The 272,772-nt window shown below is 50.1% G+C and overlaps 13 protein-coding genes, 1 non-coding gene and 3 pseudogenes across 35 annotated transcripts; 11 read left to right on the forward strand and 6 right to left on the reverse strand.

The window, feature by feature from the left end:
* Nucleotides 1–387: 387 nt before the first annotated feature.
* Nucleotides 388–4,409, forward strand: LOC105080310 (uncharacterized). Its single transcript, XM_010969256.2, has one exon. The coding sequence runs from the start codon at nt 657–659 to the stop codon at nt 4,407–4,409; it is 3,753 nt and encodes a 1,250-aa protein (XP_010967558.1). The 5' UTR covers nt 388–656.
* Nucleotides 4,410–7,727: 3,318 nt separating this feature from the next.
* CAMKV (CaM kinase like vesicle associated) lies at nt 7,728–19,349 on the forward strand. Of its 2 annotated transcripts, none has more exons than XM_074344875.1 (11): nt 7,728–7,906; nt 14,876–15,050; nt 15,149–15,280; nt 15,468–15,542; nt 15,758–15,896; nt 16,040–16,160; nt 16,315–16,390; nt 16,488–16,624; nt 16,745–16,823; nt 17,061–17,148; nt 17,444–19,349. In XM_074344875.1, the coding sequence occupies exons 2-11, from the start codon at nt 14,956–14,958 to the stop codon at nt 18,005–18,007; spliced, it is 1,506 nt and encodes a 501-aa protein (XP_074200976.1). In that variant the 5' UTR covers nt 7,728–7,906; nt 14,876–14,955; the 3' UTR covers nt 18,008–19,349. The 2 variants fall into 2 exon arrangements, with proteins under 2 accessions (XP_074200976.1, XP_074200975.1); XM_074344874.1 differs by having other exon boundaries at nt 14,942–15,050; nt 17,444–19,347.
* Nucleotides 19,350–20,221: 872 nt separating this feature from the next.
* On the forward strand, nt 20,222–44,298 carry TRAIP (TRAF interacting protein). Of its 2 annotated transcripts, none has more exons than XM_074344876.1 (15): nt 20,222–21,004; nt 25,228–25,285; nt 25,814–25,897; nt 27,913–27,952; nt 28,554–28,681; nt 29,921–30,012; nt 30,514–30,627; nt 31,494–31,581; nt 32,193–32,282; nt 32,687–32,775; nt 40,844–40,999; nt 42,793–42,841; nt 43,120–43,269; nt 43,382–43,432; nt 43,649–44,298. In XM_074344876.1, the coding sequence occupies exons 1-15, from the start codon at nt 20,907–20,909 to the stop codon at nt 43,775–43,777; spliced, it is 1,416 nt and encodes a 471-aa protein (XP_074200977.1). In that variant the 5' UTR covers nt 20,222–20,906; the 3' UTR covers nt 43,778–44,298. The 2 variants fall into 2 exon arrangements, with proteins under 2 accessions (XP_074200977.1, XP_010967468.1); XM_010969166.3 differs by having other exon boundaries at nt 20,273–21,004; nt 29,918–30,012.
* On the reverse strand, nt 21,847–22,512 carry LOC123612570 (small nuclear ribonucleoprotein G pseudogene; annotated as a pseudogene).
* Nucleotides 44,299–53,851: 9,553 nt separating the features above from the next.
* On the forward strand, nt 53,852–67,810 carry UBA7 (ubiquitin like modifier activating enzyme 7). 8 transcript variants are annotated; one of them, XR_012500005.1, is made up of 25 exons: nt 53,852–54,097; nt 54,181–54,349; nt 54,464–54,580; nt 54,690–54,796; nt 55,140–55,230; nt 55,334–55,469; nt 55,650–55,747; nt 55,841–55,987; nt 56,408–56,590; nt 56,744–56,851; nt 57,008–57,088; nt 57,166–57,321; nt 57,411–57,576; nt 57,654–57,859; nt 57,959–58,041; nt 58,109–58,292; nt 58,365–58,439; nt 58,691–58,874; nt 59,383–59,465; nt 59,745–59,837; nt 59,928–60,119; nt 61,690–61,782; nt 61,858–61,958; nt 62,426–62,613; nt 64,925–66,118. XR_012500005.1 is itself a non-coding variant. In XM_010969169.3 (24 exons), the coding sequence occupies exons 1-24, from the start codon at nt 54,042–54,044 to the stop codon at nt 62,553–62,555; spliced, it is 3,057 nt and encodes a 1,018-aa protein (XP_010967471.3). In that variant the 5' UTR covers nt 53,855–54,041; the 3' UTR covers nt 62,556–62,640. The 8 variants fall into 8 exon arrangements, 1 of the variants encoding a protein (XP_010967471.3); XR_012500007.1 differs by having other exon boundaries at nt 53,853–54,097; nt 54,446–54,580; nt 58,109–58,145; XR_012500004.1 differs by lacking the exon at nt 64,925–66,118 and adding an exon at nt 67,673–67,810 and having other exon boundaries at nt 53,854–54,097; nt 54,446–54,580.
* On the reverse strand, nt 62,805–64,777 carry INKA1 (inka box actin regulator 1). The gene is made up of 2 exons (XM_010969168.3): nt 64,412–64,777; nt 62,805–63,647 (listed from the first exon to the last, which is right to left on the reverse strand). The coding sequence occupies exons 1-2, from the start codon at nt 64,622–64,624 to the stop codon at nt 62,847–62,849; spliced, it is 1,014 nt and encodes a 337-aa protein (XP_010967470.2). The 5' UTR covers nt 64,625–64,777; the 3' UTR covers nt 62,805–62,846.
* Nucleotides 66,267–74,427, forward strand: CDHR4 (cadherin related family member 4). Of its 2 annotated transcripts, XM_010969167.3 has the most exons (19): nt 66,267–67,315; nt 67,673–67,857; nt 67,971–68,133; nt 68,211–68,302; nt 68,789–68,899; nt 69,524–69,627; nt 69,806–69,942; nt 70,195–70,378; nt 70,476–70,629; nt 70,894–70,987; nt 71,298–71,501; nt 71,580–71,719; nt 71,947–72,097; nt 72,191–72,411; nt 72,629–72,771; nt 73,268–73,324; nt 73,426–73,513; nt 73,736–73,763; nt 74,275–74,427. In XM_010969167.3, the coding sequence occupies exons 1-19, from the start codon at nt 67,054–67,056 to the stop codon at nt 74,328–74,330; spliced, it is 2,574 nt and encodes an 857-aa protein (XP_010967469.2). In that variant the 5' UTR covers nt 66,267–67,053; the 3' UTR covers nt 74,331–74,427. The 2 variants fall into 2 exon arrangements, with proteins under 2 accessions (XP_010967469.2, XP_074200974.1); XM_074344873.1 differs by lacking the exons at nt 66,267–67,315; nt 67,673–67,857 and adding an exon at nt 72,910–72,990 and having other exon boundaries at nt 68,011–68,302; nt 69,806–70,378; nt 73,733–74,427.
* Nucleotides 74,428–76,327: 1,900 nt separating this feature from the next.
* IP6K1 (inositol hexakisphosphate kinase 1) lies at nt 76,328–138,529 on the forward strand. 4 transcript variants are annotated; one of them, XM_074344886.1, is made up of 7 exons: nt 76,328–76,532; nt 76,893–77,156; nt 119,946–120,169; nt 129,969–130,179; nt 131,823–132,004; nt 134,417–134,592; nt 135,132–138,529. In XM_074344886.1, exons 3-7 carry the CDS (start codon nt 120,028–120,030, stop codon nt 135,663–135,665), a joined length of 1,245 nt encoding a protein of 414 aa, XP_074200987.1. In that variant the 5' UTR covers nt 76,328–76,532; nt 76,893–77,156; nt 119,946–120,027; the 3' UTR covers nt 135,666–138,529. The 4 variants fall into 4 exon arrangements, with proteins under 4 accessions (XP_074200987.1, XP_074200986.1, XP_074200988.1 ...); XM_074344885.1 differs by lacking the exon at nt 76,893–77,156; XM_074344887.1 differs by lacking the exons at nt 76,328–76,532; nt 76,893–77,156 and adding an exon at nt 102,286–102,309.
* LOC141573780 (large ribosomal subunit protein eL32-like) lies at nt 104,556–107,851 on the reverse strand (annotated as a pseudogene).
* LOC123612561 (aminoacyl tRNA synthase complex-interacting multifunctional protein 2-like) lies at nt 120,306–129,501 on the forward strand (annotated as a pseudogene).
* On the forward strand, nt 129,405–129,511 carry LOC123612574 (U6 spliceosomal RNA). The gene has a single exon (XR_006719862.1). It is a non-coding gene; the product is annotated as a U6 spliceosomal RNA (small nuclear RNA).
* A 134-nt stretch (nt 138,530–138,663) lies between the features above and the next one.
* Nucleotides 138,664–141,333, forward strand: GMPPB (GDP-mannose pyrophosphorylase B). Its single transcript, XM_045505953.2, has 10 exons — nt 138,664–138,988; nt 139,108–139,241; nt 139,366–139,446; nt 139,537–139,585; nt 139,722–139,864; nt 140,076–140,234; nt 140,318–140,396; nt 140,471–140,598; nt 140,682–140,864; nt 140,950–141,333. Exons 2-10 carry the CDS (start codon nt 139,113–139,115, stop codon nt 141,079–141,081), a joined length of 1,083 nt encoding a protein of 360 aa, XP_045361909.1. The 5' UTR covers nt 138,664–138,988; nt 139,108–139,112; the 3' UTR covers nt 141,082–141,333.
* Nucleotides 141,303–171,204, reverse strand: RNF123 (ring finger protein 123). Of its 5 annotated transcripts, none has more exons than XM_074344878.1 (39): nt 171,064–171,204; nt 167,330–167,447; nt 166,970–167,054; nt 164,233–164,312; nt 163,993–164,087; nt 163,523–163,577; nt 163,325–163,410; nt 162,937–163,023; nt 162,642–162,709; nt 162,322–162,447; nt 161,869–161,983; nt 161,680–161,784; nt 161,141–161,278; nt 160,899–160,991; nt 160,754–160,827; nt 159,848–159,965; nt 159,553–159,652; nt 159,276–159,337; nt 159,023–159,094; nt 158,678–158,798; nt 157,952–158,053; nt 156,644–156,750; nt 156,037–156,235; nt 155,534–155,679; nt 155,174–155,257; nt 154,326–154,433; nt 149,766–149,943; nt 148,828–148,902; nt 148,591–148,678; nt 148,405–148,492; nt 148,220–148,304; nt 146,737–146,876; nt 146,441–146,629; nt 146,276–146,351; nt 145,959–146,043; nt 142,183–142,325; nt 141,939–142,033; nt 141,728–141,813; nt 141,303–141,644 (listed from the first exon to the last, which is right to left on the reverse strand). In XM_074344878.1, the coding sequence occupies exons 2-39, from the start codon at nt 167,409–167,411 to the stop codon at nt 141,524–141,526; spliced, it is 3,957 nt and encodes a 1,318-aa protein (XP_074200979.1). In that variant the 5' UTR covers nt 167,412–167,447; nt 171,064–171,204; the 3' UTR covers nt 141,303–141,523. The 5 variants fall into 5 exon arrangements, with proteins under 5 accessions (XP_074200979.1, XP_074200983.1, XP_074200978.1 ...); XM_074344882.1 differs by lacking the exon at nt 171,064–171,204 and adding an exon at nt 169,134–170,102 and having other exon boundaries at nt 156,037–156,137; nt 156,636–156,750; XM_074344877.1 differs by lacking the exon at nt 171,064–171,204 and adding an exon at nt 169,134–170,101.
* On the forward strand, nt 142,324–145,618 carry AMIGO3 (adhesion molecule with Ig like domain 3). The gene has a single exon (XM_010969172.3). The coding sequence runs from the start codon at nt 143,093–143,095 to the stop codon at nt 144,617–144,619; it is 1,527 nt and encodes a 508-aa protein (XP_010967474.1). The 5' UTR covers nt 142,324–143,092; the 3' UTR covers nt 144,620–145,618.
* MST1 (macrophage stimulating 1) lies at nt 169,969–174,712 on the forward strand. Its single transcript, XM_074344884.1, has 18 exons — nt 169,969–170,108; nt 170,774–170,921; nt 171,002–171,114; nt 171,198–171,312; nt 171,395–171,531; nt 171,609–171,729; nt 171,876–171,994; nt 172,175–172,343; nt 172,521–172,651; nt 172,738–172,840; nt 172,955–173,091; nt 173,184–173,219; nt 173,305–173,425; nt 173,576–173,653; nt 173,804–173,950; nt 174,026–174,132; nt 174,231–174,370; nt 174,478–174,712. Exons 1-18 carry the CDS (start codon nt 170,057–170,059, stop codon nt 174,637–174,639), a joined length of 2,136 nt encoding a protein of 711 aa, XP_074200985.1. The 5' UTR covers nt 169,969–170,056; the 3' UTR covers nt 174,640–174,712.
* Nucleotides 174,713–175,131: 419 nt separating this feature from the next.
* On the reverse strand, nt 175,132–184,085 carry APEH (acylaminoacyl-peptide hydrolase). 4 transcript variants are annotated; one of them, XM_010969176.3, is made up of 23 exons: nt 183,930–184,084; nt 183,722–183,854; nt 183,092–183,218; nt 182,618–182,711; nt 182,444–182,519; nt 182,191–182,354; nt 181,884–182,021; nt 181,696–181,787; nt 181,572–181,612; nt 181,366–181,487; nt 181,241–181,279; nt 180,772–180,832; nt 179,497–179,594; nt 178,804–178,855; nt 177,943–178,031; nt 177,350–177,488; nt 176,812–176,895; nt 176,647–176,727; nt 176,207–176,295; nt 175,907–176,097; nt 175,697–175,799; nt 175,506–175,612; nt 175,132–175,398 (listed from the first exon to the last, which is right to left on the reverse strand). In XM_010969176.3, the coding sequence occupies exons 1-23, from the start codon at nt 183,939–183,941 to the stop codon at nt 175,293–175,295; spliced, it is 2,238 nt and encodes a 745-aa protein (XP_010967478.1). In that variant the 5' UTR covers nt 183,942–184,084; the 3' UTR covers nt 175,132–175,292. The 4 variants fall into 4 exon arrangements, with proteins under 4 accessions (XP_010967478.1, XP_010967479.1, XP_074200984.1 ...); XM_010969177.3 differs by lacking the exon at nt 181,241–181,279; XM_074344883.1 differs by lacking the exons at nt 182,191–182,354; nt 182,444–182,519 and having other exon boundaries at nt 183,930–184,085.
* Nucleotides 184,086–186,112: 2,027 nt separating this feature from the next.
* BSN (bassoon presynaptic cytomatrix protein) lies at nt 186,113–269,311 on the reverse strand. Of its 2 annotated transcripts, XR_012500011.1 has the most exons (12): nt 269,019–269,311; nt 226,609–227,017; nt 214,238–215,122; nt 206,412–206,858; nt 199,327–205,986; nt 195,021–197,097; nt 193,897–194,708; nt 193,664–193,763; nt 193,027–193,158; nt 192,713–192,767; nt 192,251–192,343; nt 186,113–189,836 (listed from the first exon to the last, which is right to left on the reverse strand). XR_012500011.1 is itself a non-coding variant. In XM_074344888.1 (11 exons), exons 1-10 carry the CDS (start codon nt 269,210–269,212, stop codon nt 192,727–192,729), a joined length of 11,757 nt encoding a protein of 3,918 aa, XP_074200989.1. In that variant the 5' UTR covers nt 269,213–269,311; the 3' UTR covers nt 186,113–192,343; nt 192,713–192,726. The 2 variants fall into 2 exon arrangements, 1 of the variants encoding a protein (XP_074200989.1); XM_074344888.1 differs by having other exon boundaries at nt 186,113–192,343.
* Nucleotides 269,312–272,772: the final 3,461 nt, after the last annotated feature.

Below are 272,772 nucleotides of genomic sequence, written 5' to 3' on the forward strand. Positions count from 1 at the left end.
AAGGACATGTGGCTCTGGGGAGGGGGCTCTGGGAGGCACAGGCAGAGGAGAACCATCTGGAGCAGAAAGACTGCCAAGGAGCTGCTGTCCCTGGAGTGGGAGCCGGGGAACATGGGGGAGGGGAGTTTGGGCCTGAGCCTGGGCCCCTCACCCACTTCTGCCTCTTAGGACTGAGTGGTGAAGGAGCTTTGGACCCCTAAAGGGCCTCGTGTCACACACTTGGAACTGCATCCCTGGGTTAGGGTTTAAGTCTCAAGTTGCCACTTGGGAACCGGGGAGAAAGAGTAAGTCTGGCATCTGAGGTAGACTGGGAACCCAGGTGCTTCCTCAGCATCTCCTCTGCCTACCTTTCTCCCTTGGCCTTATATACACTCCCACCTCCAGGAGCACTGCCCTCACGCAAGGGCTGGCCTGGGCCGAGTGGCCACCTGGCTGGCAAGGAGAGAGAAGGCCAGTCCAGAGTTGGCTGACTTCACTGGCATCCCTTGGCCTTTCTGTCTCCCAGGGTTCCATGCGCAGGCCCCCACTCCTCAGGGGGGTGGGGCCCCTGGTTTCCCACACTCTGTCACCCTCCCCCAGGTCACTGGGGGCTGTGATGTGTGGAGTTGCCATGGCAATGAAGTGGGGGCAGGGCACCTAGGGCATGGAGCAGGACTATGGAAGTCACCAAGAAAGTGGGGGACCCTGATCCATCGGGCCCCCAGGGCCAACCCTTGGCTGGTAGCCAGCAGCTGGGGGGTGGCCTTAGAGGGTCCCAGGGACCCTGGATAAACTCAGGATCTGTATACTTGAGGCAGGGTTTGTCACTGTCTACCGAGGCCATCACTGATGGGGCCTATGGCCCAGCCTCCCAGACCCACACCCCCAAGCCCACTCACCAGCAACTCCAGGACCCTGCTGAGGTTAGCTCCCAATGTGGCTGTGAGCAGGCCTCCCAGGATGCCCTGACCCTCTCCTCCACTAGCCCGTTTCCAAGCCCCGTCGTGGGAGCCCAAACACATCTCATCATGGAGAACAGGACCCTGGCCTTACCTGTGTGCACGCGCAGTGACGGTACCAGTGACATGGCCCAGCATGGACTCTGCTGCTCCCGGCTTCAGGTGCAGATTTCGGGGGAGGGCAAGGCTCCAGCTAAAGTTCTAGTAGGCTGGGGCAGAGGCCCCTGCAGCCCTGATCAGATAGCCCCAATGGGCATTAGAAAGAGCCGGTGGCTACCCTATTTTCTTCCAGGGGAGGATGGCTCAGCTGCAGCCCAAGTTCCTCTTCTGGCCCCAGTGCAAGATCAGGGCCAGGACAAGTGTCCATGTCCAACTCAGGCTCCTCCAGCTTCAACTCAGGCAAATATTCCAGCTCTGGATACAACCCCAGTATCAGTAGCAGTTGAAACTTACACCTGCAACCTCGACCCCCTGACTAATACTAATGCCATCACCAAGGACCTGTCCCAAGACCTCTTGCCCAGGAATTATGGCAATCAATGGTCAATCTACTCGGAGTCTTCCAAAGGGGTCACATCCTGCCAGGACAAAGTGAATTTCCATTCTCAGGATGAGCCTCCCACCCCAGCACCCACTCCAAATCAGTCCCCAGACCAGGCCCAGGAGCTCGAGGTTGCCAGAAGGCTTGTGTTACCCAAGCAGCCTGAAAACCAACTGGAGAAGCCCCTGGTCTGTACCTCCAGGCCAAGCAGCCCAAAACCAGGCTCAGGGCCCCTAGGGACCCCCAAGTCCCAGAGGGGTAGCCAGGAGATCTGCAGCTCTCAGCCATATCAGCAGCCCTTCAATGTTTGCGACAACACCTGCTCCAATGTGCCCCTGTCTGCCCACCAAGTAAACTACCACAAGCAGTCCCCAGCAGAGACTCCCAGGGAAGCCATGCAGATACCCCTCTCCAGTGCCCCTACCTGTCAGCTCCAGGATGCTGTAGAAGACCGTGTGCTGGTGTTTGATATGGCCACAGGCAATACCAGGATGGGGCTACTGTGCCATGACCCCATGGGCTCACCCGCAGTGCTGGTGGGCCTCATGCCCAGCCACTCATCCATCCGTGCCTCTGAAAATCTTCTGTCTACCCGGCCATTGGCCATGCCCATTCTCTCCCCTGACAGCAATCGCTCCAGCCTCTGGTCTACCACGCCCATGGTGTCCAGCCCTGTGCCCTCTAGCCTTTCATCTGGAAGCTACCGAGAGGTGGCCCTGGTTCCCAAGGAGGCCAGGGTCAACCTGGAGTCAGTGGACTCCCCTGGTACTGAGACACCCATCAGGATGGGGATGCTCACTGGGCCTATTCCACTGGGGATGCCCCTCCAATTTGGAGAGAGGACACTTAGCCATGCCCATGGTCCTGGCTGGTCCAAACCTGATGCTGAAAAAAATGAAGCTAGTCACACCATCTGGATGCTGGATGCCTCCAGGATGCAGGATACCTCTATGGTCCAGGCCAAGAAATTGCAGTGGATGAACTCAGAGCAGAGCCCAGAGTATGTACCACCAGCCAAAACCCAGGATGTGCCCAGACCCCAGCTCCAGAAGGATGTAGGCAGCAACAGTCAGAAAGAGGTCATTACTCCTCATCCTGACCACCCTCAGGTCCAAGATGCTGGGCAGGGTCCCCTCGGTGGTCAGCCCCCACTAGCCGAACAGTGTACCCTAGCCAGACAGCCCCCTTCAACCAGTCAGCCTCCTTCTGCAGAGCACTGTCCCCACACCAGGCAGACCTACCTTTCGGGACAGCCACCCCTAGCTGAGCAGGCCCCCTCCACCAAGCGGACTTGCCTTCCTGGTCAGCCCCCTCTTCCTGGGACACCTAATGGCAGGCAGCTTTCTCTCACTGGGCAGCCTCCCTTTTCCCAAGTGCCTCCCACCTCCACTGTGCCTACCCTCTCAAGAGGGCCCCCTGCCACTAGGGAACCTGGTCAGGCCTCCACCTTGTGCCAGGAACATGAGCCCTTGGGCCACCGTACCCACGTGGGGGTGGTTCGGGTGCCCCTGCCCCCTGAGGAGACCTGTGTCTCTGTGAACAGAGAAAAAGTTGGTGCCAGTGCTACTCAAAGCTCCAGCACACATCAGCTCTCATCCTGGCAACCTGGCTGCTCCCCCAGGGCCCAAGAGGCACAGCTGTCCCTGATCCCATTCACCACATCTGGCACTGGTTGCAAGGTCTTGCCCATGGCTATGGTGGGCCCTGAGCCCCAGGGTCCCCGGTTCAAGCTGACAGCTGAGGACATTACACACTCACCAGTGGTCGCACACCTTGGTCTGCTCCGAGGGGCCTGCTATGAGCTGGTGCCCACCGCGAACACCCTGCCAGTGCAGTCCCCAGTGCTCTGCCGCCACTCTCTGGGCCCCTACCAGGACATGGCAGCTGTGGTGATCGACACAGGCACAGGCTTCACCAAGTGTGGACTGGCTGGAGAAGACCATGTCCTGAGTGTAGTGCCCTCACGCGTACAGCTGCTCCAGCACCCGGTTCAGAGCCAGCCCAGGTATGCAGTGCCTGAGAAACGAGAGGGCTCTTACTCAGTGCTGAATCGAGGAGTGGTCTCCGACTGGGATGCGCTGGAGGTGCTGTGGCAGCACCTGTTCTACTGCAGGCTGGGTGTGCGGCCCGAGGAGCTGGCGGTGCTGGTAGCTGACTCACCCATCTCACCGCGCACCAACCGAGAAAAGGTAGCTGAAATACTCTTTGAGCGTTTCCATGTGCCAGCCATGCAGACGGTGCATCAGGCCCTGCTGGCGCTCTATGCTTATGGGCGCACCACTGGGCTGGTGCTGGGCAGTGGCCATGGCACTTCCTATGTGGCGCCCATCATCACTGGGGATCTGGCCCCACTGGACACCTACCGGCTGGATGTGGCTGGTGCTGACCTCACTGAATACCTGGCTCAGCTGTTGTTGGCAAGTGGCCACTCACCACCCAAGGCAGAGCTGGTCAACCAGATTAAAGAGGCTTGCTGCTATGTGGCCATGGACATGACAGCCGAGATGGCCCGTGCCCAGGCCCAGGCCCGGGTGGACTTTGTGCTTCCAGACAAGCAGGTCATCACGCTGGGCTCTGAGCGCTTCTGCTGCCCCGAGGCCCTCTTCCAGCCCAATCTGCTAGGCTTCAATCAGCCAGGCCTCCCACAACTAGCCCTCCTAAGTATTAGCCGGCTGGAGACCAAGCAGCAGGAGCAGCTGCTGGCTAATGTGGTGCTGGACGGTGGTAGCACCCTGTTGAATGGCTTTCCTGAACGCCTGAGACAGGAACTGGGCCCTTGTGCCACTGTACTGGGCTCTCCGCACCGTGCTGTTGCTGCTTGGCTCGGAGGTTCCATCATGGTGTCCCGAGACTCCTTCCAGAGCCTGTGGCTCAGCCGCCATGAGTACGAGGAGGAGGGCCCATGGGCCATCTACAAGCACCATCTGTGAGCACATAAAAGTTCTGGTTCTGCTTACTTTGACCACTGTGGCACATTTTAGGCAGAGGGTGGTGGAGGGAAGGGCAGGAGTCCAGGCATGGGATCAGAGATGGAGGGCTTGGCACTCTCAAGGCACCCCCTGCTTCCACACACTGGAATTCCAGGGGCCTTGGCAAGCCTATCCCTTCCAGAGCCCCAGAGCCCCTTGCCTGGCACTGGCCCTGGTCTAACCTGACCTTTACTGCACCCCAAGGGCAACCACAGAGAGTGGCTGCTGTGGGTTTTGCCCTGTTGCCCTGGCGACAAGCTCAATTACCCTTGATTGCCAGCTGGTTGCCATGGCAATTTCAAACATAATGTAATAACCCACACAGCCTGGAGTGAGTCATGAAGGGGGGGAACAGCCCCCTCCCCTAGCTCCAGAAGAAAAGACTGCTTGCCTTCCCCCATCTTGGGCCCTCTATAAGGGGCTGAGGCCAGGAAACTTGACAACAGCCAAAGGGTTCCACAGATGGCTGGGAGCATTTGTTGCCCCCAAGGGAGGATACCTGTCAGAGTCTGGACTTCTTGGGGAGCTGGCCTGGTAATGCAGGTACCACCTAAATTCTGAAGCTTGGCTGGAGCTCCATGCTGTGTTGGCAGGGGCTCTAGCAGCCAGTCAGAATTTGAAGGTATAGGAGTGCTGGCTTCTGGTGTCCTGGGGCAGGAAATCCAGGTAGTGGTGCAGATAAATCCTGGAACTTGGGTGAGAGGTACAACCTGAACTGGGGGAGGAGGCTCTGGCCTGCTTTGTAGTCTCTGTAGGTATGGAGGCTCACACCTAATCTTGTCTCTATCTAGCTCCAGTGGGAGCTGGAACTGTTCACTTTGGGCTCCCTTCTCCTCTTCAGCCTCCCAACCCATGCAGCCTCTGCCCACAAGGAGGCTGGGGTGCAGGCCTCCTCAGGAGATCCTCATAGAGACTATAGGGCAATGCCAGTGCCAATGCCAACTGCCCCTGCTCCTGTCCTCAACTCCACCCTGTGCTGAAGGACCTCCCACCCTCCTTCTGGCCACGCAGGTGGCTAGAAATCATGGCCCCTGAACTTGTCTGGCTCTAAAAAGTACAGTGAGTAATAAAGCTCTGTGTCAGCCCAGTCCCTGGCCTGGAAGAGCTGAGAGGAGGCATTCAGCTGGTGTTGCTACTTCCTGCCTGGAGGGCAGCTGCAGGTTGAAGCCAAAACACTGAAGCCCTACCTGGCCTGTGCCCCTCTGGCTGGGAGCTGAGGGACAAGCCATACCCCTGTCCCAACCCTGGGTTCTTGTTTTTAGGTTGCCCTTGCCACAAAGGGCAAAGACCCGGCTACACCCACACACATCTGAGAGTGAGGGGCTGCCCTAGAAATAGCCTATGATATAGGGTCACCCTAGCGCCTGTCCACCCTTGGGCATGGTCCACCCTTTTCCTATGTCCTGCTGTCACACCCTGAGTCAGCCTCCACAATCCTGAGGCCTGTGTCAGGCAGGAAGGGGACCCATGGCTCTAGGGACTAGCTACAGCGTCCATGTGCCCACGCCAGCAGGCATGCCTGGGTGCACACAGAATGCAAACACACATGCCCCTAGGCACCACCACACACACTGTGCTCTTGCCATCTCCCATGGCATAAGAGCACACACACACACACAGATGTACTCACACGTGTGCACATACACCCTGCCACGTGCTTTCACCCACAGGCACATGGAGTGTGCACGGGACCAAGAAGAGGTGGAGCACTGCCAGCAGTAGGCAGGGCTCTCCCGAGCTACCTCTTCCTTGCCTCTAAATCCCCCACATTTCAGCTTCTCTCTGGCCCAGCTTCTCTGTGCCTGGATGGTCGTGACCTTCAGGAAAAGCAGAAAATGTGTGTGACGTGTGTGGGGTCAGCAAGCCATGGTTCAGCTGTACCAGAGAACTCAGAGAACCACTGTTTCAATGACAGTGGGCAGACAGCAGGAAGGACTGAGAGCCAGGCCATTTATTCATTCTGCAGACACGAACTGAGCATACCGAGATGCCACACAGGCTCTTGTGCCTTTAGCCCTGGGCACAAGGTGTCCAGCTTGCCAGGAGATTCCTACTCACGGGTGGAGCTGGTGCCGTGATTCAGACCACCCAGAGCCCAGGGAGCCTGGCCTGGAAGAGGTGACCCAAAGCCAGGGAAGGATGTGAAGGACTCCTCCTCAACACCCACTTTGGAGATAGATATTGAAGGGGTCTTGTTTGAGCAGTCATCTCCCAGACTAGACTTCTAGCCACAGCCCCAGCCCTAACTTCCTCACTTGGGTAGTTGCTCCTATCAGCAGCTATGGGGAACTATGCAGGGGAGACTTATTCAACATGGCCAAGGGCTTGGAGATGATCCCACCCAGGATGAGGTCAGAAGGCTCACTGAGCGGGTTCGTGCGGGCTGGCACCCAACTCCAGGCATAGAGAAGCCTAAGCCTGACCTTCAAAAAGTGGCCTCAAGGCTTGTGAAGGTGGCAGGGCAAGCATTAGGTCCCTGTGCCTCCCTGACAAGGGACAGAGAAATGGCCTAGGACTTCCTGGCAATTCTCTGCCTCCTCCCATCAGGGGCCAGGTTGGTGGGGCACCTTGGTGCTATTGTTTTCCTGTATCCCCATATGCCAGCCCAGACCACCAATAGGGATGCCACTAATGCAACGTTCAAGGGGGATTAAACTGGAAAGAAAGCAGAGTCTACACCATGTCATAGGTAACATTTATAGCTTGGGAAATTCAGTGCCACACAGGAGGGGGCAGACTCAGTCAGCCACCCTGGCTGGGACATGGGGAAGGGAAAGGCTTTGACCTTTCAGGAGGGGAGGGTAGTGTAGGGAGGACACTGCCAACCAAGGTGTGGAGCCCTCACTTGTACTCCCCTCCCCGTGTGTTTATTAGCTGGGCAGGGGGCAGTCTGTAGTGCAGCTTGCCCTAGCGACTGCCCACTTGGTTCTTCTAAGTGGGTTCTGCTCTTTGAGTCAGGTTTTGGGAGCTGTGAGCGCCGCTTGCTTAGGGACCTGCCAAGACACTCCTGTGCAGCTCCAGGACTCAGACTTTCCCCACACCTTCTACAATGGGCATAGGAAGGCCCCTCAGGTCCCTGATTCCCCGTCAGTCCGAGGGCCTAGGAGAGCCTTTGAGAGCCGGGCCCCGGCCCGGCAGGCTAGTATTCACCGACTCCTGCTACCCCTCATCAGCCGGCTTTCGAGTGGGATTCCAGCCTCAAGCGCCTCCAGGGTCGGGGCGGAGCCTGTTGAGGGAGGCCCCGCCCCCAGCCCGCCCCCAACCCGCCCCCGGCCCGGGGTGCGAATCCGATGCAGGCGAGCGGCGGGAGATGCTGGAGGTTCGCAAGCCGAAGTGGCTGCAGCTGGCGCCGCGTCTGCCCCGCGTGCCCGGAGCGGATTCTGCTCGCCTCCCCCGGAGCCCTCGGAGCCCCTCTGAACCCGCGATCGCTTCCTCTCTGTGACAGACCAGCGCTGCAGGTGAGGGGTGAGCCAGGAAGAGGGGGCGCCCCCCGAACGCATATTGTGGGGTCTTAGAGGATTGGGTCTTTGGCTCGAGGTTCGGGTAGCCAAGTGCGCGGGGGTGCTGCGAGGGCTTGGGGTCCCGGCGGGGGCAGAGCACGCGGGCTCTGCAGATCCGGGGTTCGGCGTGCGGGGTTGGGCTAAAGTTCCCCGTCACCTCGGACGGCTCGGGGGTCCCAGGGGAAACCTGTAAGACTCAAGTCTAGGCCAGTCTCCCCTTCTTGTTCCCCATCCTACCCCCCGTCTCGCTGGGCTCCTAATTGTGAAAACATTAACCCTCCAACATTTGTGGTGCCCCTTGGCGGTAGGGGCCGAGGGCTCAGCTGCCCCTCCGGACTCCCAGAGCCGCCTCCAGCCCTTCCCAACTGCCCCCGGCCCCCTCCCTCCCGCGAAGCAGTCACTAATTTCCATGACAACGGAGAGTTCTTTATGGGCGAAAACCTGAAGGGGGCTGGGCGGGGCTGCTGCGGGGTGGGGGAGGAGGCTCAAGCCCCTGGGGACCAGCAGCCCCCAAGCCAAGATCCAGCTTCCGAGCCTTAACACGGGGGCCCGCCGGGTGTCCAGGGCACCCACCCAGAGCTGCGCAGTGGGGGTGGGGGACGCACATGTTTCTGCTGGGAGGTGCGGGGCTTGGTGCTCACACGTGTGCCTTCCGCATGTGTGTTGCTGTGCCAGCGGGGGCGAGTCAGCAGCACTGGGGAAGGGGGTCAGGGTGGCAGCACGATGGGGAGCAGGGCCCCTGGCTGGCTGGGTGAACAATGAGCGACTGAGTTTCTGCCTTCCCCAGCCTGTGGTGTCTGGCAGAGACCCTAGGCTCTCCCAGTCCCCCATAGCTCTACCAAACTGCTTTTGTCCTCACCCCCTAGGCAGAGCTTGCTCCACCAGGTTCCCTCGTAGGGAGCTGGGCTCTCTGTCCCTCACCAAAACCTCAGTCTGCAGCAGTCCAGCCCTTGTTCTGACCCTCCTCCAAGGCCCAGGCTTTAAGCCCCCCAAGGACCGCCTGTGGTGACCTGGTGCCCTCACCCACAATTGAGTCCTATCAGCTTTGGGCACCTGCTGGGCCCCAGTTTCCTCAAGTAGGGAATTGATGTCTCCACTCCCCTCAGTGTCAGGCTGGCCCTGGGGTGGAGCAGAGGCTCCTTTCCCTTTTACAGCATTTGATGTGGGCCCTCAGGTGCCATAGGCTGCCTTTCCTGTATCAGCTACTGGCCCTTCTCGGCAGCCCTTGTGCTGGCCACCACTCACTAGCAGGTGGGCAGTCCTTGCCCTGGGAGAAGGCCACAGAGTCAGTGATCTCCATCCAGGGAAACTGAGGCCGAGTGGGAGGGGGAATGCTGTGTAGTTGTTATCCTATTTCTAGGTTGCTCAGGGTGCTGTTTCTGGCCCTCAGACAGAATCCATTGTTGGGGAGGGGGATGGCGGTGACAGGGAATTAGGCTGAGCTGCAAGAGAGGCCCTGGGGACCCAAGGCCTCTAGAGGACAGTGGATCGGGTTGGGGGTGGCTGGGGAGTCTAGGCATAGCTGGGTCAGCTGAGAGGAGGCGCTGTAAAGTGAAACAGCCAGGTCTCCAAGCTTCATTTCCATCCCCCATGCCTGTGCCTTCAACATGGTGGACCTGCCTTACCTAAGCTGCCGTGATGACAGGGAGAGGGGCTGAGGAACTGTTCCAACTGAGGGGACTGCAACAGCTGGCCTCTTCCACAGGGCTACTGCTGTCCCACACCACGTTCAGTGCATGTCTAGGGGGATACAGGAGGGTTCCTTCTCAAAGGTCCAGGCACCAGGGGCAGCTCCTGGCCCAGGTGTTCAGAGCACATGGTCATGGAGGCCTTAGGGCCCTGCTGGGCACCCATGGGCCCCTTCAACCCCCCTGCCCCCCTTCCCTCCTGTGTCCTTGTGCCTGTGTCCTTTTTACTCTGTCGCCTCTTTGCTCCCCTTCCATTGCAGGTTCTGCCTTTGTCTCTCTGTGTCCCTGCCCCCTCTCTCTTTTCTAAAGTCTCGCAACTCCCCACTGCCCCTTTCTTCACAGGGACCAGGGTCACAGAACCCATGGGGAAGGAATCAGGCCAAAGTCTCAGGGAATTCTTGGAGAAAGGGTTTAAACAACATCTCTCCCCTCCCCTCCCCTTTTTAAAAACTTCCATCACCATAGCAACCCTTTACTCTGGGGCCTTCCCTGCATTCCCCCTCCTCCACCCACAGGGAAGCAGGGCCCCTAGTGGATTTTCCTTCAGGGGCTCAAAGATTGGAACTCCAGGTGCCTGGAAGGGGCCAATTGGCTCTTGGCTCTGCCTGCATATTGAAGGCTGAACTTTCTGGAGGTAGCACTGGATTGTGTGCCACCCCTGAGACTAGAGAGCACCCCGCCCCCACATCCTCCCTCATTAGACAGGAGAGAGTCAGTAGAAACTATGGACCATGGTTTAGCTAGAGCCTGAGGCCCAGCCAGGGCAACACCCTGCCCAGTTACCTAAAGCAATTGGATAGTGGGCAGGAAGCTGGACTCTGTCTTGTTACACTAAACACTAAGAGTGAAGTCTCTGATTCTGCCTGTCCTGTTGCTGAAGACTTGGCTGTCGCCTGCGCAGGGCTTGGGCCTAGGCACGTCTATTACAGCAGGAAGCCCAGGCCCGGTCCCTGAGAGGAGAGCAGGGAAGGGGAGCGGGTGCTTGCAGACTGGTGTTCACAGCTACCACTAAATCAGGAGGTGTTGCCCACAGTTAGTTGTTGGGAGGCAACCAGAGGCCTCCTGGGCCTCTCCGGGCCTTTCTAGATTTGCTGCAAGGCCTGGAGCCCCACATGGAGAGGACCAGGGTGGCAGGAAACTCCTGATTATGGCTACGAAAGCTATGGCCTGAACCAGGCTGAACCCAGTGCAGGAGGGGCTAGGACTCTAATGTGGGACCCTTCAGCCTCTGGAGCTGGCCTCTGTCCCATTCCAGCTCCCCCTGGGCCCTGCTTGCCTTAGGCTGCAGTAGGGCCCCTAGGGGACCATTTATTACCAAGGCACCAACAGGCAGAGGCTCCCTCAGCATTGTCTGAGGGGTCAGACCTGAGGAGCAGGCAGTGGCTAGGGAATGCTTGGCCCTCAGACTCCCTTAGAGGCTCCCCCAGGCTCTGCACTTCCCCCAAGCTCCCTTTGGACAGCCCCCTGTACACAACATTCAACTTCTCAGTTTCTCTGCAGAGGATGGAAGGAACCATGTCTCAAGGGAAACAGTGCTATGGGGCTTCTGTGCCCTCCCATGTCCCAGCGTGGGACTGAGGCCTAGCCCGGGTCCTGTGTCACGGGAGGAGAGCGCTCTACTATTGGATGTGGAATCTGGGCTGTTCAGGCCATGGGGGTGAGAAATGCAAACCCCCTTTCTGTCTGGCCTTCTGCTGTTCTTAAAGCTGTCCCTCGGCTGTTACTCCCAACTTTGGGGCCAGGGACCCCCTTGTTGCAAGCAGGTGTCAGGGGCTTGGTACGTACACCACACTGGAAGCCTCCCAGGCAGCAGCAGTGGGTAGCAGATGGTAAAGTGGGTGGGGGTGGAGGAGACCAAGACGCTAATCAGAAGCAGCCCCCCTTTCTCCTCTCTTTGCCCTGGGGCCAGGTTGGAGGTGGAGGCAAAAGTGAGTGCAGTGATGCTGGTGAGGAGAAGCAGTCACTGGCTGAGATCAGTGCAGCCATGGTAGGGGGAAGGCAGATCCACTCCACCCCCTGCCATAAGGTTTTAGGGTCTAGCTCCAGGCTGATGTGACAGAGCAGAGGCCCAGATTTCTGTCGGGGAGACAAACCCCCAAGACCAGCCCTGGGTCCCTGTGGGCATGAGTGCATATGCACGGCCGAAAGCTGGGCCAAGATCAGGGACAGGCTTATACAAAACCTCCCACGCCACGTGGCTGAGCAGGGAGCTGTTGGCGTGGGGTAGGGGGAAGTGGAGGTTGTGGAAGTTATCTCAGGGAAGGGCCATTTTGATTCAAGAGCTTCAGGATTGTTGTAGACAATCTGTGGCACAAACAACCTTATTATGTCAGATAGCACAACGAAAGAAGAGATTTAGCCCTGGTCTCAGCACCTAGCCTGTGTGGAGGTTGCTTCACAGGGAGGCCCAAGTGGGCAGTGCCTTGCCAGTGCCCATACTTCCTGCCGTTGAGTGGACACAGTTGAGCTGGCGAGTTACCTGTTGTTGATTGTTTAGGTAGTTGCTGATTTTTTTATGTTATAAATAACTGTACCATGACAAATAGGATACTGATGGGAGGCTTTGGGGGAAGGGCATTCCTGCCAGAGGCAGTGGTGTAATCAGAATAACAGAGCTGGGACACAGGCCCCTCCCGGTCCTCCTGGAGGACCTGTGGGCTAAGGTACCACTCTCTTGCCCAGTATACAGCCCTTGGATCGCAGCCTGGGAAGAGAATCACTGCACATAAGAGCCATTGAGGAGACTGATGCCAGCCCCCTCCCCTGGATTGTTAGGGCATAGAGATGGGTGGCCAGCAGTGGTGGGTGGCCGTGCCTCTGTTCTCAGCTGTGAGAGTGGGATTCTAACCACATGCTACTCCCTGGCAGATGCAGGAGCAGGGCTGTGACCATGGCGGCAAAGATACGCAGCCGGGGATGATCTTCAAAGCTTCTCTTGTTTGCCTCCGCAGTGCCTCACAAGATGGCTTAAGCCCTGGCTTGAATCACACTGATGAAATGCATTTGTGTTCCCTGAGCCCAAAGAACCTGGATCAGGGAATGATGGAATTTATTCCCTAATGCGGAGGGCAAATTTGAGGGAGAAATTTCAGGACTGTGACCCCTGGGAAGTGGTCACTTCCCACTGGGAGGAAGCAAGCAGCAGCCAGGGCTGGCCAGGGGGTTGTGTGGGTCCTGGCCTTTGATCATGGCTGGCAGAGTCCCTCTGACCAAGCTGCTTCCTCTGGTGGTGGCTTCCTCTCTCCCCAACTACCTTGTGGCTGTGAGTCACTCCAGGTAGGGGGACATCTGGGTAGCCAAAGCCCTAGCCCAAGCCCTTTGCAAAGCAGGTGCTAATCAGGATGGATGGAGACTGCACAGTCAGCAGAGGCAGAGCAGTTTGAATGCAGCCTCAGTGTGAAGCTTGTTGCCACCCCACTGTCACACTGACCAGCTATTATGGAGGCAGACTCTAGGTCAGGTCTGCAAAGGTCCAGACACTGTCACCAACTCCCCTTCTGAAGTTTACTTCTGAGCAAGGGCTGTGAGTGCCTTTTCCTTTGGGTGCTGGAGCCAGTCCATTCAGCACCGCAGATGAGGATTGGGCTGGTAGGGTTGTAGACCCGTGGGGCGCCATGCTCCGGGTGCCAGAGTGCCTGGAACCTACTGCAGTCAGCTGGGTGTGGTCACTTTTCTACCTGGGACACCCACCCCTGGCCTGGGCCTTTCCCCTGGACCTCACTGCCCAGGTTTCCTATGGACCCTGGCAGTCAGGCACTAGGCAGGCTTGTCTTGCTTTTCCGGACCATTACCCCTGCACACCTGCTGGCAAATCCTTTCCCTCTAAGGCCCAGCCCTAATGCTGCTTCTTCCCTAAAGCCTTTCCTCACTTCTCTCCCCAGATAGGGGTTCTCCCTCTGAGAGATCCCCCAAACACTGTGCCTGAATGTGATATTTATCAGATCAAAGTAATCACAGTGAAAATCCAACAAAATTAAAAAGTGATAGATATAAATCTGCTTCTCTGACATCCAATTCTTTACCCCAAAGAGAACGTTTATTTTCTTAGGTGTCTTTCCAGAAAAGAGTTGGTGAGTAAACACTAGTATATAAATTAAAAAAAATTTACCCAAATGCAGCACACTTTACCCACCATTCTGTTCCCTGCTTTTTCATTTATTACATATCTCAGAGACTGTCCTACAGAAGCACATTTAGATCTATTTAATTCTTTTTAGTAGCTACCAAGTATTCTTCAGTATGGATGGCCATAATTTTACAAATATTTTTAAATTATGAAATATGACCAAAATCTAGGAATGTGCCTAAAACTTGTAAGCAGGTTTTAACAAATTGTAAAGGGAACCCCTTTGAACCCACCACTCGGGTTCAGAAACAGGTCCTGCAGAATTCCCACATGTGACCTGACTCAATCACAACCTCTCTCTTGCTCTTGGACTCATGGTATTTATTTCCTAGTGTTTCTTTATATATAGTTTTACCAGTATGTCTGCAACATTAGACAGTATAGGTTAGTTGTGCCTGTTTTGAACTCTGTTTTGGTAGAGTCACGCTCTTTGTATTTTTTTTTTTTTCACTCCACAGCATTGATGAGATTGACCATGTGGTTGGCTACAGATATAGCTCCTCATTTCCATTGTTGTATAATATTTCATTGTGTGACTCTACCACAGTACATCCTGCTGTTGATAGATATTTGGTCTGTTTCCAGTTTGGGGTAATTGCTGCCATGAGCATCCTTGTATGAAATGTCCTGCTGCGCAAATGGACATGTTTCTGTAGGGCATCTATATAGCAGTGTGATTGCTGGTTCATAGGGTATGTTTGACTTCAGACTTCAGTAGTTTTACCAAATTGTTTTGCAGAGGGGAGACTTGTCCTCCACCAGCAGTGCTCATGTTCTCCACATCTTTGCCAACATTTGGCATCATCAGACTTTCAGAGATGACTCTCTGATGGGTCAGTAGTTAGAGTCCCCTTCATCTGGGAAACAACTGAAATTTAAACAGATCATTTGATAAATCTTCTTTTGATTACATATAATGCAAAATGATTCCCTGATATGTCAGTTTAATACATTTTTCATAAGCAGGGTCTGTCACAGTTGAGCAGCCAAACTGAGTGGCTGGAGGTGTGGCCAGAAAAGCAGGGCTAGGATCCGAGCCTGACCACCCTCCAGCCCTTCCTGGTGCAGACTCTGCCCCTGGCCTGGTCTGAATCAGACTGGGGTCTCCCAAAGGCAACCTCTGTGTGCAAGGAGAAGTGGGGAGTAGTACAGCTGAGCCAGACCCCAACCTGCCCCCAGCTCAGAGCCTGGCAATGCCGTTTGGGTGTGTGACTCTCGGCGACAAGAAGAACTATAACCAGCCGTCGGAGGTGACCGACAGATATGACTTGGGACAGGTCATCAAGACGTGAGTGCCGGGTCTGTTGGGCAAGGGTGGGCAGGCAAGGGCTGCGGAAAGGGGCACAGAATATAGCCCGTGCTGAGTGGAGTGCCTGCTGGCTGCAGTGAGGAGTTCTGTGAGATCTTCCGGGCCAAGGACAAGACGACAGGCAAGCTACACACCTGCAAGAAATTCCAGAAGCGGGACGGCCGCAAGGTGCGGAAGGCAGCCAAGAACGAGATAGGCATCCTCAAGATGTGAGTGTGAGGCCTGGGGGTGGGGTGAGGTAGGGTAGGGGAGGCAGCAGGTAAGGGCTTCAAGGGCTGGTAGCTTCAAGCAGTACCAGCCTCTGGCTAGTTAGTCTGCTGTGGTCCACAGTGGCAACCAGAGCCTCTCTTAGGAGTTTACCCAGCCCTAACTATTGGCTCTCCTCTCTGCTGCTAGGGTGAAGCATCCCAACATCTTGCAACTGGTGGATGTGTTTGTGACCCGCAAGGAGTACTTTATCTTCTTGGAGCTGTGAGTGTGGGTCTGGGTTTCCGGGATTACTCAGTCCCCAGGGTCTTTACCTGCTCTGCCCTCTGCAGCCGGGGAAAGCCCCTCCTTCTGGATCCTTGGGGTCTCAGGTCTCTGTGCCTTGCCCAGCCAGCTGCCTGGTGTAGGCAGCCTACCCACATGCTCCTGCCCTACCCCCAATTCTGCCCACGCCGGGCTCAGGGGCTGGTGTCCTTCAGGGCCACGGGGAGGGAGGTGTTTGACTGGATCCTGGACCAGGGCTACTACTCGGAGCGAGACACAAGCAACGTGGTGCGGCAGGTCCTGGAGGCAGTGGCCTACCTGCACTCACTCAAGATCGTGCACAGGAACCTCAAGGTGAGGATAGTAGCCAGGTCAAAGGGTCAGGAGGCAGCCGGCCTGGGGCTGGGATGGGCTGCACCTTGGGGCCTTGGTCCAGCCTCTGAGATTTCCATGGTGTCTTCCTCTGCCCACCCATATGCCATTCCTGGCCTGAGCAGCTGGAGAACCTGGTTTACTACAATCGGCTGAAGAACTCAAAGATCGTCATCAGCGACTTTCACCTGGCTAAGCTAGAGAATGGCCTGATCAAGGAGCCCTGTGGGACCCCCGAGTACCTGGGCAAGCAGGGGGTGGGGCAGGGCAGGGTGGGAGACAGCCTTTAAGGAGTGGCTCTGGGTAGGGGGGAAGGAAGTCCCCATCCCAGGAAATGGATGTGAGTGGTACAAGGCCTGGCCAGGCCTGATATTGACCAGCAGGTGGACACTGTTTGCAGCCCCGGAGGTGGTAGGCCGGCAGCGATATGGACGCCCTGTGGACTGCTGGGCCATTGGAGTCATCATGTACATCCTGTAAGTGGATGAGCCGGCAAACAAGCTTGCAGCCAGATGGGGTGGGGGGTCTGTGTCCATGGCCTTCCAGTGACCCTGCCCTTGGCCCTCCATGAAGGCTTTCAGGGAACCCACCTTTCTACGAGGAGGTGGAGGAAGATGACTATGAGAACCATGATAAGAATCTCTTCCGCAAGATCCTGGCTGGCGACTATGAGTTTGACTCTCCATACTGGGATGACATTTCTCAGGCTGGTGAGGAGACCTGCTCTCAGCCTTCTCTGATGGACTCTGATCCTAACCCCCAGCCCACTCATCCCCTCTAGACAGTGAGATGGGGTGCCCATGTCTAGCTCTCTCTGGTTTTCTCCCCAGCCAAAGACCTGGTCACAAGGCTGATGGAGGTGGAGCAAGACCAGCGGATCACTGCGGAAGAAGCCATCTCCCATGAGTGGTGAGCAGGGCCCGGGAAGGATGGGAGGAGAGGCCAGGGTTCCCTTGGCCTCTGTCCTCCTCACACTTAGCAGCCTCCATACTTGAGGCCTCGAGTTGGGGTTGGAAGGGCACCCAGAGCTCAGGCCAGCCCAGAGGGTCTGCCTGGTAATCCCTTGATCTTACAAGGGAAGGGCTGGGTACAATCTCCATGAAGGCCATACTCCTTCAGATCCAGACGCACTTGCACTCTTTCCAGGATTTCTGGCAATGCTGCTTCTGATAAAAACATCAAGGACGGTGTCTGTGCCCAGATTGAAAAGAACTTTGCCAGGGCTAAGTGGAAGGTAAGGCTTGGATGCCTCCCTTTTCTGGCTTGATCTCAAGAGCTCTTTCTGGCGCCATAGTTTTCTTGCCTGCATCACATCCCTGTAGCCACACACAGGCTTTTCTTCAAACATCAGGTGTAGCTGGAGCCACTGTTACTACTTGAAGCAGGTGTGCTGAGCAGCTGGGTTCCTGGCCCTGGGGTGGTCAGAGGCAGCCGGGGCACTATGGAATGGTCTGGGTTTGGCCTCTGGGGAAGGAATGGATACAGCTTCCATAAGCTTCACTCTGAGCCTCTATCCACTGTCCTTTCAGAAGGCTGTCCGAGTGACCACCCTCATGAAACGGCTCAGGGCACCGGAGCAGTCCAGCACAGCTGCAGCCCAGTCTGCCCCAGCCACAGACACTGCCACTCCTGGGGCTGCAGGTGGGGCCACTGCTGCAAGTGGAGCTGCCCCAGCTCTTGGGGGCAGTGCCACCCCAGCCACAGTGGGTGATGCTGCAAAGAGTGATAATATAGCCCCCGCAGACCGTAGTGCCACCCCAGCCACAGATGGCAGTACCACCCCAGCCACTGATGGGAGTGTCACCCCAGCCACTGATGGGAGCATCACTCCAGCCACTGATGGGAGTGTCACCCCAGCCACTGACAGAAGTGTTACTCCAGCTACTGATGGGAGAGCCACACCAGCCATGGAAGAGAGCACCACCCAAAGCAGTGCCACACCGGCCACCAAAGCTGCTGCCACCCCTGGGCCGGCTTTAGCCCAGCCGGACAGCACAGCCCCAGGGGGCGCAACAGGCCAGGCTCCACCCTCTAGTAAAGGGGAAGAGGCTGCTGGCTCTGCCCAGGAGTCTCGGAGGGAGGAGGCCAGCTGAGTGGGCAGACTGGTGGGGGGGGCGGGGGATGGGCAAGAGGGTGGGAGAGTGGATGAGGGGCTTCTCACTGTACATAGAGTCACTGGCATGATGCCCTCACTCCCCCCGCCCCTGCCTCCTAGCATGGGGCATGTCTGGGGGCCACAGGAGAGCAGTCTCATCTCCTGTGGGTATGTGCATTGAGTGGTGGGCAGGCCAGAAGCAGGACCAGCCCCAGCCCCTGCATGGATTCCTTGTGGCTTTTCTGTCTTTTGCTAGCTTTATCAGTTTCTGTTCCTTGTGGGATGCTGCTCTAGGGATACTCAGGAGGTCCCTGCTCCCCTCCCTCTTCCCTTTTTGCCTCACAATTCCCCTTGGCCGGCCCTGCAAGTCCCATCCTCTCCCAGGCCCTAAACTTGGGTGGCCTTGCCCTGAGAGCTGGTCCTCCAGCGAGGCCCTGTCAGCGGTCTTAGGCTCTTGCACATGAAGGTATGTGCCTGTGGTATGTGTGCTGCTCTAGGAGTGGAAACAGGCTGGTACAGAGAATGCAATCATCTAGGGCAGTAGGCTTTTAGACAAGACTAGTCGCATGACTGGGGGCACTGCTTGGTAGCCGTGGGGGTCTTCAGAAATGAAAGAGAGTTAGAGGGTAGAAGCTTCCATTTTTGTCTCTGGGAAGTCTCTCCCAAGACCCTAGTGCTGTTTCCTGCCCTCCTGGGTCCTGTAGTGGGTTGCCCTGTGCCCTGAGCTTCATGAGCCTGTAAGAGGGAGGAGGAGCAATTAGGATGTGGCAATGAGACCTGGGAGGGCAGAGTAGGCCCAGCACCTAGTATACCAGTCTAGCTGGGTCCTTACCATGGGCCAAAGAAGGAAGGTTAACATCTCCTGGCTCTTCCCAGATGGCCCCCCTCAGGCTCAGTCCACCATTCTCTCCATCCTGGGGGGCCTGCTGCATGGCAGTGTCCTGCAGTCTTATTTAGGGGTCTGCCCTTCACAGGGGCAGACTTTCTGCTCTCCCAATTCAACAACAAAATAGAGAGGAACACTCTCTATGTCTATGACCCACTTCCCCTTCTATCAAGGCTGGGAGAGAGGCCCAGGTGCCTCTGAACCATGCTGAGTTGCGTTTGCTGGGATGAGGGAGTAGAATAAAGCTCCCCAGTTTCATGATGGAGGTTCCTGGCAGGTGCCCTTTGTCAGACCCCACTACAGCCTGGACGGGCAGCCATACTGGTCCCAGCCCTCGCTTGGCACTCGGGGGTAGTCCTGCCCTTCTCCCTGCATGCCTGTGGGTCTGCTCTGGTGTATGAAGGTTGGTGGGCTGTGTGCCTGCTGAACCTGGCAAATAAATGTCACTCTGCCAAAGCCTCTGGCCACCCTCTTGCCTTTGCTTCCTATATATTACTGGGGAAGGGCCCCTGGAAGGCAGTGGGGAGGGGAGAAGCCGGGAGTAGGTCCACAGGTAGTGGTCTGTGCTCAATGCCATGTGGACTGCTTGGGCTGAGAGAACAGATCATCCTCACCACAGTATATTCCTTGATGGTGGAGGGGTGATCCTCTGGACTCTAGAAATCCATGTGGGTGGTGGGTCCTGTGCTGGGCTTATGCCAAGGAATAACCTCTGGGCTGCTGTTCTGACAAGTCCTATTGAACAAGGAGCCCTTGTCTTGACTTAGGCATAGACCTAGAACCCACCAAGGGCCATAGGGAGAAACGTTGCCCGTGGCCAAAGTGGGCTTCCCTGGATTGCCGAGTGGGTGCAGGGTGGGCATCACACAAAGATTCTATTCTGCCCTTTGTGTTGATTCCTCCTTTCTATGAACAAAACCTTTGCGTTCTGCATAGGCCCCAAGGACTTCATGCTGGGTCTGCTTCAGGTGGAATAGATCAGCCTTATATTATGGGGCTTTACCTAATGTTTCTTCTGAGGAGAGGGGAGTAACACTGCTAAAATTAGTTAAGCACGAAAACTCCTAGGAAGGCTTATTCCAGCCCTGATCAGCCCAGGTGAACTCTCCAGGGATGCTGCTCTTTGTCAGAGAAGACCCCCACAAAGATAACTTCTCTGATGTGGGAATAAAAAAGGTTTGTTAGTCACTTGTCTGTGAAGCATCTGAGCCTCCAAAATTCCAACCCTACTGCAGTCCTGAGGCAAAACTGATCTTCCTGAGAGCTAGGAGCTAAAGTCAGGATATTGACCCTGCCACCTCAAACTTAGGGATCATAAAGCCTTGCTTGTACAGAGCCAGGGTGAGCTTGGGGTGTCCTAAGGATTAGAACCTGTGTCCATCATTCTAGGACCACTTAGAGCCGAGGTCTGAGAGGGTGGAGCATTCTTTTGGCCTGGAAGCTATGGACTTCCACCATATGGTCGAACACTGCCCAAAGCCCAGGGGACTCACTCTCCATCGAGAACATCGTCCCATTCCCTTATGGTCCCGGTCTTCTCGACTCTCCCGAAGTGCAGAGAAGGCGGCACTGAGAGAACAGGGGCTGAAGAGCCGGTGCCTAGTATGCCGCGCACCAGCTCTGGCTCGGGACCATAACGCCCCGTCTTACCCCAGAAAGGGGCCTGGCCGGCGGAGTAGCTACTCCCGGTGCTCCGCCAACGCTGCACTCTTGCGGTACTGGCCGTGTTTCCGAGAGCCTAGGGAGAGATACCGCTGACAGTTTCAGGCCTGCGCTCCGCCCCAGGATTCTTCACAGGCCGCGGAGCCGTTAAGCCCCGCCCCTGAGGGTTCGTCCAATCCGGATCCAACCTTCAGTCGGCGCCTTCAAGTTCCGTGTGGCCACTTCCGATCCGTTCCGGAAGTCGCTCAGTGGAGCCAAATTTGAAGCAAACGGAGACGTCTAGGCGCAGCCACGAAGCTGGACCGGTCGCGGCTTCCTTGGATACCTGCGCCTGTTGAGACCAGTCATCATGCCCATTCGTGCGCTGTGCACCATCTGCTCCGACTTCTTCGACCACTCCCGTGACGTGGCCGCCATCCACTGCGGCCATACCTTCCACTTACAGTGGTGAGTGACCGCTGTTTGGGGACTGGGCACTCGCTCTGGTACCTCTACAGGACTGTGGGGTCCGGGCGACCGGTCCGCGGAGCCCAGACTGGTGATGAGGACGTCCTTAGACGGTACCCCACGAGAGGTTCCCAACCTGGGCAGGAGCGGATCATGGCAGGCTTCCCGGAGGAGGTGATACCTGAGCTGAGGCCGGCAAGGGTCGGGGTTGGTTTAATGAAGACAGAGTAGGGATTTCCTTGATAGACTTGCAAAAAGACGTGATTTCAAAATCAGTAACCCGGGGGGAGATGAACTTTTGCCACATTAGCGAGCCCGTTTGTTTCTTTGAGACCTGTTACACTTATGGCTACCCGATTTGTTGTGGTTTGCTTGACGTTTTGGAATGATTCTGTCCAGAGTCATTTCGTTGTTTAAACACCCCGGTGTATTCACAGACCCTAGTAGACTCAAGTTAATATCGGAGAGCAAGGAGGTCCTCGCTAATCAAGCGTTTCTGTAGACCCGTAGGACCATACTGTCGAGTGTACAGCGGGTGGGGAGGTTCCCCTAGCAGCTGTGGACAGGCTGATTCGGAGCTCCTTTTTCAATTGTGATGAAATATGCGTAAAAAAATTTACCATTTTAACCATTTCTTTTTCTATTTTTACTATACACCATTTTATTGTAGTAAAAATATATAATATTTACCATTTTAACTTTTCACTTTTACAAAACTTTATTTAACAAAAAAGTTCGTTATGAAAATGTACAGGACCTGATTTTTGTATCATAGTAAAACAAGCCCTTTGAAAAGGGGACAAGTGGAAGCAGTTGATTTCTCTGGTGAACACAGCCATTTTTTATACTTCTTCCAAGGCTTCTAACATGATGATATTATTTCCTCATATTACCACCCTTTTAGTATTGTTCTGTTGCCCACTAGTTGCTGTCTCCACACATTCATCTATCACAGGATACATAAAGAGATCAAATTCTTGCTATATCCCTTGGTCATGTCTGCCTCCATTTAATTTCAATGAAAACATCTTCATACAATTTTTTAATTCAGGAGGGTGTTTGCTCAGTGAGCTCAAAGACGCCTTCCATTTTAGCTGTTTTTAAGTGTACAGTTCAGTGGCATTAAGTACATTCACAATGTTGTATAACCATCACCACTATCTATTTCCAAAACTTTTCCATCGTTCCAAACAGAGCACTGTACCCTTTAAACAGTAACTTTCCATTCTTCCCTCCCCACAGCCCCTGGAAACTTCTATTTTACTTTCTGTCTCTCCTTGAATTTTCCTATGCTAGGTAACTCACATAAGTGGAATTGCACAATATTTGCTCTTTTGGGTCTGGCTTATTTCACTAAGCATAATGTTTTTATTCATATTGTAGCACGTTTCAGAATTTCCTGCCTTTTTATGACTAAGTAATATTCATTGTATGGAAATACCATATTTTGTTTATCCCTTCATCTGTTAATGGACCTTGGGTTGTTTCCATGCTTTGGCTGCTGTGAGTAATGTTACTATGAACATTGGTGTATAAGTATCTGTTCCTGTTTTCCTTTCTTTTGGGTTATACCCAGAGGTGGAATAACTGGATCATATGGTAATTCTATGTTTAATTTTTAAGAAGCTGTCTTACTGTTTTCCACATCAGCTGCACTATTTTACATTCCCACCTGCGATGCACAAGGGTTCCAGTTTTTCCACATCCTTGCCAACACTTGTTATTTTCTATTCTTTTTTTTAACAACAGCCATCCTAATGGGTATCTTCTGTTTTACTGCATGTGTTTAAAGCTATCAGGTTCCCTCTGAGTACTGGTTTTGCTGTATTCCACAGTTTGTTGTTTGGTATGATGTTTTCATTTTCATTCATCTCATGGTATTTTCTAATTTCCCTTGTGATTTCTTCTTTGATCCACTGGTTGTTTAAGACTAATTTAATTTCTATATATTTGTGAATTTTCCATTTTTCTTCTCATTGATTTTTAGTTTCATTCCATTTTAGTTACAAAAGATACTTTGTATGATTTCAGTCTTTTAAAGTGTATTAAGACTTGTTTTGTGGCCCAAGGTATGAGACAATGTTCCACAAGCACTTGAGAAAAATGTGTGTTCTGCTGTTGTTGGAGGGAGCATATGTCTGTTAAGTCTAGTTGGTTTAAAGTGTTGTTCAAGTCCTCTATTTCCTTATTGATCATCTGTCTGATCGTTCTATCCATTGTTAAAATTGTGGGGTATTGACATCTCCATCTTTTATTGTAGAGCTGTTTCTCCCTTCAGTTCTGTACAGTTTTCTTTCATATATATTTTGTTAGGTGCATATATGTTTGCAATTGTTACTTCTTGTTAGAGTAGAACTTTTATCAATATGTAAAGTCCTTCTTTGTCTTTTGTAACCTTTTTTGACTTAAAGTCTATTTTGTCTGACAACAGTGTCTCTTGTACATTTTCCATCTTTCTATTTCTTAGTATTTCCTCTGACCTATCTTTCAGTGTACTAATTCTTCAGTCCTGTGTCTAAACTTCTATTAAACTCATCCATTGAATTCTTAATTTTGGCCTTTTTTTCAGTTTTAGAATTTCTGTTGGGTTCTTATTAAACTCTGTTATGTCACCTTTTATTATCTAATTCTCTACTGATATTTTCAATCTTAATTTTTATTTATTCAGTATAATGTGTTTATTATGCTCTGTGTCTGACAGTTCCAATGTCTGAATCCTATGTGGATATGTTCTGATTTGCACTTGTAGTACTTTTCTCCCTGTGTAACTGTTTGCTTTTTTAAAAAACCAAAACATTTTATTGGAATATGATATATTACATAATAGTACACAAATAATAAGTGTATGGCTTGCAGAATTTTCACAAACTGAACATACTCATGCAACCAGAATTCAGATCAAGAAACTAGATATTAGCACTTCAGAAACCTCTTAGTGAGAGACTGGGACCTGGGACACTACCAGAGTGTTTATACTTGCACCTGGATAAACATCTTCCTGGAGCAACAGAATACAAAGAAGTTATAAGGGACTAAAAATAACTGCACACATGTGCAGTTGGGGCAAATTATGAACAATAAAATATAAAACGGCTCAACTGACACTTCTGAGATGTTGAGAGCAAAATCAAGGTACTAGGCATGATCCCTGCACCCAGCACCACCAAGGGAGTGGGCAGACCCCCTAAGCCACCCCTCCAGTCCAGTGCACCCATCCACCCTTACCCTCACCCCATTTAAGTGCGCCTGTTGCTTGTTTTTGCTTCCTGTGCTGCAGCTCGAGTCCCAGTAAGGTCTTGCCTGAATTTCTCATCCAGCCTCTTACCAATTTCTATTGATTAAAGAGTTCAGGAACCCAGGTCAGTAACACTCATGCCCTCTTCCAGTTACACCCACCCCCCAGCCCACCTTTCCTCCACACATAAGAATAACTACTGTTTTGACTTCCAGCAACATAGATGAGTCTTGCCTACTTTACTTTATGTAAGTGGAGTTATGCACAATATAGCTTTTTTTGTATCTGGCTTCTCCTCCTCTATGTTATATTTATGTAATTCATCCATAATTTTGTTCTTAGTTGTAGACTTGTTTGTCTCATTGCTGTGTGATATTCCATTATTCATGGTTAACTCTGATTATATGTTGTATATAGTATTCGAAAAATTATTTATTAAAAAATTGAGGCCTAAGATGATGGTATCATCTTCCTGAAAGGACTGTTCCTCCTTGGTCCTAGGGTAGGAGAATCTCCTAGTGGGAGACTAATTAAAGTTTAAGGCACATAGATGGTGCATAGCTGAGCTGTGTTTTGCTTTTACTGCTACTTGCTTTTACCTCTAGTTTACCCTTACCTTGAAAGTATAGCCCTTTGGAATCCCAGCTTAAACGAGGATATGATTATAATCCCCATCTCTAAGTGACCCTGGCTTTGAATGTTGTCCCCCCACCCCCAAGTCAAAGCCTAGAAGGTTGACAGAATTGCAGCTCAGAGGTAGGGAAGGCCAAGCCAACAGGGCCAAAAGAAGGGCCAGCTGGTTGGAGTGTTTCTACCAGCCAGGCTCGTGGGATGTACTATCACTGCCTGTGGTGCTGCCCTCCTTGTGGGCAGGCATTGGGTGGAGGAGGAATAGGACAGATGCCATTATGGTGAGGGTGGCTACCTGGTCTTTGCGTCTCCCCCCAAGCCAGGGCTCACCAGTCCGTTTTTCTGCTTCTCATTCCAGCCTAATTCAGTGGTTCGAGACAGCACCAAGTCGGACCTGCCCACAGTGCCGAATCCAGGTGAGGGTGGTGGGGTGAAAAAAACCTCAGCTAACGACATCTCCTTGCCAGGGAGCAGGAAAGAGGAAAGATCTCTCAAGCTAAGGAGTATCTTTGACCTATTTGGACCCTCATGGTTTGAGGCTGATTGAGCCTTACTTGTGCTTTCGACTGGCTTGGGAGGCCTGCCTATGCACAGGGGTAGCTGACAGATGGACTTGTTGCCTGGGCCAGTCTTCATCTGAGTAGATTTGGCCTCCTTCCCTGCCTTTCCCCATTTTCTCAAGGCCTAACACCTACAGTTGGGGTATCTTTTGAGCAGTTACCACATGGGTGGTCTGCAGTGACATGACTTCAGTAACCACCAAGCTAGTGGCACCAGCTTGGGATATCTACAGGGTTGCAGAGATTGTCTGACTCCACGGGATGTGCTATGAAAGGTTAGGCCTGAGAACAGGTTTAGGTGCATGTTAGGCTACATGTGCATCCCTGTCCTCCTTGCCCATGACCCAGCTGTGCAGTCATGCTGTATCTTGTTCTCCCATCCAGGTCGGCAAAAGAACCATTATCAATAAGCTCTTCTTTGACCTTGCCCAAGAGGAGGAGAGTGTCTTAGATGCAGAATTCTTAAAGGTATCCAGAATTTATCTCATCCTATTGAACCCCAAGCCCTCTGAGAGTTCAGTTTCTGCTCCTACCCAGGGAGGGTAGCTGGAATATGGAGATGGAGATCTAGAGGGGAGACTTGGTAGAGATTTCAAGGCAGAGGCAATGAGAGCAGAGGGCAACTGACGGTGATACAGTCATTGGAGAAATAGGCTGTAGGAAGGAAGGGAGCTACTTGGTTGTGAGCACTTCCCTGGGGATTTCAGAGCAACTCTGACCACAGGTCAGATCTACAGCTATCCTTCCCAGCCCACTTTGCTGCTTGGACAGTTAGAGACAGATTAGAAAACGCTTCCAGTCCTCAGCCAGAGAAGATGTGTAGACCCACTTCACAAACCTGCCTGTGCCTCAAAACTGCCTGGGGAGCTTGGTATATACCCAGGGTCCTGAGTCTTTCCAGACCAAGAATGGAGGGCAGAGCCCCTGGAATCAAGATGTGCAGCCAGGATAGAAACCCACACTGCAGGGGAGGATGGGTGGATTCCCTCCTACACTTCTGCTGCTTCCCCTCCAAGTCTAAGATTTAGCTTTCTTTGTGCACAAAGGGGTTGTATTGGCAGAAACCTCTCAAGGAAGTGGGATTGAGGTTTGCAAGTGAACCTGGACTCTGAGGGTTAATTTGCTGGGAATTTGCTGGGCATCTGTCAGATCAGGATTCATTTGGCCCCAGCCCCAGGGTGCCGTGATGTCCTTGGAACCTCACTGCTTCAAGAATGTGGAGCTTTTGTGCTTAAAGCCAACATGTTCATCGTCATGGTAACTGCTCCCAGTTTTAAGCTGTGTCCTCCCTGTGATAAAGGCAACAAAAGCAGCTTCATTTCTTTCCGGCTTTCAAAGCCAGATCTAGGAGACAGGGAGGCAAAATCTTAAGTAGTTTGGAGCAAGAGCTTGGAAGGCACCCTGCTTGGATGTGGAAGGAGCCAGAGAGCTAGCAGTAGCTTTGGGCTGACAGCCACTCTCAGGCAGCCCATGCATGCCCTTATCTATCCACCACTTCCACCCCAGATGTCCAGCCTACGCTGACCAGCTCAGCCACCAAAAGCTCCTGCCCCAGAGTCCTGGGTGGAGAGTTTGACAGCAGGAACTTATCTGCCCACTGGGCTGGGCCTTATTATTGGTCACATGTGATATTCTGTATCTTGTGTTGACCTAGGAAGGGTGATCTGGAGGAGGATTTGTCTGGATTGCATCCAGCTACCACCCTGGACCCTTGGCCAAACCTTTCGGGTCTGCCAAGTCTGGTTTTCCTGCTTATGGAGTAGACACCTCTCTTGCCCACAGGGATGTTGAGTGCATGGGACTCCTGGATGGGAGCTCAGCTCAGTTCTGCTCCAGCCTCTCAGTGGTTCTGCGGCAGTGGATTTGGAACATGCATGAACTTTGAGAGGTTCATTTAACCCTCACAGTCTGGTTTGAGCCTAGCACATGTGACATTTCACTCAGCAGGGCAGAGTTGTCCTGGCTCACCTACCGTAATGGGCCTGGAAGATTCATGGTACACAGAGCCAGCTTAGAGCTTGGAGATGGTTAGAACATGAAGCAGGCAGAACCCAGGGTGGAGGCAAGGAGTGGTTGGCCATCCCAACTCTGTGTCCCCAGTGAGAGCAGCTAATGCCAGAGAGGGTGAGGGCCAGCACAGGCCCAGGGAACCAATGGAAGCCTCTGCCATGAGACTGACCACACAGGTCCAGCTCCACTTACTTTGCCCTGTTGTGCCTCTTTTCCTGTCCTGGGGTCTTGTACCTGAGATTATTTCCATTCATCTTATCTACTTTTTAAAAAGGCACAAAGAGATAAAGCAAGGCTTCTCTCTCCATTGTTGACTTAGCTTGTCCTTGAGACGCAGCAGGGTCCTTGAGATGCTTCTCTGGATCTACAGGCCTCATTGTCACCTCCCGGGTCTCCCCACAAGCCTTATGGGAGGCCAAGTGGAAGCCAGCTCCGTTGCTTTTTTGCTGCTTATTGTGGATCTTGCTTTGCAGAATGAACTGGATAATACTAGAGCCCTGCTTTCCCAGAAAGGTGAGTTCCCAAGGGGCCCTGGGAAGCCCCTGACTTGGGTGCTGGAGGGAGAGGCCCTGGGAGGAAGGCCTCCCTCCTTCTGGCAGAGCCAGGGGTTCTCCCTGCTTTGTCTGTCCAAGAGTCTTATCAGCTCTTGTGATTGGCAGAAAAGGAGAGGAAAGGGAGGTGACTAAAGCTGTCCACCTGGACCAGATGAGCCTCTTCTCTTTGTCTGAGACTTCTTGCCTAGGACCCAGGCTAGGAGGGGCTACCTGATAGGACAGAGTATTTGTAAAAGAGGGTTCAGCTGCCAGGTTTGGCAGGAATCTGCTTGAGTTCTGGGATGAGGAATTAACTAAAGCCACAGGAACAGGGATTAGTGAAGTCTTTACTCAGGTAGTTTCAAGCAGCACAAAGAGGGTCTCATCCTGGGAATGAAGAAACTCTGGCTGGGATTCCCTGGTTTGGTGCCTGCCAGCAAGAGAAGTGGGCCATCCAACCTTTTGCTCTGAGACTTGTTCCTCATGGGCTCTGGGGTGGGTGCTGGAGCCCAAGGGTCCAGGTTCTCATATGGATGGGTGAAGGGGCTTCTTCTCTCCCTCCATCTTCACCCCTGCTCCAGAGAAGGAAAAACGAGACAGCCAGGTCATCATTGACACTCTGCGGGACACGCTGGAAGAGCGCAATGCCACTGTGGAGTCCCTGCAGAAGGCCTTAGACAAGGCCGAGATGCTGTGCTCCACCCTCAAGGTGGGTCCCCAGGTCTTGGGGGCGAAGATTGGTGGGGAGGTATAGTCTGAAGTCCTGGGCTCATTACTCTACTGGACGTATCATTTGGTTCTTGGTTAATACCTTGGTGTGTTCAGTTGTAAAATGGAGGCAAATCCCATCTTCCCAGGCCTCCCATACTGTGCCCATCCAGCCCGTAAGAAAAGTGTCATATTGGCTATGCTTACGGATTTTGTACTTGGTAGTCTGGGGAGGCAAGGCCTTCCCAGTCCTTAGAGGGGCTGCTCAGCCAAGACCTCAGTGAGGCTGAACCGTGTTTCCAAAAGTGGTTTGTACTCCACTGACAAAGCCAGCCTGAAGAACCTTCCGTTATCACACTAGTCTGGCTGGGCTGCTCTCTGGAGCCAGATCAAACAGCATCCCAGGGAGGAGCAGGGGGCCTTTGAAGTTGGCTTTGCTGAGCTGACCGGACAGATCAAAGCCTGCAGAGCAAGCGGCTCTAGACCCAGATGAATTTCATATCAGCCTGGGTTGGTGAGCCTCTTGCTCTCCAAGGGGCATGAGGTGATTGATCTGAATTCATGATTGATATTCTGGCCTCGTAGGAAGGAGCAGTCTTGCTGGATGCCATTTGAAAGGGAAAGGGAACCATCCGTGTGATCAGACAGGGCCCCAGGGTGCTCATTGTTTCTATTCCTGCTTGGTGGCTGGGCTGGATCACGTGTCCTGGCCGGTGGGAGGGAAGGAGTGAACTAGCTCCTGGCTGCAGAGCAGGAGTCTGATGGCATTCCTGGGTCAGAGATGGAGTGGCCAGGTGCTGAGGGCAGCCTAGCCAGCTGCCTCAGGCTCAGCTTTCCTATCTTGGCAACCATCCATGAGTCTAGATGGATAGTGCAGCCCGGATTTGTGCTTCAGGCTTCTTCAGCTTCCTGCACAGCATGTACCATGAGGCGTGGGCCACATGATCCTGGCAACCCCCAGCAGGCCTGTTGATGCTGGCAGTGGGCTATGCCTATGGTAAGACCTGTCTCAGGAGGAAGCAAGCAGAGAGGTGAGGAAGCAGTTGGCTTGGGGCCTCTTAGAAGAAAAAGCACAATCCAGAGTCGGGCCCAGGAGCCTTACCTCTGGGGTGTTGAAACACATGCTTATCAGCACTTTCAAAAGCAGACAGTTCTTGGTAGATTCTCGCAGTGACTTTAGCCGTGGCCCCTGGGAGCCTCCAAGCAACAGATATGTAGAGGTGCCTTTGCCCTTCAGAAGCAGATGAAGTACTTGGAGCAACAGCAGGATGAGACCAAACAAGCACGGGAGGAGGCCCGCCGACTCCGGAGCAAGATGAAGACTATGGAGCGGTGAGCTTGGAGCTGGGGCCCACCTATACCTTTGTGCCTCCAGCCCGCAGGGGCACAGCTCTCAGGAGCAGCAGGGGTTGGCCTGTCTCTGTGGCTCAAGTCTCCACAGGCCGTGGGAAGCGCAGGCCGGCTGGGTATGGGCACAGGTCTCCTTGCTCAGCCTCTGTGGGCTTCTCTACTTTCTGTGGGGCCTCTTGCCACACTCCTCCCTGTGCCTGTTGCCTGTGGCCAGACAACCTGACAGGGCTTCTGTTCCATGAACCTCTCTCTGGGGATCCCTGACCTTGAGGTCCTCTGTCAGCACCCCTTCTTCTCCAGCAGCATCTCTGCAGCTGTGCTTAGCTCTGCTGTGGGGCTTTTCTTTGGGTAGACCTGCCTGCTAAAGCATCCTAGCAGCTCAGGCTGTCACCATAGCAACGGCAGCAAAGGGAGGCAGAGCTGCACTAGGTATCTACCCATCAGCCTCCAGATTTTAAATGCCGTGGGCTGGGTGTTTTTCAGGATTGAGCTCCTACTCCAGAGCCAGCGGCCCGAGGTGGAGGAGATGATCCGAGACATGGGTGTGGGACAGTCAGCAGTGGAGCAACTGGCTGTGTACTGCGTATCCCTCAAGAAGTGTGTATTCTGGTCCCTCTGTCCAAATCCAGAAGCTAAGTCATGGCAACCCAGCCATGCCTCTCCATCTGTTGCCCATCTCTTGTAAAGCAGAGCAGGTGGAGTTAAGGGACAGACTCTAGAGCCAATCTGTCTCAGTTTGAACTCTCACCCCACCTCTCACCATGTGGCCAGGAGCCAGTTTCTTAACCTCTCTGATCCTCAGCTTCCTGAATAGAGATATAATAACTTGCCTCACAGGATTATTGAAAGAATTAAGTGTGAATTATAACTGTTACTTCTAAGGAGGTTGGCACAGCTCTCTGAGCTATAAGCCCCATTGTGATATCCAGAGCCTGTTTCCCATCAGCATCAGCACTGTTACTGACCCTGCCTGGTTTATATCAGAAACTTAGCTCAGATGCTCCATTACCATGAGTGTGAAGTTGGGGAAGAGGGGTCACTTGCCTGACAGGCATGGAGGATCCCAGATGCCTCCTGTAGGGGCAGGTGGTGTAGAGGGCCTCCTAGTGAGGCTGGGGCTTCCTGTACACCCCCTTTTTTAATAGCGGTACTGGGGATTGCACTGAGGACCTCATGCATGCTAAGCATGCGCTCTACCATTGAGCTTTTATCCTCCTCCACCCTGTAGACCCTTTTAAATCACCAGTGCCTACAAGACAGGCAGGGTGCAGAGACTCATCAGCTTTCCTTGCATTGGGTGCAGGACCCTCCACAGCACCACCTAGTCCCTGTTGGGCTCAGGTGTCAGAGTAGGAATGAGAAAGGCTGAGGGTCGGATCTAGCTTTGTGTTTGGGTGGTGCTATGGCTCAGTCTGAGCAGCAGGTATCTGGTACTGACATCTCTTTCCATGGCCCCTTTATAGAGAGTATGAGAATCTAAAAGAGGCACGGAAGGCTTCAGGAGAGCTAACTGACAAGCTGAAGAAGGACTTGTTTTCTTCCAGAAACAAGGTAACTTAGTGGGGAGCAGAAGGTGAGGGGTGAGGTGGCTGTCCTTTTGTCTTGCCCATTCATGTCTCCTAAGCAAGGTCATGGGGCCTGATGGTGCAGCTGGCTTCATGTGACTGGCTGTTGGATGACTCACAGAGACTGGTTTGTGGTCCTTACTGGGCATCAACTCTGGCCACGTGGCTTGTCCTCTTAGGGTGGCAGATCATGCAGGTATCCCCCCACCACCTGCACACTTATGCTCTTCCTGGCCCCTGGGTACCTCTCAGCTGACTGGAGCACACAGGTCCCACAAGTGACAGCTGCAGGAGTCTGTTTTTGTACCAGGCCCAGAGTAGGAGGCCTCTTGGAACTTGGTTCAGTCAGCACAGCTGCTTTTATTTCTGGGCATGGTGCATCCACAAGCTGCAGGGTATGGGAAGCAGCCCTTGCTCCTGGGCAGCTCCAGATGGGCATTGCCGGACTCTGGTCCAGCCCCATAGAGCTCAGGTCTCCCACCATGTGCCCAGACTCTTCTGGGCTCCAGGCTTCCATGAGCTTGTGTAGCGGCTGGTTGGGGCAGGGCACATGGCCACCCCTTGGTTTGTCCTTTACTCCTTATACTTCTCTTGTAGTTGCAGACAGTCTGCTCTGAACTGGACCAGGCCAAGTTGGAGCTAAAGTCGGCCCAGAAGGACTTACAGAGTGCTGACAAGGAAATTGTGGTGAGGGACATCCCTGGCCAGGTGGGAATGAGGGGTGACTTGTGTGCTCTCTAAGAGCAGGTCTGGGGTAGCTCTGCCCGGGGACCTCGCACTAGTCAGCACTGGTGCCTCTGGGCTCCCTGAATCCTCCTGGGTCAGGACGTGTACCTTGGCCCTTGGTCTGGAGCCTGGGTCTTCCTCACAGTTTGTCTTATGCCTACATCCTTGAGGTTACCAGAGGAGGGGCTCAGAGAGGGGTTCTGAGATCCGGTAGTCCTGGCCTCCTGAGCCTGATATTTGGGTTTCAGGCCTTGTTCTGTTACCAGTGGGCTTGCCCCTTGTGCATATGTTGCTACGTCCTTAGGAGTTGTTCTGGACTTGATGTCTCAGTCTGTCTTTCACACTTTTCTCTTTCCTTCCCCAAGAGCCTGAAAAAAAAGCTAACGGTGCTGCAGGAAACCCTGAACCTGCCGCCAGTAGACAGTGAGACTGTCAACCGCCTGGTTTTTGAGAGGTTTGTTGAATATCTGGGGTATGCAGGGGCCATAAGCTGGAGGAGCTCCCCGGTAAGGGTCTTCACTCATCTTGGCTTTGTGGGGGTGGGTGGCCCATGTGGGCCTGGAGGCTATGGACCTCCTATAGTGGGAGACAACCAAGATTTAGCTGGAAAGCAGCTTTGAGGTAAAGTCTGGACTCTGACAAGGGGAGGCCAGGGGAGGCCAGAAAGGAACTAAGAATGGTCAGAGAAAGGGCAGGAGCATTCTCTGTGCCAGGGCATTTGTTTATGGAATGGCTCACCTAATACATCTGTCTGCCCCAGATTCTCAAACATGAAACCAGCAGAATAACTCCCTTCTGGTCCCATTAATGTGCGCATTAAAGCTGCCAGCAGAGGGAGCCAAGAGGCTGAGGGACGGGTGTCCCTGCCTGCTGTAGCCACCCATTCCTTTTCCTGAGTGTTTCACAGAAACAGGCTGAGAGCATCCTCAGGGCTCTCTCCTGCTTAGCTGCCCAGCTGATGCTCTAGACAGAAAACACACAGCTCAGTGGTCCAGCCATTTTCATTTGAGCCATTTTTCAAGGTTGGAAAATCATTATGCTCCTTCTTCCCCACATCCAGTCAGTTGTTAGAGCCTACCCATCTAACTTCTGTGGTTCCTTCCTGACCCTTTCCCTTGCTAGTGCCTCCACATGAGGCTTGTGATCCATGCTTCCACCCCTCCTATCTGTTCAGCCCTGAGCTGATCCATGCTTCCACCCCTCCTATCTGTTCAGCCCTGGGCATCGTGCCACTCCCTTGCCAGAACACTTCTGGGGACCCTTTGCACTGTGCCTGAGGCACTTGTGGAGCCTCCTTGTGGGCTGCGGTGGATCTTCAGCCTTTAGCCACATCACACTGTCAGACACAGCAGAGCACCCCTTCCTTGCCTTCCTGCTCCTATGCCTTTCTGTGCCTGTGCTCTTCTCCATACTGAAGAGTTAGCTGCCCTGCCGAGCCTTCCCTAGTCTCCTCAGCAGAAATAAGCTCACTGTCCTCTGCATAGGTAGCTTCTTATTCAGATGCTGTGTCAGGAGCCAGGGGCCACAGAGGTGCTCTAGAGTCTGGCTGGAGCATGGTCCACCCACTGCATACACGCCCAGCCATCCGTAGACTGGGAGCCACATCCTAATCTGCGTCCCTCACCACTAACTTCCTTACACACATAGTGCTTTCCCTGCATGTAGTACTTGGTCAACGTCACAGGGGGAGTGAATGCATATAGGCCAGTTTCCTTTCATTCTTGTACCTGTAATTCCTCATTTTTTCTTTTTTTTTTTTTAGCATATATTTATTTTAATTTTTCTCCTTAATGGAGGCACTGGGAGTTGAATCCAGAATCTTGTGCATGCCAGACGCACTCCACCACTGAGCTATACCCCCGACCCCACTAATTCCTCAGTCTTACTCTTCCCTGTCTTTCTTTGGGTCCTCCAGTCTCTTTATGGAGTTAGAGCTGGCTGGCTGCCCCAGTGTAGGTTGGACTGAGGAAGGGCTGTGGGAGTGTGAGGGGCACAGGACTCTGTGAGGTTCAGCCTGTGGTTGATTTCGACAAACTAAGCTCTTTGCTGGTCCCTCCTACCTACTCTACTCTCAGAGCCCATCGGCCTGGCCACCTTGGAAGCCCCAGTAACATAAGGGCTCTGCCAGGAGATTGGCAGGTATAGTACCCACCCTCAGGGAGCTAATAGTCTCAGTTACCATCTCATGTGGACAAACCTTTAGAACCCAAGCTGCTTAAGGCAAAAAGTAAAAATCCTTTTTCTAGGATATCACTCAAGGCTGCCATCTGCAAGTTCCTCATGGTGCTCCCTTCCACTTTCCATTCCATGGGCCTCAGTGTTTCCGTGCACTTGTCCTCTGTGTCCAGCATCCACAGTAAAGGACCCACAAGCACACAGGCTGCCTCTAGATGCCCAGGGACTTTGCATACCTGCTTTTGCTTACTTTCTTTACCACTCCAGGCTTCTCTAAGGTCTAGACTTCTACAACAGGTCTTTATTGAGTGCTTGCTGCATACCAGGCCCTCCCTGTCTTCTTGCAACTTGTGTTTCAGTAGGATAGACAAGCTAGGGGATTCAATAACCAAGCCCTGAGCCCACTGGCCACACACCACATCATGGGATTTGGTCTATAGCTCCCAGTTGGGATTGAGCCCACTTCATTCTGAGTAAGCCTTGGGTCAGGGCCTGCAGCCCACCTTGGTACAGAGGTAATTTCTCTGGTCTCCCCTGTCTTTCAAGCCAGCAGGATACCATATCTGATAAGCCTACATCTGTACAAAACTGAGCTGGGCTTCCCATCAAGCTGTTTGCAAGCTGATGTCATTCCTTTTTCTCCAGTATTTCTCTGGGCATAAAAATTAGGGTGGCAGGTCTGTGCTTTTTGTATTAGCCCTTCTTTGAACTAGACACAATCAGTTCTAAATTCAGGGTCTTTTTTAGGGACCCAAGCTCTCAAAAATAGTTGTTGAATCTTCAGTAGCAGCTTTGCCCCATCTTTGTGCTCTGATGACGACCCTCAAAACTGAAAGTCCCCTCAAAAACCCTGCCTCTACCTTTCCTATGGCAGCTGACAGGTTGCTATGTGGGTCTGAAAGGAGTCTTAGGCTTTCCTGACATATTGCAATGTAAAGGCACATTCCTGTAACCAACATTCAAATCCAAAGGAAGAGCAGTCCAGGCAGAGAGAATGGCAAGTGCAAAGGCCCTGAGGCAGGACTGAGTTGGATATGCTTGGAGGAGTGGGGCCAGCGGCAGACAAGCCAAATCTGCAGAGTTTCACAGGCCAGCCATGGAGTGCAGATTTTTATCCTAAGGACAATGGAAACTATCGGGATACTTGAGAAAGATCGCTCTGGTGGGACTGGTGCACGCCTCTGATTTTCATCTGGTTACCTGTGAGATGGTACCTCGAGCCTGCACTCCAGCCCAGGGGTACCAGGTCACCAGCTTGATGGGTGCCCTCTGAGACCTCTGCTTCACTACAGATGAAGACCCTATAGACATTCAAAGTATTGTGGGAGGCAGTTGGGTATTTGACTTTAGGTGTTTTCTGGATGCTTTGCTGTCACTCTATAACTTTAAAATAGGACTCCCTGGAATGCCTTGGAGATATATCCATGTTGGTTCCCAGAGATCTGTGTTATTCCTCCTGCCACCCAGTGTGTGTGAAGCACACAGGCAATGTTGACTCAGGCATCCCCTTCTCAGTGGATAGCCCAGGCATTTCCAGTTTTCCAAGTTGATAGCACCATAGGGAACACCCAGGGTTCCAGGGGAGAGGTGAGATGGCAAGACAGTCACCCTGGGACTTCTGTCTCTTGTATCTTATGTCTCAGTCTTTCTTGATATTACTTCCTTGCTTTGCTAAAGTTCACCTTGAAATAGTTCCTAAGGAAGGGAACTGGGCTGTGTGTCAAAATGCTTCTATGCTGCTTCTGGCTTAGTTTGCCAGTTTGCATTCCAGATGAAAGTTAGTTTCCCTTAGACCCCGAAGAGCCTGCTTTCTAGTTGTCTAAAATCCATTGTTGCCACTGAGAAATTGATGCCCATCTGATTCTCAGCTCTTTTGTAGATGAAACTCTTGTTTCTCTTGAGACAGTTTTAGGCTGCTTCCTTTGCTCTGGGGCTCCTGTTACTTCCCCTGACGTGTCTGGATGAGAGTTTTTTCCATTTGTCTTGCTGGACCCTTATTGGGTCCTTTCAGGGTAAACATGTGAGTCCTCCTTCAGCTCTAGGAACTTTTTTTTCTCTCTCTCTCTCTCTTTGATCAAGTCTTTATTTAAAATTAGCTGTCCAAAACGGGAACTTTCTTGTGTTATCCTTTTGAGAGTCTGCTGCACTCCAGTGTCTCCGGCCGCTCTGGACCACCCGCAGATCTAATGTCTGACTTGGTTTGGTCCTGTATACTTTTGGTTTTTTGTACTCTATATTTTGGGAGATTTTCCTTAAATTTTAATTAGAATTTAATTTTTATGATATTTTACTTCATCAATCATATTTTTTATTATGGTACAATATATATGACATAAAACTCACTGTTTTAACCATTTTTAAATGAATAATTCTGTGGCATTAAGTATATTCATATTGTTGTGCAACCATCACCGCTGTTCACCTAGAGAACTTTTTCATCTTCCCCACCTGAAACTCTACCCATTAAACGCCAACTCCATGCCCCACTCCTACCCCTGGCAGCCACCATTCTACTTTATGTCTCTATCAATTTGACTACTCTAGGACCTTCCTATAGGTGAAATCAAATAATATTTGTCCTTTTGTGGCTGGTTTATTTCACTTAGCGTACTATCTTCAAGGTACATCCATGCTGTAGATATGTGAGAATTTCCTTCCTTTTTAAGGCTGAATCAGTAATCGCATTTTAAATGTCCAAGCCTTCTTTCTTGCTCTCGGAGTGCATCCACTGCAAAATATACTGTCCTTTGTCTTATGGTCTGGCAGTTTTGTTTCTGTCAGGGTCAGTGTGTATTTATCACGGCCTTTCTCTTGGACTTCCCTCCCGTGCCTGGGGGACCTTGGCTACCTGTGGCCCTCTCAGGAGGAGGAACAGAAAAGCTACCTGCGAGCCTAACTTATATGGGCAGAGTTTGGGGGAGTGTGCGGTCAGCTGGCATCATACTGAGTCTTTGCTGAACCTAGGATGCAGAGGGATTTACTGTCAGGTCCAATACTGGCTGCCCTAAAATCCCATGGATGGTTTGCCTGTGTCTTTAGGAAAGGCCGTTCTCTTTCTTGGCCCCAGGTAGCAGGCTTGCTACCTGGTGCTTTGCCAATGCAGATATAGGAAGGGATGGAGCCAAGCTCACACATTCCATCAGTACTCCCATTTTCAGGCTTGTTTAATATGTCTGTAGATCTAGATCTTCCCTAGTCCTCCCTTGCATTTGTAACCCTCTCCTGGTGGGTTCTGGCTTGATGGGTCTGGTGGTAAGTCTCCTATCCCCTGGCCATGCTCCCTTCCAGACTGTTTTGGAAATCTACAGATACTGATGATGGCTGCCCATTCCATTTGTTACAGTAGGATTATCCTACATTCCTGTCATTTTTGGGAGACCTCAGGAGGTAGTTATCACCCCTAGTACTACAGAGAGGGTGTTTGGAAGACTCCTTTTATGAACCTCAAGAGCACCTGAGCTTCAAGCTCAAGGGAGTTGGGGAAGCTTTGCTTAGGACACGTTGTGTAGGACACATTGACTAGTTCCCATGTCACACAGGTGATAGGTCTGCCCAGGGCCTTGATTCAGTTTTGGAAAGGGGGCTTTGAGTGTCTTGCCTCAATTCCTGAGGACTCTGGTATGAAGCCCTGGGTGAGTATCCCAAAGGTAATGGTATCACCCAGGAGGACCTCAAGCCAGGCCCTCAACCAGTGAGGGGCGGCACTGGGCCCTAGGCTCTTCCACTTCATCAGACAGGCAGAAGGTAGGAAGGAAAGAAAGACCATTGGTAGGAAGGAAAATAGTGTTTGAGCTCATGAAAGAAGAAGGATTCACCAGGAGCTGTCTGAGGGAAAAAGAAGTGTATTCATATGAGCCAGATGGTGTGGGGGAGTGAGGAAGGCACTGTGAGAACCTCTTGAGTCTTGAGCTTAATGTTGTGGATGGCCAGGAGGTGCGAGTGAAAAAGGCTGGCTTGGCTTGAGCCAAGGCTGGGCACGTGCCATGAGCACCACTGGGCAGGGTCCGAGGGGATGGCAGCAGGAAACTCTGCTGAGAGCCACCTGGAGGGCAAATGGCTTCCCCCAGCCCGACCCTGCCTGCCTCTTGAGTGCACCTCTACTAACCTGGGCCTGGACTTGCTGCAGTTGGTAAATAGCGGTAGAATAACAGATATTACAGAAGATTGGCATGAGTGGTCCTGGCTGCTGCTTTATATTGTGACTCCCAGAGAGGGAAGCAAAGCAGCCTTTGCTTCCACTTGGAGGCACGAAGAGGGTAGAATTTCCAGGGATCTGGCGAGGGAAAGGAAGAGGTATTCCAGGCCTTCCAGACTGCTTACCCACCCAAGTCAGTGCAGGCAGTTCCCTTTCCCCTGATCTGCACACCCCAGCGGGCTCCTGACCGAGACTAATATCCCCAAGGCTCCTCCCTTGGTCCCTGAGTAGTGAGAGTAGGGCTGTGGGCAGCCCTGAGGGAAGGAAAGAGAGAGAGTATTCTTGGGGCTGCCCCTGCCACCCTCCGAGTTCTCTGATCACAGGAGCTAAGGAGCCCCACCAGGCCTGGATGAGCTAGAGAAATCTTGCTGGCTGCAGTCATCTGATAGAATTACACCCCTTCACCATTAAAAAGTAAAAACACATTCATTGTTGAGAATTTGAAAATGTAAACTTATCCCAGCGGTAGTCACCGTTGACCAATAGTAAATTTCCTTCAAGTCCTCTTTCTGTATGTGGTGAGGTAGACGATATGTATGCACAAATCATGTGATTTGTAGAGGTTTTTTTTCTCTATATGTGGAGGTTTTTTTTCTCCCAATTTTATTGTGGTACAATATATATAATATAAAATTTACCAACATTTTTAAGTGTACAGTTCAGTGGTATTAAATACCTTCATAAAGTTGTACAACTATCACCACCATCTATCCCCAGAATTTTTGTCTTATAAAAAACTTAAGCTCTATATCCATTAAATAATAACTCCCCATTTTCCCCCCTTCCCCCAGCCCCTGTCACTATGATCTTGAGTACTCCAAATACCTCATATAAGTAGAATCATATAGTCTTTTTGTGACTGGCCTATTTCGCTTAGCATAATGTCCTCAAGGTTCATCCATGTTGTAGCATGTTGCAGAATTTCCTTCCTTTTTAAAGCTGAATAATACTCCATTGTATGTATATACCACATTTTGCTCATGCATTCTTTTGTGGATGGACACTTGGGTTGCTTCCACCTTTTGGCTATTATGGATAATGCTGCTCTGACCACGGGCATACAAATAGCTCTTTGAGATCCTGCTCCCAGTGCTTTTGCATATATACCCAGATGTTGAATGGCTAGATCATTTAGTAATTCTATTTTTAGTTGCTTGAGAAATGGCCTTTCTGTTGTCCACAGTGGTTGTACCACTTTACATTCCCACCAGCAGCACATAGGGGTTCCAATTCCACCGCATTCTTTCCAGCAGTTGTTATTTTCTGTTTTTTTATTAGTAGCCATCCTAATGAGGGTGATGTGGTGTCTCATTATAGTTTGATTTGCATTTCCCTAATATTAGTGATTTGGGGCCTCTTTTCTGATATTTATTGGCCGTTTGTAAATCATCTTGGGAGAAATGTCTATTCAAGTCCTTTGCCCATTTTTGATTGGATTGTTTGTTTTTTGTTGTGCTTTAGAAGTTCTCTATATAGTCTGGATTTTAATCCCTCATTAGATACGACTTGCAAATATATTCTCCCATTCTGTGCACTGCCTTTTTACTCTGTTGATAGTATCTTTTCATGCACAAAATTTTAAATTTTTGTGAAGTCTAATTTGTCTGTCTTTTCTTTTGTGAACTATTATACAGAGTTTAATGTTGCTTTTTAAATTTAACATATGAACATTTCCCCATATTATTAAGTTTACTCTCTAGCAACAGTACTTTAATGTCTATATCATAGTCAAGCTATGAAAGTGCCAGTTCGCTGGGGGAGTCGTTTTGACAGCTTCTAATATTGTGCCATTTGCCATGATGAGTGACACTGGAAGGGACATCCCTCTACTTCAGCGTGTGGTCAACTCTCTCACTGGATCCTTACACTGCATTCTAAGAAATGAGGCTATTTGGACAAAAGGCTTTTTATTTGTTCATCTGAGTTTGTGTGGCTTTTGCTTGCTTCCTTCCATATCTACCAGACTTTCGCTGTGTGAAGGACTAAGCCAAGTGGTCTTTTTCAGTAGAGATTAGGGCTTCCTTTCAGGGTAGCATTAAACCAGGTGTGGACCCCAGGCCCCCGAAGCTGATCCATCTCTGACGTTTGAAGAGCAGTTGTCCTTCTGGGCTGCCACTATGGTCTTAAGTCACCAGGCTGTCTCTGCCTGTAGTCCAGCTCCTGTGGAGATGCTGAACCTGAAGCTTCGCCGGCCAGCCTTCGGTGATGATATTGACCTCAACGCCACCTTTAATGTGGACACCCCCCCAGGCCAGCCTTCCAGCACCCAGCGTGGCCATGCCAAGAGGCTTTTCCCAGAGAAGTCACAGTAAGTGGTTGTCCCTGGCCTTTCCACAGCCTGGGGGAGAATGGCTAAGAGATCTCTGCAGGTTCTGCCCTAATAACTCTGAGTGGCTGACGGGGCAGTGAGGGTCACCTGGGCTTGGCCATGGCTTTGGTTCCAGTCACCTCTTCTTCCTGCTCTGAGTTCTCTCTGCAAAGCCCTTCTGTCGCTTGTCTCATTAATCTTCACGATCACCCTTTAAGCGAAGATTGAGATGTGAGTTGGAGAGAATACAGGAGTCCCAGTAGGGGCAGATCTGGGCTGATGCTGTTGGGGTGGTGGGGTGTGCTCCCAGTATGTTGAATGCCTGTCCACTGGAGTCCTGAGGCAGGGACTCTGAACTTCCTCTTCAATTGTGAGCCCCACAGGCTCATGCTTGAGGCAGGACCATCTCAGACCCAGGAGCCCAGGGCCCTACCACTTAAGGAGGTAGCCCACAGGGGCAGGCATGAGAAGCTGTACGGAGCTGCTATGGAGTGGGTGGGAGCTGCACAAGTGGTGCAGTGGGACTGGGAATGCAGAGACTGTCCCCTTGGCCAGGCAGGCCAAGTATAGTTCATCATGGAGACAAGAGCTTCTCCCGTACATCCATGTAGATATACACTGCTCAGGTAAGAGAGTTCAAGACTTTAGACATGAGAGAAAGAATTTGAGATGTTAGGCAGTGGAGATGGAGGAGGCCCAGGGAGAGGAAAACCAGGTGGCTATCCACCCCTCCCCACCTCAGGGGCAGAGGCACCTGTATGGTATAAGGCCAGGCCTGGTAGCAATGAGAAACCTAGGGCATGTGGGCTGCAGTCAGGGGGCCTATCAGTGCCTGCTCGATACTCTGCCTTCCTCTTGTTGCCTCTTTAGCTGTAAAGGTTGAAGGTGGGCACCTGGGGCCCACAGGGTGCCAGATTTTTAGAGACATTCTACCATCTTCAGTGACTGCAAGGGATGTGAGGGAGCCCAGGATGCCCCTAACTTGGATCAGCCTCCCAAGAACCAGACTTTCAGCAAGTAGAGTTTCCTCCCTTGGTCATCATGTGGCATGACCACAGGCTGTGGGGACAGAAGCAGAGGAGTTCAGTGTCGGCAGACCCTGATCCTGCCCTTGCCCTTGTGACTTTGAGAACCCACAGGCTCAGCCTGTCACCATTCTCCCACTCAGATCTGGGAAAATAAGAGGAGAGGTGTCCAGCTGCTAGGGTCCCTAGGAGTTGGATAGAAACACTGTGTCCAGCTCTGGAGCTAGGAGTGGGAGGCCAGGGCCTGGGGCCATGATCTGTTCTGCCCCCGACCCTACCTACACAGATCATCTAGGGAGATGTCTAGCCCTGTGTTCTGAGAGCACTTTATGCGCTATCTAACTTACTGAGGGTCTTGTGGAGGTGGTGGCAGATAGAGCTAGGCCTGACTTCTTATCAAGGTATGACTGTCTTTCCTCCTGTGGGTGGTGGATCAGTTGGGCTTCCAGCCCCACACAGAGCCCAGGACGTGGTAAGGTGCCTGAGAGCACACCATTCCAATGGTGAACATTCCAATGGCATTGGCTTGGCTCTGAGTGGAAGCCACAAGTTTGGAATGTGGTCCAACCTCTCCTGCCTCCACCACTCCGGTGGCTGTGGCTGTCCAGCTGTTCACATATCTGCCCTTGGGGTGGGGATTACTGAGGTGCCTTGCCCATCATGCTACCATGCCACACAGTTGCTCCCAAAGGGGCATATGCTGACCTGGTCCACCTGCCTCTTGTGTCTCACTCACATGCCTCTTGCTTTCATGTCTCGCTCTTGCAGTTCTCCTGTTCATGATGTTTTCAAGAAGATCCCCAAAGGCTCTAAGAAGGTAAGGCTTCTTAGAAGAAGCTCAGGCAGTCACCCTGCAACCCTTGCCAGGACTGAGTGTAAAGCTGGACTCCTGAGAGATCAGGGTCTTGCCAGAGCCCTCTCACTCCTGGCTGAGGACTGAAGCACTTTGGAGCCACCCTGGGAACCCTACTCACTGTCCTTCCTGCCTCCTGGTGAGGCATCAGAGATCCTGATCCTGTTCCATCCACCATCACTACCTGCCCTCCTCCTTGCTGCTGTCCAGTTCATGAAGCTTGGTTCTGGGGTCTCCTGCAGGAGTCCCAGCTCTCACTGGGTGGCCAGCGCTGTCTGGGAGAGCCTGATGAGGAGCTGGCTGGTGCCTTTCCTGTCTTCATCCGGAATGCTGTCCTGGGCCAGAAACAGCCCAAGAGGGCCAGGGCGGAGCCCTGTCGCAGCACAGATGCAGTGAGTGTGGCTTCCTACAATTTGGCAAGTGCCAACCTTCTCAGGGGTGGGACTGGGTGGCCAGCCCCCTAGCCCATTACCCTGGCCCACTCACCTCTTCCTTCTGCTTTAGGTAAGGACAGGCTTTGATGGGCTTGGAGGCCGGACAAAATTCATCCAGCCTGTATCCTTGTTCTGTGGCACTGGGCCGGGCTGAGCTTTGATGCCCACACCATCCCTCACCTGTACCCCCAGATCCCAGCCTGCCAGAGGCTGCAGCGCCAGATATGCAGAGCCAGTCCTTGCTCAGTGTAGCAGGGTTGCCCACCCCCAAGTCTGAACCTTTCCTGCCCTGCATTCCAATCCTGTCTTTAAGCCTATTCCTTGACATTTTCTTCAGACTGACACTACTCTGATCCGCCCATTGCCCATTAAGCCCAAGCCCAAGGCCAGGGCTAAGCAGAGAGTGGGCACCAAGACAGTACTCTCTCCCTCCCAGGCCAAGTTGGACACCTTCCTGTGGCAGTGAGAACAGTGAGTCTGATCAGTGTCCAGATATATGTCTCTGACTTGTAGGCTGAGGACTGGTAACTAGCTCAGCACAGGGTTTGCGGGGCACAGCCCCTCTTCCAGGACCTGCCCTGAGGACGAGGATAAACAAGAAGATGGGAGTGAAGTTGAGGTCCAGAAACTGCTTTTCCTGCACACGCCCTGCCCCACTCCCTATCACACTGGGCCTACCTATGGGAGTGGATGTGATCACCTCACTGTTCCTGCCAGCAGGGCTTGCTCCATGTTCCAGGCTCCCATTTATAGCCATGATCAGAGGTGGCTGGGCTGTTTCTGGCCCTCCAGACCAGGGTCTTTTGTCGACTCTAGGGACCAAAGTGCTTGAGGCTTCTCAGGCAGCTTCAGCCTGCCCAAGCTTCTGCCTGCCTCTGACTTGCTGCTCGGCATGGCCTGGGCCAAGCAGGGCAGGGAATAGGGGATGGTGGTGGGGAGAGGATGGGGAAAGATTTCTATGTAAAATAAAAAAGATAGAATCTTTTATTCCTGGCTCTGGAAGTATAAATTTGCACTCACTTTGGAGGACTGTCTGGCATGATTTTCTAAAGTGAGACCTTCACCTAGACTCAGACCCAGCAGTTCCACCCTCAGGGATTGCCTCCCATGGGGCACAGAGAGACTCTAGCAAGAATGAGGTCACTGCAGTACTTTGTCCACAGTCTCTAACCCGGGCACAGCTCAAGGGCCATAAGCAGGAAAGCAAATGGGTAAACTAGGATCTAGACCCAGTGAACTCACAGCAAGCACAACAAATGACCGGTGACACCCCTCCTCTTCTCCACCTCCCAACTCTGCCATCCAGATTGCTAGCTTTTGTGTCTTAGCTTCAAGGGCACTCTCCTAGAAGACTTCCCTTTTGACTCCTAGCTTGGGTGAGGCCCCCTAACTTCCCTCTCTCACTACTAGATGGGAGTTCACCTGTTTCTGCAGGGCCCAACATAGACCTGGCACAGGGAGAGAGGGCATATTTCAGGCTGAGAGTACCCAGCTGCTGTCCGCATGTTTGGAGGAGCTTGGGGCTTCTTGAAGAGGGAGTGACACTCTTGTTGATAGGAGCTGGACCCCTCTGGTGCTGCCTTGAGCCAAGAATGGTTAGTGAGGAGAAGTGCAGCATGAAGTTAAAGGTGCAGTGGCTGGCTAAAGTACCCTCCGTACTGGCTGAATGATCTTAGGCAAATTACCTAGACTTTCTGTGTTTCAGCTTCTTTTTCTGTATAGTGGGGACAATAGCACCAACCTCTCACTTGTGGGGACCTAATGAGTCAGTATTATGGGTTAAGAATTTGGGAAAAAAACAGAATTTGGGACAGCCAGGCAAAGGGTATTTTTCAGTGATAGATAGTGACCTAGCATGCACAAGGTCATGGGTTTGATCCCTAGTACGTCAATTAAATAAAAAATAACAATAATAAATAAATAAACCTAATTATCTCCTCCCCCACCCCAAATTTAAAAAGATTAAAAATTTAAAAAAAAGAATTTGGGATAGCTAAGTGAAATAAGTCAGACACAAAGTACTGTATGATTCCACCCAGAGGAGGTATCTAGAATGGGCAAATTCATAAATACAGAAGTAGAATAGAGGTTATCAGCGTCTAGAGTAGGGCAAAATGAGAAGTTATTGCTTAATGGTTACAGAGTTTCTGTTTGGGGTGATTTAGGAATATCTTTCTATTTAAAAAAAATTATTTTTTAATGGCGGTCCTAGGGATTGAAACCAGGACCTCGTGCATGCTAAGCATGCACCCCACCACTTGAGCTTTACCCTCCCCCTTGTTTGGGGTGATTTAAAAGTTTTGGAAATACACAGTGATAATGGTTACCAAAAAAAATTTAGGGCAGACCTAGATATATTGAACTTGGAAAGAGCAATTGTAATCAACTATTTCACAGAACCAGGGAACCTGATCAGACAACAAGGAAAGTATTGGATGAAGGAAGAGCCTGTACTTGAACCAGCCACCATCCCCCATTCCTCAGCCCCATCACGGTTATGGGGATAGCAGTTATGGGGATAGTGGCTCCAGTTTCTAAGCTGACTGGTGCCAGGGTGGACAGTAGGGACCTTGCCCTCCAAAAAATTGAGGTTGTATGGTTTGGTGGGTCTGGTGGTAATCTGAAATGCTTATCTTGGTTTCAGCCCTCTGGGCTGCAATGGCTTGCCTGGTGGCAGCATCGATCAGAAAATTTAAAGGTCGAGTGCAGAGCCCAGTGACTTTTAAAATTTTTTTAAACTTTTTTTTTATATAAAGTCTTTGTCAGGTCATTAGCTGTCTGCAGAGATAATGGAACAGAAACTTAAGTGACCGTACACAAGGAACACACACTTGACAAAAATAGTTTGGAAAAGTCACAAATTGGCAGCTTTAGCCCTCAAGAAGCAAAATTTAGCAATCCCTGAGGAGTGGGAGAACTAATTCCCAGAGTTACCACAACATAATACTTAGAATATCCAGTTCTCAACAAAAAATTACAAATTACAGCAAAAAATTATAAAGTATGGACCTTTCACAGAAAAAAAAATTGACTGAAAATATTACAGATTGTAGAACTGGAAAGTATAATAACTGAAAGATTCACCAGAGTCACAAAAGGCAATTGCTTTCTTATAGATCAGCAAAAATAATTAAAATTAAAAATACAATACCATTTATATTAGCACCAAAAAGAAGAAAAAAAAAAGAAAACAAATATTTAAGTATAAATCTAATGAAATATGTACCAAGATCTCTGTGAGGAAAACTATACAACTCTGATGAAAGAAATCAAAGATATAAATGGAGAGATATTCCACGTACATGGTAGGAAGACACAATATTGTCAAGACAGCAGTTCTTCCCAACTTGATCTGTAGATTCAACAAAATCCCAGTAAAAATCCCAGCAAGTTATTTTGTTGATGTTGAAAAGTTTGTTGATTTGAAAGTTTATAAGGAAAAGCAAAAGACCAATAACTAACACAATATTGGAAAAACAGTCAGAAGATTGACACTACCAAACTTCAAGATTTACTAGAAAACTATAATAATCAAGACAGTATGGTATTGGCAAAAGAATAGACACACAGATCAATGGAACAGAATAACAGCCCAGAAGTAGACCCACACAAATAGAGTCAACTGATCTTTGACAAAGGAGCAAAGGCAATTTAATGGAGAAAGGGTAGTCTTCAACAGATGGTGCTGGAACAACTGGACAAGCAATAAATAAATCTAGGCACGGTTCTTAAGCCTTCACAAAAGTAATTAACTCAAAATGGATCATGGAGCAAAATGTGAAACACGAAACTGTAAAATTCCTAGAAGATAACATAGGAGAAAATCTAGGTGACCTTGTGTTTGATGATGAGACAATGTTGAAAGCATGCTCCATGAAAGAAAAATATATAATTTGGAGTTCATTAAAATTTAAAACTTCTGCTCTTGAAAGACTTTTAAGAGAATGAAAAGACAAGCCACAGATTGGGAGAAAAATCTTTGCAAAAACATTTGATAAAGGGCTGGTATCCAAACTATACAAAAAATTCTTGCAACTTAATAAGAAAACCACCAAATTTAAAAAATGGACAAAAGGTCTGAACACACACCTCCCTAAAGAAGATATAGAGATGGCAAATAAGCATCTGAAAAGACATTCATCCCCATTTGTCATCAGAGAATTGCAAATTAAAATAACAATGACGTTAGTACTATACAACTATTAGAATGGCTAAAATCCAAAACACTTAGCAACACCAAATGCTAGCAAAGATGTGCAACAACAGCAACTCTGATTCATTGCTGGTAGGATGGTGAAATTGTATACTATGTCAGTTTCTTACAAAGCTGAACATAGTTTTATCAGAGCTGAGTAATTGTGCTCCTATATATTAACCCAAATGAGTTTAAAACTTATGTCCACACAAAGATCTGCACATGGATGTCTATAACTTTATTCATAATTGCTAAAAAATTAGGAGCAACCATGATGTCCCTCATTAGGGAAAACTATGTGTGTGAGGTGTGAGGGAGCATATAGAAACTATTCATATGGCTCTGACATGGGGATTGGGAGCAGTAGTGGTTTATGAGAAAAGTAAAAATTCAGTGAGACTGAAACTTACCAGCCTCTTCATCAAGCTCTCCCCTGGATACTGAAAGTGTTGTACCATACTCCAAATTCCCAAAATAGTTGCTTCAGACGGTTTCAGCTAGTTTTGGAGGAGCAGATTCCTGGAGCTTTCTATTTTGCCATCTTCTCATGACTCAAATAGCACTCCCTTAAACAATCAATGGGTCAAAGAAGAAATCACAAGGGACATTAGAAAATACCTTGAGATGACTGAAAATGAAACACAATATATTAAAACTTATGGGATACAGCAAAAGCGTACTGATGAAAATTTATAGCTATAAACACCTATGTTAAAAAAGAAGAAAGCTCTAAAATCAATAACCCCACTGTATACCTTAAGGAACTGGGGAAAAAAAAGCAAACTAAAGCAAAAGCTAGCAGAAGGAAGGCTATAAGAAAGATAAGAATAAATATAAATAAAATAGAGATAGAAAAATGTCATATTGTGATTTATATTAAGAAATATATATTTGGCCTTCGTTCTGGCACAGAGCTCCTAAAACCCTTGTCTTTTGTTATGTTAATGAGATGACTTTTGGAAAGCATCTAAGGATGGGGGCTGGTTGACTGTGGAGTCAACCTGTGATTAGAGGATTGGAATTTTCAGTCCCACTGAAAGTCTCCTTCCATCCTGGGAGAACAGAGAGACTGGAGATTGAGTTCAATCATCAATGGCCAATTATTTAATCAACTGTGCCTATGTAGTGAAGCCTTCTAGAAGAACCCAAGAGGATGGGGTTCAGAGAGCTTCCAGGCTGGTGAACACATGGAGATTCAGGGAAACTGGCATGTCCAGAGACAGCACGCAAGCTCCGTGCCCCTTCTTACATACCTTGCCCTATGCATCTCTTCTATCTGGTTGTTCCTAAGTTATATCCTTTTATAATAAACCAGTAATCTAGTAAGTGAAATATTTTCCTGAGTTCTGTAAGATGTTCTAGCAAATGAAATAAACCCAAAGAGAAGGTTGTGGGAACCCCCAGTCTATAGACAGCCAGAAGCACAGGTGACAACCTGGACTTGCAATTGGCATCTGAAATGGTGGGGAGGAGGGCAGTCTTATAGGACTGATCCCTTAACCTATGGAATCTGATGCTATCTCCAGGTAGATAGTGTCAGAATTCAGCTGAATTGTAGGACACCCAGCTGGTATTGGAGAATTGCTTGGTGGTGTGTAACAAATACACCCATTAAAATTGGTGTCAGAATCGTAAACAAAAAATACAGAAAGTCAACAAAATCAAAAGCTGATTCTTTATATGTATGTATATTCATGACTGGGACATTGTGCTATAGACCAGAAATTGATAGATTGTAATTGGCTGTACTTCAATTTAAAAAAAAAAGCTGATTCTTTGAAAATATCAACAAAATTGACTAACTTTTAGATAAATTGACTAAGAAAAAAAGAAGACTCAAATTATCAAAATCAGAAATGAAAGTGGGAACATTTCTACCAATTTTACAGAAATAAAAAGGATTATAAGAATATTATGAGCAATTTTACACCATCAAATTGGATAACCCAATTGAAATAGACAAATTTCTAGAAACCCGTAAATTAACAAAACTGCCTCAAGAAGAAATACAAAATCTAAATAGGTGTATAACTAGTAAGGGGATGGAATCAATATTCAAAAAACTCCCAAGAAAGAAAAGCCCAGGATCAGGTCGCTTCACTGGTGATTCTACCAAATATTTGAAAAAGAACCAACACCAAAAAGATAGTATCCACATCGTGAAAAGACAACCCACAGAACGGGAGAAAATATTTGCAAATCATGTATCTGATAAGGGGTAATATCCAGGATATAAAACTCATCAACAAAAAACCAAATAACCCAATCCAAAAATAGAAAGGGATTTGAATAGACTTTTCTCCCAAGAAGACTTACAAATGGACAATAAGCACATAAAAAGATGCTCAGTATCACTAATCATTAGGGAAATGCAAATCAAAACTACAATGAGATACCACCTCATACCCATTAGGATGACTACTATCAAAACAAAAACAAAACAAAACAAATGTCAGCGAGGATTCAGAAAAATTGAAACTCTTGTGCACTGTTGGTGGGAATGTAAAATAGTGCAGCCACTGTGGAAAAGAGTATGGTACAGTATTTCCTCAAAAAATAAAAATTACCATATGACCCAGCAATTCCACTCTGGGTATATGCCCAGAAGAATTGGAAGCAGGATCTCAAAGAGGTATTTGTACATCAATGTCCACACTACTATTCATAGCACTACTCATAGTTCATAGCACTGTTATTCACAATAGCTAAAACATGGAAACAAACCAAGTACGGTACCATGGGATATTACTCAGCCTGAATGAATAAGTAAATAAATTTTTTTATTTGTATGAAATGGATAAGCAAAATGTAGTACATACATACCATGGAATATTACTTGACCTTAAAAAGGAAGGAAATTCTGCAGTATGCTAAAACATTGATGAAACTTGAAGGCATTATACTAAGTGAAATAAGCCAGTCACAAAAAGACAAATACTGTATGATTCAACTTGAGGGACTTAGAGTAGTCAAAATCATAGAGACAAAGTCTCTAAAAAGAAATAAATCCTCATCTATATAGTCAGTTGATTTTTGACAAGTATGACAAAACAATTCAACGAGGAAAGAGTCTTTTCAACTGAATAACTATAAGCAAAAGAATGAAGTCAGACCCTTACCTTATGCCATATACAAAAACTAACTCAGTGGATCAAAGACCTAAACTTATAAGCTAAAACTATAAAACTCTTAAAAGAAGACAGGAGAACCTCTTCATGACCTTGGATTTGAAAATGATTTCTTGGATATGAAAACAAAAGCACAGATAACAAGAAAAAATGGGCAAATCGGATTTGATCAAAATTAAAATTTTTTCTGGATCAAAAGGACTATCAAAAGAGTGAAAAGACAGCCCACAGGATGGAAGAAACTATTTGCAAATCATATATCTGATAAGGGTTTAATATCTAGAATATATAAAGAATTCCTACAACTCAACAACAAGAAAACAACATAATTCAAAACTAATTAAAGAACTTTGATAGACGTTTCTCCAGAGAAACTGTTCAACTGGCCAATGAGCACATGAAAAGTGTTCAACATCATTAGTCATTAGAGAAATGCAAACAAATTACAATGAGATACCACTTCATACCGACTAGGATGGCAGTTATCGAAAAGATGGAAAACAAGAAATGTGGCAAGGATGTGAAAAAATTGGAACCCTGTGTATTTTTGGTGGGAATGTAAAATGGTGCAGCCACTGTGGAAAACAGTTTGGTGGTTTCTTAAAAAGCTTAACATAAAAATATCATATGGTCCAGCAATTCCACTCCTAGATACGTATGTAAAAGAATTGAAATCAGTGACTCTAACAGATATTTATACACCGATGTTCATATCAGCATTATTCACAATAGTCAAAAGGTGGAAGGAACCCAAGAGTCCATCAACAGATGCATGTATAAACAAAATGTGGTCTATAATACAATGGAGTATTATTCAGCCTTTAAAAATTTTCAGAAATATACTGCAACATAGATTGAAGACATTAAGGTAAGTAAAATAATCCAGGCACAAAAGGACAAATAGTGTGTGATTTCACTTATATGAGATACCTAGAGTAGTCAAATTCATAGAGACAGAAAGTTTGGTTGTTGCAAAGGGTGGGTAAGGAGAAAACAGGACGTATTGTTTAATGGGTTGAGAGTTTCAGTTTGAAGAGACGAAGTTCTGGAGATGAATGGTGGTGATGGTTGCACAATAATGTGAATATCTTTAATGCTACTGAACTGTACATTTTTTAATGTTCAAATGGTAAATTTCATCTTATGTATATTTTACCACTATATAAAAAAGAACCAAAATTCTGATACATGCTACAACGTAGATGAATGTTGAAAAGGTATACTAAGTGGAAAAAAAAACCGGATAGATACCAAAGGACAATATTTTGTGATTCCACCTATATTAGGTATCTAGAATAGGAAAAGTCATAGCGGCAGAAACTATAATAGAATCTCCCAGGAAACAGTGGATCAAAGATTAGAGAGTTACTCTTCAATGGGTACAGAGTTTCTCTCTGGGGTAAAGAAAAAGTTCTGGAATTAAATAGTGGTGATGGTTACACAACATTGTGAATGTACTTAATGCCACTGAATTGTACATTTTAAAATGGTTAAAACCACAATTTTTAAAAATACATCTCTATTTTAATGAAAGCTTAAAAAAAATCAGGAATGGATGTTGAATTTCATCATATATCTTTTGGTGTCTATGAAAGATACCACTTACTTCAGAATCTGGCCCTGGTTTCTGTACTTAGTACATGTGACACATCCAAAAAATATTTATTGAATGGAAAAAAAACCCACAATAACCTATCATTTCACACCCACTAGAATGGGTATAATTTGGAAAAAAAAAAAAAAAACAGCTTGGCCATGGTGTGGAGAAATAGGAACTTCCGTACATTGCTGGTGGAAAACAGTTTGTTAGTCCTTCAAAAAATTAAACATAGAATTGCCATATGACCCAACAATTCTACTTCTAGGTATATACCCTAAAGAACTGAAAACAGGTACTCAAATACTTGTTCTGGAATGATTGTAGCAGCACTATTCATAATATCCAAAAGGTAAGAACAACCCAAATATCCATCAACAGATGACTGGACAAACTGTGATATATGCATGTAATGGAATATTATTCAGCCATAAAAAGGAATGGTGTACTGATACATACTACAATTGGGGTGAACCTCAAAAAAATTAAGTGAAAATAAAGAACAGATACCAAAGGTCATATTTTGTATTAATTCCTTTTATATGAAATATCCAGAATAGGCAAATCGCTACAGACAGAACTGTATCTAAGTGTTTGCCAGGGTGATGGGGTTGGGAATGAGTAGTGATTATTTAATGTGGTCAAGGTGTTCTTCAGTGGGTGATGAATAAGTTTTGAAGCTGGAGAGAGATGATAGTTGCACAATATTGTAAGTACACTAAACGCCACTGAATTGTATACTTAAAATGGTTATTTTAATGTATGAATTTTATTTCAATTTTTTAAAAAAGAATTTAGGATAGCACCTGGTTTGGCTATTGTGGAGTTTTGTGGGGAGCTGGCGCCAAGTTCCCAAGAAAGCAGAAGGAGACATCTGTAGGTGAAGGGTACATAGGACCTCTCTGTACTATTTTTGAACTTCAAGTCTATATTTCAAAAGAAAAGTTTAAATTTAAAATAAGGTCACATGTGATCATGGCTGCCCCATGCCTCACACTCTCAGATCTGGCACCCAGATACTGACCACCCTCTTGGAATCCTGGGACTCATCGGTGAGAGACCCTGATTGGCCACCTAGGGCTGTCAGCTGTCCTGATCTTGCAGCTGTGAGCAGAGGGGACTCCCTGAGAGTTCCTGAGGAGATGGCTCAGGGTTAGGCAAGCACTCCCAAAGGTGTTAGGCTCCATCCCAGGTCTGTAGTTTAGGTCCTGGAAGTGGGACAACTTAATCCCATAAGTTCTCACAGCCTCTGGGATGGGACTGGCTCTGTCTTCTAGGGTCTCTAAGTCTCTGAGTGTGGGCAGGCAGCCAAGCAAGTCATCAGGACAAGGGAGTTCCCACCAGCACTCTGTGGGTGAGAAGCCCATTCAGGCAGGAGCTCCTGAGGGTGATCGGGGGCCGAGGTTTGGGATGTCTAGGGAGCTACAGGAGACTACAAGGATCCCTCCCACGGCTCTGCCCCCTTTCTCAAGAGAGATACCTGCTCTCACACGGGCAGAACAGAACCAGGAACTCTGTCCCACCTTGCCAGTGCCCTAGGGCTGCCAGAACTCATTTTTGCCAGGCTGTCTGTGCAGGACAGGCTGGAGGCGGGACCAAGAACCAGCTCAGTCTAGTTTCACTTTTACTTTCATTTTTCCCCAAACTGACAGAGGAAACAGAAAGCTGTGACCAGCAGCGTCCTTTACTCCTTGGCCTTAGTGCCTGTTTGCATTACCAAGGCTGGGCACTGACTCCTGCTGGCACTGCCTCCCATACAGAGATCCTATCTATAATTGCTTCAGCCTGTCGTCCAGCCCCAGGCCTCAGGATGAATGTCCTGGAGACTTCCAAGTTGCTGGATGAAGAGCTCTACTCTCGGCAACTGTGAGGCCTGAGGTGGGGAGGAGAGCGGGGTGGACTTCTGACTTCTGGTCTCCAATTACCTGCCCTCTTACCTCTACCTACAGGTATGTGCTGGGCTTGCCGGCCATGCAGAGGATTCAGGGAGCCAAGGTCCTGCTGTCAGGTCTTCAGGGCCTGGGGGCTGAGATAGCCAAAAACCTGGTCCTGATGGGTGTGGGTATCCTCACTCTTCATGATCCTCACCCTACCTGCTGGTCTGACCTGGCTGCCCAGGTGAGGGTCCTTGGGAGACTGTGGGTTTCCAGGCCAGGTTGGGGGTAGGGCTCAAGAGAAAATTCCTTGCTTAAGCCAGACTGGGTCTGTCTTTAGTTTTTCCTCTCAGAACAGGACTTGGGAAGGAGCAGGGCTGAGGCATCTCAAGAACTTCTGGCTAAGCTCAATGGAGCTGTTCAGGTGTGCATCCACACAGGTGACATCACTGAGGACCTGCTGCTGGACTTCCAGGTACCCTCCCAGCCCTACTCTCCAGGCTAGCCCTGTAGCCACCTCCAGGCTGTAGCAGTAGGGTGGGCCCAAAGTGGTTCTGGCCCTGCTGATCTTGAGGTCCGCCCAGGTGGTGGTGCTGACTGCCTCGAAGCTGGAGGAGCAGTTGAAGGTGGGCACCTTCTGCCACAAACATGGAGTCTGCTTTCTAGTTGCGGACACTCGAGGCCTCGTGGGGTGAGTGAGACAGCTTGCCTCGCCTGCCACATCCATACAGCAACTGGTCCCAGTGCTGTCCCCAGCTCCAGGCTTGCTCCAGAGCCCCTCCACCCAATCCCAGGCCTGTCCCAGCATCCCCTCTCAATTCTGGTGCCCAGTCCCACTCGTCTGCCTCCTCTACCCTGCCTGCAGACTTGCTCCAGTAAATCCTTCCGACTCCAGCTTCCAAGCCTCTCCCAGCATTCTTTTCCTAATTCTTTTCCCAGTTCCTCTGGGCTTGCCCTAGTGTCCCCCACCCTTCATCATAACCATGGTGGTTAACCACTGAGCCATCTCAGTAACCCCTACTACCCCACCACAGGCAGTTATTCTGTGACTTTGGTGAGGACTTCACTGTCGAGGACCCTACAGAGGCAGAACCCCTGAGAGCTACCATCCAGCACATCTCCCAGGTGGGTGCTAAGGTCTGGGCGCTCACCTACTGACTAAGGAGGGGCTGCTGGAGCCTGTGGAAGGCAGATACAGGTAGCCCTGAGCAAGCCACCTCTTATCCAGGGATCCCCTGGCATTCTCACCCTGAGAGAAGAGGCTGATGCCCACCACTTCCACAATGGGGATTTGGTGACTTTCTCAGGCATTGAGGGCATGGTGGAACTCAATGGCTGTGCTCCTCGGCCTCTCCACATGCGGGGTGAGTCAACCCCACTCCAGGCCCCCGTTGTGGGTGGACACAGCCTGGTCCATGGGGAGAGGTTCTCCTTCCACCTTCCTCAGGGTGGAACAATGTCAAAGACATAGATGTAAGACAGGATGGGGTGTAGGGAACTCCTGGAGTTCAGGGGTCACACTGACTAGGCTGGATCTCCTCCAGAGGATGGGACCTTGGAGATTGGGAACACAGCAACTTTCTCTCGTTACTTGCGTGGTGGGGCTGTCACTGAGGTCAAGAGACCCAGGACTGTGAAACATGTGAGTTTAAGTGCATCTGAGGTGAGGGGTTTGGGCGCCTTGCGGGGGCCCACGGGGTTCTGGACCTGACCCTGAGCTGAGTGCCCCCTTCAGGAGCCCCTGGATGCAGCCCTGCTCCAGCCCCGTGTGGTGGCCCAGAGTCCCCAGGAAGTGCACCGTGCCCACTGCCTGCATCGGGCCTTCCGTGCACTGCACACATTCCAGCAGCTCCATGGCCGCCCTCCTCGGCGGTGGGATCCTGTGAGTGGCCCCAATGCCCCTTTCCCAGCCTGTGTCTTAATGGGGCCTCACTTTCCAGGAGGCAATGACTATCTCACAGATCCAAGTTTGAATCCAGAGGCAGTTTCCCACTCATCTAAAGGAGATGATAAACACTATCTCCAGACCAGAGGCTGGGTCAGTGAAAAGGCCAAGCACAAAGCCTGGGGACCCATGCTACTCCTAACCTCTCATATCTGGTCTGGAAGCTGCCCCCAGGTTGGAGAAGCCTCCAGGGTTGTTGTCTGGCACTGGGTATCCTCTGGTGGGGCTTCCCAGTCTGGCAGCTGGAATTCCATCCCACCTAGGCTTCTGCTTCCTCTTCTGTGGAACAGGGTGGATGGCTGCCTGAAGGATTGGAGCTTCAGGGGGATCCTATACCCATGGAGTTCTACCCCATAGGTTGATGCAGAGATGGTGGTGGGACTGGCCCAGGCCCTGGAACCACTGAAGGGGACAGAGGGAGAGTCATCGGAAGAGCAGCTGGATGAGGCTCTAGTGCGGACAGTCGCCCTGAGCAGTGCTGGTAGCTTGAGCCCCATTGCAACCATGCTGGGTGCGGTGGCTGCCCAGGAAGTGCTGAAGGTGGGCACAGGAAGAGGCAGGGCGGGGCTAGGATGGGTGCTCAACACCAGACGGCAGCCCTGGGGGATTCACCAACCTGGGTGCAGCCCTCAGCCAAGATCTGAGGGCATTAGGAGGTGGAAGGAGTCCCCAGCCTAAAGTGCTGACTTCTAGGCGGTCTCCAAGAAGTTCATGCCCTTGGACCAGTGGCTGTACTTTGATGCCCTCGATTGCCTTCCAGAAGATGAGGAGCCCTTTCTCAATCCTGAAGACTATGCACCGGTGAGAACCTGGGGTAGGGGTGCAAGCCTTATCCAAACTCAGGACAATGGGGAAACTGGAAGACTGGTCCCAAAATCCTGGCCCGGAAAACTTGGTATAAGAGGGAGATGCAGCAGAAGCCAGTGGCCATCACTGACCGCTATCTGTGTCCCCTAGAGAGACTGCCGCTATGACGGGCAAATTGCCGTGTTTGGGGCTGGTTTTCAGAAGAAACTGAGCCACCAGCACTACCTCCTGGTGAGCCTTGTGGTGAGGTGGGGAGTGAGCAGGGTGGGGTCAGGCCAGGCCCTGGCTAAGGTTGTTCCTGTTGGCAGGTGGGTGCTGGTGCTATTGGCTGTGAGCTGCTCAAAGGCTTTGCCCTAGTGGGCCTAGGGGCTGGGGGCAGTGGGGGCGTGACTGTTGCCGACATGGATCACGTGGAGCGCTCCAACCTCAGCCGGCAGTTCCTCTTCAGGCCCCAGGACATTGGTGTGAGTGCCCACCCCTCCCCACATCCGTGTCCTGAAATGTCCTCCTGTAATACATACCCCACACCCAAGTCTTCACACTTTCTTCTCAGAGGCCAAAGGCAGAGGTGGCTGCTGAGGCTGCTCATCACCTGAACTCAAACTTGAAGGTGACCCCGCTCACCTACCCACTGGATCCCACTACAGAGCACATCTATGGGGACAACTTCTTCTCCAATGTGGATGGCGTGGCTGCCGCCCTGGACAGTTTCCAGGCTCGTGAGTGCTCGACCTGGGAACTCAACCCCTTGTCTGAGACTGCCCACCCCACTTCTGACCCTCTGCTCCTTTGCCAGGACACTATGTGGCTGCTCGCTGCACTCACTATCTGAAGCCACTACTGGAAGCGGGCACAAATGGCACCCGGGGCAGTGCTTGTGTGTTCATGCCGGATGTGACTGATGTCTACAGAGGCCCTGCCTCGGATGCAGATTCTGAGGATGCCTCCTACCCTGTCTGCACCGTGCGGTACTTCCCCAGCACAGCCAAGCACACCTTGCAGGTGGGAAGGACCCCCAGAGACTCCTACCCAACCTGGCTCCATCCTCAGCTGCAGAACTGTTCCCTAACTGGCACCTCATGGTTCCTCCCTTCCCCTTAGTGGGCCCGGGATGAGTTTGAGGGACTTTTCCATCTGTCTGCTGAGACCATCAAACGCTACCAACAGGAAGGCCACCCACAAGGGTGAGTAAGAATTCAGAGCCCCTGTCAACCAAGAGGCTTAGCCTCAGACTTGCTCCTCTGTCCGCAGGGCACTCATTTCTCTGGCTGACATGGATGGGCCACAGGTACTGACCCTGCTGCAGGTGGTGCTGGGTGTCCTGAGAGAGCGTCCACAGACGTGGCGAGACTGCGTGCTGTGGGCCCTTGGCCACTGGCAACTGTGCTTCCATTATGGCATCATACAGCTGCTGAGGCTCTTCCCACCTGATAAAGTGGGTACTAGGAGTCAGGAGGATGAGTGCTCAGGGTGGCCAGACAGAGTCCAGCAGCCTCCATTTCCCTAGGTGCTTGAGGATGGAACACCTTTCTGGTCAAGTCCCAGACAGTGTCCCCAGCCCTTGGAGTTTGACGCCAGCCAAGTGAGTGGAGTCTTTTGGGAGCCCTGAGAGGGGAATGTGGCCCCTAGAATGGAGGTGAGCACCTCTGTATTTTGCAGGAGAGGGAGATGCTGAGAGGGAGAGAGCCCTATCTGTGCACATGGGGGTGTTCACATGTGAGGCAGATGCAGGTGTTCAAACAGATCCACAAATGGGCAGTGACCCCCACCCCACGCGCCCATCCAAGCTCACTCAAACCCATGCATCTGCCCCTGCTCTTGGTCTCACTGCAGGACATGCACCTCCTCTATGTGTTGGCAGCTGCCAACCTGTACGCCCAGATGCATGGGCTGCCTGGCTCTCGGGACCAGACTGAGCTCAGAGGACTGCTGAAGTTGCTGCCACTTCCTGAACTCCAGGACTTGGCCCCCATCTTTGCTAGTGACCTGGAGCTGGCTTGGGCTTCTGCTGAGTTGGGTGAGATCCCTGGCCCTGGCCCTAGCCCCCATCCTGCCACTCAAAGGCCTGACCCTGTCCTCAGCCTGTGCTCCAGAAAGAAGACGGGGTCAGGGGAAGGCAGCCAACTTACTACCTTTCAGGCCCTCTGACCTTGCTTCTGTCTAGCCTTGGCCCCTCAGAAGGCCCTCTCTTCTGCCTACCTCACCCCACCTTGTTCCCTTGGCCGACTCACCAAATAAACAAACAAACAAACGAAAATAATAAAAAACACAAACCACTGGGCCCTGGGGAGCAACTAGCTGTGGCTGCTAGATAAAGACAGAACTACATACATGTATGTGCACGCACACACATGCACACACAGGTGTGGGCTGGGGCTCCTAGGGAGATTGCAGCATCAATCAAGGGGTCTCACTGTAAGTGGGAAGTGCTAGGCTTGGCAGGGACCAGGGATAGGCACTGGGCTCCTGGAAGAGTGCAGGACTTGGGGTCTAAGGATTGTCCCAACACACCTTTCCCCCGACAGGCCCTGAGCACTTGAAGAAACTGCATGAAGCCCTGGAAATCTGGAGCACAGGCCCTCCCCTGGAACCCTTGATGTTTGAGAAGGTGGGAGCCCATCTGGGGCTGAACAGACAGGCTAGAGAGGTTGTTGGGGAAGGTTAAGAACTAAATCTCTTGGTCTGAGCCCCTTGGTCTGAGTTGTCCTCCCAGCAGGACCCCAGGAGCTCCTCACTTCCCTTGAGCCTCAGCCTCCTTATCTGTTAAGTGGGTAGATGTGAGCATCTAGCCCACAGTATTGTGTGAAGACCTGTGCAGTGGCACAGAGTTGGCCAAGGTGAGGGGCACTGGGGCAATGTTAACACTACCGTGCCTTGGCCCTCACAGGACAATGACAACAACTTCCATGTGGATTTTGTGACAGCAGCAGCTAGCCTGCGAGCTCAGAACTATGGGATCCCACCGGCCAACCGCACTAAGGTAACTTGCCCCTTGGGACTCAGGCCTGGAGGTGGGGTCAAACCCTAGACTTACACCTCAGGCCCAGACCAAATCTTCTGTCTATGGCAGAGCAAGCGAATTGTGGGCCGGATTATCCCAGCTGTTGCCACCACTACAGCGGCCGTGGCTGGCCTGGTGGGCCTGGAGCTATATAAGGTGGTGGGCGGGCCACGGCCCCTCAGTGCCTTTCGCCACAACTATCTGCACCTGGCTGAAAACTACTTTAGCCGCTGGGTACCTTTTGCCCCAGCCATCCAAAAGGTGAGCCCTTGACAACACTTCCCCGACACCAGGCCTGAGTTTTCCCTGCAATCACCCTACTCGGGCTTCAGGCTGTCACCAGGACCCAGACTCTGGGGGAGTCCTCAAGACTCCCTCCAGCCCCCTCCCTGCTGCAAAGCCAGGCTGGGACCTGTCAGACACAGGAAGCAGCCGTCAGCCACCCCCACCCTCCAACCCTCCGGGTCTGGGGGAGCTGCAGCTTTAACTCATTAGTGGAGCCAGACATCCCCCACATCCCCCTCCTTCCCACGAGTGCCCCTGAGGGGGAAGGGGGACTAGGGCCCTAGCCCCAAACAGAGCTGAACATCAACACTGCCTGCGTGGCATGGCATCCATCCTCCTCTGGCCTGGACCTTCCCCTCAAGCTGAGTTGAAAGACACTGAGCTCTCCACCATGGGGCCCTGTGTGGGGTGTGCAGCCCTGTGGGGATGTGCACGCTCATGTCACATGTGAGTGCACTGGGGTCTGGGCATCCCTGGCCCTGTGGTGTGTGGGCATGGAGGGAGCATGCTTGCACATCTGTGTGCCAGGTGGGACTACAGGGCTTTTTCACTATGTGGGCTTGCATGGGTGTGCGTGTGAGTACACATGTGGGTGTTCCTGGGCTTGTGTGCATGTGTGTTCCTTCAAGTGCAGGGCTATGAGTGCCCCTGGCTGTGTGCCCAGGCTCTGCAATAGTTGGCATTTCCTTAGGGCACAAGGAAGGGTGTAGAGAGAATTTCCTCACCAGGAGAGAGGCGAGAGGTCATGGGCCAGTGCTGCTCTTGCTGAGCAGCTCTGGGGTCCTTCAGGGTACAGCACACAGAGCCCCTTTGTGAGGGGCCCAGCCTCTAGCTAGAACACAAGCTGCCTTTGTCCATGGAGGAGGGGGAGAGGGAGGGGAAGGATCCTCCATCTCACCTCTGGCCTCGTCTCAGCTTGACCCCACTGTTTTCTGGGGAGCTGGCAGAGCCCCCCTGTCTTGGCCCCTGGCTGTCTGCCACCTTCTGCCCTCAGCTCTGGGTCCCAGAACCTCAAGACTCTTGAAATAAGGAAGGAAAAAGGGGACAGAAAGAGGAGGCCTCTGTGGGCTGTGTCACTGCTTGGGTCACTGTGCCCCTTGCCTGTGTGCCCATGAGTAGTCCAAGGCCCTGGTAGTAAAGGATTAGAGGACAGGATGTACCGCCTACCCCCCTACCCCAGCTTCCAGCCTTGCATTTGAGGAACAAGCAGCTTTATCAGAGACTGCAGTGGCCCTGTTCCCGCTTCCTCAGGAAGCATGTCCCTCCAACACACACACACACACACACACAGAGCCTGTGTGATGGATCGCCTGTTTCCCTGTGCGGGGGCCCCATATCCCCATTTCCTGTGCTGGCCTCAGCATGGGTGGGGAGGGTGGTGAGACTCTGGGCCTAGATCCCACCTTCCACCCCCACCCCCTGGCTTCTGCTTCCTGCCTCTAGTCCAGCTCCTCCCCTAGGAAGGGGCCATAAGCTGCTAGGGACAGGGGGAGGGGGAGGGGTGTGTGTAAGAAGCTTCTCACTCCTCGCCACTACCACCCCCCAGTTCCAACACCTGGAGTGGACCTGTTGGAAACGCCTAGAAGTGCCTGCTGGGGAGCCGGAGAGGACCCTGGAGTCGTTGCTGGCCCATCTCCAGGTGTGCCCCATTCCTGCTCTGTCCCCAGGCCTGGCCCAGCCTGGCCCAGCTGGCACCTGACCTCTCTCTGTCTAGGAACTGCTGGGGGTGAGGGTGACAATGCTAATGCGTGGCCCGGCCGTGCTCTACTCTGCAGGATGGTCGCTTGAAAAGCAGGCCTGGCACCTGCCCCTCAGGTGAGCCCACACCTGGCTCTAGCCAGGTCTCATTCTGTCCCTGGAAGTTGGAGGTGGGAGAAAAGTAGCCTTCCCTCTTTCCAACCTCATCTGGGCCCCTCACACCTTCCTGAAGTTTTCTTTTGCCAAATGGAGCCAGCAAATGGTCTGGGGGTGGGCGGAGGGCCAAGAGCCTGAGGAGGGGCCTCTAGGAGCTGCCTGCTCAGCCAGCCCCACCAGCTCCTCCACACCCTGCTCAGCTCCCCTTTCCCAGCCCACTCCCAGGGGACTCGCAGCTTCCTGCCTCCTGCCCGCCCCGCCAGCCACTCCTAAAATAGTTTCAGATGTTTCCTGTCTTGGGCCATTCTTGCTCCTGGCTTGGGCTCCTTATGGCCCACCAGCACCTTGTAGTCCATGCCAGGACACTCTCTGCCTGCCACTGCCCACCTCCCCAATCTCCCCCAATCCTCTCCCCACCATGCCACCAGGGTGACGGAAGTAATGCGGCAGGTGACCGGCCAGGCACCTGAGCCTGGACAGCGGGTGCTGGTACTGGAGCTCAGCTGTGAGGGTGATGAGGAGGACACTACCTTCCCACCCGTGCACTATAAGCTGTGACAAGGCAGCAGCCTCACCACCCAGCTCTGTCAAGCTCTGCATCCCAATCCCTCAGGAGGTACTCAATAAATGCTTGTTGAAGGAAGGACAGGATGGATGACGGAACACGAGACAGGCACACGGGGTGTGACATGGGTATGACAGGGACCCCTGCAGGGAGGAAAAAGGGTCTATAGATTCCCCTGCCTGATTTGTGCCTTGCAGGGCTGAGGCTGCCTCCTGGAGCCTCAGGGGTATGGAACCAGGACAGTCCAGAGAAAGGCTTTTATTGTCCCAGGCTGGAGGGCAGGGTCAGAGGTAGCTGACAACATCATTGCAGATGATGGGCTGGCGACTGCGGCAACTCATGAGGGCTGCAAAGCGTGAGACATCTGCAGGCAGTTCAGGTTCCGGACGAGGTGGGCATGACAATCGCTTTCCTGCCATGGCTGCCCGGCGTGCCCTGGCCAGCTGGCGCCGCAGCTGCTCAGAGAGGCCAAGCAGGAACTGGGGTGGCCGGGCACGGGCACGGGAGCCACCCCTGTCATCCCCCTCACCCGCTGCCTCAGGTAGCTCCATCCAGTTGTGCACCAAGTCAGCAAAGCAGTTGTCCCCCAGAACTAGGGGCTGGCGACTGCGACCTCTGCTCAGCAGGGCTGCTGTCCAGTCCTCAGCTTCCAGCCCCTGCCAGTGCTCCAGGCAGGCATCTGGGGTGGACTTGGGCCGTGGTCGGTGGGCAGGTGGTGCACGGGCCACAGGAGCCCCACTAGGCAGGGAGATGCCACTGGCTGAGAGACGCTGTCTGTGGGGGGTCCGTGCAGGGGGTGCTGGGTGCTGGAGTACGGGTAGCTCTTCCTCTCTCCATGTGCTGCCTGACACCTCTGAGAAGCCAGAGTCCCAGTCCAGGGCATGCTCCTTAGGGGTCCCCAAGACTATACCCCTGTTTCCTGTCACCACAGCTTCTTCCTCCTCTTCCTCCACACCACAGACTGAGTCCTCTTCCAAGGCATCTGGGGCCCTGAGCCGGTGCCTGAGCCGCACACCTGAGCCGGGTTTGGTGGGTGGCGGAAGAGGGCCAGGCATCTGGGGTGAACCTGTGTCCCGGCCACACAGCTGCAGAGGAACAGAGGGAGGAACAGAGGGCAGAAGTCGGAGGGGCAGTGCTTGTACCCCTGCCTGCCTGGCCAGACCAATTCCAAAACAGAAGGCCCAGGAGGGCTGGATAGGCCTGCAGGCCTAGGCAGCAAGGCCTCTAGTGGGCACAGGGCCGGCATGGGGCGCTGGCACACGAAGCTCGTGTGGCTCCCATCGGCCGACCTGGTGGCAGTCCGGCAGGCTGCAGCACGCAGAGCCAGGCAAGTCGGTACCCGCCACCAGGGCGGGAGGCAGGGTTGCGGGCCTGCATCGGGAAGTAGGTCCTGCTCAGGGCTGGGGTCTGGGGGTGGTTGGCATCCCATGCCTCTTGAGGGATTCAGCTCCCTAAAGCCCGCAGCGTCTTTCAGAGAAGGATAAAGTACTTGCTACGTGGGGTGTAGAGGACGGAGGTACAGGCTAGTCTGGAGTAGGGGGCATTCATAGCAGCACCAGTACTTTAGTCCCTCGCAGTCCCCTGCTCCGCCCCGAAAGAAGTTTCTCCCCCCAATTCATCCGCCGCGCCGGCAGCGCGGCCAGCTGGGCGGCTGTTACTTGATGCCCAGCGCAGCTCCCAATCGTCCGAAACCCGACGCGGGCCATCTGGGCCATCTGCGCCGCCCCGCCCCCATTCTGCCTTGGATGGGCACTCGGGACAACCCCCCAACCCGTGTGTGGTTCGGGCTGGATCGCAGCCAAGCACCCCACACACGTCCTCACGAATCACACCCGCTCCCAAGCCTCACCAATTCCCAGCGCAGCTGGCCCAGGAAGCTGTCAAGCCGAGCGCTGTGCATCCCGGTGCCAGAGCCCCCGCCAGGCCTGCCAGTTCCTCTTAGAACTCTAGCGGGAGCGGCGCGGAAAGGGCCCGGCGGGCCGTCCAGCGGCGCCCTTGCCCTCCGCCTTGTTCGGCGACTCCTCCCTCTTCGTAGCTCCCGCAGCGGCCGCCGCCCCAACATCTGGCAGCTGCGCCCCGCCCCTGGCGCCCCAGCCAATGGCGCTGGGGCGTGGCTGATGTGGCCCCGCCCCCTGGGCCCGGCCGGGTGGGCGAGCTGGACGCCCACTCCCCACTCCGCCAGCTCTGGAGGGAGGGGCGGGACTGTATCTGGAAACCCCGTGGGCTCCGGGCCGGGACTCCTCGACGTCCTGGACAGCTGAGCTGACTCCAGGTCCGCTGTAGGACCCAGGACAAGTCGCTTCTCTGTGGTAGCCCCAGCGTTCCCAGTTTTCCTGGGACAGAACTGTGGTCTCTCCTGCAGGGGCCCTGGGAGCGCGCGGGTTTCCCGGCTGCGCCCCTATGCGGGCGGACCACCCCCAGTCGTCGGACCCCGCAGTGCCGTGGCCCACTCGGGGCCGACCCACCAAATCTGCTCCTGGAGCCAGCCCTGACAGTCCCTAGGAGTCGATGGGATGGGTTCCGCGGCCCCTTCGAGGACGACGGGAGCGCGGAACCTCGCGGCAACACCGGGGAGGAGCCTCAGTCAAGGCCCAGTCCCCGCCCTCTCTGCCCGCGTCTGCGGCGAGCTAGGCGGGGCCGCCCTCTAGTGGGCAGCGCGCGATTAGCTGCGATTCCTGCCGCGACACCCGCATCCCCTCTGACGGTACCACATGCAAACTGGGAGCGCAGGGATTTAGCGCGGCGCTCTCTCACCGAAATGGTCAGAGCCTGTTCCCTGAGGCCATTCCATAATCGGAGGCTAGGTTCAAGGACACAGACTAACTGGAGACAGAACTAGACAAGTCACTAGACAGAAAAATACCGGGGTATGAGGACGAAGGGCTCGCTTGAGAGAAGAGATTCTCAGAGATTGCATTCTGTATGGGATCTGGATAAGCCATCAAGGAGAGATCCAGAAGAGGGGTATTTTAGGTAGAGGAACCATCCAGTTAAAAGCCCTGAGAGGACAGGAGCTGGACAGGGCTTAACAGAAAGAAGGCCCAGATGTCTTATGATGGTGGTAGTTAGGGGAGTGAAGAGGTCAGCAAAACCAGGTTCCTGGCATTCTTAGAAAGGAATAAGGGGTTTTGTTCTTGGTCTGGTGGGAAGTACTGAAGGCTTTTGAGCAGGGAATGACCTGGGCTGGCTCCTGTTTAGATAATTGCTGCTCTGAGAGAATTACTCTGTAATAGAAGTGGAGGCTCCTGCCCTCATCCAGCAAGGGAGGGGAGGGCCTGGGTCCGGGTAGGTCTGGTGCAAAGAAGGGGGTCACCCCTTCTGGGATGTGTTTTGGAGTTAAAGTCGTCTTGCTGATGCATGAATATGGGAAGGGAAAGAGGAGTATCTAGCATGACTCCTAGATTTCTGGTCTGAACAACCGATTGGCTGAAATTGCCATGATTTGATCCAAGAAAGACTGGAGAAGAGTGGGTTTGGAGAGCAAAATCAAATGATCATTTGTGGACACATGACCCTTAAGATACTTGTTAGATATTAAAGAGGAGATGCACAGTCAGCCATTGGGTGTGTGCCTCTGTTGTCTGGGAGGGAGATCAGCACTGAAGCCTTGGATCTAGGAACCAAAGGGAATGGATGGTATTTAAGGCCAGGGACCTGGATGTGAGTGGGAAGGTGCACAGTGGAGGGCAGCAGTCAGACTGAGCCCTGGAACACTCCACTGGGGGAAGGTAGAGAAGATGAAGCAGAACCAGCAAAGAAGCTTAGCAGGAGCAGCCAGGAGGTGGGAGGAAACCAAGAGAGTATGGGTACTTAGGAGCCAAGGGGAACAAGCATCAAATGCTGCTGTGAGGAGGTGAGACTGGAGAACAAACTACTGGATTCAGCAGTATGCAGGTCTCTGAGGACTCTGACAAGGGCAGTTTTATGGAGAGAGGAACAAGCTCAACTATGATAGGTAGAAGAGAGAGTAGAGGTGAAGAACTGGAGAGAGCAAGTGTAGACAACCTTTTAGAAATTGACTTCTAACATAAATAAAATGATTAGACAACTCTCAAAGGTACAGCTCCATAAATGTTAAAATCTGTAGACACCTGTGCAACTGTCACCCAGATTAAGATATAGAATATCACCAGCCACTCCAGGAGGCCACTTTGTGTCCCCTCCAGTTGATATCCCCAAAGATGACCACTGTTTTTATTTCTGTCACCAAGGATACTTTTATTTGTCAAATGTAGACAGCTTTTGAGAGATTCTGTTGATGGCTGGGCTCAGATTTTATAGGCAGATAATGTTCTAATGGTGAGTGGACAGCTGGGGTTCAGATTCTGTGGGGTAGCAGGTCCTGGGCACACTTTTCTTGTGTGCTGTGCTTGCTCTGTCTCCAAGACTGCATGGCCAAGACTTCGGTCTTGAGCCTCAGTTTCCCCATGTGAAGCTTGATCCTTCTCCCCTCACATCTCCTTCAGATTGTAGTCATGAATAGCGGAATTCATGGGGAGCAGTGAAAATTGGGGGTGTTCCAGGCCTTTTGATGCCTGTCTAGAGCCTAGAGCTCAGTCACCAGGGATGGGTGGGGCTAGGATCTTGGAAGCCCAGGAGTCCCGCCTGTTTGAGCAACTAACCTGGCAACTAGCCTGGCAACAGGGTGGGCCTGACAAACACGTCTGGCTTTCTGGAGTCTCTGCAGTCTATCTTCAGGCCACTATGGTGCTGCTCAGGCCCCTGGTGCTTCTTGTTGCTTTGGTTGTCTCTGGTGAGGAGCTGGTGGGTGGAGGAGCTCCAGTTCTTACCCCATGACTCCACAGAAGAGTAGAGTCCTGATCCTTCTCTGATAAGCTATCACGGAGGACAGGGGCTGGGGGGAGACAAGAAAGGGCAAAGATCTGAACCCCTGACCCTCATTCCTTATCTTGGCTGCTTTCTCCACCAAATTCTCACTCCCAGTCTGTGAAATGAGCTGACACGTGGTTGGATGTGGGGATAAGGAAGGATTTTAGCTGCCTGTCCCCCAGATGTGGCCAGGCCCTAAGGCAGAAGGGAAGGACTCTACTTGTGGGTATGTTTCCATGATCATGGGGGTCCTCCAGCCTGAATCATCTCTTCCTCACAGACCTCCATTGCCTGCCCTGGTTCATAAATGTCTCTGAGAGCCAGGGACCTGGTACCATCCTTCAGTCTTTCTTCTTCAACTGCTCTTCATACATACCCACCCTGAAGTTGCTCCATGTGCAGCCACCCACCAACTTCTTCAACCCACCCAGCCTGACCAGGTGGCAGGGGATCTATGTGGCCAAGGTAAGGTAATGGGACCATGGGAGGACAAGGGGAGACCCTAAATTCACAAAGCCAGAAATGATGTCAGGGGATGGAGAGCCTAGGCCCCACAAGGCACTGCAAACCTACCACAGATAACCTTGAGCAGCTCGGCCCAGCTGGATGCCCTGGTAGTGAACCACTATGAGCTGCAGCTGCAGTTCACATGTGGCAACCATACGATGGAGGGACCACTCTCTGTGGATGTGCAGCGGGACCCTGGTCACATCCAGTGTGCTGGGAGATTTGCCAGCCCAGGTGAGGCCAGGAGCAGCAGGTGGGGGTGTGGGCAGGCATTGCCTGAACAGAGCCTCCCTGACCTCCCCTCTGGCCAGCTGGGGAAATCATTCAGGTGCCAGAAATGGTCACACCTGGGGCCCGGCTGTACACTCTGCTGCTCCCAGGCATGGAACTCCAGGGAGCCCAGGTAAGCCCTGCACATGGGCAATGGAGGGAGGGGGCCAGGATAGGAGGACTGGGGTGACCAAGTCCAGTCTCTGCAAGGCCAAGCATAGCCTGCAGAGGGACTCTTTAGTCTATAGCCGAGCCTCTGCATGATGCATGTTCTTGGAGAGAGCCACTGAGGGCTGCCCACCCCACTATGACTGGTCCTAGAGGAACATCTCAGGGGCTGAGTTTTTTAAAGTTCTTCTGTATGTACTGCGTTCTCCATGAAAATTCTCTATCATTTTTGTAATCCAAAAAAGAAATGTGGTTAAAAGACAAAATAATTGATTTAAAAGTAGAGAGGATTGAGGATCAAGGCCAGGGGGAACCCAGGCTAGAGTGTCAGTGGTGGGTGTGGGAGCGTTGAGAGTGGACAGGTACCTGGTGGGTTGTTGGGGGATTTTGACAGGGATGCTTGGGGGCACTGGGTCTAGGGATGGGGCCTCCAGCATCTCTGTCCTGTCAGATGAGCATCACCAGTGCCCAGGACCCTCCATACTTCCCTGGACATTTCTCCATCAATGGGCAGGGCTGGCTGCAGGCACCGTCCCAGGGCCTCAAAGGACAAGCTCAAAAGGTAAGCATGACTGGGGACCAGGAGATATCCATTAATTAGGCACAAAATTGGCAGAGCCATCACCTCCTGGAGGTTTGTTTGTTCTTGGCCTCCTCAGTCATGCTGCCTTTCCCAGACATAGTCCCTACCTGCACCGGCTGCCCCATGCTGTCTGTCCTCCCACCTTGGCCTGGTTCTGTGCTGAGCTCTTAAGTTCTAGAAAGAAAAGGGATCCCTGGCTTCAGGAGCCCATGATGACTCTAATAGAAAGAAGAAAGTTCTATGTCATCACACAGGAAGAGAAAGTTCTGGGTACAGTGGCTAGTGTAGTCTGGAGGAGGTTAGAGAAGTTCCTTCTTTAAAACTTCCACATCTTAGTGACTGGCTCTTAGCCAAGTCTAAGATGATAATTTACATTGTGATTGACTCAGATATTACTCTTTTAGGGGTTGTGTGAACCCTAATAGAAGGACTTAAGACCCAAAAGAGTGAGACTCAAAGAAGTATCTGTCAGCAGAGTGACAGGTCATGGGGAGGAGTGAGTGTGGTACCTTTTGGGGAGCTGCATATTTGAAGGGAAGACTGGGCACAGACATACAGGTAGACACACACCATGGTTCCCTTCCTGTTCTGTGTGCACCGCAGGTCTTCCAGCTTCAGATTCTGGTGAACTTTGGACAAGGCCAAAGCTGCCATGGGATGCTGATTGTGAAAGTTTTGCCTGCTCCCTCCAGCCAGGTCTCCTTCCTGTAAGGCTCCCCTACCCTGGGAACAGTCGGGAAGGTAGGACCTAGCCCCAGGGAATTAGGAGTAGGATTAAAGTGTGGGGTTGCTGGTGCAGCCCCAGCTGGCTCCAGTAAGAAGGAAGACCCAAGGGAGGGGCCTGTAGACAGGCAGGTAGGAGCCAGTACCCTCATTTTGGTCCAGGGAGCAAACTCAGAATATCACCATCCCTGAGAACCTCGTCCCTGGGAGTAAGGTGGTTCAGGTCCAGGCCCGGGGCTTCGATGTGCGCTACGAAATCCTCTCCCCGATGCCCTGCCCGCTCTTCTCCATTGGACGCGGTGAGTGGCGTAGAGGGTGGGTACCCAGATGCCTCTGCGGCTGTTCTAGAGGTGACCCGTACCTCCTCGCTCTCGTAAGAAACAAGCTTGGAACTGAGGCAGAAAGTTGGGGACCGGAAGTTAGAAACGAGACTTGGAGGAGTGGCCAGACTCTACGCTTTCCCCCGCGGATGGATCGGTGGGAGGGTGGGAATCGGCAGGAGCTGGGGGCGAGGCCGAACTGTGCGTCCCTCGCCCTCCCACCCCGCCCAGTCGACGGCCTGGTCCGGACCACCGCGCCACTTGAGCTGGCGCAAGCCCCAGGCGCTGCGGTCACTAGGCTTCAGGTGAAGGCCTTCGAGCGGCTCTGGCCATGGGCCAGCGCCAAGCTTGAGCTCACGGTGGACGTGCAGTCGGTCAACCGCTGGCCCCCCCACTGCCTCCCAGCGATGTTGGTGTGAGTACAGGCAAGCCTTACTTAGGCTGTGGGGGCGAGAGCCACTTTTCGCGGCCCAGCCCCACCTCTCGCCCTGCCGCCCGCTCTCTGCTCCCAGGACTCAAATCCCCGAGACCACTCCTGTGGGCACCGTGCTGAATACCATCACTTGCACTGACCCAGACTCTCCAGGCTCCACCCTCGACTACCAGCTGATGTTCCACAGACCTCCTGGTACGGCCAGCCTCTGCCTTCGAGACAGAGTCCTGCAGGTACCCAGCCCTAGCCACCAGACACACGTGCCGGGTGCTTGGGATAGGAAGAGGGGGACGAAAGGGAGGTGGGGAAGGGGAGGCTAACGGTCTGTGGAACCCGAGACCATGAGGGCGAAGGAGACCGTGGTGGAACCAACCTGCTTTGCAGTCTGGAAAACAGAGGATCAGGGTAGGCTATCTGTGGATACCCTGGCCCGAGGCAGAACAGCATGGCTCAAGGCTCTCCCAGGCTGGAGCCTCACTCTCTGGTCCTCTGGCTAGGTGAATGCCACACTGGATTGTGACACTCCTGGGGCCTGCTTTCAGTATGCAGCTTCCATCCTGGTGCTGGATAACGGTCAGCCCCTCATGACCAGTGAGTGATCATACCCAGACCTTGACATTCAGGACATGGCTCTTCTGTATGCATTTTCCCACTCTCAGGACGAGATCACCTCTCCTCCCTCAGAAACCAAAAGAGCAAGGTTGTCTCCACTAAAGACCCCTGAGTGAGGCACATCTCTCCTCTCTTAGATGCCCCCAGCAGAGGAGGTCTATTGCCCTCCCTTCCTCTAGACCCTCTCCTTCCCTAAACCCCCAGGACAGGGCCACATCTCCCTCCTCAGAACCCCAGGGCAGGGCTGGGCAACCCCAGGCCAACTCCCTGACATCTGAATGGCTTCCAGCTGAGGTGCCAGTACTCGTGATGGTGACACCTGTCAACGAGTTCACCCCATCCTGTGTGCCACGCACATTTCGGGTTCGTGAGGATGCAAGACCCCACACTCTGCTGGGCTCTGTGCTGGGCAGTGACATGGATTACCCACATGACAGCATTGAGTTCTACATCTCTGGTGGATCTGCCCCCTTTGCTGTGGACCGTCTCAGTGGTACTCCCACCCCAGGGCTGGGATGGAGAGGTGGAGCCAGAGTTGACTGCAGGCTAAGGTTGTGGCTATCTCTTCTAGGAGAGGTTCGCCTCCTGGGGCCTTTGGACTATGAGCTGCAGAAATTGTACAGGCTTACTGTCCTGCTGAGTGACCACAGCCAAGACCAGGATCCCACCTGCCACCACTCAGGCTCCTGCACCATAACCATTGAGGTTGAGGTAACTGAGCCCTGAGACCTTGGAAGGAATTCAGATCTCCCTCTGGCATTCTGCTTTTCCACTCTGTGCCTCAGTTTCCTCTACTGGTTAGCTGGAGACGGGTGGGATGTCACTGTGGAAAGCTTTGGAGCCTGATGGCTGACACCTACGTTCTGGCTGTAGTGGGTGGAGGCTCAGGGGCTAGTCTGAGGATTTGGGGAGTGGGTGACCTGTCTTCCTTCCTGCAGGATGTGAATGATCATGCTCCTGAGTGTGAGCCCCCATTTCAGGAACTCACCATCCACAGTCACCTGGGCCACAGTGTGGAGGTGACCAAGGTGTCATGTCGGGTTCCCCAAGAGCCACACCGCCTGGTCTTCTCCTACAGCATTGTGGGAGGTGAGGGCCATGGTAGGGGTGGGCTACCAGGCTGTGGGGGAGGAGCAGGCCAAGGCCAGCAATGGCCCCCTTCTTCTGCCACTCTGTTTTCAGGGAATAGTCAGAGCCGATTCAGCCTGCAAGGAGCTGTCCTGGTGTACAACGACCTCATGTTGGGGCTCTCCTGGCCAGAGCAGCCCCATACTTATGAGCTCTTGATCCATGTGGCTGATGCAGGTCCCTCCACCCCCCACCTCAGCACCACAACCACTGTCATTGTTCATCTAGTTCCTTGGACGGCCAGCACAGTGGCCACCAGCACCCACAGAGCTACAGTGAGAGGGGTCCACAGGCTATTGGTGGGTGGGGAGAAAGGATCTTGGAGGGTGTGGGGACCTAGTTTTCCACCTGGAACCGATGTGGGGAACCGATGAGTGCCAAGAGCCTGACAATTCAGAAGATCAAATCTGGGGTGTGAGATGGTCCAGCCCTTGGAGTTGGATGATCAGGGCATTTTGGCAGGGCAGTGGTAAAACTATGGCCCTATTTCAGGTGTCTTCAATGATGACACCCCTGCTTGTGACAGACATGGAGGCTTTCTGGCAGCCAGAGTCCTGGTTTGTGGTGGTGCTGACTGTGACAAGTGCCCTTCTCCTCCTGGCTCTGGGCTGGCTCCTCAGCAAGCTCCTTCAGGGGTAGGGTTCCTATCCCTGTGCTGTCTGCCTCCTCCCAGCCCACCAATGGACCCCATCTGTGATAGGTACTTTCAACCAAGATTTGCCCAAGCTTATGAGCAGCCAAACTGGTATTAAGTAGGGCTGCCCTCTCTCCAGTGTTTGTCAGGTTACAGGCAGTGAGATGCTGAGAGGAAGTTGTCTCAATCATTGGCAGAACCCAGTCTTGGAATGGGATCGGTATGGATGAAGCCCAGGGCTTTGGACTCTGAGTCTGTCATGCATTGGACATTTACCCCTATTCCTGACCCCTGCCCTCCACTTGAAACCTGACCTTCCCCTAAGACTCTTCTTATGGGCACAGGATTGAACCCAGAGGAAGGTGAGGGTAACAATGTGGTCATTGCATACAGACACAGGCTATCCCCAGTAAAGGGGGCAGATTGAATGGTATTAGTTCCTGGAGCCAGCAGGTCTGCTGGCCCTCACTGCTTGATCCCTCCTTCTGGCATTTTAGGTTGGCCCAGGTGCTCCAGGCACCAAACAAACCAGCCCAGGCTCTGCTCCTAAACAGGTAAGCCTCATTTGCATACCTTTATGCCTGGAAGTCCAGCTCTTAAACTCAGACTGGGGCCTGGAGGCTTATGCTATACTCCTGCTCCTACTCTATCCCAGTAGCCAAGGAACTGAGGGGCCCATTGAGGGGTTCATGGAGGCACAGAAGATGGAGACAACACAAGCACCCAGCAGTGTCATGAGCCTGGTATGGTCAACCCACCATCTTGTGTAGTGGGCACCCTGGCTGCTCCAGAGTATTCCCCTGCCAACCCTGCCCCCTTCCTCTTGGATGGCTATCCCTCTGGGAGGGCCCATACCAGCACCATCGGGATGGAGGAGGCAGGTGACCTCTTTGGGGACAGGCCTCCACCTGCTCGCCATGGGCAGAATTCAACTCATTGCACTCTCTCATTTTTCACTTCAGCAGCATTTTGATGGCAGAGCACAGGACTCCCGTGAGTCCCCCTCTTTCCAAACCATTCTCCACTTGGGCCCACTTTCTCTCCGTACCCCATCTCAGTATCTCCTCCTACCACCAGGCATCCACTATCTACTCTTTCCCTGAATGGGGTGTCTCCCCCCTAACACCTCCATTGACCTTTCAGCCAGTGTTTGCCAAACACCTGTGGGACCTGGTCTGATTCCTGCCCACAGTGGAAGAGGGGGAAGGTGGTGAGGAGGGAAGCAGCCCTCCAAATACTCCAATGTCACCATGAATTCTGGCAGAGTAATCTGACACTGGGCTTCGGGGGGCTGGTGTCCAGTTTAGGGAAATCAAGGATGTTTCCTGTGCATTTGAGCCAGACTTCAAAGGACTTGATAAAGGAGAGAGCGTCAAGGTGGATCAAGCAGAAGTAGGGGGGTCACACCAAGGGTCCTGGAATATCTTCCCTTAACCTTATGGGAGGGAGGCAGTTGTGCTAAAGCCAGCAGTGATGTCTCTCTCTCCTGACCTTCTGAGCTCAGGTACAGGCAGAGATTACCTGTTCAACACACATACAGGAGCCCGGCGCTGGGTCTGAGGCCAAGAAGCTGCTTCATATTTGTGGAATTTCTTCTTCACATGATCATGGGCTATGTTTCAAGTTGATTCGATAATAAACAAAATTACAAACAGAAGAGTCCTAGCCTTGTAACCTACATGTGGGAGAAGCTCTGAAATCTGTGGTCACTTGTTCTCACTTGGAGAATGCCCTGCCTTGTAGGAACACTCTAGGGAGGAGTAAGGTTATTTTTTTTTTTTTTGAGAAGGCATTGTACAATGCTCTGACAGTGATTAATGTTCTGCAGAGGTAAGAAGCTGTTATCCTTGTTAGTGACTGTGGGGGCCTCCAGTTGGCCTATCCCCTCAGAGGACACCTGCTCCAGCAGATAGGGAGGGCCCAGGACCTTCCTTTTCCTACTGAAAGGAGGCCATTGTTTGAGAGCCACACCAATCTCCAGGGCAATCTGCTGACTGTATGTGGAGGTTTTCTTGAAAAGGATCTGGAGCATTTCCATTGCGGTGAAGGTTGGTGCAGACTTGGGCACCCCCATGGCGTGACTGGCCATGGAGGAATTGAGCAGGTGTCCTCATTTCTTCCTAATCTGTTTCTTTCTAATTCCTTGGCCCTCGGTCCTCCCTGTGCTGAGCTGAGCTGCTGGACGTGGGCAGGTGGCCTACAGTAACCTGCAGGAGGGCGGGTTCTATCGGGTGTAGTGCAAGCCCACTCCCCTCTGCCCGGCCTGGCATCAGGTCTCAGGTTACTGCCAGCTCTCCCCCAAGGACCTCCTGTCTGGGTGGAGGTTACCTTTACTGTAGTGTCCTCCAAGTTCTCTCAATCTCCTCCCCTCTGTCAAGTCTGTGGACCTGAACCCTCTCAGGGTACCAGAGAACCTCCCTTCCTGAGCCAGTTGTGGTGACCCAGGTGGAAGAAGCAGCTGAGTGCCTTCTGGGGTGGGAGGTGGGGCGGGAAGCGTGCTTTGTGGTGCTTCCAAGTAAAGTGAGGGTGTTAGAGCAGGCCTCAGAGACAGCAACTTGACAGCAGTTGGTTAATGGAAGTGGTTTCAGGTAGACTTTTCCTGAGCACTTACCCTGCTCTAAGGGCTCATTAAATGTTCATCTCTGAAGAGCTTGATTTTTATCCTCATTTTACAGATGGGGCAATCAAAGCTCAAAAGTCACAAAGCTAGCTAGACCCACTTGCTGTGGGTCAGGCTGGGTGACTGCATCTGAAACCAAGCCCAGGGTTAGGTGCTCTGTATGGGGGATAACTGTACTCCCAAGACTCTTCGTTGGCCTTGGTGGCACATCAGGCAATTAAAGGGAAAAAAGATGTCATAAGAACTCAAGACTAGATGCTCTAGGGCAGAAAGAGAGAATGCATGCTGTGTGACAGGGCTTGTGCTGGTGCCTGAACGTCAAGCAGAAGGAAAAATGTGGGCAACGCGCCAGGGGCTGCTGGGGCAGCACAGAAGGCTGCACCTTGGTACTGATGAAGGGCAAAGCTGAGAAAGCTTCTGGGAAGAGGGCACTATAGACGGGAGTCAGTAAGTGGAGGAACGAAACCCGGGGTTTCCATTTCCAGAGGTGGCATAACCTTGGTCTGGCTTCCCATTCTGAGCCTCAGTTTCCTCACCAGTGAACCAGGGACAAGTCTTGCCTCCCAAGCTGGATGACAAGAAAAGCATATAGCACACAGCACAAATTCGCTAAGTGTGCATAAGTGTAAGAAGACGATGCCGGACCCGCACGGAGGCCACATACGCAAGAATACCAAGGGCGCTAACAGCCTCGAAGAAGCCAGCACAAGCTCTGCCGCCAGCAACGCTGGGAATGGCGCGCATGCGCCAATTCGTGTCGTCACAGTCACGTGCTGAGGCGTTCGGCACGGGCCGCCAGAGTTAGGCTCTGACTGACAGACCAGCCGACCTGTCAGCGGGAGGCACTCCTCCGAGTGTCGGGCAAAGAGGCTGTTGATTGGGGATATTCTCAGCTGGGGGCGGGTTCTTTGCCGTCCTGGTTACTATGACTCCCGGCCCCCGCCCCCTCGGCTGGCCGCCATCTTGTTGTTGATCCGTACATAGTGGGCAGCGCCGGGAGCAGGACCGAGTGCCCGGTGCGGGGCCGCTGCTGCGGGGCTCAGCCACCTGCGCTGCCTGCCAGGGGGCGGGCCGAAACCTGGAGGCCCGGGGGGCCCAGCTCCCGTGGGGAGCCGTGGGCGCCCGCTGCCCGGGCCGGGCCGGTAAGTGACAGGAGCCGGCCCGAAAGACCAGGCTGACGCCGTGGGGTGGGCGGCCGCGGGCGCGGGGTTGGAGCTGGCGCGTGCAGGGTAGGGGCAGCGGCTGAGCAATGCTCGAGCGTCCTGACTGGCCGCCCGTGGAGCCTCCTAGATGGTGTCGCTGAGGCCGTAGGACGGCTTTGGGGTGGAGGTCTGAGAGCCCCACTCCCAAAGGCTATCCGGCGGGTAGCGGGAAACTAGTTTCTCTGACCGAAATCCTGGGCTTCTCTGACCCTCAGCGCTAATCCGTGTCCACTGCCAGCTTGATGTTCTCCGGGGTCTTGTGTTGCTCCCGAGTGAGCAGTAACGTACCGTTTTTCTTAGGTGTCGCTCCTGCGACTGACTTACAGACCGCTTGAGACTAAGACTAGACAAAACAAGCGAAAGCCCCCGCGAAACGGGCAGGCCAGTGTGACGGCCCTGTGATTCTGGCTGAGCGAAGGCCCTCTGCCCGGCGCCTGCTACCTCTGCTCCTCGGAGCGCACCGTTGTCTTTTACCTGAAGGGCCTGGTTTAACGTCCATGATGCCCGAGTTTTATTTTGGGACATAATTTCTATGATTCTAGACCATCACTTTTTGGAGTTATGGTAAGATCTTCCTCTTTTTGCTCTAGGAGAAAGTGAATATCGTGGTGATGACTTGATTGATTTTATCTCGTAAACGCATATTTTGCCAGTGTAATCAGGAGACAGAGGAAATGTGGGAGTGTTTTAGAATCAGAAAAAGAAATGAAACTTCTTTTTGTCTTGCGAATGGTGCGGAACTGGCACAATAACTTATAACAGTGTTAATGTATCTTGCCCAATGAAAACAGATCGCCAGGCCCCCTTCCTGTGAGGGTAAGACGGTAGAGACCGCGGGCAAGGTGTGCAGGTCTAGGAAGAGTTCAGAGTGCTTCAAAACACATTTCTTTTTCTCTATGAGCCCTTGGCTCTTCAGCACAGGCTCCTGTATTTGGTCATACAAAAAGCCTGCCTGAGACGGCTAAGAAGTTAAGCAACAATACTTCATACACTTGTGTCAGGATCTTGTCACCACAGAATGTTTAATTTTGAAAGAAACCAGCTCCTTGTTCAGGAGGTTTTCTTGGAGAAGATGCTGAAACCAGAGACAGCTGGTGGCCTGTTACTGTTGCCCTTACATGTGAGAAGAGAGAGAAGTTTAGGGATTAGTCTTTAGGTATTTCATTACCCTTGGGCCATTTTTTGAATCTTGAGTGAGTTTTACTCTTGGTAAGACCAGTATCTTGGACAGTTCTTGACAAGAAAGGAGGGAGATACTAAAATATTTGGAGCTTCTCAAAGTACCTCAAGCTCCCAACCCTGCTTTGAATAACACTTCTTAAATTCCTGCTGTTTTCTGTTTAAAATAACCCTAAGTTAGTTAGGCTCCTAGCCTATTTTGGGTATCTGGCCTCTTGGAGATGTATAAACAGACAGACCCTCTCCTTAGTCAAGTTCATGACGCTAACCTGCATACAATTTTATGGGGTTCACGGGTCCATTAAAGTCCATTCATGGTCTAATCCTATTTTAGAACTGTTGCCCTGAGGAAATAATAGAATATCCAAGAACTTTTATTGCCTTTGTTTAATGCTTTTATTATCTCATGGATATTGATGAGTATTACATGATGCTTGCTTGATTCAGCATATGTTACTACCTAAAGATAGCTAATAGCACTACTTCTGTGCTGGGCATTTTTAAGTGCAAATGAGTAGGAATTTTATAGCCTTCCATTTACTTTAACTTCATATTTAAATAATTCACCTGTAAATGTTAATACTTTTAACTATTATGGGCAACAGACATAATTTACAACTATAGAGATCCTACATCAAAGTCAAGCTGCTACAGACTTGCGGGATGAGATCTGATGTTCTAATGTGGCAGTCAAGGTGCTCCTACCCAGCTGGCCTCAGCCCGCATCTCTAGGGTTTGTCCTAAACCCCACTAACCAAATGGTTTGATAAACATTCCATACAAAATCATTTACTTACACAAATCCTTTTGCCAGCTTATCCATTGGCTCTTGCTCCTCTTTGGGATACCCTGTGCCTTTAGTTTCACTTCTCTTTTCTCCAGAGTCCAACTCATATCCTTCATACCTTCTTTATGAAACACTCCCAAAACATTCCAGTCCTTGGGGATACTCCACTCCCTCTGAACTGCAGTAGCATTATTGCTCTTATTAAAAAAACAACAGTATATATCTTTTAAGAATAATTGTTTATTTCCTCTGATTAGATCTAATTCCCTTCCTACAGAGACTGTATTTTTGTGTCTTCTTGTACCTCCAAGCAGTAGATGAGGACTAAATGTTTACTAAAATGTGCTAAATTTGTCTGAGTTGGAAACACTCTCTGTAATTAAACAAGGAAATGGAGGAAATGGGCAAGTACAAATGAGGATTTGGTAGCCGTGGATCTCCACCTCCTATCCTGCCTGAAGTGCTTGCACCTGTTAACACTAGCATATTATGGAGGCCCATTCTCATTCTGTAAGAGGCAGAACTTGTTCACAGTGCAGAACTGAAGCCTAAAAATAAAGTAATCCTGCATCTCAGAAAGGGTTTGGTGGCTCACCCCCTTCCTGGCTAAGATGCTAGTTTTGACTCTTGGAAAATAATGTATTGGGTGAACATCACACTGGGTGCTGAGATTGTTAGACTCTCTTCTGGTTGGGTCTTCTCACTGCCGCCTTGGGCTGCTGTAAACTGCTGCCAGTAGTATTGCTGCTTGCCCTCCTCCCTTTGCTGCCCTGAGACTGTAAGGAGCAGTGATGGGAAAGGCTGCACAGTGCACTCTATCTCTGGCTTGGGGCAAAGGAGCAGTCAGGCATTTTATATGTTTGTGCCAATGGATCTGTGTTTTTGCCCTGATTTAAAATCAGTTCATTTTACTTATATACTACAGCAGGATTTGAGCAGTTGATTCTGAGTGGGAAAAACTAAGACATCTTGATTCTTATACAAAACATGATAAATCAAGATTCTCATGTTTGCTGCTATTATGGTTTGAAGTTGCATTTATGTAAGAGGCATTACAAATGAGTTTTGATGGGAACATATGTTCACTTCAGTGCTGGATCCCTGTTAGAGACTTTATTTTGTTGAGTGCTTAGAAAATCTGCTGCTGATGCCTTCTGTAAAAATTTTATTTGTGGGTGCCGATTTAGCTCAGTTATTCATGTCCCCTCATTTTGCAGAAGGTGGGCAGGCTAGGGAAGCAGGTCTAGGACTGGACTTCTTTCAAGTCCAAAATGTGATGTCTTGGAATAAGAGCACCTTGAAATCCATAAAAATCTGGGCATGTTATGATTGAATGAACATTTACAGTAAAACAACTATTCTGTAATCAAAAAGTTAATGACAAGTGTTGGTGAGGATTTGGAGAAATAAACAGTCCTTATACCCAGCTGGTGAGAATGTGAGAATGAAAATGATGCAGCCACTTTGGAAAATTGTCTGGCAGTTCTTTAAATGATTAAATGTAGAGTTACCATATGACCCAGCAGTTCCATTCCTAGTTATCTACCTGAGAAAAATGAAAACATATATCCATACAGAGACCTGTATTTGAATGTGTATGGCAGCATTATTCATACTAGTCAAAGGAGGAAACAACCCAAATGTTTATCAACTGATAATGGATAAATAAAATGTGGTGTATACATATGATAGAGTATTATTTAGCAATAAAAAGGAATGAGATACTGATACATACTGTGTCATGGATGAACCTGGAAAAACATGCTAAGTGAAAGAAGTGAGACACAGAAGATCACTTATTATATGATCCCATTTATAGGAAATGTCCAGAATAGGCAAATCTATAGAGACAGGAAGTAGGTTAGTGGCTTAGTGGTTGCTTAAGGCTTGGGGATGGATGAGAGGATAGGGGAATGATAGCTAAAGGGTATGGGATTTCTTTTTGAGGTGATGAATGTGTTCTAAAGTTGTAGTGATGGTTGCACATGTCTTTTATATACTACAAACCATTGAATGGTACACTTTCAGTGGGTGACTTAATATGTGTGAATTATCTCAAAGCTGTTATAAAGATAACATAATATATAAGAAATGTATATTCACTATTAAAAAAGATAATATATGAATAACATGAAATAAAAATAAAGGATCATTCATAACTTTACTGTTAGTGTTTTATTGTATAGCCATACTTTTTTTCCCTGTGTTTTGTAACTTACAAAAATGAGGTTATGCAATACAATCTGATTTGAACCTTTTTGCAGTCAGCAATATATTATGAACATCTGGGTTGGTAAATGATGTATTTACATCAGGGCTAGCCGGCAGTAGAATGGGGAGGCATGATGTAAGGGCAGAAGTAAGTGGTGGGGACTAGGGTGAACTAGCAAGCACAGGCCTTATTGAAAGGGTCACTGTTTCTTAGTTCTAGCCAATTGTTGTGTTACTAGATTGTGTGATTTTTTTTTTTAAGAAAACCAGAAATCTAGATTTTTATGTGAAATTTCCTGATTTTAGAATTTGGCAATGAATTAAGAAAATTTGAGGGGGAAGGGGGAGGGTATAGCTCAAGTGGTAGAGCACGTGCTTAGCATGCACGAGGTTCTTGGTTCAATCCCCAGTACCTCCATTGAAAAAAAATAAACAAACATAATTATCTCCCCCCTGCAAAAAGAAAGAAAGAAAGAAAGAGAATTTGAGCCACTTCATTGGTCACAGAAAACCCTTTATGAACCAGAAATGGTGAAAAATTTGAATTGCCTGGGGTACGTTCCCAGGTGAGGTGGAACAAGGGGACACTCTACTTTATTGTTTCAACTGTAATACTGGATTTCCCCCACTTTGGGTTGGAAATACTTTCGTATGAAACTACTTTCTGATGAAAGTAGGGTGCTGTGAAACCTTTCGTGAGCCGAAATGGCATGAAGTGGAGAAGCAATTACTTTGGGACACATCTTGCTACAGATGCGCAAAGTAGATCAAGATAAAGCACAGATAGCACAGACAACAGTTCAGAGCTGTGACAGCTTGATGCTGAGATGCTGATTGTAATTCCCAAGGAAGGAGCTTGGCAGTGCCACTCTCTCTGTTCTGGGAGCATGCTACTTCTATAATGGCTCTCTGTAAAACAGATGCTGAATGCTGTTTTCACTTTCTGCCTTTTCATAAAAGTGAAAATGCTCTTTGGGTTTCTTTTGGTTAGTGAAAACAGGTAGGTCTTTCATAAAAGCAAAGTGGTGTAAAGCCAACTTTTTGAAGAGTTGGGGATACCTGTACTGTAAACAGATATCCTTTTTGTGGTCTATTTAATGCCATGTTTTTTCATATTTTTATGCTTTTTATTGGTAATTTTGCTGATAAAAATGGTTCCCAATTATAGTTTTAGAGTGCTGTCTATATTCCTAAGTACAAGAAGGCTGTGAAGCACCTTATGAAGAAAATACATGTGTTAGGTAAGTTTTGTTCAGGCATGAGTTATAGTGCTGTTGGCTGTGAGTTCAGTGTTAATGAATCAACAATATATATTAAATAAAATATCTTTAAACAGAAACATACCTACAAGGTTATATATTGGGTGTATGTGGCTCTGGAAGGTTATGTATTGATTAGTTGGTGAAAATGTTGTGTCCATGGGCTCAAAGAAACTTTGTATTTCCCCTAGGTGCAGTGGCTCATTATTTGCTAACTTGGTGTTTGCAGTGACTTTATAGAACATTACTATGAATAATGAAATTTGACTATATAGTATTTTGTATCGGACTCAGTGTGATGTTTTTGAGATTCATCCATTTTGTTGTGTTCCTTTTTATTGCTGAGTAGTATTCCATTTTATGGCCGTATCATTTGCTACTGTCATTTGGGTTGTTTCTGATTTTTGACCTTTATGAATAAAGATGCAGTTAGTATTCTTGTACAAGTCTTTGTACAATTTTTTATTTCTCTTTGATAAATATCTGGGAGTAGAATTGCTCTGACTCCCAGGCTACATTGAGGGACACTGTTTCAGGAAAAGTTGGAGAACAGTTCTATAGGTTCTAGGCCCAGTTTTGTTGTTATTCCTCCCTCATAGTTCTTAGCTCGAAGCTTTGTTTTCTGTTTGTTTTTTTTTCCCCAGATTTCTGGGTCTGCCCATATGGAGCCAAAAACTAATGGATATTCCATTGAGGTGGGAAGTTGGAATAATTAGGAACCATTTGAAGTAGAGACAAGCTTCTACATTGAGGGAGTCTGTTTGCTTTATAACTTAGTTCAGTTACTTGTCTTGTTTCTGAATTTGTTAATTGATGCAGGCTAGGAGGGTACTTGGTCATCCACGGGGTTCACAGGATTCATCCTTCATACCTCTGTAGAGCCTGGCCTTGGTGATTTGTGCCTTTGTAAGGGTGCCCAGTTACCACCATGGGCACTGCAACTTTACACTGTTGGTCATATGTCAGGCATGCTACTTTAAAAAATTGCATTATTATAATTCACATGCAACTTTTCAAACCTTGAGGTGTCCATATCTGATGATCTTCCATGTGTGGTATTTGAAAACCAACACCAACCAGAGTCCTAGCTAAGTGATTTTAATTTCTGGGAGCAGCAAGCAGTGATTTTGGTGATCAGTATTCATCCCTTAAATCCACCCTCCTGTTAAAAATCATTTTTCCACACTGTGTGTTCATAGTTCTGTATGGCATGTTCCATTTTGTTTCATCATTGACTTCTTGTGCCAGTGTTCAGTGACTGGTTTCTTTGTAGCCAAAAACTTGATTATCAGCATCCTCTTTTATAGCTTCTCAAGTTTCTTAATAAAATTGATTAATATGGACCGCTAAAATGGTATTTTCTGGGTGGAACATAGGGTGGGTATTTAAGATGAATGAAACTTTCATGTGGGAGTTGATTGAAGTGAGAAATTTACTCTTTAAATACTGTTTTCTTTAAGAAGGCATTTTATTAAAAATTTCAGGTGTCTATTTTCTTTTCAGTTTACTGTGTTTTTTTCTAGTTTGTTGGTAGAGAAAATCAGTATGTAATACTCCTCTTGCTGTCTTCTAATGGTAGTTTAAGAAGATTCCTCCCCCAAATGATCAGTTTGCCATGTTAAAGTTTTGTTTTCTTTTAAAGTAACTCTTACTGAGTATAAAATAGATGCAATGTGAAGATTTTTTAAACATGTACACACCTAACCCAGATAAAACAACCACCTAGATAAAAAATTAGAACATTCATGTAATTTCACTTTTAAAAAATAGACTTTATTTTTTAGAACAGTGTTAGGTTCATAGCGTAATTGAATGGAAAGTACAAATTTCCCATATACCCCTTGCTCCCACCCATACACATCAGCATTCCATAGCAGAGGTACATTTGTTAACAATTGGCGAACCTACATTGACACATCATTATCACCCAAAGTCTGTAGTTTATGCTAGGGTTCACTCTTTGTGTTGTATGTTCTGAGTTTTGACAAATGTATAATGGCTTCACCATTATAGTATCATACAGAATGGTTTCACTGTCCTAAAAACCCTCTGTGCATCTATTCATCCCTTCCTCTTCCCCAACCCCTAGCAATCACGAATCTTTTTACTGTTGCCATAGTTTTGCCTTTTCTAGATTGTCATGTAGTTGGAATAATACAGTATGTAGCCTTTTAGATTGGCTACTTTCATTTAGTAGTACACATTTAAGGTCTTTTCCTGTCTTTACAGGGCTTGACAGCTGATTTCTTTTTAGTGCTGAATAGTATTCCATTATCTGGATATATCACAGTTTGTTTATCCATTCACCTGTTGAAGGATGTCTTGGTTGCTTCCCAGTTTTGGTAGTTATCAATAAAGCTACTATAAACCTCCATGTAATATAATTTTTAAAAACATTTAACATTTTTCTGTTACAATTTGGTTTTATTTATTTTGGGGGGAGGTAATTAGATTTGTTTATTAATGGAGGTACTCGGGATTGAACCCAAGACCTACTGCATGCAGAGCGTGCGGTCTACCACTGAGCTATACCCTCCCCCCCTTAATATAATTTGTTTTTTATACAAAATGGATCTTGATGCTTGTGTTTTTCTAGAATGAAAAGCTTACTCTTTTTAGAGAAGAGTAATATGGTATTTCATATTTGTCATGAATTCAGTCAGATGTTTAGATTCAGAAACTGTTATAAAGTGGGCCAGATAAAGCTTTTCCTTTTTCTACTTTAGCTTTCATCTGATTATCTTCTGTGTGCTTTAGTTTACTCATCTTTTAAATGTAGACAACTTTTCCTTTCCTCCTCAAAGCTTTGCACCCTGGCATGATACCTGGGAAACTTGGCTTTAAGTAGGTAATCATTTTACATGGGAAAATGTAATCTGTGCTGTGAGCAAGGCTTATTTGCTGTATTGGGGTCCTTATTGAAATACTGGCCCTGTGGGCTGCTGAATGTCTACATCTTGGAGCTCTTTGTAAAACTTCTTGATAGTAAAAATTCTTATCAAGAATCTGAGGGTAGGGTGGAAAGGGATAAATTGGGAATTTGAGATTTGCAGATACTAAATAATATATATAAAATAGATAATTAAGTTCATATTGTATAGCACAGGGAACTATTCTCAATATCTTATAGTAACTTACAGTGAAAAAGAATATGAAAACGAATATATGTATGTTCACCTATGACTGAAGCATTATGCTGTACACCAGAAATTGACAGATTATAAACTGACTATACTTAAATAAAAATATATATACAAAAAAGAATATGAAGAGGAATATATATGAATAGCTGAATCACTATGCTGTATATCACAAATTAACCTTGTAAACCAACAAGGTTGGTTTTATATTTCAATTAAAAGATAAAAATGCAAAAAAAAATCTGAGGTTTAATGAGAAAACACTTGTAAAGTATCGTGAGTTACTTTTAGGTAAATGCAGTTAGAGGTGATAAAAACAAATCAAAACTGATTTCCTTTAAAGAGTTTATCTTTTCAAGTATAAGACTTTAGTTAGGATCATACCATTGAACATAGCAGTTTTTCTTTTTTTTAACCCTAGTGTGATTGATTTGATTGACTGATTGATTTACTGAAGTATAGTCAGTTACAGTGTGTCAATTTCTGGTGTACAGCACAATGTCCTAGTCTTGCATTTACATACATATATTTTTTTCATTAAAGATTATTACAAAATATTGAATATAGTACCCTATGCTATACAGAAGAAATCAGTTTTTTTAAATCTATTTTTATATATAGTGGCTAACATTTGCAAATCTCCAACTCTCAAATTTATCCCTTCCCATCCCCTTCCTCCAGTAACCATAAGATTGTTTACTATGTCTGTGAGTCTGTTTCTGTTCTGTAGGTGAGTTCATTAGTGTCGTCTTTTTTTCTTGTTTTAGATTCCACATATGAGTGATATCATATGGTATTTTTATTTCTTTCTGGCTTACTTCACTTAGAATGACAATCTCCAGATCCATCCATGTTGCTGCAAATGGCATTATTTTATTATTTTTTATGACTGAGTAGTATTCCATTGTATAAATATACTACCACTTCTTTATCCAGTCATCTGTCTTCCTAAAGCAGAATGTACCAGGCAGGGCTTCTTGGACCCTTAAGGATGTTAACTTGGCTGTTTATGGTGTTGTATTACTTTTCATTTGTCAAATTGTGAATAAGCAGAGCTATATGGATTTTATGTAGGTAATACAATTTCTCATTTTGGGTCTGTGCCACTTAGCCTTTTCAACTCATTGAAACAACTGTCAGGATCCATTCAGGAGACAGAAATCACACAGTAATTTAAACAGGTTAACAGATTAGAGTAAGGATGGATTGACTAGTAAGGAGTTGAGTGAACTCTAATATAGGAATAGCATATATAGGAATAGCCACTACCTCTAGGGCTGATAGAGTGCTTAAGGAAGATGCCCTTCTAGGACCGAGACCAATATCTTGTTAGAGGAAAGGGTGGCCATCCCTAAGTGGATGGCATAGAAAGTCACTGTGGTACTACACTGCCAGAACATGTTAGAAATTTGCCCTCTAGAGGTTGCTGGAAGTGTACCTTCTCGGATGATGGAGAATGCCATTTATGAAGAGGTGTTTTGCTGGAACCACTCTGCCACAAAACTGCCTGAGTGAGGTGTCAAAGGAAGCTACTGGCCACTGAGTGCAGCTGACCACTATGCTTTGTGGGAGTCAGGCACCCAGCAGTTGCCAGACACTGGGGGAGCTGACTGGCAGGGGCCTGGGGAGAGGAGCATACTGGAATTATGTAGAGAAGCGTTTTCTTTTTAAAGTGTCTCTCCAGTGTCTTCTACTGAAAGTTTAACATCAACTGGCAAAGGGAAAATATTTAATGGGTTCAGCTCCATTTTTGCGGGACAGGCAATGAAGTTCAGGCTTGGAACCAAGAGGTAATACATTGATAACTGGTAAGCTGCTGTTTTTCAGAGTTACAACACATTATTAGTAATTTGATAAGTATTTTCTCAACAGAATGCCCTTGTTACCACCATCTATGTTTCCAGTTTGTTTTCTTTAATATAGTGATTCATTTTAAACTGCTGTTCTGTTCTAGCTGGAGACCACCTCTGATTTTTTTTCACCATAGATTAGTTAGGCCTGTTCTAAAATTTCATAGAAATAGAATAATACCATATGTACTCTTGTATAGGACTTCTTTCACACAGTATACTGTTTAGGGAACTTACCCGTGCTGTTGTCTGTATCATTAGTTCATTCCTTTTTGTTGCTGTGAAGTATGTCATTGCATGAACATTCCAGTTTGTTGATCTGTTCTATTGATGGACATCTGAGCTGTTTCCAGTGTTTGACATATGAATAAAGGTTCTGTGAACATTTTTGTACAGGTATTTCTGGGGACCATACACATTGATTTCTCTTGAGGGGAATTGAATTGCTGGATGATAGGGTAGATGTATGTCTAGTTTTGTAAGAAATTTTAGTACCTTTTCCAAAATGATTTTACCATTTTACATTCCCACCAATAGTGTATGAGAGTTATGATTGTTCCATATCCTCAGGAACATTTAGTGTGTTTTTAAATTTTAGCCATTTTTGTGAAAGTGTTGTGATATCTTGTGGTTTTAATTTGCAGTTACCTGCTTACTAATGATATTGAGCACTTGTGTCTGTACTTAATGGTCATTTGTATACTTCCTTTGTGAGGTACTTATTCAAATCTTCAGCCCGTTAAAAAAAAAAAGGAACTGTTAACTTGTTTGTTAGTGTGTTTTAGGAGATCTTTATATATACTGAATAACAGTCAAATACATGTTTGTGAATATTTTCTCTCAGTACATCGTGGTTTGCCTATTTATATTGTTATTAGTATATTTTAAAGATCAGAAGTTTTCAGTTTTATTGAAGTCTGATTTATCAGTATTTTCTTTTATGGTTATTGCTTTCTGTGTCCTGTTTGAGGAACCATTGCCTATCTCTAAGTGTTGGAGGTTTCTCCTGTGTTTTCACCTAAAAGGTTTACAGTTTTAGCTTTTACGTTTAGGTCTTTGATCCATCTTATATTAATTTTTATGTATTGTGTAAGCTCGACGTTGAGGTTTATCCCCCCAACCCCCTATATGGATATCTTGTTGTCCCGGTACCAGCACCATTTGCTGAAAAGGCTTGTGTATTTGTTACCTATTTAATAACTCTAAAACTTAAACAGCAAACATTTATTGCCTCAGTTTCTGAAGATCAGAAATTCAAGAGCAGCTTAGTGTGTTGGTTCTGGCTCATAGTCTCTCATAAAGTTACATTTTGGATGTCTTCTGGGGCTACTAATACTGAAGGTTTGCCTGGAGCTGGAGGGTCTTTTTTCCAAGATGACTTCCATGGCTTTTGGCAGGAGGCCTCAGTTACTTGACAAGTTGGCTCTCTGAGTATCCTCATAGTATTCAGTTATCTCCTCCAGATTGAATTATCCAAGACAGGAAGGAAGAAGCCCATTGTGACCTAGTCACAAACTGTCACTTCTGCCATATTCTGTTTGTTAGAATCAAGTCATTAAGTTCATCAAGGGGAGAGGAGGGCTGTGCCTTTTAGCAGAAGGATTGTTGAAAAATTTGACATAGTTTAAAATTACGATAACTTACTTTCCCCATTTGTTTGCTTTAGCACTTTAGTCAAAAATCAGTTGACTGTATATATATGGGCCTAGTTCTTGGATCTCTATTTTGTTCCATTAATCTGTTTGTTTATCTGTATGCCAGTAACCCACTGCTGTAGCTTTATAGCAGTTCTTGAAGTCAGGTAGTGTAAGTCGTCCAACGTTATTCTTTATCAAAATTGATTTGGATATTTTGGGTTCTTTGTATTTCCATATACACTTTAGAATGAGTTTGTCAGTTTCTGTGAAAATGTCTGCTGATGTTGTGGTTGGGATTTCATTGAATCTATAGATTCATTTAGAGAGAATTGACATCTTAACAATATTGAAAATTTTAATCCATGTATGTGTTATAGATCTCCATTTATTTAGATCTTACTTAATTTTTGTGCATTGTTTGTTTTCAGTGTTGAGGTCTTTCACATAATTTGTTAAACTTGTTCCAAGATATATAACATTCTTTTAATGCTATTGTAAAGGAATTATTTTTTGTCAATATTATTTTTTATTGAAGTACTGTTTATGTACAATATTATATTAGTTTCAAATGTACAGCATAGTGATTCAGTATTTTTACAGATTATACTCCATTAAATGTTATTACAAGGTACTGGCTATAATTCCCTGTGCTATGCTAAGTATATCCTTGTTGCTTATCTATTTTATGCATAGTAGTTTGTATCTCTTAATCCCATACTCCTAATTTACCCCTCCCTTCCTTCACCCCTTTGGTAACCATTGGTTTGTTTTCTATATTTCTACATTTGTATATTGTGTTTCTGCTTTGCATATATGTTCATTTGTATTATTCAGATTCCAGATATAAGTGGTATCATACAGTATTTGTCTTTCTCTGACTTATTTCACTAAGCATAATATTCTTTAGGTCCATCCATGTTGCTGCAGATGGCAGAATTTCATTCTTTTTTATGGCTGAGTTAATTTCTCTTATATGTATTTCACATCTTCTTTATCCAGTTGTCCGTTGATGGGCACTTTGGTTGCTTCCATATCTTGGCTATTGTAAATAGTGCTGCTGTGAACATTGGGGTGCATGTATTTTTTTTTCTTTTTTTTTTTTTTGTTGGGGTGCATGTATCTTTTCAAATTAGTGTTTCCATTTTTTCCAGATACAAACCCAGGAGTGGAATTGCTGGATCATATGATAGTTCTGTTTTTAGTTTTTAGAGGAACCTCCATACTGTTAAATGAATTTTTTTTAATTGTTGTAAAATGCACACAACATGAAATGTACCATTTGAACTATTTTTAAATGTACAATGCAGTGGTATTAAGTATATTCATAATGTTGTGTAACCATTATCACTGTTTCAGGAACTTTTTTCATCATCTCAAGTAGAAGTTCTGTACCCATTATACAGTAACACCCCATTCTCCACTCCCTCTACCCCCTTACAATCTCTAATCCACTTTTCATCTCTATGAATTTGCCTCTTCTAGATGTTTCATCTAAATAGAATCATAAATTTTTCTTCCTTTGGTGCCTGGCTTGTTTTACTTAGCATAGTGTTTTCTGGGTTAATTCATGTTATAGCATGTATCAGAATTCCATTCCTTTTAATGACTAAATAATGTTCCTGTGTGTGTGTGTGCGTGTGCGTGTGTGTGTGTATACACCACATTTTATCTAAACATTCATCTGTTGATGGATATGGATTGTATTCACTTTTCGGCTATTGTGAATAATGCTGCATGAACATTGGTATATAAACATTGGTTTCAGTTTTTTTGGGTAGGAGTGGAATACCTAGGAGTGGAATTGCTGGATCATATAGAAATTCTCTGTTTAATTTTTTGAGGAACCACCAGAGTCTCTTTAACAGTAACTGTACCATTTTACATTCCTACCAGCAGTGCACAGTGTTCCAGGTTCTCCACATTCTCACCAACTTTTGTTATTTCCTGGTTTTTGATAAGAGCCTTTCTAGTGGGTGTGAAGTGGTATCTCATTGGGCCTTTGATTTGCAATTCTCTGATGACTAATGATGTTGAGCATCTTTTCATGTGCTTATTAGCATTTGTGTATTTTCTTTGGAGAAATGTCTAGTTAAGTCCTTTGATCATTTTTTAATTGGGTGGTTTATTTATTTATTTATTTTTTGTTAAGTTGTAGGAGTTCTTTGTGTATTCTGGATATTAATCCCTTATCGGATGTGTGATTGCAGGTATTTTTTCCCATTCTGGGAGTTATCTTTTCATTCTCTTGGTAGTGTTTTTGATAAATACAAGTTTTTAATTTTGATTAAGTCCAGTTTATTTTTTGCTTTCTTGCCTGTGCTTTTGTAATATCCAAGAAATCATTATCAAATCCAAGGTCATGAAGTTTTTTTTTTCCCTGTGTTTTGTGCTAAGAGTTTTATAGTTTTAGTTCATAAGTTTAGGTCTGATACATTTTGTTAATTTTTCTTTATGATATGTATATAATGGTCCAACTTCATTCTTTTTCATGCAGCTGTTCAGTTTTCCCAGCACTATTTGTTGAAAAGACTGTCCTTTCCCCTTTGAATGTTATTGGCACCCTCACCGAAAATCATTTGATCATATATCTTAGGATTTATTTCTGGGCTTTTCATTCTGTTCCGCTGGTCTCTGTGTCTGTCTGTATGCTAGTACCATACTGTTTGGATTATTGTAGCTTTTCAGTAAGTTTTAAAATCAGGAAATGTGATGTTTCCAACTTATTCTTCAAGAATTTTGGTTATTCACGGTCCCCCTAGAGATTTGATATGAATTTCTGGATGGGTTTTTCTATTTCTGCAAAAACTGCCATGGGAATTTTGATAGTGATTACAAACTTTGTTAGTAGATCTCTTTGGGTAGTATTTGTCATTTAACAATATTAAAAATCTTCCAATTTACCAAAATAGGATGTCTTTCCATTTATTTAATTCTTTAATTTCTTTTAGCAGTGTTTTGATGATTATGGGATATCTATCCATTTACTTAGTTCTTTAATTTATTTCAGCAATGTTTTGTGTTTTCACAATAGAAGTCTTTCACCTCCCTGGTTAAATTCATTCCTCAGTATTTTTATTCTTTTTGATACTATTGTAAATGTTACTGTTTTCTTAAATTCCTTTTCAGATTGTTCATTGCTAGTGTATAGAAATGCAACTCTTCTGTGTATTGATTTCGTATCCTATGGATTTGCTGAATTCATTTATTAGCTGTAATAGTGGTTTTGTTTGAATGTGTGTAATTTTAGGAGTTTTTAACAAAAAATCATGTCATCTGCCAATATTACTTTTTCCTTTCCAATTTGAATGCCTTATTCCTTTTTCTTTCTTAATTGTTTTGGCAAGGACTTCCTTTGTAATTTCTTCGACCTATTGATGGTTTAAGGTGTATGTTAATTCCTACATATTTGTGAATTTTCCAGTTTTAAAAAATTTCTAGTTTAATTCTGTTGTGATTTAAAAAGATACCTTGTATTATTTCAGACTTTTAAAATTTATCAAGACTTGTTTTCTGGCCTAATATGAGATGTATCCTGGAGAATGTTCTGTGTGCACTTGAGAAGAATATGTATTTTACTATTATTGTGTTGAATATTCATATATGTCTGTTAGGTCTAATTGGTTTATAGTGTTCAAATCTTCTGTTTCCTTGTTGATACTCCATTGTGTTTTGATATTGTTCTGTCCATTTCTGAATGTGGGATTTTGAAATCTCCAACTATTCTGGAAAAATTGTGTTTTTCCCCTTTCTATGCTATCAATTTTTACTTCATGCATTTTTTGGCTCTGTTATGTGCAGATATGTTACAACTGTTATTTCTTCTTGCGTATTTAACTTTTTGTTGATATTTAATATCCTTTCTGTCTTGTAACCTTTTATAATTTAAAGTCTGTTTTATCTGCTGTTAGCATAGCCATCTCGGCTCTCCTTTGATTAATATTTGCATGGAACATCTTTTTTTATCCTTTTACTTTTAACCTCTTTATGTCTGTATTTCTCACGTAAGTATGTTGTAGGCAACATACAGATGAATCTTTTTTTCAAAGTCCATTCTGCTAATCTCTGCCTTTCAATAGGAGAGTTTAGCCCATTTATATTTAATGTGATTACTGATAAAGGAGTTACTTCTCCCATTTATCTGTTTGCTTTCTGTATGTTTTATATGTTTGTTCCTTGATTCCTCCATTACTGACCTTTCAAAAAATTTAGTTGATTTTTTTTGTAGTGTATCATTTTGATTCTTTCTTTTCTGTATATTTAAGTTATTTTTATTAGTAGTTATCTTGGAGATCAAAATTAACATCTTAATGTGATAACCTAGTTAGTTTATACAAACACTTTGCTCCTATAAATCTCTGTTGCTCCCTCTATTTATTTATATGTATGTATATATTTGAGATTACATTTTTATACACTGTATGCCTGTTAACATAGATTTGTAAGTAGTTTTATGCATTTGTCTGTTAAATCATGTAGGAAAAAGAAAGAAGTTATAAACCATACAAAATGTACAGTAATACTGGCTTTTGTATTTATCTATGTAGTTATGTTTATCAACATTGTGTATTTTTTCTTATGGCTTTGAGTTGTCCTTTCATTTTAGCCTGAAGGACTCCCTTTAGCATTTCTTATAGGACAAGTCTACTGGTAATTAGTAATGTACTTCTTTAGCTTTTGTTATTTGGATATATCTTAATTTCCCCTCCGTTCTTGAGGGATAGTGTTGCTAGATATGGAATTCTTGGTTGACAGGTTTTTTTTTTCCTTCAGGATTTTAAATGTGTCATCCCACTGCCTTCTAGAGGATTCTGAGAAGTCAGCTGTTAATCCTATTGAAGATCTTTTATATATTGCTAGTTGCTTCTTTCTTGCTGCTTTAAGTATTCTCTCTTTGTCTTTGGATTTCAACAGTTTTATAGTGTGTTTTTGTTTTATAATATGTCTTGGTGTGAGTCTCTTTGAGTTGATCCCACTTGCCCTTTTGTTAGGCTTCTTGGATAAGTATATTCATGTCTTTCCTTAGATTTTGAAAGCTTTTGGCCATTATTTCTTCAAATATTTTTTCTGCTCTTTTACCTCTCGTTTTGAAACCCCTGTAATGCATATATTGTTACATTTGGTGTTGTCCATCAGGTCCCTAAGACTCTACCTTTCCTTACTTTTGTTTCTTTTTGCCTCTCAGATGGAATAATTTCAATTGTCTTATCTTCTGGTTCACTGGTCCTTGTTATGTGTGCTCAGATCTACTGTTGAACACCTCTAGTGAGTTTTTCATCTCAGTTATTGTACTTTTCAGCTGCAGAATTTCTGTTTAGTTCCTTTTTATAATTTCGTTCATACATCATTTTCCTGAATTCCTTTGACCATGGTTTCCTTTAGCTCATTAAATGTACTTCAGACAGTTGATTTAATATCTTTAACTAATACTAATTTAGTGTCTTTGCTTCCTCACGGTGTTTTGTTTTTGGTTTTGGTCAAAGTTTCCTTTTCTTGTGAATGGGCATTGATTTTCTATTTCTTTAATTTTTTGTTTATAAATTTTTAGGTTTTTAAGTATTTTGTTAAAATGACATTTGAGTATTTTGTTGTGGTAACTTTAGAAATCCTGATTCTCCCACTCCTCAAGGATTGCTAATTTTTGCTCACTGAATGCTAGAGCCTTCCATTTGTCTTTTCCAGACAAGTTTTGGAAATGTGTATTCCTTCTTGTATGTGGTAATTGAAGTTTCTGTTCAGTTATATCTGCAGTTAGACAGTGACCTGATAAAGATTTCCTTTAATGTCTGGCTCCCAAAAGGAGGAAAAATAAAAACAAGTACTGTTCTCTTAAATTCCCTGGAAGCTGCTTTGGCCTGTGGGTATTGAAACAATGGTCACTAGCCTCTGCCTGCTCCTCAGTGATCAAAAGCAGCCATCATCAATTAGGACTTACAACCTCGATGTTTGGAGGACAAGGTCTTTCTTGTGTTCACCCTAGCCTCCAGCAAGCTACACCAGGAATGAGGGTAGCCATCCCACTGTTGCTTGCTGGGAGTTGGATAGCTGCTTCACAGAAGGCTAAAATTTACCAATATTCACCAGCTTCTTCATCAAGCTCTACCTTGGAGGCTTCATGTTTTCCAGCTAAACTCCAGAGTTCCAAAATTTCTTCAGTTTCTGCCAGCTCAATAGTTCTTTGAGTGGAGGAATGTATTCCTGGAATTTTTTTTTTTAACCTTTTTTTTTTTTTTACTTTATTACCTTTTTTGTGTGGGGGGAGGTAATTAGGGTTGTTTTCTTATTTTTTTAATAGAGGTACTGGGAATTGAACCCAGGACCTTGTGCATGCTAAGCACACATTCTACTACTGAGCTACACCCTCCCCCTGGAATTTCTTTCTTTGTCATCTTGTATGAAGTCAATCCAATGAATTATTTTTTACATTTTGTTTTCTAATTGTTTACTTGCTAGCATATAAAAATATAATTGGCTTTTGTATGTTGACCTTGTATGCTATGACCTTGCTAAATTCACATTAGCTTTAGAAGTTGCTTTGTAGATTTGTATTTTCTATGTATGTTATGTTTGTATAAAGTATTTCTATTGTGTTATCTATGGATAGAGGAAGTCTATTTTTTCCTTTCTGGTGTCTATGCTTTTTATTTATTTTTCTTGCCTTACTATACTAACTGATAAAATGTTGGATAGAAATGGTGAGAATGAACATCTTTGCCTTATTTTGATTATATGAGGGAAATGTTCAGAATTTCACATGGACTGTGATGTCAGCTACAGGTGTTTTTTGGTTTTTCTATAGATACTCTTTATCAGATGAGGATTTTTCCTTCTATTTCTATTTGTGAGTTTTTTAAAAAATTTTTTATAACATTGCTTTTTTTTAAAAACACCTTTATTGTGATATGGTTTCTGTATAGTAAACTACATTATTTCAGATGTACAATTTGATGATTTCTGATAGATGTATACGCCCAGGAAACCACCACCACAATCAAGATAACTAACATTTCCATCACTCCCCAAGAGGTTCAATTTTCAAATTCCCAATTTATCCCTTCCCACGTCCTTTAACCTTTGATAACCATAAGTTTGTTCTCTGTGACCGAGTCTGTTTCTTTTCTGTAGATAAGTTCATTTGTGTCCCTTTTTTTTAGATACCACATATAAGCAATGTTATATGACATTTTTCTTTCTTTTTCTATTTGTGAAAGTTTTTAATCATGAATGGGAGTTGAATTTTGTTGAGCATTTCCTGTGTATATTGAGATGATCGTATGATTTTTCTCCTTTCTTCTGTTAATATGGTGGACTACCTTGATTGGTTCTTCATATATTTAATCAGCCTTGCATCCCACACTTTGTCATATTATTCCTTCTATGTATCACTGGATTTGTTTTGCTAAAATTTTTCTTTCCTTTATTTTCCCCCAGTTTTATTATGTAGAATTATTACAGTTTGACTGCACATACACATTATATTACATGTAAATACATATATACAGTATACTGCACTTTTTTTAGTTTTCATATATGTACTAATGATTGTTTCTAAGAACAGATTAGATCTTTAGCTTTTTAAACTTACATAGTTGTCGAAGGAATAAAGCCAACTACAAAATAAGAATCAACAGAATACAGTAATCCAATCATAAAGGACAGTCAGATGTGCTTACACATATTCAAGAAATCAAAATAATAATTAGTTCATTTGTGTCATTATTACTGTTACTATTTTTTAGATTCTTCATATAAATGATGTCATATGGCATTTTTCTTTCTCTTTCTGGCCCACTTCACTTTGAATGACAGTCTTCAGGTCCATCCATATTGCTGCAAGTGGCATTATTTTATTTTTTATGGCTGAGTAGTGTTCTATTGTATATATGTACCACATCTTTATCCAGTCATCTGTTGATGGACATTTGGGTTGTTTCCATGTCTTGGCTATGGTAAGTAGTGCTGCTATGAACATTGGGGTGCATGTGTCTTTTTGAATTTTATTTTTCTCTGGATATATGCCCAAGAGTGGGATTGCTGGATCAGGTGCTAGTCTATTTTTAGTTTTTTGAGGAATCTTCATACTGTCCTCCATAGTGGCTGCACCAGTCTACATTCCCACCAACTGTGTAGGGGGGTTCCCTTTTCTCCACACCCTCTCCAGCATCTATGTTTTGCTAAAATTTTTAAAAAGAATATTTGTGTCTGTGTTCATGAAGGATATTGGTCTTTAATTTTTTTTTCTTTCTGTCTTTTACTTGATCTTTCTTTCATCCTTTCTTGCTATAAGGTTCCTTTTTAGATTTTATCAGGGTTATCTGACCTCATAAAACAAGTTGGAGAGTGTTCTTTCTCTCCTTGTTTTCTGAAAAAATTGATGCAAGATTGATGTTATTTCTCCCATAAATGTTTGATAGAATTCACTAATGAAATCAGCTGTGTCTGAAGTTTTCCTTGTGGAAAGATCTATGATAAATTCAGTCTTCTTTATATAGGGCTATTTAGATTTTTTTTTAAATTTATTTTTTATTTATTTACTGTATTTATTTGAGGAGGGGAGGAAGTTAGGTTTATTTATTTATTCTTAGAGGAGGTACTGGGGATTGAACCCAGAATCTCATACATGCTAAGTATGTGTTCTACCACTTGAGCTGTACCCTCCCCTCTAGATTTTATATATATCTTGTGTCAGTTTTGGTAAGTTGTATTTTTTCAAGGAATTTGTCCATTTTGTCTGAGTTGTCGAATTTATTGGTATGCAGTTGTTTGTAGTATTACTTAACTGTTGTTTTAATGCCTATAGGGTCTGTCGTGATAGCCCCCTTTTTCATCCTTGATAGCGGTAATCTGTGTATTCTCTTTTTATTGATCAGTTTCTCTAGAGGTTTCTATCAATTTCATTTTTTTTAATCAAAAGACCTGCTTTTGGCTTAATACTCTACTGAGTTCTGCTTATATCTTTATTATTTCCTTCCTTCTACCTACTTTGGTCTTTTTCTAGCTTATTAAGGAGAACCTTAAGTCACTAATTTTATGTTTCTACTTTTAAAACTAAAAAATTTCAGCATTGCTCTAGTTGCATCAGTATAGCATGTCGTTTTAAATTGTTCTCTCAAATATTACCTCTCCCTGAAAAGTAGGACATACAGTCTCAAATCTAATTTGTTGACAGGGAAAATAGATGAAGTTGGTGCATTAAAAAGTACACATTTTATTAATCATTGGATTGATGGCTTGCTTCTAGTTTGAGTTCCACTCTTTTGTTTTTTTTTAAACATAGTTTTTGACCCCTAGAATCATGAGAGCTCTCTACATGTTCAAGCTGTTGAGTTCCTATATCACATGAAGGTCAGAAAAGGAGAGTGGAGATATTTGGAACCCTCTTTTAAGGTATGATGTTTCTTTGGAAACATCTGTACACTTTTCTAAGTTGGAAAGTTGTTGGGTGGGTTTATGTGGGTGGAAGTTAGTTCCCCCTCTGTCTAGAACTATGGGTTGTCTTTGAGGTAGCTAGAAGTACTTTTCTAATGTTTAAAGGTGCTTTAAAGTACCTTTCAAAATTCTGGTGTTTTGCTGGAGGGTAGAAGACAGAGTCTTTATGGCAGGAGCATTCAAACACTGTTGCATTTATGAGGCATTAAACAGGTCATTTGCCTCTTGTTTACAGGTTTTCCCCACACTCATACTATCACTTTGCGTGTTGCTCATCTGCTGCTGGGTACTCACTCGCTAATAAAAATCTTTGTCTACAGGATAGATGTTCAGATATGTCATTATGTGGCCCCTGGTGGTGTGTGGTTCCAAATGGAGGGACTGCCTGTTGAATTTGTGTCCTGAAATCTCGCATTATTTTCTGAATGTCTGACTGTATAAAGAATTATGCCATGTGGGCTTTGAGGGGGAGAGGTCTCACAGGAGGTCAGGAACGTAGGATACTAAGAACATGGTCCTTGGAGGAGAGAACCTAAGGTGGTCTCAGCCTCTTCAGAAGCGGTTATCCCAAAAGAGCAAAACGCAGCAGAGCTATATTTTATGGTGGACACTTCATTGTATCCCCCAACTACAGCTGAATACAATTCAGTGCCCATGTCTGAGGAATTTAATTTTTGATCCTATTTTTGGATAATTTGCAGAGTAGTATACTATCAGAACCTTTAAGTGTGTGATTTCACCACCAAAGGAATAGTCCTCTGGATTGAAGCCATGTTTGAATTTTAGGTGTATGTTGCTTCTTGGTGTGCCTCTTTTAAAATAGTACGGCGGGGAGGGTATAGCTCAAGTGGTAGGGCGCATGCTTAGCATGCACAGGGTCCTGGGTTCAATTCCCAGTACTGCCTCCAAAAATAAATTACTAAACAAACCTAAACCCCCTCCCCACCAAAACCCCTTAAATAAATAAATAAAGTCACCTAGAAAATGGAAGAAAAAAATTTTTTAAACTTTAGAAAACCATAAAATAGTACAGAGTTCAGTTCTTTCAGTTATGCAGAAGCTTCTTTGGAGTTCTCGTAACAGTTTTGTGGTTATCGTTGAAACGTCACAGGGAAGTCAGGAGCTATTCTGTGGTTGCATAATTCCTTACTCTGGATATTTTTCTCATTTTAAGCTAGTATTCATCATTCAAGGATGTGGGTAATCTAAATGAGGCTCCAGGTATTCTAAAAGACTCAGTGCTGTGACCAGAGCTTAGACTTCACCTTTTGTAGTTATAAGATATTTTATTTTCATGTTTTACCTCTTTAATAGCAAAACACGAATATCACTAGTATAAAGTAGTAGATTTGTATCTGGAGTGACTCCACTTATAAACTTAGAGTAACAGCTAATTGAAATTTGATTGAGTGACAGAATTACTGTTCTTTCGTTTCTGTTCTGAAATTGAGCAGATTTTATTCGAAAGATGTTATGGTGAGGGAAAATCCTGAGTATGGAGGTGTCTGCATCATTTTCCTAGTCACTTTAGGGTGTGTTCATCTCTGCCTCAGTCCTGTCAGCTTGCCCCCACTGTGCTCAGCTTCTCTTTTAGTTGAGCTGAAATAGGATGAAGATGAAGAAAAGGAACTAGAGTTACCAGTCATGTCAGAAACCCAGGTTTCCAGAACAAGCCGATACTGTCCCTTTGCATCTTTTTTTTTTAATTGACATATAGTGGATTTACAATGTTGTGTTAATTTCTGCTGTACAGCATCATCATTGAGATGTGTGTGTGTATATATTTATATTTATATTTCTTTTTGTATTCTTTTTTATTATAGGCTATTACAAGGTATTGAATATAGTTCTTTCAGTTATGCAGAATGTTCTCTCTTCAGCTTTGAGCCTTCATTGAGATTGGTAATATGAGGTAATAAGTCCAGGAAGCTCCCCATTCCATATTTTAGGACTTTAGACAGTCTCATTTTAAATTTTCTGTGGTTTTGTGTTCTTTGTAGAACCATTTCTCCTTTCCTTCTACATAATGTACTTTCTAGGTATGACCATGTTTAGATTCAGTTATAGATGTGTTGTGCAGAGACTAACCTGATTCAAGTATGACTCACCTAAACAGACTAGTCACAGCACAGGTATTCCTGTGGCTTCTTGTTAAAGAATAATCCCATACAAATTGTGAATATACAATGTTTCATGTGAGAAGGACGGGGTACCTTTGTTTCTCCTTTCTTTTGGTGTTTTCTAATTTTGATTTCCCCTGTATTACTTTGGACCTGTGTTCTTAAAATTCTGTCCTCAACCTCCCTTCTCACATTTAAAGAATTTTTTTATTCTTTTAAAAATTGAAAAAAAAAATCCCCCTTAACAGAGGCACTGGGGATTGAACCCAGGACCTTGTGTATGCCAAGCCCACACTCTACCACTGAGCTGTAGCCCCCACCCCCACTTTTTTTTTTAAGCGCAGTTGAGATAGACATTTGCAAAAGGATCTTTACTTAATTAAATAAAAAATCTGGGGGAAGCACAGGGTTTCTAATCTTTCTTTAGAAATCTGATAAAAACAGGAAAGAGGTTCACTAGATTTTAGCTTCTCTCTTTGTTCTAAATTAATTGTGTTCTGGCTATTTCTTGATGGGCTGGCACATCTCAGGCCACCTGCCAAGTTTCTTTTCTTTCTTGCTCTCAGCCTGGTGTCCTCAGGACTGTGTCCCTTGCTGCAGGATAGGACCCAGAAGTCTAAACAACCTTCCTCTTCTCTGAGGACAAGCAAAATAGATACCTTTAAATTAAGCCTTTTTTCCCTCTTCCTTATTTTGAACCTCCCAAATTGCCCTAGGCCTCTGCACATACTTCTGGTTTCTAGGTGAGGGGTGTCCCAGTCCCTGGTAGATTGGAAGGGCAGGCTCAGGTTGGTAGCCCTACTTACTTTGAGAATATTCCTTATATTTCCCTCTTCCTCAAAGGAGAGATTTGTGAGCATCTGCTTGAAATATTCCTTGGGAATGGGGAAAGGAAGATTATTCTGTCACCCTCATAAGTATACCTGATATGTATCAGCACCTTTAGTCTCAATGTAAAAGCAAGAATTGACTTGAATTTCAGAAAACATTAGGTTCCCTTGGCTATATGCTTTAAAGAACAAATGTACTTTCATGTTAGTTTTCAGCTAGAGTTTTTTTGTCCATGAATTTGAGAGTATTTCAGTATCTTATCCTGTCAGAGTCCATATTAGCTTATTATTTGTGAAATAAGTTAGAAATTAGTTTTTATAAGGTCCAGAGCTGCTTTATGTGTTCTTTTCTGTTAGAGTGATTTACTAGTCTATTGTGTTCTTTTCAGTTTAGAATGATTTTGTTGTTTTTTTTTAGTTTCTGATATAATCCAAGTGATTTCCCTTAGATTGTATCGGAGAGTAAAAAACCAAAGATACATTATTGCCAGATTTTTATTTAGCATTCCTGCCTTACCAAGTTTAAATTTAACTTTTAAAAAAGTAAATAAATTTCATATGATTTTTAAATGCATGATACTTTGTCATTATGCTTTTAGTGCTTAAGTGGATATATTTAATTTAATTTTAATTTTTTATTTTTGTATATGTATATTTTTATTGAAGTATAGTCCGTTTATAATTTTGCATCAATTGCTGGTATACAGCATAATGCTTCAGTCATACATGAACATGCATGTATTTGTTTTCATATTCTTTTTCACCATAGGCTACTACAAGATATTGAATATAGTTCCCTGTGCTATACAGTATGAGCTTGTTGTTTATCTCTTTTATATATATTAGTATCTGCAGATCTCGAGCTCCCAATTTATCCCTTCCCAACTCCTTCCCCGACCCTGGTAACCGTAAGTCTGTTTTCTAGGTCTGTGAGTCTGCTACTGTTTTGTAAATAAGTTCCTTTGTCTTATTTTTAGATTCCACATATGTAATATCATACGGTATTTTTCTTTCTCTTTTGGGCTTACTTTGCTTAGAATGACAATCTCCAGGTCCATCCATGTTGCTGCAAATGACATTATTTTATTATGACTGAGTAGTATTCCATTGTATAAATATACCACAGCTGCTTTATGCAGTCAATGGACAGACATTTCAGTTGTTTCCATGTCTTGGATATTGTAAATAGTGCTGCTGTGAACACTGAGGTGCATGTATCTTTTTGAATTAAGGTTCCCTCTGGATAAATGCCCAGGAGTGGGATTGCTGGATCATATGGTAAGTCTATTTCTCGTCTCTTGAGGAATCTCCATACTGTTTTCCATAACGGCTGCACCAAACTACATTCCCACCAACAGTGTAGGAGGGTTCCCTTTTCTCCACAGCTTTTCCAGCATTTATTGTTTGTGGACTTTTTTTTTTAATCTTTTTTTTTTTTTTTTTTTTAGTATAGTTACAGTGTGTCAATTTCTGGTGTATAGCACCATGTCCCAGTCATGCATGTACATACATATATTTGTTTTCATATTCTTTTTCATTAAAGGTTATTATAAGATATTGAACATAGTTCCCTGTGCTATACAGAAGAAACTTTTAAAAAATCTATTTTTATATATAGTGTCTAACATTTGTAAATTTCAAATTCCTAATTTTATCCCTTCCCACCTCCTTTCCCCAGTAACCATAAGGATTGTTTATGTCTGTGAATCTATTTCTGTTTTGTAGATGAGTTCATAGTGTCCCTTTTTTTCTTCTGTCCATGCTGACCTCCCAACTGGAGAGGGGGCGTCCCAGCGTGTGGGCAGCTTTCTTCCTTTGCTGCTCCCTCCCTGCAGGACTAGTACCGCACCAATTTCCTTTTTCTTTTTTTTTCTTTTTTGTCTTACTGGATTTTGTGAGGAATCCTCCTGTATTTCCAAGCGAGAAACACTCTGCCAGAGTTCAGTAGGGGTTCTGTGCAATTCAGTGGGTCTGTAGATGTAATTCTTGGTGTATTTGTGAGAGGGGTGAGCTGTGAGTCTTTCTACTCCATCTTGGCACCTCCCCCCATTACTACTATCTGCTATATTTAATTTTAAAATCGGTAGTAGAAATATTGGATTCCTAAACCAGTTTTTATGAAAATTTGAGGAAATTTGTAGATACACCTGTGTAGTGTGAAGATAACAAGGATGATTCTCTTTACAAAAAAAATTGCATATCAAACCCATGTGATTAATCTGAGGCTATAAAAATACATTGGCCACAGATTTTGGAATTCTATTCAAGCTCCTTAGAGTACATGTCTGCTGATCTACATTTTGAGTATGTGTCTGTGCCCACGCGATTAATGAACTTAATGACCGGTATTGTCTTTCTCTTGCTAGGAGAACAGTGCCTTTGTAGTTCTTAAAATAGTTTGGACCTTGTTCACCACCATATCTGATTGCAGATTTTATTTCTTTGCTAGGGGTTTTATTCATTGCCACTTTCTAGGCTTGCTGTGTTGTTGAATTAAAACAAACAAAACTACTTATATAGACAAATACATACATATGTATAGCTCCTTTAAATTTATGTATCTTCTTTAAGTTCATTATCTCCTGTAAATTTATATATCTCCTAAATTTCGTCCCAGTTCTTTGATGTGATTTATCCTTTATAATTGAGATTATTTATATGTTTGCCTGTTTTCTCCCTTAATTTCTTTTTTGTATCATCAATAAAAACGGTCTAATTCTCCTCCTAATAGGCTATCCTTTTTTTCTTCCATATCTTGTTTAGTTTCTGTTGTTGTCATTCTTATTCAGGTACATTTAAACCTGTTTTTCTTTCATATATCAATTTTTTTTAGAGTCAAACCACAGAATTTTGCATTCCATTTATTCCTTGATTTGGTATTCTGTGGTCAACATACTTTCTTCTCTGTGAAGCCAAGTTAACTCTTTGTTCTGGTTTTGGTAGCCCTAGATTAGAAGTTTGTAAACTTCTTTGATTTAGAACCCTAATAGTAATTAAAAAAAAAAAAGACCTTGTTCCACCGTAAGTATTTTTTCATATGTATATACTTATCCTACTGTACATTTCTGTGGATACATCATATACATACATCTATTTATTCAGCTGTTTTTATTGTATAGCTACCACATGCCAGGTACTACTCCAGGCAATTAATATATAGTAAAAAAAACAGACAAAGAGCCTTTCTTTCATGGAGCTGACATCATAATAAAAATAATGAACAGTAGGCATTATCAGTAAATAAAATGTATAACATGTCAGAATGAGATAAGTGCCATGAAAAAAAAAAAAGTAGAACAGATAAGGGGGATGGAGCGTCCAGGTGGGTTTGCAGTTTAAACTTAGGGAGGTTAGGGTAGACCTCACTGAGAGATTTTTTTTTTTTTTAGTAGACTTTATTCTTTTAGAGCAGTTTCAGGTTCACAGCAGAACTGAGCAGAAAATAGAGTTCACATATAGCCCATGTCACCCACACATATATACTCCACTACCCTCAACATCCCTCATCAGTGTGGCATATTTATTATAACTGATGAACCAACATGAGCACGTTATTATCAAGCAAAGTCCATAGTTTACATTAGGGCTCACTCTTGATATTGTACATTCTGTGGGCTTTGATAAATGCATAATGACATGTAGCCATCACTATAGTATCGTACAGAATAATTTCATTGCCCTAAAAAATCCCTTGTGCTCCATCTATTCATTCCTCCCTCCCTCTCCTCAACCCCCTGGAAACCATGATCTTTTTATTGTTTCTGTAGCTTTGCCCTTTCCAGAATGTCATTTGGTTGGAATCGTACAGTTTGTAGCCTTTTCAGACTAGCTTCTTTCATTTAGTAATATATCTTTTAAGTTTCTTCTATGTCTTTCATGGCTTGATACCTCATTTTTTTTTACTGCACATAGTTTTTAAATTTACATATATGTACTGTTCATTGTTTCTAAGAATGTTTAGAGCTTTAGCTTTTTAAACTTACATAGTTATCAAAGGAATAAAGCCGACCACAAAATAAGAATTAACTCAAACAGATACATACTCCCTGCTATTAACAGCAATATTATTTATAATTGCCAAGATATGGAAGCATCCTATGTGCGCATTAATAATTGAATAGATAATGGAGATGCAGCATATGTAATGGAATACAGCTCACCCATAAAAAAGAAGGATATTTTGCCATTTGCGGCCATTCACTCACTTTTTTTTTTTTTTACTTCAAAAACTAGAATTTTATAACTGGCAGAGACATTTCCATTACATCAAAAACAACAAAATACCTAGAAATAAACTTAACCAAGGTTACCTATACTCTAAAAACCAAAATGACACAAAGAAATGGAAAGATTTCTTGTGCTCTTGGATTGGAAAAATCAACATTATCAAAATGGCCACACTACTCAAAGCAATCCACAGATCCAATGCAACCCTCATCAAAATACTCATGACATTCCTCACAGAACTAGGACAAACCATTTCGAAATTTATAAGGAATCACAAAAGACCCCCGAACAGCCAAAGCAATCTTGTAGGTCTCTCTTTTTTTTTTTCTCTCTTTCTTTTTGTTCTTTTTTCTTATGGTTTGATGACTAGAGAAAGTCCTTTAACATTTGTTGTAAAGCTGGTTTAGTGATGCTGAAATCTTTCAGCTTTTGTTTATCTATGAAACTTTTGATTTCTCCATCAAGTCTGAATGAGAGCCTTGCCGGATAGAGTATTCTTGGTTGTAAGTTTCTCACTTGCATCACTTTAATGTATGTTATTCGTTGCTTTTCTCTTGCTAATTTTAATATTTTCTCCTTATCCTTAATTGTCAATTTGATGACTATGTGCCTTGGTGTGTTCCTCTTTAGGATGATTCTGTGTGGTACTCTCTGCGCTTCCAGGACTTGCGTGACTATTTCCTTTCCCGAGTTGGGGAAGTTTTTGGTTATTATCTCTCCAGAAATCTTCTCAGGTCCTTTCTCTCTCTCTTCTCTTTCTGGGGCCCCTATAATGCGAATATTAGAGCGCTTCATGTTGTCCCAGAGTTCTCTTAAACTATCCTCATTCCTTTTTATTCTTTTTTCTTTTTTCTGTTCTGAAGTAGTGATTTCCACTAATCTGTCTTCTAGCTCACTGATCCATTCTTCTGCCTCATTTAGTCTATTCTTGATTCCTTCTAGTGTATTGTTCATTTCAGTGATTTTATTATTCAACTGTGGGTATTCTTTATATTTTCCAACTCTTTGCTAAAAACTTCATTCTGTGCATCTTTACTCCTCTTGAGTTCTCTGAAAATCTTGGCCATCATTACTTTAAACTCTTAGATAAATTACCTATCTTCTCATCACTTATTTCTTCTTCTGGGATTTTATCTTGTACCTTGGCCTGGGAGATATTCCTTTGCTTCCTTATATCGTCTGTCTTTCTCTGTGTTTGTGGATTCCTTCCACAGGCTTTGGGATTATTTTCTTATTTCTGGTATCTGCCCCTGGTGGATGAGGCTGGACTAGAGGCTTATGCAAGTTTCCTGGCAAGAGGAGCCAGTGCTTGCCTAGTCCTAGGTGAAGCTTGGTCCTTGACCTCTGGTGGATAGGGCTCTGTCTTGAAGCCTTTGTGGCTTAGGAAGTCTGACGATGGGTGTGGCTGTGTTCCCACCCTGTGTGTTGTTTGGCCTGAGGCTTCCCTACAGGCTGTTGGGTGGGGCTAGGTCTTAGTGCTAAGGATCCAATCAAGATGTCAACCTCCTGGAAAGCTCGTGTAGATGAACAGTCCTGGAATGTCCACCACCAGCTTTTATGTCCCCTGAGTGAGCCGCAGCCCCCAGGAGACCCTCCAAATCCAGCAGGCAGGTCTGGCTCAGGTTCCTATAAAATCACTGCTTCTGCCCTGGGACCTGCAGCACGTGAGTTTCTGCGTACGCTTCTCAAGCGAATATAGTCTCTGTTTCCTCCAGTCTTTTAAGGCTCCCAGAGCCAAACCCCTCTAGCATTCAAAACCGGATGTCCTGGGGTCTCCTTCTCTTCCCAATGCCAGGACCCGATCTGGGGAGCCTGACATGGGGCTTAGAGCTCTCACTCCTGTGGGAGGGCCTCTGTGACTTAACAAATCTTTAGCTTGTGGGTCACCCCCCTGGGGGGTATGGGGCCCAGTTATATCGTGAGCACGCCCCTCCTACCGTCCTGCTATGCTTCCCCTTTATGCTTTCAGTTGCAGATCTTTTTTGCTAGATTCCAGTCTTTCTTCAATGGTTGTTTAGCATTCAGTTGTTTCGTTGTAGTTGCAAGGAGAGGCAAGCTCGTGCTCCTACCACTGTACCATCTTGACCGGAACTCCAAGAGATTTGAAGAAAGACTTTTTTTTTTTTAGTTTCATGGTTTTATTAATACAAATACAGTGTGCACGAGCTGTCTGTTCGTTTTCTTCGCTGCGCAGCCAGGCGTTGGGATTGGTGACTCTGATGGCCAGCTGGGCTGCTCTTTCCACAATGGCTTTGCGGTTCTTCGAGGAAACATTGTGAGCAATCTCAGCACTGTAAGATTTGTTGCACATCAGCAGCACTTTGAGCTCCTTGACATTGTGGACCAGGAACTTTGGAAGCCGCTGGGCAACATATGCTTTGTTTTCTTGTTGCTCCCATAGCTGATGCTGGGCATCAGGATCTGGCCCTTGAACCTCCTGTGCACCCTGTTGTCAGTGCTTCTGGGTTTCCGCCAGTTACGCTTAATTTTGACATATCGGTCTGACTGGTGCCGGATGAACTTCTTGGTCCTCTTTTTGACAATCTTGGGCTTCACTAGGGGTCTGAGGGTGGCCATGATGCCGACTAGGAGATGGCTGCCACCTCCGTAGGTAGCGCTGAGGAAGAGAGGGGGAGAGTGAAGAAAGACTTTTGAAGGAGGTGAGGGAGTTAGCCACTTGGATATCTGGGTGAAGAATGGCCCAGACAGAGGTAATAGCTGATGTGAAGACCCTAAAGTAGGAATATGCCTGTGTGTCTAACCCATATGACTTAGAGTGAGGTTAATAAGCAGTGGAGAGAGGGGTAGGAAATCAGATCAAAGAGAAAATGGAGGTGGGGAGGGGTGCAGATCTTGTGGTATCTTGTATGCCACAGCAAGGAGTTGGGTGAGATGGGAGCCATTGCAGGATTTTGAAAGAGAAGTCACATGCTCTGACTCTCCGTTTAGCAGAGTCACTGGATGCTGTGTTAAAAACAGGCTGCCAGAAGGCCATAATGGAAACTGGGATACCAGTTAGGAGGTGAGAGATACTGATCACACCAGGGTGGTAGCAGTGGAGGTGATAAGAAGTAGTTGGATCTGGATATGTTCTGATGATAGAGTCAATAGGATTACATGATAATGGGGTTTGAGAGAAAGAGGAATCAAGAATGACTGTCAGGATTTTTGATGTGAGCAGCTATAAAAATGTAACAGGGAATGGGTAAGACTGTAGGAAGAGAGAAGTTTCTTGAGCAGTGGGAGGAAATGAGTTCTGTTTTGGCAATGTTAAATTTAGACTTCCTAGATCCAGTAGGCAGTTGGTTGTATGAATTTGGTGTTCAAGAAGGATGACTGAACTGAAAGTATAGTTGGGCAGAAGAGGACCAAGGACTGAGCCCTGAGGCCTCCAGCATTAAAAGGTTGTGAAGAAGAGGAATAACCAGTAAACTGAGTGTCAGGAAGATAAGAGTGGTGCTTGAAGGCCAAGTGAAGAACACAGATCGAGGAGTTCTAGTATTTTCTCTCCATTTCCAGGGGCTGTGATGGTGTTCATACCCTACTTTGGAACCATTGCTAGCGTATCCTTCTCCATTTACTTTGCATTGACACATCAGGCTTTTAGCACTATATGAAGGCTTTTTTTTTCTTTTTAATGTAAGTTCAGAGAATAAACTGGGCATGTATATTTTAAAATGTTAACATTTTACCATACTTGTTTCAGACTTTTTTTTTTCTCTCCTTTTTTCTTAATTTTGTTTTATCTCAATTTAACTAGATGTGGAAAGCCAGAAGTGTGTGGTGGGGAGGGTGTGGTGAAGAGAGAGTGAAGAAGGGGAGAATGGATTGTTTAGCCTCGTATTAAACAGTGCATTTTAGGTTTATAAAATTGCACTGAAATTGGGGGTCATTATTACTTCCCTTTTCACAAGGGTGCAGGTTAACCCCAGGCACATTTGTGCCATGCTTTTGCTCACTTCAGGAGACCATATGCTGACAGTGTGGAGCTTTATAGGATTGGCATCCCTAAAGATAGTATTTGAATTTTAAAAGAATGTTTCAGTGGAGCACTTAACATTCTCCTCTATTTTGAGTCCCTTTTTTAGGTAGTTTCTTTGTTTTATTTATTGTTCCTTCTTTCAGTCTTATGAACCCATCCAGATGTGTACGAGCTCATGCACATTTTCTCATGTATATTTTCTCGCAGCCACTGTCTCCTGTGGCGGCCCGCTGGTGGGTAATTGACTGTTCTTTCCTCATCCAGCAACACACATTTACAGCATTCTGTAGTCCACTGGCTTTTTCTCTAGTTGGAGACTCCTGGAACAGTTTACAAATTTCAAATTCTGAACCTCATTTCTTTCCTCTGGAGCCTGGTCCTGTGTTGAGTTGGTTCTCTTTTAGATTGAGACAAACCTCAATCTTTTTCCAACTGGCAGCCTTCAGCCTTTCCCTTGAATATTTGGGTTTTATTTGTTCTTCTGTCTCTAGCTGCTTTAGGTGTATGATTAGGTTATTTTCTTGAGATTTTTCTTCTTTCATGAGGTAGGCTTGTATCGCTGTATACTTCCCTCTTAGAACTGCTTTTGCTGTGTCCTAGAGGTTTTGGATCATTGTGTTTTCATTTGTCTCAAAGTATTTTTTGGTTTCCTCTTTGATTTCCTCAGTGACCCATTGGTTATTTAGTAGCATATGTTGACTGAAATAAAATCACACAACGTGAGAGTTGTAGGTTAAGTTTTATTTGAGGCAAAATGAGGACTGTAGCCTGGGAGCTTCATCTCAGACAGCTCTGAGAAACTGTTCCAAAGGGGCAGGGGGAGAACTCAGTATTATATATGATTTCAGTGAAGGAGGTATGTGCAGTCAGACACACAAGGTTAGGTAGAGGCTTGCTGCTAGTCACCAGGAGCAGATGCCACCATTGATGATTTTAGTGCTTTTCTAGATATGAGTAGACACAAGAATTGGAGTCATGAAATCTTCTGAAAATAACTGACTATCTGAAGCCAGTTTTCCCAGAGCACAGAGTACCTCATTCCTGACCTCCATCCTGAATTCCTTTCAGGGTGTGTTGGAAGTCAATGGCTGCAGCGGCTCGTGATTTAATCCTAGCAGAGTTAGATGGCAAGTGCCAGCGTGATCCAGTTCTTGTAGAGGCAGATGGCAAGTGCCAATTTTTAGTTAGCACATATTGTTTAGCCTCCACGTGTATGCAGTTTTTGCAGGTTTTTTTCTTGTAGTTGATTTCTAACCTTATAGTGTTGTGGTCAGAAAAGATGCTTGGTACGATTCAGTTTTCTTAAATTTACTGAGGCTTGCTTTGTCAGCCAGCGTGTGGTCGATTCTGGAGAATATTTGAGGCACTTGAGAAAAATGTGTATTCTGTTGCTTTTGGATGGAATGCTCTATAGATACCAATTAAGTCTTTCTGATCTAATGTGTCATTTAGGGCCTGTATGTCCTTACTGATTTTCTGTCTGGATGATCTGTCCATTGATATAAGTAGGGTGTTACGGTCCCCCACTATTATTGTGTTATTTTCGATTTCTCCTTTTATGTCTATTAACAACTGCCTTATATATTGAGGTGCTCCTATGTTGAGTGTATATATATTTACAATTGTTGTATCCTCTTCTTGGGTTGATCCCTTGAGCATTATGTAGTGTCCTTCTTTGTCTCTTCTGACAGTCTTTATTTTAAAATATATTTTGCCTGATGTAAGTATTACTGCTTCAGCTTTCTTCTGGTTTCTCTTTGCATGGAATATCTTTTTCCATCCCCTTACTTTCAGCCTGCATGTGCCTCTAGCTCTGAAGTGGGTCTCCTGTAGACAGCATGTATATGGGTCTTATTTTCATATCCATTCAGCCAGTCTGTGTTTTTTGGTTGGAGCATTTAATCCATTTACATTTAAGGTGATAATTGATACATATGTTCTAATTGCCATTTTGTTAATTGTTTTGTTTTTGTAGGTCGTTTTTTTGTTGTTGTTCTCTTGTGGTTTGATGACTAGAGAAGTTCCTTCATCATTTGTTGAAAACCTGATTTGGTGGTGCTCAGTTCTTTTAGCTTTCGTTCATCTGTGAAGCTTTTGATTTCTCCATCAAATCTGAATGAGAGCCTCGCTGGACAGAGTATTCTTGGTTGCAAGTTTTTACCTTTCATCACTTTAAATAGACTGTGCCACTCCCTTTTCGCCTGTAGAGTTTCTGCTGAAAAATCAGCTAATAACCTTACGGGGGTTCCCTTGTATCTTATTTGTCGCTTTTCTCTTGCTGATTTTATTATTTTCTCCTTATCCTTAATTTTTGTCAGCTTGATTACTATGTGCCTTGGTGTGTTCCTCTTTGAGTTGATCCTGTGTGGAACTCTCTGAGCTTCCAGGACTTGGGTGACTATTTCATTTCCCAAGTTAGGGAAGTTTTAAGTTATTATGTTTCAGATTTTTAAAAAATTAAAAATTATAAAAAGAGCTGAAGTTCCCTTTTCTTCTTAGATACCAGTCCCATCCTTTCCTTTCCTTCTCCAGAATTGATGCACACCCTTCCATTCTATGAGGGGGAGGTAATAAGGTTTCTTCATTGATTTCTGCTTGGAGGAGGTACTGGGGATTGAACCCCTGACCTCTTGGGTGCTGAGCATGCGCTCTACAACTTGAGCTATACCCTTTCCCCCACCTTCCATTCTATATCATTGTTCTACATGATACATATATGTCCAGAAATTCATGTATAGTGTTGTTTTATGTATTAAAAATTTACAACAGTGGCATCATACTAGAAATATTTCCAAACTTGCTTTCTCCAGTTTGTTTGGAAATGTATTCAGGTTTACATATGTAGATTCTTAATTCAGTACTGTACAGTTTATGCATATACCCATTCATTTATCCATTCCCCCACTGATGGACACTTAGATCGTTTTCCGTTTTTCTGTTACAACAATGCAGCAGTAAACATCTTTGAACCTGCCATCTTGGGCACATGCTGGATTGTGGAGGGTACATATCTTTGGTTTTGTGTTGTCATCAACAGAATATGAGAGGAGCCATTTCTCCCTGGTTGGCCAGTGCTTGGTATACTCACACTTTTTATTTTTTGCCAGTCTTACAGAAGTGAAGTGGTTTCCTATTTTAGATTGCATTTTCCTGGTACTTGTGAATAGGAATATCTTATCACATGTTTATTAGCCCTCTGAGCCTCTTTTTTCCATTTTCTGTTTTTTTTTCCCCCCACTTTTATTTATAGGAGTTCTTCATACATTATTTACTAACATTCTTGCTAATCATACATATTGCAAATACTATTTTCTAGTCTGTTTGACTTTTAACTTCACTTATGGTTCTGTTACACAAAAATTTTAATGTGGCTAATGGTGGGAATGGGGTGATTGCAAGTGGGTATGAAAGATCTTTGGGGGAGTGATAGAAATATTTTTAAATTGAATTTGGGGGATTGTTTTACAACTTGATAAATTTACTAAAAATCATTGCATTGTACACTTATGTGAATTTTATATTATGTAAATTATACTTCAATATAAGCTGTTAAAATTTAAAAATATTTTAATGTGGTCTTATTCATCAGTGTATCCTATTTTGGTTTGTGTGTTTTATGTCTTATTTATGGAATTTTACTTAATCTGTTGTCAAAGGAATTTAAATTTTCTCCTAATTACCTTAAAATTTTATTTTGCACAGTTACATGTTGGGAATTTATTTGGGGGTATTGTTGGAGATAGAGATATAATGTTATCTGTATATAGATTGTTATTCTAGCCCATTTATGATATAGCTTATCTTTCTCAATTGATGAAATGGGTATTTAAGTACTGCTTCAGTGACACGCACCCACTTCTGTATCTGTTCCTAAGATCTTTGTTCTGTTGATCTCTTTGCAAAATATCATACTGTATCTTAATTGCTTTAATTTCATAAAGAACTTTGGAGAGGACAAGTCATCTTTAATTATTACCCTTTAACATTGCTGTCTGACTACATTTGGCCTTTACTCGCCATATGAGTAAGATCAACTTGTCGTTTGTTAGAAAACTCTCTTGGGATTTTTATTGAAATTGTGCTTCATTTCAATATCGAGCTCTCCCTTACATGAACATGGTGTATTTATGTCTTCTTTTAGGCCCTTCAGTAAAGTTTTATTATTGGTTTGTCATAATTTTAAAAGATTTGTATGTACTTTATATAGTTTTGGTTGTGAATGGGATGAATTTAAAGTTATTTTCTAATTGTTATTTTTCTGGTATAGGGGAATCCTGTTGATTTTCTTCCTTGTTATTAAGTTCTGACTTACAATAAAGTTCACAAAGTGCACAGCTCAGTGGATATGTTCACCTTCACTTTTGTGCCCCTTCTCAATTAGTATTTTCCCAGAGAAACTACTGTTGTGGCCTCCATTATAGTTTTGAATTTCATATTAATAGAATCACACAGCATGACCTCTTTTGTGTCTAGGTTCTTTCCTGCTCCCTTACACCTATGAGATTCATCTGTGTTGTATGTGGCAGTAACTTGTTCTTTTTAATTTCTCTGTAGTATTCCATTGTAGGAATATATCACAATTCATCGATTTTAGTCTTTTTTTATAGAAGTAAATATTCCATTTATTAATTTACAAACCATAATAACACCTGATAGTCATTTTATCTCACCAACAGCTTTTGCTTTGAAAAAAGAAAACAGATTAATATATAAATTTCAGTAATATCAGAAACTTTATTTTACCTGAAGAGGCATAATTAATTTTGGAGTTCAATTATGTGTTCAAGGAGTTAGTTGCTATAACCAGAAAGTCTTTCTAACTATTGTAACTAATGTCTTTGCAGTGCAAATTTATTTCCATTTGTTGCTATTCATCAATGAAAAAAATTCAGCTTAATCTCAGCAGGTTCTTTTTAAAAATAGCCTTCCTTCTCGTTTTACGTAGTAAAATTTGGAACCAAAGTGTTTTAAAGAAAATGAAGGACAAACAAATAGAGACTCTTGTAGCAGGTGTTGTACAAACTTTATACGCAGAGCAGTGGAACCCCATGACCTCAGGGGGAGCAGTCCATTCATAAGCTGACAAAATTTTAACCATTTTAATATAAACGTCCAATGATCCAGAATAACTAATTCAAACAAACTGCACTATTTCCTCTTTGAAAATCAGTCACCAGGATATATAGAAGGAATTGCTGCTACTTTAGCTCTCTTACTGTAGCATCCACATTTGTGAAGAACATCTGCTACTGCTTCTCCTCCAGTGTTGTACCTCTTCTCTGCTTGTGAAGATGGTGACAGTGTTGGAGAGAATGCAGCTACTACTGAACACCCCACAAGCCAAGCCAGTAGTTCTTTAATTAGGGCACAGTCCTTTTATAAGACAAAAAAGGACTAAAACCAGGTCCTATATTTAGGATGTAGGAGTTATCTACTGGGTCATATAATTTTAATCACAACATGATTTTGCTAAAACCCAAAACTTAATGTTTTCCAGAGTAACTGTTTTGGCCTAGCTTGATGGTATACTTTTCCTGCCTCTTCTAGGACCTGATTCAGGCCCTAATGCAAACAACTCAGTAAAAACAGACATGGTAATCAAAACACAGTGGTCTTGTCTACTCCAATGCATAATATTAGATAATATTCTTGATTCATTTCCGTTATTCAAGATTGTGCTCATTAGAGAGGAGCTTTACTACTAAATTCTGAAATGTATTATACTTCCATAGTGGGAATTTTCTTATTTTTAAAAATAAACATCTAAAAGCAAAATAATTTTCAATCCAGTACACACAATGCTACAAACTATTCCAAAGAAAAGGACAAGCTCCTTCTCACAAAAGATAAAGACTTCCTCACCAAATATCCTACCAAGTCATGACAGGAATGGTGACGTCTCATCAGAGAAAGAGCTAAAAGTACTGTGGAGGCAGAGCTTTGAAACGTTGATCATGATTTCTACTATAGACTGAATATTTGTGTCCCTCCCAAATTCACATGTTAAAACCTAATTTCCAATGTAATGGTATTTGGAGAGGGGGCCTTTGGAAGGTGATTAGGTCATGAGGGTGGGGCCCTCATGAATGGGATTAGTTGCCCTTATAAAAGAGGCCCAAGAGAGCCCTTTCATCTTTTCTGCCATGTGAGGACACAGTGACTCACTAAACACCAAATCTGCCATCGCCTTGATGTTGAATTTCTTAGCCTCCAAAACCGTGAGAAACAAATTCCTGTTGGTTTTAAGCCACCTAGTCTGTGGTATTCTGTTACAGCAGCCGAAACAGGTTAAGACAATTTCTTAAAGATCCTTCTCAAAACCCTAAGGATGTTCCTCCTTGTAGTTACTTCTTTTTAAATACTCATGAATGTCCCAAAAGGAGAAATGCCCTACTTCTGGCAAGAATAGAAAGGTATAGAGAGGAAAGAGAATAGCTTATTTCTCTTCAACTCTGAGTCTGGGCAAATGCCACTTCAGATTTATGTGTCACAGAATTAGGCTGTAGGAATTAAATACTAATTGCAATTGCCTTTCGCTTTTGCATGTTCGTTAGTCATAGCAGAGGGCCATGACTGGGGAAAGTAGTAGCCTTTTTGTTCCTGGAGATGCTTTGGATAAAGCCAGCTTTCTGTTAGTTTTAGAAACTGGGGTGGCAGCTCACAAGTTCCTCCAACCTATGGTTCCTGGGTCTGTCCTAGACACATCTGAGTAGCATAATTAAAGTGGCTATTTTGTAATACTCAGGAACCACCCTTCATTCCCTTCTTTGACACCTAGGGAGCCAGCTCTTACCAGAATAGAGATCTGTGTCTATTGGGATGGAGAACAGACAAGACAGGTACTTTGGGAACACATTTACATGGGAACAAATCTACACGGAAAAGTGAAACTTGGCCATTTCTCTAGTGACATAACTCTCAGATGCCACACAGGGGAAAGGATAACCACTTAAAAAGTTTTCCCCAGGGGAAACCTTTTGAATTTTATTTACAAAACAAAAAACAAAACATAACACTGGTGGGGGATTTTTTTTTTTTTAATTTAACCTGTGGCAGTGAAACCAGAGTCCCTCATGATTTCAGTTTTCTGATGTTATTTTTGAAGACTTCACAAGTTTTTCTTTATGCTGGTAGTTAAGCCTTAAGTCTAGAAAAGAATGCAGAAGCTGTTGAAGTCTTGAATGGCATAAACACTTGAAATCAGGTCAGTGTATTTGCAGAGGATAGTCTGTAAAATCTTTGAGGATTGTTTACATTCCAGAATATAGGATTTATTGACTCCACTGTATTTAGATGCATTTGTAAAAAATAACGACCAGTAAGGTCCTAAAGTTCAAGAGTGTAAGTTTCTTTGATGGTCTGCCTCTTGTTGAAGCATAGTAGATTCAGTTCTAAGCAAATTATTTGATATTTGGACAGTTCATTTCTACTTACAAGAGAATGAATTTTCTGTTTGTCAGATTCTTTTTTAGTACCTTGGTACCAACCCTGTGGACCAGACATAATTCAGATTGTCTGACTTCAGGGACACTTTATAGAGCTACATTTTTCATTTTGGGGCTTAAGGAGTCATCAATGAAAAGACTTGTTCTTCAGTTGTTGGAAGTTTTCTTGTCATCAGAAAACCCTTAGTGACTTCTTGACGTGCAAAGTGCGTTAACTGAAGATCTGGGGATTTTGATGCACCTATTTCTATCTTTTCATTTACAGTGGTTTTGGCTACAAGTAACAGAATACCCTAATGTGACTGGCTTAAAGCATGAAGGAAAATTTATTTTTGTTAGATAGCAGGATATCCAGTACTTAAGTGACAGCATCTTAGACCCTAATTTTTTCTATCTTTCGATTCTGCGTGCTCCGCATGTTAGCCTTGTCTTAGGTGAGTATCTTTTACTGTCACAAGGTGGCTGCAGTAGTCTCAGATTCCACATCCAGCCAGAATAGTATCCTGATGAAGAGGAGGTACGCCTCTCTGTTTTTTAAGAGCAAGGTAACTTCCCAGAGAATCCCTGGCCAACTTCCCCTCATATCTCATTGGGAAGAAGAGAGTCACATGCTTTTTTCTAAATTAGCCATTCATAAGAATGGGGGTACTGTTCAAGGTTCTCCCTGAGCTAGAATGGAGTTTCACATTCCTTTGAATTTTGGCTCCCTGAATAATATTGGGACTAATTAGGGAGGAAATAGTGGAGAAGGACATCATCGACAGCCCTCTCAGTCCACAATTTTCATAGTGGGCCTAGGTGGACATCAGACTTCAGGAACAACCTCTGGCTCTTTATCAAAAAGAGTCAGAGCTTTTGCTATTTGGAGAACTTCCAAGACTGGGCAGTAAGTGAGGCAAGCCCAGGCCCTTTAACTGCATCAGCATACTCCACAGGGTTGGCAGTGGGCATGTCTTCATTTTATAGGCAGGGAAACTTGAAGTTAAGTGACTTGGCCAGGGCTTCATAGAGGTTGAGAGAGTTCTGGGCACTTCTTCTTTTATAGGTTCCTGATTTATTTAAAAAGAAATACCAAAGCATAGTTACAGGAATATGGTGCGTGTTACTTGTTTATCTCTAAGAAAATATTGCAAATGTAAAAACAGTACCATTACTTTATGCAGATTTCTTATAGAAACAAAAGATCAAAAGTCTGGATCTGACTGGAGATTGGACTTCTGCCTTTTAGTCCTTGGAGGCTACAGAGAATGCCATGGGTCTCTCAGAGTTCAGGGAATGGCCCTAATGCTCAATTCTTCTGGGACACTTGGTACTGGTGACGCCTCTCCTATACCAGATACCCACTGACCCAGGCTAAAAAGTCTAGCATTTTCCTAGCCTCCCATCTACAGTCAGAGACAGTCCTAGGGTGAAGCGGAGCTGGGGCAGGAGCTGATGGACAGTCCTAAGAGTCCGGAGTCAGTGGGCACTTTCAGGAACCCTGAAAAAAACTTTCAGCAGTTTCTTCCTGCCCCAACTTTCTGCCCTAAGCATTGTGACTGTGCTTTCATATTTTATTTTCATACTGTGCTTTTGCTCACTGTGGTCCTCCTTCTGGAATTACTTAGTTCATTCCAGTAAACTTTTTTTGAGCATGGCTGTGTGCCAGGAACTGTCTTGGACCTTAGGTGGAGATAAGAGGGAATGGTTTGGTGGTGGGACAGATGAGTAAATAGGTAACAGTACCGTGATATAGTGCTACTATTGAGTCGGCACAGGGTGCCTTAGGAGCCATAGAGGTGTGCATCGAACTCTTGTTTGAGGAGAATGGAGTCTGGGAAAACTCCCTGGGGCAGAGAGTTGTCTTATCATGAAGGATGACTGAAAATGAATAGCCAAGCAAAAAAGTGTGTGCATTAAAATGGTGCAAATTTGTTTGTGGGAGTGGAGAATAATTTATTTTTATTGATAGCAGTGAAATAGAATATAATTTCCTGGACAGCTTTGGATTAAGAACATTTTGCATTTTTGTAACAGTGTTCTTGTATAGCTCATTTTGTCCATAATTATGAGGTTCAGAAAAAAAAACAATTTGGGGGGTGGGTATAACTCAGTGGTAGAGTGTATGCTTAGTATGCATGGGGTCCTGGGTTCAATCCCAAGTACTCCCATTTAAAAAAAAATTTTAAAAATGAGAAAAAAATAACGGTTTATCTCTTACAGGTAAAACCATATTTCTGTGCTACAAATATTTTATTTTTCTTTTTTAGTCTTGATCTTTTAGATGTTGTCTCGCCTACTACATTCTTAATTTTAAAAAATGTGTTCAGTATTAAGTTGCCCATTACAGTAACTTTCTTGAGAGAAAACTGACATTAATAGGAGGGTACTTAAGGGGGAGGGCATAGCTCAGTGGTAGAGCATGTACTTAACATGCATGAGGTCCTGGGTTCAATTCCCAGTACCTCCATTAAAAATAAATAAAATTAAAATAAATAAACCTAACCCCCCCCCCAATACAAAAACAAGGTAAAAAAAAAAAAAAAGAAAAGGAAGATATTTAAGTACAGGTATTAAGTACAGCTGTCCCACTGTTTGATATAGTCATAAAGGGAAGCTCTGTAGTGCTAGACATGGTCATAAATTTCTGGCTGTAGATTTAAAGTAGAAGAAATATGAAACCTGAATCCCTTTGGGAAAAACAAAACCTTTTTATGCTTCTACAACTCAGCAAGGAATGATTTTCTCTGCCTGGTACTTGGCCCCTTCAGCAGAAAACTTGGGAATCTGGTGTGACCTGATTTCTCAGGCGAAAACTCTTCTTTTGAGTCAGGGCGCGAGACCCTTGCTAGGACTGGATATCGAGAAAAGTCTGAACAGAGTGAATAGGTGTTGCCTTCTGTTTTTTCCTGAACTCAACTTTGAATGTGAAGTAAACAGGAATAGTTGCCTCCCTCATGGCTGTAACATATTGTAGCTCTAAAGTCAGATCCTTTAGAGAACTTAGAAGGGATCTGAGAGCTAGGAAAGGAAGAGAATATGGGCTTCTGTGTATAAAAAGATAGATGGAAGAGACTAAAGTTGCATCATTTAACAGGAATTGACCCCACTACCTCTGTACCTCTCATGCATCAGACAGTGTTGTACATGCTGAGGGAACACATAGCAGGGAACAAGACAGAATCTGTGTTCTTCATGGAGTGGATACTCTGTGAACTCCAGGGAAATTGTAGCTTGCCAAATGTTTTGATTCCCTCCTTTCCTTTCTTTCTTTCTGTTAGGAAAGAAGAATAAGCTGAACAGACTCTGACCATTGGTTTTCAGCTCACCAGAACCTTCTGCCTAGCTCTCCTTTTGTGGCTCATGTGCTGCATCCTCTGCCCCCAGTGTGCAACCAGCCCCCAACGCAATGTGTGTTTGTCAAACCATGGAAGTGGGGCAGTATGGCAAGAACGCAAGTCGGGCCGGAGACCGAGGAGTCCTTCTGGAGCCCTTCATCCACCAGGTGGGCGGACACAGCAGCATGATGCGCTACGACGACCACACTGTGTGCAAGCCCCTCATCTCCCGGGAGCAGCGCTTCTATGAGTCCCTCCCTCCTGAAATGAAGGAGTTCACCCCTGAGTACAAAGGTCAGTCACTGGCCAGTTTGGGGAGAGCAGCAGCCTTGGGCTTACAAGTCCTTAGCTCCATTTTCCTTGTTTTGTGGCCATGTGAAGTGATTATAGGTCTCTGTTATCTCAAAACAGCAAAGTCACTTTCTTAAGTGGAATTTGAGGCTGAAGGTATCTGCAAGGTCTTTAGATCTTGAAAATTGAATTCATTGATAGATAAACTCAGGAATTCACAGCATTAGGTCCCATGCTGTTGTCAAGTTTTCCCCTGTTTGCTGGGATGATCTAAGAGAGAAGGGGCTGTACCTCTCTGGTCCCAGAGGAGGAAGAGTTGGGTACTTTCCAGACAAGGCAGTGAGACAGCTGGCAAGGAGACTCTGGAGCTTGTGTCTGTATGTGCTGGAGAAATGAATTAATGGTAAGAAATTTACAGAAGGACTGGGGCCTGGAGGTCCTAACTTTTGAAGGAAAAATAACCTGTTTTAAAATGTAAATTAACTTTACAGACTAGAACCCCATGAATATATACCAGAATTTAAGTCACTTTATTTTAAAATCTGTTTTTATCACTATGTTTATATATTTTTATGATTGTCCCTCAGGTGTAAGTTGTATTTTTTTGTGTTCCACTTTTAACTTTTCCAAAGCTGTATGAATTCAGTCATGTTTGCATCATCCTTTATTTGGGGGATCCTTGATTTAGAAAAATCAACCCGTATCAGTATTGACTTTTGTTTCCTTAACTTTTTTTTTTTAATTGTGGTAAAATATACATAACATGAAATTTACCTTTTTTGAAGGGGGTAATTAGGTTTATTTATTTATTTGTAGAGGAAGTAGTGGGGATTGAATCCAGGACCTCGTGCATGTTAAGCATGCACTCTAGCACTTGAGATATGCCCTCCCCCTAAAATTTACCATTTTTTTAAAAAGTATATAATTTAGAGGCATTAAATACATTCACAAGTTCTATACCATTACCATTATCTATTTCTAGAACTTTTATATCACCTCAAATGAAAACTCTATACCCATTAAATTGTAACTCCCCGATTCCCCCTCAGCTGAACCCCAGTAATCTCTGATCTACTTTTATTTATTTGTTTGTTTGCTTTTACTGAAATACAGTCAATTACAATGTGTCTATCTCTGTATAGCACAATATCCCCATCATGTATATACATACATATATCCATTTTCATATTTCTAATCTATTTTCTGTCTACACATTTGCCTATTAGAGATATTTCATATAAGTGGAATCATGTAATTTTTGTCCTTTTGTGTCTGGCTTATTTTACTTAACATAATGTTTTCAGGGTTCATCCATGTTGTAGCACGTGTCAGAACTTCATTTGTTCTCATGTCTGAATACTATTCCATTGCAAATATATACCATATTTTGTTTATCCATTCATCTGTTGATAGACACTTGGGTTGTTTCCACCTTTTGGCTATTATGAATGATGTTTCTGTGAGTATTACCTTACAAGAATCTGTTTGAGTCCCTGTTTTCACTTCTTTTGGGTATAGACCTAGGAGTAGAATTGCTGGATTATGTAGTAATTCTGTGTTTAACTTTTTGAGGAGCTGACAAACTGTTTTCCATAGTTACTGTACCATTTGACATTCTTACCAGCAATGTTCTATTTCTCCACATCTTTACCAATACTTATTTTCCATTAAAAAGTATTATAGGCACCCTAGTGGGTGTGAAGTAGTATCTCGTTGTTTTGATATGCATTTTCTTAATGACTAATGAATGATGTTGATGTGCCATTGGCCATTTGTATACCTTCTCTGGAGAAATATCTAGTCAAGTCCTTTGTTCAGTTTTGAATTGGATGGTTTATTTGCTATTGTTATCAAAACAGAATCAGAATATTGAATTTGGAGGAATAAATATTCTAAGGCTGCAAAACAGGGTAGAAGCCAGAATCAAACACACTGCCTTCTCTAAGTGGCTAAGAAACAACAGTTACAAATGCTTTATAAATGTAGTGTCAACTGCCTGCTTGTCCACACTCAACATACCCGTGACAAAGTCTGCTGCTATAAATATGCCAGAACCAGAAAGAGAACTATAGGCCCTGTTAGCTCGTGAAGTTCTTCTAATGCTAAGGGGAAAAAAAAAAATCCCCTAAAATGGAGTTGAACCCTGGCTCCAGAAAAATGTTTTCTAAATCACAACCACCAGAATGGGAAAAGTTAGATTTTCAAGGTGCCTCCCAGGGAAGGATTGTCAGTCATACATTAGTTCAGTTTTCCCCCAAACCTTCTCTCAGAAGGGGATCAGAAGTCTCTAATTAGGCATAGCAAATCCTTAGTATCTACTTGATTTTCTTTCTTTGGGCTGCATTTTCACTGGAGAAGAATAAACACACTTTCTCAAATACAATTAAAATCGATCCCTTCTTTTTAGGTCAAACGAAGTCCAATTTATTCAAAGAAAATGGAAGATATTATTGATCCAATTCATGTATTTCAAAGACTGATAGCATAGGGTTTTTACTTTTTATTTTGAAATTAATATAAAATTACAGAAAAGTTACAAAAATAACAGTTTCCCTAATGCTCCTATGATACCAGTGTACCAGGTAAAGCCGTATCACTGAGCAGGTCATGTCTCCATGTAGATTCATGTACTGGCTCTCCAACGTGCATGGCAGGACCATCAGCCCCACACTGGATGCAGGGCACATGTTGGAAGAGTCTGACCCATCTCTTCAACCTCTTGAGTCCTGCCAAAATGATGTTTTATTTTTATTTTATTTTTTCCCACCAAGATGATATTTTAAAATATCTGTATGAATTGAAAGCTGCAGCTGATGGTCTCTCCAAGATGATCAGATGCCAGATGTGGATTTGGATGTAACCAACAGAATCCAACCTGATGAGCCCACTGTTTTATCAACCAGTGCATCGGAGTTAAATTCAGTGTTTGGAAAGGATTACAGGACACTGAGAGACATCTTGATTAGTGCAAACCCTGCCTCCCCTCCCCTCCCATTCCCACCCCTCTTTTCTCCTCCTCTCTCCTCTCCTATTCCTTGTTTGAGGTGCACTGGCTGCTCTGTGACCACTACAGGGTCTTGTCCACTGTTCACACACATTCAGCCATCAAGAGTGTGCCAGAAAACCTTCTCAAGTGCTTTGGCTAACAGACTGAAAAACAGCTTTGTTGTGAATATCAGCTGGGTTTTACTCTAATTTAGAGGAATGCTGAAGACTAAAATGAAGTTTGGTGTCCATTGTGTCCCATTGAAGGAGAAGGGAACATTGCACGTTTTTTGTTCTCTCTGTTTGACAAGAAGCACAATGCTGTAAATGTAACCCTCATAGATAGTTGGGTAGATATGGCTATTTTTCAGCTAAAAGAGGGAACCAGTAAAGAGGTCACTGTTCTCCTCCATGAATTCAGCTCTTAGGAAGGGCCCCTGGCTTGTTGGGAATTAACTCACTGTGGCAGAGGTTGTGCTGTGATCTGTGTTCCAGCCGACTGGATGCTGCAGTGTGATGGTGCCAGCCAATGCGCAGAAGTGAATGAGGGCCTGTGAAAACCTGGTTCTTCCTAACACTGTCCTCAGGTTCCTTAAGTGAATTCCAGTACCTGATTTTAAAGGGTTTAGATTTTAAGAATGGTGTATTTTCATGCCTATTGTTAGTAAAGGGACTTTACACTAAAATCAGAGTCTTTATTTAGGCCAATTGTTGAGTGTCAATGAATAAAAGCATCATATTAAAAAAAAATAGCATAATTTATAATTATCAAAGCCAGGAAATGAACATAGATAAAATATTATTAGTTAATCTGTATACTTTATTCAAATTTTGGCAGTTTTCTCACTTATATCCCTTTTCTGATCCAGGATTTCACATTGCATTTAGTCCTCCTTGGTCTCCTCTAGTCTGGGACAGTTTCTCAGTCTCATGGCCTTGACACTTTTGAAGAGTACTAGTAGTTATTTTGTAGAATGTCCCTAGATTTGGAATTGTGAATTGTCTTATATTCGTCATGGTTAGATTTGAGATTAGTATTTTGAGCAATAGAAATTATTTATGTCCTTTTCAGTTTATCATGTCAGGAGATACATATTTTATTACTGGTGATTTAACTTTGATCACTTTGTTAAGGTGGTGTCTGCCAGGCTTCTCCACCATAAAGTTATTATTTTTCCCATTGTAATTAATAAGTACCTAATGGGGAGTTACTTTGAGACTTTTTAAATATCCTGCTTCTTATCTTACATTAGCCCATTAATTTTGAATTCATCAGTGTTTCTTGCCTGCAATGATTATTAATATGTTGCATGCCAGTGGTGACTTCTCTTTTCATCATTCCTTTTATATTTACTAATTAAAAAAAATTACAGTTCCATAAGGAAGACTTGTCCCTTCTCACCCATTTATCTATCAGTTTGGACTTAACAAATATTTTATTCCTCAAATTGTTCTAGATTTGGCCACTGGAACTCCTTAACATTGGCTCTAGTGTGCTTTTGACATATACTTCCATCATTTTTGACTACTTCTTTACCTCTAGTTACCACAAGATGTTCCAGACTCATCTTGTGTTTTTTTTTTTCAGGAACCAACCACTTCAGCAAGGAGCTCTTCTTCCTTTTATTGTAGGGATGGTATTTAGTAAAACCAAGATCTTGGTGCTAAATGTTCTGGTTGCCACTGGAGTATCATTGCTTTTAAATCCTTCCAGCAGAAAGAAAATACATGTATAATACTAACCAACATGTACACACATATTTCTTTATTGCCAGAAGCACAGGTGTTTTTAAAACTCAGCTAAGGAAAAATGCCAGTAGTAGTAGTTATTTTGGCAATAGGTTAGAAGAGAGATTTTCATTTATTTAGTATGACCAGCTGTAGTCATCAGGTGTTACTGCTTGTAATAATAAGTGTGAAGTTCTAGGCTTCTTTGTCCTTATTCACAACTTTGCCTCATTTATCAAGTATTTTTTGAACATCTACTAGATGCCAGGCTCTGTGCTCATTAGTGTAAAAGAAAAAAGGCCCATACCTTTATGGAACTCACATGCTAAAGTGAGAAACAAAGAATAAACAAATTATAGACAAAACAAGTATAGATTGTGATACGTACTATGAAGAAACTAATGTTCTGTAATTGAAAATAATGAAGCTTCCGGAACAGAACGGTTGATATAGGATGATCAGGGAAGGAGTGCCTGAGGAGACTTAAAGGATTGAGGAAGAGGAGCAGCTGTGGGCAAAGGGCAGTGGAAAGGACATTCCAAGCTTCCGAGAATAAGCTAAAGCCCTGAGGAGAAACAACAACAACTGCAAACAGAGCTTGGGTGTTCTAAGAGCGGGTTCACCTCTTTTTGCCAACTAAGAGTTAAGAAAATGATCAAAAGGACTTGAATAAACATTTCACCAGAGAAGATACACAAATGGTCAGTAAGCACATGAAAAGATACTCAACATCATTTGTCATTAGGGAAATGCAAATCAAAACCACAATAGACACTACTCATACCCAGTGGATGGCTATTAAAAAGAAAGAAAAAAAGAACAAGTGTGCCAGTGATGTGGAGAAATAGGAACATTGTTGGTAAGAATGTCAAATGGTACAGCAACTGTGGAAAGCAGTTTGTCAGCTCCTCAGAAAGTTAAAAACAGAATTACTACATAATCCAGCAATTCCACTCCTAGGTATATACCCAAAAGAAGTAAAAACAGGGACTCAAACAGATTCTTGTAAGGTAATACTCACAGAAGCATTGTTCATAATAGCCAAAAGATGGAAACAACCCAATTGTCCATCAACAGATGAATGGATAAACAAAATATGGTATATATTTGCAATGGAATAGTATTCAGTCATGAGAACAAATGAAGTTCTGACACATGCTGCAACATGGATAAACCTTGAAAACATTATGCTGAGTGAAATGAGCCAGACACAAAAGGACAAAAATTACATGATTCCACTTACATGAAATGTCTACAGTAGGCAAATGTGTAGAGACAGAAAGGAAACTACAGGTTACCAGCAGTTCTGGTGAGGGGGGAATAGGGAGTTATAACTTAATGGGTATAGAGTTTTCATTTCAGGTGATGCAAAAGTTCTGGAAATAGATAATGAAAATGGTGACACATTGTAAATGTATTTAAATAATGCCACTGAATTGTACATTTAAAAGTGGTTAAAATGACAAATTTACATTAGATATGTTTTTTACCATCATTTTAAAAAGTAAAACGTATATTTAAAAAAACCCAAAGCTCTACCCAAATGTAATTTATTTAAGCCAGTCTTACAAATGCCAAGAAAATTAGGGCTCATATCAGATGAATTAAAAGACCATTGAGCAGGGGAGGCTATTATAGCTCAGTGATAGAGTGCATGTGTAGCACAAGGTCCTGGGTTCAATCCCCATTACCTCCATTAAAAGATAAATAAAATAAAAAAACTAATTACTTCCCCCCTAAAAAAAGAAATTTAAAAAATAATAATAAAAGATCATTGATTTTCAAGTTCCTACCTGAATTCTGTCTATGTAATGAGATAAGAAAATGTCAGAATCAAAAATTTTTTTTTCTTAAACTAGTGTTGGATTGCATGATTCATTTAATTACCAGATCTAACCTACTCTTGGAGAGAGCTTCTTCCTGCCCTACCCACAGCTTAGCCATTTCTCCCCTGATCAGGTGTGATGCTATCTGCCATTGGTAAGCTGGGGTACTCGGTGGTATGTGCCTGCAGAGAATTAAAGGTTTCCAGTGTAGGTTTAGATGCCCTTGCAAGACAAACAGAAATTGTAAAAGGAGAAAATGATGCATTTAACTATATAAAATTTAAAACTTTTCAAAATACATCTTTAAAAAAAAGAAGATATTTACAGAACATGAAACTGACCAAGGGTTTTTTTCCAGAATGTATGTGTGTGTGTGTTTGTGTATATGCAGTTCAATAAGAATTCATGCAAATCAATAAGAGAAAAAACAAAATCAGTAGGAAAATGAGCACAAATAAAGAAAATCAGTGACAAACCAAAGACCAAAGGGTGATTCTTTGGAAAGAACAATAAAGTAGATAAATCTCTAGCCAGATGAGGAAAAATAGAAGACATAAAGTTCTAATTTCAGAAATGACAGATGTGTCATCACTACAGTTTCTACCAGTATTTAAAAAGTAAAAGACTATTATGAACAATTTTATGCCAGTAAATTCTACAACTTGGATTAAATAGACAATTTCTTGCAAGACACAACTATGAAAACTGACTCAAGAAGAAATGAATAATTTGAATAGTTCTATCAAACAAATTGAAGTTGGAGTTTAAAGCATTCTATCAAAGAATACTTCAGGCTCACACGGCTTCCCTGGTAAATTCTACCAAATATCTGGTAGAGGAAATACAAAAATTCTTCCAAAAAATTGAAGCGAGAATATATCTTACCTTGTTGTGTAAGGCCATTAAAAGAAAATCCCTCATGAACCTAGACGTAAAAAATTTGAACAAAATTTTAGATTAAATCCAAGAATATATTAAAAGGACATATGTCATGACCAAGTAGGTAGGGTTTACTTGAGTAATGCAAGATAGGTTCAGTATTCAAAAGTTAATGTAATCCACCATGTTGATAAACTGAAAAAAATAAAATGATCTCAGTAGGTGCAGAAAAAATGTATGACAGTATCCAACATCCATTCTTGATAAAACAAAATTAACAAAATTCTCAGCAAACTAAGAATAGAAGGAAAGTTCCTTAAACCTGATAGAAGGCATCTATGAAAAACTTAGTTAGCATAACACTTGATGATGAAACAGTTACTTTCACCCCTGAGATCAGGAACAAGACAAGGATGTCCATACTCTCTACTTCTAGTTGACATTTAACTTGGAGGTTCTGGCCAGTGTGGTTAGGCAAGAAAATGAAATAATAAAAGGTATCCAGATTGGAAAGAATGAACTAAAATTCTTTATTTGTAAACAACATAGAATTCTGTGTTCAGCCAAACCAGTCAAGAGTTGGAGTAGAATAAAGACCTGTAAAAGACTCAGAAAAGTGACCTCCTGAACACCCTTTCTTAGGAAGTTACTTGAAGATATATTCCAGTCAAATAAGAAGTAAACCAAGAAGGGAAAAGGAGAGGATTACAGAAGGAATGACTCACTTGTCAGCTGCAGCAAGGAGGGGCCCAGCATGGGAGCGGTGTGGCTGGCCTGGACACTCTAAATCATACATAGGGGGAGCCCAGGAAAGAAGGAATATTATAGACCATAGGGCATTCAAGCTTGAACAGAACTGAGGCTGTAGTAAAGACAGAGAGGGAGTTACAAAGGCAAAAACCTGTAGGCACGGTGGTCATCTGTGTAAGGAAGCTGGGGTACAGATGTGAAGCACACTAAGGTGAAGTATACATTTAAGCAATGTAATGGGAAATACAAGAAAAAAGCATCCATTTCACCTTGATGTTTTAAGAATTTTTTTCCTGAAAGGGCCCTGGGATTAGGGTAGTGCCCTCCTAGAGAAGGAAATGGGCCAGAGAGAAGATATTCTTGGCCTGGCATACTGACATATTCCTAAATGCTTCTCACTAATTCTCAGATTATAATGCCAGTTTTGCACACCAAAAGTGTAAAAGGAGAAGTGACAGAAAGCTGGATTGGAAGTTAATTGAAGGTCAGCCTGGACCATTGTGGGGAAAAAAAAACTTGAGGTAAATTTCTAGGTATTGTGTTTAACTCCTTTGGTAATGATCCAGAAGAAACTATGAACAACCTGCTTGATAAAAATGGACACAACAAACTGTTTTGCATGAATACAGCACGGAAAAGAGAAGGATGTTTCAACTTAGAAATGCTGGTGGTTCAGTGAGGCAGAAGTTCTGTTTGGTGAGCTTAGAATAGCCTGATGCTCAGTGGGCAGAAGATATATTTTGGGGACTGTCTTGGAGGCTGAAGTCTTGATGTCTGTCTAGGTGACACTGTCAGGCAGAAGGAAACCAGATCTGGAGGAGGAAATGACAGTATCACAGAGGAGTTAAATAAGTCGAGGGTTAAATTATGTCAAGTGTGGATGTCACCTAGAGAATACAGTTTTTTTTTTAATGGTACAGAAGGCAATAGTTGAAGTGAGAGGGTGCTCGCTTCGGCAGCACATATACTAAAATTGGAACGATACAGAGAAGATTAGCATGGCCCCTGCGCAAGGATGACACGCAAATTCGTGAAGCGTTCCATATTTTTATAGACTGGGATTTCAAAATTGTAGAATAGACTACACTGTATAGCACAGGGAAATATACACAAAATGTTATGATAACTCACAGAGAAAAAAATGTGACAATGAGTGTGTATATGTCCATGAATAACTGAAAAATTGTGCTGAACACTGGAATTTGACACAACATTGTAAAATGATTATAAATCAATAAAAAATGTTAAAAAAAAGTGAGAGGGCTAGATGATAAGAGAATGGGAAATAAATATAGGTTATCCAAAATCAAAGGTAAATAGTGGATTTAGGGGGAGGGGTGAGTGGTCAACTGTCTTCTGGAAAGATGTGTACTATTGATTGTTCCTACACTGATCTACAGTCGAGTCATGGCAGCTGGAGTCAGCAAGGGCCAGCAGTCTTTGCTGCATGGACCCAACCTGTGTAGACATTTGTTGACTGGCTGCCTTTTTTTTTTTTCTTAAACAGGTGTGGTGTCTGTCTGTTTTGAGGGAGACAGTGATGGTTACATTAACTTGGTGGCCTACCCTTATGTGGAAAGTGAGACGGTGGAGCAGGATGACACTCCAGAACGGGAGCAACCTCGGCGCAAACACTCCCGCCGGAGCCTGCACCGGTCAGGCAGTGGCAGTGACCACAAGGAGGAAAAAGCCAGCCTGTCCCTCGAAACCTCAGAGAGGTAAGAGGGTGGTGAGTGGGGTTGGAGGTGCCTATCTGGTCCTGTCAGCACAAATACTCAGAATATCTCCAGTCCTGCTACATCATGGGGAAGTAGGGCTCAAAGTTGCGGAAGGATGGTGGATGTTCTTGGGCCATCCACATAGGTGCAGCCTGCTGCCTGTGTTTCACCCCAGTGATGCCTGCTTCTGAATATGGCTGTGGTTGGTTGAGAGAGAATGAGGCTCTGTTAGTCCTTTAGAAGAAAGAATGCCCTGTTTTCTCCAACTTGGTTATATCTCGCATCCCCAAGACAGAAGGTCAAAATGCATTGGTCCACGAAGGTTCCAACTGCTTTCTCAACTGCAGGATGTCAGAGCGCAGTGGCAATGAGCAGCCGTCTAGACCAATGTTCTTTAAGGGTTTTGGGTGTCAGAGCTCTCTGAGACTCTGGTATCAGCCTTTCATTGTACCTAAAATTTAGTTTATTGCATTGGAAATTGATTTTTCTTGTAGATTAGGAAAATAATCTGCAAAGAATTATGTTTCTTGATGTATCATGTGAAAAAGTGGTTAAACTCCTACTAGGGTGGCAATAATCAAAAGGACAGACAATAAAAGTTTGAATGAGGATGTAGAGAAAATGGAACCATCCTACATTGGTGATGGGAATGTAAAATAGTGCAGCTGTTCTGGAAAACAATTAGGAAGTTCTTCAAAAAGTTAAAGCCAGCAACTCCTCTCCTAGGTGTATACCCAAGAGAATTGAAAGAATATATTCACACACAAAACTTGTAACCTAATGTTTATAACATCGTTACTCTTAACAGCCCAGAAGTGGAAACAACCCAAGTGTCCGTCAATTGATGAATGATAAATTAAATGTAGTGTATCTTACAATAGAATATTACTTAGCAGTAAAGAGGAATGGAGTACTGACACATGCTACAACATGGGTAAACCTTGAAAACATGCTAAGTGAAAAGAAGCCAGTCACAGAAAATCACATATTCTATGATTCCATTTATATAAATTGTTCAGAATAAGGCAAGTCCATCTTTTCTGTCCAAGAGACAGAAAGCAGATCAGTGGATGCCAGGGACTGAGGGGGAGGGGAAGATGGGAAGTAGACTGGTTTGGTGACAGGGTTTTTGGGGAGTGATGAAAATGTCCCCAAAACTAGGTAGTGATGATGCTTTATGACTTCAAGAATATACTAAAAACACACACACTGAATTGTTAAATAAATAAAAATATAACTAATGTAAATGAAAAATAATACGAGCTTCCTGAAACAAAGCAGAATCAAAATTGTTTGGTTAACTTACTTTATACATATTTAATCTCACTCAAAAATAAGTTTCAGTGAATAGGATTCTCTGTGACTTGACTCAGAAGTTGAAATTGGGACTTTTTTTTATCTCTGACATCCGATCACTTCAGCAACACAGGCTGCACACCCTGCCTGCTTCTTACTACTTTACTTATGCTAATACCATTTACTCACTTCAATGGGCTTATGCATCTGGGCCTCCATTTCACCCCTCAGGAAGGTCTGTGGGTGGCAAATTAGACTTGATCCAGGCTCCTCCACCCTATGCAGTGAGACCCCAGAGGGTGACTTGTCTGAGCCCCTTAGCAATGTGTTGTGTTCTTTCTTCTTAGCTCACAGGAGGCAAAGAGTCCAAAGGTGGAGCTCCACAGCCATTCAGACGTCCCTTTCCAGATGTTAGATGGCAACAGTGGTCTGAGTTCTGAGAAGATCAGCCACAACCCCTGGAGCCTGCGCTGTCACAAGCAGCAGCTGAGCCGCATGCGCTCTGAGTCCAAGGACCGAAAGCTCTACAGTATCCTTGTTTCTAGTCCAGCAGCACCTGCTACTGGGACCACGGGTCCTGTTTCAGGGCACCTTCCAGTACCATGGCCGAGGCCCTCTCTGTTGAGGGGCCTGTCTGTTGTTCTTATCTCCTTTTTCCATACATTCTTCCTCTTTGTCCTTATTTTCATCAACATGTTGTTTTTTTCTGCCTTTTGGGGCTGTTAAGACTGAAGCTTAAACCTGGCAGTTAGAAGAGTGTTGTCCAGTAGAACTGTCTGTGACAATGGAAGTATTCTGCATCTGCTAAAAAGTGTGGTAGCCACTACCCACACTGAGTAACTGAAATGTGGTTGCTGTGACTGAGTTACTGAATTTTAAATTTAATTAACTAAAATCTAAATTAAAGTTACCAGGCATGGATAGTGGCTACCATATTTATCAGTGCATGTCCAGAGTCAGGGATCTGTGTGTGCGTGCATATGTACACGTGTGTATTTCTCCCCTCCCAAAAGATAATTGAAAAGTAGTATGTTTGATTTTGGTGTTTTTTTTTTTTTTTTCTCTAAGGTTAAACACTGTATCTCTACCATATAAAATAGTTTTAAGATACTAAAGGTAAAAAAATGTTATGAAATGGAAAGTTTTAAGGTCATTTAGTATCTTGAAGCAGTAGACAATAAATAACAAATACTTACCGAGAAAGTGAGGGCATGTGTGCTGAGTATGTACTTACTCAGTTTTCCTAAGTCTTTTGAGGGAGGAACTGCTACAGTTCCCATTTGTAGGTGAGTAAATAGAAGCACAGGGGCGGTTAAGTGTTGTGCCAGAGCCAGTGAGTGGCCAAAGCAGGATTTGAGAGCACATGCTCTCAGGTATTATGAGATATTTCTGCAACTTTCTTTGTTTTATTGTCACTTGTTTATAGGTTATAGCAAGTGATGAGACTAAAAGGCTACAGATTTAATGGTCTTCTATAAATTATTCTTTAAAGAATTAGGGGATGTCAAAATGTTCATCATCAGAGTGATGCTTAGTGTCTTATCCTCCAAGACGATCTGATTGTTTCATAGTCCCAGTTGTGGAATTGAGGTCCATGCCATGACCCCGGGTGACTTTTAGCAGACACATGACAAGCCTGTACTTTTATCTGAGATTGTTGCGGACAGTAGATTTAGATGAGGACATGGATATAAATGCCAGGCAGTCAGGACCACAGAGCTGTTTTGAGCAGAAGGTCCTAGAAGTACTAAGGAGTAAGTAGAAATAAATGGTCTGCTAGCTTGAAATTGAGTTAGAAAATGGTAAGATAGAAATTTAAATCCAGCTTTTTCTAAAGATTCCTGCTTGGGAATGTTAAATCTGGTTTCTCATTTTTGTAGTAGTGCTACAAAGAAGTCATCTTCCTTATTTCTTAGGCCTGGGTGAAGTACTGGATTAAGTAGGGCCTTGGTTTGCACATGGTGCCAGGGATGTATATGAAACTGCCAGATCTTCTTTGGCTTATTTATGTATGCTTGTAAGACAGATCTAAAAGTAAAATAAAAATGATGACATCAACAAATGTGGTATATATATACAGTGGAAAATTACTTAGCCATAAAAAGGAATGAAATTTTGTCATATGCTATGATATGGATGAACCTTGAAAACAGTTTGCTAAGTGAAATAGCCAAGACATAAAAGGACAAATATTATATGACTCTACTTGTATGAAGTACCTAGAACAGGCAGATTCATAGAGACAGAAAGTGAAGTAGTGGTTACCAGGGGATGAGGGTGGGGGAGCAATGGGAATTATTATTTAATGGGTACAGTTTCTAGTTTCTATTTGGGAAGATAAAGTTTTGGAGATTGGATGGTGGTGATGGTTGCACAGTAATGTAAATGTATTTAATGCCACTGAACTGTACACTTAAAAATGGTTAAATTAGGGGTGGGGTATAGCTCAGTGGCAGAGCGCATGTTTAGCATGCATGAGCTCTTGAGTTTAATCCCCAGGACCTCCATTAGAAAGAAAGAGAGAGACTGTTCTAACATACTTTAAAAAGTTCTATTAAAGAGAAAATTGAAAAAATGGTTAAATTGGTAAGTTTTATATATATTTTACCACAGTTAAGTTTTTCTTTTTTTTTAAATAATAGGCCAGTGGTGTGAAATCCACATTTGAGAGTTTGTGAGGTGAATACAGATTACATCAGAAGAGAATGCCCCCTTTCTATAGATATAAATGCCAGGCGGTTAGGACCACAGAGCTGTTTTGAGCAGAAGGTCCTAGAAGTACTAAGGAGTAAGTGGAAATAAATGGTCTGCTAGCTTGAAATTGAGTTAGAAAATGGTAAGATAGAAATTTAAATCCAGCTTTTTCTAAAGAAAAACTTCATTGTGCTTTCCTGGCTGGGGTTGGTGAGCATGGTTGTTACTCCCCTTGACTGTGGTCCAGAGTTCCTCCTGCTTGAGAACGTGGTGCACCACTTCAAGTACCCCTGTGTGCTGGACCTGAAGATGGGCACCCGGCAGCACGGTGACGACGCATCAGCGGAGAAGGCAGCCCGGCAGATGCGGAAGTGCGAGCAGAGTACGTCGGCTACGCTGGGTGTCAGGGTCTGTGGCATGCAGGTGAGTGAGAGTAGGTGCTTTCACTTGGTGAAAGCCTAGGTGCTGCTGCCTGCGTGTGTGCCTGCCTGCTGTCCACACCGGCTACCTCCTGGCCCGCGATGGTCTAGAGTCTCCTCTGAGAGGGCGACTCCCCCACAGGTGCTGAGTGCATCTTTATAGATATGTTGCCCGAGCCCTCTTGTCCTTACCTGGGGACCTTGGTCTGGGCTCCAGTGCAGAAGCACTGTGAGAGCCTGTTGCCTTGTTGCTGGGGCAAGTAAGACTCTTGTCTGTCAAGATGTTCCTAGTTCGAGTCCAGCTGGTCTCCCAGGGCAGCTTGGAGGAGGCCTCCAAAAGTGATGGCAGAAAATCTGTAGGTTGGGTCTCTGCACTCTCCTGGCTTTACCACAGGAAAACTTAGGGTCAGCTTGTCCTGACCACTCCAGTTGAGCAGAAAAGCTCAGATTTGTGGGAAGTACTTTCCAGACAGTGCTTGCCCAGGGCACTGTGAAGTCATCAGTCCTCCCTGGTACTCACCCGTCTGTCTCCTGGGGTTTCAGGTGTACCAGCTGGACACAGGGCATTACCTCTGCAGGAACAAGTACTATGGCCGTGGGTTGTCCATTGAAGGCTTCCGCAACGCCCTCTATCAGTACCTGCACAACGGCCTGGACCTGCGGCGTGACCTTTTTGAGCCCATCCTGAGCAAACTGAGGGGCCTGAAAGCTGTGCTGGAGCGGCAGGCCTCCTACCGCTTCTACTCCAGTTCCCTGCTTGTCATCTATGATGGCAAGGAGTGCCGGGCTGAGTCCCACCTGGACCGCCGGTCTGAAATGCGTCTCAAGCACCTGGACACAGGGCTCCCTGAGGTGGCTTCACCCTGTGGCCCTAGCACCAGCCCCAGCAGCACCAGCCCCGAGGCGGGCCCCTCCTCTCCACCCAAGGTGGATGTCCGCATGATCGACTTTGCACACAGCACGTTCAAGGGCTTCCGGGATGACCCTACTGTGCATGATGGGCCTGACCGAGGCTATGTGTTTGGCCTGGAGAACCTCATCAGCATCATGGAACAGATGCGGGACGAGAACCAGTAGGCCCAGCTCTGGGTCCCCAGAACCCCTTCCTCTCCACCCGCAGGCAGGGACCATTGCTCTGAACTCGCCGTGAGGACACACAGACTTGCTTTTAAAGGGTTATATTTCTCTTTGGTGTAAACTAAAAGAAATGTTTTTAGCTGTAGCCTGGAATCCATATATATAAAGTGAAGGAGGGCAGAACACATCCCTTCAGCCAGGCTTCTTAGTTCTACGGCTCTGACTGCTGTGTCCAGGCTGACTTAGGAAGGAAGAGGGGCCCCTGGTGGGCTTGCCAACAGGGATAGATTACCCTTGGACATTGGTTTCTCTTGCCTAGGTCTTTGGGGTCTGTGGCTGCAGAGTCCTGCTGGTTGTGATGTGAAGCCTTGTGTTGGTGCAGGGCCCATCCATGCTCACTCATCCCTTATTCCTCAGATGTAGAGGGATTGGGTGCCCATCTCTTGGGGGACTTTGTAACTTGTGGGTATCAGCCAGCTCTTACAACAGATGTCCCCAGGGCACTATAGGGCCAAGTGGACACAGCTGGACCCATCCTTCTTGGTTCTGATTTTGGCTTGAGTCTAGATTCATGAAGCTGTGCTGAAGCCAGCTTATGACAGAGGGCAGGCCCTGGGGTCCCCAGGCACTCTTTGGCACTTCAACCTGCTCCTCCTCCTGCCTGCACACCCTAGCCTGCCTTTCTCACCAATATCCCTTGCCTATGGAGGCTGGCTACCCACTCATGCCCTACTGGAGGGGGCCTTGCTCTGTTTGCTGAGTGTCCAGCAGGCCTCATCGCCTCTGGTGGCGCCTCTGGTGGCTCTTGCCCAGACAGTATTTCCAATTCTTGTGCTGTGGGTAGGAGTCATCTTCCTCTATTTGGGCAGCTGTGGGTTGGGCTGCTCCTCCCAGGGCTCAAAGGCTGTGGTCTGCTCAGGGTCTCACCTCTCCCCAGGCCAAGCTCCAGGAGGAGCTCCAGGCTTGTGAGGGAGAACTTTAAGCGTGTTGGCTTATAGGGATATTGTCTGGGCCTTGGATGCAGGTACCCAGGTTCTGCTATTGAGAGTTTTGTCTTATCAGTACTGGGGTCCATCAGTCTGTTTGTCCATCTGCCAGCTCCTGTCTCTTGGGGTCTTTCCCCTGGAGTGTAGCTTTGTTCGTTAGTAAATACTGATTTCCTTCATTCCTGAGAGGAATATTCTCTTTACCATTTCTGAGGTTAGCTTTTGCCCCTCTACCCTTCTTCAGCAGGTGCTACCTTTTTACAAAGAACTGGTAGCAAGATAAACTGGAGGAGGTGTTTCCCTGCTGGCCTAGCACCCTCTCTGTGAGCCTGGAGTGTGGCCTCCTCAACACTCAGCACTGACAGTGGCACAGTGAAGGCCCAAGGGGTGACCCCTGCCTTTCCCATGGTTTTAGGAGTTTTTGCTGCCAGCCCTTAATGGAATAGAGACCTGTCACCTCTAACATATGTGACCAGGATGTGACACTGCACTCATCCTTTGTCGAGGTTAGTGCCCTCACTACCGAGCCTAGGGCCACTGTCATTGTCACTTTTGGCATGTCCCTGTTCGGGCATTAAAGGTAAGCCTGCTAGCGTGTGTCTGTGAGAGGACTAACTTCCTGGTCCTTAGAGTTGCAGCCCCACATCGTAATTAGGGCTCCTTGATGGGATCCCATCTCTCTTGGCCCTCTCACCCTGGTGCCAGTGGTGGGCAGGTTCCCATTCCTTGGGGCTAGGAGGGACAACTTGTTTGTTTGTGGTCTGTAATGACCATCTTCTCTCCTGTGATGCTCTGTGGCTGCAGCCATAGGGGCAGTAGCTCTTCATTAATGTGGATAGTCATTTCCTGGTAGGGCAGAGGGTAAGACAAAGGGTCTGGGGCCACTCGGGACCCCCTTGATGTAACCTGTCCAGCCTTGGGGCGTGCCTCCCGAGTTCCTGTGTTTTGGGAGCAATGCTGCCCCATTCCATTCTTCATAGAGAAAGAGGCTGTACGCACTTATAGTCACTGTTTTCCTGGCACCAAAAAAAGCAGGGCTGGGATTTGCTGCTTCTCCCTCAGGGCAGGGCCCCTCTTTTCTGCACTTTTGAACACTTAGGAGACCCAGAACTGTTACCTGGTGGGTGGTGGGCATGTGTCTGCACACGCTATTGCTCCCTGCTTCATGCCAGGGAGCCCTGTTTCTGCTGGGCCCTGCCTTCCCAGCCCCAACTTGGGACCAAAGTGCAAGATGGGATCATGGGTTGGGGCGCTCAAGTGGCCCCTCTCTATATAGTGCTTCCCTGGGCCAAGTCGAACCAGCCCCCTAGCGGGGAGGGATGGGCGGTGCTTAAAGAGGAAGGGGACCAGTGTAGCAACTTGCCAGGGACCCCACCCCTCCCTCACATCGGGCCTGTGCAGTGGGCGTGGGGATTCCCCCTAAGGGGGCCAAAGGCCTGGGCTATTTCAGGCAGGAGCTGCTTGCTCACTCACTCACATCTGGCCATGTGCACCACCCCTAGATGCAGATTGCTTTGAACTTTAAAGCTGTTCAATTTGTTTTTGTTTGTGCCGGTTTAAAAAATGTTTTAATTGGGAGAACCCTGGGAAGAGCCTGGTTCCTTTGCTTCTTGGGGAACTGTAAGGCCTCGACTCGAGGACCTCTCTGCTCCACTCTTTTCTGGAAGCTGCCTAAGCTTGTCCACACCGCCCGAGCCCTGCGCCCTGATATGACACATGGCTCCGCTTCTGGGCAGGTTGCCTTTTCTCGGGACCTTGAGTGCGGGGCAGGGGGTGCTCCAGCCCTGGGCCGAGCCCGTCCCTTTCTGTACACCTAGCGCTGCCCGCCCCGCTTGTGTCTGAGGTCGTGTCTGTCAAAATAAAGCCGCTAGAAACTGAGGCATGTCCCTGTTTTTGAGAAAACCCCGTGGCCTCCAGAAGACAGGCGTAGTCCGAGCCTTTCTCCTGGCGGGGCGGGGCCGGAAGCGGCTGGGGCACAGCCGACCCTGGCAAGGGAGGGAAGGAAGCCTCGCCCTTGGCGCCAGCTCCGCCTTTGGATCCGCCAATGGCCGGCTGACCCGCGGGTCCGGGTCTCGGTCCCCATGGCAGCCCGGCGCGCTCAGTTCTCATTGGCTGCGTCTGCCTGAGCGCCGCGCCCCGGCGTTCCGACGCCGACGGCCGTGCCACGTACGCGGCGGCTGATTGGCCCGCCCTGGCTCACGTCACTGCCCGCACGGGTCAGGCCCTAGTTCCGGGCCCGCCACTCTCCGTCTGGCGTCTCGCGTCCTGGTTCGCGGTGGCCCTGGCTCCAGCTCCGTCGTCAGCGCGGAGTGAGCGAACAGGGTAGAACCCGAGTCGGTCAGTTTGGTGGGTGAAGGGCACAGGGCTGGGCACGGCGGCGGGAGTGTGCGGCAGGGGTCAGCCAGGCGGGCCGCGGACACCTCGGAGCCCGGGACTTACTCTCCGGCCGCCTGCAGGCGCAATGAAGGCACTGATCTTGGTGGGCGGCTATGGGACGCGCCTGCGGCCGCTGACGCTAAGCATCCCGAAGCCGCTGGTGGATTTCTGCAATAAGCCCATCTTACTGCACCAAGTGGAGGCGCTGGCCGCGGTAAGGCCCGGGGCTGGGGCCTTGGTAGGACCTGGGGGATGAGGGACGGCCAGAGACTAGGGGTCCGGGATGCCTGTGCCTTCGGCTGAGCCTGCCTTGTGGCCGGCGCTTTTCTGTCCCACAGGCAGGCGTGGACCACGTGATTTTGGCTGTGAGTTATATGTCTCAGGTGCTGGAGAAAGAAATGAAGGCTCAGGAGCAAAGGGTGAGTCACACTTTAGGTTCTCTCCCTTGGTCCCCACTCAGCTTCCCACCTTGGTGGGAGGAAACCTGACTGGGGCCTTCTCCCTTCCAGCTAGGAATCCGAATCTCCATGTCCCATGAAGAGGAGCCTTTGGGAACAGGTCAGTAGGATAGGAAGGTCCCTTGGGGAGGGCTTAAGAGTCAGGGAAGGGGCAAGACTCAACCTGGATGAGGCCTGCCAAGCCTGATTCAGGACCTCAGATCCCAAAATGATGGTGACCCGCCCCCCTCCCCCAGCTGGGCCCCTGGCACTGGCCCGTGACCTGCTCTCTGAGACTGCAGACCCTTTCTTCGTCCTCAACAGTGACGTGATCTGCGACTTTCCCTTCCAAGCCATGATGCAGTTCCACCGGCACCATGGCCAGGAGGGCTCTATTGTGGTAAGGGAGCGAGTCTTTCCTCTCCGATATTCCTGCCCTCCATGCCCAGCCTCTCACTCCTAGCCCTGAACTGCTCCCGTGATGTTGTGGCTGCAGAGATGAGCAGTATATGTGCCTGTAAGCTCTTGGGGCACAGCCCCTGAGATTTAAGACAGCATGTATATCAAGACTCAGGAACACTGGGCTAGGCTTGAGGTCCCCCCGCACTCAGGTGACCAAAGTGGAAGAACCCTCTAAGTACGGTGTGGTGGTGTGTGAGGCTGACACAGGCCGAATTCACCGGTTCGTGGAGAAGCCGCAGGTGTTTGTGTCCAACAAGATCAATGCAGGAATGTACATCCTGAGCCCTGCAGTGCTGCGCCGCATCCAGGTGTGTAGAAGCCAGCTGAGTGGGCTCGGGCAGGGCAGGCCACCACTGCCACGACCTTGCTCATGAGCTGCCCACTCCCACAGCTGCAGCCTACGTCCATTGAGAAGGAGATCTTCCCCGTCATGGCCAAGGAGGGGCAGCTCTATGCCATGGAGTTGCAGGGTGAGGCAGGGAGGCCACAGGGTGGGGGTGGTCTGTGGCTGGCCTGAGCCCCCTGATGCATTCTCTCCCTACAGGCTTCTGGATGGACATTGGGCAGCCCAAGGATTTCCTCACTGGCATGTGCCTCTTCCTACAGTCACTGCGACAGAAGCAGCCTGAGCAACTGTGCTCAGGCCCTGGCATAGTGGGCAACGTGCTGGTGGTGAGGCCCATGCCCAGCCCATCATCAACCCCTTCAGTCTTGGGGAACAAATGGCCCACTTTTGTTTTCCCCACTGTTCTCAGGACCCCAGTGCCCGCATTGGCAAGAACTGCAGCATCGGCCCCAACGTGAGCCTGGGTCCTGGTGTGGTGGTGGAGGATGGCGTGTGTATCCGGCGGTGCACAGTGCTGCGAGATGCCCACATCCGTTCCCACTCCTGGCTAGAGTCCTGCATCGTAGGCTGGCGCTGCCGTGTGGGCCAGTGGGTAAGCCTCTGGGCTGGGCCAGGTGGGGAGAGTGGCAGGGAATGCCCCTGCCTCACTGACAAGGCCTGCCCCCTCCCCCCCCGAGGTGCGTATGGAGAACGTGACCGTGCTGGGCGAGGACGTCATAGTTAACGACGAGCTCTACCTCAACGGGGCCAGTGTGCTGCCCCACAAGTCTATTGGCGAGTCAGTGCCGGAGCCTCGCATCATCATGTGAGGGGATGCCTTGGGGCTAGCTGAGCTCCCATTTCCCTCCTGGCAAGGGGAGCACTGGCTCGACCCATCAGAAGGCCCTGGACTCATTGCCATTTGGCTGGGGAGGACTGGATGAGGATGAAACTGTTGTACACCTGCCTCCTGCAGTGGACATACTCTGGCAGGATCCTTGTTGGGCACACCCCACAAAGCCCACTCCCTCAAGGAGGGCCAAGGCAGGACTGTATGTAATAATAATTTAATGCTCACTGTGGCCCTGACTGAAAGTCGAGCTCAGGCACAATTAGGGCATGGCTGGGCTCCCGCCAACGAAGTTACACACAGGCAAGGAGGTTGGATGTGGGGCTGGTGGGTGGAGGACAGGGCAAGGGGAGCTCATAAATAGGGCCCAGCCTGGGTTTGGGTTCAAGGGTGGGGACTCCTGCTGTGAGGGCCAGGCAGGCCTAGGCAGCCGAGGAAGTGGCACTTGTGTTGGCTGCTTTCTCCCAGTCCTCTACGGACACGATGGTGGCTTTGCAGAAAAAGCAATCCTTGTTGTTCATCAGGTGCTGGTTGATGCAGGCTCTACAACAGGGGATGGCATGTGGGCGGCCTGTGTGTCCCTGCTGTTCCCTGCCCAACCTCCTGTGCCTGTGGGGCCCACTTACTTGCAAGACTTGTGGCCACAAGGCTGGAACACAGCAGAAATGGGGTGAGCATAGCAGATGGGGCAGAGATCTTCCTCACTGGTGGGCTGCAGGGAGCAGAGTACAGGGTGGGCTGGAGTTGGATGCCCAGACAAATCGACATATACTGTGCACACAATTGTGCTGATAAGTATTTGGGTGGTGTGGACCCACATGCTGTGGCTTCACTCACCAGGGAGGCAGCTGCTGCCTGGGCAGATGCAGAGGTCAGGTGTGCCAGCATCTGTTCCACTAGGGCCAGCTCCTCCACACTAATGTAATCTGTGTCTGGGGAGTGGTAGGAGGTATCAGGCCAAATGTGGCCTGAGAACCCAGTGCCTCTTGAATACTCCCAGCTTGGGAATTTGTTCTTAAGACTGCCGACCTGGCCCAGCCCCAAATCCCTCTCTCCCCTGACCCACCCCCAGCCCACTCACAGCTCTGTAGGGAGAAGCGCTTCCGGTCAGGGGCAGGCAGGGCAGTGCCAGGGGCCGGAGGCTCTGGCTGCCCCAGGAGATAGCATATAGAGCGGAGCTGGAAGCAGGGATCAGCCAGGAGCACTGATGTGGATCGCTCTCTCCTAAGTGGGAGAGGGTGCCAAGGGTAGTCAGAAGGCTGCGCCTGTCTTGAAATCAATGTCTATTGAAGAGGTGGGGTGGTGTGACAATCCAACCCACTTGCATTATTGACCCCTTCACTTCACCCCATCCCTAGACTTCTCAGCAGTCCCCCTCAACTAAGTCCAAAATCCCCATAAGACCCACATAGCCAAGGTACCAGTTTTAAGGAGGCTCAGGGTAAATTGTGATATTCCACCTATCCCCCTAATATATAACTCCTCAAAGAAAACACATTAGCAGCTTAAAACTATGCTTCCCAGGTTTCCCCTTCTCTTCTGGGAGATGAGTGCTCTGGAAAGCTGCAGGCCAAGTGCAGGCTGAGGCGTTGGGGGACAGACTCGTGCCCCCTCTGGCGGCCACGCGGGGTCAGTGATCGCCAGGGGGCGTGGCTGCCCCGCCCCCTCAGTGAGAGCCAATGGGAGCCTGAGGCCCCGCCTCCTGAGCAATCGCCTCCCAGAAAGTATTTAGAAGCTGAGCCTTCAGGAGGGCGCTCGGAGAGAGCTGGGAAAAGCGGAGGAGGAAATACTGAGCAGAGCGTGGCCTTAGCTCGCAACTACAAACCTGGAACCAGGGAGCGGGAGCAGCCGGCCTCGTGGGGCGGAGCCCGCACCCTGCCTCTCCAGCCATCAGTCATTTAGCGCCCAGCACGTCGAGCCAGAGAAGTGGGTGAGTCTCAGATCTGCGTCCTAAGCGGAGCTGCCTTGTCCCACCCCTGGTAGTGGCAGCCATGGCCCGGCTAGTGCTGCAGGGCACACTGCTGTGCATGCTGCGCATCGGGTTAGGCATCCCGGACTCCGAGGGCTTCTTGCCCCCTGGGCCCCATAATTGCCCCTACAAATGTGTCTGCACTGCCGACCTGCTGAGCTGCACCGGCCTGGGGCTGCAGGATGTGCCGGTTGCATTACCAGTCACGGCTGCAGACCTCGACCTAAGCCACAATGCGCTCCAGCACCTGCGCCCTGGCTGGTTGGCGCCCCTCTCCCGGCTGCGTGCCCTGCGTTTAAATCACAATGAGCTGAACGTGCTCGGTCGTGGAGTCTTCAACAATGCCAGCGGCCTCCGGCTGCTTGATTTATCATCTAATGCCCTGCGGGCTCTTGGCCGCCACGACCTCGATGGGCTAGGGGCACTGGAGATGCTGCTGCTGTTCAATAACCACCTGGCACACTTGGACGAGCATGCCTTCCACGGCCTGCGTGCGCTCAGTCGTCTCTATCTGGGCTGCAACCAACTCGCATCCTTCTCTTTCCACCATCTGCACGGTCTGGGTGCCACCCACCTACTTACTCTGGATCTCTCCTCCAACCGCCTGGGACGCATCTCCATACCTGACCTGGCTGCATTGCCAGCCTTTCTCAAGAACGGCCTTTACTTGCACAACAACCCATTACCCTGTGACTGCCACCTCTACCACCTGCTTCAGCGCTGGCACCAGCGGGGACTAAATGCTGTGAGTGACTTCACACGCGAGTACACGTGCCTGGCCTTCAAAGTGCCCACATCCCGCGTGCGCTTCTTTGAGCACAGCCGTGTCTTTGAGAACTGCTCAGCTGCCATGGCTCTGGGTCTAGAGCAGCCTGAAGAGCAGCTGCATGTGCAGGTGGGACGGTCCCTGAGGCTACACTGTAACACCAGTGCCCCAGCCATGCGCATTGCCTGGGTCTCGCCGCAGCATGAGCTGCTCGTGGCACCAGGATCTCGCGACGGCAGCATTGCAGTGCTGGCTGATGGCACCTTGGCCATTGGCAACGTGCAGACAAGGCACCAGGGTGTCTTCGTGTGCCTGGCGACCGGGCCCCGCCTGCATCACAACCAGACACACGAGTACAACGTGAGCGTGCACTTCCCACACCCTGAGCCTGAGGCTTTCAACACAGGCTTCACCACACTGCTGGGCTGTGCCGTAGGCCTGGTGCTCGTGCTGCTCTACCTATTCGCACCGCCCTGCCCTGGCTGCCGCCGCTGCTACCATCACACCTGCCACTGCCGCCGCTGGCCCCGAACACCCAGCCCACTCCAGGAGCTGAGCGCACAGTCCTCAGTGCTCAGCACCACGCCACCCAACGCATCCAGCCGCAAGGCCAGTGTCCACAAGCATGTGGTCTTTCTGGAGCCTGGCAGGAGGGGCCTCAATGGTCGTGTGCAGCTGGCAGTAGCTGAGGATTTCGACCTCTACAATCCCGTGGGCCTGCGACTCCAGGCTGGCTCTGAGTCTGCTAGCTCCACAGGCTCCGAGGGTCTGGTGATGACCTAGGCTGCCAAGGGCCCCCATCCAGGCCACCGCCTGCCCGCTGCTTGCCCTGTTCCTTGCTGCTGCCTAGAAAACTGCCAGATGCTGGTAGAAGCACTGGGCTTGGTCCTCCAGCCCCGATGTGGGCCTCAACATCAACCACAGTGACCCCACTCACTGGTACAGGGGTTGGGTTCCCCCGCCTCTCTCCTGCTCCACCCCAGCACAGGACCTAAAGGCCCCAGGCCATACCAGGGCCTGCTTGTGCCCACATTCCTTGGGACCTCCTGGCCAAATGTCCCATGAAGATTGGAACTGAGGCCCATCTGGAGGAACCCTTGCATTAGAGCCCCAGGTCCACTCTCAGGGGCTAAGGCAGCCCTCAAGGAGTGGCGGTAAAGGACTGAATCATAACCGCTTTCCCCTTTCCAAGCGGATGGGAAGGGAATGGCCCACGGGGAACAAGGAGGAGGACCTCAAAGGAAGACGTAGCCCCCACCCTCAGAGTGGAAGGAGGAATTATAAGCCCTCCTTCTGGTGAAATACAACTCCCCATGCACCAACATCCAACCTACTTTAAGCATCACAAGTCCATCCAGAGTCTGGTGGGCAGGCATGAAACAGGCAAGGCTCCTCAAGAGACCCTCAGGGGCATCCACAGGCCACTCTGAGGGCAGAGCCTCTCCCATGGGCTCACAGGACAGCAGTAAGGGGCACCAGGGCCTGTGCCCCTAGCTTTTCAGCAGTAAAAAGCCTGCTGAGCACAGCCAAGATGGGAGGGCCGAGCCGGAACTCGCTGTCCCTCGAGAGTAGAATCCTCTTAAGGGCTGGCACTGGTCTCGGCCTAATGGCTGAAGCAGTGCCCTGGCTTCATATGCATCTCACCACTCCCACTGCAGGGAGGCAGGGAAGGGGGGGTCTGGGAACCCCTCCTGAGTGGGGGGCCCCTACAAGTGTCCTCGATCCAGTTACTGTGGAGTTTCTTAATAAAGGTAGTATATGCTCGTTGCTGGAGCCTTCAGACGCAGGTTAACGGTGTGTGTGCTCCTAATCCCAGCAGTGCCGTCCTAGACATCGCAGGATGGCACCCCGCCCCTACCATAGAGCCTTGGTTCCCCTGCCCCTGCCTGAGGCATAGCCACAGCCAGCAGCTCTGACCATGACCAGAGCACCCTGCTCTGCTGAAGTCCTGGCTTCTACTTAGAGCTGCTGCTGCTGTTGCACTGCCTTTCCTCCACCCTCAGACCTGATACTAAGGTCCCTGTGAGAGACAAGGAAACTGAGCTTTGGAGAGGCACTGCCCAGCCCCCTCCCCATCAGACAAGCCCAGCTCCCACAGGGGCCCCCAGTCCCCAACACTCACCCTGAGGCTGGGCCGTGCACCAGAAGCCGCACCAGGATGCCTGTCACTGCCACCAGAATAGGGTAGTGGTCCACGCTCTCTAGGCCTAAGAAGGGAAGGAAGGGGATGAGCTACGCATGCGCTCCTGCTGTAGGGGCTCCACCCCTGCCTGGCTGACGTCATCCATGCCTCCCACTGTCTTCCCCACAGAAGGGTGAGCTAGGCTGGGGGTGCCAAGCCTGACTGTCCCTGTACAGACTGTAGAATCAGGCAGCACTGCTCCTGGCAGAGAAACCAAGGCCTGTGGTGTGCTGGGTGCCGGGCATCTAGGTCCTCACCAGGCAGCCGCAGGGTGACTACACGATCAAATAGGTTCCTCTCAGCTGTCACCCGGTTCAGCACCTGATTCAGCAGCTGTGAGGGCAGGAACCCATTGGTGGATAGGTGGGCTTACAATTGGGGTGTCCCCAGGGTGCCAACCCTCCTTGCCCAGATGGACATACCTGTGCAAGACGCCGCAGTAGCATCTCAGAGGTGGGCCGGGCCCAGTCGAGGAATATCTCAGGCACCAGCGTGATGGTCATCTCTAAGACCCGCAGCAGGCTAACTGAGAGGTCAAAGCAGGTGGCACATACCTTGAGCTGCCGGCTGTCCACAAAGTTGCGCTCCAGGCGTTCAGCAGCCTGCTGGATCTGAGCCGCCAACAGAGAGATGGGCAGCAGTCAGTGGCCTGGCCATACCACAGGTCATGCCTCATCCTCTGCAGTTCCCTCACCCATGAGGTCGCCCCATGACCCACCTCCTGGATCATGCCGATGAACTCAGAGAAGGCCCAGTTGAGCTGGTTGAGGACACTGTTGAGGAAGCTGGGTGCCACGTCGGGACCCTCCCGCAGCAGGTCTGCCATGTGCTGCTGTAGCAGGGTGGAGGGGCAGGGCTCTGGGAGACGCGGGGAAGAGGAGCATCAGGGACTCCAGTCAGTGGCCCCTGCTTTTCTGCCTGTGCCCTCACTCACTGGGCTGTTGGTGTAAGGGCAAAGAGGCTCCCTGGGAATGCTCAGGTCATGATGGCAGGGGGACAGGGTGCAGTACCACCTGGGGGTTAGGTCTAAATCTGTCCCCTCCCTCTGCTGAGCAAACCGCAGGCTGCAGTTGTTCCCAGCACTACCCCGACCCGGTTCTAGAACAGCCTCCTAGCCCCAACCCGATCCCCAGCAAGTTCTCAGTAACATGCCCTTCAGGAGAGGGCTAGACTTAGACAGAGTAACCTAGACTCCTCCACTCCTATCAAGGCCATTTCTCCCAAGAGCCTAATCGGAGCCGTGCCATCCTCCACTGTCCTCTGCTGCCCTTGGCCTGGCCTTGGCACATGGCCAAAGTGGTGGGTGCCAAGTCTGAGCTGACAGGCGGCAGTAACCAGAGCCCTCAGCTGCACCCAGGCTGGGTATACCTCCCCCGCGCTAATCAATAGTTCCTGCAGCAGCAGGATGTGAATCTGGCCCCACTGCTGCTCTCCATGTGCAGCACAGGCCCACCCTGGAGGCAGGATCCTGACAACCAGCAAGGACTTGCTTTGTGACTTTGCACAAGGCACTCAGGCTCTAGGGACCCCTTTGGTCCTAAACACTGCCCACAAGGGCAGAACCATCCATGTGGGCCAAGGAGAACCATTGTAGGGTGAGTACAGCAGGTGGCAGGCAGACTCTGCAAGCAGGACAGCCTGAGACTCGGGGCTGGGCCTAGTGAGGGTCCTCAGGCTCACAGGGCTTTGCAGCGCCACAGGCACAGGACAGAATGCAGCCTTTGCTCCCAACCAAAGGCTCCTTCCTCCAGGAAGCTCCATGGACACCCTGTGGGGCCCTGGCCAACCCCTAGCTTATGCCTCTGCCTTGACTCAGGTATCCAGGGCCTGGCACCAGCAGATAGAAATGAAGGGGCAGAACATGGTGTTGGGACAAGGCTAGAGATCAGGGAGCTGGCTCAGAGGGCAAAGGACAGTGTCCTCACTTTGCATAAGCTGCCAGCAGCCTGGGAAGATGCTGCCCCTTTTCACTGTGACCCATGCAGAGTGTTCAGGATCAAAGGGCACATGTGGAACTGGAGAGTAAGGGAACTTGAGTGTCCTTGCACTGAGAAGAAGCAGGGAAACAGAAACCACATGGGACAGACAGGGAGTTTGGACCCAACATCAGTCCAGGACTAGGGCTGGAGGAAGTGGGAAAAGTCTGAGAGAAACTTAGAGCAGTGGGCAAGGGCCCCCAGCCTGTAAAACTGGATACTCACTCTGGAGGCTGGGTAAATTGGCATCCTCAGGTTTGGTTTTCAGCAGGTGTGGCAACCGAGTATAGCGGTACCCGAACCCACAGCCCTAGGGGTGGGGTCAGTGGGAGGTCAGTGGGGCAGGGCAGGGCACCCCTCCCTCATCCCCACCAGCCAGTTACAGCCACCCCGCCTCCAGCCAGGCTTACCCTCCAGAGCCGCACCAGGATCCAGTTGGTCTGGGCCCAGGGCCGCTGCTCATAGGGAGCCAGGAGGCTCCTCACCATGGCGATGCGCCTGCAAGGGCAAGGGGTGGTCGGGCACGTGGTAAGGCTGGGCATGGTGCTGTGCAGGCCAGAGTGCATGCCCCCCCCTGCCCCTGGGCCCCAACTCACTGCTCCTCAGGGATCCGCTCCACAGCCCGCAGGGAGTTTGGGTAGCACACATAGCTGGCCAGGGCCTGCATCAGTGAATCACGGATGTCTGCCAGAACAGGCCATGCCTCAGCAGGACCAGGCATGAGCCCTGGTCCCCATGCATCACTCCTACCTGGCTGGCATTCTACACAGAAAATAGCCAGCCAGAGGTGCCACCCCATCCCCATCCCCCGAGCCCTCTGTAGGGCACCTCACCAGTACCCACGATGCGTGTGTCAGCAAAGTGTTTGGCAAGGATGGCAGCCAGGCGGGTCAGGGTCTCTTCGTAGCCTGCAGAGTTGGGTAGTAGGAGCAGCTGACTAGGAGTATAGATTCCAGGGGCAGGCACATCCCTTGGTGGGTTGGCTTGGGTAGCAGGTCCAGAGCTGGCTCCAAGGGCCAGTATGAGCCTAAGCCAGCATCTGAGGACCTCAGGCAGGGCATTCACTAACAGCTGGCGAGATGCTAAGCCACAGACTCACTACAGGGGTTGGGCGGGTCCCAGTGGGAAGACAGGTTCTGGTAAGAGTTCTGCCCGGGCTCAAACCCACCTCAGCACACATATCTTGAGCAGTCAAAGCCCCTGGGGCACCCAGAGCTCTACCTCTTGAGAACAAAGCCTGCATCTAGGCCTAGGGCAGGGCAGGGGGCCTGACAGCTCCCAGCCTGATCCCGACATCAACTGCCAAGCCCAGCCTGGAATCAGTGGTCTGCAAGAAGCCCAGACTCCTACGTGGCCACCAGCAGGGCTGCCCACCCCTTGCTGTGATCTGCCTGGGATGCCACACCCCATGGCCAGTGCCAGGGCGGCAGGATGAGAGGCCAGCTGGCTCCTGGGCCCCAGCAGCACCAAGAAGGAAGTGAAAGCCAGGGCAGGGCGGGTTGACCCCACACCCTGTACTCCATTTTGTCTGTTTCCCTCCCAACACCAGGGAGGAGCTGTTGGTTGTGGCTGCTGGTCCTAGAGCAGGGCTCTCCACCCATTGGGACTTCTGCAAATTCTTACTTGATGCTGGGCAGGGCAGAGTAGGACTTGCCTCACCTCCTTCTCATAGGGATGTGTGCTGCTGGACCATGAAGGCTCAGCAAGGCTGTAAGGGCTCACTCCAAAGACCCCCTTTACTGCCCCCTCCCAGCCTGCGTGGCCCCATCACCTGGGAGCTCCTCCACGCTGTGCACGGGGCCAAAGTAATTCTTGAGGGCGCTGTAGCTGTTGATGGCCACGCTCAGGTAGAACTCAGGCATGAAGGCAAAGAGAGAACCCGTGTGGTCGCCATGCTCGATGGTCCGCAGGCAGACGCGCAGCAGCCAGTAGATGTCCTGCATCTTCTCCTGCGGGAGACACATGCACGCTGCTGGGCTGTTCACAGGAAGGGGCACGGGGCACGGTCCCGTCTGGGGATTAGGAAGGGCCTCCCAGGACTACGACATGAGAACTGAGAACTGGATTTCCAGAAGTGGGAGCAGTGGCTCAGGCAGGGACGATCAAATACTGGTCTGGGCAGGCAAGAAGGGCCACCCAGTCTGGAGAGGGTAGCACTACAACCCAGACCAGAACTCTGATTTGCATTTTTTTTAAGGTACAGAAGGTTTTAAGTGAGAGAGTGTCATGTGATCAGAAGTCTGTGTCAGAACACTGCCCAGAGCAGAAGGGGCTGCAGGGGCAGGTGGGGACAAGGAGTGAGGAAGCAACAGCCTCATCCAAGCCCAAGACAGCAAGGGGACTGGATGGTCAGGAATGGGGATGCACCAGTGGGCTGTGGGGACAAGGGAATGGGCCCACATTTCTGGGGAGTGATGGGCCCTCCATGCAGGTCACAAGTACCAGAGGGGAAGCAAGCCTGGTGCAGGGCAGAGAGCATGTGGCTTAGGATGTGTGGAGCACGAGGTACCTAGTGATGTCCCCAAAGAGGTAGTGTTGAGGAGGCAGGTAGAAACTTGGTCTGGAGCTCAGAGAAGGTCGTGGGAGGGCCAAAGGCAGCGTGACTGCTAGTGGACCAGAGGCCACAGAAAGCAGACAAAATCTGCCAAGGGCCCTGTTCCTCACAATATAGGTTCCAGACAGTCTACTGGGATCCCACAGAAGGGCCCAGAAGGGGTCACCAACCAGAACCAACCAACCCTAGGCCCCAGCCCAGACTCACAACACCCACATCTCTTGGAGTGGAGCCGGAGCATTGGGACCTTCCACCAGCTCTCTGCTGTGCTCTCAAACCTGAGAACCCATGGAGATGTAATCAAGAAGTCAGAGGGTGGGCCTGGGAGTACACATAGGAAGTGAGCCAGAAGGCCTGCGGGGAGCCGGCGCCAGAGAAGACCAAGTCTGGGGATGACAATGGCACTGATGCAGCCAAGGGACCACTGAAATGGGAGAGGAGACGTGTCTGCAAAGGGAGAGGGGTGAGTGCGATAGAGACCTCGTAAGATTATTTCAGAGCAGAGGATCCTGAGCTGGGCCAAGAGTGAAGGGAAGATAAGGAAGCTAAAACACAGAGAAGGAAGGAGAGAGTGGCAGCTGTTAAGCAGATGTGACATCAGGGAAAGGCGTCGTGGGCTTTTCTTTCACTAATGGGAGAAACGAATGAACAGGAGGCATGCACTGATAGCACTGAGGATGCAGAAGAAACAAAGGCAGTTCAGGGTAATTAAGGCTGTTACTACCAAAAGTGCACAATCAACATACTCAACGGTGAAAGACTTTCCCCTCAGAGCAAGAACAAGACAAGAACGTCTGCTTTCACCACTTCTATTCAACTTGGTATTGGAAGTTCTAACCAGAATTAGGCAAGAAAAAGTAATAAAAGGGAGGGAGGGAGTAAAATTATCTGTTTGCAGATGACATGATCATGTAGAAGACCCTAAAGACGCCACCAAAAAACTGTTAGAATAAAGGAATTCAGAAAATTTGCAGGATACAAAACCAGCAAATCAACTGTGTTTCTACATACAAGCAATGAACAATCCAAAAAAGAAATTGAGAAAATGATTCTATTTACATTAGTATCAAAAAGAATTAAACAGATGTGAATTTAACCAAGGAGGCGAAACACTTGTACACTGAAAATTACAAAATGTTGTTCAAAGAAATGCAAAAAGGCACAAACAAGTGGAAAGACATCTTGTGTTCATGGACTAGAAGACTTAATATTGTTAGATGTTAATACTACCCAAAGTAATTTGCAGTTTTAATGCAATTGCTATGAAAATCCCAATGGCTTTTTTTTTGGCAAAAAGAGAAAAATTCTATTCTAAAATTCATATCCAATTTATATCTCAAGGGACTCCAAACAGACAAAACAATCTTGAAATAGGACCAAATTGCAGATCTTATACTTCCTGATTTCAAAACTTATTGCAAAGCTACAATAAATCAAAACAGTGTGGTACTGGCATAAACACATACATATAGACCAATGGAGTAGACAGGCCCCCCAAACAACCCTCACACACATGTTCAGATGATTTTTGACAATGGTGCCAAGGTCGTTCAATGGAGAAAGGACAGTCTATTCAATAAAGGGTGCTAGGAAAACTGGATAGCCACAAGCAAAAGAATGGCATTGTACCATACCTCACATCACATACAAAAATTAACTTGAAATAGATCAAAGACAAACTTAAAAACTATAGAACTCTTAGAAGAAAACACAAGAGAAAAGCTTCAGGACCTTGATTTCTTGGATACAACAACAAAAACAAGGCAAGGAAAGAAAACAGATAAATGGACTTCATCAAAATTTAAAAATATGCATCAAAATTTTAAAAGTGCATCAAGTGACATAATCAACAGGGTGAAAAGGTGACCCCAAAAATGGGAGAAAAATATTTGTAAATCATAATCTGATAAGGGGTTAATATCCAGAATATATAAATAAAAAACAACCAAATAATAAAACAGCAAATGGACTTGAATACATTTTTCTCTAAAGAAAGATATACAAATGGCCAATAAGCACATAAAAACATCCTCAGTATCACTATCATTAGGGAAATGCAGATTGAAACCACAATGAGACACCACTTCACACAAATTAGGATGACTATTATAAAAAATAAAAATTATAGTACCAGGTGTTGGCAAGGATGGGAAGAAATTAGAACCGTGTGCCCTACTGTAGGGAATGGTGCAGTCCTATGGAAAATAATGTGGCAGTTCCTCAAAAAACTAAAAATAGAATTACCATATGATCCAGCAATTCTGCTTCTGGATATAAACCCAAAAGAATTGAAAACAAGATGTTGAATAGGTATTTGCACACCCATGTTCATAGCAGCATTATTCACAATAGCTCAAAGGTGGAAGCAACCCAAGTATCCACAGATGGACGAACAAAACGGGGTCCATACATACAATGGAATAGTAGCCTTAAAAAGGAATGAAATCCTGACACGGGCTACAATGCAGGTGAATCATGAGAACATTATGCTAGGTGAAATAAGCCAGTGAAAAAGATTCCACTTATAGATGAGGTACCTAGAGTAGTTAGATTCATAGAGACAGAAAGCAGAATGGTGGTTCTCTTCAGGGACTGAGGTGGGCGGCGGGGGGATGGGGAGGTAGTGGGGAGAAGTTTCAGTCCTGGGAGATGAAGGTTGCATGGCCATGTGAATATACTTAACACTACTGAACTGTACATTTGAAACAATTAAGACAGTAAATTACATATTGTATTCCACAGTTTGAAAAAATGGTTAAAGTGGTAAATTTTATGTTATGTACGTTTTACCACAATTTAAAAGGAAGATGATCTAGAGATGGGAGGATGAGGTTCCTAAGAAGACGGTGTGGGAGGAGGCAGCAAGACTGCCTTGGGAGGTGGACAGGCAGGAAGTCCCGGCGGTGGGGAGGAGAGGAAGTTCCCTGACAGTGACCATCTTGGTGAGGCTGGAGCAAGGTGGTCTGCGGCAAGAGGGAACAGAGGGGTCAAAGGTGGAGGAGGTCTGTGTTGGGCAGATGCCACCAGGGGAAAGAGCAAGTAGAGGTGGCGAGGGAGAGATGAGACCAAAGGCCTTGATCACCCAGTTATGGGGGAGGGGCATGCCCAAGAAGGTGGACAGATGCCCTGATGAGGGCACCTGGGACGTCCCAGGGTGCTCACTAGTTGAGGCAGGTGGGGACATGAAACAAGTCTGGTGGGTTAGGGCCTAGGGGGGTCAAAATGTGGTCACAGAGGGACCACACCACCTATCCGTCTGCCACTCAAGGCTGACTGCCCTGGGAGAGCAGACTCCGCTTTCTGATTTGCTATTGAGCATCCCTAGTGTCAAGATGGCACCTGGCATTGTCCGGGCTCTGGGCACGTTATTAAATGAACAAGTGAGTGAATGAGTGAGGAGGGACAGGCCAGTGGCCTCAGGAGTGGGAGAGGAGCCAGAGAAAAGCAGATGCAGAGAGTGACGGTGAGGCTGGGGAGAGGCCACAGAACCCCTGATGCACTGGGAGAGGAGGAGCAGCGCAGGAGGGGAGGCAGGAAGACAGACTGTTCCTCGTAGGGAACCACATGGGGAACTGGGGTTTAAAAATGGCATCTGCTTAAGTTTATGGGACATGAAAAGTTCAGGGGATGTGGCAATGGGAGAGGCAAGGAGAGGCGTGCACGTGCCAGAGGCCTGAGAGGGCAGGGAACATCGAGGGGCCGCACAACCCGCACAATCTGACTAGTCCGTGGGCTCGGGGAGGGCAGCCGCTGCTGGTCAAGGCCACACCTGCTCACCTGGGAGTAGACGGTGGCGTGGACCCAGGCAAGACGGCGACTCAGGTGATCCAGCTTTTCTGAGAAGACTTTCTGGCTCTTGGTCAGCTCCGCCAGGATGTCTTTCCTCTGCCACCAAAGAAGGGAGGACAATCAGGACATGGCCCCATGCCCAGACCCAAGGCAGCCTTGCAGGGGCCCCGCTGGTACCCGGGGCAGGCCCGGCTCCACTCTTCAAAACCTCCTCGGCCTCTGACCTGCAGGTGAGCCCGAGCAAGACAGGGCACGGGTGCCTCTTAGAACGTGGAAGTGAGATGCGGCTGGGGGGTGTGAGCCGAGCCACTGAGTGGGACACTCCAGGGCTGCCCTGCTAGAACTGCGGCTCCGGCCAAGCCCAGGGCTCTGTGGACAAGTAGGGGCCAGGGGCTGCTAGGGAAGCCCAGAATGGGCACATTTGGCTCTGCCTGCCAGGTAGAAGAGCTACAGCCAAGGGGCTCCAGGGGAGTGGGGGAGGCAGGCCCTGCTTCCTGCTGACTCCGCAAGTGGCCGAGGAAGCACTCAGGGTCGAATCCATAATTGATGAGGAGAGTGACTCTGCGTCAGCACTTAGTAGCCTGGGGTGGGGACACTTAGCACAGACCAAGGCTGGCTAATGGGGCTCAGGTCGTGCCCAGCCCTGGTGCCAACCCCACTCTCACTGACATGGTCTGGCCAGGTTGTGGGTGCGGACGAGGAGAGTGGCTAGGAAACCCTTGAGGCAGGGGCAGGGCAGCAGATTTCCCTCACAGACTGCCCTGGGGACCACAAGCCAGCAAGCTGCCCTCTTCAACATCCCCCCCGACAAAGACCCACTTGCCCATCTACCTTACCCCCTTGGGGCACCGGCGGAGCTTGTCCTCCGTGTCCCTCAGAGCCACCGCGTACTCATTGACATCATCGGACACACCCACCATCTAAAGCACCAGATACCACATGTCTAGGGTGACCCTTGGACAGCTCATGCAGGTTTCTCCAGCCTGGACCCCTGCCCCACCAAACCCTCAACCTAAGGCCCAGGACAGCCCCCTCCCACAAAAGTCAACCAGGTCAGGCCCAAATGGCACTGGCAGAAACCAGTCATGCTGTGGCATATGCTTGTGTGCAGTCATACAGGCACCCGACACGTGTGCACATGTGCATCACACAAACACGCAGAACCATGACACGCGCAGGGACCAGTGGTGTGAGACCTTGCCCAGCTGCTGGTGAACGCTGAGGTTATACATCATGACAGCACCGTCCAGGACTTCCAGCAGGGAGTTCTCGGTGAGAGGCTGCTCAGGCTCCTCAGGGGGCCGCCCCAGCAGCAGGCCCTCGTTCCAGTGGCTGCCCTCGACTAGGGAGCAGGAGAAGAGCAGGGTCAGAGGCAGGGGCAGGGTCACTCCAGTTCCCTAAGCCTATGGAGCTGGGATGGGCCTCAAAGCAGGAGAAGGAAGCCCTCTCCCCCAGCCTGAGCCCAAGGAGGGACCTGCAGGAAAAATGTGGAGGGAGGGGCAGGGAAGGTGCTGCATGCCAGGACCTATTTCTAGAGCATCGATTTCCTGCCTTCAGAGTACACTTCCCACGACCTTGAGACACTGCCAGGCCACAGGACCAGGAGGGAAGGGGGTGGATTCTGGGTTTGTTCAGGGTGGGGAGCTACACAGGGCAGAAGCATCCTTCAGTGCCATGCCTGGCCCTGCCTGGCACCTACTGTCCTCACGGGTCCTCTGCTCTGCGCTCAGCGTGCGGACCTTCACTTTCTCCGAGGTGCTCAGAGGCCGTCGGGGAGTCATCAGGCTCACAGCTGCTGTGCTGAGGAAGCGGTTGGCTCGGCCCAGGGTTGGAGAACTGAGCCAGCCGGGCCGAGGCAGGGGCAGCGAGCCCCCTATGGCCAGGGCCTGCATGGGGCGCTGTGGTGGAGAGAGGAGGCCAGACGCCACTCAGCTCCCCGGGACCTGGGGCCCCTTAGGGCTCCCTGGATTCATGGAGCTGGGGAACGGGACAGTGAGAGAGCACCGGCTGGCTGGGCAGGAGGCCTCGCAGGGCCCCATTTACCACTGAACCTGCGCCTCACCCTCCACCCACTCCAACCCAGCTTTCACTTAGCATCCCAAGGCCCTGTGTCTCCCAGGGACTCTGTGGCAGGAGGCGTTCCCCACTGCATCCCCAGCAATTCATGCCTCCACCTACAGCAGGGGAACCAGCCTGGTGAGAAGCTCCTAGCCTGCACGGAAGGGGAGATGGCCCCGTGTGACACCCCTGCCCTTGATAGTGGGACAGCCCAACACGAAGCCCCCTGCCCGCCCCTACCGCGGCACCTGGGCCGCAGCCGGGGCTGGCTCCTCATCCTCGTCCAGGTCATCCATGGTGGCTGCCTGGAGCTCCAGTGGGTCGATCAGGATGTTGGCCTTGGTGGCAAGGTCATCTGGGAGGAATGGCAGAAGGGCTCTCAGGCCAGTGGAGGGGTGAGGGGTCACAGGTGGAACTGCTCAGGACAGCGAGAGGGCACTGGCTGGCTGGGTAGGAGGCTCTGCAGGGTCCCATTTATAACTGTGCCTGGGCCTCCACCCCTCTACTCCAACCCATCCTTCATCTTCCATCTCAAGGCCCTGCGTCTTGCAGGGTAAGTCCTGCTGAGTGAGGCAGGAGGCATTCCCCATCACACCCCATCATTCCCTCTGTCTTTATTTCCATATCCTCACACTCTCCAGCGCCCCTCTACTTCTCTGACTGTTCCACTGTTGCCTTCCTTGTCCTGCCCCCAACACAGAAGGAGGTCCAGAGCTGCCCAGGCCTCTCCTTGCCTCACTCCAGGCTTCATCCCACCTTTACGCTGACAGCCAAACCCACCATCTCTGCCTCCAGCCCAGGCTGTGGTCCTGGCTGCGTCACTGGAACCTCAAGCACATCAAACTTGTCATCTCCTGCAGCTCCTCTCCCTGATGGTGCCCCATCCCCACAGCCTCCCTCCCCTTCACCCGTGCCCTCCCCACTTCCTGCTACCTGGACAACCGGCCTGTCCCCGTGCTCGGCCCTTGCACTCCACCCTCCACACCGCAGCAGCCAGAGGGAGCTTCCTCCCACACAGACCCCTGACCTCACTCCTTTACCCTTAAGACCTTCCAAAGCTACCCCTGCCCTGGAAGGAGCCTACACTCTCTTTGCAGCTCCCAAGGCCCTCAGACTCTGCCCTTGAGACCCCTTGCCTCTCACTTCCTCTCCAGCACAGCAGCTGCTTCTGTCTCCAGGCCAGGCTGGGCCATTCCTGGCACTGCTGCCATTGCTCACACCGTGCTCTCAGCCCTCTGCACCGCGGCCACTTGAGCTCAGGCAGCAAATGCACACAACCCCACCGCACCCCTCCCCAAGATCCCATGGTTCCCTCCTCCACCCGCACAGCTGCCCCCTATTTCATTACAGGGCTCCTAGATGTCCTCTGGGGCGGATGCACAAGGGAAGGAATGGATGGACCCAAGACCTGAGGCAGAGTGGCCCATCAGTCTCCTGTGGAGCAGGGTGAGACTCGGGAGCCCTCTGGTGGACACAGCGAAACTCAGCGCTCACAGCGGAGATGGCTCAGGGCCTCCCCACCCTGCCCGGCTCACTGCCCACGGGCCTGCACGTACCTTTGAGGGTCTTCCGAAGATGCGAGAGGAGGCCTCCAAGACGCTGTAGGTCGAAGTAGTCTACCTTGCCATTATAGAAGACTTGGGGAGGGATGTAGGCCTCTGCAATGAGTTGGGAGGCCCAGCCAGCAGTCAGAGCCCAATAGGAAGACCCTCCGAGAGGCCCCCCCTCTACTCTGGCTCAGTACAGAGGGTACCCAGGCCTTGGCCTCCTGCCTGACTAAGCTTCCCCTACCACCCACCCTCTACCATTTCACCTCAGTGCCAGCAACTGTATAGCTTAGGAGGAAGGGGGCATTCTTGGCTGCAGGTCACTCAGGGGAGAGCCAGAGAGGGCCCTGATCCAGCCCCATGGGAGACCCCCCCAACCCAGGCTCCCACTGACCCTTGAGGACTCTCTCCCACACAAACACAGGACCCCCAGCACCTCAGAGCCCACCTAAGGCATCCCTGACAAGGGACTGCTGAGGGCTGGGCAGGCAAGGACTAAGAAAATGGGCCAGTACAGGACAGGAACCTGCAGGGACCATCAGAGCAAACACGGGCTCAGCAGTCGTAGAGTACAGGGTACAGGGCTCCTGCGACCCGGTGGGGAGGACTCAATAAGGCAGGAGGCCAGGGCAGCTTCCGCCAACCCCGCCCTCAGCCAGCACTCCACAGCAACACCAGGGACTGCCCTGTGCCTGCCTCCACTCAGCCTCTGACTGAAGGCCCGGCCGCACTCACCCTCACTGAAGGACGCACGGGGGTTCGAAGCCTTGTATTCATCCCAGTAGTGGCGCAGGGCTGAGATCAAGCGATGCAAAAAGCAGACCATGTACTCGGGTGGGCAGAGCATGGGCATGTTCTGCAGGTATAGGGTGGAAGACACTCATTAGTGCAGCCCAGAGGCCAGCCCACTCCTCGTCCAAGGCCCTGCCCCAGGACCCTGGGCTGAGTGTGGAGGGCAGCGGGACAGGGGAGGAATAGGACTAGGCAGGGATGAAGCAGGCGGAGAGGGGCCAGAAGCCCAGGTGCAAATGCTGTGACACAGCCAGGGGGCCGCGGTGGGCTGGCCTGGTGGATACCTACCCCCCGGCCATTGGCATTCTCTTGCAGAAACTTTCGGAACTTGGTCAGGAAAATGTACCTAGAAGCTTCACCCTTCAGCGGAAGGAAAAAGGAGGCTGGGATGAGCTGAGGATACTGACCCCAGACTGGACTAGCTCAGTGTCCTGCCCTGCCCCAGGCAGCCGAGCTAGCCCGGCCTGCTGGGTCTCCAGGAACAGCCTGGCACTCCTTCCCACCAGGGACCCAGGCAGGGGTCTGGGAGTCAGTCACTCACCCCATTTTCATCTTTATTGTTCAACAGTAGCTTTAGGATCTGGACCTGTAGTTCTTCCACCACTGAGGGTTGAGTAGGGTAGAGAACAGTACAGCCACCTTAGGCAGAGCCTGGCCTTCAGGCTCCCAGGGATGGGAAGGGGTAGCAGGTTTAGACCAGGGCTCTACCACCAGGGTTCCCTGAGCCCAACCTAAGCACAGGGACTACCAGGTGCCCCCAAGTACGTGTGCACACAAATCCTCCACCCCCTACCCAGTGCCCGAGGCAGGCGGCTGACCTTCAATGCGCTTCTTGAGCCTTTGGCAGCCCCGTTCATAAGCGCGCCGCCGGAGCCGCTCCTCCGCTGTCTCATCCTTCATCTCCTTACTCTCTCTGCCCTGGGCAGGGGCAGGGGTAGGGGGATGGAAGCTGGCAAGACTCAGCCAGGGCTTACCCAGGTCTACGTCAGACAAAAGACCCCCACTCCCTCCCCCAGAGCAGGAAGGGGCCTCACGGGCTGAGTGCCAGGCAGCTCAGATACCCTGGGCTGGCCCTCACTGTGACCGCGGCCCACCCCACTCAGGTCTGCCCACCTCCCTGCTGGAGCGGTGGGGCCACCAGGTGGTGGGGATGAGCTCCTGCAGGCCAGCCTCCTCCACACGCAGGGGGCTCTTGATATAAAAGAAGACAACGGACCGGAGCACGTCGAAGCTGGTGGTCGTCAAGGAAGAGCTATGCTCACTACAGATGCCCCACGCCCCCTCGTGAGTCTTCCCTGGGAAGCCCTCCCAAAACCTGCCCACCTCCGGGTGTGCCCACCATGGCTCTCCCACTCCCCGGGGTGCCACTGCTGCTCTGTGCCCGTATCCCTGACGGTGAACCTGGAGAAAGAGCTGTGGCCGTCAAACCCCCAAGCCCAATTCCCAGCAGGGACACAAGAAAAGCTTGTCACAGGAACAGATGACTGTGGTACAGGCTGGAGAGAGGGCCCAGCAGCCTCTCCATTGGTTTCTGCCTTTTGGAGGCTGAGGACCCCAAGAGAAAAGACAGCAGCTAGCACAGGCTTTCCAGCCAGGGGCCTGAAGCTCTGCTCTCCCTCCTACTCCTGCAGTTCTCCACAGTTTTGGGAAACAGGAGCTGACTCCTTAAAGATCTCGTAGGAGCCCTCACCGTGGAATCAGATAAAAATGCAGCGCTTTGGCTGAAGAGGGTAGGTCCTGGCAGCACCCCCATACCTCCGTGCAGCTCAAGAGCCTGCAGCCATCTGGAAATCCCTGCTCAGGCTGGCCAGCCAGCTGGGTCCTTTGCTCTACCCTCCCTGCTCTGGAGAGAAAGTGCTGGGAAGGCTGGGTCTTGGAACAAGGACTCACATCTTGGGTGGCTCTGTCCTCCTGAGCCTCCACAGGGACCCGTGGCCAGAGGCACACCACCCTCCCTGGCCTCTGCTGACCCCAGAGGGCACCACACATTTGGCCTGCCTGGCAGCAAGGGGAGGATACAGGACGTTGTTAAGCAGAAATTTGCGGGACTTCTGATGACTCAGGATGGCGATAGTGAGCCGCAGGTAGCGGATCTGTGGGGAGAGGGTGCTCAGAATGGGCTGGGGAGGCCCAGGGAGCTCAGGGCAGAGGCTGGAGCTCCTACCTGCAGGCCCAGGTCTGGGACGATGGGTGAGAATCGGTACAGCCGCAACAGGGACATCATCAACTGCTTGAGGCAATCCTGTACCTCATAGTCCTAGAAGGGGGAGGCCAGGCTGCACACCTATGCTGAGGGCCGGCTCTGGGAAAGCCATTGGTGGGGCCTTCTCCAGCACCCTCCCTGTACCTCCCCCATCTCAGTGGAGGCTGACATCCCAGCCTGGGGCTTGAGGTCTGACGCCTCACCTCCATGAAGAGCCACAGAAGGTCCAGGACCTGGTGCATCACAGAATGCGCCTGCGCCTGCGCCTGTGCAGGGGTGCCTGCCTCCACGATGCCCAACATGAAGCTCACAAGCACAGCCTCCACCAGGTACACCTGGCGCTGCACCGAGGGTGGGCACTGGTGAGGCGGTGGCCTTCTGCCCCACTCAGCGTCCCCCTGCCCTGGCTGGTGGCCAAAGACTCTTGGGCCCCTTCAAGCAGCCTCAGGACATAGATGAGCCCTTCCAGGGTCTGACTGAGACACAAGAAAGCCCACTGTCCCACAGCCCTCCTGGGGCTTTGCACATGCAGTTCCCATGGCCTGTGATCTCATCACCCCTTGATCTTCTTTCCAGGATGTCCCCTGACACCCTCAGCTGGAAGCGTCTCCTCATTCCCTTGGTGACATCTTTGAGGCCTGAGGCGCCCGACGGGATGGTTCTGTCACACGCCTCAGCATCCCAGCCCCCAGCACAGGCGTTTCTACCGCGGCCTGCCCCCCACCACACCATGGCCCCTCACCAAGAGAGGTGCGAAGTGATGGAAGATGTGGGCCAGTGTGAGGAGGATGGTGGGCTGTCCCTGCAATTGCCACTCAGAGATTTCCTTTTCCACCAGCTGCCCTTCCTGTGTATGAAGGAGGAGGGAGGATTGTGAGGGGCAGAGGGCAGTGGCAAGCCCCCAGCTCAGCTGGCCCAGACTCTGGCTCACCACGGGGTCCAGTTCCACGCTGAGCACTGCCCGGAAGCAGCCCAGCAACTTCTGCGCCCGCATCAGGTCAGTGCACGGTGGGTCCTGCAGGGGCCGGTAGCCCGCCACCGGGTAGGTGCCACAGAGTTAAGCCAGCAATGCCTGATCTGTGGCTCAGAACACCCACCCCTCCCTCCAAGACTCCTGGGGCAGGGCCTGGTTCACACCACAACTCTCCCACTTCTCTGCGGAATGAAACTTCTCCTGCCGCTTCACATTCATCTGTCCAACGGAAACAGTAATGGTACCCACCTAACAAGGTTGCTGCAAGAATCACCCTTGGCACCTGCCTAAGCTGTACCCTACTCACTCCTCATGGCAGCAGGGCCCACCACCTGCTCACAGAGCTCCTGGAGCAGGGAGCCCCCAGTCCCAGCTTCCCAGCAGCCCACAGTCTTTTTCACAAAAGGATATCGCAGGGGACGGCTGCCAAAGTTGAAGGCCACGGACTCTTTGAAGGAGAGGCTGATGGCTGGGAAGTAGGCCATGCCCAGACCCCTGGATAAGTTCTCAAAGGCGGTGCCCAGTGACACACCATTCCTGGAGCAGAAGGGAGGGCCTGTGAGCCATTTCTAAGAAGAATGTGGCCGAAATGGACCTGTGAACCAGCCTGTTGGGGCTGCCCACCCTTAGGTGACCAAAACCAGCCTGGCCCCCTTCCAGGGTCCAGGAAACTGAGGGCAGCTTGGGGAGGCCCCAGAGGCCAGGCCTGTGGATAGAGGCAGGAGACTCACAGGCAAAAGGACAGAGTGCCATCATCCAGGTCGATCAGGCAGCTCACGATGTCCCCCGCTGCCCACGCCTGCCAGGGGAGGAGGCCTTACAGATGTGCAGAAGCCCAGCAGCCTGCCCACTCTGCCCCCAGAGCTGTGTCTCCACTACCACTCAGGGGAGACCGGCCATAAGGGCAGAGGACCTGAGTCCCATCCCCTCCCTGGTGCCCTACACTCCCTCACAGCTGCCCAGGGGTTCCCACCAAGCTGTGGGGATGGACACAGGGCGCGTGGGCTGCAGGGGCTCCGCCCTCACCTTGCCGTAATTCGTCGTGGTCACATTCCACTTGCGCACCCTGTTGCCGTCGTAGGCATAGGAGTTGTGTGTATCTCCAACCCCCTCCTAGGGAGAAGTGTCCATGAGGTCTGAGTGAGGTGGAGGGGGCAGAGCCAGAGCCTGCCAGCCACCAACCTTGAACCCTCATGGCTCTACAGAATGGGGCTGATGCTCTGAGGGGAAAAAATGAGAGCTGTTTTGGGCTGGGTTGCCCTGGGATGGGGTGGGACACATCCCTCCTCCAGAAAGCAGTCCAGGTTAGGGTGCTGAGCAGACCCTATGTGGGCTGGGATTGGGCGGTTGCCTAAGCCCCGAGGAGGCTGGGTGCAGTGGAAGGTCTCCCTAGGGGGGCCCCTCCCACACGCACCTCCTGATTGAAGCGGCAGTTGATTGTGCACCAGCCAATCTGCATGAGCCCCTGGGAGGAGATGAGCACCTCGTAGACCCATTTCCCTGGAAAAAGGTACGTCAGACCCAGCAGGGAAACAAAGACTGCCTCCTGCCTCGGGTCTGGGCCCTCAAACTTCCTTCCAATTCCCCAGGCCACAGCAGGGCATGGTCTCACCTTTGTACACGCACGTGGTGGAGCGGATAGTACCGAAGTTGCTGTGTCCAATGACCTGGGTGAAGAGCAGGGGCAGTGAGCGTCCTCCCAGGCACACAGGGTGACTCCCCAAGGGAGAATAGCCCCATCCCAAGTCAGCTCGCCTTGGTGGTGGTGCCCGTTGTAGCCCACGCTGCACTGTGCCTGAACATGGCAGGAGGGCCTAGGCCTGTGTCAGGAAGGATTCTGGGCCAGGAGCATGAGAGGAGGGGCTCATAGTTGTTTTGGGAAGACCTTGGGGCTGGGGTCACACCAAGAGGGTTTCAGGGCTATGTTAGGAAGGTTTGGGGGCCAGGGATGCAATCGGCCACATCAGGAGGGGTTTGTGGCTACAGCCCCATCAAGAAAGATAGAGAGACCAGGGCCATATTAGGAGGATCTAGGGGCTGTGTCAGGAGGAACTTGGATCCGGACGCTTTGCTCTCGCTCACCCCTAGGAGGTCATCATCCACCAGAAGAAGCCCCTCGAAGCCACCTGTGTGGTCCAGGACCACAGTGGATGGACCAAGCCGCCCTTCAACCTGTCCTGAAAAGGAGAGAGGTGGGTGTGGGTTGCACACGGCCCAGAGTCTGACAGATGCAGAGTGCACTGAGCCCCCCAGGGCGGCAGCCCCAGGTCCCCTAGGGCCCAGCCCTGGCTCCCCAACCACATTCCAGAAGCTATTACATACCCTGGCTCTCTTCATTCTCATTGTCCACATGCAACAGCTGCTCCAGATGCTCTGGCAGGTTCTGGAAGTTCAGGAGTTTCCTGGGGAGAGTAAGAGGCTGCGAGGGGCCCAAAAGTCCTTGAAACCAGCCAGATGACACAAACCCCTCTCCCATTCCCTTTCCCCTGAGCCTCAGAGAATGGCTACCCAGACTCCAGAAAAAGGGTTGTGCCAGTCCCAGATTCTGGCATGCTGGGGGTCAGAAGACTGGAATATCTGCTAAATTAAAAATTATGACCAATCCAATTTGGTGCACTTCAGGACTATTAAAACAAGGGGGGCGGGGTGCCTTTCTAAGGCTTAATCCCTTCATCTATAAAAATGGAAAAACAGCTGTCTGTCAGAGGTGCTATGAAGATTCCAAGGAATAATGCTCCCTGCGTAGCCCATAACCTGCCCACTCTTGAAGGTGGGCGAGGAAGGCTGGGAGAAGTGCTGATGCCCAAGATGGTCAGTACCAAGATCATCCAGTCCAGTCCTTGAACCCTGGTGTGTGGTCCCAGCCAGGGAAGCCTGTGTGTTGACCCAGACACGTCCTGGGAGGATGAAGAGCTCAGCCCTCTTAGCTGCTGGCTGGCTCGGTCCTGTACTCACCTCTATAGGAGAGGAGAGCACACGGCCTGCCACCTGCCCCAGCCAAAGGGGCTGGGAAAATCTGAGTGACTCCCTTATCCTCCCAGCACACATGCCCAGAGGAAAAAAGGCTCTGTCTAATGTCGGCCAGCTCAGTCCTGAGTTCAGCTGCTAAGAATAGCAGGGAATTGGGTGTCAGTAACTAGCGGGGATCAAAGAGCAGAGGCCTGATGTCCATCTGGATCCAGTCCACAGACTGCTGGCACCCATTCTTCCATCTCTAATCCTGGCTCCAACCCCAGTCATCCTCCTACAGAGTAGGCTCTGGAAGGGGGCGTAGGTGGACCAAAGCCCCAACTTTCTAGCAAGCTAGCTTCGACCCGGCACAGGGGCCAAATGTTCCCCTGCCATGAGCTACTAATGACCTGGAGCTGCAAGAAGTGGAGATACATGAAGCCTCCCACCGACTCCTGCTGAGCCCCAGGTCAAGGCCAGGGAGCACTCTTGCAAATGGGTGCCAGGCCAGTAGCATGGAAAGCTGTAGCCAACCTCATCTCTGAATACCCTATTGGGTCCGTAGATAAAGGAGGCTTCCTCAGCAGTATTTCTTACAGGCCCACACTTGGAAGGGCTGCTCTAGTCTTGCGTCTGCTCTCAAGAGCAGTTATGGGTGGCCAGCCTGAGACTCAAGCCTCACTAGGTGCCGGCAGCATTGCCCATTTGGCCAACCCCAGCACTCGCCTGCCCTTTCTGGACTGCCTAGATTCCAGCCCAGGACTCTGCATCCACACAACCCTGACTAATGGCTCTGCCACCTGCTCTCCCTCCTGGCAGCCATGGCCCCAGTGGCAGCAGGATGGCTTCTGGTATCATATGAGGTAGGGATCAGATGGCCCTGGGAACAGGCCAGGACTAGGGTTGGGGTGGAGGTGGGTAGCAGCCCTGAACAAGCAGAAACCCTCGGCCGTCACAGCTGCTTAAATGGAACAGGCAACAATGCTGCCCTTTGTGCCCACCCAGCGGGCAGAGGTTGTGACAGACCAGCCCTGGCTGGCAAGGGGGCTGAACTATAGAGACCCCCATGCCTCACTGCAGGGAGGAAGAATGTACAGGTCCCACTGGAGAAGTAATTCAGCAACAGTCTAAAGAGTGATTGCAGTTCAAATACTCCAGCCACATGATTCCAACCCTGGGCATCCAAACAGCATTGTTCATAAAAACAAAAGCTCCTCCAAACCAGGACAGCGCTCAGGGATACGGCAGACTCCAGGCCCTAAAAGATGCCCACATGCCCCAGCCACTGTAATACAGAAAAATCTGTAATGCAGAAAAACACTCAGAACACCATCTGATAACAAAGATAAGACTTTCCTAAATATTTTTGGAGGGACATGTTCATGGGACACATCTGTGGCAGTGATGATTTCACACGTTATCCATATTAAAACTTACTGGATTATATACTTTAAATACATGTAGTTTACTGTATAAATATTCCTCAATAAAAGTTTGTTTTAAGGAGCTGAAATTGACAAAAAGTTTTAACAAACTTTCCATACAGCACAATCCAAACTACATACATCTTGATATAAAGGAAACAGAAAGGAATCACACTCAAATGGTCATGTTAACATAAGATGACAGATGCTTCTTCTTTGTCTGTTTCTAAGTTTCTGCTAAAGTGCACCTGTAACTTTGACATAAGCTAAACTTAAATATATTACATAAGCAACGAAAAAAGCTGGTAGGGTCTGTGCTTCATAGATCCAAGCAGAGGCTACAGAGGGCCAGGGTGGGGCAGAGGTGAGGGCAGGTGCACACTGGACCAGATGCTGAGTGGGGAGTACTCAGGTGTGAAGTGCTATGATGAGTGCTGAGTGCACACCACTATGCCCCTACCCTCTGCTCCATCCTCAGAAGGAAGGTACTAGCACTGCCAGGGGAAAAGAAGAAGCGGGGTCCAGAAGGCAGACTCTCTGGCCGCAGGTGTCACAGCCAGGAGTAGCAGAGTGAGAATGGAGCTCAAGCCAGCCTCCCCAGAGCCCAGGCCCCCTTCCCTACAATGCCACCCCCAGCCTCTGGTCTGGTCCCTCAGGGAGAGGAGGGGCAATCCCCCGGGCCATACCTGCTGGTGGCTGCTGTGGGTGCCCGATCAGGAGAGGAAAAGATGCGGTGCAGGTAGTCATTCAGTAGCTTCTCATGCACGATGCCTGGGTCACAGATCAGAAGAGAGAGAAGGGACACATGGTCAGTGTGGCTCCCAGCTTCTCGTGGCCCCAGAGGCTCCTGGTCCCAGGTCCAGGGGTCAGAGAAGCAGTCACATTGGGTACCCTGCTCCATGGCTGCTGTCAGGGAAGAGGTGGCTCACAGTACAAGGGGTGCAGCAAAGCCTGAGACTCATTGGACCTGGGACCTTGCCACCTCTGTCTCTTCCTCCTTCTTCCCTCAACACAAGGAGCCTCCTCCCAGCCCTGCAAGCCCTCACCTGCGACCCTGGATTTCTCCGCATCTGAGGTCAGCCTGTAGCTCTTGCGGGAAAAAGACATGCTGGCCCCTTTGGATGCCATCTTTCATCGTTTGTGGGCAGCCAGTGGTCCTGGGGGCTGAAGCAGAGGCAAAGCCTGTCTATTCAAAGCTAGTCAAAGGCCCTCACACTGACCTCAGTCTTGGGGTGTCAGGAGGCTTGGGAGCAGGTGAAGCCAGTGCATGCACGCACGTGCGGGCACACACACACACACACACACTAACCCAGGGCACAAGAAAGCAGTGGCCTCCAGCTTCCTACACAGGGAGGGTGAGTCGGGTTCTGGGCCCATGTTACAGGGCCCCAGCATGTCCCAGGGCTCACACAGGGCCTGACACAGAGCAGGTGATAGATATATGTTTGTTAAACTAAATGAAATGCCTCAACCCAGTGGGAAATCAGATCAAAGTGTCTAAAGTGAGGTGGCCTAGGGGAAGAGCCCATGTATCCTTCTCAGTGGTAAGCCACACTGGGTCCATATCTGGAAGAGAGAACCCAAACCAAGCCAAGTCCACTGTCCAAGGCCTTGTCCATCTCCAGCCACAAGTCCTGCTGACACCCAAGGCCAGGACCCCCTTCCTCAGTTCCAGGATCATCCCTTCTCTATTCCAAAGGCCTGCTAGCTTTCCTTTTCGCACTTACAGACAGTCTCCCACCCCATCACAGCATCACCCTTGCCCATTCAAAGACTCCACTGGTCTTCCCACTGCTGTCCATTCCTCAAATATCATGGTGTTGCTACAGCTGCTTCAGAAGCTGCACTAAATTGCTAGTGCCAGCCTCAAAGATCTAGAGCTGTGCTGTACAACACAGTAGTTACTAGCCACATGTGGCTACTTAAATTTGAATTAAATTTCTAAAAATTTAAAAATCAACTTCTCAGGCACTCTCCCATCTGAGTGAAACAGATCCCACTCTGTCTATGGAGTGTGTAACTACTTTTACTTTAAATTAATCACCTAACCCCCAAACCTCGTGGCTTTTCCCTTCTGAAAGAGCCTGCACTCTATGGAGTATGTATCTCTCTAAATAAGTCTACGTTTACTCAAAAAAAAAAAAATCAATTTCTCAATTATATTAACCACATTTCACGGATTTTGTGGCCAGTGATTATGAGACAAGACACCGAACAAAAAGAATATTTCCATCATCACAGAAAGTTCTATCAGCTGGTTTAGAGCCTAGCCCTCGAGCAATACCTTAGACAGCACTCTTTTCTCTTATCTCACCCCAAACAGGTCCAGTGCTCCCGCCACACACCCTTGCTCACTCACGGTCCGCACCACGCCTGCCCCTCGGGAAAGTGACTTCCCACCCTACCGCCCACCGCAGGCAACCATGACCGCTGTCCCTCTCACTCCAGAACAGGTCCAGGACAGGTTAGACGTGGTCGCTCATCTGAGGAGCAAACCTTCCATCCACCCCGGGTGTCAGGTGCTGAAGACCCAGATGAGAAGTAGATTTTGACTTTGCTCGGGGGCTCCCTGCCACGTCGATCCTGTTCAGCCGCGCAGAGGAATCAGGGCTCAGAACAGAACCGACCCCATCTCGGAACCCAAGGACGTGAGGGTAGCGCTGGTCTCTGCCAAGTCGCCCCCGCCCGGCCCCAAGCTCCGGAGGCTCCTCCAGGACAACTCCAGCCCGGAGTCTCGCACTTTAGACTGCGACTCCCTGAGCGACGAGCACCCTCGCACTAGACAGGCCGAGGCCGCAAGGCGAGCCGCGGGGACCCACCCCACCCGGAGTTCAGCCGCCCCTCACTCACCCCTAGTGTCGGCCGCGGCGTCCCGGCTCACAACATCCGCCCAGCCTCTCGGCTACGGTGTCCGTCCAGGGCCAAACCGCGCGCCCGCCGCGCAAGCGCATTAGCCTGCGCAGGGCCTGCGCCGGGTGGGTGGGGGGGGGGCCTCCACGGCCTCCGGGATGTTCCCGGTGCCGCCTCGCTCCAGTGCCCAACCATCTCTGACCCCCGCCTGCGCCGGAGGAGCTCCTAGCACAGCCGTGTCGCAACTGTGTCCTGACTGGGAGACTTTGCTGCCTATTTCAACTCCTACCAGCTACTTGCAGACCCCACCCAGAGGTCCCCTAGGATGCCGGAAAGGCGGCTCCTCGCAGGGTCCCTGCTCCCTGTCACCCTCACCTCCATTCAGGCCTGACGGGTTGCCTCGCTCACCTTCCCTGGGATGGCACCTCCGGCGGGGCTAGGGGGGCCCTCTATCTGGGGCGTGGACAGACCCGCCTCCAGCAAAAGAGGCAGGCTGTTTTGGGGCTGGAGCAGGGAACGTTATCCACTTTACAGGGGAAGGCTGAGGCTCAGGCAACTTTAATATCACTGCCTCTGGCAGCAACCATGTCCACGCTGTCCTTCCCTTCAGAGAAGCCTAGGCTGCAGGGGGGCTCCACTCCCACTCCAGGGCACCTCAAGTGCCCCAATTAACCTTTCCAACACTGTCCACTACACAGAGAGGCCTCACAGGGGCTAGCTGTGCCGAAGTGAAGACCCTTGCCACCTCACCTAGGGGCTCTGACGTTGGCCCCACCCCCATTCCTGCCACTGGGTCTCAGGTCAGGCCCCATCAGGCCTAGAGTAGAGGTGTGGAGCCAGAGCCACCCAATCCCCTAGGGACAGGTTTCACAACTTCCCGGATGGGGCTGTAGTGGGTCACAGTGCAGCCTCCAGCCAGGAGGATGGAGCGGCTCCCACTCCTGCTGCTTCTGACGCAGTGCTCAGGGGCCCCTGGTGAGTGCCTTTACTGCCCCCTACCCTGCCCTAATCCCCCAGCTGCCTTCAGGAAGAGGTTGGCCCCAGGCCCATCCTGCTGTTTGAGCCAGGAGCTTACCTTCCTACTAGGCACAGAGCAGTGAGTGACCTTGGCTTCTTGCGTAGAGCTGGGCAGCCTGAGGAATAAACACACAGCCTATACAGGCTTGCGTTAGAACACCTGCTACAAGCCTACCGTAGCACTGAGGCAGTGATTTGGACCTCACGGATGCATGCACACATGCGGGCAGTTATCCTTCATGAGCCTGATTTAACTCTCTAACTTAGCAAACATCCTCACGCTAGTGAGAGTCCGGACTTGGAGTCAGAATACCTGGGTTGGGCCTCTGCCTAGTTAATATCATAGCTCTGAGCCTTCACATTCTCATCTGAGAAATGAGATGAGAAAAGCTCCACAGGTAAAGCACCATCACCCACTGCTCTCACAGAGTCAATGTATTACACCTGAGCCTAGTGCCTTGCCCACTAAACAAATGCACTAGTGATAACTACCACCTGTCCGGGCCTGCTTCTCCCACCCAAATACAGGGGTCTGACCCTTGAGGTCTATTCCAGAAGCCTTGTAGTTTGATCCCCTGAATTAGTAAAGTGTGGAGGTACTGATATGCATGCCCACCCTGCAGGGCAGCGCTCGCCCTTGAATGACTTCCAGGTGCTGCGAGGTACAGAGCTGCAACACCTGCTACATGCAGTGGGGTCCAGGCCTTGGCAAGAGGATGTAGCAGACGCTGAGGAGTGTGCAGGGCGTTGTGGGCCCCTACTCGACTGCAGGTGAGTGGCCACAGGAACCTAGGTAAGACTGTACTTAGGGAAATCTGGACACCGGGTGACCCTGTGCCTCCTTCTCCCAGGGCTTTCCACTACAACGTAAGCAGCCACGGTTGTCAACTGCTGCCATGGACCCAGCACTCACCTCATACACGGCTGCAGCGCTCCAGGCGCTGCGATCTCTTCCAAAAGAAAAGTGAGTGGCTGCGGAGAAGGGCAGGCTGAAGAGAGAGGTGCTGGGGCCCCAGGCCTTGTTGATCCTGGGTCTTGTGCTCCTAGGCTATGTTCGGACCTGCATCATGGACAATGGGGTCGAGTACCGCGGCACCGTGGCCATCACCGTGGGTGGCCTACCCTGCCAGCGCTGGAGCCTCAGGTTCCCCAATGACCACAAGTGAGACAGACAGCTCCCCTCTGTCCCTGCCGGCCTGGCGCTTGCTCCCGGCACGCACTGTATTGCTGCTCTCTAAACCCAGGTACACGCCCACGCTCCGGAATGGCTTGGAGGAGAACTTCTGCCGCAACCCGGACAGGGACCCCGGAGGTCCCTGGTGCTATACAACAGACCCTGCCGTGCGCTTCCAGAGTTGCGGCATCAAGTCCTGTCGGGAGGGTAAGTGGTTCCGGGTCAAGCCAGGGGCGGGAGTATGCCCACGCCGGTCCACGAACCCACCCGCCCCGTGTCTCCAGCCGCTTGCCTTCTGTGCAATGGCGAAGATTACCGTGGCTCGGTGGACCGCACCGAGTCAGGGCGCGAGTGTCAGCGCTGGGACCTGCAGCACCCGCACCCGCACCCTTTTGAGCCGAGCAAGTACGCGTGGGCGGGCTCCGCACGCGGGGGGCCGGACAAGGGGAGGGCCCAGGACTGCAGGGGCGGGGCGATGTGAGGCAGCGGTTGGGGCCAGATAGGGCCTGAGTCTCAGGAGAGTCTTGTTCATGCCCCGCTGCCGCCCCCAGGTTCCTTGAAAAAAATCTGGACGACAACTATTGCCGGAATCCGGACGGCTCGGAGCGGCCCTGGTGCTATACCACCGACCCACAGATGGAGCGGGAGTTCTGCGATCTCCCCCACTGCGGTAGAGCGCGAGGGCGGGGCCTGGGAGGGCACCTGGGACGCGTGGGGGCGTGGCCTTGCTGGGAAGAGAGGAGGGGCTGGGCGTGGCCCTGTGGTGGCCCAAAGAGCCTGCGGCTTCGCCTCAGCCCCACGCCGGGTCTAAGCTCCCTCTTGGGCTCCGACCGGTATCGGTCCATCCAAGGGTCCGAGGCACAGCCGCGCCACGAGGCCACGACACTCAACTGCTTCCGCGGGAAAGGCGAGGGCTACCGGGGCACGGTGAACACCACCGCCGCGGGCGTGCCTTGCCAGCGTTGGGACGCGCAGCACCCGCATCAGCATCGCTTTGCGCCGGAGAAATACGCGTGCAAGTGAGGTGGTGGGCCGCCGCTGGGGGCGTACTCCTGCTGGTGGGACCTGAGGGGGTCCCGGGCGGAGCTTGAAGGAAGGCGGGGTCTGGGGCGGGGCTGGAGGCTGGGCTCCCGGCCGAGGCTGGCTGACCGGTCCCTGGGCTGGGACCCACCGGGCTGAGCCGAGCACCTGCTCAGGGACCTTCGGGAGAACTTCTGCCGGAACCCCGACGGATCGGAGGCGCCCTGGTGCTTCACATCGCGGCCTGGCATGCGCGTGGCCTTCTGCTACCAGATAAGGCGGTGCGCGGACGACGTGCGGCCCGAGGGTAAGACCAGAGCTGGGGCTGGAGGCACGGAGCCGGAGGGCTAGGGAGAGAACCAGCTGACGGCCGCCTCCCTCTGCTTCCTGCAGACTGCTATCACGGCGCGGGGGAACTATACCGGGGTTCGGTCAGCAAGACCCGCAAGGGCGTCCGGTGCCAGCGCTGGTCTGCCGAGATGCCGCACAAACCTCAGTGAGTAGGTCCGCGCGCCCCGCCCCTCTTAGACTAACCCGCGGCGTTCTCAAACTGGAGCCCTGCGTTGGTTTGGCATTACCCTGCTATGATTTTGTCCCCTCTCCCACCTAGGTTCACACCCACCTCCGCCCCACAAGCGCAACTGGAGGAGAACTTCTGCCGGAACCCGGACCGGGATAGTCACGGGCCCTGGTGCTACACCACGGACCCGGGGACCCCGTTTGACTACTGTGCACTGCGGCGCTGCGGTAAGCACCCGCGACACTCCCCCGGGGCCCCGCCCCCAGCCTCCACCGCCAAAGGCTGGCTCCCTTAACGCGGCTGAACTTGGGTGTTTCAGATAATGACCAACCGCCGTCCATCCTGGAGCCCCCAGGTACGGGGCCAGGCGTGGGTTGCTGCCCCTTTAACCCCCATCTCCATCCAGTCGAGGGTTTCAATGAGCCCGTTCTATCCCCCAGACCAAGTGCTGTTTGCAGAGTGTGGCAAGAGGGTGACTCACCTGGACCCACGGCGCTCCAGGCTGCGTGTGGTGGGGGGTCAGCCTGGGAACTCACCCTGGACAGTCAGCTTGCGCAACCGGTGAGACACAACTGCCTGATCCCCCAGGAGGGGCTGAAGCTGTATCTTCTGTGCTATGTCAGTGGAGGGTGGGAAACTGTCCCTGGCCTCAGAGGCCTTAGCCAAGAGATGGCAGGCTGCAGGACTGTTTCCTAACCTGCACTCCTCCAGGCAGGGCCAGCACTTCTGCGGAGGCTCCCTAGTGAAGGAGCAGTGGGTACTGACTGCCCAGCAGTGCTTCTCCTCCTGGTGAGCCTCCCTTGGGTTTGGGGACCCAAGGGATCCAGTCCCAACCCCTTGCCTTCATCTCCCCCTTAGCCACCTTCCCTAGACAAGCCAACAGGGGAGTGTTGGGCAGCAGACTGAATCACGAATGATCTAGCAGAGCTTCTCTCCCAGCAACATGCCTCTCATGGGCTATGAGGTGTGGTTGGGCACCCTGTTCCAGAACCCGCAGCCTGGGGAGCCAGGCCTGCAGCGCGTCCCAGTGGCCAAGATGGTCTGCGGGCCCTCAGGCTCCCAGCTTGTTCTGCTCAAGCTGGAGAGGTATGTGACAAAGGGGTATGAGGTGGGACAGGGCCTTGTGGCCTCAGACCCTGAATGCCCTCATTCCTGCTGAAGACCTGTGACCCTGAACCAGCGTGTGGCCCTCATCTGCCTGCCCCCTGAGCGGTATGTGGTGCCTCCAGGCACCAACTGTGAGATCGCAGGCTGGGGCGAGACCAAAGGTAAGAGCACAGGGTAGGGGCAGGGACTGCTTTGGGCCAAGAGGCCCAGCTTTGGATCCCACCCACAGATCCTCTTCTTCCCATTCCCTTCACTGTAGGTACAGGGGACAACACGGTCCTGAACATGGCCCTTCTGAACGTCATCTCCAACCAGGAATGTAATGGCAAGCACCGAGGCCGCGTACGTGAAAGTGAAATGTGCACTGAGGGACTGTTGGCCCCTGTGGGTGCCTGTGAGGTCAGTGGCAGGGCCATTTGGCAAGCTGAAAATGTACTACTTTGCCCCCATGGGGGCTGGTCTCTGCCATGGCCCCAGCCCCCCTCACCAGTTCTTATACCTATCAGGGTGACTACGGGGGCCCACTTGCCTGCTTTACCCATGACTGCTGGGTCCTACAGGGAATTATAATCCCCAACCGAGTGTGCGCACGGCCCCGCTGGCCAGCCATCTTCACACGTGTCTCTGTGTTTGTGGACTGGATTCACAAGGTCATGCGGCTGGGCTAGGCCCAGCCTCAATCCTGTGTGCCTTGGGGAGGATGAAGCTATCTGTCAGACATAAAGCCACCTTTCTTCTTTATGCCTCTGAAGGGTGCTTCTTAGCCTCTGCTTCTAGGGCATGAACTGGCAACACCTCCTTAGGGCCTGGGTGGCTCGAGTCCAGCACACCCTGGGCCGGGCGATCTGACCCTAGGGCTACCTTAGCCTGTAGGTGCTGTGGAAACCAGGGCCTCACTGGTCCCCCAGATAAACTTGGGAGGGGAAGGATGGTGTAGGGCAGTTTCTAACAGAAGGGGCTGCAGCAGAGGGAGCTAGCCTGGTGGAGTCCCACGTGGCCAGGACAGGCAGCGGTTCAGTCTCTCACTATCCCCTGCCCCCTCACATTGGCAGTAGATGCCGTCCTTATGGCTGCCACACCCAGGGCCTACGGCCTCTGAACCCCAAGGGTGGGGCTGGGGTTACAGGTGGCTTGGTACAAAGTACCAGCAAGAACCAGACTCTGTGTCCTCATTTATTATGAGTATGTAGTCCACATTCCTTGGCTCACCTATCCATGGAGTCCAGAGCCCAGGCTGCCTTTCACCACTCTGCTAGACCCTGGGGCTCTCCAAGAGCCAAGTGCGGCATATGCCAGCCGGCTCATGCAGAGAGGTAGGGCTTCAGTTGCCCAAGTGTGTGCACAGCCAGAGCACAGCATTCATGAAGCTGTCTGATTCCACTTCCACCTCTGACAGTGTATGGGTGCTTTTGGGATAGAGCAGGAGCCTGCAAGGGTCGGGCAGTGATGTTTGAGGTTGGAGGATCCTCCCCTGCTCACCTGCTCACCTGCTCACCAGCTCCCAGGGCTGTCGCCAGATGTGTGCCACACTCACCGAACTGGCACATTCCGGGCCTTGAGGGCACGGTAATACTCCATGCCCTGTTTGAAGGGCACACGCCTGTCCTCCTGGCCCAGCATCAGTAACAGTGGAGTCTTCACCTGGATGTGTGGGGAGTCGTCGTAAGCAGGGTCCGGGGCCCTGGACACACTGGCAGCACAGTGGGCAGGGGGAGGGCTGTGTACCTGAGAGGTGTACTTGATGGGCGACCTGTCCAGCATGTCAGCCCACAGGCTGAGGTCTGGCAGGCAGTCGCTGCTGTAGGGGAAGCCAGACTCCACCACGCACCTGCAAGAGACTGAGCTGAAGCAGCCCCTGGAGTTCTGGGGCCTACGGGAACTCCATGAGGGTATGGGGTAGAGGCGAGAAGGGCAGGGACCTGTGGGCACACCCACCAGTCAGGGATGTCAGTAGAGCCCATCATGGAGGCAATGTTGATCACAGGGTTCCGTACCACACAGGCGCCGTAGGTCTCTGGGTACTGACCAATCAGGTGGCAGGAGAGGAAGCCACCATGGGAACCACCCATAAGGGCCACACGGCCTGCGTCAAAGTGTTCCTCCCGGAGCACCTGCTCTACTGCAAACTACAGGGTGGGGCAGATCATGCTGCAGCCGGCTGCCTGCTCAGCAGGATGAAGGCACACCCCCAAGAACCTACCCTCCAACCTGTCCAGAAGCCCCAGCCCCTGCTACCTGGACGTCCTTCACATCCTGGTGGCCCACATTGCCGGGGAGGGAGAAGATGCTGTCCTGGCCAAAGCCCGTGGAGCCACGATAGTTCACTGGAGGCCAGGGAGGGACCAGACAGAGTAGTCAAGTGACATTCCTAGCTCCCCGGATACCCTTTCACCCATATGTGAAGTAGGCCTTAGGGCCAGCTGCCACCACAGACTCAAGGGGAAGGGGCTAAGAGATCTGAGAAAGCCCAGTGACTACAGCAGCCTTCCCATGGAAGTCTTGATTTAGCCCATGTTATCACCATGCCATGGAACCAGAGGCTGGGCGAGGGCAGTTTCTGATAGTGGTTACCAGATCCAGACTACAGAGAGGCCTGGAGACTAGGGTGATACAAACCAGATCCACTCCATCGATACCCCACAGCCCTACCAGAGCCGTGGGCCCTGCTCACTCACCCAGTAGTACTGCAAAGCCCATCTTGCAAAGCATGGCTGGGAACAGCATCCAGGCAGTGACAAAGGATGAATGGGGTCCCCCTGCAGATAGGGAGCAGAGAGAGGGTGAAAGAGCCAGATAGGAGGGGTGGTGGGAGGGCAGGGACTCTCAGGCCAGTTGCCTACCGTGGGGCATGACCACCATGGGCACCTGGGTCTTATCTGGAGGATCGCTGGGCTGCAGAAGGATTGCTTCAAAGTCAAGGCCAGCTGCAGGGAGAAAGGCAATCAGCAGGGCCGGTGCTAATCCCCAGGGGCTTCCCGAGCCAAGGCCTCAGCTGTAGGTGCGGGTCTGGGGCTGACCTCTGAAACAAGAGACCTGGCCAAGGTAGCCCACACTGTGACACATGGACCCCAAGAGGCTCATGCTCCTGCCCTAGTCAGGGAGTCTCACTGTCTGCAGGGACAACATCCTGGGTAGCGTGTGGTCACAGAGGCCTTGTATAGGACTGTTATTTGGGCTTCGTTATCCCACCACAGATGATTTGGTCTGGTGATGCCCAGACACTACTCCCCATGACTGACCACAAGAGGAACAGAAAGCCTCTTGGAGATAATCTCAAGAGACCCCAAAATGTGAGACAGGAGGTTAGAAAGGTGACCACAGACCCTATATGCTGGGGAACTCAAGAGAAGGTGTCCCTCAGCCCTTGGCCCAGCTCACCATACTGCACATGCTCTTGCTCTGGGGGTGGCTGTAGTACCCGGATGCTCCAGGAGATGTCAGGAATGGGCTCGGCCTCCTCCAGGGACACCCAGGATACTGTCTGCTCCTTCCCCGCAGGAGGCAGGAACCCAACTTTCTGCCAAGGCAAAAGAGTGTGTCACAGGCCTGGCTGCCTCCCTGCCTTTCCACCTCTGAGAAAGGGCAACTCTCATTATGGTGGGCCGTCTGCCCACCTCCACAGGGTACAGCATGGACTCCTGTCGTAAGCTGATATGTACAAAGGTACTCATGTAACCACACATTCGTACCCCTCCCTCCTCAGCTTCTAGGCTCTGCCGTCTCCCTGTACTGTTATACCCAGGGACTGGGCACTTTCCCAGACACCCTGTTCTGTACAGAGCAGACCTTAGCCCAGTAGTTCCTCCGCATGGTGCCAGACCCTCATGGACTAGCTACCCTGGACCCACACCTTGGCCTCTCACATGCTGACCAGCCACAGTCAGACTCTGAGGCCACTTCCCTGACCTGGGGGGCTCTGCCTGCATGGAACCTCTGCCTTCTGGCCTGGGCGAACCCCCACCATCACTCACCAGGCTTGGGGGCAGGCTGGGCGTGGAGAACTGTGCCACCATGAGGTCCCGGTCAATTGTGAGCAGCTTCCAGCTTCCACCTGACCCCCCTGGAGAAGGCAGATACCACCACCATTCCCACCCCTCCCTGCAGAGCCAGAGTCCCAGCCTGAAGGCTCCACAGCGAGGTGCCCCTTCCACCCTGAGAAGCAAAGGGACACCCACAAAGGGACACAGCTCTGGGTGAGCTTCCTGCTCAGTCCATTCATCCAGCAGGTGCTGGCTGTGCCCCGGGACTGCCAGACCTGAGGACACACCAGACCACAGGGCACATCCACCCACCACCTGATGGACTGCAGTCTGCAGGGGCAGGGGCTGCTAGGCCCAGGTGGGGGTGGGCTCTGATTCTAGGCAGCAGGGTCCAAGGAGATCGAGATTCCTAAGCAGCGGCTGTACAGAGATGTTTGTGGAGGAGTGAGTACAGCCAGGGCAGGTGGAGAACTCAAAAACATTTTAGGGACAGAATCACCAGGCCTGGGTAAGAGGAAGATGAGGGAGCCAATCCAGGGCTTCTCTTGGGCCCTGGAGTGACAGAGGTGCCTCTGCCTGAGGTTTGGGGAGGAGGAAGGATGACTGACAGATCCTGACAAGAGAGAATTTTCTGGGTTCAAGGAGCAGGGTGGGAGCCATGCAGAGGCAGAGCCAGGACACAGGGAGCAGAGAAGGCTGTCCGTTGGTGGGATAAGGGTCCCCATGAAACTGTCAGTAAAGGCTGTGGAGTAGTCAGTGGTGCAGAGTGACCAAGAGTGCGGCCACTGCCCCATGTGCTCAAGCTTTAGTCCCACCCCTGGCCTGGCTGGTCCACTTGCCAGCCCTGCTCACCTGCCGTCAGAGAGGTCACAGTGCCCATCTGAGTGTCCACAGCAAACAGGTCCTGAAGCAGAAGGGAGGCCACGTGTGGTACCACATCCCAGAACCCAGTGGGTCATGCCCCCATCTCTGCTCTACCCTTTTGGGGACCTTGGGCCAGGCCAGGCCAGAGCTGTGAAGGACTATGGTGACAGCTACTCAGTGCAGCAGGGAGTGGCCTGAGGGCCTGGGTTCATATCCCAGCTCCGTTACAACTTGCTGAGTGACCCTGGGTAAGGTAAGGAATGACTCTGAGCCCCTTTGAACTACACTGTGGATCAAATGAAATCACATCCCAAAGGAGCCTGGCATACTGTGCTGTCCCCACCCAATCACTGGGAGAAAGCCACTGTCCCATCTCTATGAGCTCCCTGTATGGTGTTCAGGGGCCCATCCCAGTGGCGGCCCCCTTGTCCTCCAGCTGGAAATGCTGAGGAAGGGCAATGTTTTGCATCTCTGCCTCAGGAGAAAGGGCCAAGGGCTCTGTTGTGAGGTACCCAGGCAGCCAGCCCCCTCAAGGAAAAGCAAGTCCAGGACAGGGGCAGGCAGGGCCTTAAAGAACCAGTGAGACCTTGTGGCTGGGCAATGTGCATGTGCTATGTCCCAGGCCCACAGCTCCTGGGGGTTGGTCAAGGGCCGCCTCTCAACACAGTCAGGGCCCCTTACCTGCCGGCTGCGCTGAACAGAGTCAAAAACCACTCTCTGGCTGTCAGCTGACCAGCATCCCAAAGGCAGAAGGCTGCAGTAGATCCCAGAGAAGTTCTCTGCAAAGGCAGAGGGCTGGGGGCCACGTCCAGGAATGGAGGTGTAGAGGGCTTAAGACTATGAGGCAGGCTGGGTTGCTGGGGAATTCACCTGGGACCCCCCAAATGTGACAGAATGGCAGCCCCACATATGGGGGCACCCTAGGTGATGAGGCATGGCCTGAAGAGGGGGCTGAGAGGCAGAGGCCTCTGAGGTCCCAAGAGAGGGGGAACGTGAGAACTTCTGAGAGAAACCACGGGTGCTCAGAAGAAATGCACTGGCATTCCTCTGAGCTGCTCTTATTTGGTCCCTGGTGGGCACTGGATGCTGTAACCAAGACAACACCTGTCTGTCCATTACCGTACTTAGCAGAGTGCTGTGCAAAGGAGGCTGAATAAATCCTACCCTCTAATATCATCCCTCTTGTAGCCCTTGCTACCATCCTACAAAGAAGGCAGGGATAACTGCCAGCTTCTCACATAAAGAAATGGAAGCTTGGGGAGGTCAGGACACTGTCCAAGGACACACAGCTATTAAGGGGCAGAGCTGAGATTCAGACCAGGTCCCCACTGCTACATCCCTGCAACGCCAAGAGAAGAAAAGGAGACCATCCCTTGTCCTTGATTCCTGGAACTGACCAGGCGGCCTAAGGAAAAGAGACTCACCCCTCACATCCTTGTTCAGGATCCCAAGCAGAGTTGCGAGCACTCAAGACCGACTGGAGCTTGTCGGCCAAGGGCCACCCTCCCAGAGACCCCGCTGCCTCAAGGCCTTGGACTGAACAAATGCTAGGATGGGGGCTGGGAGTGGGAGAATGAGCACCCTTGGACTAGGACCTGCCAACCTAGTGCACTTTCTGAGACCCTTTGAAGGAGCAGTGGCTTTAACCAGCCATTGGAAAAATAAGAAATATCTATGGGCTGCAGCATGGGAATGAAACAATCTAAATCCTCAGCCAGTTTGGGCTGCTCTGATCTCAGCTTCAGTCTAGCTAACTTCCTTCTATCAGAACCATTCCCTACAGCGATGGCCCCAACCCCTGAGGAGGCAGAACCTAGGGCTGGCCCAGCAGGAGGGAGACTTCAGAAGGAACCCAGGAAGGAAGAGCTGAGGAGGCTGCCCCTGAGCCAGGATAAAAGCTGGCAGGAAAACAGAGCTGCAGGCTCCACTGCACTCAACCAGCCACACACCCCTTACCTCCCAGCTGCCGAGGCACGACATCCACCACCACCGAGGTGACCCTGGTGTACCAGTCATACTGCAAGAGAACATAGTGGTCAGGCCCACCAAGGGACCGGCAGTACCCTCAGGGCATGGAGCTCTGTACACCTGTCCTCTTCCATGATAGACTAGCATAGCCTCAGGGAAGGGAGGGGAGGACCTGAGAGGAGCACGGTGTATCTTCTTTCTGGTAACCTGGACGAGCTGTCCAAGGGGCCTCTGACTTTCACTAGGAGCCCAGAGCTCTTCGTGAGCAAAGACTATGTAACTGCCCACTACATCCCAGGCCCTTGCAGAGCCTGGCCACGTACAGTGAGAAGCAATGGGAGGAGCATTCGTGTAGACAGAGGATGCTCTCTAGGTGGTGAGTCTGGGTTGTGCAGAGGCCCCCATGCTAGCACTCTCAGCCTCTGGGCCCTGCCTTGAAAGGATAAGCAGAACTCACACCATCACTGCACCCACGAAAGGAGGTCCACTGAGCGGCCTGTGGGGAGACAAAGCTGACCCTTCAGCTCTCACCCACCATCCCCTCTTCTTGCTGACCTCCCCCCTCCCCCTCCCCCAGCTCACCAGGCACAACTGGCTACACTGCTGATGGGGGACCAGAGATGGGAACCGCAGGTAGATGATGCGACATTGGTCTGGGCTCAGCCGAGGAGAAGAGACAGCCAGACAGTCATCTGAGAGGAGCTCTGGACCAGACAAAAATGTGAGCATCACGCAGGCTGTCAGGGCCATTGTGTGTCAGCAAAGCACAGGTAGATGCCAGCACTTACCACATTTCCCCTTGATGAGGTCCACATAGTACAGGGCTGACCTGGAACCATCAGAGAGACACTCAGCTTCAAGGCCAGTCTGAGCTACAAGGCACCCTTGCTCTGCCCCTTCGATTGTTCTCACCTTCGATTGGTGCAGAAACGGATGCCCAGCCGGAAGGGCTCATGCCACCAGCCCACGAACACCACACCTGTGTCTCCAGGGGCCCAGAATGCCTGTAAACAAGACCACAGGGAAGATGTGGATAAGGGGCAGTAGCTCAGGCAGGGCCCTCAGACTCCAGGAGTGATGTGGGCAGAGTCAGCACTAACCTGTCCGGGGGACACACTCTCAGGGACCCCCTCAAGCACAGAGATGTTGCCACTCTCGACATCCAGCACGCAGAGCACAGGAGTGCTTTTAGAAACCATGTTTTCTCCCCAGTCTTCGTAAAACAAGAACTGATCCCCCTGAGAACACAAGACACTCAATGCCCAGCTTGTCTTGCAGGACCCTGCCCTGCCCTGCCCTCTAGAAGCCAGTGCCTCCCTGGTTCTGATAGACGCAGTGTGCGTAGAAAGCAGACTGAGCCCCAGGCTGCCCTGAAGGGCCTTTGTGGACTTGCCACAGCCACAGCACCTTAATGGCCTGGTCTGGCTTCTTCAGCCTAGCCATCTCGTCATCGCTGCCACTGATGTCCAAGGCTTTGGTATGAAAGAAGGACTCAGCCTTGGGACGCTTCTTCTCTGCCACGTATAGTAAGTGTGTCTCCGAATGCGACCAGGACAAGCAGCCAAAGCAGTCTGGGTGCAAGGAGGGCTGATCAGGGGGAGCCCTGGGTTATGGCTGCCCCTCCTGTCCACCCTGCCTGCTCACCAGCCGGCTGCCTCACCATCTTCGTAAACTGGCCCATGTTTCTCCAGCGCCAACAGGTTGAAGCTCTTGAGCTTCCGGTTCTTCTCCCAGACCTGAGGACATCTGGGAGTGAGGTTGCTGTCCTTTTACAGAGCCTCATCTGTGGGACTGAGCCTCAGTTTGCCCACCACCTGGTCCCACGCAGACTTACTTCCAAAAACTGCTTCTCCTCCCCTGTGCCTGGGCCTCCAGCCTTGCGCAGCACAGCTTTCATGCTGCCTGAAGGAGATTCTCTGCTCAGCAGCCTAAGGAGGATATGGGGTAGCAGGTTAGAATTACCTCCCACCCAGTGATAGCCCATCCTGTCCCCTTACTGGCCACAACCTCTTTGACAAGATTCTTGAGACTCTGGCCCACATCCATCCCTGCACCCCTTCTAGCGCCACCATGGCAGCTGCCTTGCATCCCCTCCCTGAAGCAAGGCCTCTAGTCCTGGCCCAAGTTTGGAGCAAGCCTTCAGTGTTTATGACCATGTCACCAGAGACTACCTGAGCTCCCAAGGGGCAGGAACCTGGCTCCCAACCTCCCTTCTAGGCCCTACTCACACCAAGGCATATGGTGGGCATTTGTAAAAGGCTTGCAGATGGCTGTGGCCTTGCCCACAAGCTTCCTTCCTCAAACTTACTCCCCCCGGGTCTCCACACTGTTGCCCGCAGGCCCTGCAAACACCACTGAGTCCCCGTCATGGAACACCAGGTACTGGCGGCAGAATCGGATGTTCTCCATACGTTCCAGGTCCCTCTGGATCCACTCTGCGAGGAGAGGCACGAGGCTGCTCAACTTGACTAGTCCCAGCACAGGCTGCCCTACCCAATCCCAAGCAGGCCCAGCCCACCTCCCTCAATCTGTCTTCAGATATTCTGGGGGCAGGATGGGCATCATTTGGCCACAACTCAAGACTAGGCTTGCAGAGCCTGAGCTGACAATATCTTGGAGTGTAACCATTACTGCCCCAAGCATCCACTCTAGAACCTTGAGGGTGGATATGGGATAGGATGATGAGGGTGACTCTTACAAAGCCCACACTCTGCACCCATTGGCACCATCCCATAACACCCCAAAGAGCCCCATATACACCTGTGTGCAAGGATCTCTGGGGGATTCACCCTTCCACTCCTACACTCTACAAGCCCAGTTTCCTCCACACATCCGTGTGCACTGTCAGGCAGCGAGCCTGCCTTCACACCCTCCTCCTCTCCACTCGAGTGCATGGCCCCGTAAAGAGCCCGCCACCGATTCCTCTCCATATACACACCAGTGTGCACCGTCCGGTAGTGGCCCCCGTACTGCGTGGTGACCTCCGGGCCCAGGCAGGCGGCGCTCAGCGCGGAATGGCGGCTAAGGCCCCGGTACAGCGCCGCCGCCTCTTCGGGCTCGTTCAGCAGCACCTGCGCAGGGGACACACGAGGGTCAGGCCCGGCCCGGGCTGCAACGACCACGGGAACCGCGAGCCGATCCCTCACCTGACGCTCCATGTTGGCCCTGGGCGGTCCGGGTGGTATTGCGTGCTGGCGCCCGGAAGTGAGACTCCAGGGGCGGAGCCGAGAGCGGCCCCGCCTGTCTCCGCCGCGGCCTCGCCGCTTAGTGAGCGGGGCGGGACCTTCGACGAATGGGCGAGGACCTTTAGCAGGGGGCGGGGCTTCTAGGGGAAGGGGGTGGGGCCTGGGAGGAAGAAGGAGCTGCGGCCTAGAGTCCTGGAGGGAAGGAGCGAGTCCTTTTGGGGCGGACTAGGTCGGTGGGAGGAGGGCTCTTTGGGCCAAGTCCCATGTCTGTTACTGGGAGCGGCGGGAATGGGATTTCCGAGGAGAAGGGGTTGCGCTGTGGAAACAGAATAAAGGCGTGGGTCTTTAGGGAGGGGCGAGGCCCGTGAGGAACAACAGGGCCCACGGGGAAGGGGGTGAGGCGGGACGGGGGTGGGTCTTAAGCAATCGGGGGGCGGGGCCTGAGAGCTCTGCGGACCAAGGGCTCTTCGAGGACTTGAGGCGGGGCGGGGCGGGGCAGGACTGAGTCCAGCGAGGGTAGTAAAATCGAGAGGTGAGGGGCGGGGCCTGAGAAGCGGGGTGCGAGCAGATGCCATCCCCAGCAGAGATCTCCCGCAGCCCGGAGGCTGACTGTCGGTCCTTCTGGTCCATTACAAGGCAAACATTCACCAGATGGTTCCAGGCCCTGCTCTGGAGGGGCTCTCAGGCCAACGAGAAAAGAAGGGCGGAGGTGCGCTCCCGGCCGAGCGCGCGGAGCTCTGGGGTGTGGGGCAAAGAAGGACGGTGCCAAGTTCACAGGGGTGTTGCCTGGTTTTATCGGCCACCAGGCCTACCCCAGAAGCTATCTGTTCCTGCAGCCATCACCCGCCCCGCTCAGTGGCACCTTGCTGGGATCGTGAGCAAAAGGGCCTCTGCCTCCCCAGGCCTCAGCCCAAGCTCTTGGGGGCAGAGGGCTTGGTGGGGTCAGGCTCCACCCAGAACCAGAGAGCTTCCTGTGGAAAGAAAAACCTGGGCAGGCAGGCTCCCTGGGCACAGTTGCACTGGACTGGGTGGGTTATGTTGCCAGAAGAGGGCAGGAGAGACTGGGCAGCTATCAGGCCAGCATTGATGTCCCATCCTCCGTATACCCTGAGACTGGCTGGTCTTCCATACCTCAGGGCCCTGACTCCATATGCCCTGCCTGGCCTTTGAGTGAGATCCTGCTTGACTGGCCTGAGGCTTCCCCTTCCCCATGAACCACATCGGGCTAGTTAAGTAAACAGTTTCCACTTTCTGAGGCCACTTGCATTTGTGAGTGTCTAGTGTGTGCAGGACTGTTAAGGCCAGAACTGGGAGCAGAAAGAGTGGCCCGAGCCACCAATCTGGGTGGAAAGTGGGAAACTAGGATATTCCTCACAGCGTTCTTTACCACAGGAAACTGGGAACATGGTGCCTGTCCTTCAGGGCACGTGCAGTAGACTGGCTGTAAACTCATGGTGCACCTCTCTGGAGGCTGGGCATTGGAGTATGAACATCTAAGTCCTGCATGAACATGTAGAAACAAACAGGAGGCTAGAAAGCAGAAGATACTGTACCTTCTGGCTTCTGTTTAAAATGAAAAAGAAAAACACAAATAGGAAGGACATGCATCAAGGTATTAATTCGGGGGAAGGCCAGAGATGAGGCTGATCCTCTTTTCATTTACCTGTGTCTTTCAAATTTCTAGCAACTCTGGGTTACTTTGCTAAGGAGGCTCTCCGGTCTTGGGGAAGAGCTAAGACCTAGTAGCTCCCCAGAGTTTGGGGGTTGGAGGGCACACAGCAAGGCAGATAGGTGTAGGGCTTGTTGGCAACACCAGGGGGCAGCACCCGCTCACCTCCTTCCCGGGACCAGGCCCCAGAAAGCTGTGCAGCCTGGCCACCCACAGGCGGAGGAGACACCATATCTCAACAGTCCTGGCAGCGAGCTAACTGCTCCCTCCTGGTCCAAATGTTGGACCTGTCCTGGGGCACTTTGTGGAGGGGCCCATTGTCTTTGGACAGATTGGTGTGAACTCAGCCAGGGCCTTGCCAGTTCTTCTGCACCTTTGCCTTTTCCCTAACTGTGAAGAGACAGGATTGTCACAGCTTGGGGATTTGTTCCTCTGGCTAAGCCTTCCCGTTTCAGAAACCATCCCAGAGACAGTCTGTAGGTTGTTTATATCAAGTCCTTTTATTCTGATACCACAGAATTACCTTGTCACAATACAGGGGGAGAGACACAAGTACCACGAGTTCTCACAGAGCACAGGAGGACGGCACACAATTCACAAGGTCATGTGGAGGACTCGGGTCATTGCACTTACAACTGTAAACTTGTTTGTTTGACTTTGTACAGCACTCTTTCCCCCTCAAATAAAGAAGGAGAGAAGGAAAGAAAGGAGAGAAGAAAGAAGGGAGTCAGGGAAGGAGTGAGGGGAAAGCAAAAACAAGACATGGAAGCTAGCAGAGGAAAGGCGTTGGGCAGCCACCACTCTCCAGGGCACTGCACTTAGAGAGAAGGAGCTGATTTGATCCCAGAGGCCAAATGAGGCAGACGTGCGCACACACACGCGCGCACACACACACACTCACACACTTGTTCACATGCATACACACACAATAGCTCACAATTTCCATGGCTCTCCAGTGCCACCCCAGTGCACATGGCAGCAGGGCTGCTGCTACCCAGGGAGACAGAAATGATATCTCTGAGGAGTTTCAGTTCATCAGGCCTGTCCCCCTGACCCTGTTGGAGTCCATGATGATGCATATTTACAGAATGGGGGTTGGGAGCATGATGGCAGGGGAGGGGCAGACAGGCCAGGACCCTGCTGCCATGGCAAAGGATCTGCCTGGAAAACTCCCCACAGGCTCCAGAAGACAGGCCATAGTTGCTGCCACTGCTGCCCTCTCATCATAGGCCCTGAGACCACACTCTCTTCCCAAGGACTAAGTGGATGGTGGGGAAGGGAGGTGTCACTGTGAAGTGGATACACTGGGCCCTGAAGTGGACAGAGGAGGCAGTGCCCTTGCTCATGACACTGGGGGTGGGGAGCTGTGGAGAAGGTCTGTAGTGCATCCTAGAGACCGCCTTGCCCACGTAGAGATGTGCTCAATGCTCCCCACTGCCCAAGGCACCAAATCCTAGTCCCTCAGCCTCTGGCCCCAGAGCCACAGCTGTATCTACACAAGGGCCAGGACACCTGCAGCCCAGAGGCCTGCTCCAGCCACCTTCACAAGGGGTGATGGGTACAGATGTGTCCTGTGGGTACACTGCAGGGTAGGGAGTGGCAGATGTCAGAAATTTCAAAATCAGAGAGCTTGGCCAGAAAGGAGATTTGCTGGAAAGTCAACATTTGAGGCTGACCTGTTGTCATCTCCCTGCCTGTTCCCTGCTCCTGGCCCCATCCCTTGGCCTTTTGTGGGAAGGATCACTGCCTTGGTCCCCAACGTATCCAGCCACTAGGCACATCTCCATACAGACTGAGCCCTGGGTGGTCCGAGGTGCTGGATGGTGGACTCCCTCAGCCCTTACACAGATGGCCTCAACCAGCCCAAGCCTGATCTCTGGGATGAGGCAGGTGTCCCATGGGATGGGTGAAGCCCAAATCCCAAAGGACAGGGTCTTGAGCCCAACACAGGGGTTGACAGCCTCCTATCTTATCCACGACTACCAGAGGTGGGCCAGAATCTCTCTGAAGGGTGTGTAGACCTTACAGGAAAGCATGAGAAACATGGACCCCTGAGAACTGCATGGTACAGACCAGAGCACTCTGGAGGAAGGCCAGGCCTGGAGGAGTCAGGCAGCTGCCACCTGCTGCCCTCTTGGCTCAGCTGTAGAGAAGCTAATGAGCAATGGGATACTTAGGCTTCAGAGATGGGGGCTGGCAGGGAGTTTGGGTCTTGGGGACAGATGCAGAGTGTCACAACAGAACCTTCTGTATGTTTTGTTATTGAGAAGCTTCCCAAGAAACTCAGCTTGAGCCACTGTCTATGTGAACACTCACTCCAGTCCAAGATGATACTGTCAGCTGTCCTCACCAGAAATGCCAAAGGTCCAACTCTTCCTGAGCACTCCCTGACCCTCTGGCCCCAGCCTAGATCTCCTGGATCACAGACCTTTGAGCCTCCCAGCCAGAGAGGAGAGGCAGGGAGCAAGTGCAGTCAGGAGCTGGGGTCCCAGGACACAGCCAGGCTCTGCCCGTGGCCTCTGTCTCTCTGACTACAGATGCAGCCCAGCTCTGCCCTTGAGCAGTGCCTCGCTAGGAAGGGGTGGCCAGATGTCTCTGGCTCAGGGCTTGTGTAAGAGGGGGAAAGACTTACAGATGGAAATCCTACAGCAAACCTTCTGAATGTTCATGCACACACATCCTGTGCAGGCTCCCAACAGCATGTCTACTCCAGAGACATCTTGATCAGAGAAACCGGCAGGGTGTGTGGTGCCTTGCACTGCCTGGCCTATGGCCTGGCATGCTCGGGCAGCAATTTCAGTGGGTCCTCACTAGCTCGTGCAAAAGTCAGCTAGAAGAACTCCTGAAGGAAAGGTTCTGAGACAAAAAGAACTCCAAGCAAAGGGGTCGAGCATTTAAAATGGATGAAATCGTGCAAAGGGGCTGCGAGCTGTGCATGCTCCACTGCAGGACAGGCGGTGACTCGCCTGGCAGCAGCGAGTCCTGCCACAGGTCAAACATGCCACAGACTGAGAATTTCACACACATGGTGGGGGCAGGGGCAGGGTGGGTGGGGGGGTGAGGGGTTTGATATGAGCATATCTATCCAGTTTCTCAATTGCAGGTTTGCAATTAACTCCTTATACATAACATGGAATTTATTAAATATTAACAGTTGTCTTTGAGGGTTTATATTTCATTGCATAGAACGTTAGAGATGAGACTTGCGGCTGTGCCCAAGATGAAGGGAGGTCCCCAAGGGAAGGGCCTTGGGAAGGACCACCACCCAGTCCACCGGGTGGATGGATGGTGCCACACTCCCCAACGCAGGGCTCTGGGCCCTTCCGTCGGCTGGCAGAAGCCCTAGCCCCTCTGCTCTGAGCACGTCCACTGGTGATGGCTTAAGAAGGACTGGAGTTGCACGGTAAACAGAGGCGGGCTGAGGGGCCTCCCTAGACCCCGCCCTGGGGTTGTGCTCTTGGTGGCCTGCTGCCCACTATTGCTTCTAAGTCAACATTCTCCCTGTGCTGAGCAGGGACAGAGCAGAAAGGAAACCAAACCATCAGTCACAAGGTGGTGGTGGAGGGGAGAGGCAAGGAGCTGAGCCGAGAGAGAGAAGAGAGTAAAGGGGAGGGGCAACGAAAGAAAAATGTTTATGAGGTATACACTTAAATCAAACCGAAATGATTAAGGCTGTTCTTGAAATCAAAAGAAATCCCCAGGTGTATGAACGAGGAGCCGGCTGGTTGAGACAATGGCGGTGCCGCTGGGATGCTCACGATGACTGGGGGGATGGCTTTGAAGATGGTGGCAGGTGTGCTAGCACGCGGCCACCCATGGGCTGGGAGAAGCCTCAGCCGGCGTCCACACTGCTTTTCGGTGCTATGGCCTCTTATTTCAGCGATGAGACAGTGTTAGGTCCTAATGTTTTAAAGTTCTCCCAAAACCACGCTAGTCACACAGAAGTCTGCTCCGGTGTCACCCAGAGGGCAGGGTGAGGGGAGCAGGGCCCTGTGGCCACAGAGGGATCCGGGCCAGCTGGAATGTGAAGGAAATGGAGCCTGGGGCCCCCAGCCCTCAGTCAAAGCCCCTCTCCAAGGCTGTGGAAAAACTTCTGGCATTGTGGAGGGAGGGCGGCGTCCATCAGAAACAGGCAGCGTGCGCCCAAACTCTGCGTATAACGCATTAGAAGCCTGGCTGGCCAGGCTGCAGAGAGGCGGCTGTGGAAAGAACAGCAAGACCGCCAAGTGGCAGGGTTTCCCGAGACGGTTCCTCCCTCCCAGCGACGGCTATGCCTTGAAGGCGGCCCCCTGAGGAGAGCAGGGTCTCTGGAAAGACACTCCCAGGTGGTCCCGGGCCAGTGGTCCCACTTCTCCAGCAGATGCTTCACCCCGGCAGCTGCTGTTAGAAAACATCCCGTCCTCAACTGAAGCCCACCTGCCACGTCCCACCTGGTGTGAGTCTTTGGGCCAAGGGTTTGCCAGACTGTAGATGCTTGGAGGAGGACAGGAGGGAGGGGGAAGGAAAGAGGAAAGGCAGAAGGATTTTGTCAAGAACTGTGGAAGCTACTTCCCACTCATGCTCCTCCCAGCTGTCTGCCCCGTGCTGACAGCCTAGCGCCTCCACACCCACAGGATCCCACCCGACTGAGGCATGGGGAGATGGGTGCTTGGGCAGGTTTGAGGTCACAAAGAGAAAGTCAGGAAGAAAGAAGAATCAGGCTGGCCAGGAAGGGCCATTTCTTTAATACATGATGCTTTTTGTTTCTCTTAAAAATGAGGGAGATAGAATTTTGTTTAAAATGGCAAGCCCCTCCCAACCCACTTCTGAAATTTCCACAAAAGACACCAGGAGATGGACACTCACAGAAGCAATGACCGCTTGGCCCAATCATCAGCCAAATGCCAGAACTCGAGGGAGATTCTTTTAACTACAAAGTTAGTGGTCTCCATGGCCCGCACACATCATGTGGCAGGACACGGAACAAAGCCACACCAGGGGTTCCTTTCCCTCCCCAGTGACAGAGCCCTGGCCCTAAACCCAAGGTGGGTCCTGCCATGGACCTGGCCCATGGGCTGCCCCTCCTTCCCCTCCCTTCAACACTATTTCTAATTTCACATCTGTTCCAGGGCGGCTCAGAGGAAACATCTGGCTGAGTGGGAAAGCGGCAGGGAGCCCACTGTCGTGGGGTGAGAGAAGGAAGAACGCTGGGGTGCTGCACTGTGGCTACTGTAATTAGAATAAATTCTGGGCTCTTTACCTTCGCCTACAAAGCCCAACCCAGCTGGCTCACGCCCCCTCTGACTTCACCCCTGACCGTACCTCCCCTCCTCTGTGGCTCTGGCTCTGCTGGCCTTTTGTCTGTCCCTGAGGCCTACCTGTGTCATCAGAGCCTCTGCTGGTGCTGTTCCCTTCCGTGGGCACCTCCCGCAGCAGCCTCTTCTCCTCCCTTGAGCCTTACCTGGTATTGACCACTTTCTTTAGAGTAGACCCCTCCACCATAATCCTGCTTCCCTGCCTTCAGAACACTTATCACCTTCAGAAATTACCTTGTAAAGTAATTCTTTTTAACTTATTTGCTCTCTGCCTCTCTTAATGGACTGTCAGCTTCAGAGGGCAGGGACTTGGTCTTGTTCTCTGCTATATCCCCAGCACCTGGAACAGGGCTCAGCACCCACCTAGAGCCTGACAAACATTTGCTGAATAAATGGATAGAAAACTGGGCCTTTCCAGCACCCTCACTGGTCCTGCAGAGACAGGTGGCCCTCTTGACACTATACCCAACTCCTTCCCACAAGCAGGCCTGGCCTGAGCAAGGACCCCTGCTGGCCCCAGCGCTCCCTGGTGATTTGCCTGCTGAGCACTGGGCCCTACCACACACATGCCTGTCCGCCATGAGAAACACCCAAACCTCCATAGTCTTAGTCCTAGAAATGGCAAAGAAGGGGCAGGAGGATGGCCCCAAGGCTATGGAATGGGAAGATGTGGTACCTGGCTGTGTGCAGAGCAGTGCTAGTAACCAGGCTCTCCTCCCTGCCATCCTGGATGATGCACCACTTCCTCCTTCACCCACAGAGGCAGGGCCAGGGCCAGAGAAGGCTCTAGGCAGAGGCTTCTGATCCTGCCTTGGCCACTGCAGCCCAGACAGAGTCACCCTGACGCTCTTCCACTCTCTCCCTGGGCTGACCTGGTCTGGATCCTCCTGTCCAAGTGCCTCCCTGTCCTCTTTGTCCCTTTCCTGTCTGCCTCTCCAGTCATTCTGCTTTTCTTTCTTGCTGGTCTTGAGTCAATAGTATCTTGACTTCACACCAAGGGCTGCTAAGCTCGGCAGGGTTTGGGGGTTCTGGCTTCATTTGAATGTCTGGAGCAAAGCTACTATACCAGGCCTCAGGGATGAGGCTTTGAATCAGTTCTTGGCATACAGACCCCTAGTTGGGTGTGGCTGGCTTTTTTGGGCCCTTCCCCAAGGTTACTACTGGAGTCACCTCAGCCAGCTGAGTTGTCTCTGCCTCCCAAGTGGCTGCTGGGCCCATCCCAGCTGCAGGAAGCCCAACAGGCCCCTCCTCGTTGTAGGAACTGGGTGGGTTTGGTCAGCCAGGCCAGGTCCCACCCCCACCCTGGTCCTGATACTTACTGTTATACGCAGAGTCCAGAGCTGCGCCCAGGCCTCTGACTCCAGAGATTTTTCCACAGCAATAATATCATCTCCCTTCATTTCTTCAAGAGCCTGTGGAGTATTTACAGTGGAGGGCTGGAAGGAGCTGCATCATAGGGGGCCCCACCTATAACCCAATGTCAACTCATAGCTATAAGAGCTCTGTGGGGGCTGAGGGTGGTGGAGAAGGACAAGGGATCATTGGCCCTGGCTTCCCTTTGCTAGGGATCTCTACTGAGTTGGCCCCATAATGGGGCCTCTGTGCACAGTGTCTCTCCTTTTCCTCCTCCTTCTCCCACACTCATAGGAAGGACACTGCAGCTCTGGCCACATCATCCACTGCTGAAGACTACAGTCCTCCCAGAAGACCCCGCAGGGCCCCCACAGGAGCGCCTCATGCCTTTCCCAGGGGGAAAGTGGGTACAGGCAGTTCATACTCACCCTGCAGGGCATGGTCACCAGAAGGAGGAGAATTTTTTGCCAAAAGCAGACACAGCTGTGAAATAGAAAAGAGAGAGAAGCAACAGGAAATTGGGCTAGACTCCTTCCTAATCACGGCCATTTGGCACAGTGAAGCCAAGCTCAGCTGGAGGGGCAGGGACCACCCAGAGAACGACTAGGCAGCAGCAGGTGGGCCCTTGGGCTGGCCCGTGCCTGGGTGGCGGGGCCCGGAACCATTCCCCAGACCTGACCCCTGCCAGAGTAGGGCCCTGGAGCAGCCGTGCACCATGGCCCTGGCTGTAGGCAGTGCATACCTTCCGTCAGCTTGCCGGCCTGCTCTGCTGCCCCACCAGGGAGGATTTTGGAGAGCACGCTCTCCCCATCGGCTCCAGGTGGGCTGGCAGGAGCTCCTGGGGTCCCTCCAGTCTTGGCTCCAACCTTCAGACCTAAGGGGAAAGAAACCATCATGAGGCTGCTTGGCCTGGCTCTTCAGGGTCTGAGCAGGAGAGTAGTCACGAGGGAATCTGAACATGGGGACCCTGTGAGATGGAGGTTGAGGAGGAGGATAGAGGAATGAAAAAAGAAAGATAAGAACAAGCAGAACAGGGGTGGGAGGAAGCAGAACAAAGGAAGTTGAGGAAGACAAAGGAGAAAGGGAGGAAAGGGCAGAGGAAGATGAGAAGGCAGAGAAGAGGAGGGAGAGAAAGGAGAGAGTTAAGAGCTCCCCAGTCCCTTCCAGCTTCCCTGCCCAGAGCTGCCTGGGCCCTAAGGCCCCAGTGCTGGTGACTCCACCAGCTCATTTCTGCTGGCAAGGCCTGCAGCCCACTGGGCATGTTCTCAGGGCGCAGTGAGGGCACATGGTGCAGGGGGGCTCAGGGTGCCAGTGAGTGTAGGGAGATGGCAGCCTAGCTACTCTGGGTCATAGGCAAGGGCGCCCAAGGGTAGTCTCACCTGCAGGTCCAGGTCCTGGTGGTGGCTGGGCCTGAGAAGGCCTCCCCTGCTGCGGTGCTTTGGCGGTCCCTTTAGAGCCGTTTGCCTGCTCTGCCCGTGGCTGCAACACAGAACCAATAGCTGAGCTACCCCCCCGTCAACTCTGCCCATGCCCAGCCTGGAACCAAGGAGCTGTCCAGCTGCAGTCCCAGCATTCACCCTGGGGAGGGTCCATGTACTGGAGCCCTACTTACCGGTCCTGCTGGCTGGGGGCCTGTGGCTGTTGAGGGGCCCGGCTGAGGCTTCCCTGCTGGCTGGCTGGCAGCAGGGGCCGGGCCCCGAGCAGCTGGCTGGCCCTGCTGCTGCAGCCGAGCCTGTGACGGGGCCTGCTGCGGGGGTTGTAGCCCAAGGCCTTGCTGTTGCTGCTGCAGCTGCTGCTGCTGCTGCTGCTGCGTCTGTGGCTGGCGAGATGCTGCCGCTGAAGGGGTCTGCCTGGATGGAAGCGGCTGTGACTGCTGTGGCCCTGGAGCTGCCTGCCGACCTTGCGGCTGCGGCTGGGATTCTGGCTTTGGCTGCAGTGCAGCGGGCCCTGAGTGGGCCTGCCGGGAGCCCTTCTTGCTCTCAGAGGCATGATGGTACGCTGACGGTACTCGGGATGGCTGGGAGTATTCAGCGGAGCTAGGGTACCCAGGCTGACCCTTCTTCTGCATGGCCGGGGTGGAGCTGGGCTGAGGGTGAGGCCGGGCCTCGTGGCGACCCAGGTCCCGAACATGTGGTTTGGCAGCACGCCGGCCTGGCTCCTCACCAGCGTGGCGGCCTGAGTGCCGCCCGTGGTCACTGTGGTGCCGGTGTTCCTTGGTTGAGGCATGGCGGCCTGGGCCACCCTCATCGTGTGGCCAAAGGCCCTCCTCAGGGGGCTCATCGTAGTCGTGGTAGCTGTGCCTGGCAGGGCCTCGCTTCTGGGAGGAGGAGGAGACTGCATGGCCCCCGTGGTGCCTGAACCGGTCAGAGCGGGCATCCCGGGGCTTATCAAACCAGTCTGTCTCCTCCTGGCCCAGGTGATACGCTTCAGAGACCAAAAACAGAACACCATCAACCCCTGGGCTGGCCGCAGGGGGAGGCCCAGCTGAAGCCATGCAAGGAAAACAGAGAGTGGGTGCCACAGCCACAAGCTTAACACTAGGCCCCCAGCCCCCACCCCCCCACAACTGGGGCCAGGGGACAGGTGGAGCAGGCAGGAAGGGCACCCTGCAGCAGGGCCCATTGGATGAGGCACCAGGCCAGGCCCCACTGGGACATCTCAGGGCCCAGGGCCCCTCGGTCAGGCAGGCACCCCACGTACTGAGCATCTGCCAAAATCACCCCCAGCTGCCATTACCTTCACTGTCGGAAACTACGCAGTGGGAATCATCCAGGATGTAGCCCTCCTCACGCTTATATGCGTGGGCCCGCGGTCCATCCTTGACATGCTCCTGGACATCAGGCATGGAGTGGCTGGAGCAGAACTGCGGGCAGGTGTCCCCAGGGGGAAGGGTGCCCCCAGCAGGGCGGGGCCGCCCCAAGGGGCTGACAGGGCTCTCCTCTTCGGAGGCCTGGCTCCGCATAGGGGGCCGGGCCCGGCCATGGGCCATGCTCAGAGATGAGGGCTTGGGGCCTGCTTTTTGAAGTCGCTCCACAGCCTCCCGCTCCCGCTCATATCCCTTGGCCCGGCCACTGAAGTCATGGCTGGACAGCTTCTCCCCACTGTATGCAGAGGTCCCTCGGGACCGGCTGCTCCCACCACACATGCGGTCATCCTCCTCCACCAGGTCCCGGCTGGACACCCCGTAGTACCTCTGCTGCTCGTACACGTTTTTCTTGAGCCCATAGGTGATTTCGTCCTGGAACTTCCTGCCCCGAGAGGCCAGGCTGCTGCTGACTGCAGGGGAGGGATAGGAGGCCAGGTCTGACTCCACATCCTTGGCCTCTTCGATAGGCGAGAACTTGGAGATCTTTTGCTCCACTCCCTGCTTCCGGTGCTTGCTGCGCTTTGAGGAGATGGCAGCCGGGGCCAGGCTCTTGGAGGGATGCTTGGGCCCCACGGGTCCTGGACTATACTTCTCTGCTCGAGCCCCATGTCGGTAGTCACTGTCACTATAATAGTGGGTGCTGGCTGGTCGGCCATTGCTCTCCACGCTCCGGTGATGGCCGCTTTTCCCACGTGGGTCGTAAGAGTCCTCCTCAGATTCTTCCTCCCCTCTGGCATAGCAGCAGGGCAGTACGGGCCCCTCAAGGACACCTGGTTCTCCTGGCTCTTTTCCTGGACGCCCAGTGCTGCTCGGCCCCAGGGGCTCCAGTTGCTGGCTGTCGGAGGCAGTGGAGGTGCTGTCCTTGGTTAGCTCACTGATGTCGTCGATCATCACATAGTTCCGGGGGACGTTCTGCTCCAGGCTGGCGTAGTGTGAGTCAGAAGGGTAGGTAGGGGCTGGGCTCAGGTTCACACTGCTACGGTCACTGGCCCGTGGCAGCTCAGGGGCCTTGCCTTGTTCATAGCTGCTGGTTACTGCTGGGCCACTGTAGCTGGTTTCAGATGGGGCTGAAGACATGGCCACAACGGGGCTGGCGATCACCTCATAGTTGGTTGGCATCTTCTGCTCCAAGTCGGCTAGTGATGTTTGGCGTGGCTTCTGGTGGGGGGCACGGCTGTCTGCTGGGACTGGGAAAAGGGTGCTCTGTGTGGTTGGCATGGGTGTTGGGGCTGCATAATGGCCTGTGGGACGGAAAGCCAGCTGGCTTGGCAGGCCAGGCTCAGTGGGGTAACTGGCGCCAGGAGGAAAGGCAGGTGCCGGGTATGTGCTGGGGCCAGGGTAGGTGGGTGCTTGGTGGGCTGGGAAATCGTTCTGAGTTGGTCCACTGCTACCTGCAGCGTACTGCGGGGCTGGAGGTGGGAACCGGGGCTGCTGGAAAGCAGTGGGACCGGAAGGGGTGGCAGGAGCAGCGGCAGTGACAGGGAAGTCTGTATACTGGCCAGCCGGGGTGGCACAGCCCTGGAGCCGCAGCTGGTTGAGCTCACTGTCTGACAGGTAGTCACGATGCTCCCCAAGACCACGCAAGGGTGGGTAGTCCCGTCCGCCTCGGTCTTTGGCCAAAGACTCTTTGCGCTGGGTGATGCCCAGCTCCAGGTACTTGAGCTTGGCGTCGATCTCCTTCTCCTCCTCATCCAGCTCTGCCTGCTTCTTGCGCAGCTTGGTGGACTCATGCTCCACCAGCCGCAGGTCCCGGTCCAGCTCCCGGAGCAGACTGGCCTTGGTGGCAGGGACAGCCGTGGGCCCCACCAGCCCACGCTGCTGCAGGCTGGCCGCATACAGCTGTGGGGGAGCCTGGCCAGCCAGGGGCAGGTGAGCCTCCTCTGGAGGGGGGCTGGGCAGTGTCCGCTTCACCTTGCGGACCAGGCCGTTGGGTGGTAGCGCCGACACCTGAGACAGAGGGAAGGGCGGGCAGCACTGAGACCCGTGTGGGTGGCTTGGCGGGGCACAGGGTGGAAGAGGAATGCTCTGGGCTAGGGTAGGGGTGGGCTCCACAGCTGTTTGTCATCGCCCTGATTTATCAGGCCGCCTCAAGGCCTGACCTGCCCACCCACTGGCCTCAGAGGGAGGGCCTCTGATCATCTTACAGGCTTTCTTCCCATAGCTCTGGAAGGTGGGAGGGGAAAGAAGGAGCAGATGCCCCTCTGTGCTGGTGTCTAGTACTGGCCTGGCACACAGCGGCTCTGAGAACCCCTGCAGGTCTCTGATGGGTCAGTCACCCTCCACCTCCTACTGAGTGTACCAAGGTGAGGACAGTACAGGTCTGGCTCTGGGTTGGGGTCCTAGCAGCTGGCAGGAGCCAAGGGCAGTGAAGGGCCATGGATAGGAGGGGAGTGGGTCCTGGGCCCCCCGGTTCCCTAGAGGATCATAGAAAGGGCCACATGCTGCCTGGGTGTCAGTTGCTGTAGGCTCTGAATCTTTTTCAGCCTCCTGCTCTCCTCCTCTCTAAAGTGATCTGCAACTCAGACACCTGCCCACTCTCCTCCTGAGGCCCTGCATCACCCTCTGCCAAACTGTGCTCTCGGCCTGACCCCCAGCTTGCTCCACATCCCTGTCAGCCCACCACTCTCTGTGGCTCCCAGAGCCCCTTGAGGGCCTCTCCAGCCCTATCTCTGGCTACCTGGCTCCTGGTCAGTGCTCCCTAACATGCCCTCTGTGGGGCCCTCCTCACCTGCCTCCACATTGCCTCAAAGTCCACATTGCAGAAGTTTTGCCCTTGGTCCTCCCTTTGTCTCTAGCTCCTAGCCTTGCTAGAAAGCCCAAGGTTTCTGGGTTTTACGGACCACCCAAATCCCCAAGATACACTGGAGGCTAACATCAGGCTTCTTACTTTTTACCTTGCCAAGAAATTACCTAAAAACCTTCCACCTACTCTCGCCATATGTCATAAAGGAAATGATAGTGTGCCCCCAAACCCCAGGATGAAGGCTGGGTCTTTGGTGACATGGAATAAATTTCCTTCTGTCCATTGTCTGTCTTTTGTTATTTTGGTTGCACACCACGAGCACCCATTGTGGCATGGCTTCACACGGCCAGCCCATGGGACCACTGTGCCAACCCTAGTGGAAGCCAAGACAGCTGCCTCTCTAACATGCCTTCTCTGCCAGCCCAGACACCTGATCTCACCCCCCACCCCTCTGGCCTGCACATCCCAGGGCTCTCCACAACCCAAACTAACCTCTACAACCCCATCCCCTAAGGCCCCACCTCACACCCAGAAAACAGAAATATATGTCACAACGCCTCTGGTTCCTATCCACTCTCCTTAGGGTCACTGTGCAATCACTTCCTTCAGCCCATCTGTCCACATGCTGCCCAGGAAGCTTTCTAAGATACCCATCTTAATCTGTCTCACCTGCCTGAAACATCCAGAAGCTCCAAGGGCCGTTAAGAAGAGCCCACCCGTCTCTGACTGGCACTCAAAGTCCTTGGCATCAGGTCCTAGCGACCCCCATCTTCCCTCCACAGTGGGCTACGTCTCATAGCCCCAGGGCATCATTGACAACTAAAAGCCACAGACAAGGGTAAGTTTATGCTCCAGGAGCCCCTAACTAGGAGAGCAGACAGGTGTGTAAAAAGATTTGCTAAGGGCCAGATAGAGGTGGGGACAAGACAAGGCAGAGAGCACACTGCAGCCCATTGGGATGTGGGCCTTGGGCTTCCTATGGGGCTTTGGAAGCCAGGCCAGGGCTGGGGAGTGGGGAACAGCCCAGCCAGGTCCATGTTACTGATTTTGTCAGGAAATATCCACAGAAGAGGTATGGAGTAGGAGGGGTCAAGACTCGGGGGCAGAGCTGAGGAGGCCTGAAGGGGGGAGGTGGCAGGGATTGGACTAGATAGGGGCCGTGAAGAGGCATTGCCCAGGAGAGGCTGAAGTTTCTAGCAGGGTCTGAATGGCTGTGCGGGCCATGTGTGAGTGTGTTTTGCCCAGGGTGTCCTTGCCGAGCTGCAGGCTCCACCAGATGTACATTGAGAAAGGTCCATTCCTTCTCTCCTAGCTCTGGGCCTCTAGAGCTGGAGGAGACTCCATCCCCACCCCAGGAGGAACCCCTCCCTGTGGGGTCCCCAAGGCTAGGTAGAGACCCCTGTCCCACCCTGGACCAGCCCCTGTGCCCATACCTGGCTACCCAGTCCCCCCTGGTGCTGGTAGAGGGAGAACCTCTCTTTGGCAGACTCCTCGGCGGTGGGGCTGAGGGGCTTAGGGTCAGACAGGGACCGCTGCAGGGTCTTCATGGGGCGAGGCAGCGTCTGCTGGCGGAGAGCACTGTCGGCCGTGAAGTGCTTCTGGGGACTCACGTGAGCCTTGTTCAGCCTCTCACTGGAAGCAAAGGAGGTGTCCAGGAGCCGGTGTGGGGACAGGGGTGAGACTGGTGAGTAGAGGACCTGGGGGGACTTGGGAGGCTGGCGGCTCACAAGCTGTGAGAGGGACTCCGGGGGCAGGTGGGCCTGGTATCCAATCTCCAAGGGATCTGGCTTCTTTTTTTCGAATCTGCCCAGGGGCCCTGGGGTGACGATCTGGATGCCAGGCAGGTAGGGGCTGATGGCAGTTGGCCCGACAAGCTGTGGCCCCGCCACACCCTGGGCCTGCCCGTCCGGCTCCGTCTGGCAGGCCAGGCTCTCCCCGCGCCCAGTCTTCTCTGGTGCTGATATGTACCTGACGATCTCCACTTTGGGGTCAGTGGCAGCGGTGATGTGGATGGCTGGAGAGACTCTGGGCAGCTGGTCAGGCTCTGTCTGCACGGAGCAGTCACTGATGGTCTGGATGCCCACGCTGCTTGTGGCCCTCATGGCAGGGGCGGCAGTGGATGACGAGGCAGTAGCATCATGCTTGCTGTCGGAGCCTGAGTCTGAGTGGCGGGAAAGACGAGACTTGCGGCGGCGCACCGGCTGCTCCCATTCGGCGCTGTCCTCATCATCCGTCTGCACGCTGCAGTCAGCACTCCGCCGTGCCCGGCGCCGCCGTGTCAGGAGGTAGCGGCCCTCCCCATCCTCGTCGTCTGTCTGCACGCTGCTGTCTGCAATCCTCCTGACCGCAGAAGGTTCAGGCCCCGACTCTGGCTCGCAGGCGTCCCGCAGGCGGGGCATGGAATGCCGCTTCTTCATGCTGCTGCGGCCTGCCTCCCACTGCTCCTCGGTCTGCAGTGACATGTCCGAGGCAGAGCTGGGGAGACCTCGGTGCAGCATGGGCTCACGAGGCTGCCCAGGCCCCTCAGGCCCGGCAACGGCAATGAAGGCTGCATGGGTCAGGGGTGGCCAGTACTGGCCATTCTGAGCCATCTCGGTGGCAGCTGGGGGAGGCCCTCGGCCAGGTGCCTCACAGGCCACAGGGAAGGGGGCCTTCTGCCGCTGCTTCTGTTCCTCTAGCTGCTGCTGCAGCTGCTGCTGCAGCTGCTGAATCTGCTCTAGCTGCAGGCGCTGCTGGGCAAGCTGCTCCCGCTGCAGAGCAAACTGAGCCTGACGTTCCTCCTGCTGCTGCTGCAGCACATGGTGCTTGATGGTCTGCAGCTCCTGCAACTCCCGCTGCACCAGCAGCTGCTCTTCCTCGCGGTGCCTCTGCAGCTCCACACGCTCCCGCTCCAGCTCCTCCTGCAGCCGCAGCTGCCTCAGCTTTTCCAACTCCACCCGCTCCCGCTCCAGCTGTAGCAGCTGTTCCTGCTGCTTCCGCTGTCTCTCCTCCTGTGACACTTCCTCCTTCTCAAGCCCTGGCCGGCTGAGGGCCCCACTGCTGCCCCCAGGAGCAGCATCTACCGACGGCTTCTGGCCAGCCAGTGGGGCTGGGGCTGGGGCTGCTACAGCCTCCTTGACAGCAGCAGGGGGAGCTGTGGAAAGAGGCTCTTCCCGAGCAGCCCCTGCTGGCAGCTCTGGCCTTGGTGTGCCCCCGGCCCCTGGGGCCTTGACGGCAGCAGGCTTCCCCAGGTAGACAGGACCTTCAGCAGGTGGAATGCTGGAAGCAGTGGGGAATCTACTTGGTACAGGATATCGGTACAGCCCTGTGGGCCCTAGAGGTACCCGGGGGGCAATCATGGGCAAGCGCGTCAGGCTGGCGAGTGGCACGGCTGTGACCCCACCAGCTGCATAAGGCCTGTACATGCCGCCACGCACCATGGGCCGCAGTACTGAGGCAGGTTGGGTGGTGATGGGCAGTGTTGCAGCAATCGGAGTGTTGATAGTCGAATAGATCATGCCGTCGGCTGCACGCACAGTGGCTGTGGATGGTAGCAGCTGTCGGACTGCTGTTCCCTGGCCTGCTGTAGGCCTGTACTGGGCCAGGTTTCCAGGACTTGGGTGGCTCTCTGGGAAGGTGGGGTTCCCAAGGAGACCAGGTCTGAGGGGAGCCAGACCTTGTGGGGCACTGAGCTCAGGCCCGGGCTGGGGCTGATACTGCATGAGGTCGGGGCCACCACCACCGCTGCCATGCCGCCCTCCATACTGGTCCATAGAGTTGAGGGCAGCGCACATGCGGCTGATCTCACGGGCTGTGGTGGCACTGTACTGGGCCAGGCTGGCCTCCTGAAAACCAGCTGCATCTCCCCGCGAGCCATACCTATGGTCCGAGTAAATGTTTGACACTGAGCTATAGCGCCGCATGGGAAGTGGGTGAGTCAAGAGGTCTGTGGGATGACGCAGGTCTGTGAATGAGCCATACTGCAAGCCCTGCCCAAGGTAGCGTCCATCTGCAAAGCCCAGGCTGTAGGAATGCTTCAGAGAGCTGAGGTCCACAGCCGAGTCTCTTCCAGGGCCCTGGAAGAGCTGCCCGATCCTGTGGGCATGGTAGTTGAGGCCAGCCTCAGCCAAATTGGTGTCAGACATGGAGGAGTACAGCCTGCCAGGAAGGCCTGGTGGGTAAGGCCTCAGTTCCTCACGGGGCATGGGCCCCCCTACCACCTGTGCCTGGTAGGTGGGGGGCTCTGGAGGCTCAGGGTCCCGGGGACTATAGAAGGGGCCGCCGCTTTGGCCAGGTGTGGCCACATCTGCTACGCTCTTCTCAGGTGCACTGGGGGCGGGGTGGAAGGCGCCTGTGCAGCTACTGCCAAAAGGGAACTTGTAGACCATGTCACAACACGCCAGCTGGCTCTCAGGCCTCATCCCAGTGAGGTCCAGGGCACCTGCCGGCTCCTCTGGGAGCAGTGTGGTCACAGTGCCGGCTGCGCCCTCTCCCATCTGCACCACCACTGTATGTGGCTTCCTGGCACTTGGCAGGGCATGTGAACGCAGCTCTGCAGGGGTGGCCCGGTGGAGTTCAGCACCCGGCTCTGGCACGGGGCCTGACTTGAGGCCAACACTCTGGGCAGCGCCCACCTGAGTGATCAAAACGTCCCGTCTGGCCAGAGGTGCCACCTGGTTGGGCAGGTTGTACCTGGCAAACTTGGCCTCCCTGGGTCTTCCCCGGGGCCCACCGCGATATGGGGCTGTCTGGACAGCCTGCTCTACCTGCTTGACCTGGGCCAGGCACACGGGGCTACCAGCACCCTGGCCAAAGTCAAGCCGGCTCTGGAAGGGGTCTCCATAGACCACAGGCTGCTTTTGCTGAGCCATGAGCACAGATGAGGCCATGGTGATGCTCACGGTGGTGGCAGTGCTGAGGAAGGCATGGGTCTGCTCCTGGGCGTTGAGGTTGATAACCAAAGGCTGCACAGCGGTAGACTGCCGACCTGGGATTGGATCCAGGGCAAGGCCGTACTTCCTCGCTTCCACAGCAAGAGAGGTCAGGTCCATGCCCTGGTCAGTGAGGATGATGGGCGTGGGCTTGACAGCCGTGCGAAGGTCCACCACGGCAGTGCCAGGCAGCCTGGGGCCTGGCTCGACCCTAGACGTTCCAGGGACAGAAGAGATCCGGCACAGGGAGATGTTCTCGGCAGGGAGGGCACCCCAGCCATATAGTGCCAGGGGCCCATCCGCACCAGCACTGGCTGCCCGCGGGAAGCCAGGTGGCCCAGGTGGCTCTGGGGGCAGCTGAGACACACATGGAGGCGTTGTCTGGCTATAGCTGTGGGTCGTGGGTGGGGTGTCAATGGGTGAGCACACTGGGGAGGTGGAGGCGCTGGCATGTACCATCTTGGTCTGGCTGGAGGCATCTGACGCTAGTGTGATGACCATGAAGGGGGCCTCCTGAGAGGACTGCTGCCACACCAGGCGAGGCGTGCTGGGTCGGTGTGGTGTTTGTGTGCCCTGAGCCACCGTGGGTGTCGGGGTGGGGGCCCCAGGGCTCCGTGGCATGTCCGAGGCAGGGGTCGGGCTTGGTGTCTGTGTAGAGAACTCAGCTGTGGCCCTTGGGCCCAGCTTGCCAGGGGAAAATGTGGGACTCTCTGAAGGAGAAGATGGGGAGAGAGGGGGGCTGGAGCCCACAAAGCAGGAATATCCCCGGGAGGCCTGGGGGGTGCCACTCTCACCATCACTCACACTTGGGGCCTTCTCTCTGGCAGCCCGTCCACTGACAGCAGGGCCACTGGGGGCCTGAGGTAGCTCCTCAGTTTGGGACCCATAGTTTGCAGTGGTTGGGACCTGTCCATAGCTGTGGCCTGTGGAAGAAGGCGAAGGGCTGCGCTCAGAGCCTGCTGGGGAGGTTGGAGTCATGTACCCTCGTGGCAGGCCAGCTGAACAAGGGGCTGCAGCTGTGGAGGCTGGGGTCCCAGGGCCCTGGGGAAAGGATAGGCCTACTTCCTTGGAGGCAGAGCTTGGGGAGGCAGGAGAGCTGTGCAGCTTGAGGGGGTCCTGAGGTTCCTTTGCAAAGTGCTGAGTAACGCAAACATCGGGAATGACTCGGCCCCCACTGCTGTCTGAGGAGGCGGAGGTGGAGAAGGACACAGGGGCAGCGAGCTGGGTGGGACTGGTACCAGGGGTGAGTGGGCCACCGTTTTGCTTCATGGGGTCCATGTACGCACTCTCGGCATTCAGGAACTGCTTCTCCTTTTTCTTGTCCTCAGCAAAGGCCAGGTCCCGTGAGGAGGCCTGACGCATGCGGGCAATGCTCTGGGACGTCTGAAGGATCTCCTCGTACACGGCTGTTCCTAGGCTGGCTGGGGTGCCCTCCGAGGCAGGCTGAGCAGCCCTGCCATAGTCATGGTCAACAGGGTCCTGGTATTCAAAGGAACCCTGGCCCCGGGGGCCTACGGGCTCAGAAGGGCCACCATGGGGCCCGCGGCCCCCTGCTGCCTGGTCTTGTTGCCGCTGCAGCAGCTCGGCCTTCCGCATCATCTCCTCGTAGGCCTCCTCGGCACTCTTGAGGGGCCGGCCGGAGCTGGGAGTAGGGGCGCTGCCCAGGGGTGTCTCGGTTGGAGAGTAGAGGGACATGAAGGTGGGCAGGTTGTACTCACTGCCCGACTTGTAGAGCCGGGTGGGGCCGCCATCCAGGGCTTCAGCCTCCGAGTCAAGGGAGGGTGAGGGCGAGTACTCAGAGCAGGAGGAGCGATGCAGCTCCTCCATCTCAGCCGCCTGCCTCAGCTCCTCCGTCGGGGAGGCATCCTCAATGGGTGACAGGTTGCTGGGGGGTGTCTTGGAGCGCTCGCGCCGCCGCTGGGCCCGCAGTTCCTCCTTGTCACGCCGGGTCTTGCGGGCCGTGCTGCGGATGCGCTGCTGCTCCACCTCCCGCATCTTCTCCTGCTCACGCAGCAGCTCCTCCTCCTCCCGCAGCTCCTCCTCCTCCGAGGAGTCCTCGATGGTGGGCAGCAGGGGCCCGTGCGAGCGGTGCCGGGCTTTGCGCTGCTGCTTGGCCTCTTCCAGCCGCTGCCGGCGGCTGGGGCTGCTGTCACTGTCCTCCTCTAGGGAGGACAGAGAGGTGGGTGAGGTGCCAGACGTGTAGCTGGGCGTGGAGGCCGGCAGTGTGGAGGAGTGCTCCCCGCGGGAGCGGTCCTCAGGTGAGCCCGTCAGGCTCTCCATCTCCAGCTCGGGCTCCCGGTCCAGGCCAGGGTCAGGGCCTTGGCCCAGGTCCAGTTCATGGCCATAGCTGCCTGTGCTATTGAGCTCGATGGTCTTGAAGCGGCGGAGCCCGCCCTGCAGGGCCCCAGTGCCGTCCGTGGCCTCTGCTGGGCCTTCCTCAGAAAGCAGCTCCTCATAGCCTGTGGTGGCATTGTGGGGCAGGCGCCTCTTGGGCAGCGCCCCTGGTTCTTGGCTGGGCTCGGACCTGGGCCTGGGGCCACCCTTCTGGGAACCATGTTTGGCCAGGCCGTGCCCAGGGGTGGCAGCATCCTCCTCCTCCAGGTTGTCCTCCTCAGCGCTCATCTCCAGTATCTGCCGCCGCATGAATTCCTCATCACTCAGTTCTGCTGCCCGGGCTGGGGGCTGGGGTGGAAGAGGGGACAGGCCACCCTCACTGCTGTCCTCCACGTAGTCATGCCTCAGCTGGCTGCCAAAGTCATCTGAGGACTCAGCCGTGTCCCGCTGTTCCCTCTGGCATCCCCACTCCAGAGAGTCTTCTTCTTCCTCCAGGATATCCTCCAGCTCCTCATCGGAGTTGAAGGCCTCAGGCATGATGGACAAGGAGTGGGGCCGCCGCTTCTGCTCCTCACCACTGCTGCCGGGTGGCTTGCCCCGCTCGCCACTGGGGGCTGGGCCCCGGGCCTCCAACAAAGGCCGCATGCCGCTCCCCACCTTGTGGAGCTCGGAGGGGCTAGGCGGGCGTGGCCCTGTCACCCCTGCACTGTCTAACTGCTCCACCTCCTGCTGCACAACGCCTGTGATCTCGCTCTGGGAGCTGGAGACACCATCAGAGGAATAGCCTGTGTCGCTGAGGCTCTGTGGGCTCCGAGACAGGTCCTGAGAGTAAGTCTTGCAAGGCAGGTCCTGCAGCAGGGTGAGAAGGTGACACTGCATGAGGGAGCCTGGCCCTCTCCGTCAATCCCAGGGCCCTGGGAAAGGATGCCTCCACCTCCCCAGGGATTAGGGCGCACCACCCACTCCATTGTTCTGGCCTTGGATAATTCGCAGTTTCCATGTCAAACCCCAAGCTGCCCTAGGTTTTCAGAGAAACTTAACTCCATCTAATAGTAGCAAAACCCAGCAAAGCATCCAACAAGGTGTCAGACACAGGATCAGCCTAGAACTCACAAGCTCCAGGCCCACCAGGGCCTCATCTAGGCGTCCAAGCTGTCCTTTGTGGCCCCAAGGAGCCTGCCTCAGGCCTACATCCCAGTCCCCCAGGGAGCTAAGCCCTTCCCTAGACTGCCCTGCCTGAAAGCTAGGATCCCTGGGAAGTGAATGGGACTGACCTCTGTCTCCCCACCCTTGGGGGCTTCTGGAACAGCCTTGACGATAGGGGTGGCAGGTTCAGCCCTCCGCGCCCCCATCTTTGCTTTAGGAGTCCCAGGGGGCAGGGTAGTTGCTGGAGGTGGCTTCAGCACAGGCTCAGCTTTAGCTGGGACTCCTGTCTTCTTTTCCTGGGCACTGCTCGGGGTCTTGCTGGGTTCAGAAGCCCTGAGGGGCTTGGCCTGGGGACTGGCCTTGGTGGGCAGGGGACTGGCCTTGGCAGGCGAGGGACCTGATGGCTGGCCCAGCCCCTGTGCCCCTTTCTGCTTTGGAGGGGCTGTTCCAGATGCACGGTGAGGGGCTCCTACAGGGGGCTGCGGTGAGGTGGGCAGCAGCAGAGGGGTTGGCTCTCCCAGGTTGCCCTCCAGCAGCCGCTTAGTTTGGCAGTTCAGACAGAGCCACTCAGTTTTCTGTAAGGCAACGAGAGAGGAGGGAGTTTGATGAAAATCACAAAGACACTGAAGTAGTCAGATTCTGTCCATAACTATTTCTATAACCTGAAGGAGGAGAAAGTCTTCCCAAGCATGACACTAAAGGCACAAGGAGAAAAAGACTGATAGATCTGTTGCCCCCAAATGACAGACTTCCCCATCCTTTAGATGCATATATACAGAGTTAAAATGACAAACCCAAAAGAAGGGTCCCTTCCTTACCCCACAGAGAGCTTTTCCCTTGGCCAGAAAAGGAGGAGAACCCATAGGGGAGGGGAGGCTACAGAAGTATCACAAGGATCTGGGAAGAGGGGGAGCTGGGGACTCAGTACCCCCAGGGAGGGAACAGCTCCTGGGAGAGGTGCAGGGCCCCCCAGGTGAGAGCCCCTGCAGACCAGGAATGGCACCAGACAGGGAGCACCTCCTGGATGCACTGCCCCATCCCAGCCTCCTAGCTCTCAGACCTCAGACACCATCCCTCCCCCCGAAGTAAGGGCTGTGCCTGGAGGCTGCAGGCTCCTGGGGCCAGGGGAGGCTGTCTGGGAGAAGCCCTGATTGGAGGTTGGGGGATGGGGCTGAGCCATCCCCTCTGCTCACACCCCCCCAGCCCAAGTCACCTTGTCTAAGGCCAGCAAAGACTCCCAAGTGGAAGCCTCCTCCTGCTCCCAGGGCTTGGGGCTGTTCTTCTGATGAGGATTGTATCTGCCAGCCCTTAGGCCAGGGGCCCTGGTTCCTCCAGAGCTTGGCTGGGGACAAATTCTTGACCATCAACACTTTCAGGATCACCCTGTCTGTGTCAGGCTCAGTGCTGGGGGCTGGAGACACAACCATGACTAAGATGGACACAGGTCTTAATGTGTCCAACCAAGTCTAAGTCCCCCACCTCCAGATGTCTGCACAGGGGTGCGGTCTGAGCATCCCAGGCTCTGAGCAAGTGATTTCTGTAGCACGTCAGAGGCTGGCAGGAGCTTGTCTCCCAGGAGCCTCCTCCAGAGACAGTGCTCCTCTCTGGCAAGACTTGAGGCCGTGCCCTGGCCCACAAGGGGTTGGGTAGGGAGTGAAAGTGACAGTGCACACCTGTGCCTGCTCTCGCCCCAGCGTGCAGAGCCTCGGCGGTCCCGCCTTCCTGCTGATGCACATCTGGGTGCCCAGACACTCAGGTTCCCACCAGCAGCTTGGCCACTCGGATGGGACATTAGAACCAGAGGACACAGAACCATACGGTCAAAGAGCCAAGGACAGGGCAAAGAGGTGGCTCTTGGCCCTCGCCAGCCCAAAGTGGGCCACATTCTTAGCACCCTTACCTCACACGCTGCCCCTGGGCCCTAGTCAGACCCTAGCCTACCTGGAAAAGCATTGGAAGCATGGTACCTCCAGGATGCCTATCCTCAGCCTGGCATCCTCAGGACACCATGGTATCAATGATTTTGCCCTGGTTTCCTACCCACAGAGCTACATACCTTCTCTGCCCTGGGCCCCAGCAGAGGCTAAGTGGGGTGGGTGGCAGGGCCTTCGTGTTTATTGAGAGATAGGTCTGCTCCACAGGCTTGTTACACAGGGCCTTGAGACTGCTTCCCTGAGACTAGAGCTCCAACTGTGCCCAGACCAGCACATACAAATCCATACACAGGGCAGAGGGGCTCAGCTATGGAGGAGGAGCCTTCAGAGGTCCCGCACATACTCACCTTATCCCTTGCAGGGCCTGGCCCTAGCACACGTGCTGATGCCTTTGGACCTTATCTCATGCTCTGTGTATCCCCCTACAAACTCCTATGAGGCAATGGGTGCTGGCCACTTGCTGGGCCTTGGACTCACTTGGTGCCTGACAGGGTCTGTCCTAAAGGAGCTGGGGGAGAGTGCTGGATGGGCTGAATCAGGAATCCCCTCCACATGTCCCCCGGCATTACCTGGGGTCACAATGGAAATCCCTCCAAGACAGAGAGGACTGTGAGATGGAGAAAATATCCTAGAGAGGTGGGATGGGTGTAGACAGAGGCTCAGAGAGAGTTCTGGAAATGAGCAAACAGTCACTTCCCCAGTCCCAGGATCAGCATGATGGGGTTAGGATCCAGGTCTAGACAGGGGGCTGGCCCAAGGCAACAGTGCCCTGACTCCATCTTGGGTCCATGTACACAGCCATCCCAGGTTAGGCCTCTCAAGGTGAGGTCATCTGCTTTGGCTCACCTTGGTGGCTTGGCAAACCTCTGACCTCTACCTCTAGCCTGCAGACCCCACCCCAAAAGCCACAGTCCAAACAAAGCAAGAGCACCTTGGAAGGGTGGACTGGATGGAGGCGGCAGAGCTGATGCCAAGAGCTAAGACCCAACCCCTGCAGTGGCCTGAGCCCAGAGGCCCAGCCCTCAGCAGAGCATGTCACATGCTCCCCAGGGCTTTGCTCCTTCCCACGCTTACTCACAGAGGCAGCCAGGCTGCAGAAAGGGCTGCCAAATTGTCGGCCCTCTTGCTCCCGGCTCTGATATAGCAGGGAGCAAGGGAGGGAGGGAGGGCAGGAGGAGGCATGTGAGGTAAGAGCTAAAAATAAACACCTGACCTGGCTGCTGGAGGCCCTTCCCCAGCCCTCTGGGGGTCGGGGGAGAAGGGTCCAGGGCACTGAGGCCATTAGAGGTAGAGCGGGGAGACCAGGCTGAGTCCCAAGTCTTCTGGAGGATGGGGATGGCATGGGTGGCAGGCCTGCAGACTCTCTGAGCCTGGATGCTGGAATGCAGCTGCAGCCTGAGACCTTGACTCCTTTTTTCACACTGTTCTGCCCCCCACTTCATACTCCCACTCCACCCCTGCTCATTTATTCCATGTTCATTATTCCTTCTCCCCTTTTAGTGTTGACTCCCTCATTCATTCATTCACTTGCACATTCTCTCTCATAGTCTCCCTCACCCAGCCCCAGCCCCTGGGGAGCTGCTGCTAGTGTGCCCCTCTTCCTATTCCCTTTGGCAAGTGGGAGGGGAATGAGCTGGGACCTGGGGATGGACAATGGGAGGCTCTGATGACCACTTCTGCCTTGCTTTTCTCTGTCCAGTTCCTTTCTGAGGGCAGGAAGGTAGGAATCCCCCAAGGGCAATCACTGCCTAATCACGGTAAGAGGTGCAGGTGCGCAGACCATCAGATGGAGGTAGGTGGGTTCAGGATGAGACAGGGGAATGGAGTTGTCTGAGAGAGTTGGTGGGGCGCCCCACAGGCAGGTGAGACCTGCCACCTTCTGGGACCCCACTGGCTGCCGTACCTTGTGAGCCAAGAGAACCCAGAGAGGCTCCACTGGAAGCTGGGCATCCTCCCTGCACTGTCTGCCATTCGCTGCCCCAGTGACCCTGCAGAACATAGGTATTCTGCATGTGGAGGCGGCTGAGGTGTCAGTCTGGTTACGGTGACACCAGGCTGGCTGCCTAGCCCAACATCTCCCTAGCCACACTGCTGAGGGTGAAAAGGATGCTCAGATGTAAAAAGCCTAAGCCTGGCACCCTGGACCACAGGGATGGCCATCACTGGTACTGCTGTTCCTCTTCTGACTCTGACCCTACACTTCCTGTCCCGGGTCAGGCTTAGGCTCCTCCCTTCTGGGTCTCTGCCTCCAATGAGAGGAATCCTCTCTGATATACCCAACATATACTTTTATGTTTGGGCTGCGCTCTCCTCGTGCTCCAGTACCAAATGTGTTCATACCCTGTGGGCCGGCCCTCATGAGACCAGGATCTTGCACTGGCCACAAGGTCAATTCATACCCAGATAGTCGGGGCTGGTGGGGACTCTTTCTTCCCTGTACAGAGACTCTCTTTTAGGGCACTCTGGTGCCAATCACCTGACTCGAGGGCTGACTATGTGTTGAACTTTGCACAAGGATCTGAGGTACAGCATCTCACCTGGTTCTCACAGAAAGCTAAGCAGGAGTACTAGGGCCCGCATTCCACACGGGAGGAAACCAGGCCCCCTGAGATCACTACCCCCAGAGGCGGACTGAGGCAGGTCTAGAGCGGAGCCGCAGCTGGCCTCTCTCCTGATGCCTTGGCAACTGCCCTCGCCCCAAATAAGCCCAGCCCGACCCACATATCACAGGTGCCAGGCCCTTTGCCCAAGGAGGCCTGTCTTCTCAAGGCCATGGCTGGCATTTTGGCAATTATAATAAGATAAGAAACTGGCAATGTTACTGTAACAATTCTAATTCCACTAATTTCTTCACAAACTCTATTTTGAACCAAAAGCCAATTAAAAATTAAGCCAAAGGGTACTATTATCCTTCAAAAAGATAAATAGGTAAGAAATTTGGAATCAACAACTCTTAATTATGAAATGACTCACTAAACAGCACTTTGGTTATTTTTTCAGAGGAAATTTCAAAGAAAAGGGATCTAGTTTTCCTGCTTCCTCCACTGTATGCTCTGGCCTCCCTGGCCACAAAAAAGGTAAAAAGATTTTTATAGCTCAGAGATATTGAGGGTAATTCCCACCCTGGCAGCTCAGACAGGAGGCTCTGGCCTCAAGTGGAGCCACAGCAGGTCCAACAGGCCTGTGGGGAGTAAACAGTGGGGGCTCCCTGGTCCATCCTGCCCTAGGGCCCCCAGCCTGCATGCAGACACAGGTCCCTCTGCCTCACATGGTGCACAGAGACAGCACAGTCATGCCCAATCTGACAGGCCAGCCTTGGTCAAGGAAGGTGTGGGAGAGATAGCCAGGGCAGACCTACCCCTCAGTCTTGCAGAAGAACCTGCTCGAACTGCCACCTCACTTCCAAGGCAGGATGTGTCTGGGGCACCTACTGAGAATCAGGAGCCTTTTATCAAGAACACAAAGGGAAGAGCAAAACTGCTCCAAAGCCAAGTGGCCATTTACTGAGATGAGATCGGAGGCGGCCCGTGGCCTGGTTAAGAGTCTCAGGGAAGGAAAGCAACAGTGCTGGTGGGGAGGGTGAGGGAAGGAGACAGACCAAGCACCAGCCCCTCCCCATCAGCCCCTTGCAAGACCCAAAGCAGGCAAAGCCACGAGAAGGTTTCGGTCATTGGATGAGGGAGGACAAGGGCTTAGAGTAGGGCCATGGCTACAGGGATGGAGAGGAGAGGCCAGTGGGGAGGCAGTGCCGGCAGGGCGTGGTCCATGGAGTGGATGCTGAGGTGAGAGAGAGGGAATTGAGGATGACCCCAGGCTGCCAGCTTGCATCTCAGCGTTGATGGTGGCATGGTCTCCATGGTGGGAACCACAAGAGGGGGCATCATGGCTGCCCATCCACCCCTTCCCCAGAAGCAGCCACAGGCCCTCCGAGGATGGCAGCATTAACAAGCAGAGCCATGAGAAGAAAGGAGTCAGAGAAGCTGGGCCACCTTCTGGCTGCTGTTAGGAGCAAGCAGCAGGGAAACAGGGGCCGCGGGTGGGGAGGAGCTAGGAGGAGCAGTGTGCCCAGCAGCATGGCCATCAGGCCCATGGAACCCATCAGATCCTGTGGAGGCAAGGGTGGTCCTGGCCCAGGAGGTGGCAGTGGGGCAGGATATGGAGACAGGAGGACATGGAGGGGTTGGGGCCGGGGGCAATGCTGGCTATCAAGGGGCAGAAGCTCTGGGATCCAGGGAGGCGACAGCCAAGTAGCAGTGAGAGGCTTGGATCAGAATCCAGCCTGCTCCCCCAGAGTCAGCATGTGACTGAGACACTTCTGTTTGGGCAGAATCAGCACTTCCCCTGGCCTGGCCCAGAGGCTGCTGAAGGGAACTGTCAGGAACATTTATACTCCCAGACAGAGAGAGTTTTCCCTTCCTTTCTGCACATTCTGCTTAATGAGGAAATGTAGGCCAAGAGGTCTCTCAGGGACAAGGGTCCTCCAGGCTGGGCCAGCTCAGCAGTCCAACTGGGCTCAGTCCCTCAGCATCGGGCCGCCCCACCCAGCAGTAAATGCATGCCTGGCTCTGACGGGAGTGCCGCTGGTGCCGTGGTAACCCTGTTGGTGTCCCCTTGCCTCTCTGTTCAGCTGGCTCTCTGGCCAGTTGTCCTCCAGTAAACCACTGGACCAAGGGCTTGGGAGGTAGCAGTGTGGGCCTGGAGGGCCACATGGGCATCACATGAGGTTGCTTGTCCCCTTAGCCTGCCTCTCCCTGCATGTTGGAAAAGATGGCCTGTGGCAGCCAAAGTCATCTTCCTTTTCGCAACGGGCTGCTCCCATTGAGGCTGGCCCAAGGCAAGTCAGAACAAGGTGCTGCAGAGACCACAACAACACCACGCGCTTCTCTGTTGCTTTCTGGGCCAGCGGTGGTCTGCGCTCCACACTCCCACGCTCTGCCATCCATCACACATGGGTCAGCCCAGGAGCCCCAAGGACTCAGGTGACTCCGTGTGTGCAGGAGGAGGAGGCTGGCTTGACCATCTCCTGATACGACACAGCTGGGGGCACATCCACCTGCCAAGAGGAGTCAGTCATAGACCCCAAGGGCACGCCATGAAAGGGGACACATCCAGCTATGCCCAAGGCAGCCAAGGGTTCACACGGATGGCCCTGGGCAGGGCGGAGCGGGTAAGGGAGTGGGTAAGCAGAAGCAGCCTCCAGGCCCAGGCTCGTCCAGCTCTGCCAGGGTACCTCCACACCTTCGGAGCCTCCCAGCCTGGGCCCCAGGCTTTGAGAGAACACTAGGCCTCCTACTCCCTTCCACTCAGCTTTGCACAGTGACCAGAACTCTCCTGGAAGAGAGACCACAAAGACAGGCCTCAACCTGTCTTGAGCACTTTCTCAAACTTCCCTGTGGGTAAAAAGAGCATCTCTGCGCAACCCCACAAACAGTCTCGGGGAGACTAGGCCCAGCCAGGGGAAAACATGTGGACCAAAAGCTGTGATTTGGACAAGTAGACATCAAAACCCATGACCTCAGAGGAAGGGATGATGGGAGGATACTGCCTGGCTGGGCTAGAGCCTGGGGGGGGGGGGGCACAGGCCTCTGTCTAACAGCCCTTTAATCTCTGTGAGGGTCAGACTGAAGGCAGGGTGGGACCTCAGGGTTGTCCTACATGAGCAGGGATGGTTGGCATCTTCCATCAGGGCCATCCCCATGAAAGCTGGGAATGCGGAGGCCAGTTCAGAGCCTCCAGAGCCTGGCTACCTCTGGGACCAGTCTTAGGGCACTGGTCAGTCAGTCAGAGGCAGCGGGCATGATTATTCCATCCGCTGTGCCAGTTTATTCTCTGAGTGGAAGGACTGGCCCAGGGCAGGGACAGATAAGGGAGCATAGCCTCTCTGCAGCTGCGTAGGGGCAGCCCTGTGACTGTTACAGACCCAGCCTTCCGCAGCCGTTTCTGGCTCCCATGCCCCCATTACCCCAGGCCTCGGCCCCTCACCAAGGCCCAAGGGAACATGCTTGGTCCAGCTCTCTTACCTCCACCAGGTGGGGCGTCGGGTTGAAGCCACACAGGTTGCACACCTGGAGTTTGCAGGTGGTGCAGGTGTTATAGTTGGCAGGGCCCTTGCTGCCCACGTTGAGCTCGGCTTGGCACAGTGGGCAGGTGGCCCTTTCCTTCGGCATGGTCTTTGGCTTGGCAGGAGCCTTGGACACTGCCTGGTGTTCTGCTCTGCCGTGCTTTGGACTGGTTGTTCCCCCAGTTCTCACCAGGGCTCCAGGCCCTGATCCAGGACCTGTTCCAGCTCCAGGCTCAGTTTTGGCTCCAGGTGCTGGCCCAGGCCCAGGCCCTGAGCCTGGGGGTCTCGGGCCAGCCTCCTTGCTGGCATCGCTGAAGACGATCTTGGGTGGCCCCTTGCTGGGGGCAGGCTGGCCCTGGGGGTCGGCCTCAGGCTGCACAGACATGAGGGTACTTGCCTGGGTCAGCAGCGATGCACCAAGGCCAAAGAGCTTCCCAGTGAGGCCCTCCTGGGTCTGCTCAGCAGCACCAGGCCCAGAGGGCACTGTGGTGGCACTTTTGGCCAGGGCCTCTCCTGCAGGTGGCCTGGGCTCAGCTGTGGAAGGCTTGATGGGGAGAGGGGGCTGTGGAGACACCCTCCCCACCTCTGGAGGGGCAGCTGCTTGGGCAGGCCCCGGCACTGAGGTGGCCCTGGCTGTCTCAGCCTGGCGGGGGCCAGGCTGTGGTCCCGCTGGGCCCCGTGATCTCTCTTGCTCTGGCTTCCCCAGGGGCTGTTTGGCTGGGGACTGGGCTGGAGACAGGGCTGGGGAGTGCAGCTGCTGCTGGCTCTTGGAGCGAGGCGCAGTGGTCATGTCCATCCCTAGAGCCCTCTGCATCTGGCAGTTCAGACAGAGCCACTCCTTCACCTGAGGAGGAAGCATCATGGTTATCAGGATGGTCAGGACTGGGGGCGCCCGTGGCCCACGTCACTGCAGCCAGGCCCAACTCCTCGCACAGGCACGAGCTCCCAGCCCGGCTCAGGTGTTTCTGGGCTGCCAGGAGGTGGGGCTGAAGGAGCAGATGGTACCACCCTACCCTCTAGGAGCTGCCAGGTGTGTGGAGCAGAGCAGAGGCAGTCACACATTCCCCATCCCCAACTACCAACCCACTGCCTGCCAGGGTCCTCCCCATACCCAGTGGCTCTGCCTCTGCTCAGTGTGTACCATCTGACTCCATCCACATCCTGCCTCATCAATCCTTGCTACCATCCATCCAATCACTGCTTTCAGCTGGGGCGGGGGCGGTGCAGGGATGGGCAGGTGACCTTGCCAACAGGGCCAACCAGAGCCCTTCCATGTTACTTGGTGGATGACTGTTAGGCGATAGGATCACTCATCAGAAGGATGTAGCCTTCTAGTGGTCAGTAGCTTTCTTGCCCAGTAGGCAGACAGGTACTAAGGATGAAGTCAGCAGACAGTTGGAAGTGGAGCCAAGACAAGGAGGAGCAGGCAGATCTCATGACTTCACTTAATTCCCTGGGTTCACCTATGCCTTTAGTCTACCCTCAGACCTCCAGTTACATGAGCCAATATTATTTTCCTCCAAAAAATCCACATATAAATCAGAGCACGTCACTTCCAGGTGTGTGGAGCAGAGCAGAGGCAGTCACACATTCCTCGAACCCCTCTAGTGGATTCCATCATGCTTACCACGGGAATTCTTTCCCACGGCCCATGAGGCCCCCGATCTACCCCAGCCTATCCCCCTCTCCCCTTAGCTGCTTCACCCAAGATGCACTGGGCCTCCTGTTCTGCCAAGTGGTCCTGTGAGCTCTCCTCTATAATCGGGGCCCTTGCACTCACTATTCCCTCTGCCCCCAGGCCCAGCTAGCTGTGCAGGTCTCAACCAAGTACCAGTTCCCCATCAGGGCCCTCCCTCGCCACATGATCTAAAACACCTCCGAAGTACTTATCTAATCACCTGTTTATTTTCTTCACAGTAATTATTCTTTCCCCAAGTTTCCGCTACTTCATTTCTTTGGGTGTCTCCTGTCTCCCTACTGGTCCCTGAGCTCCTGTTGAGGTGATGTGTGCACGAAGCAGGGCTCACTCCAGACAGGCTCCCTGTGGGATTAGTCCCGACAACCCGTTACTAGGGGCACGGCTCTCCCAAGGCCTTGGCCATGAGATTGGAGATTCGGACAACAAGGAGGAGGCTGGCTCCATCTTCTCAACCAGATCCAAGGACAGACGCTAAGTCTGCTCATCTATGGTTGCAGCCAGAGTCTTTGAAAGTCCCGTGGCGGCCCCGTTGCCAGGGAAAGGTCCAGTCTGGTCCCTGGGGCAGAAGGCCTGTTCTGTCCACCCTCGGGGTCCCTCAGGCCTGCTCCATACCTGGAGGCCGTAGGGCTGTGCTGCTGCCGCCGGGGCTGACTTGCCAGTTTGGGAGCCTGGGCTTGGCTGTCTTTCCCAGAAGCACAAGAGCAGCATCCGAGGAGTGGGGAGGAGACTGCACTTTGGTGCATCCACCCCGGCATCCAGCACTACACAGAGCATGTTCACAAGCATTCTTTCATTTTGTCTTCACAGTAGAGAAAACCAAGATCTAATATGATTTAGATCGGCTCATAACCAGCTCGTGCGATTACCCAGCCAGGAAGCAGTGCTGCTGGCAAGACTGGCCCTGCCAGCCCTGTCCTGCTCCTGAGGTGCAGCCTAGAGCCTGGTGCCTTTTGCATGTCTGCCTCTTTTGGAGGCCACTTAGTCTCATGTAGGTCAGGTCATGGATCTAGAAGCTGCCCCTGCAAAACTCAAAGACCAAGCCCAGCTCTAGAAACCCTAACAACAGTGATGCCCAAGCACCACAGTGTGAAGCCATCGCCACAGCTAGATGCTTTTGAAGACCCAAGGCGGCTTCATCTACTTTTGGACAGAGAAAGCACAGAGGAAACGATTTGTGTCCCTGGGACTCAGTCCAAAGACTCCTTTAGAAGAGTCATTCTTGGCAGGGGTGAGGGGGGTTCACTCCCACAAAAAGTGAGCTTCCAGGGGCAAGCTGACTGCTCACTCTCAGAGGGACCCTGAGAGAGGATCACCCTCCCGAGGGGAGGCTAGGCCCTGACCCAGGGCAGCAGCCACAAACTCAGTTCCTGCGGTGGGTGCCCAGCCTACACCCAAGGTCCTGTGTCTGTCATGCACCCACCAGCTGTGGCCTGCCCTGAGGTGGGAATTTCCGAGAAGAGGAACCTAGGAGGTAAGGCTCTTTATCCTGGGACTTCAGGGTGACCCTCCTTTGGGTTCTGGACAGGGTTGAACCAGGGCATGTGCTAAAACTCCTGCACTCACCACCAGAACCTTGCCTTACACAGCCCCCGTCACCCAGGCTGTCACAGGCGTTTCACCTAAAATAGAACCTCTCCAAGAAACGGCTAAAACACCCCTCAGTGACTCATCTCCCAGATGGGCGCAGCTATTTCTATCCAGCCTCTTCCAGACGGTGAGAAGCCTTGACCGTGCCCTCCCTCAGCCCCTCCCAGGCTCGGGCCCAGCAGAGAGGCCCAGCACACGAGGCCTCCCAAGGAGGACACTGGCTGGGGGATCTCTCTGAACATAGTAAGACTTCTGTTTCTGCCTCCCCCACAGACCCCCAGGAGCCTGCTGGGAGGAGCTCACCCTCAGCCTCTCCAAGGTCCTCACCCCGTGTTAGGGGGATGAAGGCTGTCCCACTGGGTAGGGAGAGAGACGGCTATGCACCACCAGCCACCTGCCCACCTAGGCTGGGTATACATGACCGGGCCTGTGGCAGCTCCCCTAAACCCTGGGACCAGCAGCAGTGAGAGGCTTCCTCGGCTGAACAGTGTCTTTGGCTCCTGGGTACCCTCCTAGCCGGCTAGGCACCAGAATCAGAGGACATGGCCTTCTACCAGTGCAACTGGGAACCTCGCCTCAAGTCCTCTTGTCTCTTGGCCAGGAGAAGGGTGGGTCATAGACCTCATGCCCCAAGACCCAGATGGGGAGCTAAGGGGGCTTCCCGGGGCTTACTCAGAGATGGAGATGGATGGCTCTGCCAGACACTAGCTTTTGTCAAGCTGACCCTTCCTGCCAGTAAGGAGGCCCATCCTGCCATCTCAGAGGCACGGAGGCCTAGGCACCCCAGCCCAGTGGGGGCCTGAGCGGTAGTAGGGAATGGCAGGCTCAGGCCAAGAGCTGGTTTGGAGGTGGGGGAAGCAGAAGCTACAGGAAAGTGGGAGCCACTGCCTGCTCTGCCAGGAGCCTGCTAGGGATTCAGTAAAGCAGGCCTTGTGGGCTCTGTGGCTCTGAAGGGACTGTCTCCTCAAGAAGAGCCCTTCTCAGCTGCTCCCTTACTGTTCAATGCATAGAAGGGCAGCTAAGGTGGCACCAGAGAATCCAGAGGCCGGGGGACCAGCTGGGGGCTCTGTGAACCATGTGTTGAATGAGCAGTCAGCCATGATCTGTCTGCGTGGTTACTCCCCGTGGTTCCCTCTCTACTGGGCTCTGGGGTAGGAAGGGGGTGGTGGCAGTTCTTAAGGGGAGCTTCTACATTTTTCCCACAGGGACACAGGTGGCACTGCCACCCTGTGCCTCAGCCCCAAATGGTGGGATCTAGCCTTGCATGTCATATTTGGCCCCAAAGAATGCTGCCTGGGGAATCTGCTTCTCCTCCTGGGTGGAGCCTGCAATGCTGTCACCTCCACTGCTGCCAAGAAGCGCTGAGGGCCCCCAGCCGTAACAGATTCTCTTTCCACCGTCCCCTTCCACCTCCCCACCAGCAAGGAAGAAGACGTCACTTAGCCTGTCTTCCTGCAGAGAGGAGCGGCTTGTGCCTCTAAGGCCCAGCCCTCCCTGGGAGAGCGGGGACTCAGTGTGTCGGATCACTGCACTGACATCATGCCTGATGCTGCATTCATGCTTTTTTCCATTTTAGTACAAGTTGAAACATCACAGAACCAGCTTATAAATCAGCCTTCCCTGCTGGTGCCAAATCCAGAGGTTCCTGGGAGGGTCCCCCACTGGCCGATGTGCTCCATGCTCTTCCGGGCTATGAATCACTGGCCACGCCTCGACAGGAGGCACATAACCCACTGTGAGCCGAGGACAAGGGCTGGCCTGCACCCTCGCACTGCCCATGGCATTGGACACATCATGTGCTCCACCAGGCATCCAGCTGCCCGAAGTCTGCTACTGACCTGCTTTGCCCATCAGCTGGCTGACCTCAGGCTTAGGGGTAGGCACCACAGGGTCCCTTAGGGCAGGACACATTGATCCAGAGTTGGGTCAGCCAGGCCTGGCCCACAGGGGAGGACTGTGCCAATCTCAGCATGTTGGGACCCTGAGGGAGGCCCTGGGAATCTGCCCAGCATCTGAGGCCAAGATTTCGGTAGCAGAGGCTGAACCTAATTGCTGCTTAGGGCTGGAAGGCCTCATTAGCCTGGAGCTTCGTGAAAGGGAGAGAATCCATCCCCTTGCTGATCCTTCTCCACCTTCTGACATCCCTCAACTCTCCTGACCCTGCTCCAGAGGGCCTTCCCTCCCTCCCTGGCCTGTCCACTGTGCCCTATAAAATCTCCTGTCCAGGACCAAGTCAACTCCCCACACCCCAAGTCCACACTCCTCTTGGTCCCCTCGCCAGGAGAAGCTGTGCTCCCCTGACCCCAGAATGTGGTTCACCCTGTCTTCAAAATCCCCGGGACCCTCGGGGCTCGGCCTTTGGCTTCCCCACCCTGCTCCTCTCCTGGCTGCTGTTGCCTTCCCGGCCCCTTCATCACGGCCTCCGGTTCTCAAAAGTCCTTGTCCCTTGCCTCTCAGGCCTCCACTGAACTGACTCCCACAGTCACCACAGATGGCAGCCATGTGGCTGACCCACCTGACACCTCTATCCCTCAGCCTCACCCTCAAACTGACCATTGTCCAAAACGGTCTCTCCTCCAAAATCGCCCCTGCACCTGTCCTCTTCCAGCCTTGAGGTCATTTCCCAGGCCTCCCGACTACAGCAGCCCTTGGGCCTTGTGGAGACTCCCCTGCCGAGCCTCTGCTTTGCTTGGCCGTGGGCCCTCTGCTTTCATATCCCTTCTCACCCGGCTGAATCTGTGGTCTGTCGTTCTGGTCACACTCTGCTAAATGCCCTGCGCTCTCTTGACCTGTGTCTGCTTCAGAACCAGATCCAGCTGCACACCTTTTCTCCCTGCCTGCACCCTAACAGCTGAATGGGCACTAGGCAAATGGGCTTCACTATAAATTAACTTATGTCCTAGCTTCTCCTGGGCCCGTACAGCTGCCCGGTTAACTCACTCCATCTCTCCAGGAAGCTTTCCTCCATACCAGATGGTTCAATTTCTCCTCCCCATCCTGGCCTGTCACCTTCCCCTGCCTTCTGGCTCAAATGATGGCCCTGCTTCCAGTGTGCCACACAACAGAATGCCTCCTCCACACTCAGGATCCAGGCCTGCCTCTTCCAGGGGCTCCACTCCTTCAATTACGCCCCATCTTCCACATCCCTAGGCATCTCTTCCCTCTCAGGACTCAGACAACACCACTGTCCTTTGCGTTTCAGAAACCCTCTCCTGCCTGCACACCTTGCCTCATTACTGCCCATGCTCCTTCCTCCCCTTCTCAGCCAAGCTTCTCAAGAGTTGGCCACGTGGATGCAGCTCAGAAACCACTGTGCTGAGTGAGAGAAGCCTTACACGAAAGAGTGCATTCTGCCATTTGCCTGGAACAGGCAAAACTCATTGATGGTGGATAAAAATTAGAGCAGCAGTTGTGTCTGGCAAGGGGTGAGGATGGACAGGGATGGGGCCTGAAGGGACTTTCTGTGGTGACAGCGATGTTGTCTCTCTTGACAGGTGGGTTTTGGTTGACACAGGTGCACACTTTTATCAAAGCTCACTGAATGGGACTTTTAAGTTTTGTATATTTCATTCTGTGTAAATTTTATGTTAAAAAACCTTAAACAAATACTGATCTCTAACTAATGATATGCTTGCTGAAGTATTTAGTTGGAAGTATACTAATGTCAATACATGGCTGTGACTCTCCAAGGTCTCCGGCCCCCGCCTGGTCTTAGCTTTGTCACCCTGTTGCTGTTCACGGGCACCTCCAACTTGACATGGCCCAGAGAGAAGAATTCTCCATCTCCTAACCCCCATGTCCACTACATTCCCAAAACCTGTCTGTTTAGCCTCCAAAATACACCAGGCATCTGCACGGTCGTGTGTGTGTGTGTGTGTGTGTGTGTGTGTGTGTACATATATGAAGGGAGTAAAATAAAACAAAATGTGCCACTTGAATCATTTTTAAGTGTCAATTCAGTGGCATTAATTACATTCATAATGTGTAACACTCACCATTATCTATTTTCAAAGAGGTGTTTTTCAACACCCACCTGACCTTCCCATTGCTACCTTCCAAAACCCTGGAAATCACATCTGGAGAGCCCAGCAGGAAATCACATCTGCCTGCCATCTGGTCCTGACTTATGGCACCCCAACCACTTTGGACCCCACCTGCTCCCAGGCCCTCACGTGGACTTCACCCTTCCCCTCAGGTCTCCCCGCCTCCACCTGTCTCCAGCCCAGCTTCAGTCTAACATCTGCAGCCTAACTTCTCCTCCTGGGAGAAGTTCCCAAGAGTCTTGTGGCAGAGTAACATCAAGCGCCAATCCCCCACCTCAACTTCCTCCTGGTCCTCCACAGCCCTGCCCCCCAGGTATGGCTGTGTGTTTGCTGGTGTGGTTGTTGATGGAAGGGTTGCCTCTCCCCCTGGCCTACAGGCTCCCCACGGCTGAACAACCCACCTGCTTCAGCTCTGCCTGCCTCTCCAGTGTCGAGGACAGTTCCTGGCTTATCAGAAGCACTCAGAAAGCAACTGGGGAGGAACAAAGGATGAGAAGAAGGGAGAAGCCCACCCTCTGACTGGGTAGAAACAAGCCAGGCTGCTTAGGCCAAAGGCTGAGCTAACAGATTCGTAGAAACAGCAGAATCAACAGGTTACCAGCCAGCAACTGGCTACTTTACTGAGCTTTTCACCTCTGCCTCTTCCTGCCTCGGGGTCACTTGCCCCTCCATCACTTCCCTTCCCCGCCTCTCCCCTCCTGTCCCTTCTCTCCCTGCTTCCACTTTACTTCTCTTTTTCTGCCGGTTTTTTTTACTCCATTCTTTCTTCTTTCTGTTTCTTTGACCCTCATCTATAAAAGCCAGTGTTTTAGGAATAAAATTTCACATTTTATGTTCTGATTTAATTTTTACATTCAATCTTAGGTAAATTTACAGCCCCGTTTCATAGCTAAACGTTAAGAATTCCATGCTTGATGGCCGCAGCTGTGAATAGCTTACTTTTCCACCTGCCCCAGTGCCTCTGGCCTCCACCCCACAGGGGCCCAAGAGAGGAGGCTGAGAGGCCCATCTCCTGGAAACAGGGACTGGCAACAAGGCTAGCTGCCCAGGGCTGACTGAAGTTTGGGGAGCATTTCCCTATTGACTCAGAAATTGTTTGGGTCAAAGTGGCTACTGCCAGGCAAACCACCCCAAGACTAGATGTTCAGTGGGAAAAAGGCCTCCTAAAGGGCCTGCCACCTGGAGATAGAAAGGGGAAGGCTGGGCCCAGGAAGGAGGAGGACATCTTTGCCTCTCCTCAGCCCGCTACCGTCCAAGTCCTTCTAACACCTGCTCCTCTTTCCTCACTGGCCCAGGCGGCAGTATGGCCAGGAGGGAGCAGAGGGAAGGGGGCAAGGCTGGTGGCTGCAGCAGAGGGATCCGGGCTGCATTCACAGCACCACCCCCGGGCCATCTGTTGGCCCGGCCCTTGCCGGAAAAGAGTAGGATGCAGGCAGGAGAGGAAGAGGCTTGTGGCCACTGCATCTCCCCCTCCCTTCTCCACACCACCCACCCTGGGTAAGTGCCTGAGCCCAAGGCTTGCCAGGGGGTGGGGATGGGGGTGGGCACAGTAGCTTGGTTTTGGTTTGGTCTCAGTAGAGCCTAGACCTTGGAACAGGCGAAGAAAGACTACACTCACTGTTCTGTAGTTTCCTTAGAGGGGCTTATAAGCGATTCTGACTAGAGCAAGGGAGGTGGATGGCAGATGGGCTGCCTGGACTCAGAAGGCTGGGGATGAGGGGAAGAGGGTGGGCCTCCCAGATGCGGGCAGTGGCCTCACTGGAGGTGGTGCTCTGAGAGGATTCTGCTGATCTGACCAGGAAGCACAGGCATCCAGTCAACCCTGCCTCTGCCTCGAGAGCTGGCCAACCTGGGCACAGCAGGACAAGCAGCGCCGTGTCTGTGTGAGCGCGGCACCCATCGGTCAGCCCCTGGGTCCACTGGCCAGAAGAGCAGACACTGTTCTGGCCAACTGGGGCTGACCTGCATGTGATTCTCATCTCCAGCCCCGGCATGCTGTTTCTGAGGACCCAGCTAAAGTAATAAGACCCTGAGAGATGCCATGAGACAGAAAAACCAAAACACTGAGTTCTGGTGCCCATCGGCCCAGCAGCACCAGTCTTTTCCCTTCTTTCTTCTTTGTCCTCATGCAGCCATTCAGCACAACAGTTCTATCACGCTCCCAACCTGTGCTGCTACTCTAGTTACAAACTAGCCACTGACACACATGAAAAAAGGCCTATTTTCCATGGTCACATTTCCAAAGATCCAAGAACAGCTTCATTAGTGGTCTGAGTGGCCGTGAACCCCTCCATGTCACTTGTGTGGCCATGTCACTTGTGTGGCCTTGTCCCTCTCCAGGAATGCTCTACCTCTCTCTGGGCCAGTGAGAAGCTGCGGAGAAATGTATCCTGCTGCCCTGCCCTTCCCTGCCCTAGTGAGGCTTCTGTGACCCTTGAGGCAGGATGCAGGACCCAGGCTACCCCGCGTTACCACACCAGCAGTTTCAGGCACAACCTTGCCCCCACAGACAGGGCCCCCATGAAGCTCCCCAGTGCCCAGTGTCTGCAGTGTAGCTGGGCTGGGAACCGCAGTCCCCTGGCTCTTTCCCACTCCAGCTGGGCCCCTCCTAGGAAGTGAGAAATCAAAGAAGGAAGTGAGTGCTGGAGTTGAATTTCTTGGAAAAGATCACTCTGCCTGAGCCCCTGCCACCTACACTTACACACGCCTGACTTCAGAACCTACCCTTGTGCTGCCCAGAACCACAGGCCGGGCAGGACCCCAGCCCAGGACACCAGGGCAATCCCACAAACAGCCTTCCCGGCTGACATAACATCATGACAGAGGGGCCAGACCAGATGTGGTCCCACCGGGGTGCACCTATCAGCAGGTGTGTGAGCAGAACCTGCAAACTTGCTTCCTCATTATGCGCAAGCCTGACCAGGGAGGTGCGCCGGCTCTTAGCAAAGCAACATAGGGCAACTGCTCTGACTCAAATACTGGGCTCTGCTGGCCCCTCAGGAAAATGGGCCGATGGGTCTCTTTCCTTGACAGCCACTGAAAGCCAGCCCTAGAGAAGAAATGGTTCTGCTTGGAAACCCTTGCAGAAAAAGGCATTCCACCAGGTGAGAACGTGAAGCATGGACCAGGTCAGCATTTCTCAAACTGGGTCCCATGGAACAGCAGCCCCTAATGTTCTGTGAAAGCAAGTCTGGGAAAGGCCGCCAGCGGCAGTCCTGTCTTGAAGCTCCTGCATGTGTCTTGAAGTACCTGGCCAGGAGGCCCACTCTTCAGCAAACGCTGTGAATCTGCAGTAAGGTAGAGGCCATTTTCCTCCTGACCCTGAGCCTCGGCTTCCTCCCAGCACAATGAGGCAGATGGAATGGGTGTCGCCAAGGTCCTCCCACTCTGCTGTTTTTCCAGGCACAGCCAAAGGCTGGCTCCCCTCCCACTGCACTGAAGGTTGGGGGAGCCTGTTGTGTGGGAAGGACCGGGATGCCCACCAGGAAACTGGTGCCACCACGTGTGGCTCACCCTTGATCTCTGCCCACCCCATCCAGAGTCGTTCAGGTCCTGCTGTTCTAGTAAGTGTCTCAGGGAGGCTGGAACCCGGGGGACAAGGCCAGCCCAAGGGGGTGATCCCCACGGCAGCCTCTCATCCCTGCCTGCCAAGCCTCCCTGCTCCTGTGAGGCCGGGTGCTTCTGGCATCTTGCTGGCAGAAACACACAGGTGAGCTTCCCTGGCCTTAATCACAAGGTTCTAAATATCGAAGAGCAACACTTACCTAACTGATCAGTGCAGGGATGGGCCTGTTTCTAATCACAGATGTAATAATCACGAGTGTGCACGCCTCCTCAGGAAGCCCCCGCACTCCAGGAGCGACTCCAAATACACTGAGTCATCTCCCCACACCAGCAGCTCCTTCCTCGGAATCTCACACTTACCTCTCGCAAACCACACGTCCCACACCCACAGCACCTCTTGTCACAAATAGACCCCCGACCTGTGAACAGTTATTCTCACTCATTCTCACTCATCCCCCCACTCATGTGGTCCAAACGGCTCCTGCTGCTGATAATCCCAGAGGCAGCCAGGCAGTCAGTCACTCCCCATCCTGCCCATGGGCAGAGCCCTGAGGGGACAACCAGAGGCTTCTCTGGGTTACCCAGGAGGAGATGGGGGAAGTCAGCAAACCCACTCATTTCAAAGGCATGGCCCCAGCTCAACTAATATACTGAAGCACCCAGGCTCCAGAGCACCAAAGAGAGCCTCAGGGGCTTGGCCGAGCATCCCACAGCAACTCAAAGCATCTTGACACAGCTGGGGTGGGGCTAGGGCCCCAGGGTCCTCTGGGGCAGAAAGGAGGCCAGTCTCACAGAAATGGCCTTGTCGTGGCCTCTTTGTGAGTGTAGGACACTGACATCACTGTGTGCTTGGCCCCCAGCCTGGGTCTCTACTTTATACCCCAAGGCCGTTTCTCAGGATTGGTAGCTGTTCCACCCCCTCAGGCCCCTGCGAACTAGAACAGAAGCCCAGGTGGAAGGCAGGTTCCTAACCCCCTTAACACCTTGCTCCCCTCACCGGCATCCACCTCCAGAACTCACTGTCAGGGAGAGACGCTGGCCTAGGGCCACACAGATTTGCCTCCCTTTGGGCCCTGCCGCTGCTCATGGCCCTCTCCAAATGAGCATCCACGGGGAGAAGTTATCCCTAAGACTGTCTTTGGCCCTCTCTAAGGCGATTTCTCCAGGTCAAACTTGGACCAGGTAAGAAAGCATCTTTTCTTCAGAGCCTCTGATCCAGTTTTCAGGAGGTACAGGAATCCCTCAGGAGATCGGGGGCCGGGACTTGTTCTCTGCTACTACATCTTGGAGCCAGAATACAAGCCCTAGGAAGATACATCTGCTGATGGCCAAGGGAAATGGCCAGCAAAAGAGAACTGGTGAAAAGGGGAAGGGAATCAGGGGAGGCGTGCGAAGACAGGTGGGTGGGGTGAGGGGAGCCGGCGCAGAGGTGATTACCTGGGTGAGGTGAGGGTTGGGGTTGAACCCACACTGGTTGCAGACCTTGTTGTGACACTGGGTGCAGGTGTTGAAGTTTGGCTGGCTGGGGGTCGACGTGAGGTCCGAGGTCTTACATATGGGACACAGCGTGCTGCTGGGAAGGGGGGCGATCTGGGGGACGGAGTAGGGTGATGTGGGGGTGCTGCCTCTGTCCGGTGACACAGAGGGGGACCGCCCTGATCTCTGCGTCCTGCTGTCTACCTGCAGCGTCCTGCGGGGGCCATCAGCCTCCTGGCCTGCTGGGCCCTGTGCCCTTGTCTCCCGTGGGCTCTCGCGGCCAGGAGCAGTAGCAGAAGGCTGCTTCGGGGTTGGGGAAGCTGCTCTCTGGCTACCCAGGGGCTCCTTGGGGTCCAGTCTCCTGGAAGTGCTGAAATGACATTGAAAATAACAACATTAGAAACACATCTTAGAAAAGTCACCTGCAGAGGTCTCTACCAACTGAGGTAACCCTGCCAAGCTCCATCACCACCTCCTCCTTCTGTCTGGTGGCATCATCACAACCACCACTGGCCGAGTACAGACTGCGTCCCGCGTTGAGCCCTGACAAGCATTTCCCACTTGAACCCTCAGCACAAGGCTATGTGGTAGGACCACGAGTGTCCCCTCTTACATCCCAATGAAGTATAGATTCTGATTGAGTAGGCCTGGGGTGCAGTCAGTGTTTTTAAAAATCTCTAAGGTTGGGAGGAGGGTATAGCTCAGTGGTAGAGCGCATGCTTAGCATGCACGAGGTCCTGGGTTCAATCCCTAGTTCCTCCATTAAAAATAAATAAATATAACTCAATAAAAAAAAAGTTTAAAAAAATTAAATAAAATAAGAATAAATAAATAAATAAGCCTAATTACCTCCTCCCCACCCCCACCAAAAAATTAAAATAAAATAAAACAGTTGCTTAGTAAACATTTTTTAAAAATCTCTTAAGGTGATGCTTCTACTGTGGTCTGCACACCACACTTTGAGTACCAAGACTCTCAACCTACACATTAGTAACATCTAGGCTGATTTTTAAATTTCTGACTCTCCGACTGCACCCCAGACAAATTACATCAAAATCTGTGGGGGCAGAACGCTGGCATTAGTATTTTTTTTTTTCCTCCCCAGGTGATTTCAACATGCAGCTCAAGTTTAGAGCTACTGTGCCAGCAGGTCTCTTCCATTCTGGCTTGTCCCCTTCAGAGGCTGACCCCAGACAGTTGGAAGTGAGTGGGGGAGGCACCCCAATGCCTAGTTATGCCATCTCTGACAGGGACAAAGGAGCCTTCCTTCTGCCAGTCTTCCAGCAGGCCTGCTGCCAATCCAATCCATCACGATGGGTGAAGTGTTACTCTTCTGCTAGTGCAAGGCTGGGTGGGGCCATAGTTCTAGGATCCAGGCCCTGAGGAACCACTGAGGGAGGTCCAGTGTGCCTGACCCCCACCTCCTTCCTGACCTGGCCCTGCTGCTGCCGAGCCGGCAGAGCTGTGAGAGTCCAATGAGGCAGCAGGCAAATCACCAGGCTAAACTTGATGCCTTTACATTCCTTTTTGTTTCACCCAACCGAAGTTCATTTCTGCCAGGTTTCCTTTTCCAATTTGAAAGAGGCTGAGCACGAAAAACCAAAGGCAATGCTTCATACTGTTTCCCTGAAATTCTATACTCATTTCAGTCTGTATTCATTTGGGCGGATATGGGCACCAAGTGACAGGGCAGCCTGGCTGAGAGCCACTGTGGAGCCCGGGCCACAGCCACCTGTGAAGCGGCCTGGCCTGGCCTCTTCAGCTCCAGTGCTCCCGGCCCTTGTAGGGTCTAACAGGAAGGGATTCTATGTCTGCCTCCCTTCTATGAAGGCCATCTGATTACCAAAAAGATTCAGGAGCCAACTGGTACAACTGGTAAGATGTCTCAGGACAAGCCATTTCAGAGAGGAGATGAGGAGCCCACCAGGGGAGGCCCACTCAAAACACTTGGCAGTTCTTCCTCCCTTCCGAGGAACTGCTGGTGAAGAGACACGCCCTCAGTCTAATAAAGACTCTTCCAGAAAAAAGAAACACTGTTAAATGTCTGTCAAAAGTCTCTTTCATCAACCAACAGCATATACCCATCCATCCAGTCTCATAGACCAGCCACTTTCTTCTTCAGTAGGATAACCAGTCTGAGTCTAGTCCCTCTGGGCCACCTTTGCCACCAGCCGTGAGGCCCAGGGTGATGGTGGCAGCAGCCATCTCTGGCCCACACTTGGAATCCAGGCTCTAGGACCTCTCATAGACTGATTTCTAAGTATTATAAAGAAATTATCCTACTTGGTTAAATTCATAGTTTCATTGTTTTACTTAAATTATTCAAAGTAGCTCTTGAAAGTTAATCAGAAACTACAGAGAGCCTTTGGCATCATGTGAAGGGACTGCAGTCCCTTCCCAGGCTGTGCAAGGTCCGTGGTTTCTTCTGAGAAGTGTAGCAATTTCTACTGTGTTTTGGGTGATGTGTAACAGGCAGACTTCTGTGTACATGATGAGTTGAATTCAGTGTTGCATCACAATGTAGTCTTTCTCATGTGACAATTAGGGATCCAAATTCAAATTAACTTTCAACTCAGCTGTGGTGACAGTGAATAAACAAACAATGCCCTCTGCCCTCAGCAAGGTCTGCACTGCAAGGGCAATGCTCCTTGCACACAGGCCTGATGCATGTCCACATACCACATGGCGGCTGTCATTGTTACCTGGCACTCACAACACAGGTCCGTGAACCCTTCACTCTCCCGTCCCCTAGATGATCCCTCACACCTTCTCCTTGACCTTCAAGCCTCCAACATGAACCCCCCTCTTTTCACTGTCACTGACAACTGGCTCACCATTGGAAAGCGGGAGCCTTTGGATGGGAATCTGTACATCGAAGGCCTCTTGACATTTGTCCCCCCATGTTGACTGTCTCCTGCTCCCAAGGCCCACTTCTCACCTTCACAAATTCTCCCCTCTCCTTCACTGTCCGTTTTTACCTCTCTACTTGGATTATTTCAATTGCCACACAAACATCCTGAAAAAGAAAGAAGAACTTTGGCCCCATTTTCCCTTCAGCTACTGCCCTGCTTCTCTGCTGCTCTTTAAAGCAAAACTCCTTGAGAGGATTGTCTCCACTCATAGCCTCTAGCTCCTCTCTTCCCTTCCTCTCAACCAGTACAGCCTGGCTTTTGCCCATCACTCTACAGAAATTGCTCAGGCCACAGTCAACAACAGCCTCCACGTGATCAAATCCCACAGCCACCTCTCAGCTCCTCCTCTCACCTGCTCAGCAGTGGGACTTGATAGTGCCGAGCCCTCCCTCTTTCCTGAAGTAAGTCCTCTACTTGCCTCCCAGAATATCACCTTCTCCTGGGTGACCTCCTCCCTCCTGGCCACACCTTTCCAAACTCTCTTACAGGTTCTTCCTCATCTCCCTATCCAGAACCCTGCTTCTAACACTGAAGGGACTCAGCCTTTGTGTACAGGAGCTTCTCTGAGTACACACACAACCCCTGAGTCTCAAGGGCCCCCTCAACAATGAAGGCTTTAAATCCCACTCCCAGGGGAGGGTATAGCTCAATGGTAGAGCAAATGCTTAGTATGCACGAGCTCCTGGGTTCAATCCTCAGTTCCTCCATTAAAATAAATAATCTAATTACCTCCCCCCAAAACAAAAACAACACCCAAAATAAATAAATAAACAAATATTTTTAAAAATAAATAAATCTCACTTCCTCCTGATAACTACAAACATACATCTCTGGCCCAGATCCCTCCCCTGAACTCCTCGCTTGGCTCACTGTCAACTCTAAGATGTCCTACAGGCATCTCGAGCTTGATGAGCCCAAGCTGACCCCTGATCTTGCTGCAAATATGCTCCTCCCTATCTCCCCTTTGTAGTCATCTCTGCCTCCCTTCCTTCTCATCCCATGTCAATTATCAGTGATCTTGTTAGCTTCAGAGTCTCGCTGCTCCTACTGCCTCCTCGCTCCACCTGGTTCAAGCCCCTGCACCCTCTTTTTTCGTTTCTGCACAAGCCTGGCTGCTCCCACTCGCCCCTCTTCAGTCTTCTCTATACAGCAGCCAGGATTATCCTTTACATACATAAATCAAGCCACTTCCCTCCTCTGCTTAAGCCCCCCTTTCTCTCCTACAGGAAAAGCCAGAGGTTTTACAATGGTCCACGAGGCCCCACGAGATTTGGCCCCTTTCCTTCTGGCCTCATCTCCTACTCTCTCTCTCTCCTTCTGCAAATGGCATTATTTTATTCATTTTTTTAAGGTTTAGTAATGATTTTATATATATATATATATATACACACACCACAACTTCTTTAGTCATCTGTTGATGGGCGTTTCAGTTGTTTCCATGTCTTGGCTATTGTAAATGGTGCTGCTGTGAACATTCAGATGCAGGTATCTTTTTGAATTAGACTTCCCTCTGGATATACTACCAGGAGTGGGATTCCTGGATCATATGGTAAGTCTGTTTTCAGTTTTTTGAGGAATCTCCATACTGTTTTCCACAGTGGCTACACCAAACTACATTCCCACCAACAGTGTAGGAAGGTTCCCTTTTCTCCACACCCTCTCCAGCATTTATCGTTTGTGGATTTTTGAATGATGGCCATTCTGACTGGTGTGAGGTGATAGCTCATTGCAGTTTTGATTTGCATGTCTCTGATAATTAGCAATACTGAGCATTTTTTCATGCGCTTATTGGCCATTTGTATGTTTTCATTGGAGAATCACTTGTTTACAGACCATTCTACTTAAAATGCAGCTTCTGTCCCTCTTGCCTCTTTGTTCTCCAAGGCGCTGAGCACCCTCCAACTCACTGTATACTCTAGTACTGCTTTTGTGCACCCTCTGTGATCCCTGCACTAGGCTGCCAGCGCTGTGTGGGCAGGGCCTCTGGGCTTTCTCCACAACTGTGCCCCGAGCCTATCAGAATGCCCGGCACACACTGGATGCTCAGTATGTGTTTCCTAGATGGATGGCTGTGGGCACATCATGACTCAGAACAGTAAAATGTAGTCCCAAAATGTGTTTGAGCTGACGAAATATGGCATGTGACTGGCATGGCACTTGGCCCTTCCCTGGGTCTGACCTCACGCAGGACAGAATGGCAGGAATGACTCCTGGAGTCCTCTCTAACTGCTGGCAGCATCCCCAGTTCCACCACACAGAATATGCCACTGACCACAGCGGTGGGCACACCAGCCGAGCCCCTGCCATGGGCACCGCCGTGTGCCAGGCGCCCATCACATATTAACTCCTTTAAGCCTCCTAGCAAATCCATGGTAGGATTCACTTTGCCCATTTTACAGACACGGAAACTGCCACATATAGAAGTTAAGGAACCTGTAAAGCCATTGTGACCTGCAAGTGATGGAGCTGGGATTCCAAAATCAAGTTTGCCCAGCAACGCAGAGAGACTAATAGAGAAAACCACATTCATTTATTCATTCATTTGAGCACTCAGTCATTCACAAACATTTACTGACCCTTGGAATAATAGTTCCAGCCTCTGTAATAGGTGCTGATGGTATGAACAGATAGTCTCTTAAGGGAAGGTGGGTCCACAGGTGTTCACTGTATTGTTAGCCCTTACATCTTATACATATTTTATGAGTATTCTTATAGTCTTTATAAATGCTTATTCATTATTTAATTAAAATAAAAATTTAAAAAAGTGAATCAGACAGGGATCCAGTCCTCTGGGAGCCTCCAGTCTAGAGAGCAGACAGATGTGCAAACAAATCACTGCAAGACACCTCCAGATGGTCTAGGGGGAGGGGCAGAAGTCTGAGAAGGCTTTGAGGACTAGATGTCTAAACCAGGTCTTAGATGGGCTGTTCTCCCCAAAGGAAAAGGGCAATCGAGGCAGAGGGGAAAGGACGTGCAAAGGCCCAGAGGCGTGACAGGGTGTAAATAAGGCAGTGCTATTCCCAGCACCCGGAAGAGCTCCTGACAATTGTGTGCACTGAACTGCCTAAACTACGTGGGAAGCTCAGAGCTAAAATGAGAAGGGCCAGGAGAGAGGGCCTCTAAGCCTTTCAGGCAAGGGAGTGCTCTGGTGGCTTGACAGGAGATGGTGGAGGTAGGTAGACAGTGAGAATAAGACAATATCCTAAGAGATAGTCCAGGGGCTGGGAGGGAGGGAAGGTTCAGCAGGGGTATTCTGGCTTGGGGTCCAGGGAGGAGTGGTCCTTCTGATTGAGATGGAAGATCCAGGGAGAGAAGCCACCAAGTGGTTGGAGACTGGGGAGTGAAATGGCAAAATCATGAGGTTGAGTTTGGCTTTGCTGAGTTGGTAGTTAGGGGTAGGGTGTCCAAAAGACATCAGGAGATGGGTCAGAGCTTGGGTTCAATCCAGGAAAGTCTAGATATTTTTATCTGGAGAGTTAATGGTTCCGTTCACAGGCAAGTCTCAGGGATAGATATCCCACGGAGAGCAGTGGGCCAGACAAGATTTGTGGGGAGCACCAACATTAATGGGAGAAGGGATGCCAGAAACAGAGAAGTCAGAGAGAGGAGAACAAGAGACACAACCCCCAGGGTTACAGACGTTCCCACAAGGAGGAGTCCTAAACAATGTCTCTGTCCCTGACGGCTGAGATGTCTCAGAAGCCTTGGTGGAAGGCTACACCCATAAGGGTCACGAGCCCTCTCCACCCAGTCCAGCTCAGGGGGGGGGCCAGGTCCCTATCCTGCTGAGCCCCAGGGCCTGTCTGAGGCCAGAGATCAGGAGATGCCTGTGAAACACTCCAGGACACAATTGCAAGGGGGCTCAGGTGGTTGGAGGAGCCCAGAGGCGTGCCCTTGAGAAGGCCCTCCTTAACAAAGGTCTACAGGGGGTGAAGAAAGGAGGGAGGGAGGCAGGACCCAGCCCAGCCCCAGGGAAGACCTGGTTTCCTGGATATGGCTGGTCAGCAGCGAAAGCCCTGGAGGTCCGTGCTCCTCTCAGCAGCCTCCAGGAGCGCCATTCCTTGGGGAGGGCTGGGATGAGGACATGTGAGCAGGAGGGGAGAAGGACACGGCCATAAAGCAGAAAAGACACAGGAGGACAGGTGGGTGAAGGAGGGAGAGGGCAGAGATATGAAGGAGTGGTTGAGAGACAAGCAGGGGAAGACTAAAAATGCCTTATCCAGGGATGGAGATTTCTAAAAGATGGCCAAGAAGGGTGGAGCAGGTAAAAACAGCCGTATTTCTACCAGCTTTCCTCCCTTTCAGTATTTAAGGCTGACCCATCAGAGATAAGTCCTAAAGCTGGTGAGCAGGGCAGGAAGGAGCTGCCAGCCACAGGGCTGCTAGGGTGGGGCACAGAGCCAACCCTGTCAGCTTCCCCTGACCCCGGCTCTCCCCAGAACCTCTGCAGCCTTCTGCCCCAGACCATGACCACTACTGGGAAGAATGATCCAGACTGCGCTGGTCAGAAGCTGGGCTCCCCTTGGTTAGGAACCCCCAAGAAAGGCATGAGGCCAAGAAGCTCCAGTGACCAAAGGTGCTCAGACACTGGGTATGTCCCTAAGGCTGGGGCCACCAGGGAGACACATGGCTGCCCTGGCCCACGGGGGAAGAAGCCTGGAGGACACTGGCAGCCGCACTCAGGGAGAGCCTGCTCAGGCTGAGGCTGACCGGCAAGGAAAGCGGGGAAGTGTGGGGACGGTGCAGGCCCCAGATGGAAAACTAGGCCAGGTTCCACATGGTGGCCTTCTAGAGCATGCCCTCACCGCCCCCAGTCGAATATTTGAAAGAGAAATATTTCCCACAAATAAATGGCTGGCTGTGCTCACCAGGAGGGGAGTGAACTTAAGGAACTAGTTTTTCTAAGTCAGAGCAGCCGGAAGAGTCCCATGGCTTCAAACAAGGTTTTGATAAATTCATGGCTGACCTTTCTGTAACAAGCAATTACGGCCGGGAAGATGCTGTGGGAAGACCTTCTCCTTTAAGATTCAGGCCAGGAAGGACCATGAGGCCAGCCCAGGGGTTCCCCACCATGGATTCAGGGAGAGAAGCAGGGGCTGCAGAATGCTGGGCCTCAGGCTGTAGGTCCTGGGTTCTGGAGCAACTCTCTCAGCAATAGATGGGAGAATTCAGAAAGTTTGGTTTTTTAAAAAAATCAGTTTTCACGTAAGAAAACATTTATCGACCTGCCAAGCCTTCAAGCCAGTGGATTTCTGCCTTTTTGATCAATAAAACATGTTGGCATATCCCCTACAAAAGAATATTTATCTACCAATTATGTGCATATGTATTACTTATAAAACACACCTCCCCAAATGGCAAAGTTTGAAAGGATGAGATAGGAAATAAATGTAAATAGGAGGGGAGAGGAGTATAGCTCAGCAGCAGAGCATTTGCTTAGCATGCACGAGGTCCTGGGTTCAATCCCCAGGACCTCCATTATAAAGAAACAAAATTTTTAAAAATGTAAATAAGAGTTTTCAAGTTTTCTTCCCTGGTTCTCTCTGTAACACTTAGCCACAGCAATTGGGAGCCTGTGATTGGCCAGGAAGCCAGCACCACGGGCTCAGAGCCTCTGAGATGCTCTTTTAGAGCCAGGAGATGCCCCGCTGGCTGGGAAGGGAAGGTGCCACATGCAGGGTTCCTAGGTGGGGGGCAGCAGTGGTCATGCTATAAGCAGAGCTCCCCATGAGGCTGACACTCCCTTCCTAACTTCCCCACCCCTTAAAGCTGCTGCTCCACTATGAGGGTAATGTTCCAAGACCCAAAAGACCCCAGAGAATTCTTAGCTCCTGTTCAGGTGAGGACAAAGCACCATGCCAGCCTGGTGACAGCCCCAACAGGAGGTAGGTACTGATGCACCTGTGCATACACGTCCTCACACCCTTGAAAAGACAAACCCACGTGAAGAAACCGTAAGTGTTACCCAGATACCCACCTCCTCCATGCATCCTTTCCCCTCGGAAACATCTAGCAGTTGGGACCCTTCCTGTGACCAAATGACAAGCTTTAATTGGTCCCAGGCCAGTCCATCTGGGCCAGCAGAGAGCACATTTAAGGCAGTGAGCTCTTCCTGCTTTGCTGTTGCTGAGGGCAAGTGTGCGATGAGGCTGCAGGTGGGACAGGAAGGTAGAGAATGCAGCAACAGAGACTGGGAGGAATAAGAGGAGCTGCCATCAAACATGGGCCCCGGGAAGTTGCAAGCATAACAGGAGAGACCAGTGGGAAGCTGAGAACAGGATGGAAGTCAGGCCATAAATACAAGCCCTGGTGACCTCACTCCCCAGCCCTGAGGCCTATGTGGATCCATGAGCTTGAGCACATCTCTCAGGACAATCTGATTTGGCCTTGGTTCCCTTCAAGCCCAGCCAGGCTCCAGAATCCAGCACAAGGCGAGAAATAAGGGTAACTTTCCTCTAACCCCACTGTTGGTAGTGACTGCCTGGAGGGCTGGTTTTGAGAAAGATCAGTGGGAAAGACTACTGCCATCAATCAATAAGATCTGTCAGGAACCCAAGGGTAGGGCACATAAGTGCAAATGCCATGGACTTGATATCCATGATGCAGAACAAAACCAGACCCTCAGACCTGCCTCAAGTGATACCCAGCTTCCTGGAGTGTCTCACGCAGAACTGGGCCAGACCCACCTCAAGCCAAATTCATCCTCCAGAGGATGTATGTCGTGTTTACCTCTGACTTTTCCCTTGGTCCCATTTCCACCTCCAATCTGTGGCTTTCCCAGAGTCCTAAGAGCTGTGTGGGCATCAGTCGGCTGAAGCATCAAATGCCACTAGCTCAGTGTAACTTCGAAGGCTGTCTCCAGCACCATGGTGCAACCAGCATCCCTTGAACAATGGCTCGCCTGAGGGCAGGTGAATGGTAGCTGGCATCCTCTTAGGACTCTGTTGAGGGGTTACTAGTCCCCTAATCATAGCTTCTCCATTCATGTCTTATGAAGTACATCTCTAGAAGTGTTCATTCATTCATTCATTTTAATAGCTCATGGGACCCACGTTCCCTAGTTCTTAAATGTCTGAACATATCTTTGTTGTCATTAAATCTGAACAACAGCTTGGCTGGACGTAAAACTCTAGGTTCACGCTTCCTTTCCCTGAGGGCTTTGCAGATACAGCGCCTGTGTTTTCCAGCACTGACTACTGCCGTGGAGGGCTCTGGGCCAGCCTGATGAGTGCCCCTTACAGGTATACCAACGTTTTCCTCCGGATGCAGTAGAACTCTTTTGTCCTCTTTGAAGTTCACTAACTTCACCAAGAGATGTTTTATGGGTGAATACTCCACATCTATTTTTCCTGAAATTCAGTATGTCCTGGTAAACTGAAGATTTATGCATTCCTTTATTTCGGGGGGAAAAGTTTTCTATTAATTATATCTTTGAATACTTCTCTGTTCCCTTTGTTTTATTCTCTTCTCCAGAGATACCAATTAAACCTATTTTATTTTTTTAAACTGAATTTCTTTTTTTCTTTAATTTTATAATTTAAGAGGGTTAATTAGGCTTATTTATTTATTCATTTTTAGAGGCGGTACTGGGGATTGAACCCAGGACCTCGTGTATGCTAAGCATGTGCTCTACCACTTGAACTATACCCTCTCCCTTATACCTACTTTAAATTTCCTTTGTCTTTCCATTGTCCAGGCTTCTGGCAACCCATCTGGTCAACTCCTTGAGCAATTCCACCTCCCAAGTAACTTCTTGGCATAATACAGGGTTCAGGGACATTTCTCAACGTCCCCATATACGGTGGCTTTGCTAACCAGTCCAAGGCAGCTCTTGGGTTTGGCCCCCCAAACTCTGACCTTCCTGCCCTAGTTCCACAGAGGCAAATTTCCCCTCCTGGAACCCTCCCTCATCCCAGACTAATTTTCCCCGTTTTTGGAAACTATTCTTTGTTCACTGCATTTCAGCATATGGGTGTTTCTTAATTTTATTAAAGATAAGAGTATTCTGTTTCTTGTCCTTCTTGCAGTTTTTGATTAGTTCAGTAAGGAGATTGAGCAGAGATGCTTTTAATTCATCATATTTAATCAGAAAGACATTTTACAACACAAAATAAATGCCATTTTTCTCTGGCTTTCCCTTTGTGCAAGTTCTAAGTTTCCTAAAGCGTGGCCCCTTTATAAATCTGATTTAACACCTTAGATCTTATCCCTAAGAAGAAGAAAAGCACACATTCGTAAACATTTTTGTTTGCTTTCGGAAGGTACCAAACTGCCTGAAGTCCACAGAGGCCAAACTCCTCAATGGCTGATCTGGCCCACAACCAGCGGGCTCTTGCCTACCACACCAGCCTGAGCATCACCCACACTGTTCCCTAATGCAAGCCCTGCCTGAGGCCTGGGAGCTCCCCAACAAGCCAGGGACTTTCCTACATCCATGACCCCAGGCTCTCCAGAGGGCTGGCTAAACGCTTCCACAGCACCATTCGAACCTGACTTCTGGTGTGGAGCCTCTTGGGGCCTCCCTCCCTATGCGTCCCCCACCAGCCCCGCCCCATCGCTGCCCCTGTGAAAGGCACCATCGTTTACTGTCTGTCTCTTAGGTCAGACCAAGCTCCCCATGAGGGCAGGGGTTCCCAGAATCTAATGTGGGTACAATCCCTTCGAAGCAAAAGTCCCACAGGCTGTTTTAATCAACTGACAAAAAATAATTAGTAATTAGGCAAGATCTGTAGGAAATGACACTGGTAGAGCTAGAATGCAACTTCTTATTTTAGGTGGATTAAACAGTCACATTTACATCATTTACATTTTACAAAGGTCTGGTTCAGCCAATTATCACAAATCCCAAGGGGAAGAGATCCAAAGATTGGGCTTTACTACCGTGCATAAAAGAGCTGGTCTGTTTTGCTAGAACGCAGTAGGAGGGGAGTATTATTGCTTTCAGTGCCCTAATGCCTTTTTTCCCACTTATTCATCAGGCTTAGGTAACAGCTCATCAGTAGAAGATTCCTGAGGGAGCCAGGGAAGGTGGGGGCCCACGCTGGGAGCCAAGAGGGCCAGCAGAAGGAAGAGGAGACAGGCAGGTGGTCAGACCAGAGTCACCACCCAGAGATGAGACCCAAGTCAGCAGCTCCTCAAAGGCTCTCCCCATCACCAGGCTTTCTAAGGGACCAGAACTGGGACACCAGAGGGAACAAGGGCCCCAACCTCAGGGACTCTTCCCTTTGGGTTCCATAAGGACTGAACCCAGGATGCTGATACTCGTCTGGGCAAATCACAGTGCATCCCTGTACTAAGACCTACGGTGTGTACAGCATTTGAGTTTTAAGAAACTTCCTGGCCTTTCCAGCCTGTGGTGTCTGGGGTACCCTTTAAGAACGCCATCAGGCCAGCCAGATACCCCTATAGACTCCCCTAGCAGCATCAGCTTTCTGAGGGCACACATGGCCGGACAGGCAAATGCATAGCCCCCTCTCCACAGCCTACTCAGGAGCTTTGGCCCCTCGCCAGCCTTTGGTTCTCACCTACCAGCCCCGTCTTCCAGGACAGCCATGGCTCCCAGGTGGAGCCCAGGAGTTCTGATCCAGCCCAAGCCACCAAGGCTCCTGCCCCCACCCAGCCCCAGGCTTGCAAACATCTGCATTGGGACCCCACCCAGGGACAACTTTGAGCTGTGAAGCGTCCTAGTTTTCTGGCTCAGGGGGAGGACTCCTAAAGCTCGGAAGCTCTAATCAGGAGTCAGGAGTCATTACATAAAGCTGAGCCAGCTTTTCTCCGCTTCTCGCTCCAGAAAATTCTACGACTACAGCCTTTTACCAGGCGGACAGTGCTGTGCTTGTCAGCTCTCTTCCAAATTCTGCTGAAACCAGGAAGTCGAGATAAGTTAAGACAAAACTGGAAGTCTTTGTGGCAATGGAGGCGACAGGCTCTATTCTCCCCATTCCAACCCCAACAGGGCAGAAGCCAGGACTCTGGCTCAGAAAGCTCGACGAGCTTCTGTCCAGTCTCCAGACCCACGCAGAGGACCCAGCCCGCAGCCTGCCCTTGGGGACCGCTAGGATATATCCTTAGCCCGTGACGATGGCTGAGGGCCCGACTCACACTCAGCCCTGACCCAAGCACAGGAAGGAAGAGGTGAGCCAACAATGCAGTTAGTAAAATAAGCCAGTGCCTGCTTCAGTAATACGTGAATTGGCTGAACACCTGCTGCGCACAGAGTACTGGGCTGAACCTGCAAACGCCTCAAATGTATAGGGCTTTCCAGAGCCTGCTCTTCTAGCCTTCCAGGAAACCCCACCTCGCCTGAGGACCCCTTAACTCCTTTCTCACGGGAAGCCAATGAGATCCAAAAACTATGTCCATTGTGTATTTTGGGGGGCAAAAGAAACACCAAAATAATGCCTGCCCAGTCCATGTTAAAAACCCCTCTGTCCAGAAAGCAGGCCTGCTCTTCCTTTTTAATTTAAAAAAATTTTTTTAAGTTTTTAAACCAGCAATAGTTTGCTTGCTTTTTGTGTTTCTATACAAGAATAAGGAAAAACTCATCTGTGACCCCAAAATGGTCAAAGAAAATTGTGACTCAGGATCATCAATGGCCCTCAGTTGCAGCTCTGAGTAAATCCCCAGAAGGGGCCCCACTCCTACCTGGCTCCCAGAGCCACCCTGTTGGCACTTGCCCTCCCATCACTTGTCCCCAGGCCCAGGGCACAGTGCAACTAGCACTATGGGCAGGGCTATTCCAGCTTGGGCAGGGCAACTTGGGCAGGGCTATTCCAGCTGCTAAAGAATCTTGCCTTTGTACAAAGGGCCTACGGCACTGGAAATAACAGGGAATGAAATGAGAAGGAAAGCCTCTCAACAACACCTTTGCCTTGCAGTTTCAAATTTATTACTATGGAAAGAATTCAAAGCAAGCGTCCTCTCACACAAAACGCTATCGTCCACAAAATAGCTAGAACTTAAATGCACACCCACGTTTATATGGTGAGGTGGGAGGGATTCAGGGGCTCCCAGAAGGAGAAGTGAACATGGGCTGGCAGTCAGAGAAATCTCAGGAAGAAGACAGGCAGAAGGGGAGAGGGTTCCAGAGAAAAATGGACAGTCTGCCTTTCTTCCACACATCATACCCTCTCCCGGTCCTCAGAGCCTGGCACAGAGTAGGACTCAGTGACTTTTGTGGACTGAATGGCCGATGGACTGGGGTGAATGATTAGGCAATTGGTGGTCCTCTGTGGTAGTGGTGGTGCACACACTGGGCTTGGAAGGGAGAGGCTGTGCTGCCTCTTAGGCTGTGCCTGTTAGGACTTCCTAGGCTGGTGATAGACAGTCCCAGGGGAGAAAGGACTAGACTCTGAGGTCCAGGGCAGAGACATCAGGGTAGGCCCTGTTCAGGAGTTCACTCAGAAAGCCCATTTGAAAGAGGTCTGGCTTTTCTGCAGCAGCTGCCACAATCAAGGCCCTAATGAGCCTGTGAGCAGACCACCCTGTGCTAAGTGCTCACTCTTCCCACCTGCAAAAGAGGCACGAGGGAAATACCAAAAGCCCCACCCAAGGTAGGTGGGGCTACCCACAGCAGCACTGCAGGGTTGCCACCCCACCCTGTATACAGTCTATCTTCAAAGTACTCTACAATGGGGTCCCCCCACCTGCAGCCTCCTCTTCTTGCACAGCCTTTGGGTACGGAGTCCTGCAGATCTTCAGCTGACTTTCACCCCTCCCAGCTTATGCTCTCCTCTCTTTCTAGAAGGCCTTTTTCTTAAAAAAGTCCAACCTTCAAAAGCCAGCTCAGGCACCCTGCCATTTATGGGACCTTCCCCAGAGTCCCTCGTCCCCAGAAATCTCCTGTGGGCTCCCACGGCCTCGCGCAGGGCAGCTCCTAGTGGTGCCTGTGGGCGGCTCTTTGGCCTCATTCCCTCCACTCACCTGCATGCAGCACCCACTGAACACTAAACACCACACCTAAATGGGGCCAGTGCTAAGGAAGCATTGATCTAGTGAATGCTAGATCTTCACGAGGCTTGTGAAAGAAAATCAGAATGACAAAACATGACATCTCAAGACAGTAAGTGAGACTCAAGATTCCAGCAGGAAGACATGCCTTTGTTATTAAAGGACATTTAAAAAGGGAAGCCATCCACTGCCTTTCCAGCCTTCAACATCACCATGCCCATTGTTCCGCCCGCCCTGTCCACCTAGGTGCAGAAAACTGTACATGGATGGTGGCTCACCTTCCTTTTTTTCCAACTCTGCAGTCTTTCCCCTGGTTTTCTTGCCTTACATTTCCAAGAGGTCTAACTCGGAAGGAGAGATATACTACCCGCATCTGGCACTTTGGTTCTGCCACTCTCTCCCTTGGACCGTGAGGGCCAGTAAGGTGCTGGGGGTTCCTTTCTAGATCCCTTGTGTGGTAGATTCACTTATCAGCCCCCCAGGAAGCTTGCCTCCCACTGGTAGAGATTTTCCAATAACATGAAAGGCCGGGAAGGCTTCCTGTAGGAAGTGCCCTCCACCCCCACCAGCCCTCCTCACCCCACCTGCCCATTCTTCCCTCCTGCCTCAAGGAGCTGATCCTCATTCCCGGCTGCTCAGCCTGCTGTGGGGTAGCTAAGTCTCCCACAAGGACCCCTGGGCCTGGCTAAGGCCAGAACCTCCCACCCAAGGAGCAAAAGTCTCTTCTAGATGGGACCCTTGACCAGGAGTCCTTCATCAGGCTGACCCCCAGGAGCTCTCTTCCCTACTCTCTTCCCCTTCCCTGGGCCCACCGTTTGATAGCAGAGGCTCAGGATTGCCTGTGTTCCTACTTGACACGTTTTCACACATTGAGAGCATTAAACTCAGCTACTTGGGCTTGAAATCCACTAAGATAGACGTACTTGTAAGGAAAAGATGGGCCTGTGGGTCTGAGCGTGGTGATTAAGACCTGAGAAAAGAGTGTGATGAGATGCTGCATGAGTACATGTGTGCATGCCTGAGGGTGGGGGCCGGGCATGTGCTCACAAGTGTGTGCAAGGTCGTATGTGCCTGCGAGCCCTAGCCTGCGCTCCCATGTGTGAACGTGCACTGCATGCCTGCACTGGTGAGCACGTGAGTGCCTGCGTGAGCACACACTTCATGGCATGTGGCCAGCCCTGGGTAATGAGTCAGACCCTGTACAGGAGGCCTTGCTTCCAGGGGAAAGATGAATGCTCTGAGGGACTAGCCCAGCTCGTCGCCACGCCCAAAGGGCCCAGGCCAGCCTGAGCCAACAGAGCGGCCAGGGCCACCCCAGCCTGAGGAAGAGCAATGCCAAGTGCACAGGAGGCACCGAGGAAAACATTAGTTCTTTCCTTCCTCCCTTCCTTCCTTCCCTGGCTGAAAGTAAGGGGAGTGGGCAGGAGGCCTGGGGTTCTGATGCCACAGTCTTTAGGGGAGTGGGAAGTAATGAGAGGTCCAGCCAGCAATGCTGAGGGAGAGAAAGTGGTAGAACCATATGGCCTATGGCTGGCAGGAGAGGAAGGACCAGGGACTGAGGGCCCCTGCCGGGAGGAACAAGTGAGAGAGCATGGTTCTGGACAGTCCTGCCGAGGTGGTGAGGGAACTGCCGCGGACTTAGGCACAGCCAGACTCTGCCCTGGCAGAAGGTAGAGGGAATGTCTGGGGAAGGTGCTGAGGACCTGGGGTAGTCTGGGGTTCCAGATAACAGGGTGTGATGCCTTGGATAGAGGATATGGTAAATGCAGATCCAAACTCAAGACGAGGAGACGGAAAGGTTAGGGCTCCAATGGCAGCCACGGCAGCACAGAGTGAGGCTTCCCTGAATGTCAGATTCTTTTTATCAAGAGCTGCAGGGCCCCTGGCACTGGGCTGCACTGCTGACATTGGTTCCCCAGCAGTGACCAAGGCAAACAAGGCCACTCGTCTCGTGGAACTTGCCTTATGATGCAGAGACAGGCAAAAACCCAGAAGACAAATAGGTAAGCCTGATTCAGAAGAACAATCCAAATGAGGAAGGAGGGGGACGACCCTAGTGAGTCAGGGGGGCACCTCCAAAGAGGGGACACGTGAGCAAAGCCATGCAAACATCCTGGGAGGAGCTGAGCCAAGGCCTGAGGGGAGGGCATCCTAGGGGAAGAAATGTTGGGGCGTGGCCTTTGAGGTAGGAGTGCCTTGGCAGACGGAGCAGCCAGCGTGTGGCTGGAGGGACGTGGGAAGGGGAAAAGGGGGAGTGGGTCCGGGAGGCCTGGGACAGGGGAGCAGACCCCTCTTCTGGACTCATTCTCAAGCCTCGGCATCTCATCTCAGTGCTCGTCTACATGTCTTTGCTCCAACTGCCCATCAGGCTGCTGAGACTCAAGGATCCCTGCATTATTCACAATAGCCAAGAGGTGGAAACAACCTAAATGCCCATTGATGAATAAACGGATACACAAAATGTGGTATATACATACAATGGAATGTTATCCAGCCTTAAAAAGGAATGAAATTCTGATACATGCTACATGGATGTTCGTATTGAAGACATTATGTTAAGTGAATTGAGTTGGATACTGAAGGAGAAATATTACATGATTGCACTTATATGAGGCACCCAGAATAGTCAAATTCATAGAGACAGAAAGTAGAACAGTGGTTACTGGGGGCTAGGGAGGGGGAATGGGAAGTTACTGTTTAATGAGCACAGAGTTTCAATATGGGATGATGAAAAAGTTCTGGAGATGGAAGGGGTGATGGTTACACAACAATGGAATGTATTTAATGCAGACGCACTGTACATTTAAAAATGACTTAAATGGTCAATTTTATGTGATGTATAGTGTACACAATAAAGAAAACAAAAGGAATGAAGTACTGATACATGCCACAGTGCAGATGAACCTTGAAAATATTACACTAAGTGAAAGAAGCCAGACACAAGAGGCTACATATTTTATGATTCCACTTATATGAAATACCTAGAATAGGGAAGTCAACAGAGACAGAAAGCAGACTAGTGGTTGCCAGGAGCTGAGGGTAGGAGGAAACAGGGGGCAACTGCTTCATACGTAAGGGGTGAAAAAATGTTTTAGAACTAGGTGGAGGTGATGGTTATACAATATTGTGAATGTACTAAATGCCACTGGGTGATACACATTTAAATGGTTGATTTTGTGTTACGTTAATTTCACTTCAATTTAAAAAAAAAGAGAGAGAGACAGAGGGAAAAAATAAAGGAATCCCTGAGTAAAGTCAGAAAATGCCTCAACTGAGCTGCAGAGGTCGTCCCCTGCCCATCTGTCCCCACCATGAGGCAGGCCCAACCCAGCCCACCAGCAAACCTGTGGACATCCGTTCAGTCTCCCTGACTCAACGCTGGGCACTGCTGTACCTTCCCAGCTCTGTTCTCCTCCAGCCTCTACCTGGTCCTCTAGTTACCATGCCAACATTTTTACTTCAGCCAATGAGTATTTACCTAGTCTTTTCTCTTCAAGTTGAATCACTTCAAATTTGCTTCCCTTCTAAGTGAACATCATTCATCGGTCTTTTAATTAGCTATAGTGCAGTGGCCAGAAGATGCTAAATGGACAAAAAAAAAGACCATGCTTCCTCTCTGGAAGTTGTAACACAAACTGGGCATGGACCCAGAGCTTCTAAATGCCCAGGTACAGAAATACAAAAGATACACACACTTGGATATTCACGACAGAACTATTAATAACAGTAAAGCTCAGGAAACAACCCCAAAGTCCTCAGTAGGGGAAGGATGAATAACACTGTGGTCCAGCCACATAATGGAATTCTCCACAGCTGTGAAAATAAGTGAGGGAGGTGTCTGAGGACTACCAAGGATGAGCCCCAGGGTCACTGTCAGGGGAACAAAGTCAGGGGAAGAACTGTTAAGACTAGGATGTCTTTCTGTGCTAAAATTATAGGAGCTGGAGCAAACCAGGGAGGTCAGCATAGCCTGATCAGAGGCTAGTAGTCTGAACGCCAGCTCCCAGGGTCAAAGCAAACCGGTGCTGGTTGCTGGGAGGGAGAAGCTGCCTCCTGGATGTACCAGGAGAGGGCAACACCTAATCCCAAATGGAGGGGGTGTCTGGCCGTGGGGGTTCTGCCCCTGCTGGAAGCTGGCAGGGCCCGCTGACCACTTCCTTGAGCTGAGTCGGGTCTTGAGCTTCAGCACAGAGGGACCGCATGGCTCACCAAAAACCTGCTAAAAGTACAGCCAACAAGAAATCTACCTCTCTGGGCCTTCAGGGCTAGTGGCATCACTGCAGGGAATAGCTTCTGGGCTGTCTCCAACAATGGAGCCAGGGCCACTCAGCCCTCTTCACACATGGGGGCCAGGCTCACTCTTGGAAAAGGCTCTGGTCACTTGCTGGTTCAGTAATCGGGATATACCCTGACAGGCCTGTGTTGCCCAGGGTGCTGGCCGAGGCAGGCAACTCCCGTGATACTCCCTGTGTAGCTGGGAAGCTGAAGAAGGAACCAGGCCAAGTTGGTGGCATCTGCTTTCAGGGCCACCCAGCCATTCCACCAGGCCCCACAGGAGGAAGAGTCTACTGAAGTCACACACTGGCCAGACAGCACACCACCCACAGGCGGAGATAAGAGTGAGTCAGGGAGGCAAGGGCACTTCCTGTGACAGCTCAGAACGATGTCTTCAGGACTGAGCAGAACAGGAGAGCAGCGGAGTAGCACTTGCTCCCCTCAAGAGTTCCACTGCTTGTCCTGGAGGAGCCAGCAGAGGCGGAGCAGGACTCTAGGGGCCCAGCCCCTCCCAAGGCTGAGAAAGGCCAGGCCCAGCTGCCCAGGGAGAGGCAGGCATGTGAGCAGCCCAGTGGCTCAGGCCAATCTGCTGACTGAGCACAAGGACCCAGAAGTGACTTCCTCCACCCACACAGCAGCCACCCCTCTGCGGGAGCTGCAGGGGTGTGAGCATCTTCTGCGCTGTGCCCCTCATTCACAGCTCACCTTTTCTTTTACTCTGCACAGAAGAACAATCTGTCATTGATGAAAGGGCTGGCAGAGGTCAGCAGACAAAGAGCCCTTGGCTCCTGCCCCCACCCTCTCTCATCCAAACACAGGGGGGCTAATTGCAGGGATCTCAAGTTAAAAAGCTCTCAGTAAACAGGGTCCACTTCCCCATATCTCTACTCAGTGAGGCTTGTGTCTAACAGGCAGGGCCAGTCATGGTGAGCTACGGAACACCAAGTTCTCCTGCCTCCCTTATAGCTTAGTCACAGAGAACAGAACCGGAGACCACGCAAAGGCGACAGATGGAGGCCTCTCTGTTTCAGCCAAATGCTGTGACTCATTTAAACAAATCCCACATTTTCCAGAAATCTAATCATTACCTCCTATTGAAAAATAAAAGAATAAATTCTTCAGAAGAAAACCATGCTAGTGACATATACCAAAAAATGGAAAACTGTCTGGTGTCTCTCTGAGACTGGATATAAACCAGGGTAGACTGAGACTCAGGCTTAGCTCTGAAAGGGACACCAAGGAACGGCTTCAGTGACGAAAATGACATTGAGGGGACTCTGTCCCAGGTAACTACCACCAGAGCCTTGGGCTCTGTTTGCTAGCTCTGGCTTTAGTTTCAAGAACTTATTCTCCTCTGTTCCCCCAGAGGGATTTCTCTAAGACAGAGTTGATATCTGCCATTGGTTGATTTGTTTGTTTGTTTATTATTTTTAATGGAGGTACTGGGGATTGAACCCAGGACCTCGTGCGTGCTAAGCATGCGCTCTACCACTGAGCTATACCCTCTCCCCAGTATCTGACACTGGTCAGTGACTATATCACAGGGGCCAGGAAAATGAACTAGGGCTTCTTGTCCTGCCTTGACCTAGTCTTGAATGTGGCTTCTCATCTAGGTCCTCCTCATTCCCTGTGGGCCATTTTTCTGTCTCAGACCCATGTTCAACAATCTCTGTTACTGGCTCCAACATGGGGCTCTGACTATAGCCTCCACTCATTCCCAGGGCTCCAGGCTCCCCTGCTCCATGAATGTCATATACAGTGACCAGAAGAATACTCCTAACAAACTCAAGCCCAAATCCTGCCTGCCACTCCAAGCCCTCTGGCCTCTGGTCTCACCACCTCAACCTGATGTCTGGAGATCCCTCAGCCCAGCCTGCTCTTCTAGCCACTTGCTCACCACTCTTAGTCAACATAGTACTGCAAGTTCTACCTGCTGTAATAAGGCAAGTAAAAGGAATAAAAGGCATAAGATTGGGAAGGAAGAAATAAAATTGTATATATCTGTAGATGACATGATTACCTACATTAAAAACCCCAAAGACTCTACAAAACAAATCACAGAACTATTAAAAAAGTTCAGCAAGGTTGCAGGATACAAAATAAGTATATAAAAATCAATTCCATTTCTATACACTAACAATGAACATGAAGAAATCAAAAGTAAAAACACAATACCACTTACAATCATTCCAAAGAAAATAAAACACTTAGGTATAAAGTTTAAAAACATTGAATCTGTACCTGAAAATTACAAAACACTGATGAAAGAAATCAAAGACCTAAATAAATGGAAAGGCATACTATGTTCGTGAACTACAAGACTCAACATAAAAAAGATGTCAGTTCTCCCCAAACTGATCTACAGGTTTAAAGCAATTCCTATCAAAATCCCAGTAAAGCTTTTATAGACATAGACAAATTTATTCTAAAATTTATATGGAAAAGCATGGACCCTACAACACTAAAATAATCTTGTCAAAGAAGAGTAAAGTAGAAGGAATTACTATACCTAATATTAAGGCTTACTATATAACCCATTATTCAAAACAGTATGGTATTGGCAGAAGGACAGACATAAATCAATGGAGCAGAATAAAGGATTCAGAAATAGTTCCACACAAATATGCTTAACTGACTTTTTACTAAGTTGCAAAACCAACCAATGGAAGAAGAATAGCCTTTTCAACAAATGGTATTAAAGCAACTGGACATCCACAGACCAAACAAACAACAACAAAAAACCCGAAACACACACACATACACACACAAAACCTTAGCCTAAGCGTCATACCTTATACAAAAATTAATTCACAATGTTTGACAGACTTAAATGTCAGGAAACCATTCAGGATCTACTCTAGGCAGAGTTCTTAAACTTGACACTCTAAGTATGATCCATTACAGAAAAAATTGATAAACTGGACTTCACCAAATGTTAAGTTTTGCTTTGTTGAAGCCTATGTGAAGAGAATGAAAAGAAAAGCTACAGAGTAATAGGAAGTATATGAAATCACATATCTAATAAAGGACTAGTATCCAGAATATATGAGGAACTTTCAAAACTTAACAAAAAAATTTTGATTAGAAAATGGGCAAAAGACATGAACAGACCAAAGAGGATATACAAATGGCAAAGAAGCATATGAAAAGATGTTCAACATTATTAAACATTAGAGAAATGCAAATTGAAACCACAATGAATGTCAAAATAACTAAAATAAAAAATAACGACAATACCATAGTCTGGAAAGGGTGCAAAGAAACTGGATTGCTCATATACTGTTGGTGAAAATGTAAACAGTACAGCCACTCTGGAAAACAGTTTGACAGTTTCCTTAAAAACTAAGCACGCTACTGTCAAACGCCTAGCTATTGCGCTCCGGGCATTTATCCCAGAGAAGTGAAAACTTATGTTCACATAAAAACCTGTGCACGAATGTTTATAAAAGCTTTATTTGTAATAGACCAACACTGGAGTCAGCCCAGATGGCCTTCAACAGTGAATGGTTGCACAAACTGTGGTACATACATACCATGAAATACTATTCAGCAATAAAAAGGAATAAACTACTGATAGATACAACTTGGATGAATCCCTACAGAATTATACTGAGGGAAAAAAGCCAACCTCAAAAGGTTATATACCTTATGATTCTATTTGTGCAACATTTTTGAAATGATAAAATTTTTTAAATAGAGGACAGATTGGTGTTGCCAGGGATTAGAGATGAAGCAGAGGGAAAGGGCAGGAGGGAGGTTGGGTATAGTTATAAAAGGACAACATGAGAGATCCTTGTGGTTGGAACTGTTCCGAGTCTTGACTGTGGTAGTGGATACACAAATCTATACAGGTGATAAAAGTGTAACTTTGATAATTAATAAGCACACATACAAATGAGTACAAGTAAAACCAGGAAACTCTAAATTAGGTAGCTGGATAGTATAAATGCCAATATCTTGGTTGTAATATTCTCCTACCACTAGGAGAATATCACCACTAGGAGAAACTGGGCAAAATGTAATATAGAAATGTCTCTGTATTACGTCTTAAAACCACATGTGAATCTACAATAACTTCAATTTTAAAAAAATCAAATATGTCTCAAGATATTCTACTCAATTGGCTTTCCATTTTTAGAAACTGTGAATAAGAAATGTGCTGATGCTTCATCATTTCATATTACTCTGTGTCTTTGGTTCTTAGCCTTAGCAAAGCCAACAATCTCTTTAATAACAAATACAAAGTGAGCTTAAAAATCTCTGAAAAAATAGATAATTTTTAAATGAAGACAAAATAAAGCAATTTTCAGATAAACAAAAGCAGAAAAAAATGTTGATAGTAAATTACCTTACAAGAAATAGCAAAGGCCAATGATACCTCAATAAAGCTAGAGGGATAAAAAAAGATATAATAAAGGAAATTCCTCAGGCAGATAGCAAGTGATGTCACACAATAATTCAAATCTACACACAAAAAACAAGGAGTGTTGGTAAAGGTAGCTATGTAAGTAAGTATAAAAGAAAGTATAATTGCATATTTCTTAACTGATAAAAGGCAATTGCATAAAACTATATGTGTGTGTTGTTGAGCTTATAACATATAGAAATGTAATATGTTTGACAAGAAGAGCACAAAAGAGGTGGGTGGGAACAAAGCTGTAATGAAGTGTGGAAATGACATCAGACAGTAAGTCAAACCCACACGAAAAAATGAGGAGAATCAGAAATAGTAAATAAGAAAGTTAATATAGCAGACTCCACAAATACATACTTTCTCCCCTTTTTTCTCTCAGCTTCTTTAAAACCTCTATGTAAGATTATATATGATGTTATATAAAATAATGATTATAACAACGTATTGCTGGGTTTGTAATATATATAGATAAAGTATGTGCAACAATAATAGCACAAAAAAGGGGAAGAAGTAACAGCTGTAGGGGTAACATTTCTGTGTTTCAGTGCGATTAAGCTGGCATGTATCTGAAGTAGATTCTGACAAACTGAGATATCTATTGTAAGCCTTAAGGCAACTACTGGGCAAATAATCTAAATATATACAATTAAAAAATCATCAGAGGAACTAAAATGTTACACCAGAAAATGTCCACTTAATACAAAAGAAGGCAGTAAAGAAGGAAAAGAAGAATTAAAAAGCATGAGAAAAAGCATGAGACATATGCAAAACAAAAAGCAAACTGGCAGATGTACATCCAATTATATTATTTAAATGAAAATAAATTAATTTAATCAAAAGGCAGAGATTATCAGACTTGATTTAAAAAGTTCAACTATATGCTATCTATAAGAGACACGTTATAGAGTCAAAGATATAAATAGTTTGAAATTTTTTTAATGGAAAAAAAAATAACTACACAAACAGCAATCATAAGAGAGCTGGAATGGCTATCAAACCAGACAAAATAGACTGTAGAACAAAAGTGTTGCTAAAGATAAAGACTGATTTTTTTAAAAAGTCAATCCATTAGAAAGATTTAAATTATACACAATTACTATAATTATATATTATTAATATACAATATATAATTATGTACAACTATAAGCATATATACATAAGCATGTATGCACCTAAAAGTGCCAAAATACATAAAGCAAAAGTTGACAGAATTAAAGGGAGAAATAGTAAATTCAACAACAATCATTGAAGACATCAATACTTTATTTAACAATGGCTAGAACAACTAGGCAGAAGATCAACAAGAAAACAGAACACTTGAACAACACTATAAACCAGCTAGAACTAACAGGTATCTATAAAACACTCCACACAACGATGAAGAACGCACATTCTTCTCAAGTGCAGATGGAGCATTCTCCAGGTCAGACCATAGGCTAGGCCGTAAAACAAGACTCAATAAATTGAAAAGAACTGAAATCACACAAAGTATGCTCTCTGAACACAACATAATTAAATTAGAAATAAGTAACAGAAAGAAATTTGGGGAATTCACAAATAAGAGCAAATTGAACAACACATTCCCATATAACCAATGGGTCAAAGAAGAAATCACAAAAGAAATTAGAAAATACTTTGAAAAAAATGAAAATGAAAACACAGTATGCCAAAATATATAAGATGCAGCAAAAGCAGCAGCCAGAAGGAAATTTATAGCTGTAAATACCTATGTTCAAAAGAAGAAAGATCTCAAATCAATAACCTAAACTTACACCTTAATAAAAGAAAAAGAAGAGCAAAGTAAACACAAGATAAGCACAATAAAGAAATAATGAAAATTAAAACACAAGTAAATGAACAGAAAATAGAAAACAACAGAGAATATCAATGAAATAAAAATAAGGTTCTTTGAAAAGATCAACAAACCAACATTCTTTTAATGTAGAAAAAAGAGAAAAGGTCAGATGACTAAAATTAGAAATAAAAGGCAGACACCACTACTGATCATAAATAAACAGTACAAGAGAATACTATGAACATCTTATGCCCTCAGGTAATTTATATGAAATGGACAAATTCCAAGAAAGATGCAAACTACCAAAACAGACTCAAGAAGGAATTAAATGAAACAAAAAAACAAACACAAACAAACAAAAAAAAAACCCCAAAACTTCAACTTTCAAACACCAAAACCCTTAGTGGGAAGGGGTTAGAGAGTTGGGGTCCACCCTTCTTCAGATTTGGAGATTTGGGGTTAGGTCTCTGAAGGGGCATAGGCCGTGTGTACTAATGCAGGCCACCATCGGGACCAGGGAAAAAGGCACGATGCCAGCTGCAGAAGATCCCTCATGCTGCAAGTGCCCTGCCCTAAGAGCAGTCTTCTGCTCAAAGAATTGTGAATCCGAGCAATGCAACCTGCAGAAGGTATAAATAGAGAAAAGTGAATTCACACCACATGTCAGGAAAGAAAAAGGAATTTTGCAGGGACCCCTGCATCCAGGAGACAGCTCTAGCCAGAAAAACAGACTAGAACCTGTAAACTCTCTGAAGTTCAGAGGCAGAGCCTCAGGGGCAAGGCCACCGTCCTACCCTTGCAGGGCACCGCTCTAGCTCGTGTTACCCTCAAAGGTTGAGCAAGTAGGTGTCCAGCTAGATAGAGGGTCTGGTAGCTTGCCTGGAGATATGCCTGGGACACAGGAGTGGCCCACAGCCTCCAAAAGGCACATGGATTGCTCCAATTTAGAAGGGATAAGGTGACAAAATGTTATCTAGGGCCCGAACTGCTGATTCCTTGAGTGGTGGGAGGGTAGGGAGAAATGTCTCCCCATACTCTTCTGTGAAAAAAAGCTGGCTGCAAAGCCATATATTCAGTGTGATCTCATCTCTTTAAAAAAGCATGTGTGTTGATCCTTTAGTGGCAAGGGGAGAGGGTGGGTGGATTCAAGATGGCAGACAGTGAAGGAGCCAGGAGTACAGCCCAGGAAGAGGCAGGAATCGGGGCCAGTGTGGTGGGTGCCACAGGTAGTGCCGACAGCCAGGGCAGGTCAGAAGGTTCTGGAGACCCTGGGTGATCCTAAGGCCCTGACATCACAGGAGAGGAAGATGCCACAGCTGGTGGCACCCCCCTTTCCTGTCACCCATGGAGGTGGAGATCGCCTACCAGTTCTTGACCATGAATGCTGAACTCTGAGGGACAGTTCAGAAGGAGCTCAATGTGAATGGCTGAACACCGCAGCCAGCTCTGAATTTCCATCCCCTCCTGTCTTCACCAGCTTTCCTTGGTGGTGCAGACCCTGCAGAACTTTGGGCCCCCTCTGTCATTAAGCCTAGCAGGGAAAAGGGGCCTAAGTCTAAATCTGTGCCCCTCCTATGTGACTTCTCTCCCTAAAGCACTGATTTCTGGGGTAGCTTCAGGTAGTTTATTCCTGCAACCTAACATTTTGCAGCAGCAGGGAGGTGAAGGAGAGAAGCAGGTCAGTGGGGAGAAGGTCTCCCTGGTTCTTATCCCTGTCTGAGGTCTGACTGTAAACTGCTCTTGGGTTCTGAAAGACAGAGTTCTGATCTTATAATACGGCCCCCTCTTGTTGACCTCAGGCTGTCCAAACTGGATTATGATATTTCCCACCAGAAATATCTTTGACCATCCACACTCTGCTCAGCAGCTTCCACTGACCTGGGGAGCCCAGGCCTGGGTCTGGGAAGAGATTCCATTCCCAAACAAGAGACTTTTTAAGATCTCTTACAGACACCAAACAAAATCATCAACATTTCTCTCTTCAAAAAGTCTCTGTGTCAGATTAAGTCCATCATGGTACAGGCTTACATTTTCCTAAGAAAAAGGGTCCCTACAAACCCAACATTAAGTCCTATATCAGCCAAAGGGGAGAGAAGGCGAGGGGGCAAGTGATGGCAGACTGCACAGGGGTGGCTGGGGGTGCCCAGATGGAGATGTCCACTGGGAGCCAGAGGACCTGGGCTGGAGAGTTGGGGGTGCTGCCAGCACGCAGCACCTCTCACGCAGAAGCCCTGGGTGGGGCCTGGTGATAAGGAGAAAAGATTTGGCTCTGGGCTGAGTCCTGAGGACCTCGGGGAGGCAGGGCAAGCAGTGCCACAAAGAAGCCTAACAGGTAAACAGGGAAGTGTTACAAAAGCAAGAAGGAAGTTTCCAGAAGGAGAGTGTGGTCAGAAGGGTCTGAACCCACGGGAGGTCTGGGCAGCTAAGGACAGGAACCTGGACATTAGGTTGTCCCTGGAGCCCCGGGAGATAACAGGGTCAGAGTGTGTGTTTGTGTGTGTCTGTGCATGAGTGTGTATGTTTTAGTTGATGAGAAGCCATCATCTGAGGCTCAGGTCTGTCCAGCTACAAAAGGAATTCTGCCCAAGGCTGCAGGACACCAGCACTCTGAGACCCACACAGGGGCATCAAAGTTTTGCTGCTCCTCTCTCTGAACTGTGTGGCTTTGGCTGAGCCCTTCACATTCACCCAGACTGTGGGATCCAAGTAGGCTGACTATTGCATTTCTGTGAACTCAGAGCCTGCACAGACCCAGATACACAACAAGATTGACACATGCTTGCTGAATGAATAAACACTGAATAAAAATAAACACTGAACAAAAATATTGAACAAAGAAATAGCATTCTCAGAAAGAGAATCTTTGGGGAGCAAAGACCTCCCTGGGGATAAAGCAAGGTCTCTGGAGAAATTAATTTGTTGGAGGAAGGTGTCGTCGGTGCTGCCTAGACCCTATGTGTCTAAACCCACCTCCCAGGCATGTCATGGACTAATAACCAGCTCACTTTATCAGAATCGCTTATCTGGCTGTGGGCCTTATTCCCAAAGGCTGTGTACTCCACAAGGGCCTGGAGTTTGTTGGCTTGTTCACAAGGTACCCCTTGCATCCACACCAGCACTGAACAATCTCTGTCCTCGTTCCCAAGTGCACCCTGAGACCTCTGGGTCCTGGCGTAGGGTGAGCGCACTACAAGAGAGAGTCGTTCGGAGGAGACTCGCTGCAGCAGAGGCCCTGCCCCACAATTCAAGCAGTAGGGGCTGGGCTCTTCTCTTCTGGTCCTGGAGCCTTATACCCCAAGGCCACCCTGAGACTGTCACCTGCTCCCCACCCCCAGCCCCCTCTACCCAGGGTCAGAGAGGGTGCCAAGCAGTCCAGTGCTGCACACTGGATGCCCGGTCCCTTCACTAGACACACAGAAGTTTCTTCATCTCAAAGTGGCCAAGGAGATTCACTGAGCAGAGGCTAGGGCAGTCCTCCTCCCAGTCCTGCCCCACCTTGCTATGGGGTTCTTAGAAACGCCCATTACCTCTCTGGCCTGTCTCCATCCCTCCCCAGTGATCATGACCCTCTACTGGCCAGAGCTACACAGAGAAAAAATACTGTATAAGCAAAATCACTTAATTATTACTAAGTATCATTACTATCTTTTCAAAAGCCATGCATATCTTTGTCTGAATGTTTTTTTTCTCCTGAGCCACCAGTAGGGACTAAGGAAAAGGAAGCCGAGGGAGCCTGACCAAGGCCTGTTTCCCTGAAAACCTTGCCAGGAAGCTTAGCCTTGATTACCCCTGGGGTCACGGCCCCTCCATCGCAAAAGCCTGAGAGTCCCAGGATCAGGTCTGGTGTCGGAATACATGGAACACAGGATGGTTTCCAAAAAGGCAAAGCTTTCGGCTTCCTCTTTCTTCATGCTTCTGAAAACAAGTTCTCAGCACCACCAAGCCAACTCAAAGCAGGAGCCAAGGTCTTGGCAACTGAAAGGGGCAGTGTCACCCTAAGGGTCCCTACCAGGCTCTATGAATTGAGGACAGGGAGGACAGTTCTGCTTTCTCATGCCACATTCAGGGGTGTGGGAGGTTTTCACCATTTAGAAAAGGGGCTGATCATGTGGCATCTGTCCCTGGAGCCCTGGACGTGGTTCCCAGGGCTCCTCACACCTGACTGGGTACCTGGGTAGGGACGGCACAGAAGCCATGTGCCTGCTGCCCCTCAATCTCTGTGTCCACAACTCAGGCAAGCCAAGGTATACACCCTGCTGGTCAGGGAGGCACCAAGCACCAAGGAAAGCAGGGACCCTTGAGGGCTCTATCATATACCTGACAAAGCTGGGGAGCAAGGGGTGGAGGGAGGCAGTACGGCAGACCTGGTCTGTTAGAAGCATCTAGAACAAGCTGCCTGTTCTGTCTGCTCCCTTCCTCCTTTCTTCCACACGCTTGGCCTGCATCAGCTCCCTGACAGCAGGCAGCTTCTCTCACCCTGGCAGTTAGAGATAAGCACTAATGTTCACAAAAGTGCTTCAGTACACAGGGTGAGCAGAGATGGATGTTTGGCCATTGGGAAAAACCTACTCCAGGCCACTGGCTTTGAGCCAGCTCCATGTGCCATAACTGTGCCCAGAGCCCTGGGCCCAGAGAAATCTCTATCACAGAGGCAAATTATGTTATCTCTACCCCAGTAGCCGCTGAGCAGATCACCACCCAAGAGCGGCAATCCCAGACCTGGAGCTCCCTCCCTCCTGCCCTCTTCCCAATCTCCAGAGTCTGCCAAGGGGACCTTGTCCCGCACCACAGTCCAGCCTTCCCAGAGTTTCATGAACACCAGTGAGAGTTAAGGGGCAACATGATACTCTTCCTACAGTGAGCAGGTGTTCTTTGTGACTCTGGTGGCCTGGGCTTCAGCCTTGACTAGCGACGGATCCTGAGAGCCTGTGGGATGGGCCAGGACAAGCAAACTCTCTGGTCCAAGGCTCAAATTCTGTATCTGTTTTAGCAACTGTATGTGAGGATGAGAAGGATGGACCACAGTGGGCTCTCTGAGCCCCAAAGCTTCGCTCAGTGAGTCACAGCTCCCAGAGGGCAAGGGCCATACCCTCAACCAAGTTTAATTCAAACATCCTCTGCAGTAGGAACATCCTCACCCTTATATCCTCAGCCCTGGGGGGGGAACCAGGAACCAGTTGGCATTTAACACCAGGCCTCTTGTGAATGTTTTCATTTCTAGTATTTCATTTGATAAGATAAATGTTTGTGGAGTTGAATGTTCTTGACCTGCCCTCTTGGAACCCCAGTATTGCCTCAATTTATTCCTCTTCCTTAGCTCTTCCTCAGGGTACTTGTAGGAACCGGGTGGCCTTAATATTAAAGCATTTGCAGGTGAAGTGCTACTTTATTGCTTTTAGCCCAGACTTGAACACCCAGCTGCCTACCTAACATCTCACACTTGAGTGCCTCTAGAACACACCTTGTCCAGGAACAAACTTATGATCTTAGGGCCCGTCCTTGTTGCCCCCAGGGTGCACCAGATGCTCAGGCCAAAACTCAGAGGTCCTCCTGACACTTCTCCCTAACTCTTCACAGACAACACTCCAGCCATCCTGCTGGCTCTACGTGCAGAATATATTCAGAAGTCAAGCACATTTTAGCACACTCACCTCACTCCCTACTGCCCATCACCCCCTCCTCATCCTTGTCCAGTGACCATCCTGACACACTTGAATACTGTCCAAGCCGCTCACTAGCTCAGCTTTTGCCCTTGCCCCTCAGGCTTGGCAACACATAGCAAAATGTGCATTGACCATTTGGTCTTAGCATCCCCCAGGAAACTACCCTATAGATATACTGGAAAAAACATAAAATACCCCACAGGTACACCGGGAAACTATCCCATAGATACACTACCCCATAGATATACTGGGAAAGTATCCCATAGATACACTGGTAAAAATACAAAATGACATATACACCAGGTTCCTCACTGTAGTGCTATTTATAAGAGCAAAAGACTGGACACAGGCTGATGTCCACGGATAAGACATGGCATGTCCATGTGAGAGAGCAGGGTGTGAATGCAACAAGGAATCAGAAGGATTTCTATATTCTGCAGTGAGGTGATTTTCAGGATATATTAAGTGGTGGAGGGGAGGCAAAGTATAGGACAGTGTTTAGAGTCTGCTACCTTTTATATAAAAAAGAGAGGTAAATAAACCTATATTTTCCCTTATATTTTCAAAAAGAAACAATGGGGAAATCTGATAAAAATGGTTTCTTATCAGGGAAGGCAGAGAACAAGGTGGAAGGGAACAAGATGGAACCAGACTTTTCTCAATATCCCCAGTTTTATTTGGAATCACACGCAAGTTTTACATAATTTTAAGAAAATTAAATGAAAAAGTAACAAATATGGTAGACAGCCCTGTTGTTCTCCATTCTTTACCTTCCGGAGATTTCTGCCCTCTGCCATGTGACTTTGCAATTTCTCCTCCGAGAGGTGCAGTATATTTTTCCAGGTGCCGCAGACTCTATTTTCCAAAAATAGTCTCAGCAAGATTTCCAGTCCCATATGCTCTTACAAAACCTGGACACTCCCAATCAAGAGATGGAGTCTGTCTCCTCCTCTCAAACACAGGCAGGGCTTTGTGACTGCCTCAATGAATGAAATGTGGCAGAAGTAACAACTCATGTCTTTTGAGACTAAGTAACGGAAGCAGTGAGCCTCCATCTGGCTGCTTCTCTCACTCTCTCTTCCCCCGCCCCCTTGTCTCAGGGCACCCTTGGAGCCCAGCAACCACGTTGTGAGGAAGCTCAATCTAGCCCACATGAAGAAGCACTGTGGCCCCCAGTTAACAGCCAGCATCAACTCTAAGACAAGTAAATGATGAAAACATGTCAGATGATTCCAGTCTCCAGCCTTCAAGTCTTCCAGCCAAAGTCCCAGACATTGCGGAGCAGAAATAAGCCGTCCCACTGTGCCCTGTCTGAATTTCTGACACAGAATCTGGGAACAAAATAATGGATGTTTTATACCACTAAGTACTGGGGCAGTTTGTTATGCAGCCATAGCAACTACAACACCACACCTTGACTTTGGGCTTAATTATGATTTGCTTTGACTAAAGGAATGTTAGCAGATATGTCATTTCAAGCAGAGGCTTGAAGTGTGTGTGTGTGTGTGTGTGTGTATGTGGTTAGGCATGCCCTCTTGTGCATCTGTTGTCACCATGGGAAGAACATGCCCTGGCTAGCCTGCTGTCTGAGGAGGAGAAGAGACACATGGAGCAGACCTGGACTCACCTGCAGTCTGGAGCCCAGCCTAGATCAGTGAATTACAGCCAGCATGCAGATGCATGAGTGAAAATAAAAAATTGCTATCTGAAGCCACTGAGTTTTGGCTGATTTACTGTGCAGTATGATGGTGGCAAGAGATAAGTGATCAAGAAGCAATCCTTACAAACTGGAGGGGAAAAAAAGCTTAATTGTATATCTTCTTAATAGCATAACCACACAGAGAAGAATCATTTCTAATAACTCTAAAATGCAGAATTTTGGCTACATATCCCTGAAAAGATATAAACTAAGGACCAAAGAAACCACAAGAGAATCTTAAACTATATTTATTAGTACTATTGTTAGTAAAAAAAATTCTGTTATTATTTTGAAGCAAAGACATATATACATTATATATATATAAAATACTCTGTATATATGCAAGGTTTGTTTGGTTTCTAATTTGAACAAACCAACTAGAAAAAGTCATTTCTGAAATAATCAAGCAAAATTGAACATGGACTAAGTGCTAGGTTATATTAAGAAATTACAGGGGGAGGGTATAGCTCAGTGGTAGAGCACATGCTTAGCATGCACAGGTCCTGGGTTCAATCCCCAGTATCTCCATTAAAAAAATCAACAAATAAACCTAACTATCCCCCCCAAAAACAAAACCCCAAAAAGTAATAAAGTAAAAAGAAAATTACAGTTAATATTGTTGGCTGTGATCATGTAATTGGATTAAAATAAAAGTATCTTTTAAACATTAGAGATAAATCCTAAAATATTAATGAGTGAAATGATATGTTTGGATTTTTATTGAAAATATTTTAGCCGAAAGAAAAAAAGTCGGAGGAATACAGATGAAACAAGTTTGCAAGCCGCAGACCGTAGTTGAAGATGGATGATGGGATCACAGGAGCGAGTTCATCATGCCATCTTTTTTCCTTTTACTTGTCTTTGAAACTTTCATCTGCAAAGCATCTGCTGCTCCTGGGGACATCTAACCTACAGAGCCAAAGGCCAATGCACCCCAAAGAGAGGCCAGCATGACCTGGCCCACCAGGGAAGGACAAGCCTGCACAGGGTTTCCTGTGCCGTGCACAGGGGCTGCCATGGCTAGGGTACAAGTGGCAGCTACCTCTCCAATCATGCACACCCTGTCTGCCACTGTCCTCAGTTGGCACCACTCAAACCCGAGCTAGTAAGGCCATGGCCTCTAGAGCACAACACTGGTCACTCGAGATCCGATACAGGGGTTTGGAAAGTGGGCTCACAGGGCCATAGGAAGGGGAGAAGTTCTCATAGCATGATTCCCAAAACAATCACGCTGCTTTAGTTATAACCTCAGTTCAGAGGACAGAGTCTGGATCCAAAAGGGTCTCACTAGGTTGGAAGGGATCTCTAAGTACAACCAGAGAAGACATGGCTGGGACCCATGCAGAACCCCCAAAGATTCACAGGTTGCTCAAGCTGAGGATGCAGGGAAGCCAGCCTTCATGCTGAGATGCCAGCATGAGGCTGGACAGGGTGGGATGCAGTGCCAGAGAATGCTCAGAAAGGTGTAGGATGATGTTCTCAGGCTGCATGAGCCAAGGCCCCTGATCCTTCAGACTGGCACTCATAGTCCATGTGATGTGCTGAGCCCTGAGCTGTGTTCTCTGAGCCTCCCTGTCCTCAGGATACTGACAGCCTTGAGCAGGACAGCCCAGGTTAGCAAGTGTCCCAGAGTCACATCCCAGCCCCAGGAGCTGGAGAAATCAAGTCTAGAGAGAAGGCCGGGGTTAAGGAGGTGACAGCACAGTGAGCTCCTGCCAGACCTGTCAGGATAAGTCAGCTGTGCCAGAGGGAAGAGCCAGGACCAAGGGATAGAAGGTAGCAGGAGGACACACAAAAGAAAAGAACTTTCCAACAGAGGAGTCATCTGCCTGGGAGGGACCAAAGGCCACCGACCACCAGGGTGTTCACACCAAGGCAGAGCTCCTGCCTTCAGGGAATATGGAAGCAGACATTCTGGCATCCATTAAGGGTTGGATTAGATACTCAAAATAAAAGGAGGACAGAGTAAACATATCACCTGCTGAAGCTAAACCATGCTTCTGAAGGAAACCACACCTTGACATTGGCAGAGACCTGGCCTGAGCCCACAAAACCCACGGAGCTGCAGGAGAAATTGCGGAGAATACCACACCATCTACAAAGGAAGGAAGCAACACTTGCCCAGCTGGAGGGGGCAGAACTAAAATCCCTTTCAGGCCAGCCCTTTCCACACCCGTGAAGTGTTCGCCAACCCCGGCTCCCCTGGAAACATGGCCACATGGGCTGCTGCCAGAGCATCGGTGGGATATGGATGGGACGACACTCAGGAGGTAAGCGGTCGAGCACAGCTGGGGACAGGGAGCTGCGGCAGGCTCTGCAGACCCAGGTGGGAGCCTTGCTGGCTGGCCAGCCAAGCCTGTAGGAGACCAACAGCTTTTCAAGAGCCCCTGCTTATCTGGTGCAACTGAGAGGCAAGCCGGCTCTTGAAAAGCCAGTCCCTCTCCTGGTTCCACATTTGACAGTGAGGTCATCTTGTCCACTCTGGAAGATCTCTGGGGCACAACAGGAGAGAAATCCTCTTCATTTAAAGCTCTTCTAATTAACCTAACGGCTGCATGTTGTACTTGTTTTCTCTCCTCTTTGAGGCTGAACAGTGGGAGGCATCCCCCTTCCTTCTTATTTATCTCACAGAAATAAGCTGTCAGAGGTGGAGGGGACTTTGGAGATCATCGACTTAAATTTCTCATTTTCATAGATGGAAAAACACTGAGGACCCACCCCCCACCAACAGCCAGTTCAAGCAACGTCAGTATAGATTAAAACCTGAGTTTCTGACCCCCACCCAGGATGCTTCCACTCTTCTTCACTCCCACCCCACCCTACCCTGTCTTCTGCTCAAATGTCCTACTTCCAGATCCTTTTCCTGTCCTCAAAGCCCTGCCCATCCTCTTGCTAAATTTTCCATCTTCTGAGAGCAGGAGGCAGGGAAGTGACGTGATCCTCCAGCTGTGCTCAGTGTATGGCATTCAGGTTTGCTAAAGTCAGCGAGCTGGCTGTTTTTCTAAATCTCTTATGTTAGGCCTTTGGAGCTCCCAGCAGAGTAAGTCAGTTCTGTGAATGTGTTCTGTAAGCTGGAAAGCACCATACAAATATGTGCTCTACTATTTTAGAAGATAAAGTAACACAATCCCTTTTTAATCATGTGCTTATTTATCTTACCTCTGTGACACAGAGAGAAGGCAGGAACAAACTCTAATTTAAGGATGTTGAGGATAAAGACCTGAACTGAAGTGTCTCTTTCCCACCAGACTGCAAGCCCCTTGAGGACAGAGCCCATTTCCTGCTCCTTCCTCTGTTCCTTGAATTTCACCCCAGAACAGGCACCCTGGAGGTGCTCAGCAAAGGGTTTCCTGAGTACATAGATAAAATTTCACTTTAAAGTTCTCCTACTTCTAAGTGGGATTTAATTGTGGAAATCCCTCAGACCCGCTCCCATATACAAAAAGTATAGGTGATCCTTATTACGTACCTGCATACACGAATGTATCCAATGTATGGGGGTGACTACTGGGAAACTTCCTTACATCCCCTTTCTTCCAAAGCACACAAATGCCTTACTGGTTCTTTCAGCATCCTTGGAGGGGACAGCTCCCTCCCTGAGCCTGTGACACCTGAGAGTTTGGGCTCCTGTGGGTACAGGGGGCAGTCCCAGCTGGGACCGGATCAGGTGATCCTTCTGTGAGCTCGTGGACAAGCCTCTGAGGCTCTTTGATCTCCTCAGCTGTTGGGACTAAGTCCTCCTTCTCCTTAGCAAAAATCACTTCCTCACCTTTGGCCCTGACAGCAGTCCCACCACTTCAGAGGCAGCCAGGATTTGATCTCAGGGGTGACCTAGAGTTCCCTGGAGGCTCCCAATATGCCTCCATGTGACCCTTTTGTTAGAAAGAAGTGGGGATGCCAGCTAAGAGGTCTCTGCTAGAACAAGGCTCTCTTCAGAACCCTAGATGCCCCTAAGAACAAATTACAGGAAGGAGAGATCAGAGCAGCCCTGTGACCAGCCTAGGGACCCAAAGGACAGCACAGATGAATCAGGGAGCATACTCATCTGCTCCATCCCACAGGCACAGCTGACCAGAACCTCAAGTATAAGACTCTGGCTGAGAGGATGCCAGAGAGTGACAGACACCCACCAGAGGCCCAATCCATACAGGGTAGGACACCAGAATTCCATCTCCCTTACTACAGGCAGGCTCCCAGAGGCCAGGGTCCCAATTCATTTCCCAACTACGATCAGCTTCCACCACTGTGCTGGTGAATGGAGATGGCAGAAACTACCTGAAACTACTTCAGGAAAGGAGCCTGAGCAAGTCCTACGAATACAGTACCAATGCCAGCATGACATGACCTTGACACCAACTGAGACAGGACAGCTGGATTGTCCCCCAAGTCCCAGCTTACCAGGAGGGCCTCAAGTCCTAAAGTGACAGTCGGCTCTTGCCGCAGACACGCAGGTCTCAGCCAACACACCACCATTTTACAAAGTGAGTCCCTGGGCAGGAAGGTCGAGTAAAACAAGGACATATGGGGCCTGCAAGAGCTGTGTGGCCAGGCAGGTGGAAAGAGGAATAAGTGTGCAAAACACCTAGCAGGATGACTCTGATGGAGCAGGCATCCAGCAAAGGTAGTTTCAATTGTTGTGACGGTTTTGCCAATCTACCTCCACAGTCAGCCCCGGTTGATCACATATGGGCTTCAGGCTCCAGGAACAGATTCTCCTCAAGTAGCCCACACATAGCAAGGTCTGTCCCTCCCTGCCTCCATCACAGACAAGGGGAAAGGACCCCATTCAAATGTGCAGGACCTGTGAGATGGGAGAGGATTTACTGAAGCCCCAAATCCTGTCTCCTAGCAGCTGGCCACTTACACGTACAGGGAAGACACTCCGGTGAAGCTGGGGTGAAAAGGCATGACCCAGGCACTCTGAAAGCTTTGACTTCTTACACTTAGAACCCAACTTACTCTGCAGAAGGAGAATGTTAGAAAAAGAACAGAAAAGTGACCCATTGCATTGTTCTTTGATTCCCAGACTAGTCCGAAGTCTGGATCTACTTTCAGTGAACTCCCAGCCCCTTCATGTCTGAAGTCCTCAATGAACTCTTTCTTAAAATGCTAGAATTTCTTGGGAAAGAAAAAAAGGAAGGAAGGAAGGAAGGAAGGGGGGAAGGAAGGAAGGAAGGGGGAAAAGAAGGAAGGAAGGAAGAAAGAATTCCCAGTTTCCAGGGAAAATATGGGGCAGCGGAACATCTTAAATGACACCACAAGGATACAGTCAGCATAATCCAGATATGAGAAATCATAGGACAAACAACACAGCCAATCACACACTGCAAGAGGAAAAAAGGAGAAGGAACTTATAAATTTAAAGAAACTGAAGAGACGTATCAAACCCAATGTATAGACTTTGTTTCTATCACAATTCAAACCAACCAACTGTACAAATAAATTCATAAGATAATCAAAAAAATTGAACCCTGGGGGAGAGGGTATAGTTAAAGTGGTAGAGCACATGCTTAGCATGTACAAGGTCCTGGGTTCAATCCCCAGGGTACCTCCCCTAAAAATAAGTAAATAAGTAGACCTAATTACCTCCCTCCCTCTTTCCCCAAAAATTTCTTTCTTAGAAGTCTACATTGAAATATTGATGACGAAATGTTGGGATGTCTGGTAGTTGCTTCCATCGGGGTGGGAAGTAAGAGAGATGGATAAACTTGATCAGCCATGAGGTGATGACGGCTGTGGCTAGGCCCTGGGGACATGGGAGTTCATAAGCTTATTCTCTGTACTTTTATATATGTATGTGTGAAAATTTCCATAATAAAAACTTTTTTTTAAATAAAATAGACTCTCTTTTCCTAATGTTTCCATAACTTTTTTTTTTTTTGGACCCACAGCATCTTATCAGTCTTACTAATGCTAGGAACAGCTATATTATCAAAAACTGCCCCTCTTTCCCTGGCAAGAAATGCAAAAATGGTTGCCCCTTTTGAGTGAACTTTTGACATCATCACTATTCAGATGTTAGGTCACTTTAGCACAAACTCCATGACATGCCCTCCATGAGAATCTAGTGGCCAAACATAATCTCTAAATGATAAAGGACCATTATTTCCAAACCTGACAAGTATATCCTTTCATTTTATCCCTACAAATTAATCCCAGATTTTTCTAGAGCTTGACTGCTAGCTGATAAAACAAGTCTGGCTAATCCCAGACCAAAGATACTATGCCTGACAAACCCATTCATTCATTTTTCAGCAGCAATTATGACAAATCTATTTTGAGAAAGGAACTCTGGGTGTGGTTCTCAGAACAACCTTGCCCATCTTCCAGCAAATGACCAGGCTCTTTGCACCCAGCTGCCCTTGGCTCAAGATGTCTCCCTGGCATATGGACTGGAAGTGAGTCAGAGGCGACCCCAGTGCTGATCAAGGATTTTGATGGGATAATGAGGGCAAGGAACCTCACCTGGTTTGCCCCAGCTCTCCTCCACACCCCTGCACTCAGCCCATTGTCTGCTCACAGTCCCTGCCTGTGTAGGCCACCTCCTCATGCCATTTCTTCCTCTCTCCACCTCTCATAACTGCACCATTTTCCCAAGGGACCTTGGGATTCTTCTTTTGAAGCCTGGCTCTGCCTCTCCATGTTCTCACTTGACAACCCTTGTATAAGCACTGCCTATTTGACACTTCTCAGACACTGAGCTGCCTACAGTGTCACTCCTAGGATCCTTCCAATTTTTGGCTCTTGAGAGCTTGTCAAGAGCTATCTGACCAACCAGACTGTGAGCATCGTATACACTTCCAGACCCTCCACAAAGCCCAGCAAAGTGCTTGCTCTTAATACAGGTAAATATACCTTGGCTGATTGATTAAAGATCAATTTTCAAATGTCAAAGCATATGCAAGTCCACAGAGCTGATGTAGATTAAACAGGCTGCCACTGGTCTACATGGCTTCTAAATTTCTTTAAAATGTGCTTTCTGGGGTCCTGATAAAATTTGTCTTGAACTGGTGATGTGTGTACAGGTAAAATTCCATCAGCTTGGGCACTTCAATGCACATCGGGCATATCTCCATAAAATTAAAGGAATGAATGAATGAATGAATAAAAGGTGCCCCTTCCTGTGGGAGAATGCAGCCCATACCAAGGCATACAGCTTGGAGAGTGGAGCCTGAGCTAGAGTTCAGCCTTCGCTGACCTGGCACTCCCTGGGAAAGGTACAATGTATATAACTGTACGTGTGACCCTGAGACCAGAAGCAGAGAGCCCTGCCTTGAGGGACTTTCCGATGCCCACAGTGCCACATCATCCAAACAGGTCAAGAGGCGGCACTATGGGTGTGGTGGCACTGCTACTCATGGGATTCAAAGTCAGGTTCTTCAGCCACAAATGCTGGAGTTGCCCCCATACAAAGCCCAAGTCAGCTCAGTATGAAGACGAAAAGACTAATTCAGCCTGGGGTGATAAGGTGTAATATAGCAATAGGAAAGACTTAGGAAGCAACTCTCCCATAACAGCAGTTTCATGCCCCTCTGAGGTTAGTAAAATGATCTCACTTTTATCTGACCCTCCACCTACCTCTACTCACAATATAATTCCCCCAAATTCATAAACTTGCTTGAAAGTCAATGATCTTTTCTGAATGCCCAGAAGGACATGCCACAGGGCTTTTTTTCCATCAATGGGCCAATCTGTTCAGCAGTATCTCAGAACAGAACATGCTAAATTTGGCATCAGGTACCTGAGATGCTCTGGTGAGAGGAAGTAGAAGCCATTCTAACGCTGAAGGAGAGACATACGATGGAGGCGCAGCTCAGCTTAGATGCTGTGACAAGCCAAATGTCAGTTGAAAGAGTAAATCCCATTCCTAAGGGCCCCCAATCCTGAGCTTTGGTGACTAATAGCCAATTCACCCCCTAAGCCTGACAACTCTCGATCTTAGCACCACAGGCCCGTGTGTCAGCCTTGCCCACAGCCAGAAGAAAGATTATGTGACTACTAAATCCAGCAGAAGCCCATGGTTCCCTAACCCACAGTAGTTCATGTGTCTGCCCTGTAGCAAGGCACATGGAACACATAGACAATACAGAAATGAAATAGAAAAGGAGTATTAACAGTAGACACTAGCCTTCTTCCTGTCCCTTTGAGCGGCCCAAGTCTTTCCAAAATTTCAAATGCCTGGCTCTGTAACATCAGATAAACTACAAGCAGAGCAGCCTGTTTGGTCACCAGAAGAGAAACGTCAAATTCCCCATACAGAGAACTCCCAATAACAAGGTGTTTTTCCACTCAGCTGTAGAAGTTTTCCCTTAGAGGAAGAGCTCTAAAGCCTGAGTGAGCCTCCCTCAAGCTAAAACTCAAAGAGCAGCTCAACATGCCACAAAATGGACAGTATTTGCAGTGCTAAGAACCGTGTGCTCTCCAACTGCATTATCGTAATAGCTAATGTAAAATGGGCAAATCCCCACTCTAAAAGGGATGCTCACAGGCTGGCCTGTCTGTGGCAGGTTTCAGACTACTAACAGCCCTTCATCACTGTAAGTTGTCTAAGAAATGACTTCTGAGGAAATAAGCACATGAGATGCACAGTTGGACAGCTGGAGAATCAAAAAAAAAAAAAAAAAAAAGAAAGAAAGAAAAAAGAAAAAAAGCTCCCTCACAGTTTATGTGCTCCCCCACAGACAAGCCAAGGCAACACTATCAGCTAACTCACATGGATCCCGAAGCACCCCCCAGTTTTGCAACTCCCTAGGCCTATTTGGTGTAAAGATAATGCCTTCCATTTTATCTTGTCGTTTCTTGGTAGCTTTCCTGAGTTTTCAGTCTACGGATTTATCATACACTGGCATATCCTTCCACTGCATTTACTGCCATTTGATTGTTTAAAAGACCTCAGTTGTCATACGTTTTAAACAAGCTGGTTTCACAGTATTTGATCAGATATGTTCTGTTTAAAGCATTCCACTGATTTGAAGCGGTAATCTAAATCATAAGGCAACAGGAACATATTTGGTGCTAGATGATTCAACAGCATTTTTGCTTTACCTTAAAGTGTTTCCCTAAACCATGGTGAAAGCATATGACCCTGTTAGTATTGTTGAGCCTAAATAAGTACCTTTTGGTGTCCAGCAGCATTTTCCCTTCCTCCAAAGATGATTATAGCCACTAAATGCCTGAGGAAAGCGCATGACCAAGTTCGTGGTTCAACTATTTTCATCTTTCTGTTCCTCGCAGTGACACTTATCTTCCCTGACAGCCACTCCCATTGTGCTCTTTCCTCTGCCCAACACAATGGACACATGCAGACACCACCAGACAAGAACGTTTTCCATCCCACTGCTCCCCAGTGCGGAGGGACCAGGCTGAGGTTACATAAGCCCCTCCTGAGCCCAGCGTTGGGGGTAAGCGAATTTGGGGTTCGTGACGGAGTCGCGGTCTGCAGGCCCAGACCGACCCTGCGCTAACCAACCTGCTTTACCAAGGCGGGATGGCTGGAAAGGGAGAGCCCCTTCCCGCGACCACCTGGGTCACACCAATCCAGCTGGGTTCAAAGTGTGGCCCGACATCCGACCTCACAGTTCAGACGAGACTGCAGGGTCGGGAGCCCCTGCCCCTACCTCAGGCTGCAGGTCCCCGCCCCCGAGGCGCCGCGCCGCGCGCTTACCCGCCCGGGCCGGGGCCGGGGCCTGGACCGGGTGGTCCCGCGGTAGCCCGCCCCGCGACGGTCGCCGGGAGCTGTCCGCCGCCGGTAGGTGCTGAAGGAGGCTTCCCTGCGCCGGGGCCCGGGCCGGGGCCGGAGCCTCCGGGCGGCAGCGGCCCGTCACCAGCACCCCCCTCCAAGCTGGCCTCGTTGCCCATGGCGGGTGGGCGGGCAGGGTCGGGGTCGCACTGGGCCCGGGCCGGCGGCTCCCGGGCGGCTGCTCACACTCTCCGCGCCGCCGCCGCCGCCGCCGCCATCTCCCCGCTCGACTCGCGCCGCCGCCTGCCGCTGCGCATGCGCGGCCCGTGCGGCCCCCGCCCCCAACGCGCGCGCGCTCCCGCCAGCCCTTGAGGACGCGTGTCCATGAGCCAGCGGCGGGGTCGCCGGGAAACAGCTGCCAGCGCTAGCGCATGCGCCCTCCGAGACCGACGCGGCCCGCCTGTGCTACCTTGAGCCCAGTAGGGGCTGGCGGGAGCGTCCCACCTAACCAGGATTGGAGGAACAGGGATCATGAGAAGGGGCCATGGTGGCGTCGCGCCGTGCCCTGCCCTAGAGTCAGTGGCGCTTTCTGACCCAGGGAACTCGGGAATGGGAGCTCTCATTTGGGTAACTTCAGTGTCCCGGCTGGCAGACTTCGTGGGGACAGACCTCAGAGAGGAGGACCAAATGTGGCATCAGAGGATATTTAGGAGTTGGAAAGACAAATTAACCAGAGTGTTCAGAGGCGCAAGGTCATGGAAGGACAGAGATAAAGGATGCTGTGGGATGGGGCTGGTTAGGAGGGTTTCAAAGGCCATCTGAGGGGTGAAGAATTTGTCCAGATGGTGCAATGGGAACCATCTGGGATTCACGCTGAAATCAGGTCTCACAGGACAGGAGTCTTAGGAAGTGTCCCTGAGAAAGGTGGAGGGTGTGTCAGGGCTGGCCTGAAGCCAGATGGAAGGCTGCCTCAGCAGGCCCTGGGACAGTGACCTTGGGGATGGGAAAAAGATGATATTTCTTAGAGGCCTTGAGCTGTGATTCCCAGAGACTGTCCAGATGAAGGGCTGCAGGCTGGCTCTGCATTAACCCGAGAGCTCACCAAATTACTTTTCTACTACCTCACTCTTGCAGATTTCACTGTTTGTACACTACTCAGGGTAGTCTACCTCCTGGCTTCTCACACAAACCTGTGCTTTCTTGAGGGAGAATATTTCTTAGAAGATCCAGGCTATATTCCAAACTATTCCTAGCTTCGTAAATCATGGCTGTGTAGAAGAACTTGAGAAAACTTCAACTCATTTTACAAACCCATTTAATTTTCCTAATGATGAATGTACCAAATGGGATGTCAGCCGTTCTAACCTGACCTGGAATAATCCAGAGACCTCAAGGAACACTGATAACCAGACTGATGGACAGACTTTGGCTGGGCCTTCCCATGCACTCTGAGCTGCTCAACCTCTGGGAGGAAGCTTCTGTGAAGCCTCGATGGCTGACTACCTGACTGACTACCTGGGATGATGAGAGCCTCTCTGCCTATGTAATGTTGGTCTTCACTGTTTCCCTCTGTGTTTGAATCATCTTTGTGAGTGTCTGGTGACTACACGTGCATATCTAGGCTCCACAAGGATCCAGATCTCAGCCCTGCCATTTCCCAAATGGGACCATGACAACCGACTTAGACTCACCAAGCCTCCATTTCCTAGCCTGCAAAGTGGCCTCTCTGGTGGATGGTCTGGGATTTGAGGGTTTTGTGCCATACCTTTTCTCTTGGGGAAAAACATATACACAGACACTAAGGACAGACCAATGACGTGAGCTTGGCCCAACACAGGCCCCTCTGGCTTCACAGACACCAGTCAGCGAGTGTGGGCTGGGCCACTTGGAAGCAGGGGAGAGAAGGATGTATATTTCCTGGTTTTGTAGAAGCCACAGGAGCTATGGCTTTCCACAGATTTAAATCAACATGCCCCTGGTTCCAATGGGGATAATTAGCCCTACCCAGCCAGTGGGCCTGGGGAGTTGTCCTCCTCAGAGTGGATTCCTGGCTGTTAGCAGACCTCCAGGGTCTCTGCTGCCTTGGTGACAAAGGACACAGTACAGTAGACCCAGGAGGACCTTCAAGTATGGGTTAGTGGTGGCCCTACCTTCCTTTCAAACTCTTAGTTCCGCTTCTTCTGAGAAACACCCCCAGGAACATGCCTGCCCTGTCCACATCCACCCTAGCATTCAGTAAAGGGACTCCTGCTGACCATGGGATGGTGCTGGCCTCTGGCTGTCTGGAGCTCTGATTTGGTCTCTCATTTTTATTTGCTGTTCCAGGGGTTGTTTCTTTCCTCTTGACCTAGAATGGGGGCTGTGCAACAGCAGGACATTGTCTGGTTTGTCCTATCCCTTGGACTGGCCTTCAGCAGGGCCTCAAGGGCTAATGGTTGGGCTGAGTTCTCCATGCAGCTCTGAGCATTTCCCTCACTGAAAAGCACCCCAGAAGGACCTTTGGCTATAGCTCCTGTACCACCACATTTGGATTGTTGATTTAATGAATAATAAAAAGGATGCTGAGGTTGTATCCAGAGTTTCTCCTGATGGAGGGGTCATAGGTGAACTGTCTGTACTGACCTAGGAGAATTCCTCGGCTTGATTTCATGACAAGTGAATGAATAAATCTCTCAGTTTGTGCAAACCAGCTGTGTGGCATATCCGGTACCATTCCCTCCTGGGTCCATCTGCTGCCTGGCCAGGGACAGGTTGGATCTGGAGACCTTGCAGAAGTTTCCCAGATCCCTAAACTTCACTTGCCAAAGGTACCTTCTTCCCACCTCAGTGTAACTTGTGACACATGGCAGTCATTTGGGAGAAAGGCCAGATGGGAGGAGAATCAGTCCACTTGCCAAATCAGAACTGATGGATGGGCATATGTCTGCTTAATTCTCCAGTCTGTGCTTTCAAACACTTAAAGAAGACCGGCGAGAAATGAAATCAAGACAAAAATTCATCCAGGTAGGAAAAGGCCCAGACAGAGCCAGTCAACTGCTGGGATCTGTGGAAATGATTAGTCATTGGAAGGCAAATCTTGGAAGAATGAAGAGATGCAGGGCCTCAGGACCTACACCCGGATGCCAGCTGGGCCACGGGCAAGGCAACATGCAGGTAAGCCCAAGTTGAGGAAGGGCAGAGTGCAGACTCGGAGGCTTTCCTGCTTCCCCACACAGTCCAGTTCACACTGGGATGCTACTTTCAGCGTGGGCACCTCCACAGGGAGGCTCAGGATCCCAAGATGAAGATGCCAGTGGTGGTGAAGAATGACAAAATCTACAGGCAAGAAGGGGAGTAGAGAGCATGGAGATTGAAAGAGAATAAAGAAGGATGACTGAGGACAGTTCTGGATGATGTGCTGCCATGAGCTTTGGACTGTTCCAGAAAGGCTGGGAGAGCCGGCTCCTGTCTCTGGGCCCCGGTGAGCTCTGCGCTCTTCTTGTCGTTCTAGTGCTGCTGAGGCCTATCTCATCTCCTAATGAGAAACAACTCAGGAAGTTGGCTCCCTGTCCCCACTCCTCCTCTGGGGTGGAGAAATAGAACTGAAGAGGAAGGAAAGAAGCCCCCAAAACAGGTTTCCCTCCTGGCTGAAGTTTGTCAGCACCACCCATTAACATGGGGAATAAGGCAGCTCCCCAAATAAGCCTCAGGCTGATGTGAAGCTACAAACAAGAAACCTGATCTTTGTCCAGCTCAGCAG

This window comes from Camelus bactrianus, chromosome 17, assembly GCF_048773025.1.
Source record: "Camelus bactrianus isolate YW-2024 breed Bactrian camel chromosome 17, ASM4877302v1, whole genome shotgun sequence".
Taxonomy (NCBI): domain Eukaryota; kingdom Metazoa; phylum Chordata; class Mammalia; order Artiodactyla; family Camelidae; genus Camelus; species Camelus bactrianus.

Excerpts from the sequence above, each read along its gene's own strand:
- LOC105080310 (XM_010969256.2), top strand. The coding sequence starts at position 657 with ATGGAAGTCACCAAGAAAGTGGGGGACCCTGATCCATCGGGCCCCCAG.
- CAMKV (XM_074344875.1), top strand. The coding sequence starts at position 14,956 with ATGCCGTTTGGGTGTGTGACTCTCGGCGACAAGAAGAACTATAACCAG. Across the intron at positions 16,161-16,314 it reads TGGGACCCCCGAGTACCTGG|CCCCGGAGGTGGTAGGCCGG; the intron begins GCAAGCAGGGGG and ends CACTGTTTGCAG. Across the intron at positions 16,391-16,487 it reads GGAGTCATCATGTACATCCT|GCTTTCAGGGAACCCACCTT; the intron begins GTAAGTGGATGA and ends CCCTCCATGAAG.
- TRAIP (XM_010969166.3), top strand. The coding sequence starts at position 20,907 with ATGCCCATTCGTGCGCTGTGCACCATCTGCTCCGACTTCTTCGACCAC. Across the intron at positions 30,628-31,493 it reads TACTGCGTATCCCTCAAGAA|AGAGTATGAGAATCTAAAAG; the intron begins GTGTGTATTCTG and ends GCCCCTTTATAG. Across the intron at positions 32,283-32,686 it reads GTGCTGACAAGGAAATTGTG|AGCCTGAAAAAAAAGCTAAC; the intron begins GTGAGGGACATC and ends TCCTTCCCCAAG.
- UBA7 (XM_010969169.3), top strand. The coding sequence starts at position 54,042 with ATGAATGTCCTGGAGACTTCCAAGTTGCTGGATGAAGAGCTCTACTCT. Across the intron at positions 55,748-55,840 it reads GACCCAGGACTGTGAAACAT|GAGCCCCTGGATGCAGCCCT; the intron begins GTGAGTTTAAGT and ends TGCCCCCTTCAG. Across the intron at positions 58,293-58,364 it reads GGCTCTTCCCACCTGATAAA|GTGCTTGAGGATGGAACACC; the intron begins GTGGGTACTAGG and ends CCATTTCCCTAG.
- INKA1 (XM_010969168.3), bottom strand. The coding sequence starts at position 64,624 with ATGTTGGGGCGGCGGCCGCTGCGGGAGCTACGAAGAGGGAGGAGTCGC. Across the intron at positions 63,648-64,411 it reads GCCAGCTGCGCTGGGAATTG|CTGTGTGGCCGGGACACAGG; the intron begins GTGAGGCTTGGG and ends GTTCCTCTGCAG.
- CDHR4 (XM_010969167.3), top strand. The coding sequence starts at position 67,054 with ATGGGGAGCAGTGAAAATTGGGGGTGTTCCAGGCCTTTTGATGCCTGT. Across the intron at positions 68,900-69,523 it reads TCAAAGGACAAGCTCAAAAG|GTCTTCCAGCTTCAGATTCT; the intron begins GTAAGCATGACT and ends TGTGCACCGCAG. Across the intron at positions 70,379-70,475 it reads TGCCTCCCAGCGATGTTGGT|GACTCAAATCCCCGAGACCA; the intron begins GTGAGTACAGGC and ends CTCTGCTCCCAG.
- IP6K1 (XM_010969170.3), top strand. The coding sequence starts at position 120,074 with ATGTGTGTTTGTCAAACCATGGAAGTGGGGCAGTATGGCAAGAACGCA. Across the intron at positions 120,297-129,968 it reads GTTCACCCCTGAGTACAAAG|GTGTGGTGTCTGTCTGTTTT; the intron begins GTCAGTCACTGG and ends TTTCTTAAACAG. Across the intron at positions 132,005-134,416 it reads CAAGGACCGAAAGCTCTACA|AGTTCCTCCTGCTTGAGAAC; the intron begins GTATCCTTGTTT and ends ACTGTGGTCCAG.
- GMPPB (XM_045505953.2), top strand. The coding sequence starts at position 139,113 with ATGAAGGCACTGATCTTGGTGGGCGGCTATGGGACGCGCCTGCGGCCG. Across the intron at positions 139,242-139,365 it reads AAGTGGAGGCGCTGGCCGCG|GCAGGCGTGGACCACGTGAT; the intron begins GTAAGGCCCGGG and ends TCTGTCCCACAG. Across the intron at positions 139,865-140,075 it reads GCCAGGAGGGCTCTATTGTG|GTGACCAAAGTGGAAGAACC; the intron begins GTAAGGGAGCGA and ends CCCCGCACTCAG.
- AMIGO3 (XM_010969172.3), top strand. The coding sequence starts at position 143,093 with ATGGCCCGGCTAGTGCTGCAGGGCACACTGCTGTGCATGCTGCGCATC.
- RNF123 (XM_074344878.1), bottom strand. The coding sequence starts at position 167,411 with ATGGCATCCAAAGGGGCCAGCATGTCTTTTTCCCGCAAGAGCTACAGG. Across the intron at positions 167,055-167,329 it reads GGAGAAATCCAGGGTCGCAG|GCATCGTGCATGAGAAGCTA; the intron begins GTGAGGGCTTGC and ends TCTGTGACCCAG. Across the intron at positions 159,966-160,753 it reads TTTCTGCTTAACAACGTCCT|CTTCGACGTGCTCCGGTCCG; the intron begins GTATCCTCCCCT and ends GACGACCACCAG.
- MST1 (XM_074344884.1), top strand. The coding sequence starts at position 170,057 with ATGGAGCGGCTCCCACTCCTGCTGCTTCTGACGCAGTGCTCAGGGGCC. Across the intron at positions 171,995-172,174 it reads CTGCGATCTCCCCCACTGCG|GGTCCGAGGCACAGCCGCGC; the intron begins GTAGAGCGCGAG and ends GGTCCATCCAAG. Across the intron at positions 173,951-174,025 it reads GTTCTGCTCAAGCTGGAGAG|ACCTGTGACCCTGAACCAGC; the intron begins GTATGTGACAAA and ends TTCCTGCTGAAG.
- APEH (XM_010969176.3), bottom strand. Across the intron at positions 183,219-183,721 it reads CTACCGGACGGTGCACACTG|AGTGGATCCAGAGGGACCTG; the intron begins GTGTGTATATGG and ends CTCTCCTCGCAG. Across the intron at positions 175,613-175,696 it reads CCATCAAGTACACCTCTCAG|GTGAAGACTCCACTGTTACT; the intron begins GTACACAGCCCT and ends CCACACATCCAG.
- BSN (XM_074344888.1), bottom strand. The coding sequence starts at position 269,212 with ATGGGCAACGAGGCCAGCTTGGAGGGGGGTGCTGGTGACGGGCCGCTG. Across the intron at positions 227,018-269,018 it reads CCCGGCCCCGGCCCGGGCGG|CACTTCCAGGAGACTGGACC; the intron begins GTAAGCGCGCGG and ends ATGTCATTTCAG. Across the intron at positions 193,764-193,896 it reads GCCCCCAGCCAGCAGGACCG|CCACGGGCAGAGCAGGCAAA; the intron begins GTAAGTAGGGCT and ends TCTGTGTTGCAG.